This window comes from Phyllostomus hastatus, unplaced genomic scaffold (assembly GCF_019186645.2).
Source record: "Phyllostomus hastatus isolate PE091 unplaced genomic scaffold, TTU_PhHast_1.1 phas_scaffold_28, whole genome shotgun sequence".
NCBI lineage: Eukaryota > Metazoa > Chordata > Mammalia > Chiroptera > Phyllostomidae > Phyllostomus > Phyllostomus hastatus.
This window is the reverse complement of record NW_025334022.1, coordinates 23134949-23423306: the sequence shown is the minus strand read 5'-3', so window position 1 is coordinate 23423306 and position 288358 is coordinate 23134949. Positions and strand designations below refer to the sequence as shown.

Here is a 288358-nt window from a genome sequence, read left to right as displayed (position 1 = left end):
ATGAAAGGAATAAAGTTCAAATTTAGTTGAGGTGGACCCTTATACTTGGGAGTGATAGCTTGGCTCACTGAGAGACGAAGTCCAGCTGCCAGCACACGTATCCCTAGTTGCTAAAGCACACTGCTATGGAATGATGGCGCTGTTTTGATGATGGGCGAGGTGTTCTCCTTCACAAGGCTTTTGATGTTGCTGGTAACAGAATTGCTGTTATCACGGCAGGAGCTAATGTCCCAAAAGTCTTCGGAGAGCTGCTTACATCAGCAAAGAGCAGCCTTGGCCAGACCAGACATTCTTAGAAAGTCCTCACAAACTCTGGGTATTGATATCCTATCAGGGGCATCCAACCTGTGGCCTGGAGGCTGCATGCAGCTCAGGATGGCTATTAATGTGGCCCAACACAAAATCGTAAATTTACTTAAAACATTATGAGATTTTTTTGTGATTACGTGCCCCAGTATATTGAATGTGTGGCTCAAGACAACTCTCTTCTTCCAGTGTGGCCCAGAGATGCCAAAAGTTTGGACAACCCTGGAAATGCTCCCTTTCCATAGTTGTCTCTTCATTATGTTCTTTTCTATAAGCCCCAGCCGTGCCCCTCTGCATCTGAGCTGCTGAGTGCTTATCAATGACAACAGCTGAGATGATGACGTCCTAATACAGTTTACCTCACTCTTATAGGGAAACTTCACCTTCGTAAGGTACATATATGGCTAATCACTATGTTGTACACCTGAAAGTAATATAGTACAGTATGTCAAATGTAATTGAAAAATATGTTTTAAAATAACTTATAATAACTTCATTCTTAGATCAAAACAACTTCACTCTTCAAAACAAGTTAAATTTTTTGTCATAACAAATAGATTGAAATTATATGAAACTGACATGCAACAGAAAGGGTACAGAATGAGCCAGTATTCAGTAATCAGAAGTTTCCCCTGCCCTATAGAAAGGTCATAGAGAGTTATTTCTGGTAACATTTCTTATGGGCAAGGCCCCCAGTTCAAGTCTATGGGGTCTTGGTTGCCTTCATCTCAAAAGAATTCAGATGCCTAAGTGGCACATCTTGGGGAGGCTTGTTCTGAACCCCTACAGGCCTCACCAACTGAAGGAGGTGAGCGAGAAGGTCAACCACATATCTGGGAAAACAGCATCCCAAGCCAGGAGCTTGACTGGTGTATTGGAAGAATAGCAAGGAGGTCAGCTGATTTCCATGGCAGGTGAGTGATGGGGCAAATAGTTGGAGATGAGGACTTCGGCTCTTGCTCTGGATAAGATGGAGCCATTGTGCAGTTCTGAGCAGGGAAGTGACATCATCTGACTTATGTTTTACCAAGAAGTGAGAAGTGGCTGGATTCTGGATATATGAGGGGGGACTCAAAAACTCTGGAATTATCTTCTGACAGGCAGGCCCCTTGTAGTACAGGCTCCCCCCACAAGGTGAGTGTTCTAGGAACCCATCTGTATCAGTGCACCAGCTAGTGCTTTTTGTGAGAGGCTGTGTTGAACTTCAGTGAAAATATTTTTTTAAGATTTTATTTACTTATTTTTAGGGAGGGAAGGGAGGGGGAGAGAGAGAGAGAGAGAGAGAGAGAGAGAGAGAGAGAGAGAGAGAGAGAGAGAAACATCAATGTGCAGTTGCTGGGGGCTATGGCCTGCAATCCAGGCATGTGCCCTGACTGGGAACCGAACCTGCATTGCTTTGGTTCGCAGCCCGCGCTCAATCCACTGAGCTGCGCCAGCCAGGGCAGAATATTTTTTTTGAAGACTCTTTCAATGCATTTGCCCATTGCATGATGGGTGATTTATTAGCTCACTTGCCTACACCACACTGAATGTTCAGCAGTTTCTGACAAAAAACAGCATGACCCCCATGCCCCACCCTCCTTGTTCACCTGTTCTTGCCCTGAGCAACTTTTTCTTTTGTTTCCCCAGATGAAAAAAGACCTCAAAGGGAAACATTTTGCTGGTGCGGGAGAAGGGAAACAAAGTACAGCTGAAGCACTAAAAGGCATTAAAATGGATGAGTTCAAAAACTTTTGAACAGTGAAAAAACATCTTGATAGGTGTATCGCATCAAATGGAGAGTACTTTGAAGGTGACTGAGTTTAAACATGTATGAATAAATACACCATTTTTTAATAAATAAATTCTATTTTGGAGGGGTACCCCTTGTATGCTGAAGACAGAGCTGACAGGATTTGCTGATGTGGGGTGTGAGATGACGCCAAGTTTTTGGCTTGAGTGATTAAAAGCATGCAGTCACCATTTCTGAAATGAGGAAGATTGTGGGTGGAACACATTTGGGGGGAAGGCAACAAGAATTTGGTGTTGAGCCTATAAAATATGACATGGTAATTAGACATCCAGGTGGTGATGTCAAGGAGGCCATTGGTTATACACATGTGGGGGTCAAGATAGAGGTGCTGGCTGGAGATATGAATGTGGGAATTGTCCAATATATACAGGCAAGGACCATGCCCAGTGTGGTATTTAAAACCATGGGTCTGGATAAGACCAAGAAACACTAGGAAAGAAAAGAGATCTGCAGACACAGCCCTGGGGCATTCCACCACTTAGAAGTCAGGAGATGAGGAGAAAACCGCCAAGAAGAATGAGAACCAGTGAAGTAGGAGAAGAGCCAGGAGAGTGTGGTGTTCTGGGATAGAAGGGAGAGGTCAACTTTATCAGTGTGCAGATGGCACACGTCAGAGGAGGAGGGAAAAAATTGATCCTTGGATTTGGCAGCATGTAAGTTGTTGATGTAGAGAAAATGCTCAGTTTTTTTCCTTCCTATATAGGGAAGAACCCAGTTCTTTCCTACTGCATGTGTCTTCCCTGCGTGTCTCCTTTACCTTGACAGAAGCTTTGCTTCTGACACTCTGGTTGCCAAATGTGTGGAGGTTCTCTGCCACACCAACAAGCAATTCTTAGACACTAGCAATCCTACAAGACTACCCATGCCTCCCCCGCCACCACCCCCCCCCCCGCCATTTCAGACACAGCCACAAGCCCAGATTGTCACCTGTGCTCCTGACCAACTGGCTGTAGCTCAGAGGTTCCAACTGATAGGGGACTCAAGAGTTGGAAAATTTTAGTTTAAGGTAAATAGTTTTAAGCATAGTAAGTAATGCATGTGTTAAAGCTATTGTTTCAAAAACTACAGATAAGACCCATCCTGGCTCCTGGGAGAGACAGCCAACCTCCTGGGACACTGCTAAAGACCACTGCCTGGGGGCAAGTGGAGGCATCCGGGCCTTTGTGTTCTAGGGAGGGACAGACGACCTCCCCTGGGAATAGCTAATTGCCCAGGGCGAGAATGCTGCAGTTTATTTCACCTAATTTTCCTTGAATTTCAAAACCCCTCACCACACCTTGTTTATTCTGTTATAAAAGACTGGCTTGGAAAGAAAATGTTGAATGGGTTCTTTTTAGGTTGCGAACCCACCCTCTTTTCAGATCCCCCGCCATCTGAATAAAGCGCCCATAAAGATTAAATCCCTGGCTCTGCTTATTGGCTTTAGTATGTGACAGGCAGCTTGAATGCAGGTATCTTTTCGGGTTTCACAACGACCGCCCCCCCTTAGGTTTGATTAATTTCCTAGAGCGGCTCACAGAACTCAAGGAAACACTTATCTAGGTTTGCCAGTTTGTGAAAGCACATGATAAAGGGTAAAGATGAACAGCCAGATAAAGAGATACCTAGGGTGAAGTCTGGGAAGGTCCTGAGTGAGGGAGCTTCTGTCTCTGTGGAGTTGGGTGCGTCACCTGGTGTGGATGTGCTCACCAGCCTGGAAGCTCGCCAAACCCCCTACCATTGGGGTTTTTGTGGAGGCTTCTTCACATAGGCATGGTCAATTATTTAATTCAATTTCCAGCCCCTCTCTTCTGTCTGGAGAATGAAGAGTGAGGCTGAAAATTCCCAGTTTCTAATCATGCCTTGGTTTTTCAGGTGAGCAGTTTGCATCTGGAAGCCCTTGGGCACTCTGCAAAACCTGGGCCCTCTGCCTCTTTGTAGGTAAATGAGTTTCTTCATTTGTAGAGGAGGATGATAGCAATGATAATGTCTGCTATTGAGGTTGTAGTGACAAATAGATGGTCCTTTATTGCTTGTAAAACCTCTTGGAACAATGCCTGACACATAGTAGTCTTATTGATATGTTATTCCACTTAACAGCCCTGCAGGGGAGACTTAACAGAATGGACTTTGGAGTCAGACAGACCTGGTTTGAATCCTGAGACTTAAGTATATGACCTTCGTAAGGCACTGCCCTGCTCGGTGCCTCAGCTTCCTCATCTAGGAAACAAGGGTGATATTAATTACACCTGCCCCCCAGTAGTGTCCGAAGAATTGAAGTACCTCTTCCAAAGACAGCACAATACCTGGCAGATGGCAAGCCTCAGGGAATGAGCTGGACTTGGTTTTGTTTTCTGATCCTGATTAGGCTGTTGCCTCCCTGGCTGCCCTGGGGCTTCTTTGTCTTCTCCCTGGGGCTTGTTTTCTTTAGCTGTCATTCCGAGAGCAGCATCCAGCACCGCCCCCCCTGCAAATACAGCCACTCATCAGCTTCTTTACTTCCCTTGGCTCCTGCCTCATAGGCTATGGGGGGTGCCCCGCAGGACACGTGCTGGCCCTGTCCACCCTCTGGTCCCCCTTTTAGCATCACTCAGCTCCACCGGGAATGAGACTTGGGACTCCTGGTCTTGACATTGGTGAATAAACACTGAATGCTGGGTCTGTTTGTCACAATGTTGTTGAGATGGCACAAGCCCACCTACCGTGCCCCACAGCCTCAGCTCTGAGGTGAGGAGGAGGCCGCAACAAGAATCACTGTTGTGCCTCCCTGCCCATTTCCAGGTCTGCAAGTGCTCTGCTCAGTGTACTCTCACAAAGAAGAGTCCATCCGCTGTTTTCTCCAGAGCCTGGGCTGCCCTCCTGTCACAGGTGTGCACAGGTGTGCACAGGTAACCAGGTTCTTAGTGATCGAGGACAAAGAATTGAACCGAACACACAAAGTTTATAGCATAAAGAAAGAGGGGAGGTTTATTAAGTGATAGTACACACCACAGGACACGGGAGTGAGCCAGCTCTGAGCAGAGGAAAAAAAAGGGCACGTGGGCTGGGGGATTCTATTCTTATAGAGGCAGAAGCCCCCTGCTAGTCTTTGGCGGGCTTTTCCTGCGCAGGTACAAGGAGTTGGATTTCAAAGCTACTGCGCATGTGTGGTTTCCCATGACTTTCTTGATTGGCTACTGGAGAAGGGAGTCCCACAATGTTATTTCATTATAATGATATTATAATGAATCAGGGGTAGCGCGCAGGCGCATTCTATGATTCAGAGTTGTCCCAGAAAACAGGAACAACCCGTCTTAGGGGGTCTTTGTCATGTATAGGTGTTTTCTACCTCAGCCCCTGCGGGGCCTCTGGGAGCTTCCTTCCTGACTACCTCCTGCCTCAACTTCCCCCTGAGAGACATGGTTCTCAAAAAATCTTTTTGGGGTTGTTGAAGGATGAAGATCCGTCTTCCATAGCTGCTTCAGGCTTAGATTGGACAGTAGACCCTGCCTATTGAGAACCACGGAACTCTCGCCCTATTCTATCTAGGGGTTGAAGAGGAATTCCTGAGGCCACCGCAGATGCTGTATGTTGGTCAGCTTCAACATCGTTCTCAGGGATTGGTTGGAAACCTTGGAGCGTCATCAGTTTGACGTGGAACTGCTTAAGTCTAGAAGAAACAAATTTAACAAGTAGATTAAATAAGCAAGGTCCTAAAAGTAGTAAAACCAGCAGTGTTATTAAGGGCCCTAAGAAGGGTAATAACCATGTTAAGCCAGGGAACCAGGAGGTCAGGGCTTCCTTAATCCCTTGGCCCTGTTGATTATACTTATGTAGCCATTCTGCCTGTTCATAAATTTTCTTTATGTTAGTTTCGATCATTCCAGAGTTATTTACATAGGTGCAGCAGGTTTTATTGATAACAGCACATACCCCTCCTTGTTCTGCTAGAAGATAGTCAAGGGCAAGGCGGTTATCCATGACTACATTTGCCAATGAGTCTACTGATCTTGAGAGTCCAGCTAGAGTACCAGCAGTATCTTTGGAGATTTCTTCTATAATCTTAGTGAGTTCCCTTAGAGTGGCCTCATGATAGGCGAAGCCTCCCCAGGGGGGCTGCAGCGGCTATAGTGGCAGCAGCTCCAGCCACTACTAGACCAAAAGCTTGTTTTTTTTCTGCTGAGAGATGGACTCCCAGGACCCATAGTTATATTTATAATGGTAAGGTCCTGGGGTGCCAAGGTCCCTAAGGTACAGTCACCCCCATGTTTAGAGTTGCTGAGATGAGTATAAGCAATAGCTTCTTGAAGTTCTGAATGATCCGTTAGCCAGTTATTGGGAGTCCCACATAGCCAGACGAGCCCCGGGGGTGCTGCAATAACTGTGGCATTAGTGGAGTTATATTTGTTAAGGAGGGCATATGGCAAGGGGGGAAAGGCAGTCCTTAAAAGGGCCTAAGTTATTTCCTTGATCTTTCCCCCCTTGCAGGAGGTGGTAGAAATTTTGCTAATACTCCTTGAAGAGATTGGTTTAATTTCCAAGTAACACATTTAGAAGTATCGTTTGTATCTGCATTGTGAGTTTTGTCAAAGCAACAATGGGTACTATTAGGAATACAGTTAGAATCATAATTCGGGTAGCATACTATATGTGACCAATTTAAAGGTTTGAAAATTTCTTCCTCAGAAAGATTCTCTAGAAAGCTGGAACTTGAAAGAGAAGCCAGGGCTTTAAATGGGTCAATGGCCCTTGTATGAGTATTATTATAACATGGGGTACATCCCATCGTACTGTTGCACTTAAGAGAGGTGCTGGAGTAGTTAAATGGCTTTAATTCTAGTGGGGTCATACGGAAACACAAAGGAGGATTTCTCTCCCATGTGACTCTTAAAGAAAAAAGGGGGAACGCGTGTAATTGGCAGAGGAATTCAAAGCACTGATTAAAGATTCATTAGCTATTGGGTAGGCTTTTATATGAGTATTATATCTGGAAGGAGTTTCCGGGTTAGGATGACATATCCAACATTGGGCCAGGTTTTCTCCTGCTGCTAAGGTTCGAGAAGCATTCACTAGAAAATTTTCATCCCATTCCGTTACACAGGGTGCAGGCGAGTAGAGAATGGTTAATAGAAACAACAAAGACATTTTCATTTTAGACAATCCACCCAGATACGATTCCACCCAGAAGGAAGTGAGCAAGCCTTTATATGAAGCAGAGGACCAGTACGAATAGGAAGTTTTCAAGAAGTGCAACTATCCAGAACAATGGTGATCTTAGTGCACTGTTATTGGTTATTACTTATCTTTTTAGGGCTTCCTCCTTTTGAACAGGAACCTGAGGTCCTCCAGTGGCTCGCAGGTATAGTCTGGGCTTTGGGTCTCCAGCCGGTCCTGAGTCAGATTGGGATCCGTGGGGGCTAGTTTTACCCTGGAAATATGAACCCAACTATCGACCCCCTAAGAGTTTCACAGCCATAGGGGTACTCAGGGCTACCTGGTAAGGCCCTTTCCATTTAGGGTTGAGTTGGTCTGCTGGTGATCCCTCCTTCCAGGTTTTAAGGAGTACCCAGTCTCCCGGAGATATGGCAGTTTGAAAATTCCCTTTTGGGGGCTGGTAAAACTTTATTTCCATATTCCTGTAAAGCTTTCTGCACTTGTCCTAAGTTTATTATATACTTAATTGCTTGATGGGTTTCTGTATCAAATATTAGATCTAGAGTCAAAAAGGGCCGGGCGTACAACATTTCAAATGGACTGAGTTTAGTATTGGCCTTAGGGGAGCCCCCTAATTCTCATGAGGGCTATAGGCAGTAACTTAGCCCAGTTTTCAGAAGTCTCTTGACAAAGTTTTGCTAATGTCCTTTTTAAAGTTTGATTTGCTCGTTCTACCTTTCCAGAGGACTGTGGTCTCCAAGCAGAATGAAGATAATATTTTATGCCTAGAGCTTCAGAAACTGCTTGAGTGATTTTAGAAGTGAAGGATGGCCCATTATCACTTTGTAGGGACCGTGGAAGACCAAACCTAGGTATTATTTCCTTTAAGAGAGCCTTTACTACTTCTGTGGCCTTCTCTGTCCTTGTCGGAAAGGCCTCAATCCATCCAGTAAAGGTATCTACCAGGACTAGTAAGTATTTGTATCCTTTACAAGGAGGCATTTTGGTAAAATCAATCTGCCAGTCCTCTCCAGGATAAGTCCCTCTTCGCTGAATAGGTTCTATCAGCGGGGGGCAGGGATGGCTTTTGCCCAGGGTTGTTATAGGCACAAAGAGTACAAGCCTGGCAAATATTCTTTATGGTAGTAGCTATTCCCCTACCTATGAATAATTTGTTAACCATTGCCATTGTAGCATCCCTCCCAATGTGGAAGGAGTCATGCAAAGCTTTTAAGAACTTCCACTGGGAGGCTTGAGGAAGGAAGAGCCTCTGGCCAATATATATCCAGGGTCCTTCATGGATACCTCCTTGCTCCAAAGCCCAAGATATTTCCTCAGATGTATAGTTGGGCTTGATATCTGAGACATTTACAGGGGGGAATAAAGCCATTTGTCTATCAGTCCCTAGCGCTGCTTTCTTTGCTTCTTGGTCTGCTCTCCTATTTCCCTGAGAGATATGGGACATATCCTTTTGGTGGCCTTTGCAATGCATAACTGCCACTTGCTTAGGGAGTCTAACTGCTTCCAATAAATTTAAAATTTCTGGTCCATGTTTAATAGGGGAATTCTTAGCAGTGAGGAGCCCTCTTTCTTTCCATATGGCAGCATGAGCATGCAGAACAAGGAAGGCATATTTGGAGTCTGTATATATATTGACCCTTCTTCCTTGTCCTAGAATGAGAGCTCGGGTGAGGGCTATAATTTCAGCCTTTTGGGCCGAGGTTGAGGGTGGAAGGGGTTGTGCCTCAATGGTGTTATATAAACTAACTACTGCATATCCTGCTTTTCGCTGCCCATTCTGTACAAAGCTGCTCCCATCAGTGAACCACTCATCATCAGGGTTTTCTAAGGGCTGGTCTAATAAGTCAGTCCTGCTCGATTGAGTAAGACTAATAACGTCTGAGCAGGAATGGATCAAATCTGGGGATGATTCTGTAGGCATTAAGGAGGCTGGATTTAGGGTGTTACAGGTCTTTATAGTTACTTCAGGATTGTCTAGAAGAAGGGCTTGATATTTGGTCAGTCTATTTCCTGTTAGCCAGAGGTGCCCTTTCATTTCTAACACCCCTTGTACCTGATGTGGAGTTAAGACTTCTAACTTCTGCCCAAGAGTTAGTTTACTAGCTTCCTCGGTTAGCATGGCTGTGGCTGCAACTGCTCTTAGACATGGAGGCCACCCAGCTGCTACAGTGTCCAGTTTTTTTTGAGAAATATGCAACTGGTTGAGGCTCATTCCCTAGTCGTTGGACTAAGACCCCTAAAGCTATCCCTTGCTTCTCTGCTATGTATAGAGAGAAAGGCTTGTTTAAGTTGGGGATGCCCAAGGCTGGGGCTTCGACTAGAGCCTGCTTGATTTTATTAAAAGCCTGATCACATTCTTTTTCTCCATATAATGGGTTCAGTGTCTGGCCCCTTAGTAGCTTCATACAGAGGTTTGGCGATTAGCCCAAAGTTGGGGATCCAAATCCTACAGAATCCTGCCATTCCTAAAAAGGAGCGAAGCTGCTGTTTAGTAGCAGGTGGAGTTAATTCAGTAATGGCTTTAATTCTCTCCTGTGATAATTGCCTACATCCAGGAGTCAAAATATACCCTAAGTAATTTACTTTTTGTTTGGTAATCTGAGCCTTTTTCTTTGATACCCGATATCCTCTTTCAGCTAGGAAATTCAGAGTCTGGATGGTATTTTGATCAGAAGCCTCCTTGGAGGGGCTGCAGATTAGTATATCATCTACGTATTGTAAAATGGCCCCTCCTTGTAGCTGTAAATCTCTAAGATCCTTTTCTAATACCCTAGCAAAGAGATGGGGACTGTCCCTAAACCCTTGTGGCAATACAGTCCAAGTATATTGCTGATGTATCATTGTCTTTGGATCAGTCCACTCAAAAGCAAATAAATACTGAGAGTCAGGATGCAAAGGGATGCAGAAGAAGGCATCTTTTAGATCTAATACTGAATACCACTGAGCATCATCTGGTATCTGCGAGAGCAAGGTGTAAGGGTTAGCTACTATTGGATGTAAAGGGACTACTGCTTCATTGACTAACCTTAGGTCCTGGACTAGCCTGTATTCTCCTGTAGGTTTCATCACTGGTAAGATGGGAGTGTTGCAAGGAGACTGACAAGGGACTATGAGCCCATGTTGTATAAATTTAGTTATGATGGGCTGTAACCCCTCCAAAGCTTCTTGTTTAATAGGATACTGCTTCCTGTGAGGGTAATCTGACCTGGGTTTTAACTGGATTTTAACCGGTAATGCAGTCTTTGCTCTTCCAGGAACCCCTGACTCCCAAACTAGTGGGTTTACTGCATCCAGAACTGAACTTGGGATTTCTTCCTGATTTTGAACACTACTGATTATCATCACCTTACTTAACTCAAATGGCACTTCAGGGAACAACAAGATGGTTCCCATCTGAGCTAAAAGGTCCCGGCCTAACAGAGGAATAGGGCACTGAGGAACAATTAAAAAGGAGTGTTTGAATATTCGACTCTCAAATTGGCAAGTGATAGGGAATGTATAAAAAATATGCCTTAGGATTTCCTTCGACCCCCCATTACCTTAACTGATTTGGAGGAAAGAGGTCCAGAGTAAGAGTTAAGGACAGAGTAAGTGGCCCCTGTATCAACAAGAAAGTCGATTTTCTTACCTGCCACATCTAGAGTTACCCGGGGCTCCTCGGTAGAGATGGGAATATGAGTATTCCCTGGGGCCGACCTGTTCCCCGGGCACCTTCAGTCCTCAAGAGTAGCCATGGCCTTGGGAGATGACCCCTTTCCACTATGGGAACGGGGGGCAGTCTACCTTCCAGTGCCAGGGATCAGAACTGAAGTTCTTGCATAGAGGACAGGGCCTCGGAGGTGGCTGAGTGCAGTTCTTTGACCAGTGTCCAGGGCGTTTGCACTTATAACAGGTCTGATCCTTTTGCCCCTGATTCCTTTGAGGCCTCCCCGAGCTCCCCCTGATGGGGCTGGTTTCCGCCAATGGCACTACTAAAGGCTAGTGCAAGGAGCTCTGCTTGCCTCTCCCTTTCCTTCTTTCCCTGTTTTCTTTCCTCCAAATCCCTATTGTTAAAGACTGAAAAGGCTGTATCCATGAGCTGATCTAAGGGGGTCTGCGGGCCCATTTGTAATTTCTGAAGCTTCCTGCGAATATCAGGGGCAGATTGAATTATAAAATGCTGCCCTATCAAGATTCGACCCTCCGGGGGATGAAGGGTCCAAGTTTGTATATTTTTTGGAAGGCTTCTACTAGTCTGTTTCTGAAGAGAGCTGGGTTTTCTTCCTTGCCCTGAAAGATTTCCCTAACCTTTTCATAATTCACAGGTTTCTTGATGCAGTTTCTCATTCCTGCCAGTAAGCAATCTATCATTGCATCCCTACTCCGGATCCCTGCCTGAGTATTGTATTCCCAGTTAGGTTCCTGGTCCGGGACAGCTTGGGCAGCTGGCTGGTTAGTGCCAGGGTTCTGGGTATGCAGCTGATCTGCATACTTACGAGCCTCCTCCCAGATCCGCTGTTTCTCGTCTGGGGAACAGCAGGTGGTCAGAATTATGTACAAATCCCTCCACGACATACTAAATGCTAGAGTAAGAGTCTGGAAATTACTAGTGAAACGTGAAGGGTCCTCTGAAAAACTCCCTAGCCTGTCTTTACATTGTTGTAAATCAGTTATAGAGAATGGCACTTGTACCCTTATAGCACCTTCAGGGCCTGCTACCTCCCTCAAGGGTAGGAGTGCAGAGGTGGTAGGGAGATAAGAAGCGCCACTTCTAGTATGTCCTGCAGGGCTGGGATTTTTCCTCAGCTGGTGGCTTTAGGTTATCCATAGCATAAGGTGGTGGAGAGGTCGCTCCCTCTAAGGTAGGGGCAGAGACTTCAGAACTCTGGGGTTCCCTTAATCTCCCTTGAGAGACAGGTGGGGGAGCTAAGGAGGGTATCTTCTAATTGATCAACACTTGGGCCTGTAGGTTTTGTCAGGGTGGGGCTGGAGCAAAATGAGGGATCTCGGTACAGAGCCATAAACGCCTGCACGTAAGGAACTTCAGACCATTTGCCTTCCCTCCGGCAGAATAGATCTAGCTGTAGGATAGTATTATAATTTGTGCTCCCATTCTCAGGCCATATCTCTCCACCCCCTAATTTATACTGGGGGCCAAACAGTGTTACAAAAGAAAACTAATCTCTTCTTTTTTTAAGTTTTTGGGGGTCAAATTTATCCCAGTTGCTAAGAATGCAACCCAATGGTGATTTGGAAGGGATGGAAGATGTAGTTCCCATCTCGACTGCGGTGATCCTAAGAGAGAAGAAACACAAAGATACTCCTTTGCAGACTAGAGGCGTCCCTCTCTTTGCTGCCCTTAGGAGATTCCTAGTGGGCCATGGGCGTCCCCTGGGATCCCACCGAACTACCAGACGTCTCTGGCGAAAGAGATTCTAGTGAGAAAAATACTCCCTTGCAATCAAGAGGCGTCCCCCTTCTCTTGCCTCAGGAGCTTCCTAGTGGGCCACAGGGCGTCCCCTGGGATCCCACCGAACTACCAGACGTCTCTGGCGAAAGAAATCCTAGTGAGTGTCGGCCGACAGAAATCGAAAAGACTTGAGAGAATCACCACAGTCTACTTTTGTCTCTAACTATTGGGAAGGAACCAGTCCTGCATTCTTGAGCAATTGCCTATAATCCTGAAAATCCCAGACTCTATCCTTGTGGCCCTAGTACATTTCCATTTCTGTATTCTTCATCTACGGGGACCCTCATTTTCCTGTAAGCTTTAATATCTGGGGAAAAGGAAGTGTCTTACTAGAAAAATAATTTCTGGCCCTGTAAACCATTAAGAGGAGCACCAAGATGACCTTATTATAAAATGACTCCTTCCCAGATCACAAAGAAGACCCTTAAATATTCTATGTAATTTTCCAGAGCTTTAAGAAATTGTACCTGCGTCTGAAATCTCCCTGAAGGGACCTTAAGTGATGTCTAAATCACCACCCTTCATACTGGAGGCGTATCTCATGGAGGGACAATGAACTGAGAGGGGAAAATTAAAATACCCTTATAGAAACAAGTAAACCACCTTAGAATTCCAAATTCAATTAATTAGGTAAAAGTGGCTCTATGCAGCCATTCTAATAACCAGCGACCAGCAGGTACCTGTTGTGCAGTTCTGAGCGATGTTGCTGCTTACAATGATAGTATACACGTGGCAAAGATGGGAGTGGCTCATTCCTGCAACTGTACTTAGCGCTAGCCTAACAATGACCCCAAGGTAGATATCTTAGTACAAAGACAGCAGGAACCCTTCATACATAAAAGGCAAGTGGGGTGTGAGTGAAGGTATAAAGATCAGAAGTCAGTTGGGGAGGAAAAGCATAAAAAGACTGTCCGTGGGCCTGATGAAAAGAATGCAAAAGGAAGTCACAGTGCAGGTGAGGTGGTGACTGATATCCCGCTTGGAAGGTCCGACTATGCCTACTGGGGGGAGTGGCCGCGGGGTGGGGGCAGTGTTTTGTGCTTTCCACAGTGTGCCTGACCGTTGTGCGGACATTTTCTTGTACCTGGCGGGGGACTAAGGCTAACCCCGTTCCGCATCCAAGTTATCCTATCACAGGAGTCTTCAAGCGGCGGGCGCCCTTGTGGCTTTTAACTGCCCGACCTGTGCCCGCAAATTAGCGGCCGACCTTCCATCACGGAACATCAGAGTCACCGAAACAGAATAGGTGATAACGGAAAAGGGCATCCCGGGTGTCAGAGCAGCAAAGGGGGCTTACCACTCCGGTGTCTTCTCCTGGCTGGCTCGCCAAAAACTGTCACAGGTGTGCACAGGTGTGCACAGGTAACCAGGTTCTTAGTGATCGAGGACAAAGAATTGAACCGAACACACAAAGTTTATAGCATAAAGAAAGAGGGGAGGTTTATTAAGTGATAGTACACACCACAGGACACGGGAGTGAGCCAGCTCTGAGCAGAGGAAAAAAAAAGGGCACGTGGGCTGGGGGATTCTATTCTTATAGAGGCAGAAGCCCCCTGCTAGTCTTTGGCGGGCTTTTTCCTGCGCAGGTACAAGGAGTTGGATTTCAAAGCTACTGCGCATGTGTGGTTTCCCATGACTTTCTTGATTGGCTACTGGAGAAGGGAGTCCCACAATGTTATTTCATTATAATGATATTATAATGAATCAGGGGTAGCGCGCAGGCGCATTCTATGATTCAGAGTTGTCCCAGAAAACAGGAACAACCCGTCTTAGGGGGTCTTTGTCATGTATAGGTGTTTTCTACCTCATCCCTGCGGGGCCTCTGGAGCTTCCTTCCTGACTACCTCCTGCCTCACTCCCACCCACTCCTGCTACTTCCCTCCTGCAACTAGCACCTCAAACTGCCATCCTAATCCAACCTCAATTCAACAGCCACTGCCCCTAGGCACCCTTCACTCTGTGCCCATTGGCCCATCCGAGCTCAGCAGCCACATGGAGGATTCCCGTGGTTCTCGTGGCAGCTCTTGACTGCAGCCTCTGTCCCCCCTCAGCACCCTTGTCTTCTCTGGGGCAGAAGCACACAGCCTAAGCTTGTTGGATCTCATGTCCCTGTAGTGCCCTTCACAGGGCTCTTGGCTCCAAGTAGAAGCTCTTCATGAGCTTGGCTCCTTGACAGCTGGCCCACTCTGAGGCTGACTCTGATGAGGGACTCCTGCCAAGGGCTGGCCTGCATCACTGTTGTGAGAGAAGCAGCCAACACCCCCCATAGAGATATTGGTTTCAACACTTGTGAGTGGACATGTCTCACAAATTTGCTACCTCCACTCCTCGCACTTTGAAACCTGGCTTCAGCAGTAAGCCAAAAAGAGAGGGAAAGACCTTACTGTGGTTGGAGCCCTAGGTCTGCCAGTCGCTAGCTGCTGTAGCCTTGGCCCATTACGACCTCTCTGAGTCTCTATTTTTATCTGAAAAATGGACATGAAAGGAATTACTTTATTACCTCGCAGGCCTTCTGTTAGGATCAAATGAGGTCATGGATGCAAACACTCTTGCTAAACATATTGGTGAAAAGAGATGCCACTGTTGCTACTTGCTGTGTGTGATGTGGGTACAACATTTCAACTAAGATGAAAAAGGAGGATTTGGGGGGAAAAAGATAAAATTTGCCATTTATTCCCTTCAGAAGGACTTTGCTCGAGCAAGTGTCCCCTCCCGTTCCTGAGTCACCAACACCTCTCCCCGCCAACAGAGCATTGCCATCTGTATCCAAGCACACTGTTATGTTTCCTCTCTTTAAACAGACTACAACCTTCTTGACCTAATATTCCCAACTGTCCACCACCCCATTTCTGTGCTCCCCTTGGTAGCAAGACTCCCTGGGATTCAACTTGTCTTTTCTGGCAGTCTCTACTTCCTCACCTCCCATGGTGTCTCGAACACATTCCAGTAAAGTTCACACCACACTAAGCCTCAGAATCCACACTTGCCAAGGCATCACAGACTACATCATTTGCAGGGTCCAGTGCAAAGTGAAAATGTGGAGCCCCTTTTTCAAAAGTATATTTGTTTCCTAGAGTTATTGTAACAAATGGCCACAAAATGAGTGGATTCAAAACAACAGAAATTGCCCTGGCTGGCATAGCTCAGTGGATTGGGAGCGGGCTGCGAACCAGGCATCGCAGGTTTGATTCCCAGTCAGGGCACATGCCTAGGTTGCAATCCATGGCCCCCAGCAACTGCACATTGATGTCTCCCTCTCTCTCTCTCTCTCTCTCTCTGTCTCTCTCTCTCTCTCTCTCTCTCTTTCTCTCTCCCTTCCCTCTCTAAAAATAAATAAAATCCTTAAAAAATATTAAAAAATAAAATTAAATCAATTAAAAAAACACAGAAATTGATTCTGTCCCAGTTCTGGAGGCTGGAAGTCTAAAATCATGGTGTCATCACAGCGTGTTCCTTCTGGAGGATTTGAAAGAGAACCTATTCCATGACTCTCTCTTAACTTCTGATAGCTACAGGCAATTCTTGGTGTTCTTTGCCTTGTAGATGCATCTGTGATGGAGGAAAATTAAATTTGCTTCTACCCTTCTAAGTTCTTCTGGCTGCTCCAATAATCAAAGTGACATGAGACAGATTAACAGGAGAAATTTGCCAAATTTATTCCATATGTACATGTATATACAGGGCTCCATAAGAATATGAGATCCTGGAAAAAAATGGGTAGTTAGGTCTTACATGCCATCTTGAGCTAGGGAGAAAGGGAGGGGTAGTGGTTTGGGACCTCAAAGGGCAGGAAGACAATTCACATGCAGGGTTGGTAAATAAATGTTTGCTGGGCTATCTTTGACAACAGGACACAGAAGGGATTTTAATCACACCGGCTTTGCTAGGTTCCTCCCTGCCTATCACACATTAGCTCATATTAAACTAGCTATTTATGAAGACAGCTTTCTTCCTGGAGTAGGTTCTTTTATGTAGTTAGGGGAAAGTCAAAGGTTTTTTTTTTCTGAGTCTTTGTTTTTTAAAGTATATTTTATTGATTATGCTATTACAGTTTTCCCATTTTTTCTCCTTTATCCCCCCTCTGTGCTGCGCACCCCAACCTTCCAGCATTCCCCCCACCCCTTAGTTCATGTTCATGGGTTGTACATATAAGTTCTTTGAGGTCTCTGTTCCCTATACCATTTTGACCTCTCCCCATCTATTTTATGCCTACCAATTTTGCTTCTTATTCCCTGTACCTTTTCCCCCCAATTCCTCCCTGCCCCCTCCCCACTGAAAACCCTGTGTGATGTCCATTTCTCTCATTCTGTTCCTGTTCTAATTGTTTGCTTAGTTTTTGCTTTTGTTCCTTTTCTTTTCTTTTAGATTCCTTTGTTGATAGTTGTGAGTTTCTTGTCATTTTACTGTTCATAGTTTTTGATCTTCAATTTCTTTGATAAGTACCTTTAACATTTCATATAATAAGGGTTTTTTTCTGAGTCTTCTGTTTCTTAAAAATAACCAGCTGAAAAAAACTCAACATCCCCAAAAAGCATATTTGGGGTGGTAAAATTCTGCTCCCCTCACATCACTCTTTTGCCTGCCTCCATCTTCACACCACCTTCTCTTTGTGTCTTTTTGTACTCTTCCTTCATTAGCACACCTGTCATTGATCTTTATGCACCTTGATTACATCTTCAAAGACCCCTTTTACAAATACGGTCACATTTTAAGTGGCTATATCTTTGGGAGACAGGTCATCATTCAACCCACTATAAAAAGTTATTTAAGAATTTTAAGCCATGGCTGGTGTGACTCAGTGAACGCTGATCTGTGAACCGAAAGGTCACCAGTTCAATTCCCTGTCAAAGCACGTGCCTGTGTAGCCAGGTCCCCAGATGGGGGCGTGTGAGAGGCAACCACACATCGATGTTTCTCTCCCTCTCTTTCTGTCTCTCTTTCCCTCTCTCTGAAAATAAATAAATAAAATCGTTGTGTTTTTTTTTTAAGAATTTTCAGATGGTCACAGAAGAGCATTAAGTCAGCGCAGGACCCTGCTGAAACCGGGGCCCTGTTGGACTGCACAGGCTGCATGCCCATATAGTGGGAATGTGCCAAGGTCATCCATTCCCTGCCTTCATTCTGTCAAATCCATGGTGAGACCTTACCTTACTGGGCCTATCGGCAGCATTTCACATAATAGATCACCTTATAACTCTTTCTTCCCTTGGCTTCTGGGACTCCAGGTTCTACTGGTTTTCCTTTAATCTCACTACACAATCAGTCAGTACCTTCTGCTGGCTCCTGCTCTCTTTATCCTCTAGTGCAGGGGTGTCCAACTCATTTTCACCAGGGGCCACATCAGCCTTGAGGTTGCCTTCAAAGGGCCGAATATGATTTTAGGACTGTATAAATGTAAGTACTCCTTAACTAGGGGTAAGGGGCTCGGTGTTGCTGCTGGGTAGAAACAAGGTGCCAGGCCAGATAAAACAAAGGGGAGGGCCAGATTCAGCCTGTGGGCCTTGTGTTTGCCACCTGTGCTGTAGAGTCTGGAGGCTGGAGAGCCACAGGGTTTGGGCCTTGGACCGCTTCTGTCTGTGCACTCCCTCCCTCCAGGATCACATCCTGCCTCAGGTCTTTAAATGCCCCCTATGCACCAGCACTGCTGCCCTGGCCCCTGCTCAGGTTCCATGCAGACAGAGCCAGCTGCTTTCTCAGAGCTCCAGTTTGAGACATCTAATGGGTCTCTCACACAGCACGTCCAAACTGAGGTCCTCTTCATCTCCGCCCCCCCGCCCCCCGTCTCTTCCACCTCACTTAATGGCATCTCTATCCGTCTAGTTGCTTGGGTGAAAACCCTCACATCATCCTAACACCTCACTTTCCTCTCATACCGCAACATGCTGTCTCAGCAAACACTCCCCATCCCATCCACAATGAGATCTCTACCCCTTGCTGTGGTCCACATGGCCCTCCTTGATGGGGTCTTCCTGTACCTCACCCACCCCATCTCCTACCAACTTCGCCCCCCACTCGACCCCCTCGTGCTGCTCCAGGACTTCCCAATCCCACCTGCTTGTTCCTATGTCACACCAAACACGTTCCCACCCCAGGGCCTTTGCACCTGCAGTTCCCACTGCCTGGTGTGACCTTTCCCCCATTCATTAGCAAGGCCTGCTCCCTCGCTTCAGTCTGCTCAAATGTCACCTGGGCAGGAAGGTCTTCTCTGGCCACCCTTGTCTAAAACCACCCTCTGCTCCCTCTCTGTTACCATCCCCACTTTATTTGTATCCCTTCGCTCTGTGTGGATCTCTGCAACCAGAATGCAAGCTCCGTGAGTTAAGGGACTTGGTTTCTTCACTGCCGTCACCCCACCACCCAGTGTAGTGCACAGCACGCACATGTCGAGTCAAGGAAGGACTCCATCTGATCATGCTGCTCTCGCAGCTGAACATCCTACCATGCTCCCTCACATCTCCATGCCTTTGCCCATGCTCTTCCCTCTGCTTGGAAGGCTCTTGCTCCTCCTAGTCTGCCTGGAAAACTCTTGCTCATCCTTCAAGGCCTGACCCAACTGTCACCACCTTTGTGAGCCCCACACCCCCAGGTAGACTTAGCCAGTTGCCCCTTGGTGACCCTGCAGCATCCTGTACGCGCCTCCGTTAATGCTTGACTCTCGTGTGATTTTTCTGTCTGTCTTCTCCAGTAAACTGTGATCTTCCTGGGGACAGATACCATGTCCTCTCATCCTGTTTCCCTAAGGCCTGGTCCAGTCCTTGCACAGCCTGAAGTAAATATTTGGTAAAGGATTGCCGACTGAATGAATAAATGAGCCAACAGATGAGGGAAGTAAGTAGCAAGGAGGGAAAGAAAGAACTATCTCTTTTCCTGCAGATGTCCTCAGGGTGCGCCTCACTGTCCAAGTCCCCCTGTTCTCCAGACTCATGTCAACACCTTGCCTCCTTGCCCAAGCTTTCTAGAAACAGGTGCTAACTTTTTGGCCACGATGACCTCAGTTTCTAAACTCCAAAATTAATAACAACGGACTGACTAGTTTTATTATGTGTTTTAGACATAACAAGACTGAATTTTTGAAATATATCACATGTAGGGCCTATGGCTGCCTAGGTTTCTGTTAGGGTGAATGTGACCAAGAATATACAAGTATATTTACTAGAGGATATTTAGAAGATACTGTATAGGCAAGTGCAGAGAAAACCCATCCAGGATCCTACATCCTATATGCTAAACATTGTTAATGTTTTGACATAATTTACTCTGGTATGTATGCAGTTATCAGTACACTTGTATGTGTGTATAGGAAACAATATATACCTGTGAGTGCATATGTAAAAGACATGAATTAAATCATTCTGTTCCTTCCATTTCATCCCAGTGGATTCTTCATATTGTAGCAGATGTCTGCCCACCATCTTAATTCCATGAATGGCTGACAGTTGTGTGTCCACACCAGACTGGAGGACCTGGCTCTGCCTAGGTGCCCCCCGCCCATGCTGTCTCCATTCACAGGTACAAGTGTGCTTGGCGGGCCAGGGTCTCCCATGGATAAATAAAGCAACTGTGGGCAGAATCAAGATCTGGGGCAGCCCTCCGACCTGACCCCAGATGCTTCCTGTGAGGGTCAGAAGCAGATGGGGCACTAGTATCAGCTTTCCGGGGAGCTGGGACATAGGGAGAGAGGGAGAAGACATTTCCAGAGGGATTGAAAATGGGAGTCTTACCTGGAGAAACCCAGCCTGAATGGACTGTCAGAACACTCCCTCAAGCAAGATTAGCTGCTGTGTTGCTTTTCTCCTGGGGGGAAGATATTGGTGTTATGAGACAATTTTCTTCTTTATATTTTCTTCTTTATATTAAAGAAGGCAAAACAAAAACCCCAACAACCCCATTAACCCCAGTCATCTGTTTTTGTTGCCTCTCTAAGGCAACACCTTTCCTAGAGCAAAATTATTGTAATGAAAGAGGTGTTTAGGTTTCTTTTTTCCCCAATAAAGTGGATCCTGGAAGTAAGAACTTGGTGGGTCACAAGGGGGCAGCAAAGTGTTCCTACTCCTACAGCAAGGCAAGAACCTCTGTCATCACCAGCCAGTAAGGGGAATCAGTCTTAAACCATACAGCAATAAAGGACAACCACTGAATCCACAAACGACTGGCCACCACCCATTCCAGTGTCAATATTAAAAAAAAAAAAAAAAGAGTTTAACCTCAGCTTAGCAACTTAGTATATGCCCCTGAGCCTGTTGCAATGTACTTGACCTTCGAGTTACTTATCTTTAAACTAAGGATACCCGCTTCCCAATATCACACCTTCCTCATATGGTTGTCTTGATAATTAAGTAAGATAATTAAAGTAATAGGTAAAATGCTCAGCATATAGTAAGTGTTTATATGTTAAATATTGGTATTAGTATAAAAACAACCAAGAAAACTGACTGTTATTGAATACCTATTATGTGCCAGGCACTTTGAACCCTTAGAGCAATCAAGACAGTAATTATGAGAAGTTAAAGAAGAGGTTGAGTGACAGACGAGACATTAAATGGCATGGATAAGGCTAACAACAATAACAGCAGCTAACGTGTAGCAAGCACTAAGTATGTACCAAGCACTGTTCTAAGTGCTTCCTATGAATTATGCCATTTCTTACAGCAATCCTATGCAGTGGGTACTATTATTATGCTCACTTGACAGAAAAGGAAACTGAGGCACAACAAGTAACTGGCCCAAATTCCCACCATGAAGTCTAAGTGAGGTGCTGGGGTTACAGCTCAGGCAGTCTAGCTCCTGAGCCTTAGCTCTAACTTTCATTCCATGGGATTTAAGTCAGCCCAAGCTTTTTCCACCATCCAAGCTAGCTTGCATCACACCCTGCTCAAAATTCTCATGAAAAATAAAACAATCCCTGCTTTGACCCCACTTCAGCCCTTTCCAGCCACTGCCATTTTTCCCTTTTCCCCATTATAACTACACTTCTTAGGTTGTCTATCCAGAGAGTCCCCAAGTTATGATAGTTCAACCTATGATTTTTAGACTTTATGATGGTGAAAAAGCAATACACATAATAAATTACATGAGATATTTGTGATAGATAATTTTGTCCAACCATAGCAGACTAAGGTAAGTGCTCTGAGCAAGGTTAAAGTAGGCTAAGCTAAGCCATGATGTTCGATAGGTTAGGTGTATTAAATGCATTTTTTAATTGAATATTTTTAAATTTTATTTAAATTGTTGTTGCAGTACAATTTTCTATCTTTTACTCCCATCCCAACCCACCCACCCAGCCCTCCCCTCCTCCCTCCCATTGCATTCTTTAAAGATTTTATTTATTTATTCATTTATTTTAGACAAAGGGGAAGGGAGGAAGAGAGGAAGAGAAACATCAATGTGTGGTTGCCTCTCACGCGCCCCCTACTGGGGGACCTGGCCAACAACCCAATCATGTGCCCTGACTGGGAATCGAGCCCATGAGTCTCAGGCCAGCACTCAATCCACTGAGCCACACCAGCCAGGACTGAATTTTCAACATACAATATTTTCTTTTATATTTTATGACATTCTCAATTTACAATGGATTTATCAGGCCACAAGCCCATTATAGGTTGAAGAGTTACTCACTACCTCCATTTCTTTCCCTCTCACGTCTCCTTCCACCAATGCCAACCTGGCTCCTGCCACTGCCATGCCACAGAAACAGTGATCAAGCAAGGTCACAAATGATCTCCATATCACCGTGCCCGAATGTTATTTTGTCAGCCCGCTTCTGAATTTTCAGATTTGGACACTGCCGACATCCTTGGCTTCTGTAATAACACATCCTATCTCTCTGCTCCTCTTCAGTCTCCTTTGCAGACTCAGTGTTCTCTGCCTAACCATTAAATATAGGTGTGCCTAATACCTTGCTCCTGAGCATCTTTTCTTCTCTCTGTACTCTTCTGTGTTCACTCTTTCAACTCGACATGAGCTCCCTTCCAGATCTCCTGGCCTTCTTCTCTTCCAGTATTCCACATATCCACTGCCTTCTTTCGTCCCATCTGTGTAACCCACCACCGAGTTCTGTGGCTATGGATGTTCTTCATGTCTCCAAAGTTTGTCCACTTCCCTCCATCCCCACTGTCAGCACTATCTTCATCTTTCAGATTGGAATCCTGGATGGTTGTCTAATTGGTTCCCTATTTCTTCTGACCCCTGTCTAAAATACTTCAATAGTTTCCCTTCCTCTTAAAATAGAGATCACTGTGCTTGGTATGGCTTCTGGGCCCTATGAGGTCTGGCTCTGCTTCCTCTCTTGTGTCATCACCCTTTGGTCCCCTTGCTCTCCGGAGTGTGATTTCACTGACATGCTTCGTGGATGTCCAGAAGCCTCCCACCACAGGACCTTTACACATACTGTCCCTTTTCTTGAAAGGAGTCTTTCCTCTACTCTTGGCCTAGTTGACACCTATTTATCTCTTCAGTTTCAGCTCAATGATCATAGACTTAGAAAAGACCTGAACATTCCTCCTATTATACATCCTCGGCTAATTCTCCTTTCTAGACCTGATTTTGGTGGTAATTTTACATGTCTGTATGTGGTTCTTAATTGTTGACTTCTACTAGAGTGTGAGTTCCATGAGGGCTGGATGGTGTCAGTCCTTCTCTCAGCTCTGTCCCCAGTTCCTACCACATTGCTGAGTACATAGCAGCTTCTTGATAAATAGTTGTAGAATGAAGGAATAAGAATGAATCTTTTGCCCTGGCTTGTGTGGCTCAGTGGATTGAGTGCCACCCTGCGAACCAAAGGATCACTGGTTCGATTCCCAGTCAGGGCACAGACCTGTGTTGCGGGCCAGGTCCCCAGTAGGGGGCGCGCAAGAGGCAACCACACTTTGATGTTTCCTTCTCTTTCTCCTTCCCTTCCCTTCTCTAAAAAAATACATAAACAAAATTAAAAAATAAAAAAGAATGAATCTTTTCTTTTATTTTTCTTTTTTATTTGAAACTTCTTCAACTGATACATGAGAACGTTTCATAAAAGATTTTAACACAATATAGAATTATATAGGGTTCAATGTCAAAAGCCCCAGAAGCAACTCATAGTAAATAGCTTTGCATTTATCTTTGCAGTTCTTTTTCTATGAATTTAGATATCTATAGTATATGCTAATTAAAATAGAAAACCTAAGATCTTTCCACCACACTTTTTAGTAACTTCTTATTTTTTACTAAAGATTCTATCATAAACATCTTACTCATGTTAATAAATACAATTTACATGATCATTTGCTTCGTGATTTATTTAATTAGTACCTTATTGTTGAACACTTAGCTAGTTTGCAACCTTTTCCTATTACAAACAGTGCTTCAATAAACAACCTCTTGTGCATGCCATTCTGCACATGAATGATCATTTTCTTGGAATATATTTTTAAGGTAGAATTGTGGGGTCCAACAGTGTGAACATTTGAAGGTCCAGTTGCCATCCATGAAAAACATAGCAATCTACACACCCATTGTCCAGAGTATGAGAATGCTCATTTTTTCAACCCTGGCCCATGCTGAGGATTTGAAATCTTTTTAGCCTTTGCCAATCTATGGGCACAATAGGGTAGATAATTGTTGCTTTAATTGGCATTTAAAATTGTTCTTGAGGCTTAATAATTTATTTAACAAATATAATTCAAGACTTCCTATGTGCCAGACACCGTATGAGGCACCAGAGATATAACAGTGAACAAAAATGACTGTTGATCTTATGGAGCTTACAATATAATGAAAGAGACAGACATTAATCAAATGACACCATTGAAAGAATAAAACTGCAACTGTGATAAAAATCATGAAGGAGAAGTACAAAGAGCTCTGAGAGCATAAAATAGGGGACTTGAGCCACCAGGGAAGGCTTTCCTGAAGAAGTGATGATTAAGCTGGTAACTGAAGGGAGAGTTGGAGTCACCAGGTGAAGCACGGAAGGAAGCATTTCATAAAGGGAACAGCATGTGCAAAGACCTGGTGGTAGGAGGGAGCATGGTGAAGCACGTGAAAGCAGTCCAGTGGACTCAGAGCAGAAAGAGTGAGTGACAGGTCAAAGGGATAGGCAGGGGCCAGTACAGTCAGGCTGGTCAAGTAGGTTAAGGCATTTGGTCTTAATCTTAAATGCAAAGGGAAATCATTGAGGAGTTAAAAGATCACTGTGGTTCCCGTGTAGAGAACAGATTGACAGGGGACATGAGTGGATGCTGGTAGATTATCCAAGAGAGCAGTAGTTGAGATGAGTAATGGCAGTAGCAGCTTGAAGCAGTGAGGTAGTTTTTTAGGTGGAGAGCAATGCATGGATACAAATGCTGGTAATATCAGGATAAACACTTGGAAGCAAGAATCAAGCAAAAATGAACCATCACCAAGTCCTGGTGTATCTCCATTCAGAATCTCTTTTGAATGTATTCCATAAACCCTGTCCCAGCTCAGGCTTCGTCCTCTCTACCTGGACCATGCACCAGTCACTTCTGTGGTCTCCAGTTTTACTGCCTCCAGTTTCTTTTCTACACCTATTACCACAGAAAGTTTTCTTAATAACAGCTTTATTGAGATATATTTCAATACCTTACAATTTACCTTTTTAGAAGGTACGATTCAGTGGCTTCTAGCATTTGGTGGCTATGTGCAACCATCATCACTCTAATTTTAGAGCATTTTCATCACTTCAAAAAGAAACCCTATAGCCTTTGGCAGTCACTCCTCATTCCCTTCCGACCTACCCAGCTCTACGCAAATACTAATCCACTCTCTTTATAGATCACCTTGTTCTGGACATTTCCTAAAGTTAGAATCATACAATATATGGTCTCTGGTGACTTGCTTCTTTCCCTTAGCATCATGTTTTAAAGGTTCATTCATATTGTAGCATGTATCAGAACTTCATTGCTTTTTATTGCAGAATAATATTTCATTGTATAGACATACCACATTTTATTCACTCATCCATTGATGAACATGTGGGTTGTTTCCACTTGTTGGCTATTATGATTAATACTGCTATGAGCAGTCATGTACAAGTCTTTGGGTGGGCATATCTTTTCCATTCTCTTGGGTGCATATCTAGGAATGGATCAAAGATGACTCCTGTGGTTCTGAGATCTGGGCAGGATAGATGGTGGTGCCGTCCTCTGAGAGGTGGAACACTGGATGAAAATCAGGTTGCAGGTCAAGAGTGGGGAGAAGATGATGTGTTTTTTCTTAGATGTGTCAAGTTTGTTTCTTTTGAAATATTCAAATGGAGATGCCAGATGGGCAGTTGGATACATGAGGCTGGAGCTCAGAGAAGGGCTTTGGCCCAGGGGTACAAATATGTGCTGTATTGGATATAATCTTCAAAAACATTTTAAAATAGTCAGCAGAAGAGCTTGTCACATGACACATTGTAGTGATCTTTGAAAAAAGGTGAAGGCATAACATTTTAATTAAAACTCAGGGAAGGTGATCCTGAAAAGTCTACCAAATATAGAGGTTTCAAAGTAGTGTAATTTGCTGGAAGAATAGAACTTAGAGTACCTAGGACAGAGTATGGCATGCATATGCCTTATCCAGGGCGTCTAACATGAAGCCTGCAAACCCAAACATGGCCTGGAAAAGGGAGAGGAAGTGCTTGTGCCTGCCTGAGATTTTTTTTTAGTAAAAATAACTAACCTAATTTACTCAACAACTAATACTTGCAGCACTCACTGCAAGTACTGTTCATATGCCAGTACTGTTCTGAGCATTTTACAAATTAAACATATTTAATCTTTATAACAACACCATAATCTAGGTGCTCTTATTATCATTATCTAAATCTTACATGGTAAGAAGAATCTGGGACACAAAGAGGTTAAGCATTTTGCCTAAGATCACATAACTAGCAAGAGGCATACTGAGATTTAAAGCCTAAGAGGCATGGCTCCAGAGCCTGTGCTTTTTTAATGCCAGCCCACATGAATTAGGAGCTTCTGACCATATCAAAGTAAGGACTTAAAAAAGTTCAACATGGAAAATTCACTTGCTATATATGGAGCATCTTCTTTGAAAGGCAAACAAGATTTAAATAATGTATTCAAGCCAAGAGAAATTTGGTGGGCCCAGCTGTCATTGCCTCATGCCTCATGCCATGAATTTTGCAAGTTCAATTCACCACATGATGTGATGGAGAAAGCAATGAATTTTCTCTGTGCTTATGTCTTTAATCATGGGCAGTTTATGAGCTATTTAGAAGAGACTGATCCCAAGTATGGAGATTTACTGAGCTGCCATCTCCAATCAAGGACTTCTTGGAATAAAAGAGTCCCCAAATCCAGTTTGTTAAACCTTCAGTGATTCACAGGATTATATTTTTTTAAGGATGTGACAAGACATCTGAACATACCGAACTTGAAACCGCAAGGGACAAACAAAAGCTCCGTTGATTTGTTTCAGGAAATGCAGACTCCACCTGGATATGTGGATTGGGCAGATGGTGACAGGAAACTGCTCATTTTCCATTGCGGAGCTGTCTTGACCTTGATGCACTCAGATTTTGAAGAGTGCTGCACTATGTTTGGTGGAAAATAAGTTACAGTTGTGCAAGGATCCCCTTCCCTGCATGTGGGGGAAGGGGTGCAGAGGAGAGTTCAGATAACAGGATCCCAGGAGCCCAGGACTGGAGGATGGAGTCTCTTACCTTAAGCTAGACATGCAGAGCCAGGAATCTGTAAACCAAAAACCAGAGCTATAACAACAGGGCAGAGGCAGCTTCCAGACCTGAGCCATGCTTGTTAGGAGCCAGGCATCGTTGATTGCCCTGCATTTTATGTAGCACCCATCTTAGCGTGCAGAGGGCTCAACTGAGTTTAAGATACAGTGATGGAATGGTCAGGTTGATAGTTTATTTTTTCCCTAATACAACAGTTTTATTGAGATATAATTTACATGTCACAAAGTACATGTGGTTTGCAGGGGTTTTTTAGTATTGTGTGGAAATTTAATTATTTTTAGAGAGAGGAGAAAAGAGGGAGAAAGGGAAACATAAATGTGTGGCTGTTTCTCACGTGCCCCCTACTGGGGACCTGACCCCAACCCAGGCCTGTGCCCTGACTGGGAATCAAACCAGCGACCCTTTGGTTCTCAGACCAGCACTCAATCCACTGAGCCACATCAGCCAGGGCTGGTTCACAGGTTTTGATGAGTACAAACAGTCCTTTATTTTCATAAATACACAAAATGTAATTTAAAGGACATTTTATGGATGCCTTGGGAATACAAATATTAGGCTGTCATTGATTTACTTATACTCTGCCTAGGACAAAATTATCAGAGCCACTACTATTGTGTTAACTGGATCCACCAAGAATTTTTCAGGTAAACATTATCCCAACCTCTGGGGCAGGATGGCCAAGCTCTAGACAAGGTTAAAGTCTCCCTGATGCAGCTGAAAGTGTGTTCTCTTTTTTAAATTTGCCAAAAATGAAGTTCCATTAGGAGTGTGTCTCTGGAGTCAGCATGAGACCCACCCAGACTGAATAGCTCCCACTGTTGTAGTTCATTTTGTTAAATACCCATGTTCTACTCTCATTGAATCAATCAAAATTGACCAATGACCAACAATAGGCCTATAAGTATGCACTTTTGAGTAAATACAGTGAAAAAATTTTGGATGCTTTTGTATTGTTGTTTCTGCAATCCATATTGATAAATAGCCAACAAGCCATATTTCACCATTACTATCAATTTATGTGGTCTGTACATACCTACATCTTTTATTATGTGGCCTACAATGGGAAAAATGTGCATTCTTTACCTTAAACAAACTTTCCTAAAATTTCAGCTTTCTTGTTTAGATTTGTGATCAGAACAATATGTAAGGTCATTTATTTTCTTTTATTTTTAAAAATATTTTATTTATTCATTTTCAGACAGAGGGGAAGGGAGGGAGAAAGAGAGGGAGAGAAACATCAATGTGTGGTTGCCTCTCAAGTGCCCCCTACTGGGGACGTGGCATGGCCCACAACCCAGACATGTGCCCTGATTGGGAATGGAACCCGTGACCCTTTGGTTCGCAGGCCATTGTTCAATCCACTGAGCCACACCAGCCAGGGCTGGAAGGTCATTTAAACCTGGAATCTGTGATAAGGGCTTAAAGAGCTGGTATTATATCTCTATTGTTTATTGAGGGCTAATCTATTTATTTTGGAAACCAACAGAGGTTGTGGTTGCTAGGTATTTTGTTATGAAAATTGAGAAGCTTGACCTCTGGTGTCACATGAATGGAAGATCATAGCACCTCTGAAGATGGGCCACGGAACTACTTATAGTGTCTCCCTCAGGAAGCAGTTTTTGACTGTTTGCCAACATGTCAAATTGCACTCTGTTGAGTCCCTGAGATCCACAATATGGCATTAATCAATAACCTGCCATGGTCATAAAAAAAAAAAAACCTCCTCAGTATAATTGCAGCTTAGTAAAGGCCACATAGGCTTTGCAGGCCCCCCTTCGAGGAGTCGCACTGGGGAACACCATATGAAAGCAAGCTTCAATAAAAGGTGTTAGCCCCCCCTTTCTGATAAGATCCCATTTGCACTTGAAGCATGGTTGTTTTGGCTTTGCTTACTTCAGAGATCTCTTCAAAGTCCCTGTCCTTGGTACTTCATGTACCAAGGTTTTTCATTCTGGAAGCTACCCCTATGGCCGTATACACATCCATCCATGCTCATCCTCAGTTTTTGACTTCAGTGCAACATCATGGACTCACATCATTGGAATCCACCCCTGAGCCATTGTTGACTGTCTGGCATTTCTCGATTCATTTCTCATTACTAGTGTTTTATTATCAGGTCTCATCCTAGTAAGATAATTTCTTTTGTCCTGGTCACCCATCCAACTCTGACTGCCATTTAGGTCTCAGCTTAGTTATCACCACCTCTGGAGAGTCTTACTTAATTACCTGAGTCTGAATTAGGTACCCATTCCCTCCGAGGGCCCTGGAGCATCCCATTGTTCACTTCATAACTCTAATATAATAGCCTGTATATCTTTCTCTCCTACCATTCCCACCTAGAATGTGAATTCCATAGTAGCACTTGTTCACTGCCTCATACCCAGTGTTATGTACAGTGCCCAACAGTGCTCCACAAACCTTTAGTGAATAAACAAATAATTGAACTCATTCCACTGGTTTGCCCATCCTTTGAAATCCTGGCTGTATCCTTTCCTTGATTCCCTCAGCTGGAGACTGACACTATGGAATGCCTCATTTTGAGTACCATGACTTCCCCATGAGTTGGCTTGGTTGAATTAGCTGCAAGTCAATATGCCTCCAGGTGACTAAACCTACTTTATAAAGTTATTTAATATTGACCAATTGAGTACAGAAAATATGTGCTAAGGTCAATGGTTACAATTTTATCTTAATCACTTTGGTCAACAAAAATTCCCAAAGAGGTGAGGAGAGGGAGAAACTTTATTCAGGTGAACAGTCTGCAAACTGGGAAAACAGCATGGGTGCAAACAAGGTGTGTTCCACCGACACAAAGGAGAGGCTGCCTTTTCTAAAAAAAATTCTTGCTCAGGTTTCCAATTGGTCTAATGTCATACAAATGAAGTTTTCAAATCTGTACAGTTCTTTTTTTAAATAGGGAAGCAAACAAGTATAGATTACCTGAAAAAAAAAGCCATAAATATTCATCATGAATTAATGTTAGAACTTGTCTTCTAACTTGGTTCTTATTTAATGTTACAGATAATGTTATCATTTTTCAATTGTATTTTACATTCAATATTAATTTCAAAGATTTTATTTATTTATTTTAAGAGAGAAGGGAAGGAAGACAGAGAGGGAGGGAAATATCGATGTGGGAAAGAAACATCAATCAGTTTCCCCTCCCATGCCCCCAACCAGGAACCTGGCCCACAAGCCAGGCATGTGCCCTGACTGGGAATCAAACTGGAGGCCTTTCACTTTGTGGAATGATGTCCAATCTGATCAGGGCTCAATGAGCCACCATTAGAGCCACCCTGATTAGGGCTCAGTGTTATTTTGTATCAGTTTCAGGTGCACAGCATAGTGGTTAGACAATCATATACTTTATAAAGTGTTCTCCTGATATTTCCAGTACCCACCTGGCGCCATACATAGTTATTACAATATTGTTGACTATATTCCCTATGCTGCACTTTACATCCCCATGACTGTTCTATAACTACCAACTTATGCTTCTTTATCCCTTAACCTTTTTTACCCAGTCCACAAAACCTCCTCCCTTCTGGCAACCATCAGTCTCTATATCTGAGTCTGTTTCAATTTCGTTATTTTGCTTTTTAGATTCCACTTTTAAGTGAAAGCATGTAGTATCTGTCTTACTCTGACTTATTTCACTTAGCATAATACCCTTTAGGTCCATCCATACTGTTGCAAATGGTAAGATTTCATTCTTTTTTATGGCTAAGTGACATTCCATTGTATATATGTATCACTGCTTTTGTATCCACTCATCTATTGATGGGCGCTTGGGTGCATATATCTTCTCAAATTACTGTTTAGTGTTTCTTTGGATATATACCCAGAAATGGGACCACTGAATCATAAGACAGCTACATTTTTAATTTTTTGATGTATCTCCATACTGTTTTCCACAGTGGCTGCCCCAGTCTGCATTCCCACCAACAGTGCAAAAAGGTTCCCCTTTCTCCATCCTCACCAGCACTTGTTGTTTGTTGATGTATTGATGATAGCCATTCTGGCAGGTATGAGATGGTATCTCACTGTGGTTTTATTTTATTTTTTTATATTTTTAAAAAGATTTTATTTATTTCTTTTTAAAGAGAGGGGAAGGGAGAGAGAAAGAGAGGGAAAGAAACATCAATGTGTGGTTGCATCTCATGTTCCCCCAGCTGGGGACCTGGCCCACAACCCAGTCATGTACCCTGACTGGGAATCGAACCAATGACCCTTTGGTTTACAGATTGGCACTCAACCACTAAGCTACACCAGTCAGGGCTGATTGTGGTTTTAATTTACATTTCTCTGATGATTAGTGATGCTGAGCATCTTTTAAATTACATTTATTGGGGTGATATTGGTTAATAAGATTATATAGTCTTCAGGTGTACATTTCTTTTTTCCCCATTTTTTACACGTGACTTTTGCTAAAAGGCCGAGAAGGGATTTTTTTTAAAAAAAGAGATTTTATTTGTTTATTTTTGGAGAGAGGGGAAGGGAGGGAGGAAGAGAGGGAAAGAATCATCAATGTGTGACAGATACATGATCAGTTGCCTCTCCCATGTCCCCATCTGGGGACCTGGTCTGCAACCCAAGCATATGCCCTGACTGGGAATTCAACTGGTGACCTTTTGGTTTGCAGGTTGGCACTCAATCCATTGAGCTGCACCAGCCAGGGCAGAATTAATTTTTTTACATGGAAACAAACTGTAATCTAGTCTTATTCTTTTGCATGTGGTTTTCCAATTTTCCCAGCACCATTTTGAAGAGGCTTTCTTTTCTCCATTGTGTATTTTTGGCTCCTTTGTTAAAAATTATTTGCCCAAGAATAGTATGGGAAATGTAGAAGCTAAAGAACTTATGACACATGGACATGAACTAGACGGGGAGAATGTATGGGGGAGGGTGTGCAGGGTGGAGGGGGATGGAGGGGGGTAATGGGACAGCTATAATAGCATAATCAATAAAATATTTAAAAAAATAAAAATTATTTGCCCATAAATATGTGGTTTTCCTTCTGTGCTGTCAGTACTGTTCCATTGGTCTGTGTGTCTGTTTTTTTCTGCCAATACTGTGCTCTTTTGATTACCATAGCTGTGTAGTATAATTTAAGGTCAGGTAGTGTGATACCTCCAGCTTCATTCTTGTTTCTCAGAAACGTTTTGGCTATTTGGAGTGTTTTGTGGTTCTATACAAATATGATTATTTTTGGCTGTATTTCTCTTTTTTATGATTTAAATTATTTTTTTTTGGAGAGAGGGGAAGTGGGGCAGAAAGAGAGGGACAGAATATCAGTGTGTGGTTGCCTTTCACACGCCCCCTACTGGTGATCTGATCTGCAACCCAGGCATGTGCCCTGACTGGGAATCGAACTAGCAACCCTTTGGTTCGCAGGCCAGAACTCAATCCACTGAGCTGTACCAGCCAGGGTGATGTTGGGATTTTGACGGAGATTGCATTAAATCTGCATATTGCTTTGGGTAATATGGTCATTTTAACTGTGTTGATTCTTTCAGTCCATGAACACAGAATATCTTTCCATTTCATTGTGTTTTTTTAAACTCTTTTAATAATGCTTTACAGTTTTCAGTATATAGGTCTGTCACATTCTTTGTTAAGTGAGCATCTTTTCATAAGCCTATTGGTCATATGTATGTACTCTTTGAAGAAGTATCTATTCAGGTCCTCTGCCCATTTCTTAATCAAAATTTTGTTGTATTCCATTGTATTAGTTCTTTATAAATTTTGGATATTAACCCTTTATTGGGTGTATCATTGGCAAATATCTTCTCCCATTCAGTAGGTTGTCTTTTCATTTTGTTGATGGTTTCCTTTGTTGTGCAAAAGCATTTAGTTTGGTGGAGTCTTAGTTGTTTATATTTTCTTTTGTTTCCCTTGTCCAAGAGGATTATCAGGAAAAAAATGTTGCTAAGAGGAATGTAAGAGAGTTTACTGCCTGTGTTTTCTTCTACGACTTTAATGGTTTTCAGTCTAATAATTAAGTCTTTATTCTATTTAGTGTTTATTTTTCTATATGGTGTAAGAAGGTAGTCTAGTTTCATTTTTTGCATGCATCTGTCCAATTTTTCCAATACCATTTGTTCCATTGTATGTTCTTGTCTCCTTTAACAAATATTAATTGACCATGTAGATGTGGGGTTATTTTTGGGTTCCTTACTTTGTTGCCTTGATATGTGTCTTTTTTTTTTAATGCTAGTGCCATGCTGTTTTGATTACTATAGCCTTGTAATATAGTTTTATATTGGGTAGCATGATACTTCCAATTTTGTTCTTTCTTTTTTAATAATATATTTTACTGATTATGCTATTACAGTTGTCCCATTTCCCCCCCTTTACTCCTCTCTGCCCTGCACACCCCCCCACTCACATCCCCCCCCCCCATTTAGTTCATGTCCATGGGTCATACATATAAGTTCTTTGGCTTCTACATTTCCTATACTATTCTTAACCTCCCCCTGTCTATTTTCTACCTACTGTTTATGCTACTTATTCTCTGTACCTTTTCCCCCTCTCTCCTCCTCCCACTCCCCTGCTGATAACTCTTCATGTGATCTCCATTTCTGTGGTTCTGTTCCTGTTCTAGTTGTTTGCTTAGTTTCTTTTGGTTTTGCTTTAGGTGTGGTTGTTAATAATTGTGAGTTTGCTCTCGTTTTACTATACATGTTTTTTTTTATCTTCTTTTCTGAGATAACTCCCTTTAACATTTCATAAAATAAGGGCTTGGTGATGATGAACTCCTTTAACTTGACCTTATCTGAGAAGCACTTTATCTGCCCTTCCATTCTAAATGAAAGCTTTGCTGGATGGAGTAATCTGGGATATAGTTCCTTGTCTTTCATGACTTGGAATATTTCTTTCCAGCCCCTTCTTACCTATAAGGTCTCCTTTGAGAAATCAGCTGACAGTCTTATGGGAACTCCTTTGTAGGTAACTGTCTCCTTATCTCTTGCTGCTTTTAAGGTTCTCTCCTTGTCTTTCATCTTGGCTAATGTAATTATGATGTGCCTTGGTGTGTTCCTCCTTGGGTCCAACTTCTTTGGGACTCTGAGCTTCCTAGACTTCCTGGAGGTCTCTTTCCTTTGCCAGATTAGGGAAGTTCTCTTTCATTATTTGTTCAAGTAAGTTTTTGATTTCTTGCTCTTCCTTTTCTCCCTCGGCACCCCTATAGTTCGGATGTTGATACGTTTAAAGATGTCCCGGAGGTTCCTAAGCCTCTCCTCATTTTTTTTTAATTCTTGCTTCTTCATTCTTTCCTGGTTGGATATTTCTTTCTTCCTTCTGGTCCACACCATTGATCTGAGTTCCAGTTTCCTTCCCATCACTGTTGGATCCCTGTGCATTTTCCTTCATTTTACTTAGTGTAGCCTTCATTTTTTCATCTAATTTGCAACGAAATTCAACCAATTCTGTGAGCATCCTGATTACCAGTGTTTTGAACTGTGCAGTGCACCTGATAGGTTGGCTATCTCTTCATTGCTTAGTTGTATTTGTTCTGGAGCTTTGATCTGGTTTTCCATTTGGGCCTTTTTTTTTTTTTTTGTCTTGGCACACCTGAGCCACAAAAGGTTAAGTGCCTAAGGCAGGTTCTGCTGAAAGGGCTGATGCGCCCGACTGACTTGGAACATGCAGGTAAAAATGCTGGAGTAACTTGTCCCAGTGTAAAAATCTACCCACATCCACACAACTGCAGTTCCTTAGAAGAAAGTACGTTCTCGGTGGAAGGGATCACAGCTCTTTTCTTTCCAAGTTTTCTGCCTGCCGCATTCCTTCTGTCCTTCTTTCTTAATATTGCTAATGCTATTTGGGGTCTTTTGTGGTTCCATATAAATTTTTGGATTATTTGTTCTAGTTCTGTGAACAAATTTGTACAGTTCTGATTGGTCCAAATCATGCAGGTTTGACTGGTTAGTATTGTGTGTTCTGATTGGTTGTTAAAGTCAATTTTTTAATTAAAGATTTTTATTTATTTATTTTTAGAGAAAGGAGAAGGGAGGGCAAAGGAGAGGGAGAGAAACATCCACATGTGGTTGCCTCCCACACACTCCCTACTGGAAACCTGGCCTGTGATCCAGGCATGTGCCCTTACTGAGAATTGAACAACAACCCTTTGGTTCTCAGGCTGGCTCTCAATCCACTGAGCCACACCAGCCAGGGCTGATTGGTTGCTATATGACAGTTCTGACTGGTTGATTTAGATACAAATGAAGATATCATTGTGCAGTTCTGATTGCATGGGGCAGGTCTCAGTCCATTGGTTGAAAGACAAAACCAGGAGCTCCATTATTATAGACTGACAGGAGTACAGTACAGGGAATTGAAAGCTCAGTGTGTCTTTTTCTCTGACATGCAGAGTGCATGAGATGCTTCTGCCAGCAATGGCTGCTAGTCACTGGTTATGAATTTGGGCCAAGTTAACCACAAGAAGTCTTTCTTGGCAGATATTTTTCTTTTCAGGGTTCACACTTCTGATGGGAGTGTGACAAAATACTAGGACAGGTTTCTTTTGAGGTCCTTCTTGGCAGATGATGATAGAATTATGTCAAGCAGTTTACTAAGTGTCCCTGATGTTTATTTCCCATGGTAAGGGAATTATCTGTTCAGGAGATTGAAATGCAGATTCAAATTATTGGAATAGAAATTTAAAAAGAGAGGGCAGACTGTTGGCAAGCGTCTTTTTCCTACTATTATGTTTGAAATAATTAGTTGAGAAGATGAGGTTAGAAATGTTACCTGGCCACCAAGAGAACTCACAAGATGATGGTACTTTGGTGAATTTACTAAGATCCACAGTCTGTTCTTCACCTTTGCAATTTAAAACACCTCAGCCTCAAAAAGCTAATTCATTATAGCAAAATTCACATTAATCAAAGCAGACTGCCAATTTACTAATTCACAAAGAATTGCAGAACATGAAGGAAAAATTTCATGAGGACAAATATTGATGAATTTTGACTGCATAAATATTTTAACTTCTTTACATACAAATCCATCATAAAGTTAATGATAAAGGGTTAATGTCCATATTGTATAAAGAGGTCATATGAATTAGCAAGAAGAAGAAAAATGTTTCAGTATAAAAGTGGGCAACGGACATGTACAGGAAATTTATAAAAGAAAAAATAGTTGGCTGAAAACTGAACATTTCAATCCTTTCTCCTGTCGGTGGTATGCCAGGACCTACTTGAGATGTCATATTGATAGCTTTGAAATCTGTCATGGTGAGAATATTTACACCACAGAAATCAACAGGTGCTGCATAACGCTTTTCTTTTTTCTTCTTGGAAAGCCAGTTGTTAATCCTTTACCAGCACACAAGCTCTCTCACTTGGATCCTTCCCAACTGCAATGGCATAGTCCTGGCTGATGTGGCTCAATGGATTGAGTGCTGGCTTGTGAACCAAAGAGTTGCTGGTTCAATTGCCAGTCAGGGTACATTTCTGGGTTGTGGCCCAGGTCCCCAGTGTGGGGTGTAACAGAGGGAACCACACATTGATGTTTTTCTCCCTCTCTTCCTCCCTCACTTCTCCTCTCTGAAAATAAATAAATAAAATATTTTTAAACAATGAAACATTCTCAAGTCTTCTTTGTCATCTTCTCAAGTCTTCTTTGTCATCTTTAAAGAAACTCCAACCCCTACATCCTTCTCCAGCTACCATATTATTTCTGTTTTCTTTCACAGCTAACTTCTTCAATGAATTAATTATACTTGCTGAATCCATTTACTCATTTCCCAATCATCCTTCAACACACTTAAGCCATTTTTTTTGCCACCACCACTCCCTTGAAACAGCTGTGGCTGAGGTCAATAACTTCTGTAAACCCTAATTCTTTGGACAGTTTTTCCTTACTTTCCTTGGCCTCTCGACAATATTCTATTCTGTTTATCATTACCTTCTTGAACTCCTCTTGCCTTGGGCTTCATGATGTTGGTTTTCCTGCAACTGCCCTGGCTTCTCCTTTTCAGTTCCCTTCTTCCCATTTCCCACCTGTAAATGTTGACATTTTTCAGGGATTAGTCTTGAGTCCTCCTATTCTCTACTCCCTCCCTAGCTAATTTCATTCATCTCTATGGCTTAAACATTACCTATACACCAATGACTTTTAGATTTGGCTCACCAACCCTGGCCTATCCTTTGAGCTCCAGTTGACTACTTGACATCTTCCTAATCAATGTCTCAAAAGCATCTCAAATTCAACATTTCCCAAACTGGAGCCAAAGACTCTTTTCTTTCCTCAAACCACAGGTTCTCCAGTGTTCCTTATCTCAATAAAATGCATTACCATGGAAGCCAGAAACTTAGGACTCAAACTGGCATCTCTGTCCTCCTCATCTCTCACATCACCAAGTCTGGGTCATCTTTACCTTCTAAATTCCTCACATATAAGTTATCTTCTCTCCATCTCCACTTCCACCACCCTACTGCAAGCTAGTCCATGATCTTTCAGTCGGATTACTGCAACAGCCTCCTAACTAGTTGTCTTGCCTGCATTTTTCCCCTTCAATACATTCTCTACACTAAAGCCATGGGAACTTTTCAAAACATGAGTCTTACCACATCATACTCCTCTCTCTTAAACCCCTCTGTGGCTCCCTATTGCTTAGGAAAGACCCACCTTCTAACAATGGCCTAGGGCCCTAAATTATGTGGCTTTATGCCCATGTCTTCAGCTTCATTTTACACCACTCCAGTCCCTCTGTACTCCTGCCACACCAGCTTTCTTACTGTTTCCTTTTTTTAAAGTTTTTATTTATTTACATTTTAGAGAGAGGGGGAGGGAAAGAAAAGGAGGGGAAGAGAAACAGCAATCTGTGAGAGATACATTAATTGACTGCCTCTTGCATGCCCCCAGCTGGGAACCTGGGCTGCAACCCAGGCATGTGCCCTGGCTGGGAATTGAACTTGCAATCTTTTGGTTCACAGGCCAGCACTCAATCCACTGAGCCATACCAGCCAGGGCCTCTTACTATTTCTTGAACAGAGCCTTCACAAGGCTCTTCCCACTCCATCCTCTGTTCCCCTTGTTGACTCCTGTTTAATCTTTTTAAAACAGTGCCTAAATATTTTTCATAACCTAAGTTTTTTCAAATTAGACAGTTTTACACTGAATGACGCAAAAGAAAACTTAAATTTTCAATAGTTACACATAAGCCTGATTACAGTCCTATTCAATCTTCAGATCTCACTTCATACATCACTTTCTCCATGAAAGCCTCCTATGCTGACATGCTAGATTGAGTCAAATCTTCACCACCACCCCCTGCCACTATAGGTTCTCAGGGCACAATAAATATCTCCCTAGTTGCTCTTATTGCAGTTATATTTTTGCATTTATGTGTATGATTATTTGATTATTGTCTGTCATTCCTACTAGACCATAAGCTCCATGAAGGCAAGGGCCATGTCTGTTCTTGCTCAACATTGATCCTCAAACCTAGTCTAAGACTTGGCACACAATAGCTACTCAGTATTTGTGGGATTAATAAATCACTCAGTGATCCTTGTGTATAGGAAATACATAAAAGTAAGCCAACTACTATTTATCCTTTTGTTATGGCTACCAGGAAGCCAAGAATCATATTTAAACCTTAATCACAGCCCTAGCTGGTATGGCTCAGTGGGTTGAGTGTCATCCTGCAGATGGAAGTGTCGCAGATTCAACTCCTAGTTGGATTGCAGGTCTGGGTTGCAAGCTGGGTCCCTGATTGGAGATCGATGTTTCTCTGGCATGTCGATTCTTTCTCCCTCCTTTTTCTGCTCTCTAAAAATAAATAAAATCATTAAATAATCCTTTAGAAAAGCTTAATCACAGCAATTATGTTAACCCGCTAGAAATAGCATTATTTGAATTCTCTTTTGATCCTGATATTCTATTCCTACTATACTGAACCATAAAATCTGTTTTGGAATAAGATGCTGGGTGAGTGTGTGTATAGATGTGTGTGTGTAAGCCCTCATGTTCATATGCACATGTGTATGAATACAAAGATAAATCAATATCTAAATGCAGAGTGTGGAGAGATTGATACAAATGAAGATTTTATTTTAATCAATGACTAATGGTGATGATGGCGAAGTCAGTATCTCACCAAGGTGTCATTACCATATTTTATCTCCCTGTGTCTTATTTCAGTCCTTTCACGGGACTTGTGGTTCATCTGTAGAGGATGGCAAGGTAGAGACCTTGTTTCTCTAGATTCTGCACCAAGTCTGTGGGCTGTTAGTTGATGTCCTTCAACTTACAGAACTTAAGAGTTTTTTTTAACCTTACTTTATCTTGTGAAATGTAACACATCCAGAAGAATTCCTAAAGCATAAGAAGACAGCAAAGATCAATATTTATAAAGCAAATACTCATGTGGCCACCACCCAGTAAAGAAAGCAAGCATTGCCCTGGCTAGTGTGGCTCAGTGGATTGAGCGCCAGACTGGGAAGCAAAGAGTCGCCAGTTCGATTCCCAGTCAGGGCCCATGCCTGGGTTGCAGGCCAGGCCCCCAGTAGGGGGTGCATGAGGGGCTACCACACGTTGATGTTTCTCTCCCTCTCTCCCTTCCCCTCTCTCTAAAAATGAATAAAGTTTTTTAAAAAAGAAAGAAAGCACTAGTATTTATTGTCTTTACAGTATACTGGATACTGCCTTATGACACACCTGGTATTAACTACTTGACTTCGTGCATGTATATCTAGTCTCCCCACTTAAACGGTAAGGACCTTGAGGATGGAAGCCATGCTTTATTATTTCCTCGTACCTTCCACAGTGCCTGGTGCCGTGCCCTAGGTATAGTTGGTATACAATGCGTTTTACATAATTATATATCTTAGATTAACTCTGTGACTCTGGAAAGACCTCTGAAGACTCATTTTGGCAAATAAGAATTGTTTGAGAAAACACAAAATTGTATCATTTGTCTAAATCAGTGTGTGTAAATCAGGGGATAAGGATAACTAGTATATCATAATGTGGGCGGTAAGCCCAATCTCCTCTGAGTTTTGGCTCTTGCCCAATGTATAAAGCCAGCCTAGGGTTATCTCAGTAGCCTCCTAACTGATTTCCTTTCTCTAGTTTGCTCTCATCAATCAGTTTTTCATGTGATGACTTGAGTCATTTGTGTAAACATGGATCTTGCTGTGTCATTGCACCGCTCAAAAACCATTCATGCACGGTTCTCCAGCTGTGACGTGCCTCAGAGCCACCTGGAAAGCTTGTTACAAACCCATACTTCTCCCATACAAAAGATTCTGGTTCAGCAGTTCCGAGGTGGGGTCGAGGCCTCTGCTTGTATAAGAAGCACTATGAGTGATTTTCTTGCAGTTGGTTCAGGTACCATGCTTTAAGAAACACAGACGCAAAGGATCTTTATCTCCTAAAGGTTGAAACTTCAGCATCTTTAACATGGCACGCAAGCTCCTCCTTCATGGTAGCCCCTTTTAATGCTGAATCTGTTTCCTCTATGCCATCCACTCCCATGTCACTGTCACCATCATTTCTAGCCTGATTAGGTACAACATTGTTCTGACTCCCAAGTTCTAACTGCTTTTAATTGCCCTCTGCGCCAATCTTTTCCCCAAGCTGGAGCCAAAGTGACCTTTCAAATTTGCAAATATGTTCCCATCACTTCCCTGATCAAAACCTTTCAGTGCTTCCTCGCCATCTAAGGGACAGTTAGTTTCTGCAACTAGTTCAGGTGGTACAGCATCTGGATGTCATGGTGTTCTTTCCAGAATGCCATGAAAGAATTGACTTATTAAATCATGCCATATGAAATAAAACACTTTTCAAAAGGACACTCTGCTAGCAGAAAATATGTCTGCATCATGTGTGTGTGCAATATAAAATCATAGCCATAAGCACAGATGTCCATGAAAAAATAAACTGTTGAATTAAGCATGATCAGTACTGGGATTGTCTGTTTAAAATTCATTTGCTACTCATTCATTCGTTTTGTTGCTTGCTAGCAGATAAGCAGGAGCATCTGTCAAAGATTTAGGAACAATTTATGGTTAAATGTTAAAATAGAGAAATTTCTGTCCATTAACTGATTTTTTTTCACTGTGGGCATCCATCCCATTTGCACTGGGCATGGTTCCAGACTGGGCAGGCATTGTCCCTGGAGAGCACGGCCTGAGAGCCCCTGCTCTGGGACAGAAAATCTAAGCTCTTGTGGCGTGACCAGTGAGATCCTTTCAGATCTGGCCCCATCTTGTCTTCCAGCCTCATTTACAGCCACTGTCCTCCCCGCTACCACTCTCTCTGGCTGGCCAAGACTTGAGAAATTCCCTAACTGTTTTCTGTCCTTTTTTTTCTGTGATTTTACACATAGTGGTCTTCTGCAATCCCCCATCCACAACCTTCTTGCTGGCCAGATAAACTCCACTCATACTTCAAGACTCAAACCAACTGATTGTTTTTCAAGGTGTCTTCCCTGATTGTTTTTCAAGGTGTCTTCCCTCACCTCTCTGGGTTCCTACCTCCCCAAGGTCTTGCACCTGCCTGGTTATATCACTTATCACATAACTGGTTCTTTGTGGAGCTATCTGGCAACTGGCCTGGGAGCTCTGTCAGATCACGGTAGGGGTTCTTGTCACCCATTTTTTTTTCTTGAGTTCTCTGACACTTAGCACAGTGGCTGATGTGCAGTAAGGACTCAGTGCACATTTGTGAAATAAATGAGTAAAATTGCAATGGAGGCAAAGTTTACCTTTAGAACTCCACAACTCCCCACAAGGGTCCCCTCTCCCTCTTTTTTGTACCCCTTCCCCAGCCCTAGGCACTCTGTACCCTCATGTGACCCACTGTAGAAGCCCACCAGGGCCATTCATTATTGCTAGAGCCGAGGCTTCCAACTTTCCCCTCGATATCCTACCAAACCTTACCAGTCCTGTGTCTCATCCCTCTGCAACTAGATTTCAGATAAACCAGTGCTTCTCAAACCTTAACATAAATTAGAATCCCCTAGAGGACTTGTTCAAACATAGATTGCTGGGTCCCAGGCCTGGAGGTTTTGATTCAGTAGGTTGGTGTGAGGTGGGCTGAGAATTTGCACTTGTAATAAATAACTTCCCAATCGATGCCACTGCTGCAGACCCAGAGAGCACATTTTGAGAACCACCGGAATAAACAAACGTGAAAGCAAGGGCAGCAGGTAATAGATAGAGCACAAAGGAATCCTTGATTCATTTTGATTTAGCCCCTTGAGTGCATTGCAGATTCTATCAGCACTGTCTGGATTTGGTTAATCCCAGATCATTTTCCTTCTACTTCACTTTGTTCTCCTCCTCCCACTTTCTGATCTTACTTTTCAGATTGGTCTGAGTTTCTTCACTTTAGACCAACTCGACTATCCTCTTTCTCCTTTCATAAAGTCACGGTTCCAGGACAAAGCCCTTTCCTGAGCTCTTAGTTCTGTTTCATTGTCCTCCTCCCCCTCCCTGCTACCTCCATCCAGTCTTAGTACCTCTTACCCCAGGAGTCAGAATGAGCTTCTTAAAACTTGGCTCCATTCAGGGCTCACTTCCATCTAGCAGGGGTCCCATTTCCCCTCCCTGGGGAGTCTGGTTCCACAAACAACATCAGCATGCTAATGACAGTCACTTGCTAGCTCTGGGAAGTCTGCTGCTTGCTCCAGCTTCCTTAAGGACAGTGGAAACACCGAAAACACCACATTTACGTGCTTTTGTTCATTTATTCACTCAACAAACCTTGATTGAGCACCTACCAGACAGTGTGTTGGGCCCAAGGGACTCTGCCAGGATACACAGATCATGTACAAATGTTCATGACTGTGCCTGAGGGTCCACAATTCCTGTATGAAGGGGATAGTTTGGGCCCACTTACCAAGAGGGGACAGACATTGAAGAAAGAAACCAACCACTCATGGGAGCCTTCCTGTCTGCCCAGCATGGAAAACCAGGAGGCACAAATCCAGTGAGTTTCCAAACCTCTTTGTTGAAATAACCATTATAATCCACACCTGTCAGTTTTTGGCCCACTGCATTGAGCGAGATAAGGTATATGAAGCCCAGAACATAGTGAGCTAAAACCTCTCTACACATACCCCATCCACACTGACATAACACACTGAGACACACAATAACACATATACCAACACACATTAACACATACATACTGATGCACATCAACACACAACACTGGGGTGCACACCTTTACATAAATACCGACACACACTGAGAATACACACTGACATACACATCAACACAGACACACTGAAACACACACACACACTGGTTGACATACACCAACAAATATAAACATAGGAGTAAACACATGCTAATACACACACATAGATACATACTGAAACAGACACACAGCAGACAGGCACACCGACTCACACATCAACACCAACCCACACCTCACAGCAACTGGGAGGCCCAGTCCCCAGGGAGGCTTGCAGATGCAGGAGGCAGGTCTAGGACGGAAGGGTTGAAGAAGACTTGAATTACACACTTGGTTCCAGCCTGAGAGATCCAGTGTTTTGGAGGAGGAGGTCCCCCCAAGGTTCTGAGGGTCCCTAGGGACAGGTGGGCAGAGTGGAGCACACTAGCCGGCTGCCAAGGATTCGGCGCTAAGGCGCTGGGCCGAAATGTCCAGAGCTTTGGTTAGTGCGGAGAACTAAGGCGGGAGGGTACTACACCTGGAAGCAGGCAGGGTTCCCAGGAGCCGAGTATCCTCACCCCTCCTGCCAGCTCTAGGTATCAGCTTTCAGCTCTGGCTTTCAAATGCATGCTTCTCTTCCTGCCACCACCCAAGCCCCACATCCAGAACAGAGGCAGTAACCTGGTCCCTTCCTCGTCTACCACGCCCAGGCTTTTCCAGGAAAGACCTGTTTTCTTCCCAGTCTCCCATTGTGGAAGCGGCGGGTACTCAGACTCCCTGCCCCTATCCAGTCTCGGTCTAGCCTTACAGTGGTTCCTGCTATACAGCCTCGTTGCGTCTCCTCTTTCTTCTGTACTACCCCCCTTTGCCCCAACACACACACATCCAAATCCTCTGCCCTCCTGTTCAGGACACGCTTAATTGGTCCCTTCCTGAGTGCCAGTTCCCAAGCTACGCATTGGGGATGCTTTGTGCGAATTCTCGTTCTCCAGGTGCACATAAGGAGCTCCCTGAGACAGGGATAAGAAGGACTGTCCTGGCAGGTAGAATCCAGTGGCAGAAAAGAGCTTCATGTGGCCACCCCATTTCTCTGCCTTCCTTCCTTTTCCCCAGGCCCGGGACACTCAGTCAGGTCCCTTCTCCCTCTCTCTCACTTGTTCCTATTTTTCTGCTTTTCTCCTTTTTGCCTCCCCCTCAGCACCCCCCGTGGCCCCCCTCCCCCCGCCCCCGCCTTCGCTTGCCTTGGGCAGCTGCTACGTCAATTTCCCCCAGCCCCATGCTGGACACCCTGCGGACCTGTTTTTCGCTCAAAGACCTGCCTCTCTCACGCGGTCTCGGGTGCCACTTTAAGGTCTAGGTCCCCTTTTGAGACTAGGGCGCCTGCCCTTCTGAGGAGTGGAGTGTCCCGCTCTCTCGGGCCTCAGGCACTACAAATCTACCAGGGTTCGCCAGTCCCAGGGAACTTGCAAGAAGCACTCCCCGGGGAGGAGGGCGGGGACATCGGGGCTGCAGAGGTGGAGAGGTGCCGAAAGCAAAGGAGGGGACCCGCGGCGGCAGCTCGCCAGGAGGAAAAGGAAATTAGACAGTCAGAGCCTCTGCCATAGGAGGCTCTCCCCTCAGTGCACTGCCTGCCGCCTAGTCCGGAGCTCATCCAAGGTAAAGGAGCAAACAGGGTGCGGGACAGAGCTACCGGCGGCAGCTCCCCCGTCACTCCCCATTATCCCGTTCCACGGAGCTGAGGGGTCTTCACCCCAAGTCCCTCCTCTGACTCCCCTGCGGTTCAGGCAAGAGAGGGGGTGGGCGGACTGAATCTCGGTTCCCAAGCTGACCATCTAGGGCTAGGTGGGGAGAGGAGGGTTAAGCACCCAGACGGTGGTGGGTCAGCTCTACGAAATTATAGCCCAAGGCACCAGAGGCTTAGAAACCCTAGGGCAGAAGGGGCGCTTCGTTTTAGGACTGCTGGCCTCAGACTCCGCATGGCACAGCTCAGTTTTGGGGCCGCAGTGCGGCTCCCCTCACCGCCCCCTTTCTAAACTCCGCCGTGGAGCGGCAGGTGCGGCGGCTGCTCCTTCCCTCACCGCCCCCCCCCCTCCCGCCCTGGCCTCAGCAGCACTCTCAGGCCACGGAGGTGTGGGGGGCAGGTGTGGTGGAACAACGAGACTCTCGCGGCAGGGGCTCGAACCCTAGCTCCCTGCTATCTCGGTGGAGACGAGGAGGGGGTCTAGGGACTGGAGGAGGGAAACTAAGACTGCAGAGCTCGGCCTCCTAGCTGTGCGCGGGAGGGGGAGGGGCGGGGGCTCCCCTCTAGCCTCCGGGGTCTGGGGACTAAGATGTAAGGAGAGAGCAGGGGGTGTGACAATTCAGCAGAGGTCGGGACGTACCACGGAGCCCAGTGGCGGGGGGGGCAGGACGTGGTCACCGAGGGGAGCCCCCGCCCCTCTTCGCAAAGGCCAGAGACTGAGGTTGTGGGGAGAACTGGAACCCGTCTGGTGGGGGGAAGCGGCGCGTTAAATCCACCCCCTTCCCAGACCCCACTTTCGAGGGGGTGGGCGATAGAAGGGAGGTTGGGGTTGGAGAAGCGGCGAGGGGGGCTCCTCCCTTGCACCTCCCCCCACTGGACTTGGTCGCGCCCGAAGTGTAACACTTTCTCTTTGTCGGAGGAGCTCCACTGTTTCCTGTGCCGGAGCTCCCGTTGCGGCGGCGCCCGTGGCAGCCCTGGCGGACGCAGGAGCGATGGCAGCAACCGACATAGCTCGCCAGGTGGTGAGTACGGGGCTTCGGTGCCAGCACCCGCTTCAAGGGCCTGCGCAGGGCGGAGGAGACCTGGCCGCTGCCACCGCCACCACAAAAAGGGCGGTGGGCAACATTCAGGAGCCAAGGCGCAGTGGGACTCCTGCTCCTGGGATCAGCGGCTCAGTCCCGCAGCCTGTCCCTGAGAACCGCGGCGGTGGAGGGTAGTTGGGGGGCTTGGCCAAGGCTGTGGGCCGGCGGCTGAACTTGCATTGCCCAAGATCTGCAGTAAGTGCCGACGCTTCCCTCCTTGCAGCCGCGTTCCCGCCGCTGGGGCGTTGCCGAATGAATGGCCGCACAAGTCACCAAGCCCTCCGTGTCTCTGGCACCCTGGTCTAGCTTCCTAGACCTCCGGGCCGCGCCCCTTAGCGCAGCTGCCCGTCGCGACCCGTTCCCCTTAGAAAGAGGGGCGCGGGGCTAGGGTTAGCGGGTGGCAGGAGGCCATGAATGGTGAGGGGGACAGGGAGGTAACTGGCGGGGGGAGGGGTTCTCCATATGCATTACATATGTGACTGCGTCTGTGAGTGTGTAGCTCTGTGTGCGGCTGAGTGCACGCGCGCGCACTCGTGCCTCCTGAGCGGGCGGCGGCGCCCGGCTGCTGTCTGACCCTAGATGAGTCTGCCAGTTTCTGAGTGTGCTCACCTCCAGGGTGTGTGCAGACGCCTCTCCGCTTGTGCTGCGTACCTCTGGGCCCCATTTGTGTGTCTGTGTGGGGTGCAGTCCACTGGCCTGTAGGCGCTCGGCTGCGTATTTTGGCAGGTTTCTGAGCACCTGACCAAGGTTGTGCGGGCCTTCGGGGGTCTGTAATGGTGCGTGTTCAGTGTACCTGGGCTCGTGTGCCAAAACTTGTGGAGCTGGCTTCTTTCTGTGGGGACTCAGGAAAATAATTGTGAGGTTTGCAAAAGCGATGCCGCCTCTCTTTGTTGGCAACAGACTCTGGAAAAAAAAAATCTTCATTTAAAGAACTGAAGTTTTCCAGCCTGAGAAATCATGTTGAAGTGACCTGAGGCTCCATGTTTGTTTTTTTAGAGAAGAAGTTTGGTTGCAAAAGGAAGGGATGATTCCGTTTTGGGGGGGCAACCTAGCCTTTCTATTTATCTATGGATTTCTGGAATTTTCAAAAGTCCACAATTAACAGCACCCAGAGGCCAGGAAGGAGAGTGAAGGAGAGGTAGGTCAAATCCCATGACACCAAATACTACTCGATGAAAATCTCAACACACGTTTGAAAACCTTGTGGTTTACTTATTAAGGGAAGGAGTCTGTGCAGTGCAATTCCGGTGGGGGAAAAAAGCCTTTAGGTATTTGTTATAATTGAAATTGATTTGTTTTCAAAATCTCAATCTAGAATCCAAGTGTTTTCTCTACAGGATACATATGAATTTATTCCACCCTCTTGTCCCCGTTGGGAAGGGCAGATGATTTCTTTGGAACCTCCCCCTAACTTTTGCAGACCCCAGCGCTTTAGGTATTCACCATGTGGAAGGACTCAGTAGGTAGGATGCACTGGCACAATGGAATTTGAGAGAATTCTTTTCTCCCCAAGATTGGCACTAATATTTATTACTTTAGAGTTCTGAGGGTTTCCAGAGTGCTTTTCTCCTCGTTACCCGCAGTTTAGAGAAGGCATGGCTTAAGTAGAAGAATTAATCTCCTGGATTACACGTCCCCATCCTTCGTGACCAAAAAGGATGCTAATGATTTTTCTTGTTGGCTAATTATTTTGCATTTTGTCTACACTCTCGCACCAGTTCCCTTGCCTGGATTAGGATTGCAGGGCAGATGTTGCAAAGAGATATCTTCTAGAAGATTGTGTTTCACCTTAGAACAACTCTGGCAACCCAGAGATCCCCTTTGTTCTGTAGATTGGTGCGGGGCGTGGGGGGATGGGGGTTGGCTAGGGCCACCTGGTTTGCTTTGCCTGGTTCCAGTTTGCTCTGGCTGGCCTTACCACACTATAGGATGAAGAACATAATTGCAAGCCAGATTCTGAAGCTCAAAGAGCAGCCTGAGCACTTGAGACCTTGTTATCGTGATAAATGGGTTTCTGGGAAAACTGACGTCACTCTCCATGTCCCCCTCCCCCAGCCAGTGAGGCTGTTGTTTAATGTGTCATTTGTCTTTCTGCCGTCCTTTGTGTCTGCAAGAAGTTGTAATTCACCAGGGAAAGATGGAATTAACTCAGGAGACCTTGGACATCTGGTTGCAGCTTGTTTCTTCCAGGGAACATGTATCCAGGGGTTGGGAAGAGAAGACTGGAGAATAAACCTAAGTGTGCCTGGTTTAAAAGTTCTGTTTAGTGAGCTCTGAGACGTGGTGTCATGCAGTAGTCCCAGCATGTGTGTGTGTGTGTGTGTGTCCTCTTTTCAGAGTCAATTGAGGGTCACTCTGGCTAGATTAAAACAGGCCCTAGAGATGTTGGGTAGGGCCCTTATTTGGGCATGCATGCAACTTGCAAGTTCAGTTCTCCTCTGCATAATACAATTCCATCCCATTTGAATGAACGCTGATTCTGCATAACAAAACGATTTATCTATTGTGACCACAAGTGTTTATTTGATTGACTGCTAAGTGTGTAGCATGATGGCTAGCCCTGGTCAACCCTACAAAAAAAAAGTGGTAGCCATAATTCCTGACTTCTAAGCTTACAGTCTAGTTGGGAAGACAAATTGTGGACACAATAATTAGAGAACTACAGCAGATTCTTGGGATGTTTGCCCCTCCAACCCCTGTTTGTGAGGTGGCTTGGCTGCTAGTAATATATACATACTGTGAAGGAAGACATGACCTGGCCAAGGTAACCAGGCCAGGCACAGTGCAGGTCCCAGAGGCTGCATTCCTGGCTCTTGCAATAAGCTGCTTATTTTCTTTCTATTTCCTTCCTCCCTCCCTCCCTCCCTCCCTCCCTTCCTTCCCTCCCCCTCTCTCTCCCCGGCCCCCCCGCAATGAGCTGTTTGTGTTGCATTTTGAGTTATAGACTCTTGAGCCCTGGCTGGTGTGGCTCAGTGGATTGAGCACCAGCCTGGGAAACAAAAGGGTCACAGGTTTGATTCCCAGTCAGAGCACATGCCTGGGTTGCAGGCCAGATTCCCAGTAGGGGGCACATGAGAAGCAACCACACATTTTCTTCCCTCTTTCTCCCTCCCTTCCCCTCTGTCTATAAGTAAATAAAATCTTTAAAAAAAAGAAGCAATGATGCTTTCTTCCAGTAGTTTTTCTCACTAATGAACAGCTTGCAGGGGCTAACTTTGCCTTAACTAGGGTTAGCCTTGGGGCGACTGTGTTAGGGCAACTGCCTGCGGAGGGCTGTGCTCTGGGCTTGCTGTCCTTAATTCGCCTTGAAGCTCCCTGCCTCAGCCATCTCCACTATCTCACACTAAAAGTAATATTTTATCTGAAACAGGGAGAACAAACCCCAATATTCACCCATACCTATACTGGGGATATAGCACTGAAGAATTTACATGGCTCCAAATATTCAAACTTCTTGAATCTAAGTTAAGTGTATACGGATGATCATTGTACTGTTTCCCAACTCTTCTCTGTGTTTGAGGCTTCAAAATAAACGGTTGAGGGGGAAATTACAATGTATACCCCCAGGACCCTTTCCCTCAGGGAGTTTACATTCTTGCAGCAGAGGCAGACACCAATAGCTATATAATTACCATGTGGTAAGTGCTGCACAGGAGAGCTACTGCCTGCTATGCAAATTCATTATGAGAAGCCCTAATCCAGCAGTGGATGGAGGTGGTGTGTGAGGAGACAGGCTTTCTGAGGGCTTCAACTAGGAAAAGGGTAGGTGTGAAGATGGGTGAGATCTCACTTCTGCTTCTGGGCTGGGAACATTTCCTTTGTTAATTCACACACATTTATTTTCATTCATTTCTTCAGTGTGTGTTTATTGGTCAGTGACTCTGCCAGGCCCTATTCCAGGTGCTGGGGATCTAGTGTGGTCAAGGCAAATAGGATGCTGCCCTCTCAGAGCTTCCAGACGCAAGACAGAAATAAGCCCTGTTTCCTTTCCATATCCTAAATCCCAGAAATATGTTAGTGGTGTTCTTAGTCCATAACTGCATTACAGCTGAGTGATTTGTCTGTATAGTATAATGAGATTTTGATCTGTAGTCACGTGCACAGCATTTACTTTGTGGAGTCTCTGCTGTAAATTTTCTATTAATTGCTGGCTTTGTTACTCAGCATGGCCCCTCCCTCTGTGTGCTGAAGGGAGCAAACCAGGTGTATTAGCGGGAGCAAATCTAATTAGATGGCCAATTCCCCTGGAAAAAGGTATTCTGGAGTGAAACAGGACTGATTTCTGGACTTTCGTGGCCTCCTGGACTATCAGAGTTGGGGTTTTGTGTCAACGTGAACAATCAAGAAGGGCTTCTATTGCGTGAACATTAAAACCACATTCAAGAAAGAAAGAGGGAGAAAAGAAAACGAATACCATGGATAAGTGCAACACGTTTCTTTCAATGATCTCAAAATGCTTCCATCTGTATGATTTCATTTTCTCCAACAGCTTCCTGGACAAAGTATTATTGCCCTCTTTAAAGTGAATTGGTCCAAAGTGTTATTGCTGGTCAGTGGATAAAACAACAACACACCTACCAGATGACACAGATTCATTTAAAAAAACACTTGTGGTCTTTTCATGTTTCCGAGAAATAAAAATACTGCCATGTCCTCTCTTCTCCCTCTTTCACTGCACGCCCCCCTCACGGCACACTCATGGGGGTCAGAGGAGCGTACACTTGAGTGCTTCGAAGACTCTTGATGTTAAAAACATTCTCAACTTAAATCCAGATAGCAGTCATGAGTTTTTCTTTCTTTTTTTCTCCATATTGCTTTAAATAAAATTCCTGGAGCCACCAGCCATGTAATGATGGATTATTTTAAGTAACAACGGGAAGGGGGCAGAATAAATTAGAAACACAGACCCTTCGTCCTCGTTTTGGCAGGAGGAGGCTTCTGCTGCTGCGATGTGGGATTTGAAACCGTGGGTTTCTCTGTTGCTTGCACAGAGGAAGGAGCCCACATGTTCAGGAGGGTTAGACATAATGTTATCCTTTCCTTCAGTGTCTTCTCATTAGAAGCAGCCATCTGCTGAATTATGCAGTGTGCTCTTAGCTGGCCCCAGAGTTGGGTCATCCGTTCCACTCAAAGGTGACTGGGGAACAGATTTGCAGGTCTTCTCAGGGACAGGACACAGGGCTCAGGTTTCCGACGCCACGGCCCTCCCCTTGGTGATCCCTAATGAAGGCCCTGAGGTAACAGGGCCAGGACTCTGCTTTCAGCCTTTGATGAAGTGTGAGGTAGCCTTGGGTTTCCTTTCACAGCAGAGGCCCCTAGCTCTGAGCACTGGCGCTGAGGCAGGAACTAGATTTTTTCAGATCCCCTTTAAATGAGACCAGATGGAGGCAGAGGCAAATTCAGGCTCCCCAGAGGACAGTTGGGCATTCTTCCAGAGGCCTGTGAGTAAACTTTTTTTTTAACAGATTGGAGATTACAATGTCCAGAACACCTACAAAACTCTGCTTAAATAGCTTAGCTTGAAGGGAACCTGTCTGGCTTTTGTGGGAATGTTGACCCACTCCTAACAAGGGGTCGCCCCTGGACTGAGGAGGAGATAATTTTGCTTAAGAATTTGGCTTGTTGGGTTAGGTAGCCCTGGGGTTCTTGAGCAGAGCTAGGCTATTGGCCAGGCTCAGGCTTAGATTGGAGTCAGAAGAGAGGAAATGGCTGAGAGGATGCAGAATAGGGGCAAAACCCCTCCATGATATCCCCTGCGACAGTTGCCTTCCATATGGGCCACAGCCAACTTGGTGAGCCCATAGGCTTCCAGGTCATGTTTCACGGCCCTTTTGCCTCCAACTAAGCATCAAGCTGCAAACCCAATGTCCCAGAATTTTAGCAGCATAAAAATCTATATCTCCTATTTGAGGCAGCTTTTCCATTTGACAGTGGCAGTCTGCTTGACAGGGCCCTGGATCCTAGCACCACTCTCTGCCACTAAATCACTCTGACTCAGAACAAGTCATTTCCTGTCTTTGAGTCTCTGTTTCCCCTTTTGTAAAACGAGCGGGTTGGACTAGGTGATCTTTTTTTTTTTTTAAGATTTTATTTATTTATTTTTAGGGAGGGAAAGGGGAGAGAGAGAGAGAGAGAGAGAGAGAGAGAGAGAGAGAGAGAGAGAGAGAGAGAGAGAGAGAGAGAGAGAGAGAGAGAGAGAGAAACACATCAATGTGCAGTTGCTGGGGGCCATAGCCTACAACCCAGGCATGTGCCCTGGCTGGGAATCGAACCTGGGACACTTTGGTTCCCAGCCCGCTGGGAATCGAACCTGGGACACTTTGGTTCCCAGCCCGCGCTCAATCCACTGAGCTATGCCAGCCAGGGCTGGACTAGGTGATCTTTAAGGGTGTTAGCAGCTCAAATATTGTATGGTTCTTACGTTTCCTGGTTTTCCAGCCTAATTTTGTTTACTTCTTTGCCTGCTTCTGCTTCTGAATGAGGTGGCAGACTGTTACTCCACCCCTTCCTTGCTTAGACTCCTTGAGTTGGGTGGGGAGAGAGTTGGAGTGAAGGCAAGTCTGGGCTTTTAGCTCACCAGGGTCTCTGGGTGGACTAGAAACAACCCTTCAGACATTGTCTGTTCCTGTAGGTGTATAAAGCTTTTGTCTTCTTATAAAGGTACAGGACAGCTGAAGTTTTGTCTGTTGAGTCCCATTTTAAATGCACAAGGAGAGCTGGCTATTTAATGGAATCCTGCTGTGAATCCTTTAATAGAATGAAAAGCCACTCTGGAATTGATCTGGTGAGTTAAAACCTAGAGTTTCATCTACTGGATTTGCCAAAAATGGGCCTTCTGCCTGTGTGGTGAGGATAGTCTTCTTTGTGTGTCGCCAGGGTCCCCTAAACTGCTCCCCCACTGAACTGCATTTCTGGGGCCCCTCCCTAAAGGGTTGCTGCCAGCTTCTGCAGGCTTTATTTCTCCTTGGCAAAGCCCCCAAATTGCTCTCTTCCAGTTCAGGGCATTGCAACTACTGTCCATTTCCTCTTAGCTTGGCTTAATCAGCACAAGGGAAATCCTGACACTTGATGTGTGAGGCACACTGGAAGGGCTTTTTTTTTAACCTCTGGGAACTTATCAGTGTTTTCATGGCTCTTACGGCTGATTATAACAGTGGCCTCCACGGCCTTGACAGCAGTGGAGGCAGCAGATAGGGCTGTCACCCACCTCAGTGTTTCAAGACTTTTTGGCACATGTTTCAGGATATGTGATTTTACTTATTATTAATATGCACATGAATATTTATAATAATAAGTTATGCTGTATGATGATGTTATATATAATAATGTTATAATAAGGATAATAGTAGGGTTTTATTATATAATTAGTAAAATAAATATTTTTATTTTACTAATAAAAATATTAGTAAATATTTTTACTAATAATCAGTAATACTGCCTGAAAGCTGAATACTCACCTGAGTTTTCTGATTATTTGTATTTAAAGCACCTTTTTTGTTGTAGCTGAAGATTTTGCTGTAATACCTGAGGGCACTTTTCCCCCTAGGGAAGAATCATCATAGAACTTTTTTACAAAACATTTGTATTTGAATTATAAAAGTAAAATATGGCCCTCGCTGGAGTTACTCAGTGGATTGAGTGCCATCCTGCAAACAGCCAGGGGTGGGAGTGGGGAGCGGGGAGCGGGTGTTGCCAGTTCGCCTCCCAGTCAGGGCACATGCCTGTGTTGCAGGCCAGGTCCCCAGTGGAGGGTGACACATAGGCAAAACCTCAAGTGTTTCTATCCTTCCCTAACATCTATCTATATGCAAAGACTAGAGGAGAAAGTTTAGGGAAAGCCCAGTCATCAACAATGAGCTGCAAACTTTTTGCTTTAGTCTGATCCTTCTGAATGACAGCTACTAACTTGGCCACCTCAGTTTTAAAGGGAGGCAGACAATTCTCCGTTGACACAGATGCACGCTCAGTTCCCACAAGCTTCAGATACTGCTTGCTTACTAGACCACAAAGGTTGAAGAGGGGCGGGAGGTTGAGGGGCACAGAGTCTGCCTACTCGGGTGCTTAAGGGACTCTGTTTTCAGAATAACTGTAATGAGAGAAAGGTGCACAGCTGGAACTACCATAACTCATTCTTCATAACATGAGCCTTTGACTACTCAATTAAAAAATGAAATTGGTGTGTCCTCAGGGGGAGGAGGAGGAAGAGAAAGAGAGTGGTGTTTCTGCCTATGATATGAAATGTGGTGTAACGGATTTCAAAACCACAAGTGACTGCAGATGAAGAGAAAACAGGAAATGTAATTGGGGAGGGGAGTGCAGCGCTCCCAGTTCTCAGGAGCGCTCTTTCATTTCGCCTTCCTTTTAGCTCGTCTCAGACTGTGCCTCTTAATTGCCCCTGCTGCAAAGCTGAGTGAGACCTCTCTTTCTTTGTATTAAAAATGTTTTAAAATTACATAGGTAATGTGTGAATACATTCATGCTGTAAAAGAATCAAACCATATGGAAGCATACTGACTACCCCCCTGAGAAAGCTCCTGTTTCCATTCCCCTCCCCTGAAGTAGCCACAGCTCTTGGTTTGGAGGTGTCTTTTCAGCCTCCTTTCTAGGCACTCACATATGTTTATGTGCAAATGTACATATTTAGCGTTTTCTTTGCATATATGGGCTCATACTGTGCTTATTGTTCTAGAACTTATTTTATCTACATTATAATACATCTTGGAGATATTCACATCAGTACTTATAGACCTACTGCATTCTTCCTAACTGCTACAGAACATTCCAGAATAGGCATGCACCATAATTTTGTTAAATATTTTCCTATTGTTGGACGTTTATGTTTTTTCCTAGTTTTTTCAGTATTATAAAAAATGTCATAATCAATTTCTTTGTAGTACATGGATCTTTGTACAGACATAGGAGTTTCTGTAAACTAAATTCTGAGGGGAAGTTTCAGGACTCCCAGAGGTGGGCCATTGAACCTATTTATTGGTTATGGTGGCCTTTCTAGCATCTTGGTTCAAGCCTTGAACATGGTACCGCCTGCTACTCAAAATGATGACTTGAGGTTTTGGTGTCGGGCATGCTGGGCCCAGTTGCTAGTTCTACCTCCTCTTGTGAATGTTGTAATCCAGGGAACGTTCAATTAATTGCAGTCAAAGTAATGAGGACCTCAATTAATCAGGCCACCTTATGCAGAAAGAAGAAAGAGATAAGATATCAGAGGTTTAGTGAGGGAGAGGGGAAGAAACTTCCAGGGTCTGTTCTGGGACCAGTATACATTCAGGTCAGTGTCCTGTCCTTTTTACTTCTACATATTTAGCTCTGAACAATGAGGACTGATATTCATAAAGATGACCTTTATGTTTTATAAGATTCATCAAAGTGAGAGTGAATGGTACTCACTAGACAGGATTTCCTAAAGCAGGAACTATATATACAAATACTACATTTCCGAAGCCTTCTCAACAAGCATTGAAACAAGTTTGCTGCTCAAAAACAAACAAACCCCCACATTAATTAGATTCCATGTTTCCTAGTCCCTGAACTTTCCAGTTAATTTAGGTATATTGGACACTGGGTACAAAATACAGAAGAAATAAGGATTCTAAACATCACTAGTGACCTTCACCAAATCCAGATCAATGGTTTTTTCTCTGTAATTCTTCCTGGCTTTAACCTTGGCCTCCAGGGATAGAAAACTACTGGGTCATCTCTTACTTACCTAATCATTTCCTCCTTTTGAAAAAATCCTCTTCATCTTTCCATTCCTTACTTGTGGGTATTTCCTATATTCCATCTTCAGCTCTTTTCTCCCCGTACTATCCCTTGGAGAACATGCCCGGTTTCATGCCTCTGACTCCTAAGTTTATACCCCAGTCCTGAATTCTCTTGGAGCCTATAATCCCATGTTACTAAGTACTTGCTGAATTTCTTTTCCTGGACATCTCACATAAAATCAAAGCTATCCTATTTTCATGAATATATAAAATCTTTTACAAATTCAGAAGAGAAAGACAAACATCTATTTAAAAAATGGGCAAAGACATGTACAGACAACTCACATATAGGTATGCATAACAATATACATATATCGGGCCCTGGCTGGCGTAGCTCAGTGGATTGAGCGCGGGCTGCGAACCAAAGCATCACAGGTTCGATTCCCAGTCAAGGTACATGCCTGGGTTGCAGGCCATGACCCCCAGCAACCGCACATTGATGTCTCTCTCTCTCTCTCTCTCCCTCTCTCCCTTCCCTGTCTAAAATAAATAAATAAATAAAATCTTTAAATATATATATACATATATCAAATGTAAAAAAATAATAAAATGTGAATGAAATGACATGATGACATTTTTCAGTGATTCAGTTCACAATAGCTAAAAAGCCTCAGAAACTCAGTGTCGGTCTGTGTATGGGGAAACACACACTCCTGTATATTGGTGGTGGGAACAGATATTTGTATTCTCTGTTGACTGATTCTCAGTGTGTACGAAAATCTTTCAAATGTGTGTGCCCTTGGGCCCAGTGGGCTTCAATTGTAGGAATTTCACTTAAGGAAATAATCAGAGATTTGCTAATCTATAAGAACAAGAGTTATCATTTGTGTTGTTGAAAACATGGAAGCATGCACATGTCCAGCAGTGGAAGACTGGGTAAGAGAATTTGGTAAACTGCAATTGAACACTGGGTGCCGATAAAAGTAATGTTTTGGAAGTGTATTTAATGCTAGGTACTTATATTAAATGTACTTAATATTAATAATACTATACTGTACACCTGAAACTAATGTAAAATAATGTTGAATGTCAACTGTAATTGAAAAATAAAATTAAAAAGAAATATACTTAATTACTCAAGAAGACATCCATACTATATTGAGTGTCAGATTATTAAGTCAATTTACGAAAAGAAATATACAGAATGATCCCTTTTTTGTCAGAAAGAAGATATACAGACTGGAGGGAAATACATGTAAACATTAACAGTGTTTATTTTCAGAGAGTGATATTATGGGTCATTGTGATTTTCTCTTTTACAGTTTTCCATGTTCTAAAATATCTATAGTGAACATTGATTACTTTTGCAAAAAAAAAAACACACAGAAAACTGACAAGTGTATTTTCTTTTTTTTTTAAATGAGGTTCCTTTTAAAAAATATTTTATTTTTTTATTCTTAGAGAGCGAAGGGAAGGAGAAAGAGAGGGAGAGAGAGAAACATCAATGTGCGGTTGCTGGGGGCTGTGGCCTGCAACCCAGGCATGTGCCCTGACTGGGAATCGAACCTGTGATGCTTTGGTTCGAAGCCTGCGCTCAATCCACTCAGCTACGCCAGCCAGGCCTACAAGTGTATTTTCTTTTAGTAGCTTATTTAAAACCAGACTCCTTGACATCCCCACTAAAGGAGCCCCTTTTCTTGGCTTCTCTCTTTCTGGCCGTGGTGCCGTCAATCCAAGCTCCCAGGCTTAGACCATTGCAGCCTTAGAGATTTAATTTCTCCCTCGCTCCCTCTGCCCAATCACTCATTGAGTCTCCTCCCTTTGATAGGATGTCTCTCAAGTTTGTTTCTCCCTGCTGAGTCTCAAGTCAAATCAGTTCACTTCACAGCATATATTGTTATAGTGCCTTGATGCCACTATGCCACTTCAGTGTTATTGGAGTCATCTGCTAATGTGTCTTACTGCCCTTTCTCTCCTTCAGTCACTTCAGCAACCTGCCTCTGGCATGATCTTTTGAAAACGCTACTTGTATGGCCCTCCCCACTCAGAACACTTAAAATACCCCCATACCTTTTTCTTTTTGCTGTGTAGAGCTCTTTTCAGCACTGTGCTAAGTGGGAGGTAATAGGTGGGCACATGGGAGGTGCTTGGTAAGCCTTTGACAATGAAGTAAATCTTTAAGGATAAGGTATGGTGTACTCCCATTGCCCTCCACTGTTGTCAGTTTGAAAACTGAAAATTCCCTTTCCTCGCTTTTTGGCGCTTGGACCAGAGACCTAGGAGCACTTGAAGTTTCATGGTGCTGCAGTTGGAGACAGGAAGAGGCATCCAGGGGCGATAAAATATGGTTCAGGAAACCTCAGCTCTGAGTCCCTCCCAATTTCCGATGCCTGCTATGTAGGAGACTGCATCGAGAAAGTAGATTGGCTCATAAGTCTTTGTCTCCCTGCTGTGTTGAGAACCAAGAATGAACAGCGGGAAACTTATATCTTTTTTGCTTGCTTTAATAAAAAGAATAAGGAGAAAGGGGTGAGGGGATGTGAAAAAGGGTGAATGTAGAACAAACCCTGCATGACGTGGGCCACTCATGAAACCCGGCTGTCTTCAGATGCCCCACTGAGGCCCAGAGAACTCCAACCTGGACTGCAGGATGGCAGATGGTCGTGTTTCAAGAATACTCCACTGGGCGTGTGTGGGGGGTGAGATGTGTGAGGGTAATGAGCTTACCAGAAGGCAGTCACTGGCACGTAGCCCTGTGTCTCATTCTTGGAGTAGCCGATGAAACCAATGGAAGTAGGATCCCAAACTGGGTGAAGTGGCTATCTGGGAAACCAGTGCCAACACTGTCAGCTGCTGTGAGGTTCCCCACCAATGCAGCCCATCCCTCTCAGTGTGAAAGTATGCCTTTATGGACCCAGTCTAAAATCAGGCTAACAGCCTGGGATGTTGGCACAGGCCTCTTGGCACTAACCATGTCCTTCTTGGATAACTCTTGGCACCTTTCTGGTTATGGAAATCTTGGTGTAGCCCTACCCAACAGAAACTGACTGTTTACCTAGCCCACCCCTCTTGTCTAGCTTGGCTGTCTCCAGCTTTCCTTCTCTTCCCTTTCCCCCTCTCTTGCTGCTATTGGCAGTTAACGCATTTTTTTAGTACATTCAGCCCCCTTTTGTCCTCCCTCCCTGGATCCTTGGAAGCCTGCTCCAGTTTGAGGTTCTCCCTGTTTTATAAAACCATTAGCAAGAAGAAGCTTTGGGAATTGCATGCGAAGCAAAGGCCTCCTGCCTTCCAGGGCTGTGAATGACTTGACTGACCCCAATGGTGACAAGGGGACCAGAGGAAGCAAGGAGGCAGGTCTCTCACCGAAGTGAGCCACTGCAAGTGTGGCGTGGCCGCAAGTTTGCCATGGCGTCACATGTTATTGGGGGAGTCTGAGTGCAAGGATAACCTCCCCGTGTAATAAGAATAGCAGCTACTGCTCATGGGATGCTCACCATGTGCTCAGTGCTTGAGGAGTATTACCCTACCTAACCCTCACACGGTCCTGTGAGGTAGTAAAACTGGTTCCTGATTTTACAGATGGGGACACTTTGAGAAGTTAAGCAACTTGTTTAAGGTCAGAAGGTAGAGGAGGTGGCACTGTAATTCAGACCTGCCTGATTTCCAAGTTTAGTCTCTTTTTTTTTACACTTTTTTTTCAATTACAATTTACATTCAGTATTATCTGTTTTAGTTTCAGATGTACAGCATAGTGGTTGGAAAATCATGTACCTCACAGAATGGTCCTCCCACTGCTTCAAATACCCTCCTGGCCCCACACAGTTATCACGATATTCTTGACTATGCTCCCTATGCCGTAACCTACATCTCTGTGACTCTTCTGTAACTATCAAACTGTACCGTTTAATGCCTTCACCTTTTTCACCCAGCCCCAACCCCCCTCCTCTCTGACAACTGTCTGTTCTCGTATCTATGAGTCTATTTCTGTTTTGTTTGTTAGTTTATTTCATTAGATTTCACATATAAGTGAAATCATACGGTATTTGTCTTTCCCTGACCGGCTTATTTCCTTTCGCATAATAATCTCTATGTCTATCCATGCTGTCTCAAAAAGTATGATTTCCTTCTTTTCTTATGGCTGAGTAGTGTGCCATTGTGTGAATGTACCACAGCATTTTTATCCATTTATGTACTGATGGGCACTTCAGCTGCTTCCATATCTTGTCAAAGCCTAGTCTCTTAACATCTACACAGGGCCACCATTGTAGGTCCCCAAAATGCACTAGAGAGAAGGGTAATTGAAGTCCCTTTGTAATATTTACTGAACATGTACGCAAGTAACAGGCATTGTTCTAAGTTTGTTATACATATGAGCACATTTAAGTCTCCCAATGACCTGTAAGATAAGTAATATTATCTCATATGATAGACGGAGAAGGAAACAGAGTCTCCGAGAGGTTACCCAGCTTTTAAATGATTTGAGTTGAGAGTTAACCCAAGTCTGTGGACCTCCGGCACCAGCAGTCTCATCCCATGACCCTTCCTTTCTGCCCTTTATAAGCCCCTCTGTAGTCTGCTTTGTCTGGAACTATGGTAACATTCATTATGGAACCTGGGTGGGTGTTACTTCCTAGTGTGGAGATTATTTGGAGGGAGAAGTGAGGCCCAGATTGCTTGTAAGCACATTTTTATTTTCTCTCCCCCTTCCTCTTCCAAATTAGGGTGAAGGTTGCCGAACTGTCCCCCTGGCTGGACATGTGGGGTTTGACAGCTTGCCTGACCAGCTGGTGAATAAGTCAGTCAGCCAGGGCTTCTGCTTTAACATCCTGTGTGTGGGTGAGTATTTCCATAGCAGAAAATTCTATTACAGAAAATGGATCCTTAATGGCTGGATGTGGCTTTGCAGGTAATTAGGTTAAATAGCATGTCATTCTGATCTACTTGCAAGAGTGTTTCTCCCCTCTTTCTTCTTTTATCCTTCTGCTTGTTTTTGTAAACAGCTGGCTGTAATGATATTTTCCCTGGTCAGACAAGAATATATGGTCATACCTTGGGGGAAACTGAGCTGTGTGTTACCCAGTGGAAATTTTGCAAGGGAGCTGGCTGGCTCAGCTATTGCTGTCAGGTTCATTTTGACTGCAGAGAACAGGAGCCACAGCAGAACTGGGAGGAAGGTAATGGCTGCGGAAAGGCTCCTGCCTACCAGCTGTGGGCAGTGAATTGGTTCTGTCAGTTTCCTCTGCAGTCCCGCTATGTTTGGTACAGTTCAAGATCAAGTGCAAGGATCACACAGCTCTGTGCCAAGTTCTTTTATTCCCTTTATGTGTATCTCTGGACTTGAGTCTCAAATGTAGGAACCACATCTTAGTCACCTGATATATACTAATCAAAGCACAAAGAGAGTTCAATGATGCTTGTGAAAGGAATGAATGAGTTACCGTATTTTGCTGTGTATAATGCGCGCCCACGTTTTGGTGCGTGTTATACACAGGATTATTATGCCCCTTATTATTCCCATGGTATATAACCATTATACCCATGTACAATGCACATACTTAATTTTCTCTAAAAAATATGGGCAAAGCAGTGTGCATTATACATGGCAAAATACATGTCCCACATGAACCACTTATGCTTCTCAAACACTTTTCCATATTAGCAATTTGGGTCCTTACTAGGGCTTTGCAAAGTGAGCAGAGTGAATAGCATTCATATCCTCATCGAAATGATGGAGACCCAGAAACTTAGGGAGGATAAGGGACTTATCTGAGGCAACACAGAATAAGTAGCAGAACCATGAGAAGGACCCAGGTCTGGCTAACCCTTTGTCCATCCCTCTGCTTCTCTAACTGCCGCTAGCAACATGTCTTGAGAACACAAAAGCATTTTGGAAACTCAAGCACCAACCAAATACGAGGAGCAAAAGTTCCTTCCCATTCTTTAAGAATCTCTCCTTAGACCTTAAAAAATCCCAAATTTACAAACACAATCATAACATATAATTTTCACTACACAGCGCTGTAAAGCATACATGCATATTTTCATTGATCTACTTCCAAACCTTAATAATTGTATAATACCATAATAAAGCCAATTTTCACGCTGATTGGACCACTTCTGCTAATTTTTTCATCTTTTTTTGTATAGCGCATATGGGAAAATCATTCATGTTGAGGATCTGAGCCACTCCTGAATGGGATATTTTATTCTTTAATGTAGTCTAAAGTTCTGTTTTCTAACTGATGTCTTTCCTTTTCTTGGACTCTATTTTCTCTTCTCCATCCCCAGCACTTCCACATCATTTTCTATAGGAGAATAACTGCGCACTTAAGGGCAGGTAGATAGAGCACAACAAAGTCGCTTCCAAACATGGATGGCAGGCAGTCAGCTAGGCTCACTCACTAGTTGAGTGACTCACTTCCACACACTAGCTTTGGAACCTATGAAATGAAAATATTGGGTTGGCCAAAAAGTCCATTCAGTTTTTTTCCCCATAAAATGAAAGAAGCATTTTTCATTTTCACCAATAGCATTATTGATTTGGATATTTTGAGTATGTTGGCCATCTCCCACATGGTATATCATGATTGTCCTCAATTAATGTCTCCATTTGATCGCTATCAACTTCAACTGATCTGCCTGACTGTGGAGCATTGACCATCGAGAAATCTCTAGCAGGAAAATTTGCAAAGCATTTCTGGTACGTTTGATCCAGTCACAGCTCCTTCTCCTTACACTGCACAAATATTTTTTATGTGTTTCTACCTTTCTTGAAATAATAAAGCACAATATGCCAAAAATGGGGCTTATTTTCTTCCATCCTCAGTATTAAAATAACTACACAGAAATTCACCAATTTTGATGTTTTTTAAAAGTGCATGCATACTGATACGACAACTGTCATAATACTGCAATCTGATGAAGTTGTTTCAAATGAAGTTAAAGACTACTAAGCGCTACTATAGCCATCCTCCAGAGAAAAAAAAAACGAATGAACTTTTTGGCCAACCCAATATGTGCTTCACAGAATTTTATATCATGGGACTTAGAGTCCAGATCTAGGTTGTTAATTCATCAAATGCCAGAAATCCTCTGATGATTATGGTTAGTTGCCATTAGGAGAAGTATACAAAATACATAGAAGTCCTGGTGATTGACATTAAGATCAAATGCTATTACATCTAATATTAGCACTGCCAAATCTCTCCAATCTTTGGCTGGTGGCCAACTTAGTTTACATAACATTTGATTACTGAAAATTTCCACACAAACATATTGGATTCTGTTGGCATTCCTCCCAGAGCTCTCTATGACCTATACTGGAGTTAAGAAGATGAGAAGTGAAATGACACACTCACACCAAGCAACCTTTCAACCAATTACATGGGCCAGTAAAGCGTTAGGAGGGAGGCCATGGAAATTAGAATAGCTCTCTGAAGGCAGGCATGTAGGGTAGTTGGACATGCCAGTTACAGGCTCCCGTCTGGACCAGAGGAAGGGGCAGCCAAGCTCATGGCAAAGCAAGTGGGAGGAATAGTAAAGACCTGTCCTTGAGTTCCTGCCCAGGCATTGTACAGCCACGACTGCTCCAGTGTGCACCTGCTGGGATGGCCTTACTCAGCTGCCTGGGAGAGACCCCCTGAGAGGGGAGGGGTAGGAAGGAGACTCTCATCCCCTGTCACCCTGTCTCTTTCTTTCCTGTCATGTCAAGTTTCAGAAAGTGGCTGCCCTGGTAGCTCCCCTCTTAGCCCTGTAAGTACAACCATTCAATACAGTAGCCTGAACTGGTTTAATTTCATTCTTCATCCCTGATCCAAAAAAGCCTACAACTCATGCATTCTACTACTCTATGTCTGTGCTTGCGACCCTGTCATTGCTCAGAGAGCCCACAATTTGGGCCAAGGTTACAAGCAGTTTAGAGTGGCTCTAAGGCTGCAATCTTGGCGTAGCCATAGGCTTGGTCCTGCTGCTGACTTGGCGAAGGGTTCGTAGCTTGGCTGCTGAAGGTGATCTTTGCTCTCCCAGGATTTTCAGTGACCGTGATTTCATGCCGGTCCACCGCCTGTGCATAACTGTCAGGTTTACTCCTTTAACGACTGTTTGGGCATAGAATATGTTCCCTGAAGGAATTTTCTTTTCTTTTCTAATAGGGCATTTTAAGTGTAAAATTATGGTAGCACTAGCTTCCGTTATTAAGAGACCTAGGCTATTTTTGGCACAGTATTATTTATCCTGGTGCTGGACTGCTGAGCATTAGGCTCAAGCCCAGCACACTGGGTACCTGGCATGTATATGTACATGTGTGCACATGGGCATGTTAGGATTGGGAGAGGGAATTTTTACCAACACAGAGCTGCATTGATACGTCAGGGTACCAATAAATGGCACCCACAATGATTGTTTTTAGAGGGCTAGGCACATGGGTGTGAGCATATTATGACTCCTCTTCAATACCCTAGATTCTCTAGCGTTGACGATAATTACTGAGTAGGGTGAGGTTCGCCTGTCCCCATAAAAGTAAAGTATTTACTAGTTGCTTAGCTTTGGAAATGGTTAGGATCTCATGATCCTAGATACAGTGCAGGAGGCCTCAGAGGAGCCACCAGAGCTAGCAGCACAAATGCTCTGCTGCAGAAGAGCCCCAAAGAGACTCAGCTCTCCAAATGTGCCAGCAACAACGATTCCTGTGAGCAACACAAAGGGTCATAATGATAATATTTACTTTGAAGCTGCTCAGGATTCCAGGCGCAACTGGGCTCTGTTGAACTTGGAAAAAAACATACAAGAGAAGCAGGATTGAGGTTCACTAAACGAGGACGGGAAGGGCAGCTAAACATTCTATCAAGGTCAGGGGTCGATTGGGAAAGGCAGCTGCTCACCTAAGACAGGCTGCCAGCAGTGCTAGTGTGCCGGTCAGTGTCTCACAATCTGCTCTCGGGGAAAAAACTGCCATGGTTTGCAATTTGCTGATATCCGTAGTGTCATTATTTCCATCATAGCTGGTTTTTGCTGCCAACCTGATGTCACTGCACATGGGCTTGGGAAGAGCTGCAGGAAGCTGGGTGAGCCTGCTTCAGCGTAGAAGTTGCCAGGTCTCTGCAAGATCAGGAAAGAGAAGGCAAGGTCACCGAGCCAGGCACAACCTTGTCCCTGTCCATAGGTTCCCTTGGCCAACTGGAGTTCCTGGCGAGTTTCCTTTTGGACACCTCCCTTTTGAATTCAGAAACGTTTCTCTTGGGTTTATTCCCAAGCACCATTTGGAGCTGGAAGAGACTTTAGCTCCATGTGACTGTGAGCTGTACCATGTGAACAGGGATTGGGGCTGTCTTGTTCACTGCTGTATCCCAACCCCTAAAACTGTGCCCAGCTCTTTTTAGAGGCTTTGTAAATATTTGCTGAATGACCAAATGAACGAACATATTATGTCCGTGGGATGCTCTAGAGCATATTGATTATAAACATGGGCTCCATTGTCAAAACTGCTTTGATTCACATGCTGATTCTGCCACTTACTACTTGACCAGTTACTTCGTTTACATTATATAGATGAGGAAGGTAAGGCGCAGAGAGGTTGAGAACGGGAACAAATGTACACAGCTAGGAAGTGGCTTGGTTAACCTATCTGTAAATTAAGAACAAATCATGGTATCTACCTCTTAGGCTTATTTGGAGAGTTAGATAAGGAAATATGAAGTATTTACAGTAGTGCCTGGCACCTAGTGAGTGCTCCATAATTGATAGCTATTATTATTGTTATTCTAACTTGCTCATTTTATGGCCAAGGAGACTAGAGCCCAGAGAGGGGAAAGGGCTCTGCTCATGTCACACAGTCATTTAGTGACAACCTGACTGGCACTCTACATTTCATCACCGAAAGGACTTCATTGCACAAGGAGCCAGAGAACACAAATATTAACAGCAGGTGAGGAAGAGGGCTAAGCTTTTCTTTGTTATAGTGATTTTTTAAAAAGATTTTATTTATCTCACTTTTAACAGGATCTTACTCAACAGAAGAAAAAAAGCAAGCAAAATATAACCAGAGACATTGAAATTAAGAACAACCTGACAGTAACCAGAGGGGAGCGGGGAAGGTATAATGGGGGAAAGGATTTTCAGGAACAACTATAAAGGACACATGAACAGAACCAAGGGGGAGAGTGGGAGCAAAGGAAGGAGGTGGGGATGGCTGGGGGGAGGGGGAGTGGTGGGGAGAAAATACAGACAACTGTAATTGAACAACAATAAAATAATTTTAAAAATAAATTATTTATTTACTTTTAGAGAGAGGGGAAGGGAGAGAGAAAGGGACAGAAGCATCAATGTGTGGTTGCCTCTCATGCGCTCCCTACTGGGGACCTGTCCAGCAACCCAGGCATGTGCCCTGACTGGAAATCGAACCAGCGGCCCTTTGGTTCACAGGCTCATTTATGGCTCAATCCACTGAGCCACACCAGCCAGGGCTGTTAATAGTGATTTTTTACTCAGGGTACAGAGGTCAACACTGGACTATCCCAGGGAGTATAGTTTGGAAAGGCATATTTCATAGTACATGTTTTAAAATGAAATTATTATTTTAAATAATCTGATGTTTCCAGAATGCTGTCTGCATTAAGCACAGTGAGCTGAAATCCTTCTGGATGGTGGTGATGACTTAAAAAGGGTTAAGGAACCCTGCTCCATTGTGAGGAGGCAGGAGGAGAGAAATTGACCCCTAGGGACTCCTCAGGTTTCCTGCTGGAATCTAATTACCAAGTCCCCACCTTCCTGCAGGCGTGTGGAATCTGCTGACCTGATCTGAATTAGGCCCACCCTCCCACTCAATACTCAGCTCAGGGCATCATGGGCGGGGGACAGCATCCTAGGCTCAGGCTGGGCCTGTGCTAGCCATTGTGAGAGAGTGCCCACCTTACAGTCCCCACCCCTTAGGCTCCACATACATGGGAAGCTGGGATGGCAGCACTCAGTAGCCATTGGATGAGCTCACTTGATTTTCTGCCCTCTTCTCACGTTGTGTTTATCCTGATTCCCTAGATACCCGCAGGTTCTTTGCTTCCAGATATTTGTCATTGGACATCTAGTTTCCACAGCCCTTTTGTGCTGGCCGGCATTTGGATGGTCATTTTCCTCACTGCCCTGCCCTGTAGGCGGGCCGCTAGTTCTTCAGCTGTGCAAACAGGGTGGGCCCTTCGCTCTGCAGTCCTGCTCCTGAGGCCTGTGTGAGCTTGTCTTGGGCACTCTTTGGAGTATGGGAAGATGTCCCCTCCCCTGTTGTCTGAGAATCCTTAGGATCAGAGAGCCAGGTAGCCAGGTCTGGGTGCTGGGGAGGCAGGGCCTGCCACTCTCTAGTTGCTGCAGGGCATTCAGCAAAGAACTCACAGAACAGAAGAGGGGGTGGAGATGGGAATGCACAAGGAAAATTCATTTGGTGTCTTCAAAGACAGGCTGAAATGTAGCTTGAACTTCAGTGCCCAGAGGGAAGGTGGGTCAGGGTGAGGGAGCCACCCTTGTGTTTCCACCTTAGAGATGTTGGCCTCCTTTGCAGTTAGCTGCACCCCCACCTTGGGCGAGGAGGGGGTGATACATTCCATTGCTTGGCCAAGTCTGTCACCTCCCATTGCAAAGGCCTCACCTCACCAAATTTTTCTTGGGACCCAAATGCTTCCTGTTCTTTAGGGAGGAACTAAGGGGCCTCTTCTAGGAGAATCTTTGCTGCTGATAGGTATAACAGACCCTGGCTGGAAACATGATCTGTGAGAGGAAACCATATTCCTGCACCTTGACAATCAACCCCATTAGTCAAACCTGGCTATGCACTTGGGCTGGGGGGCCAGGCAGCTGGCTGAATTGAATGTTCTCCTTGTTTTCTCTCAGCAGTCTCTCCACACACAGGCGCTCTCATCAACATATATTTTTAAAAGCACCTCTTGCATTCATAGCTCATTTTTTGAGAGAAAAGAGGTGTGGACCATCCAAAGCTAGACACACCCAGAGGGTGGAGAGCAGACGGATCATTCGCAGTTATTGGTTGTGAAGCTCTAGCCCTAGGCCTAGGTTGCGAATGTGTGTTGTTAGTCACAGGGGGATCTGCCAGCTCAGGATTTGCCCAGTGCAAACCCACTCTTGACTGTAAAGACAGTTGACACTCACATCTGAAGGGTTGGGAGGGGGAAGGGAGAAGAGAGGTGATAATAGAAGAATGGCAGGGTAGTCTAGGTATTCAAAGGGCAATTCAAAGTAATTCACTGCTGAACCTTGTATTCCTGAATCCCTTGGGGTGGGATGGGGACCTAGATATAGTCTGGATCCGAGGAAACTGTAAGCACTATAGCCACTTACAATGCCCAGCTCAACTTGTGGCCTCACATCTGGTAGCTGAGTCCAGCGCCACCAGCTTCCCTCCAGCCTCTTCAATCCATGAACACTCCCTGGCTTATGGCAGTGGCTTGGCATCCCTTAGATCTTTCAGAAATAACCTCCCCAGACCGGCACCAGTCCCCCACAGCCCTTCCTCCACTTGTCTCCTTGGTGTGAAAGTTAAGACTTTTGAAATTCCAATGGTTTAATTTATTGGTACCCTGCAGCCTGTTAGTTAAACAAAGAAATGACTGGTTTGTTTGAAATTTAAGGGGAAGAATAATTTGTGGCCTGCTATATTCCCTCCTTATTAGCTACAAATGGTCTCACTGACTGCTCAGCCCCCTGGGAGGACAAGCTGAGAGCCACATTGGCTCCCCGCTGGGACAGCATTCAGGCTTCTGCAGAGCCCTGTCAGGTCCTGGCATCGAGGTGACATAGGGACTGAGAGGATATTTATTTGATGACAGACTGCTGTCCCCCACTTTTAAAATTTTAAATAAACCTTTAATTTTCATTACAAAAGCTATTCATGTTCCTCATAGAAAATTTGGAAAATACACAAAATCACAAAGAAAGAAATGAAAAGTACATATAACCCCACCACTCTGACACAACGGTTAGTAGGACTATATTGTTTTCCTTCCAGGCCTTTTCTAGGCATAACTCTACCTCTCCATCATTGTCTGTAACAGTTTCTTTTACTAACTATAAAAACAATGCAAGAGGAAAAAGGACTCATGGACATGGACAACGGTGTGGTGATTGCTGGCGGGGGAGTGTATAAGGGGACTAAAAGGTAATGGAAAAATACAATACAGATTAAATAAACATTGCAAAAAACCCAATGCATACTAAATTTTCAAAAAACAAGAAAAGAGGAATAACAGGACAATTACCCCAATTCCACTATCCTGGGATGATTATTGCTAATATGTTGGTGCAATTCCTTTCAGGGTTTTTTTTTTTCCCCCATTTAACTGAGATCACACAGTCCATACTTCTATATGCTCTTCACTCAGTGTCTTATCATGTACATTTTCCCACATCAATGAATATGCATCTAAAGCATGATGTGAATGGTTTCACGGTCACTGTGTGAATGGACCATAATTTATCCTTTTGCTTTTCAGGAGAGACAGGTTTGGGCAAGTCCACCCTCATGGACACCCTGTTCAACACCAAGTTCGAGGGGGAGCCAGCCACCCACACACAGCCAGGTGTCCAGCTTCGGTCTAATACCTATGACCTTCATGAGAGCAATGTGGGGCTAAAGCTCACAATCGTAAGCACAGTGGGCTTTGGGGACCAGATCAACAAGGAGGACAGGTAAGGAAGGTGGTAGGGTGGGGAGGCTGGTGGGAGGCCACGGGGAATAGCTCACCACAACAATCTTGGAGAGACTGTAGATGTCAAGGTCCTGACTAGACCTTCTCTCAAGAGGGTGAGGGCAGACAGCAGATCCCTTATAAATGCCACCTCCGCCCAGGGTCCCTATCTAAAGCAACTGTTCTACTGTACATGTTTTGCCAAAAGCAGGCATATCTTTCCAGTATACACCCGTGAGGTCTCTGTTGCATTCAGCAGACATTTATTGAGCTCTCCCTTGTGTCAGGTGCTGCTGTGCTCTGACGATCTGTAAAGGAATGACTTTGTTTCTGCCCCTCACATGCTCACAGGAAATACTGGTTTTAAACAAAGCAGTTCCATTGAGAGTGATATGCTCTGTAAAGGTCAGAATACAAAGAGGTAGAGGACAGATTACAATGAGACCATAAAGGAGAGGACACTTGATTCCATGTGGGGAAGTCAGGGAAGCCTTCACAGAGGAGGTGTCCACTGAGCTGGCCCTTGAAGGGCAGGAAGGGAAGGGCATTCCAGGCAGGGGTAACTGGTTGTACAAAGGCAAGGAGATGTGGAAGACTATGGCATGTTCTAGGGAATGGAAGGTTGCTCCGTTTGGCCAGACCAGGGGCAGAATTACTGTGAATCTAACGAAACTTAAGCCCTAGTGCTCTCACTTTCACAGGCCTCTTTCTAGGCCCTGTAACTAAATTTTAGTCATAATGCTATATTATCTTTCTTGGAGGGTCCTTCAAATTGTGTAAGCCTAACACTCCACAAAACTTGGGTCTGCCCCTGGGCTAGTGCTTGGAGTAAGCTTACACAAGTACTAGCTCAGGGAAAAGTGAGGGAGATGAGCCCAAAAAGATAGCAAGAACCAACTCCTGGAGGGATTTATAGAACGTTCAAGTGTGGAGCCACTGAAAGGTTTTGAGAAGAGAATGATATCTGATTGGCTGTTTTTTTAAGATTTTATTTATTTATTTTTAGAGAGGGAAGGAAGGGAGAAGGAGAGAGAGAGAGAAACATCAATGTGTGGTTGCTGGGGGTCATGGCCTGCAACCCAGGCATGTACCCTGGCTGGGAATCGAACCTGCGACACTTTGGTTCGCAGCCCACGCTCAGTCCACTGAGCTACACCAGCCAGGGCTCTGATTGGCTTTTGAAGAAGGTACTTTGAGATAGACTGGGGAGTACAAAGATCAGTTAGGAGACAATTGGACCAATTGGACTAGGCCACCGGTAAATCCGGTGCTGAGGTAAGGGTGAGGGGACAGATTTGATAAATATTAAGTAGGTAGAATCAACAAGACTTGGAGTAAGGTTATGAAAGCTCACAAAAATCTGCAGTGAGGCCCATATTTTCAGCTTCGGAGAATAGACAAATGGTGGTAGCATTCAGTAAGAGAGGATAAGAAAACCAGCTTTGACAGGAATCTGCTCTGTTTTGAACATGTTGAGTTTGAGTTGTCAATGGACCGTCCAGAGACACGATGACCTTCAGAGAGATGCAACTGAATATACAGGGTTACAGGTCAGGAAAGGGTCTGGGAGGGAAATAGGGATTTGTGTTAAGGTGTGGGTGATAAGTCCCAACCTGTGGACACATGTAAGATCACCTAGAGATCAGAGTTGAGCGAGGTGAACACCAGGCAAAAGACAAAAAAACCTTGTGATGCTAGGTCAGCAATAGGAGGAAAAGACATGTTAAAGAAATAGAACAGGAGTAAGCAGAGAGGTAGGAGGGGGTCCGAAGTGTTTGAGAATGGTGTATGAAAGATGGGTGAAGAGAGCTCAGGGATTAGGATGTGAAGTGGGCTGGGGCCATGGATGGGGTTGAGGGTCAGGCTCCATCTGCATTTAAACTGGAAGTCACGTGGTTACCACACATGCTCATCCAGGAAAAGCCATTCGTCATTTTGAGTGAAGTATCTGCTCAATTCTTGGAGGATTCTCTTGCTTCTTAGATGAACTCTATCCCAAATTATCTTATTTGTCCCTTAAAGTTACAATAGTGGTACTCATTTCCTTATAGTGAATATATTTAGCTTCTTAAAAGTTGAACTTATTTCTGTTATCCATTTGAAATTCTAAACAGAGGACACCTCTGCTTTTTATGAGCTTGTTTTTTAAACTATCTTATTGTTATTCTAATACCGTTGTCCCCATTTTGCCCTCTTTGCCCTCGTCCTCTCAGCCCACCCCTTCTCTGCTTCCATAGTCAGTCCCCACCATGTTGTCCGTGTCCGTGGGTCATTCATACATGTTCTTTCACTAGTCCCTTCCCCTGTCCCCCTCCCTCCTCCCCTCTGGTCACTGTCAGTTTGTTCTTCATTTCCATGTCTCTGGTTCTATTTTGCTCACATGTTTGTTTTGTTGATGAGGTTCCTGTTAAAGGTGAGATCATATGGTATTTGTCTTTCACCACCTGAATTATTTCACTTAGCATAATGCTCTCCAGTTCTATCTGTGCTGGTTTTTTAAAAAATACTTTTGAATTTTATTGTTGTTCAAGTACAGTTTTCTGCCTTTTCTCCCCACCCCTCCCCTCCTGGTGCTTGTTTTTGTTTTGTTTTGTTTTGTTTTTTTTTTGTTTTTTTTTGTTCTAATCTTACTTGGTTGAGAATGAGTTAGACCCTTAGGGAAGGGGATATTTGGATCACAATATGAGTGCCTAGTCTGAGTTGCATGTTGCTCAGGATCTCCTCAGTTAAATTTCTCTCAGTTCTCAGTTACATACATTCAGCATATATAAAATTGGAAAACACCTTGATGGTGGTTTGGGACTGAACTGATACAGCCTCTTAGAGGCTAATTTACTCCCATTATATTGGTGACATCCTTGTTTTTCCTCATTATAAATATGATATATATTCATACAAAATAAAATTCGGTGGTCCCCCTTATCTATTGTTTTGCTTTCCATGGTTTCAGTTGTCTGCAGTCAACCATGGTCTGAAAATATTAAATAGAAAATTCCAGAAATAATCAACTCATAAGTTTTTTTTTTAGGATTTTATTTATTTTCAGAGAGAGGAAGGGAGGGAGAAAGAGAGGGAGAGAAACATCTTGGACCTGGCCTGCAACCCAGGCATGTGCCCTGACTGGACTCGAACTGACAACTTTTTAGTTCACAGGCCAGTACTCAATCCACTTAGCTATACCAGACAGGGTGCAATTCACATTTTGACATTGCACACTGTTCTCAGTACCATGATAGAATCTTGCATTACTCCACTCTGTGCTGCCTGGATTACATCATCCCTTTGTCCAGGGTATCTATGCTGTACATGTTATCCTCCCATTTGTCACTTGGTAGCTGTCTTGGTGATGAAATTGCGTATCACAGCATCACCATGCTTGTGTTCAAGTAATCCTTATTTTACTTAATAATGACCCCAAAACACAAGAATAGGGATGCTGGCAATTTGGATATGCCAAAGAGAAGCTTTGTAAAGTGTTTTTAAGTGAAAACATGAGTACAGTATAATATACAGTACTGGAACATATTTTGAGAGAGAGACATCATATTCACATGACTTTTTATTGTACTATAATATAATTGTTTCATTTTATTCTTAACTTAATCTTTTACTGTGCTTAATTTATAAATTAAACTTTATCACAGGTATGTACGTATAGGAAAATACATAGTCTATGTAAGGTTTGGTACTATCTGTGGTTTTATGCATCCGCTGGGGTTTTGGAATGTATTCCCTGTGGATAAGGGGGAACTACTGTAATAAAAACTTAAATAAGTAGAAGTGGAAAGCCTTTCTGAAACTGGGCTGGGGAGCAGAGGTGGAGTAAGCTTCAGGGATTTGTAAAAAAAACAAAACAAAACAAAACAAAAAACCCACAAGATTTTCCTCCATACTGACAGGGCCATTTGGGCATAAAACGATTCCAGTGCAGCCACATGGAAACAGGGCATTAGAATACCTGCTTTACTCAGGGTAGTGAGATACTGAGGGTAGAAGAGCAGTGATGAAGGACATATCCTGGAGAAAGCCACCACTGAAAGGATGTTGGAGCAAAAGGATTCCAAGAGGGAGACAGAAGGACTGGCAGGAAAGGGGCATACTCACGAACTTAGGCTTTGGTCTCAGACAGATCTGTTTAAAATCCCATTTTGCCTCTATGAGCCCAGGGAACTTGGACAAGTGTTTTTGTTCCAGTTTTAGCACCAGTGCTGCTGGATTGGCCCTTGTGGTTCTTACGATTGAAAGACACCCTGAGCTCTAACCACCAGGAAACTTTGGTGGGGGAAAGGTTTATTATTCACAGGTCCTGGAAAGCACATGACATAGTGAGGTCGCAGGTACAGCAGAGAGAGAGATAACACGAGGGCCTGGAGTTCTGCCTGGATTAGGTTGAAGCTGCAGGGCTAAGGTTTTGTGGGCTCACTCTTTATTGTTGAATTTAAAACACAAAGGCAAGAATTTGAAGTGGGGGAAGGGAAAAATCTAGTGGTCCAAAAGTTCAGTTATGGAAATCAGCCAAGATCCCTTAAAACAAAGGAGCTTGGGGTGGGGGTGAGGGGGATTCTGATTCTTTAAGTAGCTGGTGATGTGCTTTATTCAGACAGCCGACTTTCAAGTGGATGCCTCTTTGAAATGGATACTTTGGCAATAGGAGCTTAAGTCAGGCACTTAATTTACAAGAAAGATAAAATGGAACAGTCAGGGCTTACACCACAATAACACAAATTCTCTATGCTTCAGTTTTCACATCTGTAAACTGGGGGTGATGATAATGCTACCAGCTACCCTAGAAGGTTGTGGTGAGGCACAGTTGATATGCATGATTTATGAAAGGCTTAAACAGGTCTTACCCCTATGGCTCAGTTGGTTGGGCCTCATCCCACAAAATGAAAGGTTGCTGGTTCTGTCAGGGGATGTTTCTCTCCCTCTTTTTCTCCCTTCCCCTCCCTCTAAAAATAGATAAATACAATCTTGTAAAAAAAAGAAAAGCTTACATGAACAACAGTGTGTCAATTGACTGTGGGAGCCCGGGTGTGGGCTGGGGTGGGTGGAGAAGGGCAAAGGGGGAAAAATTGGGACAACTGTAATAGAATAACAATAATTTTTTTTTAAAAAGAAAAGCTTAAACAGTGCCTGGCACAGAGTAACTAATGAACTGAACATATTGTTATGATCATGACTTTTATTGGTAGAAGAATCAAGGGAGAGTGGGATCATGTAGTGTATGGGAAGAAATGATAAATGGTGTTTGGGATGGTAGAGACCGAAAAATAGCCATTGGGTGTGGCAACAGAAGGTCATTAACATATTTAGGAATAATAATTCCAGAGAAATTGTTGGTAGAAGCTAGATTGTCTCAAGTGAATGGGAGGTAAGGAAGTGAAGGCACCCAAACAACAAAGAGAAAAGTGAACCCAAGATCAAAGTCATGATTCTATGAGAATTTAGCATAAATAAATCAGAAGGGAAAGAGTTGACTATTGAAGAAAATGTGCTGGGAAAGTAGGCCATCCGTTAGGAAAAAATAAGACGGACCCTCCCACACAAATACCATTCACAAAAATAGATTCCAGTTGGATTAAAAACAACTTCTAAAAATATAAGGAAAAAATATAGGGGAATTTTTTTTTAAACTTTGGGAGTTTAGAAGGCTTTTCTAATTGTAGCACAAAATCCAAAAGTCGTAGAAGAAAAGACTGACAAATTCAAATTCATTAAAACAAACAAAACACCTTTGTATATTGAAAGATGACATAAAACTGAAAACAAACTACAGATGGGGACAAAACATTTGCAACCTATATCACAGACAAAGGATTTTTTCTAAAATGTAAAAATGTTTCTACAATTCAATGAGAAATTAACTGCTCATTGCCAGAAGGGAACTATAAATGGCCAGTCAACATGAAATAATGCTCATTTGACTTCATCAATGAGTAGGGAAATGCAAAATGAAACACTTAATTTTTTTTATCCATTAGATTTGCAAAAATTAAAGATAAAAATATAGCCGTTGACACCAGGTAATTTCATTCATTTTGCTGTGAGTGTGAATCGATGCAGATTTTTAAAAAATATTTTATTTATTTTTAGAGAGGGGTAGGGAGGGAAATAGGGAGAGAAACATCAGTGTGTGGTTGCCTCCTGTGTGTCCCCTACCGGGAACCTGGCCTGCAACCCAGGCATGTGCCCTACTGGGAATTGAACCTGTGACCCTTTGGTTCATAGGCCAGCACTCAGCCCACTGAGCCACACTAGCCAGGGCTGATGCAGATTTTTTTAGGGCTAATTTGGCAGTATCTGTTGAAATATAAAATGAGAATACCTTATGATCCAGCAGTTCCACTTTTAGGTGAACAGCCTAGAGAAACAATTGCACGTGTTCATGAAAAGCATATAGAAAAGATGTTCACTGTAACATTTGTTATGGGATTTTAAAAAATTAAAGTCTAAATTTCCACCAGTAGAACAACTAAATGAGCTATGGTAAAACCATACCATAGAATTACATCTGGCAGTTTAAAATAATCAGGTAGATCTATGTGTATTCATGTAAACATATTGTTAAATGAAAAAAGAAGTTGCAGGATGATATGATCATGATACCGTTTGTGTAAATCTGCCCCTTCCCAATACAACAACAAACATTTCTTTCTCTCTCTCTGTCTCTCCATATATGTGTGTGTGTGCATAAAAATGGTATGCAAGGATAGTCAACAAACTGAAAATAGTAGTTACCTCCGAGGAGCAGCAAATAAGTACATGTATTGTTCACATAATTAAAAATAAAAGATGCCCTGGCTGGTGTGGCTCAGTGGATTGAGCGTGGCCCTGTGAACCAAGGGGTCTCAGGTTTGATTCCCAGTCAGGACACATGCCTAGTGTGAGAGAAAGACTCTAAATGCAAACTGTGTGCCAGGTACAATGTCAAGTGTCAGGGATACTAAGAAATAAGGCACAGTCTTTAGTTAAGGAGCTTGCAGAAGAGGGGATAAGTACATACACAAATTCTATAGAATGTGGTAAGTATAATAACAGAGACATGTATAAGGAGGCTGTAGGAATAGGAAGAGTAGCAATTGGTCAAGCCTGATGGTGGCAGTGTAGTGTGGAGGTCGCTCAGAGTTGAGAGGAGGTGATCAGGAATGGCTGAACTAAGTCCTGAAGTTTTGTAGGATGAATGTAAGGTAGTCAACTGGCATGTAGTGAGTATTCAGTATATATTGTTAATTAGCGAATGAATGCATGATATGTACATTGATGGGAAAAATGAAACACTAAAGAGCATACCTCTAAATTTTCATCACTCAAAACCTAAAGTATCCAATGAATGTGTTAATTAGGATGCTGGTGATGGTAGAAAACTCTAAAAGCAAACTGGGTTCCAACACCCATAATTTTGTGATTGCTTCTAGCCCACTTCAGCAGTAGTGGTGTAGGAGCAGAGAGCACATCCTGAAATTTATTCAGCACAGCAGTTTTGCTAAGCAATTGGGGTAGAAGGCAAGGGTGCAATGGGAATGAGGGTGTTGGTAAGAAAGTGGTTCCGATAATCAATTATGGAGTTGAACCTGGGCTGAGAAGGAGATGAGGCCAGGAAGAGGCTGATACACTGTGAGATAAAGGAGAGGTAAAGTAGCAGAGGACTCGATGGGATGAAAGGTCAGGTTTAGGAGGACTGAAGGCAAGAGAGAGCTGGAAAAATGTGAGATTATGGCTAGGTAGTGAGGTGTTAGAGAGAGGATGTCTTGGGTGAAACTGGTCTGGCTAGTGGTAAGGTGTGGAGGTGGCTGAAGCAGAGGGAGCTTAAGATTGTGAAGTTGAGGCAATCAAGGAAGAAAGAGGCTGAAGGTCAATGGGTTGTCCAAAGCACATTGCAATCACCCAGAATGGGGAGAAAGACTGTGGGTCAGGTGCCACCAGAAGAGGATGGAAGAGGTCTCAAATGAGTAAAAGGCTTTATACTGACGTAGGGTAGTAACAGTCTAAAAGTGCCTCTGAGGATCTATGTGAGTGCCCACCCCACTGACCCCAAGGTACACCAGCTGTAGGAAAATGAGATACCTGCACTGTATTCCAGGTATTGATGTCTTCAGGATTGTGGTGTCCCCAAGGAAAAATGAAGTTACCATTAAGAAAAGGAGGTAGGCAAGTTGTGTAAAAAGGAGGATGATATAGGCCAGCACTTCTCAGGCTTTAATGTTGCATCCAAGCCTTGGAGGCTCTTAATAAAATGCAGATTCTGATCCTGTAGGTCTGGGTTGGAAACAGGGGATTTTGCATTTCTAACAAGCTCTTAGGTGATATTGGTGACACTAGTTCTACTGGTCCAAGACCACACTCTTGAGCTCCTGAGTGGCAAAGATGGAGACAGTTTTGTTTATCGTGGTACAGGGCTTTCAGAGGGCATAGTGGGAATATTTTTGAAGGAAGAGAGCTGCAGCAGGACAAGTCCATGGTGGACAGAGAAGAATAGGGACGTGTGTAGAAGGAAGAAGAGGTAACTAGAAGCATGATGATGGAGCAAATTAGCTGTTGTCACTTTTATTCCTGTAGGCCTGACCTTGTGGCATCTTGGCTTTGGTGCCTGAGATGGTGGTATTCAAATACAGTGTCTGTGACCTGGTCTTACAGCTTTCCAGCAGGGAGCCTCTGATGGCTGTGTTGGCACATGGACTGGCACACGGAGGAAGAAAGGGACTAGGATGACTTCCAGGTGTCCAGGAAGTGTGATAGGAAGGCGGTGATAAGTGAGGCCGTGAGAGTAAGCGAGACCACCCAGGGATAATATGCATGGAATGTGTAGGACAACAGAAGGTGGTCCAGGATGGAACCTTAGAAATAGGCCAAGAGTTTACGTAGGGCGAGTTGAGAGAGTTACAGAGGTAGGATATAATGGTGGCGGTGAAGACAGAGGACAATATTTCAAGAAGGGACTGGTCAACATTATCCCTAAAAATAAAACTCATGGACATGGACAACAAAGTGGTAATTGCAGAGGCAAGGAGGGATGGGGTGGAGGTGGAAGAGGGTATGGGGGTGATAAGTGATGATGGACAATTTTTTAAAAGTGAGAAAAAATTTTAAAAGATAACTAAGTGTTCACTGAGAGATAAAATTACTATTTTTCTATAATGTGTCTGTTTAGCAAACCCAGGCTAATCAACTGAAAAACAATTCTAATGAACGATTTGTTCAGTAAGGAAGCCAATTTCAAAATAAACATGCAAAAAGGCATAGACTTTTCATCAACTAACAATAACCAATTAGAAACATTATGCAGAAGACCCCACTGACAGCAAAAAAATAACCTTTACTATACCCTTTCCACAAGACCTTATGTGATCTGTCCCATGCTGCTTACTTGCTTCATCTCTTCTTATTCTTGTTTTTATTGAGGTGAAATTCACATAGCATAAAGTTAAATATTTTAAAGTGAACAATTAAGTAACATTTGATACATTCACTAGGTTGTGCAACCACCAAACTCTATCTAATTCCAAAATATTCTCATCACCCTAAAAGGAAATCCATTAACAACTCCTTATTTTCCCTTCCCCTCAGCCACTGGTAGCCATTATTCCGTTTTCTGTCCCTATGAATTTGTATATTCTAGGACCTCAGATAAGTGGAATCATACAATATCTGTCCTTTTGTGACTGGCTTCTTTGACTTACCATGGTGTTTTCAGGCTTCGTTCATATGGCAACATGTATCAGAACTTTCTTCTTTTAAATGACTTCTTTTAAATTTCTTCTTTTAAAAGTCCATTGTATAGATATTCCACATTTTGTTTTTTTCCAGTCATCAGCTGATGGACATTTGGGTTGTTTTCACCTTTTGGCTATTGTGAATAGTTTATTGTTCTTTCTCTGTTCACTCACTCCCAGCTGCCTTGCACTCTTCCTATTGCTCCAACTTGCCTCAGAACCATTACATTTGTTATTCCTCTGCCTGAAATACTCTTCTCCCAGATTCTCCATGGTTTTCTCATTCTCATCTTTGTGGCTCAAATGTCACATCCTCAGTGAAGCCTTCCCTGATCACTATATTTGAAATAGCTGAACCCTGAGTCATGTTTTATCCCATCATCCCATTTTAATGTCTTCATAGTATGTGTCACTAGGTGAAATGAATAAGAAGTAGGGTCTAGAGCAGATGCTGTTTTGTGCCTTTGGACTCAGTAGCAATCTAGTGAGACCTATGAGCCCATTCAGAATAATGTTTTTATTTATTTTTTTATTTAATCTTTATTGTTTTGCTTCCATCACCATTTAGTCCTCTTACACCCCTCCGCACTCACTGCACTGTTGTCCATGTCCATGAGTCCTTTTTCCTGTTTGCTCAATCCCTCTACTTCCTTACTCCCCCAGCTGTCATCCTGCTCTCCATCCATGAATCTGTCTTAGATTCCACATATGAGTGAAATCATATGGTTTTTAAATGCCTAAAATACACCATTATACTAAATGCAGTTAATACGGAAATATTTTTAAATTGTGATTGAATAATTCATGTACTTCTCTATTAATTCCTGACATAACAATATTTATAGGCAAGTCTAATAACTACCATAATTTAGAAGTTTGATGAGTATAAATGCTATTTTGAGATATTTGTTACACTATAAAATAAAACAAAAATATCCATGATTTCTGTAGGTTATGAAGTCTCAGGTACTGTTAAAATTACTCTAGATTGTTACCTATGTTTATACCTGAAGAAAATGCTAAACTTGATTACAGCTTAGTGAAAAACATGTATTTTTGTCCCAACTCATGGATGCTATGATTTCTATCGACAGACCTTAGAGGTCTGTGGACTGCAGTTTAAGAGCTCCTACCCTTGCCCTTACTGGTGTAGCTCAGTGGGTTGGGCATCATCCCACACACTGAAAGGTCATTGCCTCAACTCCCAGGGTCAGGGCACATGCCTGGGTTGTGGACCATGTGCCCAGTTGGGGGCATGCGAGAGGCAACCTGCGGATGTATGTCACACATCGATGTTTCTCTCCCTTTTTTTCTCCCCCCCTTCTTCTCTCTCTAAAAATAAGTATCTTTTAGAAAAAGAACTCCTACCCTAAAAAGTAAAAGACAAACAGTAGTTATGAGGAGGGGTAGAGTATGTTGGAGCTGGAAGAGATTATAGTAAGCCAGGGAATAACTAGCTAGGAGAAAGTTCCCTCTCTAGCCCTCACACCCATGGAACTTGGGTGTGAAAGTAGTAGTCATTTCCAGTTGAGAAGAATATGAGAGAAGCAACTTCTTTGAAGAGGAGATGGGTATCATTTAGAGGAAGGAAGATTTTGTGAAGAGGTTGCCTATGGGAATACAGAACTTACCAGGGACTGGGATCCAGTGAGCACAACAGAGTGGGGAGGGAGAGAGGACCATCAGGGGAAGAGGAGCCACTGGGAATGAGAGTGGAACCCTTACTACATTCCTGATCACATTCTGGACACTGAGGACACGAAAATGAATCACCTATTTAGGATTAAACAGAACCAAATTTTGTTGGTATTGGCTAGTTTGGCTGGTCTGATTCATACACTTCTTCACAGACCCTAAGAGCTAGGGTGAGCAGCAGACAGATGGGCCCAGGGTATCATTAGATATTCAGGGGGGAAAAGGAAAAACATGCATTTTTCTTTCCTTTTTTGATCCCTTTTGTAGAGCAAGATACTGAAGCATAAAAATTATGTAATGGAGAAAAAATGAAGCAGTGCCATGATTAGATAACTCAAACCAGCCAATTATCCAGAAATTAATTAGACATGTCTAAGGGGTGCATTCCCTATCCTCATTCCTAATTCTTCAGGATCCTTCTGAGGATCTCTGCAACCAAGAAATTCTTAGATGTGATTACCCTTCAGAACAATGGTTCAGAGGGATCAAAGAAAGAAAGGACTGTGTTTGTAGATTTTTGTCTAGGGCTGCAGAGATACCCTGTCCCTGGATCTCTCCTCTGTATGTGGCTCCCAGAATCTAGGATTCTGTGATTGTTTTTTTTTTTTTTAATCTATTTTTACCTTCCCTAAAAGGGGAATCTTCAAAAGGGCTCAGGTTGGGGGCTGCTGTAGGTAGGAGGCACTGTCTGGGCCCCGCTTCTCCTTTGATCACGTTCTCTTCTGGCAGTGGTATCTGCGAACTCACTGTCCCGAACTCACTGTCCCGGGCCTCTTCTAGCCTGAAGGGAGGAAGCCCCAGAAGGAGAGGCAGCAGATGATGGGGAGCTGAGAACAGAGGTAGGGCTGTAGTGAAGCTGACCTAGGAAGTTCAGAAAGAGGCGAGGCTGCAGGGCTGCTGAAATGGGGTGGGAGTGAGAAGCTTCCCAGGACAGGGAGAAGCTGAGGAGTGACTATTGTTTAAGAAGTTCCAGTAAATCTCTGACTGGTATGGCTCAGTTGATTGGGCATCTTACTACAGTACCAGAGGTTGCCAGTTCGATTCCTGCCGATTCTCTCTCCCTTCCCCCTCTCTCTAGGAATAAAGAAGTACAGTCTTTTTTAAAAAGTTAAAAAAGAAAAAGAAGTCATGGTAAAGACCTGAGGTCTGCAAAGGGTGGCTGTGCGTGGAGACTGTGTGAACTTGGGTGTATGTGTACATCTGTGAAGGCTGTGGTGAGGGTAGTATCTTTATGAAATTTTGCCCAAGTACTTACATTTTAAAGTCACAGTCTTAGAGGAAATGAGAACTGGAAAAATATCTGGCAGATATCTTCCTCAGAAGAGCCAAGTGGGGAATGCCATCGAATCTTGCAAGGCTGAGCAGAACCCAGTGCGTTCTGACAGGATTCCCTAGCAGCAAGGTCCTGGCCTCCACTGAGTACCCGGCAGAAAAGGGATTTCTGGCATAACTGGCGAAGGCTGTATGGGCGAGGTGGACATTCAGCTGGGCCATGAGGTTTAAAAAGTTAAACCTCATGGTTTAACTTTTGGTTTAATCCTGTCTAAAAGGGCAGGATTGGGATGAGAAGAGAGAAATGGGCATTCCAGAATGAAGGTGCATAGATGGGCATAAGTTGGCTCGTGTGGGGACCAAGGAGGTGGCCATTCTGAAGTGTCTGGGCCATTTTCTTACCATCCTCTTTAGCTACAAGCCCATCGTGGAATTCATCGATGCCCAGTTCGAAGCCTACCTGCAGGAGGAACTGAAGATACGCAGGGTACTGCACACCTACCACGACTCTCGCATCCACGCTTGCTTGTACTTCATCGCCCCTACAGGTCATTCCCTGAAGTCTCTGGACCTAGTGACAATGAAGAAGCTGGATAGTAAGGTATGGAAGCAGGGGCGGCTGGGTAAGCTGGGTCATTCTTACTGGTCTCTTGTACAAAGTAGAGGCCACGTTCCAGGAGAGGTCTTAAGGTTTTTTCATCCTCTCTTTTATTCCCTCTTACTCCATTAAGATGGTGCTATTGATCCAGATTCTGTGCCAAATACTTTGTTTTCCCCGCACAGGGTGCAGGTTTGCCCTGAGTTGTCTTTCTGCCCTGATCCCTCTTGGGCATACGGGTACATGCAAGCAAGATGGCTGTCCCAGTCTAGGGGCTCAGGCTTTGGCAAGGTGTTTTTTTTTTTTTTTGTTCCCATGTTAATTGGCCTGTACTAAAATCAGACATTCAAACTGGGCTTTGAAAGTTATTATTCTTGTTATCAATACTTATTTTTATAATTGCAGCTAACATTTGTTAAACTCTCATGCACCACCACCATTGTGCTAAGTACGTCATGGAGCATCTCATTGGATCCTCATAACAACCCCATGAGGCAAACAGTTCTTATCCCCTGTTTTACAGGGGAGAAAACCGGGGCTCTGAGAGGTTAAGTGACTTGCCCATTGTCATGTACCTGACTATTAGCAGAGTCTAGATTCGAATTCAGATCTGTAGCACCAAGTTCTGTTGTCTCCCGGAGACAGATGGCTGTGGGAATCAGGCATGTTCTCCTTTAAGAGAAAATGAAACATGCAAACCCCACTCCAGATATAAATTAGACAGTGATTCTTCATGTTAAAAGATTATTTGCTGGCCCTGACTGGTGTGGCTCAGTGGATTGAGTGTGTGCCTGTATACCAGGGGGTCGCTGGTTCGGTTCCCGGTCAGGGTGCATGCCTGGGTTGCAGGCTGGGTCCCTGGTGGGGGGGATGCATGAGAGACACCCACAGATTGATATTCCTCTTCCTCCCTTTCTCCCTCCCTTTTCTTCTTTCTAAAAATAAATAAATAAATAAATAAATAAATAAATAAATAAAATCTTAAAAAAGAGATTATTTGATGTACAAAAGAATTGACCACAGAATTCTTTAGAAAAAAAATAATAATTAGTACATTTTCCCCTAATATTTTATAGGTGTCTGGCACTGTGATGAGCATTTTATATGCATTATTTTATTTCAGCTTTCTAGTTATTCAGTGTGGTGGATAATATTATCATTCCCATTTTGCGTGTGAGGAAACAGAGGCACAGAGAATCAAAGATCTTCCTTAGTGTTATACAGCTTGTCATGGGTCTGGGATTCAAACTGAACTCTCCCCAACTCCAAGTTTTTTGTTGTTGTTTTTTACAAAAATCTAACTGATATGCATTTATTTAGCAGCATGTCCATTATAAAAACAGAATTTCAGCTATAATCAGAATAGAAGCAATTTTTCATTTTTCGCAGCTATGAGCTCACCACTCGTGAGTAACAAGCTGCTCTGGAAATGTTGCCACACCCTGCATGGCCTAGGGCAGCAGAGAGCCACACGGCTGGTGGCCTGGTGAGTGGGCAGGTTAAGTAAGCAGCCTTTGCCATATGTTTAGAGTATGTGGATGGAGACGTGGTGAAGAGCAAAGAGGAAAATTGGCTCTTCCTGCTGTTCCCCCTCAGCAAGGGCTTTGGCCCCCAGCCTTCCCAAAAAAAAAACTTCAAGGGAGGTGCCTCCAAGGTCCAATCTTAGAGGTGCTGCTGAGGCAAAGTGCAAGGGGGGGCAAAGTTTGTCTTCCAAGTCCAAAGTTCGCAGACCCCCTTTCACATTCTTTTCAGTGCCCCAGCATCATCCATGCACCCCGTTGGAGGCTGCTGGCAGGAGTGACTGTGCTCTCCATGTGCACCTGAGCTTGAGGGCGCTTTGTCTCACTAAGCCATGTGCATTTCGAGTTTCTTAACCTTATGGCAGTAAGAGTGTTGTCCCTTTTTGGAGGAATATCAAGGATCAGGTCAGGGGTTCAGGTGGCTTGATTTGGGGGCAGCAGTAAGCCTTTTTCCTGCTGTTTGAAATTGGGCATTTATGCTTGCTGTCTTTATGCAGAAATTAACCATGAGATTCAGGCAATATAACTCTTTGAATATGTCTCAGATCAAATTAGTAACTGAGAAGGTCTTCTTCACTTAACTGGGTTGGTTCATCAGTGTTTGCTGCCAAAAAGAGCGCCACGTGTGCATTGTCACTGAGCTCCCCGCTGCTCCCACTTCCTGCCATTCCCTCATGTAGGTCCCCATTCCACTGGCTGGGGCGAGCATGCGCTGGATGGGTTGGGACAGTTTATTGTTAGCAAGGAGTGCCTATCTTTCCCCTTGTCAACCACAGATTTCCAACTGCCATCTTCTCATTCAAATCACTGGAGCAGTGACCTTGATATGAAAATATCACACAACTCATCAATTTGGATCTGAGCTGGTAGATAGCTCATGGTTAAGACTGCAGACCGAGGAATAAGGCTAAACTTGGATTTCGATCCCAGTTCTGCTACTTACCTGCTCTGTGGGCTTGGACAAGTTATTTAACTTCTCTATGCCTCAGTTTCTCATTGGTAAAATAGTGGTAATGATACCTCCTGGGAGGGTTGTTATCAGGATTGTGTTAATTTCTGTAAAGCACTTACTTCCTCATAAGCACTCAGTTGTGATTGATTATATTATTTGGTTACAGAAGTGGCCAGTCCTAAACCACTGGGTTGAGCTGCGCCCTCTGTCAGCCAGTCAGAAATCCTAAGCCGTGCTGCTGTCGGTTGCAGATTATCAACAATGTTCCCACCTGGCTCCTTTCTCCCGTAGGTGAACATAATCCCCATCATTGCCAAGTCGGATGCCATTTCTAAGAGTGAGCTAACAAAGTTCAAAATCAAAATAACCAGTGAGCTTGTCAGCAACGGGGTCCAGATCTACCAGTTTCCTACAGATGACGAGTCGGTGGCAGAGATCAATGGAACTATGAACGTGAGTGGGAGCACAGGGGTTCAATGTGCTGACTGTTTGCTCTTTATTCTATTTCACCCAACAGCTGTCAGACATCTTCACCATCCATTTTACTGTAGTCAATTCTTGGTTATCTGAGTCTCAGGTATTTGTGAGAGAGAATGCAGAATGAAACAGCTCTATCCTGGGGCTGCTTCAAAGCAGAGTAGAGGTTGAAGGAGGAAAAGGCTAAGTCCAGGAAGAGTCTGGAGTGGGGGGATTCAAACCTCTCCCTCCAACCCCCTCTTTGATGCTGCTCTGGTCTAGGCCAGGCAGCCCCCCAAGGGGACCGCTGGATGGGCAAACATTCTTTGTTTGTAACTGAAACAAAGCACTATGACAATTGATTTCGGTGAATGAAGGAAAGGCTAAAAAAAATTGTCTGGCTTTGGAGACTCAAGGATAATCTGTACTCAGATAATCAAGCTTTCTGCCCCTGTGAGGAAAAATGATATATGGCCTACAATTTTTCTGGTGACTAGGGAAATGTTATTTTTTATGTTTCAGGGTTGTGCTTTGGTTTATTAAGTGTGAATGACTTTTTGAAAAAGCAACTTGCCATCTTGCCTGTCCTCCCTCACTCCTCCCCCACTACAGGAATGAGTAATGAAGAAGGCAGAGAGTCAAACATCTCCTCATGCTTCTTTACAATGTGTTGATGCTGTTGCTGTGAAATCTTCAATGTTATGATTTCAAGGAGACAGCTAATAGCTTTCAGAAAGCCTCTGCTTTGGGAACAGATTTCTTTTTTTCTACTGAGAGGCATCAGTTTTTCCTAATGACATAATGCCTGGGTATAGCCCAACTCAGGAAAGCCTGGTAATAAAAGCCATTTTTAGAAACTTCCTGCTGCCACTGCCCAGCAAGTTATCATTCTAGCATCAGCGGCCACCTCTTATGAATTGGCCAACAAATTTGTATAGTAGGGCAGCAAGTCATTGTCTCGCCTGACTTTCCGCTTATCAGTACACTTGAGACCTGTTCTTAGAAATCCCTCCTTATCTTTGATAAGTCTGGCCCAAGAGGAAGGCTGTGCGGCCTGTGATAGGTAGAATTATACCTCTCGTGCTCCGACCAGTCGTGAGCATGAGAGAAAAAAAAGATTGGTGCTTATTTCCTCAAGAAGTCAGGATGTTGGAGTCAGTAGTCCAAAGTTTGCTAGTATTTCACTTTGAAAAAAGAAATGTTTTTCCTTTTTTAAAATGAAAGTTGACATGACATTTTATATTAGTTTCAGGTGTATAACATACATAATGATTCAACATTTATATTCCTCATGATGTGATCACCTCGATAAATCTAGTAACCATCTGTCACTATGCAAAGTTATTATAATAATATTGATTATTTTTCTTATGCTGTATTTTATATCCTTATGACTCATTATTTTATAACTGAAAGTTTAGTGAATTTAGGGTTATCCCTATAAAAACATTGCTCAGCATGCATTCCCTGGCATTTCACCATGCTTTTCTGAGTGGGAAGGACAGGGCGGGCCTCCAGCTAGTGTGCCTGGGATTGGGCATGGTCGTGGGAAGGGGGCATGCATGGGAATGCTATGTGTTATGTGTGTGGTGATGCGCGACAGGATGGGAGGTTGTTGCCAAAAATACATACAGAGGATTGCTCAGCCTGCCTACTACCATTAAATGGTGTCGAAAGTCCCCAGGGTCTTTGGATCAGCTGTGGCATACAAAGCTGCATCATCAGGGATCTGTGCTTGGGTGGTAGGAGGAATGGGTGCTGGCTTTTCAATTCTGGATTTGACTCTAGCCCCCCAGCCTCAGCCACCCTAGCCAATTACTGTGGGAACTGGATTGGAAGAAGTAGTAGAAGCCTCTTGCCTAAGTGCAGAAGACTGTACAGCCATCTTGCCATTCACTACTAAGGATTTCTATGGCAGGAAATGAAAGCAATGAAGTCTTAGCCTCCCCCTTGACTTATGGGTGGCTCTGGAAATCCTGATTTCAGATTGACGGATTTGCAAGACAAGGTTGTGAGAGATCTTGTGGCATTCTACTTTCAACCCATGCTCTAATAACTCTCAAGTTTGTAGATTTTAATGTTAAAAATTGCTGTGTTGTTCAAATCAAATGTCCTTTGAGTAGCTCAAACCATGGCCAGGGACCAGGCAACTAGCTCAATTATTCTACTTGGCTCACTTGATTGGCCATCTGTGAGGTCTTGGGTTTGACCCCCATAAAGTATTTGGTCACATGGGTGACCTGCAGGGTCACAGGGAGACCCACAGACACAAGCCTGCCCCTTCTTTTCAAGCAGCAGTGCCATTTTTGTTGTGTGTACACACCTTTGTGGGAATCACCAAGGGTCGACTTGAGAGAGAATCAGGCATGCTTTTGCTCAGTTGCCAGTAGGGGCCTGAAATGGGGGCGAGCATAGCCAGCAGCATGACTGGGAAATCCTGTCCACCCTGGGAGGGAGCCACGCCCAGTGGGGATATTGTCAGACGCGGAGGAAAGGGCCCTGGTGGTCTATTTTACTGGGCTGAGGGGAACGATTATGTGCCCTCCCAAAGTATAATGGATGTAGTGGAAACAGAATAGAATAATTCATGCCAATTGGATCATCAGACATTTTAAAATGTGCCAAGAAGAATTTTAGGTAGACATGAGGCAGGAAAGGTAGTGCATCTGGGACTAGACTCATAAGATAAAGCTTGAGGCCATCTCTTGTTGAGGTTGTTTTTTTTTTTTTTTTTAAGATTTTATTTATTTTCAAAGACAGGGGAAGGGAGTAAGACAGAGATGGAGAGAAATGTTGATGTGCGAGAGATACATCGATCAGTTGCCTCTCACACGCCCCCAACTGGGGACCTGCCTGCAACCCAGGCCTGTGCCCTGACCAGAAATCAAACAGGCAACCTTTTTGTTCTCAGGCAGGTGCTCAATCCAGTGAGCCACACCTGCCAGGGCTCTTGTTGAAGTTTTCTGAGACTGAGGCATCTCACCCCTAGGGGCATCTCATCAGAGGTCTTCTGGGTGAGAGTGTTCCACGGACTCCCCATAGGAGCCTGTCACTGTTTCAGCAGCAGCACTGTCTTACATCTGTCAGAGTCTCTGCTCTGGCTCCACATATACCAAGTGTTACCCTTGGGAGTATGATGGGGGTACCTTCTCTCTGCTCTTCTTGACTCCATTTTGGTTGTCATAGCCATCAGTCTTTCAAGAGCAGCAGAACGAGGGCCGGAGCCTGGTCCCATGATTTCCCGCCCTTCACAGTTAGATGATGTCTAGCAAATGCCTTTAGCTGGAAGGCAGAACACAGGCTGCCCTGAATGACTGGGGGAGGCTGGCATCTAAAGTGTGGTGTCCTGCTCTGGCTGGTGTGGCTCAGCGGATTGACCACCAGCCTGCAAACCAAAGGGTCGTGGGTTTGATTCCCAGTCAGGGTATGTGCCTGGGTTGTGGGCCAGGTTGGGCGCCCCCCCCCCCCCCCGCCAGTAGGGGATGCACAAGAGGCAACTACACATTGGTATTTCTCTTTCTCCTTTCCTTCTCCTCTGTCTAAAAATAAATAAAAAAATATTTTTAAAAAGACATTTTAAGAAAATAAAAAGACATTTTAAGAAAATAAAGTGCGGTGTCCTCACTTCTTCCTGGGAAGATTTGGGCATGAGAGTTAGGGACCTAACTCTCATTTAATCTTTCTGTATGCCAATCCCCCAAAATCACAAATGGGGTTGATCATAACCACCCTGTAAGGCTGTTGTGATAATCAAATGATATCTGCCTGGGAGCACTGGGAAATGATATCCTTGCATAGACTTATCAGAATAGAACTCGCTGCTGTAAAAGAGTGTGCCATGGGAGGTCTCTATACCCCTCTGCAGCTGCCTGGGTGGGAGCTGTGTCTTTTAGAATGGGGAGGGGCAAAATGACAGCAGTTTAAGGAAGAGGGGAAGCAAGCGACCCTGTCATTCTAACAATGTCTCTTGGAGACAGTAACAGGCCCAAGAGAATACTGACATTTTTATTCTTTTATTCTCTTTTTGTCCCCCCCTTTTCTCTTGAGCCCAGAGAAATACCTTCTACTCCACACAGCCTCCTCCTCCATCACTTTCAGTTGAGAGCCCACAATGTGTGAGGAGGATACAATGTGGTTTCTCTTTCTCACCTCTTCCCTCAGTCTAGCCCTCTGCCACTGATGCCCCTTGTGTCATGTGCCCAAAGCTTTGGGGTCTCTGTAGGAAAGACAATATTTTCCTGGATAAGGTTTCAGGGTGCTTTTGGGGCTCCCGACATGTCTTGGGTCCCTGAGTGGGAATGAATTGTGCCCGAATGACACCCTGGGGCTGGCAGAAGTCAGAGATCACTGGTCCTTGGGCAGGGTTTTTTGAGATTTTAGTATGCTCTTTGTGTCACATGTGCAATGACCCTCATGATGATTCAGTGCCCTAGTAGGGCTGATGAAACATTTCCCACCTTCACCCTTTGCCCACCTTCTGTATCCATGGCCTCCTCTTTCCCTATTTCCTATGTCCCCATTTCGGGGATGGTCAGTGGGGTAGGAAGGGACAAACCGATGACACATTGAGAGAAGCTGAGAGAGGATGAGGAAGAGCCACTTCATCTGCATGGCCAAGTACCTTGGGGGATAAGCAGATGTCCTGGAACTGAGCTCCTGATTAAGTCCTGTGTTTTCCACTCCTAAAAACATTCTTGGCATACGGAGCTAGAAGAGAATAGAGAGGAAGGATTGGCTGTGAGATCAGTGCACAGATTAAATAAACAAAAAATATTTGCTTCAAGTTTCCTAGAATTGAACTGCCACTTATAATCTGACCTTGCACAACCAGTTCACCCTAGGGTTTGGAGCGCTCACCTCCTCTGCTGCTCCAACCTCTAAAAGGGTGTGTGGCAGACCTGCAGGCCCTTCACGTCAGAGAGACCACCCCTTGCTCTGCCCCTTACTACTGTGTGCTTGCTGGCAAGTCACTTAGCTCTTCTGGACCTCAGTTTCTTCTTCTATAAAATGGGATAATAAAAACATCTATTTCAAGCATTGTTGTAAGGATTCAATGCGGTAATGTAATGTAGAGCACCTGGTATGGAGTATCTGGAGTTGAGTGAATTGCTGCTTCCAATATCAGTTCTTTAGCTACAATACTATTAGTACAATTGCTACGGCCTACTCTGCAGCCTGCTTTGACTTCCTATTAAGTTAGCTGCTCCCTCCTCCATGTTCCTCTAGCCCTTGAGCCTCTGTTTATAATCTGGACCTTAGTCTAGTATTATTGTTGGCATGTCTGTCCCCTACCAGACTGTGCCCTCTCCATGGGCAGGCTCTGAACTTTTTCAATGTTGTATTTTTTTTAATGCCTAGCACATAGTGCGAGCTCAGTAAATATTTATAGAATGGAAAAATGAGCCTACAAACCGAGGCCTGTTTCTCCAAGCAGGCTAAGAAAGTTCCAGTGGATTTTTTACTTGTCCACTTGCAAAGTCCTTTCAGGTAAAGCCCTGCCCAGAATCACCTGGATTATAAACAGTAGTTATTCAGTGGTTCCATTTGGCCAGTGGTCACTCAGCACTTATAATCTGGGCTGCTTGCTCCTTGCAGAAGGGCTGCTTTCCCAGGCCCCACACTGCCAAGTGGGGACAGCTGCCTCTGCTCTGATGCATGAAGCCTACATTAGCCAGGCCTCCCTCCTCATCAGGCCCTGCAAGCACCAAGCTCAGACCCCTGTTTGTACTTGGTCTTTCTTCTCTACTATTTCCATGGCCTTGCCACTGCCATTCAAGGAGTATTTTATGAAGCGCCTAGTGTGTGCAGGGCACCAGAGCATGCATTTGAGCCCTTGGTCATATTCTGTCATATATTTTGGGATATGTAAATCTAGCATCCCCAGCAGGATTGTAAGCTCCCAGAGGGTGAGGGAGTATGTCTCTTACTTCTTTTGTCTCTTTTACAGGACCTAAAACAAAACCCAGCATGGTCATGGGCATGTGGATGAATATTTACGGACTTCTAGGCTTAAGAGTTCAGTGTGAGCTCTTGCTCCAGGGAAAGAAGAGAACAAAGTGCACACAGTTCAGTCAGCAGTGTGGTTTCAGTATATACCTATTCTCAGGGCTCACACTCTGGGGAAGGGGGAGGGCCAGCACTCCCAGTACTCTTGTTCTCCTTTAACCTCTTGAGCCACACATAGCCCCTCTCATCCCACTCAGCCACCTTTCAAAGGCTCTTCCCCTCAGCAACTGTAAATACTGAAGAGCTAGCTAATCTGTGTATCTGCTTATTATTCTATTGATTTTCTGTCTTTGTCTGTTCCCTATGTATTCAACCATGTCATTGTTACCTTTTATTGTGAGTCTCTGAACAGCAGAAGTCTGGACTAGACCTCTTATCCCCAGACAGCTCAGGAGTTTAAGAAATACCTCTTGATGTTGACAACAGTGAGGGACACTGTAGTGCTGAGGGCCTGAGGCCCAGGAGGTGAGCAGCAGTTGCATTGTAGGAGCTGTGCCTTTCTCCTTGAGTTCTGAGCTTTTGTTTGCCTTCTATTTCAGGCCCACCTGCCTTTTGCTGTCATTGGCAGCACAGAAGAACTGAAGATAGGCAACAAGATGATGAAGGCTCGGCAGTATCCTTGGGGCACCGTGCAGGGTGAGTGAATTTCCAAGAGACAGGGAGCCCTTTCTGTCTGTTGCATTGCCTGACCCCAGGCACTGGGGGACCAGTTCCAAACTTGTACTGGAGCAAGGTGGGAAGACCATGTGTACTTGTCTGAGTGCACCAGGAGGCTGACAACAGTGTTCAAAGCAGTGTTGCTCCTAATAGTGAATAATTAGAAACAACTCAGATATCCATTAAAAATAAATGGATGAATTGCGAGATGTTCATGTAATGAGATACTACACTGCAATGAAAATGAATGGGAACTTCCGGCCAAGATGGAGGCGTAGGTAGACACACTGTGCCTCCTCGCACAACCAAGATAAGGACAACAACAATTTAGAAACAAAATAACAACCAGAACTGACAGAAAATTGACCTGTATGGAAGTCCGACAACCAAGGAGTTAAAATAGACACATTTATCCAGACTGGTACGAGGGGCGGAGAGGGGTCATGGCAAAAAAAGTGGTGGCACCGGGCGTGCACAAGGCAGCACCTGACAAACCCAGGACGCGCAAGACACAGCGGGTGGACCCTGGGCGCGGGGTGGCAATGGGCAGACCCAGAGAGGCGGCAATCGTGAAGTGAGGCACTGCGTGCAAGGTGACTGGCTGACCAGGAGATGAACCAGGAGAAACTGGGGAGCCAGACAGACTGCACAACCCAGGGTCCGAGTGCCAGGAAATAAAGCCTCAAATCACCAACTGAAAATACCTGTGGGAGTTGAGGTGTCGAGAAAGACTCCCAGCCTCACAGGAGAGTTCGTTGGAGAAACCCACAGGGTCCTAGGAATGTACACAAACCCACCCACTGGTGAATCAGCACCAGAAGGGCCCAGTGTGCTTGGGGGAAGCAGTGGAAGGGACTGAAATTCAACAGAGAGTGGAGCAAGCACCATTATTCTCTCTTGGACCCCTGCCCCATATACTGTGTGTCACAGCCCAGCAACTGGGTTGCCCTGTCCTGGTGAGCACCCAAGGCTCTTGCCCTCATATGTAACAGGCACGACAAGACAAAAAAAAAAAAAGGCCCAAATGGAAGAACAGATCAAAGCTCCAGAGCAAATAAAACTAAGTGACGAACAGATAGCCAACCTATCAGATGCGCAGTTCAAAACACTGGTGATCAGGATGCTCACAGAATTGGTTGATTTTGGTCACAAATTAAATGAAAAAATGAAGGCTACGCTAAGAGAAATGAAGGAAAATGCACAGGGAACCAACAGTGATGGGAAGGAAACTGGGGCTCAAATCAATGGAGTGGACCAGAAGGAAGAAAGAAACAACCAACAGAAAAGAGTGAAGCAACAAGAATTAAAAAAAAAAATGAAGAGAGGCTTAGGAATCTCCAGGACATCTATAAATGTTCCAACATCTGAATTATAGGGGTACCAGAAGGAGAAGAGGCAGAGCAACAAGTGGAAAAGTTATTTGAACAAATAATAAAGGAGAACTTCCCCAATCTGGCAAAGGAAATAGACTTCCAGGAAGTCCAGGAAGCTCAGAGAGTCCCAAAGAAGTTGGACCCAAGGAGGAACACACCAAAGCACGTCATCATTACATTAGCCAAGATTAAAATGAAGGAGAGAATCCTAGAAGCAGCAAGAGAAAAGGAGACAGTTACCTGCAAAGGAGTGCCCATAAGACTGTCAGCTGATTTCTCAAAAGAGACCTTACAGACAAGAAGGGGCTGGAAAGAAGTGTTCCAAGTCATGAAAAACAAGGACCTGCACCCAAGATTACTCTATCCAGCAAAGCTTTCATTTAGAATGGAAGGGCAGATAAAGTGCTTCTCAGATAAGGTCAAGTTAAAGGAGTTCATCCTCACCAAGCCCTTATTTTATGAAATGTTAAAGGGACTTATCTAAGAAAAAGAAGATAAAAACATGTATAGTGAAATGACAGCAAACTCACAATTATTAACAACCACACCTAAAACAAAAACCAAAAGAAACTAAGCAAACAACTAGAACAGGACCCAAAGCACAGAAATGGAGATCACATGGAGGGTTAGCAACAGGGGAGTGGGAGGAGGAGAGAAGGGGGAAAGGTACAGAGAGTAAGTAGCATAGATGGTAGGTAGCAAATAGACAGGGGAGGGCAAGAATAGTATGGGAAATGTAGAAGCTAAAGAACTTATGACACAAGGACATGAACTAAAGCAGGGGAATGGGTGGGAGAGGGTGTGCAGGGTGGAGGGGAATGAAGAGGGGGAATGGGACAAGTGTAATAGCATAATCAATAGAATATACTTAAAAATTAATAGAAGAAAATGAATGGGTTATAGTTACATCTATATGAATACATCTCAGAAGGGCTGAGCTAAATAAGTGATAGAAGAGTACATGTTGTATGATTCCCATTTACATGAATTTCAAAAGTAGACAGAACTAAATAAGTAGACAATATATATATATATGTCTTATAAGACACCAGTGACCCTATAGCACTACTGGAATTTTCCATGGGTAAAAGTAGACTGGTTGTCAGAGTTGTGCTAGGTTTTGGACTTCTCTGCTATTTGTGGCTGGGTATGCTCCATTGGGAACATTTGCAAATGGTTGCTGAAGCAACAGTCCAACACAGGGAATGAATTTGTGTTCTAAGAGACAAGAGCCTGAGGTGACACGAGGAGAAGCCAGCAGGCATGGTTCTTCCAGTGACTTCCTCCAACTTAGACCACCGCACAACTAATGAAGAAAGCAGTTTTTGAACTTTTTTTCTTGTAAGCCAGGGTTCACTGTTGTATTTGGGTGAGGAAGAAGCTGTGTATTGTTTGGGTAGCCTATGGGGGCATTAGAGTCACTCCTTACTGACCAGCAGGGATCACTGTCCAGAGATGGAAGAAGAGATGGTCCTGAAAAGTTGCCTGACTGAAGCAATTGTTGATATTAGCTTCTGTTCTCTGACATGAGGTTTTATCCCAAAGGCAACGGGCCTTAAGCAGAGGGGTTCTGTAAGCTAATTTGGGCTTCGGAAGATTGCTGACTTGTGACTGTGCTCACTCTGTCATCCTGGACCCCTCCCTGCCCCTACTACCTTCTCCCACAACCTGAAAAACAGAATCTGGGGTGAGTGGGCCTGTTCATCATCTCAGACCTCTCCATCCCCACATGGTCAGGCTAGACACTCCCACTCGGACACAGTGGAGCCATATTTGGAGATACGTGCCAGAGCACTGCTCACAACCTTATGTTCCCACCAGAAATCTACATTGCTATGATTTGGTCCACATCTCTGTCCTTCTTAGCTACTGCCCCAAATGCAGACCTTTGCCACACTCTTTTGAGGATGGGGTTTGTCCAGTCAGGCTACAAAGTGGGGTCCAATCCATCCCAGTCACTATTGCTGCTGTCAGGCCATTATCCACCCTGTAAGAAACACCTCCTTTGAAGCTTCTCCCATCCAGATGGGCCATACCCCTCCTTGTCACTGTCAACTATTGATTTCTTAGTTCTTTCCCCATAGTTTTTGGGGACTTTGACACCTGGTTATGGCCTTTCCCCCTGCTTTATATGACCTGGACTGGAATCCTAACCCTGCAATTTAATAACTTTGTAACCTTGCCTAATCTCATCGAGACCTTGTAAAACCTATTCCCTCCTCTGCCTGATAAATTTCTATTCTTCCTTAGAGAGTCATCATAGTGGTTGCCTCTCTGGTTGAACCCTTCACTCTCCCATGAGCTCTTAGGTCCCCTCCTCTTCTGGGATTTTATTGCACCTGGGCTGTCTACCTTTGTTTTTGTAATTTTTGTATTGTATTGAATTCGTCTGTTTGCATCTGTTCTTCCACTAAACTGCTGAGGACAAGACTCCATGACTTTGTTTCTGAATTCCCAATGCCTCATGCAGTACTGGGAACAAAGATTCCACAAGTATTTATTGGACAAGTGGCTGAATGTGCATGTGCCATTGTCCTAAAAGTGGTGCAGGGCAAGCACTCCTGTGAGTGTCTGATTGGTGAACTGAGGTTGAGGTGCTCCTGAATGTCTGGGGAGATTTTTTTTATGGTTTTGCAGTTTTCTATTACCATCATTCTTGTTTGTAAGTTTTCATTTGCCTTAGCAGTAGAAAAGTAAATCAGGAGGCAGTCAAATTTGCAAGATCTGCATACAGATCGAAAGGCGATATCGCTGTAAGACATTCCGCCTCTCATTTCACCATTTCTGCTTCTTCTGGCCTTCCTATCAATATACTATTAATCTCCCAACCCATGCTATGCAGTTGAAAACGAGGCCCACTGTGACTTTGTGAAGCTGCGGGAGATGCTAATTCGGGTCAACATGGAGGACCTCCGGGAGCAGACCCACAGCCGGCACTATGAGCTGTACCGCCGCTGCAAGCTGGAGGAGATGGGCTTCAAGGACACTGATCCCGACAGCAAACCCTTCAGGTATCTCTCACACACCACTTCAGCCCAGCTTAGCCCAGCCAGCCCAGGGTATGGGGAAGCTTCACCCTAGAGCATCCACAGGGGATTAGCACACAGGTGCTGAGACCAAGAGCAGCACAACTCAGTCACTTGCCAATTTTACCTTCCAGTCCCTCTCTGCCTTCCCGGCGGAGCTGTGGCCAGGTGGGCTTGGTGAGCAGTGGGTCAGGGAGGAGACCCATAGGCCTAGCAAGGTCAACGATCTCACTGCTACAAGTGTGTACACACAGCAGCTGCAGCCAGCTCTACCGAAGGGGGGACCCTAAGCTGGGGCCTTCTTCCCCAGAACGGCAGCTCATGCCTGGCATATGCCCCACTTTCTTCATCAGGCTCCTGCTGCTCTGTCCAGTATCCAGTGTGTTCTTTACCCTCCAGCCCATTACCAAATCCAGATGGGATCAAGTAGTAGTCATTGTACATATATCGATGAACTTTAGGCTCTTCAGTCACTGTCAAGTACAAGTTTTGTTTTGACCAGAGGATGTTAATAATTATTGACATACTGCTTTTTTTCATACTTCTTAAATCAGAATCTAAGATGCTTCCAGAGAAGAGGAATGGTTTTGAAAGCAGTTTACTCTGTTAATAGGAGCAATGTGTGAAGTACAAGTGTCTGATCTTGATACCTGATATAAGTCCCACATTTTAAATGACCGTGTGTTGCTATTTACCAGAGCTTGGTCTCCTTTCTCGAAATGTAAGGACTTGATAAGCAAGTGACGGGGAGGCTTTGGGCTAAGAAGGCTATCACATAGCCTTTGAGATCCACAGTACCTGCTCACAGTGGAAACCCGGCCTGGGGGTAAAGCATAGCCAGTCCTTCAGGGTTGCCTCATTGTGGAGGGGCAGGTAGTCCCCTTCAGGGACAGAGGCCACTGGAGCTTCCAGGGTTGGAGGAAGGTGTGCTTGTCTCTCCATTGGGTGCTTCCTTAGTTTTCTCTATCCTTCCTCTCCACCTGCTTTAATCTGCGTCTGTGGAAGGTGTGCCTCTAGCTGTTCTTCTAGCCCCCTCCCCTCTTCCTTTGCTCCATCCTGCACACCCGTTACCTGTGTCTTTGCCCTCTGCACTCCTCTGCTGGCTCATGTTGCATGCAAATATTATCATCCTAAAGAAACTCACCCTTAACTGCTCCTCCTCACCAGCCTCTGTCTTGTCAAGAAATTCTGCTCTTACAGGAAAGAGAAAGAGTTGCTCTGTATTTATTGACTTCTGACCCCACCATGTCACTGAAATGCCTCCCTCCAAGGTCAGCAATCACACGCTCATGGCCAGTTACATTGTGGCCTCTAAGTCTCGTCTTTTTTTTTTTTTAATCTCAGTGTTTGATACTCCTCCTTGTTGCCTCCTTCCTGAAGTTCTCTCTGCCTTTGGCTTTCTACCACTGGTTTGGCTGGTTTCAGTCCTCTGTCTCTTGCTACTCCTTCTCAGCTTCATTGGCAGGCTCATTTTCCTCAGCTTACTTCTTTAAATGTTGTGCTCCAGGATTCTTTTCCTAGGGTCTCTGGTTCTTTTACTCTCTATTCTCTTTGCAGCTGGGTATTTCTCCTCTCACAGCCCTAACTACTGCCTAGAAATAGGTGAATCCCAGACTAAAATCTAATGTTTCACCTCTAAACCCATTGATCTAACTATACCCTGCATGTTTTCACTCAGACATTCCATAGGTAACGCTCTTGAAACTCAGGTTGTCTAAAATTTAAGTCACCTTCTTCCCTCTTAACCATACTTCTCCAGTGTTCCGTGTTGCAGCTCATGGCACCACCATTCATTCACCGGCTTGCCCAAGCCAAAAAAACAAAACAAAACAGAATAATCTTTGAGTCCTAAGTCCCGGGAGTTCTGTCCCCTTACTATTCCTCTAGGTACCTCAGGTCCCCCATTCCTTGCCAGTTCTTAACATTAAGATCCTGTCATTTCATACTTGGATTGTTGGGAAGTCTGTCCTTTATGCAACAGCCAGAGTGGTCTTTCTCATTTTCAAAGTGGATCAAGTCAGTCTTCCTGCTTAAAACCTTACCATGGATAAATGTCCAAGTCTTGTATGGCATCCAGCATCTGCTTTCTCTTGCCAGACTGAGGAACTTCATATCCCACTGCTCCACAGCTTATTCCAGCCGTGTTGGACTGTGCATGGCCCCCCCAGTATGGCAGTCTCTCTCCACATGTGCTTTTCCACATGCTGCTCTCCTCGGAGCACAATTCTTCCTCTTTTTCACCAGGTTAATGCCTATTTAAAACCAAGTCCAGGCCTGGGGCAGGGAGATTTAGCCTAGGCATCTCCCACCAAACTGTGAGTTCCTTGATGGCAGGCATAATGGCTGTTGCTGTAGATGTTGAGTGACTAGCATTACTGTCACTCGGTCTTGTGTTTAGCACATGGTGGAGTCTCACCAAGTGTTTATTACAAGAGTTCATTAATGTGGTCAGTTTCAGAGCCAGGACCTGGCAGCGGAGTGGAGTGGGCAGATCCACAGTAAAAGACAAAAGGCCCAGTTTCTGGTCCTACTTCTGACTCTAAGTAGCTGTGTGGTCTTGAGAGCAAGTCACCTACCTCTCTGGGCCTGTTTGCTCACCTGTAAAATGAGAGTATAGAAGCAGATGTTCTAAGTCACTGCCAGTTCTAAATATCTCTCAAGGTCCCCAGGGCTACCCCATTACGTTCAAGCAGCCCTGTGATTCTGCTGTCACATGCCAAGCCAGCTGCCCACAGCTTTGTGGTACTGTTTTTGCACCTGTCCCAAAATCGGGAAAGGAGGGTAGGAGAACCCAGGGAGGACCACTGGGGTAAGTGTTCATCAACTAGGAGCCATTCCAAAGGCAGGGGAAGTAACCTGACCATGTTTGCAGTTTACAGGAGACATATGAGGCCAAAAGGAATGAGTTCCTAGGAGAGCTCCAGAAAAAGGAAGAGGAGATGAGACAGATGTTTGTCCAGAGAGTCAAAGAGAAAGAAGCTGAACTCAAAGAGGCAGAGAAAGAGGTAAATGTGAGCCTGGGTGATAGGTGGGAAGGGAAAATTGGCTGAGCTTGGGCACCTCAGGGGCTTCTGCCCCAACAGCACAGCCAGCCAGAGCCTTGCAGCCTCCGGGTAAGAACGGGGCACAGCACGTGCAGCCCTGCCTTGGCTGGCACAGAGAGAGCTGCAAGACATCTGTGTTTCCTTGGTTTCTCATTCCCCAAAGCCAGGGTGTTTAGTCATTCTGTGTTACTGAATTCTCTACAGCAGTGCAGTCCATCTGGTAGCCACTAGCCACATGTGGCTATTGAAATAGAAATTAAGTAAAATTAAATAAAATTTAAAACTCAGTTCCTCAGTCACATTAGCTGCATTTCAAATGCTCAATCCTCATGTGACTAGTGGCTATGGTATTGGACAGGACAGATACAGAACATTTCCACTGCCGCAGAAGGTTCTATTGCGCAGCACTGCTCAAAAGTCAAGACCTCACACAGCCTCTTGGGGACAGGTGTGAACTGATTCTTTTCTCTCTTCTGGGACTTTGGAGCTCAGTAGCGATAATTGATGACTTTCTTGACTGCCCTGCCCCATCCCAACTGCTCTGATGGCCATGGGGAAAGATGGTTCCAGGCATTCCTGGGTACCTTATTAAAACCTAAAACAGTAACAGCTGGGGCACTTCCCTAGTCATTTGGATATTCTGTTACATTTCATGGTGGCATTAAAGAAACATCTGTGTGGCTCTAGCACGTTTTTAAACTACAGTTTAATGGTCCCTCTGGGGTTTTCATTACTCAAGCCAGGCCTAATAGAGTACGGTTAGTCCTCTAACTGTTGCCTTGCCTCCTAGGTCTCCCTACCACTCCACCCACTGCTGCCCAATGCAGTGGCCTCAACTACAGTCTGGGTCACATGAACAATTGCTTCCCCTCTCTGGGCCTTGAGACCCATGATGAACAGAAGCACTTAATTTCTTCCCAAGTCTCTTTCCTGGTAATCTGCTATGACTCTCTAGGGTTATCACTGAAGCCCAGAATGAGGGTATTGATTTTATTTCAGTTTCATTTTTCAAAAACAAATGTCACCTAGGCCTTTAAGGAGGAGAGGTAAGAGGAGCTCAAAGAGAGATGAATGAAAAGCCAACGGACAAAAGCCAGGTTAAGGCAACTGATCAGCAGAGCTTCCACTACCCTACTCCAAGGGACTAGTAAAAGCTGGTTTACACTGCAAGCCTGTCATCCATCACCCCTTACTAAATGATAGTCCCAAATACCTCTAGGACCTGGAGACCTGACCTCCTTCATGGCATACTGCAAGTGCTACAGAATCCTAAATTCTCTTTTTAATCCTCAAAAAAAATTGGCCCTGGCTAGTGCAGCTCAGTGGATTGAGCACAGGCTGCAAACCAAAGGATCGCTAGTTTGATTCCCAGTTAGGGCACATGCCTGGGTTTCGGGCCAGGTCCCCTGCAGGGGGCACACAAGAGCCAACCACACATTGATGTTTTGCACTCTCTCTCTTTCTCCCTCCCTTCCCCTCTGTCTAAAAATAAAGAAATAAAATCTTTTTAATAAAGATTGTATTTATAAAATAAATAAACAATTTTATTTATAAAAATAATTATAAAATAAAGATTTTATTTTAATTAAATAATTTATTAAACAAACAATTGTTTATTTAATGAAATTATTTATTTAATGAATTATTAATACATAATAATTTACCCATTAAATAAAATTATTTATTTATTTATTTTATAAATACAATTAAAAGGTTTTATTTATTTATTTTTAGACAGAGGGGAAGGGAGGGAGAAAGAAAGGGAGCAAAACATCAATGTGCGGTTGCTGGGGGCCATGGCCTGCAACCCAGGCATGTGCCCTGACTGGGAATCAAACCTGTGATGCTTTGGTTCACAGCCTGCGCTCAATCCACTGAGCTATGCCAGCCAGGGCTAATAAAATCTTTTTTAAAAAGTGAAATTATGCTTGGTCTACTCTTACTGTTTAAGGTAGTTTATCTCATTCTAGTTTGTTACCGCCTATACCTCTTGTTAAAAGAAATTTTATTTATTCATTGTTAGAGAGACAGGGAGGAAGGGAGAAAGAGAGAGAGAAACATTGACCAATTGCCTCTTATATGTACCCCAACAGGGGACTTAACACACAACCCAGGCATGTGCCCTGACCGGGAATCAATTGAGTGAACTTTCACTTTGAGGGATGACCCCCAACCAACTGAGCCACATTGGTCTGGACATCACCTGTACCTAATGATCCACTTACCACAGTGGCATAACAGAATATTCTCGCTGGTCTCTGGCTCTATTCAGGGCTAATTAAACCTCCCCTTGGTCAAGGCTGAGGTTTCCACACTCATTCCGTTTTGTAAAACGTTTTAAAAAAAATCTCTTTCCATGTCTAAGAACAAGTATTTCCTTTGATCAGCTTTAGCATTGCTGAGGTTCGCTTTGTAATCCATGGTGATCCTCCCTGACTGGAGGGGATGAGAAACGCCAGGGGCCCTAACATGTTGGGAGATCTCACTATCCAATACTCTATAGAATGGATGAACCTTGGTTGGGCAAATTCCTTAACTTCCTTCACCTTCTATTTCCTCACAAAATGCAGATACCAAAAGAACCTACCCCCTAGGAGTGTTGTGACAATTAAATGAGTTAATACATACAAAGTTCTTATAAAAGTCAGTGCCTGATCTACAATAAGCACTCAATAAATGTTATACTATTATAATTGATATTACTAACCACGTGGTAACTCATTTTATTTTTTTATCCTCACTCGGGGACATTCTTACTGATTTTTAGAGAGAGGGAAGAGAGGGAGAAAAAGAGGGAGAGAAACATTGATGTGAGAGCAAAACATCAGTCAGTTGCTTCCCATGCACCCCAACCAGGGACTGAACCCACAACCCAGGCATGTGCCCTGGTTGGAAATCGAACCCTTCTTGATCTTTCAGTTTACAGGGCGATGTTCCAACGAGCTGAGCTATACCCTCCAGGGTCCATGTGGTAAATCTTTTAAATAAAATGTTTGATTAAACAAAATGCACAGTTCTTTGACTATATTTAGGAGTAGAAACTTGGAGGTAAAATGGCAGGAGGAGACTATCCAGAACACAGTAACTTTTGGTGCCATCATAGCTGTCTCTGGCAGAAGTGTCTCTTGAAGTCCCAGGGTCCTACAGAGTTGTAAGTCCCCAGTCACCCTGGGCTTGGCTCAGCTGGGAGCTGCTCACGGGGGACACCCCCAACCTCCCTGTGCTTTCTTGCCAGCTGCATGAGAAGTTTGACCGTCTGAAGAAACTACACCAGGACGAGAAGAAGAAGCTGGAGGATAAGAAGAAATCCCTGGATGATGAAGTGAATGCTTTCAAACAGAGAAAGACGGCAGCCGAGCTGCTCCAGTCCCAGGGCTCCCAGGCTGGAGGCTCACAGACTCTGAAAAGGGACAAAGAGAAGAAAAAGTAAGTGGGAGGCTGCTGTGGAGTGGTGGCTTCTTTCTCCTCTTGCTCATCCCCTCAGGGTGGGACCTGGAGGCTGAGGAGGCCTCGAGGATGGTGAATAGAGGTGAGCTGTGGACTTCAACCAGTTTGGGTACCTATAACTGGTGTCAGTGTCCCCGCAGGACCTTCAGATTCCCTGAATTAGGGGGACCAAGAGTAAGTCATAGAGGCCCAGGCCCGCTGTTTGGCCTACTTAGGAAAGTCCTGCAAAGTCAGGTAGGAAGAGACGGAGGGAAAGGAGAGGAAAAGCAAAAGGACTGTGAGAGAGTAGAAAGAAGGGAGGAAACAAATGAGCACTGTAAAGGTATAAGAAAGAGATGAACAAAAAGGGGCAGATAGAGGGTAGTGGGAGAGAGTCTTCACAGAAACCTTTGGGTGCTCTCTCCCTGAGAGGCTGGAGCCGATTGGGCTTACAGGTCTTCTTTCTCGTCCTATGCCTGCGGTGTTGGCCTCTCTGTGCCTGTGGGCCCACCCTCTCTCTGCCCCAGCTCTCACGAGCTGCAGCCAGCAGTTTAACTGCTGCTCTTGAAGGCTGCAGCCCAGTTCCAGTTTCTCACCCCTTTGCTGTCCATCCTCTTGACTGTTTAGTTGTTCCTGGCCTGGGGTACTGAGAACTTGGTGGGGATCCCTCAGATGCTGGTATACTCTGGGTGCTCCATCCCCAACCTGGGAAATGATTTTACAATCTGTCTCTCTCCCCTGGTGTTTGGTGAGGTAAGATAGCATGGGCTCCTGATTACCAGGGGGGCCAATTATCCTCACCCACCTCATTCCACATCCCAGAACCAGAGAAGAGAAAAGCCTATCTAATGGGACCTATACAACAGCAGGAAAAGACCCACTGGTCCCTTACGCTCTGTAGTTGTGCAGTGTGACTCGGGAAGCCCTCAGATGGAGTGTTAGGCAATGTCCTTAGTACAGGGGCTTAGGGATCTGAAAGATGTCCATGGTCATCGCCCTCCATTCTTAGCCACTTGTTCCTGGCTCAATTATTGGATATTTGGCAAAAGAAAGAAACATCTTCCTTTCCTCTGTGCCTGGCTTATCACTTAGGAAGAAAATAGTGACTTTTGTACAGTATTAAAATATTTTATATTTGAAGGCACTCAGTTTTGCAATCTGACTATTCTTTATTCAAAAGTATAATTTGAACATTTTCACCAGTTAGTCTAGACATTTGTGTTACTGAACCATAATGATATATGTAGAATTCACTGATTAATTAACTCTTTTTGGTATTATTTGATGGATAAAGTTCAACGAGCCAGGAAAAACGCCTCTTTGGGGACACTGTATATTAACTGATCTATCATGGCGTGTTAGTTGTGCCAGCAGTCATGGATTCCTATTTTTAAGATCAGAAAAGTCTAAATTTGTCTTCCAGCTGTAACCTGCTGCCTTCATAGCCCTGTGGCATTGATTAAGTCAATCCCTGGGGTAGTTTCACAGACTGCTTGCGGGAATTAGAAGATTCATTTGTTCGGATCCCACTGACAGACACTAAACTATAAATATTCTCTATTCCGCTATTAATGGAAGTTTCTCCCAGACCAGGTTTTCCCCCAGTTGCCTCAAATTACTTCATGCCCTCCCATCCCCCCCCCCACCCCTGCCAACCCCAGGCAGAAGACTCTCCCTACAGTCTCCAGGAATGTTTGGGGCTGGTGATGGTACCCTTTTCCAATTCTGAGTGGGTGAAAACCTTGCTAGCATGTGGCACCTCATGTTAGGAATAAGGACCTGACAGAACAGGCTGTCCTCTTTCATACTTGTATAAGTGGCCCCAGACCTGGGCTTCTTATATAATTCCTTAGACAGTTAACTAATTTCTGAAATACCCATTGTGAGACCTGTGTCACTGTGGTCCCAGAGTGATGATGGCGGTGGTGGGATATAAGGGTACACATGGTGATAGTGGCATTTCTGACTGAGAGATGGTGGTTGGATATAATAGACTCACGTACTTAAAATTTCCTTTGGCTGCCTTTAGAGGTTAAGAAAGAGTGCCTGTGTTTCAGGGATCCTAACCAGCCCACCCTCCCCACCTCCGCTCCTACTCCTTCTAACCTCCTTTGACCTCTAACTCTTCATTGTTTGTGTGAACTCATAATATTTGATTTCTCCTCAAGTTCATGCCATCTTCATCAGCTCTTACTGTTTTACAGTTAACTCTGCTGTTTGCTGCATGCTGCATGAGACCCAGGGTCCTGGTAAGCTTTATTAACTCTCAGTAGAACTGGCGGTGGTGCCTAGAACACCTCTCCCCAAATCCCACCCCTTCTCAACACACGTATCTAATCATAAAACAAGCTGCGTCATTATCCTAACTGGTTTCCTCTTGTGACTTAGAATATTAAGAAATAGTCTGGTGTGGTCTCAAGTGTACATGTGGAATGTTTCCTTACCGGATTAAAAGTGGGATATTTTTAGACTTCTACTGAGAGAACAGCTGGGTAGCAAAGGTGGATCAATATTTGAGGTTCAGGTTTCATCATTTCTTTCTTAAAGAGCCCTAAGCATTACTTTCAAAATTAACCAGACTGCGATGAGGAGGGAAATTGATGGGTTTAGCAGCCCTGCTTTGCAGTTGTCAGGGTGGCATTGCCCCCCAGGTTTGGCAATGTTCTGAGCAAACAGAAACTTGCTTCTCTGTTTCCCTCTGGGGGAAATTTCTTATCCAAAAGGTTCAAGTTCTCCAATTTTTTTGACTTTGTACCCCCCAAAAACTATAGTGAAAGTGGAAGAAACTAAGAGCTCTCAGATATTATAGAGTTCCTTACATTTAATTCTACAAGTACCAGTTTCATGAACACCTACCTTTGGTGAGATGGGTTCCTTAGTGCTATGTGTTGTATCTACAGAAGGGAATAAAGTAGCTCCTGGCATCACGTCATTTATAGGTTGACTATAGCAATGATGAAGCACCTGTTCTATGAGACTCAGGTAGTAGATAGTGAGGGAACATAAATACATTTAATTTCACACAATTAAGCTTATTACTATTGTTTAAACTTTACCAGAGGCACTTTCAAACAGGAACACAAGAAGAGAGGACAGCAGAGCGCAGTCCAGGCACCCTCAACCCAGCCCCCAAACAGCTATGAACATGGGGCTGATCCTGTTTCATCTACTACCCCAAACCTGCTGGATTATTATAAAGCAAAACTTACATTATTTCATCTGTAAATACATTAGCATACATTTTAAGAGGTAATGAATGACCCTTTAAAACAAACAGCCCTGGCTGGTGTGGCTCAGTAGGTTGAGCCCCGGCTGTGAACCTAAAGGTCACTGGTTTGATTCCCAGTCAGGGCACATGCCTGGGTCTCGGGCCAGGTCCCCAGTTGGGGGCTTGCGAGAGGCAACCGATCCATGTTTCTCTCTCATATAGATGTGTCTCTACCTCTCTCTCTCCATCCCTTCCTCTCTAAAAGTAAATAAATAAAATAAAAAAAAACATAGCCACAATGCCACCTACAAAATTAACAATTTATTAACATAAAATTCCCAGTGTTCAGAATACTCCACTTGTCTCATAAATGCCTTCACATTTGGTTTGTTTGGACTGGGGAATATAAAATATTAAGGGCTTCTCCCTACTCACCGATGCAGCTTATGATTTAAATGGAGAGCCCGCTGTTCATCACCAAACTGAGAGCTGCAGCTATTGCACTGGGGACTTTAGACAGCTGGCAAAATATCCTATTTTCAAACAAGTCCCAGAGAGGAAATCCGTAGAGGCATCTGAAACATAAGGCCCATGAAATTGGGCCAAAGGAAACAACCCTAAAAGAACAATGGAATGATTTATTGTCTAGCCTGATGGCAAGCCTTTAGAGCCCCTGTTAGTTGACTGGAATTGAGCAGCAGATTTCCATTCAGGAAGACAATCACTTCCTAGACTGTCGTCTGTGGTGGGCCCGGTATATTGCAGCATGTCTGACACCTGTAGAAGCTCAGTTCACGTGTGTCCTCTTTGTTCCCCCATTTTAATGAAGAGAGTAGAAAAGGTGTATTCTGGTAAGTTAGATCTCAGTTACTGAGGCTGAATTAATATGGTTTGACACAATTTGGTTTACATTTCCCTGAGTAAATCATTGTTAGTGGCCATTACTGAAATGAATTCTGGCAAAACTATAATTAAAGCCTCACTTTATAAGTGAGAGGCAATTAGCAAACAGCAGGAACAGCCAACCTCAACCCAAGTAGGTTGAGTTTTTTCCTGGCAGGCTTCTCCCCAGAAGACCACAAAAGCAGTTCCAAACCAAACAGGGGAGAGAGATGCCTTGGCTCTGTAGGACCCAAAAGCAGCAAAGGCAGCCTGTTTCCTCCCCAAAGCCCTCATTCCTGGGGCAGATCACAAAGGCCACCTCTCAGTAAGGAGAGTGAGGCTTACTGTTCCTTACTGGTTTGGAAATTGCTTGAGATACTACTTGTGGTTGTCTGAAACTGTGAGACAAATAATTCTTCTGTGACCTGTACACAGTTGTAGATACTACTATATCTCTGTGGTTACTGGCCCTCGATTCTTGGAGGCTGCGCGGTATATGCAACAGTGTGCATGTGTCAAAATATGTCAGCCTTCCTGTGAAGCCCAGAACATAGGCTTTTGCAGTGTTGTTTAGGTTTCCCTTCCTCTGGCAAGTAGACAAAAAATTAAATGAGAAATGAGCATTCATATAACATCCTAATACTTTTCAAAGTGTTTTTTTCATATGGTGTCTTGCTTTAGCCTTACAACAATCCTGTGAATTGTTGGAGGAGGAATTTAAGAGACTCAACCATGGAGGAGGAATTTAAGAGATTCAACCAAGGATCACACAGTGAGTTAGTGGCAGAACTGGAACAAGAATGTAGAACTCCTATTCTTTTAAAAAAAAAAAGATGTTATTTATTTATTTATTTTTATTCTTATTTATTTTTTTTAGATTTTGTTTATTTATTTTTAGAGAGGGGAAGGGAGGGAGAAAGAGAGAGAAACATCAATGTGTGGTTGCCTCTCATGTGTCCCCCACTGGGGACGTGGCCCGCAACCCAGGCATGTGCCCTGACTGGGAATCAAACCTGCGATGCTTTGGTTCGCAGCCCTAACTCAATCCACTGAGCTACGCCAGCCAGGGCAATTTTATTTATTTTTAGAGAGAGGGGAAGGGATGGAGAAAGAAAGGGAGAGAAACATCGATGTGTGATAGATCGCTTGCCTCTTGCATGCCCTCAACTGGGGACTTGGCCCAGTGCCCTGACTGGGAATCGAACTGGCAGCCCTTTGGTTCGCAGGCCAGCGCTGAATCCACTGAGTCACACCAGGCAGGGCAGAATTTGTCTTCTTGGTATAAATTGCCATTCACGTGTGTGTAGGTATATGGATGTATTCACTCTGAGGAAGTAACTATACAAACATACATATGCATATGCTTTTAACTGTCCTTCCCAAATATCTAATAGTCTTTATTTAATGAGATAAATGTATTCTTCAGGTAAAAAATAGGGGCTTAGATCCACAGCCAAGGCATTCTCAGGGATACTGTGGTATAATTAAATGGCCAAGGGATTCAGGCTCTGATTCTGGTTGTCTTTTTCTTTGTGAGTGGGCAAGACAGTTGATTTCCCTGTGTTTCTCAGTCTCCTCATATATGATGTGGGGATGGATACTACTTGCCCTGTTTATGTCACAAAGATGAAGTTTAACTGAAGGAAAGGTCAAAGTGCCAGGTGAACACAAACCAGTAATAGATTTCCCTAGTTCAGGTTTTCAGGCAACTAGTGTGAAACAGACACTTCCCAAACAGCTATTGCCCCAGGGTGCTACTTAGCTGATTAGGACTGCTCTTGCCCCAGAGTACCTATTTAGCTGACAGGGACTGTTCCAAAGGCTACCTGAGGTGAAATCTGAACTTTGTGTGCTTTCCCTGTGGGATAAGGCAGTTAGTAGCTGAGAGTCTGGTGCTCTGTCCAGTGGCCGGAGACCACCTGGAGATTTCCTGAAGATATTCCTGCGCAAGGTGCCTGCCTGGTGGGGGGCCATTAGTCAGGACCTAGTACTTAAGAAGAGAGAACGTATTCTTGAGACTGTTGATAATTATTTTGCTAGCTAATACCACTACTGCTGCCACAAGCAAGAAAGCATGTTCCCAGGAGCTAATGCAATATAGGACCTTAAGATCATCTAACATAGCTATATATTCTAATTTATCCATTAGTCGTTATGAGAAACAGTTTTCTTCTAACTTGTTTTTTCGTACATTAATCCATCCATTCATTAACCCAACTTCTCTTTTTATTTTCAGTTTGCGCTTCCGGTAGACGCCCTTTTCCTGCACAACAGACCTGGGCCTCCCTTTCTTTAATTACCCCTTAACCTGAGTCGGGGTGCACAACCAGTGCCCCTCACTCTCTTCCTGCCAAAGTTCATAGAAGCCGGAGAGTCTGAGGATGGTGTCTGGCCTCTGGTCAGGAAGCGAGCAGCCATGTGGCTTAGAGATGCATCATGCATCCCACTTCCCCTCACAGTGCTTCCCGCCAGCCACTCCCCATCTCCACCTTTGCCAGACTGTACCATGTTCAGGGCTCCCATCTGCTACTTTCTACCACGAGTTTCCTTGTTCATGCTCTGATGGCTGCTTGCTTCCCTGAGGTATTTGCCTCCACTGTTGCTGGGTAAGCACCAGTCAACAAGGCTTTCCACCTTAGTGCCTAGTCACTGGGCTTCCCTGGGTACCTGCTGCCTCCCAGCAGAGCCACAGCTACTTCTCATAGGGCTCCAGAAGGCGATCCTTTGGCACCTTTTCCTTTAGGCCCTCCGCCCAGCCCTTTCCGGTTTTGATTCACTCAAAATAACTGTTCTCAAGCTGTGTATAAAATCCAGAATAAGTTTATCTACAGCAAGCCCCTCCCAGAAAACATGACTGCTGAAGAAAATAGCATAAATTCCCTCTATAATTCTGGGTACCCCACAGATGCAGAAGGAGAAATAAACCTGAATGTTATTACCAGTCTAGTGTCTTGAATGATAGGTTTAAGGAATTCTGCGGTGTCTCAGCATCTCCTCTGTAATCTCCTTAAGGACTCCACACCATCCCCCAAAGGCAGGGTCAGTAGCGGGTATAATAACCCCATGGCACAAACTGCCACAGCGAGCAGTCAAAGAATCAGGGTTTTCAGTTTTGCTTTGATGAGCCTTCCAGTCTATTTATTTGGGCAATGTGATGATGAGTTTTAATCTGTATTTTGCATACAGACTGGCTTCTCCCAATAAGAAAAGGTGAGATTATCAACTGGAGAGGAGGAGTGTTATTCCTCGGGAGGTCCCTAACTTTGTCTCCAGTCTACGGATTTGGTTTATAAATATTCCAGTCCTAATTTTGATCAAGGGGGCTATCCGATAATGGCTTTGGGAAATCCTTGGAAGTAGAGAGCCCTCCATTGTCAGGCACAGTGACCTTTGGTGTTTGGCCAGTGAGAGTGAGAGCTGAAGGTGAGCTGGCAATAATCTGTGGCTAACATGCCCTTTCTCTGCCCTTCCTTTGCAGTAATCCATGGCTGTGTACTGAATAGTATCCCCCGCTACAGCTGGACTGGACTCCATTTAGCCTTTTAAACCAAGGTTCTTATTCTAACTGACAGCTTTCCTGCAGGGTGCCAGGAAGCTGGGTCCCTGCTCCTGCCATGTACTTCCACTTCAACGCACCCCCTTCTTTTGAGTTCTGCTTCCCAGTCTCACTGGCACTGACCATGAACAACAACTTTTGAATTTTTGAAGGGGTTTTTTTTTTTTTGGTTAATTTCTTTCAAAACACCGTCTATCAAGGCTATGCCAAATATTCAGGCTTTTTGAAGTGTTGCAAATGGGAAGAGTTTCTCTCTTTAGTAATAGATAATAATCATAGGAAGTGAAAGGTAGAGAAAATGAACATCAAACACATGCACACTCTTGATCTTTTCTTGTTGGTAAAGCAAGAGTGCAGTTATGATACGTTATTGTTTGGTGAGTCGCTGTCTTGTCAGTGGCCACAGGCAAGTATGAAGGGCCTGCTGTCAAAGCTTAAGCTAACTTCTTGAAAAACCCAAGTCTCAGTGGAACATTTTAGCAGACCCCTATGCCTTGCAGGGTTTTTTTTGTTTGTTTGTTTTAAAAGACGAATTTAGACACTCCTCCAGTAGCTCAGAGAAATGCTAAATTAGGGCTGTCCAGCCTTCTGGGGAAGGGCATCTTGTTTGAAGCTTTGATGTTTCCAGGTCCAGTTTCACAGCTGCTTCCCCCAAAACCCAAACTCAAAACAACCAATTGGTCTTCTTCCTCCAGGGTAATTATTTGCATCACAAACAGGCCCCCCTCATTTACATTTGTTTACGGATTAAGTACTTGAGGCTTGAGGAGCTCTGAAAACTTCAAAATTTTTAGAGCCACTCAGCCTTTGAGAGACCTTTAGAGACTAGGCAGGAATTTTGTATTAAGGAAGAAATTTGGGTTCGCAAGACAGAGATGATCCACTTTTTTTCGTAAAAGAAAATCGAAGCCCAGAGAAATGAAGGGACTTGCCAGAGGTTCCAGGGCTGTTTTGTGGCAGAAGCCAAGCCAAACTCAGTGTCTCCTGACTCCCCATCCACCTCATTAAGGGATTCAGTCTGTTCATTCCTGTGTGTTCCTGGAGACAAGGTCTTCTGATGCTCAGAGAACCTGAAGAGTTAGTATTAGAGGCCTCTTACATTTTTTCCCATAGAAAAATATCCAAGGATGAGTGGGTAGGGGCCGGCAAAGCAGAAGACTTCAGACCAGCTCCTGAACTGAGTGCTTCTGCTGACAGTAGAGGTCACCAACAACCGTGAGCTAGTCAGCTTTCCTAGAAGTCTGGAATGGGGCCCAGGCACACTTTTGTTTAACAAGTGCCCTAGATGATCCTTATAATCAAGAAAGTTTGGAAAACGAAAATCTAACCTGTGAGTGAGCACAAGGCCTTTAGGAAGTTGATCCACACTATGGAAAAGAATTAAAATTGTTATTTTATTGAGCAGTTTTCTTTCTTTTGTATTTTATTACATCTATTATTGGGGTGACATTGGTTAGTGGTAGTTTTCTCGCTGTAGAGAGAAAGATTCCCCCCCTTTGGTGAAAAGGCTTTCTAATGAGTACAGTTGTTGCTATTTTTTTTTAAATACCCTAACTACTCTGTTTACTTCTGGTGAAACAAAACCAGTCATTAGAAATGGTCTGTGCTTTTATTTTTTCAGACTGGAATGGAACAGCTTTCCTGAAAAATCCTCACGTGTACTCACACACACACACACACACACACACGCACCTAGTTTCTCTTAAGCCAAGAAGTTTGCTTTTCCTAGCTGCAGTGCAGACCACTTTTGTTTTTGTTTCTTCTTTTAATCATCTGGCATTCCCATGTAGCTGTTAATATGTGCTTGTTTTTAATTAAAACAAGAAGCTTCAAACCCGGTGTGTGGTGTTCTTAAAACCTTCTCAGCCCATTTCCCAGTGGTGATGGTCCATCAGTGACCCCATTTCTAACCTGTCTTCTGCAAATATAATCTGTTCTACCTCACACTGCCCCCTCCCATCGCCCTGTCTTACTTTGAATGTTCTTTTTCTTTGGCTAATTCTGTGTTTTCTTTCTCTCTCTCTCCCTCTCCAGCTTTTTTTAATCTTGTCTTCAGCAGCTGCATTAAATCTAAAGGAGAAGACTGCCATTATAGAAGAGTTAGGGTTCCGCATTGTTTCAAGCCAGAAACCAATCAATTCCCTCTTCCCCGAAACTGTGCGCGCACGCGTGCACACACACACACACATACACACACTACACACTCAGCAAGTGTTCATATGTCCCTGTGTCCAGGCAAGAAGCTCTCTCCTGACTTACATGGTATTTTAAACGGAAGTGTCTTGTCCTAACCTAACAAGGCAGGAAAAGAACCATCAGAGCTGGAGAATGGACCAAGTGTAACCTCAGAGACAACTACAGGACAACTCACCCAAGTGTAAGTGACTGGGGCAGGAGACCTCAGCTGTGGGTGTGGAAGTGCTGTTCTCAAGTTTCCAGTTGAGTTTTTGTTTTTAAACACGAGTTCTCCGGTTCAGTGGGTTGACTGTCTACAGCCACTACTAAACATTTCTGAATATGGAAGGGAAAGTCAAGTAACATCTGTATCTTCTTCAGCATTCACAGACCTCCTGCTGACCCCCAGCAAGGGCAAAAATGGATCCACTAACACTCAGTGAGGAAAGGAAAGATGGGAGGGGGGGGTTAAGTTTAGTGAGAGGAAAATAAATCCATTCAACCTTTTGAAGCCAGTTGGGGTTTTGAGAGAGGTTTCTGCTCAACCTGGGATCTGGCTGGAGAGCTTTCCTGTTGAAAATCTGCCTTGAATTCATTGGTTTAACTTGCATCAAAATACCATGTGAGTGTGCTCATTTCCGTATATCCCTATAGCCATCGCCATCCCACTGTCCGGTGTCTCTTGAGAGAGCCTCTTTGCATGTTTTCCAGAATCTGTGTTGTTTTTCCTTTCTTTCTTTTTGTTCAAAGGTGTGACCACTCACTGCCCCTCAGGGGCTTCCATTCACCAGGAGAAACATCCCAAAACCAGCACTGTTTAGCTTGATACCTTTCTAATGTCCATGTCAATTTTCAATAAAATTCAAAGAAATGCTCAATGGTTGTGTGATCTGATCTTAAACCATTAGGTGATGTGACCCATCACGGTTTGCTTTAGGAGCGGGTGGCTGCCTTCCAAGTGGATGATTTGAGGGGCTCGGGGAGGCACCAGTAGCTGGTATGCAACCTGCTTAGGTGGGCTGCCCTGTCCCCTCCTTCCTCCATCTGAGCTTGAAATTCTCATGGATGGGGCGAGAGATGGAGGTGGACAGGAAGTCCTCTACTTTTCCTTCATTAGCATGGATCTGACCGATCTGTTGAGCTCATCATCTAGGATAATAGGTGGAAGAAGTGGAGTGTCAGATCCTACAAACCAAGATTCTCCTCCCATTTAATCCTGTGATGTAAGCATCCTGGAAATTCATGACTATGACTGTTCTTTATGACTCAAAAGGCATTCTTTTAAAAAAGGTTTTATTTATTTACTGTTAGGGGAAGGGAGGGAGAAAAACATCGAGGGGACCTGGCCAGCAACCCAGGCTGATCTTTTGGTTTGCAGGCGGGTGCTCAATCTACTGGGCCACACCAACTGAGGTCAAAAGGCATTCTAAAGGTAGCAAGTATTTTGTGTCCTAAGTCTGCCAGGGAGGGAAGCTCCTGTCCTTGCCTCCCATCCTGAATGAAAGAGGGAGAGTGGTCAGTTTTTATAAGTTTGCTTGGGGTCGAGGTAGAGTCCCCCCCCCCACTTGGCTTCATTTTCCAAATGGCCAGATGCTGGAGATAGGGTAGTGGTCCTATCCTCATGGTACCCAGGCCTGAAGGAAAGGACACTGTCCTGCATCTGTATAGCTCAAACACTAGGGGGCAGCCGAATGAAAGCCTGTGACACCACTGAGTAGCGGTAGGCGAGGTGTGGAAAAATACAGATTCTGGAGCCTGACAGCCTTGCTAGCCATGTGCGTTGTGGTCAAATTGTGTTACAAACTTCCGTGTAAAAGGGGAATATCAATAACCCTTGCATGGTGATTGTGAAGGCTATACAAGCTCATGTAAATTAAAAGACCTGGGTGTTCCATAAATGGTACTCTTTATTAAGGATGGAGTTTCCTCTTTACCAGAAGTTTCTTAGGTTCCTCCAATCCACCATTTCTAAACCTTAGCACTACTGACATTTGAGGACAGATGATTCTTTGTGGCAGAGACCTGGCTATTGTAGCATGTTTAACAACATCCCTACCCACTACATGTCAGTAACACTCCATCCCACCTCCACTTGTGACAACCAAAAATGTCTCTTGACAATGCCACGTGTCTCCTAGAGGGCAAAATAGCTCCATATTGAGAATAGTTGCTCTAGGTCAGGGGTCAGGGGTCAGGTAACTTTTTCTGTAAAGGGCCAGCAGAGTAATACTTTAGGCTTTGCAAGCCATCTGGTTTCTGCAACTATTCAACTGTTAACTAAAGCACAAAAGCAATAATACATAACATGGATGGAACAGGATGAGCGTGGTTGGGCACCAATAAAACTTCATTTACAGACACTGATATTTTACACTCACACTCGAATTTCATTTTCACATGTCCTGAATTATTATTATTTTGATTCTTTTCAATCATTAAACAATGTAAAAGCCATTCTCAGCATGAGGGTCATGCAAATACTTGTGGTGGGGCCAGAGTTGGTCTGCAGGCCATAGTTTGCTTACCCCACCTCTAATGCATTTTGGTGCTTGTTGATGCATAATCAGTCTAAAGCCATTAGAAGCTGCTGGCTGGTCAAAAGAAATCAGAAATGAAGATAACATGACTGAAGTTTTAATGCAAGTTGTGGTGGGTGGGGAGTGGCTTTGATTAACCAAAATTTGCACACGGCTTTGGTAGAGCATACATGGGAGGCATGGGCCTACTGTATTGATGAGGTCCTGCTCCTGGGGCTCTGAGCAGGTGAGAATGCCAACTACTAGGGAAAGGACTGGGCCTCTGATATCCTCAGAAAGGCCAAACAACCAAGGCTCCTATCTGAAATGCCCCCACGTCAGGAGGTTCATCCCTTAATGAGAGGACAGCTTTCTTGCAAGGCCATCCTTTTAAAGTGTGAGTACCCCTTCAAGGAGTTGTGCATTTGAACAGTAGTACCTCACAGGGGTTTTGCCACCTACACTTACCTTCCGTTGCTGTCCATCCAAGTCCTCCATTATCACTTAGCTTGTTTGGCTTGAGCTTTAGAAAGTCGCTACTCTGGGACCAATACCTATATAAGAATACATATGTATATATCTGTTATGTAGAGGATTAGGGACATACTCCTCATCTTGGTTTTGGGCTTAATCAGATTATGATGTCTTCATCAATGGTAAGGGTATGTTGAATGGGTTTGGTCCAGTGCCCTATGCTCTGGGGATATTTTGCATGAGACCTAATTAGACACTGTTTTTGAGGAACTTAGAGACTGGCCCCAGCTTAACTACTCAACCTTATTTTCCAATATTTACTAATACCCACTCTCCCTTCCAGTACTCTAAGTCTCTGCACAGGCCTCTCCCTGAGTTGCCCAAGTGATTTGTTGACTTTGTCAGAAATATCCTCTACTGATTTAAACCCTGCCTTTGAGGCTCAGGCCCTACTTTCTCCTTGAAGCCTTTCTTGATCCTATCCACCTACTCTGATCTTCATTTTTGAACTTCCTGTTTGAACTTTTATAATCTGCTTCCTGTTTGAGCCTCAATAGATGTTAAGCTTCCTTGGGGTAGGAACATCATTTATAGCACTCCTGAGGTTCCAGTACAGTGCTGGACACACGATAAAAAGTAATTAAGATGTAGCTAGATTGAGATTCTTCACTAATGTAGGGAATTACTGCACTTCACTAGCACTTAGTTTTGAAATTAAGTTACAAGAATAGTTCAAAGTATACCCACATACTCTTGGCCCAGATTCACCAATTGATAGCATTTCACCCCATTTGCTTTATCATTTGTTCCCTATATTTTTTTCTGACCCATTTGAAGGTAATTTACATGTATCATAGCCCTTTACCCCTCATATTCCAGTGGGTATTTCTTAAAAACAAGGATATACTCTTATATAACCACAGACAGTTATATTAACTTCAGTAAATTTAACATTGTTACACTATTTTTTTAAAGGTTCTACTTATTTATTTTTCCAAGTTTTCCTCCTTTGGCCACTCACTGAGTCCCCCATAGGAAAGGGCAGGGAGGGAAGCCCAGAGCTGTGTGTGTGTGTGTGTGGGTGGTGTAGTGCAAAGACAGTAGTGGGAGCCTGTTTCAGAACAGAGAAACATGACGGAGGGGAGGATTAATGACTACAAGAAGTTTCTGGGTTGTTTTAGGATCTTGATGATTGCCTTTATCATTGTTCCCTCCTATACCTATCATCAACCACTTTTCAGATAATCTACTTCTGTTTAGGGGTTGCAATTCCTGCTCACTAACAAAATCATCTGTGACTTGTGAGAAGGGACTGGGCTGAGATAGGTTGGCAGAAAGATTTTTTGATCAGGAGGTTTTCTAGGGAAATAAGGTCATGGATAGTCATAGAAATTTTTTGTTTTGCTTTCTAGAGACGAAACTGTATTCCATAGTGGGGATTACAAATGGAATCGAATTATGGCTGTTCCAAAGTAAATGGTCTCTAACATCAGTTTCATTGCCTTTCATTTTGTAATCCAAGTTCAAAAGTCAGATTTCGATTATTTGTTCCTATCTGATGAACAAGCTTTCATCCAAGCTAAGAGGATGTAGCTTTTATTTTCTCAAATCTTTTTTTAGGAAAGATATGTATTGATGGCAATGCTGTTGTTGATGAAGGCTGGCACTTAGGCTGAAATTAATCCAACTGTAAAATGACAAATCAGCTTAAAATATATAGGCTCCAAGAAAATGAATTTCACAAGATTGGGACAATCAGAAGAGCCTTCATTGAGTCAGTCACTCACTTAATGCAAGAAACATGTCCTGGCTGGTGTGGCTCGGTGGATTGAGTGCCAGTTTGCAAACCAAAAGGTTGCCAGTTTCATTCTCAGTCAGGGCATGTGACTGGGTTGCAGGCCAGCTCCTAGGTTAGGGGCATGTGAAAGCAACAAATCAATGTATCTTTCACACATTGATGTTTCTCTCCCTCTCTTTCTCCCTCCCTTCCCCTTTCTCTAAGCATAAAATAAAATGAAATATCTCTGGAGTGCCCACAGTAGCCAGGCATAGGTGCTAAAAGCAAGGAATTCATAGATGAATTCCTTGTTCTTATGGATCTGACACTGGGTGGGTGGGGAGCAGTCAAACTATTTTTTTAAAGTTCAGAAGGTGATACATGTGAAGAAAAATTGCCTGTTAAAAAACAGGGCAATGCATGGCAAGTGTCTGGAGAAGCACCAGATGAGGAGTCGAGTGCCCTAGATTATGATCTCAGTTTTGCTGCCAGTCTCTACAGTCTTCAGCAAGTCAGTTCACCTCTCCAGCCTGAATTTTCTCACTCATACAACAAGGACTTGAATTTACAATCTCCAAGCTTCCTATTTAGTATTGTGTTTTGATATGATAGCTCAAAGACCGCCATTCCGTCAACATGAATGCCTACCATAGAGTCAAAGACAAAACACTCAATACAAAATAGACAAGACAGACACGGAAATAAATCATTATGAAACTGTGTGAAAAGTGATGTTTTTTTAAAAAATATTTTATTTATTTTTAGAGAGAAGAGGAGAAAGGAGGGAGAAAGGGAGAGAAATATCAATTGGTTGCCTCTTGCACGCTCCCAACCAGGGACCTGGCATCAAGCCAGCAATCCTTCAGTTTGTGGGATGACGCTCAACCCACTGAGCCAGGGCAAAAGTGATGTTATCTTCTGCTCTTCTCAGTCTAATACACCCCTACACATAAGATGCATCATGTAATAAAAATATGTCATTCAAACATTAAACAGGGAAATGGTTCGAAGCCACCTCATCCAATGGTTCTGCTACCAGTAGGACATTGAGTTTTATGCAGGGCTATTTCTCCCCACCAAGACTGTAATAAGTTCTAGGACAACAGAGAAAACCCAGTTTCTTTTTCCTTTTTCTATCATACCTGCTTCCACAAAAGTAGGTTTACAGTTGTAAGTACATGAAACACAGAGTTTATTCTATTGTTATTTTTAAAAAATCTTTTTGAAAAGATTTTATTTATTTTTTAGAGAGGGGAAGGGAGGGAGAGAGGGAGAAACAGCGATGTGTGGTTGCTTCTTGTGTGCCCCCTACTGGGGACCTTGACCACAACTCAGGCAGGTGCCCTGAATGGGAATCGAACCAGCAACCCTTTGATTAGCAGGTGGGCACTCAACCACTGAGCCACACCAGCCAGAGTAATTCTTCTATTGTTTATTAATTATTGTATTATTTTCTATATGAACAACCGTAAACCTACTTTTGCCTCACCCTGTAGTGAGCACACAGTAGGTGCTCTGTAAGTTCCAGCTGACAGACACTCATTGACGAACTACTTTAATGGCACAGGTTGGCAGCCGGGGATTGAGTGAACTGACGGATGCAGTGGTGGAGTGATATGGTAAGCTTACAGAGTAATTTTGCCCTTTGCTGCTGTGCAGCTTTTAATCTTTTTTTTTTTTTTTGGAAGGGGGGCTTTCTGTTTTTGGTAATATTTTGCACGTTTTAAATTGATATGAAAAATGCAGAATTACTTGTAATCATGATCACAACTGTGTAAGCCTGGTGTCTATATTTGTCAGTAATTGGAATGGAGTATGTACGATAGAAGTGGTTGACTTGAGAAGTAGTGCTGTGGATGAATTTCTTAGCAAGTATTTCACCTTTCTTATGCTTTCACAATGGAATACAAAGCTAGTGATGTACAACGCACATAGCTTTTCAAGCAATTCTGTGAAGAAAAGGAGCCTTGGAGAGCTGACACTTTAAAAAAAAAAAAGGTAAAATGCATTGCAAACCTAAGTCCCTTCCGAAGGACACGGTCCCACTGTTGTACTGCTCAGAAACTCAAGGAAAGGCGTCAGGGGAGTGATTGCTGCCAATAATCACTTGAGGTCGTCTTCTAAGGACTTATCAGAAACATGTTCCAGAACCTCTGAGAATCTTTGGAAGTTCCCTTCCCGGAGTCCCCCCACCCCCTCCGCTAGTCACCCCAGTGCGTCAAAGGCCCAGAGGCTTCATAGAAGGGGAAAATGTACATCGCGCGATATTTGGGGACGGGATTTGGAAGTTAGGGGGAAATCCACCGCAGCGCATGCGCACTGGGCCACAACCGCCGGACAGCACGCGGGTAGGTAGGCTGGAACTTAGAGGAAGGCTAGCAGAGTGTGCTGGTGTCTTTTCCCCCCCCTTTTGACCGTGCAGAGCGTGTATCTGCGGGTGGCTGGAAGTTTGGAGCGCAGGGCCTGGCTCAGCGTTCCTGGCACGGGAGTGACTGCAGTGGGCGCCCTCCTGCCCCACCACGAGTTGGAGGAGTGCTGCAAGCGTGTGCCCCCGCGTCGGGAAGTGATCGCCTTTTCCTCTTTAACAGTCACCCTCCATGCACACACCCTAGTCCCCTGAGAGTTGGTCTTCGTGCCACAGCGCGCCCCTCCTTACCCGGCCCCTCCTACCGGCCCAGTGCCCGCTTGCTCCAGGTCGGTAGTTGGCTTCATCCCCGGTGGCCCTGCTTGGGGGCGGAGAAGATGGCTGGCGGACGTCTGCTTTTGGGGGGCGACTTCCTGTCGCCTCCACCGCTGCCCCCCCTCCCGCCGCCGCCTCTGCCGCCCCTCCCGCCACCCCCGCCGGAGCCAGTGCTGGAGCAGTGGCGCTATAGCCACGAAAGTGACTGGCAGTGGGCTCTGCGACGCAGCTTCATCTGTCGGCACCTGCACAGCTATCCCGGGGCTGCCCTCGACCAGCTCCTTGCTCTCTCCGCCGCCTGGACCAACCACGTTTTCCTGGGCTGCAGGTGAGGAAGGTGTGCGTGTCGGATTAAGGGACGGGGTAGGGGATGGGTGATGGGTTTTGGGTTGGGTTAAGGGACCAGGATAGGGGATAGGTGATGGAAATTGGGATAGGGACCGGGACAGGATACGGGTGAGGGCTTAGAGGCTGGAGATTTGAAGATGCTGGAAGACACTCTGTTGGCCTGTGGAGGGGGTTGGCGGAGCGAGGTGACAGGGGGTGACATAACAGCTAGAAGGGTCCCGGGATCACGGGAGCAGCCCTTCCAGGACCAGGGGTGGAGATAGAGCTGCGCCTGGAAGAGGAACCATCACCATAATGACTATCGGTGGGCATTGTGGTGATGGTTCTGGGGGGCCAGGGAAATGATGAATAGCAGAACCTAGGACCTGCGTAGGACCTTCCGAGGATGCGGTATCCGCAGAGAATATCCTAGAGTCGGGCTTCGAGGGGATGGAGGTGCTGCGGTTGTAATCCTAGTGTCCTCCTGACCACTGTCTTTCTATCCCCATTAAATAAAACAACAGCCGCCGGCCCCCCCCCATCGCCCCGCTGGGTTTTACTGTCTCCTGTGGAGGTGGTTTGTATGAGGTGTCTCAGCCACAGGGTCCGCCTTGCTTGTCGATTTGCGCATAAGGTGTCTGGACGCAAACAAAGAAATGGATATATCCACTATAAGAATGGCTTGCCTTAGTTTACCTTAATTTTGATCAAAAGGTTTAACAATTGGCCTTGGGTGAGGTTTTAGGTGTATGTGTGTGTGTTTGTCTCACCCCCCACCCTTCTTAAATCTTGTGCGCATTCAGAATAGGCCTCTTTGAAAGCTCTTTGCATTCGATGGAGACTGCAGTATGGTTCCAACGCAATTTTTAAAACAAGACTACTTGGACCTCTGTCTTTCAGAACCCCCAGTCAGTCTTATACTAGACTAATTATTCCTTTGATAGACTGAGAGGCTTCTATTTTTTTGACACTCCTACTTCACAGTGAATTTTTAATTAGGAAGGATGAAAAATTCTGGAAAGTGATCAGATCAAATTCAGCCAATTCAGACCAGGAATGACTAACTGATGCAGAAAAATAGGATCGTCCACTGCTACCCTTAATTGTTGAACAAGGTCTCCAGTGTGATACTTTGCTTTGCTCTCATCACAAAAATTAATGTTTTTCCTATTTTCTCTAGGTTAGTATAATTTCTGCCTCCAGAGATAATGATTATGTCACTGGAGGAACAGGTTACAACTGGGGAAGCATCAGCTATTAAGTCACATAAATCTAATTGACCTTCATTGAACAATATTGTTCTTGCAGTTGATCACAGATCTTAATATTACAGAAAATCATGGGGAATGTGAATTCTTAACACAAAATTCTTACATGGAAGCATAATAACCATCCTTTGTGTTAATAAATCTTACCTACCCATTAGAATGTAAGCTCCTTTGGGGAATGTGCTTATGCTTTCTTGCTCACACCTTTATATCCTCAGTGCCTAGAAGAGTGACTTCTGAATAACAGCTGCTCAATAAATTTGTGTGGAGTGAGTAGTTGACTATATCTTTATAGTGTACAGAACATATAAAAATGTATGTATCTCACTTAATACAACAACCTTGGGAATTAGGTGGTGTCTCCTTTTCACAGCTAAATCAATGGAGGCCAAGAAGTTAAGTGGCTTTTCCAAGGTCCCACAGTCTTCTGATGCTCTTTCCACTGAGATACAGCTGCTGTGTTTGGAAAGGATGGACCAGGAGTGAAAGCAAGTAACTGGTACAAACCACATCATTACTATACCTCAGGATTTCGTTTCAAGAACAGCAGCCTTATACATAAGTATGGCATTAAAAGGCACAGACCAGGCCAGTGGTAGTCAGTGTTAAAAGGTAAAGCTTCCAGGGCATTTTGTGTGTGTATTTACACTTGCCAAAGCTCATCTGTCTATAGTATATATACTATAGTCACCATGTGACATTTTAGTTAAGTCATTTTAGTCAATACAAGTTGCTATAACATTATCAAATAGCATAACAGAAAAGTAATGTTTGTATTATATGTAACTTGGATATAGGAGAAAGAGGAGGCAGTAAAGAATCTTGCAAGCTAGGAACCAACTGCAGTCTTCCACTTTAGTCAGGCTTTACGTTAGCTGTCATCTTCAGGGGGAAAATCTATATCCTGGTACTTGTTAATGTTGATTTGGCAGAGCTCTTGTTTTCTGATCTGTTTTGTGACAGAAGACTCTTCTCTCTCAAGGGAACTGTAGAATACAAGGTGAAACAGCCTATTCTCAACTTAAATTGTTAATTTCTTGTTCAAGGTCCATCCCTTGACTTTTGCAACAGGTCGTAAATAGTAGCAAGAAGGGAAATGATTGCACTTTCCCCCCTATTTAGCAGGACTTTCTCTGTTCTGTGTCAGCTGGGGCTGAAGTAACTCCTAGGTCAAAGATGTCTTTGAGAACTTGATCATAAGATTAAGCCGGGAGGGGCAAACCATGTTTCATTCCTGTTGGTGATAGTAGTGCTTTTCGAGGAGCAAGTTTGAATATGTTCTTAACTCTGTAACCGTGGTTCTCAAACTTAAGCAGGGGTCAAAATCATTAGTTAGGCTTGTTAAAGCACGGATTGCTGGACCCCATCCCCGGGGTCTCTGATTCAGTAGGTCTGAGGTGGGGATCCCAGAATTTCAGAATTTACATTTCTAACAGGTTCCCAGGTGATGCTGATGCTCAAGTGATGCCATCCAGAGACTACACTATGAGAAGCACTGTTTTATAGGGTTACAGTAAATAAAGCAGTATTTCCCAATATGCTTTTTCATCATTTTCCATCATAAACCAAGCAACCAGGAAGCTCAAATAGCTGAAATTATTTCTCTTCACTTTTTTATTTGCTGTTTCATAAAAGTAAACTGTCAAGCATTTTTTCTGCAAGCAATATCTAAAATGTATCTTGTGGCTAATGAAAAGTTAGTACAGTCTTTTAATCAACTACACCTATGAATGCCTAGGGATCTGTGCAATTTTTACTTAAACATTATAGATACATGTATGTATATATGTATTTTATATATATATAATAAAGCAGACTGTTTGGTTAACTGGAGCATTCAGTTTCCCAATCATTCTTCATCACTAGGATTAGAAGCAGAATCCTGGCCTATTGGTCTTTGATGCGATACTAATTAATCAGGAAAATATACCTTAAAATGACACCAGCTTTGCCACCTTGATTATTTGTCTCTTCTCTTCCTTGTTGATATGAGACTGTTTGGAAGACTTATTATGCCAGTGGGCTCATGCTGTGAAACTAACTTTGCACATAGTAGGTAGACGGCATCAGTCACTAGCTGATGAAGTATGAATGAGTGATAAATCTTTCAAAAGATTTATCAATAATCTGGCTGTATGTTATTGACTTACGTTAGGAGTCTTATGAATAGCTTTAAATAAATAATTTTATACTTGGTAATCCTAGTCTTTGCTGAGTTTTCAAACCTCAGCTTTTTTACTTGGATTTAATAGACCCCGTTGAATACACTTAAACATTTTTGAAAGCATCTATTACTGAATATTTATTAAATTTCAGGTGCCATTGTATATCATAAGCATGCACGTATATGTACCTGTTTTTGTTAAGGAATGTGAGATTCATGAACTTAGATGTCTTTGTCTACTAGAAATCATCTTTTGTTATGTGCTAGGTGTGCTGGGACCATTGAATAGCATCCAGATTTCCAAAAGCTTAGTAAATAATAAGCTACCTTTGAAAGCTCTAAAGACCTGCTGGAGATTTTTGTTTTCTTTTGTAAGCATTTACAACCAAATGGATATATTAACAGACTTAATAATATGCATGCATCTTCAAATCACTGTATTAGACTTTCCTTGATGATATTTTTCATCATGATCCCTCCAAAGATAGAATACTATATAGCTATTAAGTCTCATGTGGTAATGACATGGAGAAAAAGCTTATAGTAAATTAAGAATGAAGAAAACCCCTTACCAAACTGCAAATCAACATAGATAATCTGATAGTGATGGGGGGCGGGAGAAGGGGGGAAGTAGCATGGAAAACAGAAAATGGAATAAAACATAAACCCCAAAATGTTAGTGAAGTTATCAGTAATTGGGTTCGTAGGTGCTTTTCTTGGTGGATTCTCTAAAACTTCTGGAGTAAAGGTGTTACTCTAAATCCACTAGCAAAAAAATATGCTACAGAAAACAGTAATGAAAGCTCTACTATCTTGGCTTATTTCAAATTGGTGAAACTACTTCTTTATCTAGCTAATCTGGATAGCTAATCTCTGGAGAATTTAAAAAATGGGGATGCAATCCTAGTGGTCTTATTAAACCTTATCTAGAGGTCTAAATCTGATCTAGATTGCTATTTGCATTGTTCTTAGGAGAGTTCAGTGTTAGGCTCTATAAGGTATTTTCCATTATTGTTTGAACTTCTTGGGCTTCTTCAACATTAGGACTTCCTAATAAAGGACTGAGAAGTGGACTGTGCTGGCAACCTACACAAAGGTTTATTTTTGTAGCCTATGGGTGATGATGAATTTTGTGGCAGGTGTAATGAATAGGGAACAGTAAGTAGGTATAATCATTACTAATGCCAGAAGAAACCTGAGAGAAAAGTGAGTGTGAATGGAGTGAGCCCCAAATGCATTATTCATGGACACTGGATTATGACATGCTTGCCATTCACAGTTTTATACCCTATTTGGAAACAGGCTATAATTGAAGGTCTGGACAATTTTGAATGCAATTCAAGGTGAGTGCCTTGGTTGTAGTACCAATTTTGGTAGCAGAAGTGGCATTACCACTTTGAGATTTATAGACTGCTATTTTATTTTCATAATCTCTTATTTTCATCTTGTACCTTGGAAATTGGACTCCCAAATCTGAATGGAAGTGATATATAAAACATATGACACTTTAGGCTATGCTTTCCGATGTTTAGGTAAGAGTAAATGAAAATAAAGTTACTCTTGGCATTTAAATGCTGGTGTTAACAGCAGCAGTAGCAATTATCAGTTTGAAGTACAGGTTACAACTGGGCTTGCTTGCGGTAATCTTGTCAGAGAAGGCCGCCATGTTTTGACTTCTCTGATTTGCAAAGAAAGACATCTGGTGGGTGTGCAAACTACTGTGCTGAAAATGGAAAATGTGTTCCCCCTTTCAAGTTCAGAATCTATTCATGTAAAAGTGTGGTAGTTCACTTGTTTTCAGAACTTTCTTCCCAAATGCCACCAGGAGCCTCTTGTTTGGTCTTAGGCTGGGAAAGGCTGGAGGTAGGAAGGGTGAGTGGATCCCCATGATAACAGAAACATCACTTGAGCCCATATTTTTGTATCTGTGCAGTAAAATGATATCCTGCCAAGTAGCAAATCTGCTTCTTAAGAAGCCCTTTTTAAAAATTGTGTGTTTTAAAACTCTTTATTATGGAAAAATCAAACACATACGGAAGAGTTTAATGAGCACTCATATTCCCATCACTTGACTTCAGCAATTATCAACAGTCTCTTATGCTTTCCTACTCCTTTCATCTAATTTGCCCCCAGTTGTTTTGTGTGTGGGGGGGGGTGGGGGAGATAGTTTGGAGTGTATTAAAGAAAATCTTGACATCATTTCCCCTGTGAGAACTTCAGTATGTATCCATATCAGATACAAATTATTTATTTTTAGAGAGAGGGGAAGGGAGAGAGAAAGTGAGGGAGAGAAAATTGTTGTGCAAGAGAAACACCGATCGGCTGCCCCTGGCACGTGCCCCAACCAGGGAAGGCCCACTACCCAGGCATGTGCCCCAACCAGAAATCCAACCAGTGACCTTTTTTTTTTTGTCTTGCCAGATGATACCTAACCAATTGAGCCACATTGGCCAGGGCTAAACAACAATTTCTTACAATCATCCAATTGATCAGTTTTTTTCCATTCGTCCCAAAATGTCTTTTTGCACTTGGTTTGCTTGATTCATGATCCAGACAAGGTTCTTGGTTGATCTGTTTCCTTTAATGTATAAACAGTTCCCCTCTCCTTTTCTTTTTTAAAAAGGATTTTATTTATTTATTTTTAGAGGGCGAGGAAGGGAGGGAGAAAGAGAGGGAGAGGACATTAAAGTGTGAGAGAAACATCAATCAGCTGGATCTGGCCCACAACCCAGGTATGTGCCCTGACTGGAAATTGAACTGGCAACCTTTCGGTTCATAGGTCAGCACTCAATCCACTGAGCCACACCAGCCATGGCTCCTTTTATTTTCATGTTATTTATTTGATGAAGAAATTGGGTTATCATATAGGGTTTTCTTCATTCTGGACTTGGCTGGCTAGGTTCTTGTCATAGAATTTAACATGTTTCTGGGAGTTAGGGGCTTGATTAGGTTCAGGGTCAATTATTTGGTGGGCAAGAACACTTTATAGCTAGTTCTTTGTCTTGTGATATGGACATCAGGGGGCACGTATCTGCTTGTCCCATTCTTAGTGATATTAAAATGTTCCCTGTCACCTTTTTAATTGAAATCTTTATTGCAATAATTGTAGACTCACAAGCAGTTGTACAAAATAATACAAAGAGATACCCCATACTCTACTCAGTTCTGCCAATGATAACACTTTGCAAAATTATTGTGTAACATCATAACCAGGATAATGACATTGTTAAAATCCACTGATTTTACTCAGATTCCCCCAGTCTTACTAGTACTTGTGTGTGTGTGTGTGTGTGTGTGTGTGTGTGTGTTGTATACAGTTTTATCATGTATAAGTTTGTGTATTCATTACCACAGTCAAGGTATTGAGCAGTTCCAATACCATAAGGATCCATTACATCTTATAACCCTATCCACTTCCCTCCCACCCCTATCCTGTACATGATACTGCATGTGTCAGTTCCCTTTTATTGCTGGTTCCGTGGCGTGTGTATGCCTGAGTTTAACCATTCACCTGTTGAAGGACATCTGTGCTGATGGCAATTTTGGACTGTTACAAATATAGCTGTTGTGAACATTCATATACAGGTTTTTGCATGAACATACATTTTCATTTCTCTTAGGTGAATGCTCAAGAGTGTAATTGGTAGATTATATGGTAATTGCATGTTTAATTTTATAAAGAACTTCTAAGTTGTTCTCCAGAGCGGCCATACTATTTTACATTCCCACCAGCAATTTGTAAGTGATCCAGCTTCTCTGCATCCTTGCCAACATTTGGTATTGTCACTATTTTTTATTTTAGCCATTTGTCATAGGTATGTAGTGATATCTCATTGTGGTTTTAAATTGCATTTCTCTGGTGGCTAATGATGTTGAACATCTTTTCAATGTGCTTATATTTAATCTGTGTCTCCTATTTGGTGAAATGTTCTGTTCATGTCTTTTTAATATCGTTGGATGAGCTGGCTTAATGGCCAACTTCAGAACAACTCTTTGTTTAAAAGATTTTATTTATTTATTTTTTAGAGAGAGGGGAAGGGATGGAGAAAAAGAGGGAGAGAAACATCCATCGATTGCTTCTCACAAGTGCCCTGACTGGGAACTGACCCTGCAACCCAGCCATATGCCCTGACTGGGAATTGAGCCAGTGACCTTTCACTTTGCACGGTGACGCCCAACCAACTGAGTCACACTGGTTGTGCCTTTTCATGTCTTTTTAAAAAATATATAATATATACGTATATTTTTACTGTTGAGTTTTGAGAGGCCTTTCTATTAGATACTAGTTTTTGTCAAGTGTGTGGTTTTCAGATATTTCTCCCAGTTTGTAGCTTTTCTTTTCATCCTCTTCACAGGGTCTTTTGAGAGCAAAAGGTTTTAATTTTTTGAAATTATGTTTTATTGATTATGGTATTACAGTTGTCCTGATTTTTCTCCCTTAAAGTTTTTAATTTTGAAAGGCATTTCATCAGCTTTTCCTTTTATGGATCATACTTTTCGTGTCAAGTATAACAACTGTTAGCCAAGCCTTAGATCCTGAAGATTTTCTCCTGTTTTTTTAATACATGTTTTATAGGTTTACATTTTACACTTAGGTCTGTGGTGCATTTTGAATTAATTTTTGTATAAAGGTTGAGGTGCAGGCTGAGGTTTTGTTTGGTTGCTGCCTGTGGATGGATGCCCACACTTCACCACGTGTTGACAAGGCTGCCCTTCCTCCATTCAATTGCTTTTGCAGCTTTGTCAGCCATCAGTTGAACATGTTTGTGCAGGTCGGTTTCTGGGTTTTTCCCCATCAACTTTTCACCTAATAGGCTTAGTGGCCATTGATGATCACTTACTATTCCATTTGGGGTTGCAAAATGGTAGGAGCCTATCATTCCTACACTTACTAGCTGGGCTGCTCCTGTAAAGAGATTTTCTTCATCAACTCTTTAGTTGCTCTGAGGTATAATTGGGATGGAAAAATGCCAGATAAATACTTGCTTTCCTCCTTAATATTCCCTGTTTTTGGAATGACTTGCTTCTCTACCATCCTCCAAAAGTGACCAATAATGAGTTTGTAAGTATCTGTTTAAACTAATGGATTTGTAACATATTTGATTTGTTTCAATTCATTGATGTCATTGTTCTGATAGATGGTTCTCAAGTTGGCTTACTTTGCCAGTAGGAGGTGATTCAAATTGGCAGCTGAGTCCATTTGACACAATTCCTGAAGTCTTTGACAGCTTCCTTGTTTCAGGCACAAGAATATCTTCTAAGTCCATCTTACACATTTCATGTCCCACACTTGGAATCAGCCATTTCTCTAAGGACCCTGATTCTTTTTCATGGGAAATAATATAGATCTCCATCTGCACATTAACAACCCAGCAGCTCTTAACATTCTCACTGCTTTTTAAAATAGATAAATGTAATTATATATTATATACATATATGATAGCAAAAAATAAACCAGGAGTTTATATGGATACTTTCTTTTTTTATATATTTTTTAAAAGATTTTATTTATTTATCTTTAGAGAGGAGAAGGGAGGGAGAAAGAGGGAGAGAAACATCAATGTGTGCTTGCCCCTCACGTGCCCTCCACTGGAGACCTGGCCCACAACCCAGGCATGTGCCCCGACTGGGAATCAAACCAGCGACCCTTTGGTTCACAGGCCTGTGCTCAATCCACTGAGCCACACCAGCCAGGGCTATATGGGTACTTTCAATTCAAACTTAAAGATAAGGACTGGGCTTAAATTTCTTTTTTTAAAGAACTTTACACTTTATTTTTCACTTACAGTATACATTTAGTATTATCTTGATTTAGTTTCAGGTGTACAGCATAGTGGATAGATAATCATATATTGTGTTGGCCACAAAGTTCATTTATTTTTTCTATATTATGGCTCTAGTAGGGCTTAGTTGTCTTTAACTTCATTTGAAACAATTTTGTTAGAATGTATTGTAACAGCTGTCATACCATCATGCATTAAAAAAACTTTATCAAAATTGGTGAATTTTTGTAAAGCCATTTTGATATATGAAGATGGAAGAAAATACACAACATTTTTGGCATATTAAACTTTATTTATTATTTCAAGAAAGATAAAATGCAACTGAAATGCAAATACTTGTACAGTGTATGGTGAAGGTGCTGTAACTGATCGAATATGTCAAAAGTAGTTTGTGAAGTTTCTTAGTACTATTGACATATTGGCCAAATAATTCTTTGCTGTTGGGCTGTCTTATACATTGGAAGATGTTCAGTAGCACCCCTGGCCTCTATCCACTAGAAGCCAGTAGCGGGAGATAGCCGACATACTCAAAGTATCCAAATCAATAAAGTTATTGGTAAAAATGAAAAATGTGTCTTTTATTTTAAAGAAAAAACTAAATGGACTTTTTGGCCAACCCAATATTTTACAAAGTGTTCTGCTAATATTTCCAGTACCTAAATGACACCATACACAGTTGTCACAATATTACTGACTATATTCCCTATACTGTACTTTCCATCCCCCATGACTGTTTTGTAACTACCAATTTGTACTGCTTAATCCCTTCGCCTCTTTAACCCAGTCTCTAAATCCCCCTCCCTTTTGACAATCAACATCCCCCTCTCTGTGTCTGAGTGTGTTTCAATTTTGTTTGTTCTGTAGATTCCACATAGAAGTGAAATCATATGGTATTTGTCTTTCCTTGACTTATTTCACTTAGCATAATGCCCTCCAGGTCCATCCATGCTGTCACATACGGTAAGATTTTATGGCCCAGTAATACTCCATTATATATATATATATATATATATATATATATATATATATATATATATACTCTTGACAGTTAGGTTGCTTACATATCTTGGCTATTGTAATTATGAGGGGGGACCTCAAAATTGTATTTATAATTGTATAAATACAATATTTATAAAAAATTGTATATTTATTTGTACATATTTAAACTTCAGTCACCTTCAAAGTACTCTCCATTTGATGCAATGCACCCATTGAGACTTTTTTCCCACTGCTCAAAACAGTCTTTGAACTTATTGATTTTGATGCCTTTTAGTGCTTCTGCCTTTTTTTGTTTCATCTGTTCCACATCGGCAAAATGTTTCCCTTTGAGTACTTTTTTCATCTGGGGAAACACAAAAAAGTCGTGCGGGATGAAATCGGGTGAACAGGGAGGGTGGGGTGTGGGGGTCATGCTGGTTTTGGTCAAAAACTGCTGAACACTCAGCATGGTGTGGGCAGATGCAGTCATAAATCAACCATCATGAAATGGGCAAAGGTGTTGAAAGAATCTTCAAAAAAATTTCACTGAAGCTGAACACAGCCTCTCACAACAACACCAGCTGGTACACTGATACAGATGGGTTCCTAGAATACTCACCTAGTGGGGGGAATCCTGTTCTACAAGGGGCCCATCTTCTGCAGTATAATTCTGGTTTTTTCCTCCCTCGTAATGCTTCAGTGAACATAGGGGTACGCATATTCTTTCGAATAAGTGTTTTGAGTTTCTTCAGATATATTCCCAGAGGTGGAATTCCTGGGTCATAAGCCAGATCCATTTTTAACTTTTTAAGAACCCTCCATACTGCTTTCCGCTGTAGCTGCACCAGTCTGCATTCCCACTAACAATGCACTAGGATTCCCTTTCCCCCACATCCTCACTAGCACTTGTTGTTTGTGGATTTATTGATGACATTAGCTTAAATTTTTTGATTTTATGTTCGTGTGTCTTGTAATGAAGTAACATAATTACTCATTTGATAAGTAAGTATTTTAGGGAAGAGTCTTTAGTTTTATAGCCAAGATGGTCTGTTGAAAAAGTCCTGTGGGAACAATGATAAGATTGTCTCATATAGAAGTTATTTTAAAAAAGAAACTATATTCTTATCTGTTTTAATGGTAGATTATATTAATTTAAATAGGTACAGCCCGCGCTTGATGGAAAAAATTCTTCAAATGGCTGAAGGTATTGATATTGGGGAGATGCCTTCATATGATCTGATGCTGCCCAAACCTTCCAAAGGTCAAAAACGTCATCTTTCAACATGTGATGGTGAGTATACTTGTTTCTGGAAGGTGGGATTTGAAGAAACTACATGGCCTTTTTTTAAAAAAACAACAACATATGAGTGTGGTATATGATTTTAAGTAACATTGGTAATTTTGGACCTTACACAACTGTAAAAGAATTTTAACTTTTAGTTATGTACAGTTTTTTTTTTTTTCGAGGATGCTAAATAGAACTGAAGCCTAAGAATACTGAGGTCACACTATAATGCTATCCTCAAGCCCTTGCCATGAACCTCCCTCTAAATAGAAAAACCTTATACTCTGATCATTTGAGCATCTAAGTAACTGAATCCTCCTGGATGGGTCCAAGATGGACCAGCTTTCTACTGAACAGTTGTTATAGGGAGGAAACTCTCGTGTCTGGTATAGCCTCAACAGAGTTCTTCCATAGCTTTAAATTTGATATCCCTCATAAATCATTAGTTTCCAGCTATTGCTAGTTCTAGAAATAAAACATAGCAAACACTCTTTTGTGCAGAATAGGTCAGAATTAAGATTTTGAAGTTGAAAACCTTTGGGATCTTGTGATAATTATTTTTATTTGATTTTTAGTCACAACTATGTAAAGCACCATCACAGAGTCACTCACCTCTGATACAAAAGAGAGAAGCTTTGTAAATGCCTCTGGCCATCATCTCTATTGCAGTAGAGCCATCTGTTCCATTTGCAGTCCTTAAGAAGAGAGCTTTTCAGCACAGGTGGTATGAGATTATACTGGAACAACTTTTTAGTACACTTCACCTGTGCTTTAACTCATTAGATGCAAAAGCATCTACCATTCATGCATGGTGGTGACCTGCATACCTGATTCAATGGCATATTTTCTATCAAGTCCCTTCCCTTACACGTGGAAGGACAGGAAGCATTCCCTCCTTATGCTGGAACCTTACACTGATATTTGACTCCCTTCTCCTAAATAACCTTAAGTTTTTTGTGATGGGAAGTATCTTGTACCAACAATGCAGCTCGCAAATAATATGGTTGGTACTATTTTCCTGCTTGTTTTTTTTTTTAAGAAAATTCCCTTTGTAATGAATTGTAAATTTCACTCATTCTATAGGTCAAAATCCTCCTAAAAAGCAAGCCGGTTCCAAATTCCATGTGAGACCTCGTTTTGAGCCTGTACATTTTGTAGCTAGTAGTTCAAAAGATGAAAGACAGGAAGATCCTTATGGCCCTCAAACAAAAGAGGTAAATGAACAAACACATTTTGCCAGCATGCCGAGAAACATCTACCAAGATTATACTCAAGACTCTTTCAGTACACAAGATGGGAATTCTCAGTATTGTGATTCATCAGGATTTATTTTCACAAAAGACCAACCTGTAACAGCCAACATGCATTTTGACAGTGGGAACCCCGCCCCAAGCAGCACACCACAGCAGGCAAACTCTCAGTCACCTCCTGAGCCTTCACCATCACAGACATTTCCTGAGTCAGTGGTAGCCGAGAAGCAGTATTTTATTGAAAAATTAACAGCGACTATCTGGAACAACCTTTCTAATCCAGAGATGACTTCCGGATCTGATAAAATTAATTACACATACATGTTAACTCGTTGTATTCAGGCATGTAAGACAAATCCTGAGTATATATATGCTCCTTTAAAAGAAATCCCTCCTGCTGACATCCCCAAAAATAAAAAACTCCTAACAGATGGTTACGCTTGTGAAGTTAGATGCCAAAATATCTACTTAACTACAGGTTATGCTGGCAGCAAGAATGGGTCCAGGGATCGAGCTACTGAGCTAGCTGTGAAACTCTTGCAGAAACGTATTGAAGTTAGGGTTATCCGACGGAAATTCAAGCACACAATTGGAGAGGACCTTGTGGTGTGTCAGATTGGCATGCCTTCATATGAATTTCCTCCAGCTCTGAAACCACCAGAAGAGCTGGTGGTGCTGGCTAAAGATGCCTCTGGGCAGCCGATTTTTAATGCTTCCGCCAAACATTGGACCAATTTTGTGCTTACAGAAAATGCAAATGATGCAATTGGTATCCTTAACAATTCTGCCTCATACAACAAAATGTCAGTTGAGTACAAATACGAGATGATGCCAAATCGCACATGGCGTTGTCGAGTGTTTTTGCAAGATCATTGCTTAGCTGAAGGTTATGGAACCAAAAAAACAAGTAAACATGCAGCTGCCGATGAGGCCTTGAAAATCCTTCAAAAAACACAACCCACTTACCCATCTGTCAAAGGTTCACAGTGCCAAACAGGCTCTTCACCCAGGGGATCTGGCAAGAAGAAAGATATAAAGGATCTTGTAGTTTACGAGAATTCTTCAAATCCTGTGTGCACGCTCAACGACACAGCTCAGTTTAACCGAATGACAGTTGAATATGTCTATGAAAGAATGACAGGCCTCCGATGGAAATGCAAGGTGATTCTAGAGAGTGAAGTAATTGCAGAAGCAGTTGGAGTGAAGAAAACTGTCAAATATGAAGCTGCTGGAGAAGCTGTGAAAACCCTCAAAAAGACTCAGCCGACTGTCATTAACAACTTAAAGAAAGGAGCTGTTGAAGATGTGATTTCAAGAAATGAAATTCAGGGCCGCTCAGCAGAGGAGGCTTACAAACAACAAATCAAAGAAGATAACATAGGTAATCAGCTGCTGAGAAAGATGGGTTGGACGGGTGGTGGTTTAGGTAAATCTGGCGAGGGCATTCGGGAGCCAATCTCTGTCAAAGAGCAGCATAAGCGGGAAGGGCTTGGTCTTGATGTAGAGAGGGTAAATAAAATTGCCAAGAGAGATATTGAACAGATCATCAGAAACTATGCCCGCTCTGAGAGCCACACAGATTTGACTTTCTCTACAGAACTGACTAATGATGAGCGGAAGCAAATACATCAGATTGCCCAGAAGTATGGTCTTAAGAGTAAGTCTCATGGGGTAGGCCATGATAGGTACCTGGTGGTAGGTAGAAAAAGACGGAAGGAAGACCTACTAGATCAGCTCAAACAGGAAGGCCAAGTGGGGCATTATGAGCTTGTGATGCCTCAAGCAAATTAGATCTTACTAACTTATTTTGTAAATGCCTAATGAGGCATATCTATGAATTACAGAAATGCTACATGTTCCAGTTGCAGAGTATAATCATTCTTAAGATGTTTCACCTTGTTCATTTCATATAGTGCTTTATTAGATATTGGGACCTGAAAAATTCTGTCCACTTGTATTAGCTTAATCCAGCAGATGATATTGTGCAATTACCGTTTGTGTCTTTGATATTGCTGTGCCCCCAGACTTTAGTCATTTGTACAAAGCAAGAACGCAGATCCAAGTGGAATTTCACCCTGACAAAGAAACTCCCATTTTAAAGGGCATAGCACAGCACTCTGCAACAATATGTGAGGTTGATATTAATTACAAGAAAATCACAGTCTTAATTCCAGACTTACGATGTCAGATCATTTTGTATTATCTATTTTCATTTTTCTGTGAAGCCAGTTATAGCTGTTTAACAGTAAATTGTGCTGTATGTGTAAATGTCCTTACAGACTAAATGATGTAAAACTTTCTTAAAGTAATTTTAGTGTTCACTTATTTATAACTTCTACCATGTGGTTTTCAGAATATTGGAAGTGATTTACTGTACCTTGTGATATATCAATTTTAACAAAAAGTCTTCATGCTGAGAGAGCACTACTTGAGAGAGCACTTGAAAAGTTTCAGAAACTTTCATTTAATCTGAAGAAAGGAAGCTGGAGCTGTTTGTTCTTGGTGCCTTGCAGAGAGACTCACAGCAACTTCCTGTTGTAGCTTTCATATGGTTTGGATGTACAGCACATCCAAGGTGGCCAGAGCTGCAGTAGAGCTCGGTAAAAGACTGAAGATACATTGGTACTTTGATGAAAAGGTCAGTTGGCTCGTCCTTCTCTCAAACAGCTTATTAAGCTCCAAAAGCCAACTTTGTAACATATTTAAAATGGCTATTTTCGCTTATTCCTGGAATGTATAAAGAAAGTATATAAAAAGAATTAGTGTGTGCTTCCTGAATAAAAAGGAGCCGAAGTTGATCAAAATGGTGGTGTGCTTATTTCTGGGCAACAGCCTAGTAGTGACACTTTGGGTTTTTGGAGAGGGGAAGTGGCGTTTGCACAAAGTATTTCAACACCATCAACACCAGAGCACATGTAGATGAACATAATGACTTAGCACATAGGAACAGCTAATACGTCACCCATCATGTTTTTCCTGTGAACCAATATGCTCGCTGCAACCGAACTGCAGGCTATTTAATTTTATGTGATTTTGTTTTTGTATCTCTGATAAATCAAGTATTAATATTCATACAATTAATATTCTGAAATGAATATTAATAGTTAAACACCCCCCATGAAATATTTAGAACAATTGGATTGTTTATAATGTCTTAAAACATTTAGCACCACATTTGTCATTTAATTGGCCCACAATAAATAGAAATGTCATTTCCCCTCTTTTTTATATTTTACATTAAGGAGCTCTCCATTGTAGCCCTGGCTGGTGTGGCTCAGTGGTTGAGTGCCAACCTGCCAAAGAATCATTGGTTCAATTCCTAGTGTAGGGCATACGCCTGGTTTGCAGGCCAGGTGTCCAGCAGGGAGCATGTGAGGGGCAATCACACATTGATGTTTTTCTCCCTCTCTTTCTCCCTTCCTTCCTCTCTCTAAAAAAATAAAGAAAATCTATAAAATAAAGTAAAAAAAGAAGAAGCTGTCTATTGTAGTTCAGTCAATTTAAAAAATATATAAAGGAATTAACTTTTATACCTGGATCTCTCTTTTATTCGCCTACAGTGGACTAACACACTGTGATACTTGCTTTCCACTGTCTTCCTACAGTGTGTCGCCTTTCCTAATGTTGGTAGGAAGAGAAGTAAGATGTGCGTTTTATTTGGCACTTGATGTTTTAACAATGGCAAAGGTAACTAAGCTAAAAAGTTTATAGATTTTATAGGATGTTTTTTTTACCTGTAAGGCTCATACCAACCTTGAGAAGCTATGGTTCAATTAGTGAATTAGAGAAGTCATCCTTCAGATCTCTTGAGTAAAAGTGGCTTTGGGCGTTAAAGAGGATAAAAACTCATTTCTCTTTCTACATACTTTTCCCAACATGATTTTTCGGGGTGGAGTGGGTAGGGAAATGTTGCATATAAATCTGGTTTATTTAGGTAAGTTCAACAGAGCAGAATATTAATGTAGTTATAGTTAAGGCTCCCAAGTAATTGGGTCAAGTATATATCTGGTTCTGGATTTGAGGGTCCAGATTTCCCAACTTCTTAGATCAGCTTTGGTATTGTAGAAATAGGGTGAAGTCACTTGATTCTGATTTGAAAATAAAGTATACTGAGAAATGGATGAGCTACTGACAACCTTATTATTCTATTTTGTCCCCTATTGGTTCTTGTGTTTTCCCTTTCTTTTTTAAAAAGGTTTTATTTACTTATTTTTAGAGAGAGGGGAAGGGAGGGAGAAAGAGAGAAACATCAGTGTGTGGTTGCCTGTCATGCATCCCTCACTGGGGACCTGGCCTGAAACTGAGGCATGTGCCCTGACTGGGAATCAAACCGGCAACCCTTTGGTTCACAGCCCAAGCTCAATCCACTGACCTACACCAGCCAGGGATCCCTTTCTTTGAAATAGTCCTTTTTAACCCAGTAACCTTGCACAGGTACATGAGCAGTTTCATGTACTGGAATTTTATTGGAATTACTTAACTATGTTATATTAAGATACTGTTCTCAGTATATATATATATATATATGTATATTGTAACATATATCAATCACTGAGTTTCACAGATCTTAGATTTTTTTCTGTCCCCTTTGACTGCAAAATAAATGTAAATTTCATGCATTCTATTGGGATGCTTTATTAGTAGTATGCAATGCATCACTTTGCTGTGAGTAACCCCTGAAGCTGTAGATGGGTCCTAAATAAAGGACCCTAATTATAACTTTTGTTTTTCATCATACCCCCTTTCCCACATCAGCAGGTGCAGAATTGAAGACTCAAGTTCAGATCTGATTGTCATTTGAAAAGGGATCTCACATAACCTGTTTTTATTTTATAATTATTATTTACATAATTATATGCAGGCAGCCTGTGGCATTTGTTTTTTTAAAAATATTGTAAACAAAAAAGGACAAATTGGCATGAAATGTCAAACAAATGGTTTCTGGTACCTTTTACCATGGGTATGATGCTTTGGGAAGTCAGCTCTACTCTGTTGTAAGGTTTTAAAAGGATGATCCCATGAAAGAAATTGGGAGTAGTGTTTCTCAGGAGGTGTACAAAAGAAAAAAATATATCCGCACATCCCTGATCTCAACCTTAATTTTTTTAAGTGTGATTAACAGTATCAATAAGATACCTAGCCACAAAAAGATTAAAAATTAATGGAAAACTAATGTATCAAGTGGAGACCAGTTTAATGTGTTGCTACTTTGAAGCAGAAATGGACTTAAGGGGAAAAAGTAATCATATTTAAGGATATTGCTCCTAGGTGAAACAAACCAATTAATGTGGTCAGTGTAGAATGAACTCCCCCACACTGAGCCTCCGTTAAGTGCAGAGTCTGAAAGGATGAATAGGTACATATACTGTAGGGATTTAATTGTATTGGTCCTTGCCCCCAAAGAGGTAAGTTTCCACAAAGTCACTGTCCTTGTCTATTTAAAAAGAAATAGGTTGCTTCTTAGAAGAGTTTTGTTTAAGCAAGATAACTTGATGACACTTGTATGCCCAGACTTTACACAGGACTGAAAATAACACTTTGTAGTAATTTATTACTGTTTGTTTTTAAGCTAGGGCTTTTTAAAAGAGGTGGATGTCAGGATCAACAATTTAGGTGTTGGTCTCTGAGGGTGCTGGAAAATATCCAGCTTTGTTTATTCTCTCCCCCCTTACCATAGTTTCATTCCTTCGATTGATCATAATATATGCTGAAGTAGCTTTGCTTTACTTAAATTTTAAATTCTTTAAAAATGTTTTTAAAAAGGCTTATGACTGAAAAGGAAAAAAGGCCCTCTTCAACAGTATCTATTATTTTCCCTCTCCTAGAATCTATATTTTTGCTTTCACTGTAATGTTTCTTTCAAGGGGAGGGGAATGAATGGATATGTGATTCCAATAATACTAAAAGGTCATGCTGAGCTAAAATATAATTATACCTTGACTACAAAATTTTAAGATTATTTTTATTTACAAGTTTTGAAAATGTACATTTTTTACATGGGTTACTTGTGCAAAGTTAGATTGAGCAGAGTGATAAATGCACAAAAGGTGACAATGGAACATTTAGACAAAACATTTACAAGCCTTGTCCCACACTGCTACTTAAAGATACTATCTATTGAAAAGTATAAATATCCAAAGAAAGGTTGCAAACATTGATCTTAAGGTTCTTATAACACTGAAAGGGGAAAAAGAAACTGAAGCATGCAGCATTAACCCAGGATTTGAGTGGAAAATAGTTTGTCACAGATATGCTCCTTTCACTGGGTTAATTAAAACTCTGAAAAATGAGGGGAGATTATAAATTTGTTCATCTAAGGTAGCACTGCTCCTTTGAAAAGGTTGAAGGATCACCCATCTTCCCTACCTTAAAAGCTAATGATTATTTCCATCCCTCTGTTCCCACACCTCTTTAAAAAGCAGAAACCCAGAAGACTTCCAGTACAGTTGTCCCTAGGTATCCATCAGTACAGACACATCCATCAGAGGCTTAACTACCTAGCACACATCAGCAACAATATAGCACGTTTGCCCCTGAATATTTTCGATTTGTGGTTGGTTGAATCTGTGGATATGGAACCTGCAAACACAGATGGCTGACTGTGGACTGAAACTCAGCATGGGTGCGCCCAGTGAATATCCTGCAAGGAGAGGATGTGTCAGTTACTACCATTGCTGTACTCCCTTCGTTGAGCCCTTTAACATTCTCCTTCCTACCAGTAAAAACCATCTGGTAATTCATATTGGTTAGATTTCAGAAACAGCATTTTTAGCTTTCTCTTTCAAAATGGATGTTTATATGGATTTATTTCCCTATTTTCTGTAGGTCATATTCCATTCACTCCTAAATCCAACACAAGTGTTTCCGCTAGAATGAAACACTTCAGCAGTCGTTTTGTTAAAAATAACATCCTGGTCATCCAGCTATGAAGAGGCACCACTTGTATAGCAATTCATTTAAGCTTAGTGTAAAGTATGATACCAAACACTGCCCTAAAGCTGGAGATGAGATACAACAGAAAAGGAATTAAGCATTAGTCATTTTTGCACGTAACCCAGGTACAGTACATTTGATCTCATAGAGGGTGTTTTTTGATGTTCAAGGAGAAGATAGGGTAGGAAAGGTTTGGTGAGGGAAGATGGAAACAGCACGATAACTATTTTGCTTTTAATGAAGTAAATGTAATGACACTGAGGAATAAGAAGGTGACAAACACATAAGTGTGTATTTTTCTTATGCCCAGCCTCTTCTTTTGTTGCACTCAAGTCAGCAAGCACGCCAGCTCTGTTCTACTTCGAGTCAACAATCACGCCAGCTCTGTTCTACTATCGCAGAAACGCGTTTTTCATATTCCCGCTTGTTCTCCTGGTACAGCTGAGCAGCCTGGCTGTTTGCTGGGCTATTGGGATTGGGCTCATCCAATAGAGACTATAAAGACAATTTGTAAAAGGTCAGTTCTTTGACATAAAATATATATATATTTTAAGACACTCAATTGAATTTTCCTAAGTAACAGCTAACATACTAATCTAGAATTAATCTGCTACTAGCTAGGCAAATACATACATTTTCTGGGGGCTTAGGTCTTAATGACCTACCCTTTTCCTTAAGTTACAACTTTCAAAAACAATTCAACTGCTAATATAAACATATAAAAGGCCACAGTGAGTGACATGAAGGAAAATTCACCTGTATGGATGTTAAAATGGAAGACACATCATAAGTTGGACTCCAGCGGTTCTGAAGTATGTCCAGACATATACTACCATCTGCGTAGACTAAGAGCAGAGAAGTATGTATGTTAACTATAACGAAACCGCATAACTTAACAGCATAGTCAAGGCAAATATAGTCAAGAATACTTTGCCTTTGAGGTTAACAAGATTTCCTGAGCTGCTTCTCAGTTACCTCCCTAAAAAGAGTTATAAGCATTACTAGTGAAATAATCAGGATGATAGAATGTCAAATGTAATCAGGAGAAAACTGTAAGATATTTAGTGCTCGTTCTTCTGAAAAGAGTGCCCCATTGTCCCGGAAATCATAACATTTTGTAATAGGGTCCCTAGCCCTCCACAGACTTGTGAGAAATTCATTCCATGAAATTTGTTAACTGTATCTGCTGTATGAACTAACAAAAGATAGCTCAGATTTCACAAGGTGTCATGTTGGCATGAAGATACTATCTGACACCCTGGAAAATACTTTATTAACCTGAATAAAAGACAAGCTGTTCTAGGCTTACTACTAGAAAAAAAAAGAAAATATTAAGTTAGAATCACCGGTGGTGCTTTTTCAATATACTATTGTATACCTGGCCCTCAACCACTGAGCCTGACATTCAGTAGGTCTAGACTGGGGCTAGAGCACCTGTGTTTCTAAAATGTTCCTTGGTAATTCTGATCTGCATCCAAGAAAAAGCAAAGTAGCTTCCCAGCTTTAGTTCTAGTACTATAGCTTAGACAGCAATAGAGTGCCATGAACAAGTTCAGTTTTCAGCCAACAGCAGGATGCCTAAATACTCAGGTACCACAGACAAATCCATAGGAAGTGTGGAATACCTCCCTAATAAACAGTGTAGTAGTTTTAAATACTGTATTAAAAGTGATACTTGCGCCCTGGATGGTGTGGCTCAGTGGAGTGAGCACCAGCCTGAGAACCAAAGGGTCACTGGTTAGATTCCCAGTCAGGGCACATGCCTGGGTTGGGGGCCAGGTCCCCAATGGGGGCCACATGGGAGGTAACCGCACATTGATGCTTCTCTCCCTCTCTCCCTTCCCCTCTCTCTAAAAGTAAATAAATAAAATCTTTAAAAAAGGGTTATACTTGCCATTCGGATGAAACATCTTAGAGACAAATCTAACCGTAGGTGGTTTATTTGGATATTCCTCAGTGAATTCTATTATAAGCTTAAATGTTCCTGTAGTTAGAAAAGACAAATTTAAGAAAACATAGTTATCAGTGTGTTCAGTAGTACTGTATTCTTAATGCTATGTGATCTTTTTTCAAATGTTAAGGGAAATAATGCAAAGATATAGGGAGACCAAGTGAGAGATATAGCTCCAAGAATTGCTCTAAAACTGGACAGATAGTGTAAGAACCACCATCCAAAGGTGATCTTTATTTTGACATTATTCTCCCCCAACTGTAAATACAGCCATCTTAAACTCAAAATTACTACCTGTAGGATGGCTTTTAACCACTGTACACTTTGAAGACATCCTTCAAATGACAAACCAGAGCCAAACTTTGGCCTTCCTTTAGAAAACTAGAACACCTTAAAGGCCTGTCTGAATCAGCTGCCATTTTAAACTCTCCAGAGATTTTTAAATGGACTAGAGAGAATGGGATTACAAAGGTCCAAAACTCGATGCTAGAAACACAAATCAATAATCAAATTATTATTTTTTAAATAGAAGGGGATAGGTATTAAAGTGTTCACTGGTTCCTTTTTATGTAATGGCAACTCTGTAGTGAAAATGTAATTGAATGTACGCCAGAAAAAACGTCATAGTCCCTTTCAAAACCCTTAACTATGACTCACAAGGTACTTCACTATAAAACCAACTCAATTATTCACACTAATGGAGGGAATTAATGGCAGAAATAATTTTAAAATCATATTAGATTACATTCATGTCACCAGAAAAAATGATCTTTCTAATGATGTTTATGCTACTATTAAAATAAATTTATTTTTCTTGAATATGTAGCAGGAGGCCCTACAGCATACTAGGTTATAGACTTAGAAGGACAAGCTAGATCTCGTTCAGGAATTGTAGGTTCATGTTAGTTGGGGAGATGATTTCCTTCAAAATGTTATTTTAAATTTGGTTTAATAATAAATTCAAGAAAAACAGTTGGGCAACGATTTTTTCCTGACTGAAAGCTCTTCAGGTAAACTTACAAAATCAGTTGCTATCTGGTATAAGGTGATGCATGTTCTGTACTTCTCTGGCACATTTAATAAATCACTTATTCTAATACAACTGATCAGACTTCAGAGAAGAGTACAATTTGTTACTGATTCATTCAGAGTAGGCAATTTATTTCCTCATTGCTTCCATTTATAGGTTTGTTACCTCTTAAGTAAGAAAAGAGAAGACTACAATCACTTTACTGCTACCATTACACATAACAATACCCAAAAGTTTGTTTCCTATCAGCCTGCTGGTAGGAAAGAACTTGCTAACAAAGTTGCTATTGGTATGAACATGTTACAAAGTTTGAGACTACTTTAAAATGCAACATACAGAAACATAGTCTCTAACCCTAACCCAAATGATTGTTATTTCCTTAGGACAAAGAGTAAAATATTTTGGAATAGAAAAACATGCTCTAGTCCAGGGGTGTCAGACTCATTTTCACTGGGGGCCACATCAGTCTTGCGGTTGCCTTCAAAGAACCGAATGTAATTTTAGGACTGTGTAAATGTAACTACTTCTTAACTGCTAGGGAGTTGAAATTACATTCGGCCCTTTGAAGGCAACTGCAAGGATGATGTGGCCCCTGGTGGAAATGAGTCTGACACCCCTGCTATAGTCCATCAGAACATACCTCACCTTTACCACCACCTGGTCATAAATCTTCCCCTTTTGAGGAAGAAAGCATATTCTTCCTTTTGAATACTATTGATGTTATGCAAGAAAAAGTGGGAATCAGTGTTGGAGTTCAGAACTTTGAGCTTCCTTATGTATCTCAAGTGCAAACATATTTGGCTCCACACTGAAATCTGATTAAACTAAATTATAGGTAAGAGATTCATCATCAAGGAGTCGCTCTAAAATTGGGCAGATTTCATAGTACATGGAGCTCTCAGGTACTTTGAATTGCAATCAGCATAAAATATCATACCTAAAGGCAGTCAAACAACACATAAGGCAGGCATAAGCAAAACTTTGAAGGCACACAGACCTGGGCTCAAATCCTTGCTGTGTTATTTACTAGTTGTGAAACCTTGGGGAAGCCACTCGACTAAACCTTAAGTTCCTCATCTGTAAAATGGGGTTAATAATAGTACCTACCACATAACATTGTTGTAAAGTTTAAATAAGGGAAATATGTACAGTGACACAAAACGAATGCTCTATAAATGTTCATAATTCTAAAGTTTCACATCTCTAGATTCAGCTGAAGGATGCAAAACCTCAAACCAAATTTCACTTTAATAAGAAATATACAATTAATGTATTCAAATATTAAATAGCACTTTATTTCTGACCTACGTCAAACAGTTAAATGCAAGTTTAGTATCTGTGTTGATGGCTCTCAAAACCCTTAAGTTGAGCTTTCTGTCTAATACTTGCTCAGAAGTTCAGCAAGGTGCTTACCTAGCTACCAAAGAAGAGTCAAATCTTTTAAACCAGCTTGTTTAATATCTTGAGAAGTGAAACAACCTGCTTATGTCTACTTGAATATAAATTAGAACTTACCCAAGTCTTACTCAAATTACATATTTATAAGGGGGCAGTTCTTATTTGTAGCCACATTAAACAATCAGAACCTCTTTAGTATAACCCTCAATGCAATTTTTGAGATCCCAAACAAATGTTAAATTTAAAATCCTAGAATATTATGCAATTGAGACTAGAACTTACCCTCTGAATATTTAGAAAGCTAGGTTTTAAAATAACTGAAAACTGTCCTGGCTGGTGTGGCTCAGTGGATTGAGCACCAGTCTGTGAACTAAAGGACTGCTGGTTTGATTCCCCATCAGGGCACACGCTTGGGTTGTGGGCCAGGTCCCCAGTAGGGGGCGTGCGAGAGGCAACCACACATAGATATTTCTCTCCCTCTCTCCCTCCCTTCCCCTCTGTCTAAAAATAAATAAATAAGTAAAATAACTTAAAATGTAAGCCTTACCATAGTATCCAATCTGTACTGATTTTGTTCAAGTGCCTGAGGAGGCCAAAACATTGTAAGGAACCAGGAAAGTTATATAAATGTGTTAAATGGCCGGTGTATGGCAATAGTGAGTGATATGGTTAAACTAAAGAGTGTATATTCTGCTAAAGACATTCACAAATTCAAATTTTTTAAAATACTGGGTTGGCCAAAGAAAACACCTCTGTAGGCATTTTCTGCCATTTGGCCATCACATTGTGACCCCTGAGATTAAGGCAAAGTACAGTACTTAAAAACATTTCTTCTTGAAAACTAAAAATTCTGATTTTCAAGATAGCACTCAAATATTCTGTCACAGGCTTTATTTACCTTAAAAACACCCTTAATGGATTTTTAAGTGATTAATTTAAAAAAGCATCTTACACCCAGATTCTTAAGAATACATCTATTATGAAAAGCAAATACTAGTATCTTACTAGGTCTATTAATAATTGTAGATGATGATGTGATAGAGAATGCTTTGTTCCATAGCCTTTGCATTCAGCACACACAGCCAAACACTTTGATGAGGAAGCATTGCCTTCCCACCCCCGGGCTTTGTTTGGTAGTGTGAGCTCTTGGAAAGATTTTCCTCTTACCTCCAGTGTGTGAAGTTAAATCAGAGCTGCTTTTGTTAAGATTTCACCTCTTTAACTAGGACCTGGGTATTCCAGAAGCTTCCACAACAAACGGTTCACAAGGAAGCAGCAAAAATAGTTTTGGGACTGCTAATTTATATAATACATTGCAAACAGCAAAATCAATTATGGCCACTTGTCCCAAATCAGTCTTTTCCAGTAAATCCCCTAACCAAAAATGAGGGGTATTAGCAAATGATGAAAATGTTCTCTGTATCCACAGTCGGTATTCTAGACACCTGAGGAAGCATTCTTGGATAGCAGACTGCTCAACAGAATGGATCGGAAAAAGAGTACTGTCATATAGCCTGAGTAATTCCTTTCAGTAATGCCAGGGTGGAGATACACATTATCAAAAATAGAGGCAGTAATGTCAAGAGGGAAAGTCCAGGTAGATAATGGATTCCATGAGTACCTTTTCAATTCATACCACTTAGAACAAGAGAAGCACCCTTGAAATATTAAAGTAGCCAATCCCCAGCAAAGTGATGTACTTTTAATAAAGCTGTGCCCAGCACAAAGAAGTCTAAAATGAGGAGGGGGAAAAAAAGGAAGCCAATGAAAACAAAGCCTGCTAAAACTAAAGCAAATACGCAGTTAATCTGCACATAGAGCTTAGGCAGGAAGAACCAGCACCACTGCCATGGAACAGAAGTCTGGCTATGGATCAGTTCAAATGATGTGCTGCAGCAAAGTAGTGTGCCTTTCGGATCCCTTCCTCCTGCTGTCATTTCTTTTCATTGCAGCACTGGAGAGCAATAATATTTACTCAGGGAGTGAAGGTAGACATGAAGCTAAAAGTATTCAGGTGACTGTCTGCAGGCTTTTAGAAAAATCTGAGTATTTGAGACAAGTTACAGAATTGGTTTTTCTTGACCTACCTCACAACATCTTGTGGACTGGCAGCAACAAAAAACAATCCAACTTGATAACATAAGTATGTACTTAGAAGCTTGCAAAAATGTATTTTTTTCCATATTCAAACTGAGTTATGTGCATGTGTGTGTGTGTGTGTGTGTATATATATATATATATATATCTCAAATGCTACATGACCAAAGGAAGATAAGTCATTGAGAAAAGAATAACAGAAAGATCCTTTTCTTTTTTAAAATATCTCAAATATTAAAGATGTCAAACAGTTCAAATGCTTTTAATCATCTTTTAAAGGAATTAAACTTTCAAAAATCACACACACAACTGAGTGCACATAAAGCTATATCAATGTCAATTTCCTAGTTGTGATAGTGTAATATAGTCATTGATGATGTTTCCAGAGGAGGAGGTGGGTGAAGGATATACAGTCTCTCTGTATTAGTTATTACAACTGCACAGGAATCTATAATTACCTCAAAAATAGAAAGTTTTAAAAAATCTTTAAAAAGCAAGTAATGTGTTTTTTCAAGTCAAGTCTAACTCTGAAAACTCATTTAAAAAAAAAAGAAACCATATTATACTCAAACTGGCCACTAAAAAACCATTTTAGAGCAGTAAAGCTGACAGGCGTTTAATGCCAGATTGTAGAAACCAGATAGTTGTTTGCAAGGGATGCTTGCATCTATTCAACATCCAACAAACATATAAACACCTGCTGTACACAATCCCTGCCCTTGTGGTAGAATGGTAGCCAGATGGTCTCTGGGGCCTCTCAGTCTATCAGCAAGTGCTTGGGTTGGATACTTCTAACTCAGTATCTTGAAGGGGGGCTGAATTTTGCAGATCCCAGCCCAGACCTGGAAAGTCCTTAACATCAGTGCTATGATGCTCCTTTAAAAAAGTGATTGCCTTACCCAGATTTTTTTTTAAAGAAGCAAGAGAAAAGGTACACTTCTAATCAAGCAGACAATAGCCAGAACAACCTGCCACATATTGGATTCCACTCAAGCCTTTAGTAGGCAGAGGCTAGGGAAAAGCAGGTTCCTAAGTAGGAGGCACTTCCAGGATGACTAGGAACCCTTTCCCCAGATGATCAGGCTCCTGAAAGGTGTCTAAAGAAACTCTCTTACCATCCTCAAACGGGGTCCCTTCAGGCCTGCAACACAGAGAAAAACAAGTCAGTTCTCGCTTAAGGGGTTCCCTTCTCCCTGGTTCATTTTAGGAGATGGCTATTTTAGGCTCTGCCAACTCTACCTCCGGTAAAACACCGGTTCCTGGGTCGGAAAGACACTACAAATGGATGTTTCAGGCTCAGACACCGAGTGCAGGCCGCCGCGCCTAACCACCACCACCACTCCCCGCCCCGCCCCCCTGAGAACCCCAAACGGTTCCCCTGGCAGCGGGAACTGAGCTAATCGAGGCACAGGCTCCGGGTAGGCGCCTAGGCCCGGCCAGACCCCAACACTAACACTGTCCCTTTCCCATTCTGCCTTCTACAGCGGCCGGTCCCAGAGAGCTGGCAGAGCCACCTCACATCCCCCATCCCTCGCCAACGGCCGGAACGCAGACTCACCCAAAAATGACCGCGTTCCAAACCATTATGTTGTTTTCGGACGGAGCCCCACTGACTCCGGCTGGAGGATCCTCCTGTAACCTTTAGGGAAACAGACAAGGGCCCTGCGATCCCGCAGCTGCGTCGCTCCCAGCCGCCCTCAGCCCCCAGCCCGCCTCGGGACCCGCCCTGCGTCCCGTTGCCAGCCCCCGGCCGCCGCGTTCCCAGTCGGTTACCTCTTGAAGTCCCGCATGAGGCGCCGCCGAGCCGGGGTAGACATATCTCGAGCGGGGTCAGGGCTGGGGCATACACCGAGATCTCGGGTCCCAGTCGAGGGTAAGGGGACTGAGGAGGCTGAAGAAGCCGAAGAAGACGGGGAAGAAGCGCCCAGAGGCACTGCACTGCCCCTCCGAAGTCGAGGGTCGGTCTGGCGCCGGCTAAGCACCACCCCGGAGTAGACAGGGGCTGAACCAACCTGGAAGGAAGGGGGGGGGGAATGGAACGCCGGACAGGCCGTACCAAGACGGGCGGGGGGAGGGGAAGCAAAGTTGCTTAGGTAATAAAACCCTCGCCAGAGCAGCGAGAGGGCTGAGAGGCGGTCTGAGGAGCAAACGAAAACCTACAGCTCTCGAGGATTCGGCGGGGGAATGAGCCACATCCCCACCTGCAAAATCTAGAAGGGACCCTGGTAAGCTTTCTTTCGATTGTATGTGTGTGTGTGCTTTAAAGCCAGCTCACTTGCCCTGGCTGACTAGCTTCTTTGATTAGCGAGTTGTCCCCTCATCCCAAGGTTGGGGGTTCGATCCCAAGTCAGGGCGCATACAGAAAGCAACCAATGGATGCATCAATAGGTGGAACAACAAATCAGTGTTTTTCTCTCTCCTTTCCCCTCTCTAAAACCAATACGTTTTAAAAAAGTTAAAAATATATTTTTAAATAATTTGTATAGTTTCTATGCTTAGTCTATATCAAGGGTGTCAAACTCATTTTCACTGAGGGCCACGTCAGCCTCGCAATTGCTTTCAAAGGGCTGAATGTAATTTTAGGACTGTATAAATGTAACTACTCCTTAACTAGGGGCAAGGAGCTCTACACTCGGCCCTTTGAAGGCAACCCTGGTGAAAATGAGTTTGACACCCCTGCTCTAGATGATATAATTTTTGCATTTTTAGATAATATGATTTTTTTACTGCTTAGTGGTTTTTAAATATTTTATTTATTTATTTGTTTGTTTGTTTGTTTTTAGAGAGGGGGAAGGGAAAAACAGAGAGAGGGAGAGAAACATCAATGTGTGGTTGCCTCTTCTGCTCTCCCCACTGGACACCTGGCCCGAAACCCAGGCATGTGCCCTGACTGGGAATCCAACCAGGCACCCTTTGGTTTTCAGGCTGGCGCTCAATCCAATGAGCCACACCAGCCAGGGCTAAAATCATAAGTTAAAAAATTTTTTTTTGAAAACCTAGATCACTTAAAGTGCTCCCTGTGGTTGGAGGGTCGTAATGGGTGGAAAGCCTAAACTAGAGGAGGGAGTGAGTGGAGGCAAACTTGAAGCTTCTCAAAAAGCTGGAACTGGGGCGGTGCATGCACACTAACCCCAGAACACGCAGACTGGAGAAAGCTGTGTGTGACCAGTCAAAATCACTGAAAATCCACAGTAAATCAGCCTTGACTATGAAAGGGGACTGTGGGTTGCTTTTCTGGGGGATGGATGTGAGGGATTCAGGTCCCAACATTTAGGTCAATGACACCCCAAAGCACAAAATGGTGGTGTGTGTCCTGGAGGAGGGAATGGCAGTTAAGGCAAGAATGAGGTTTTAGTTCTGCACACTCACAATTTGGTTCTGGAACCACATTTTCCACTTGACAGTTCAACGAGCCAAGCTGCTGCTATATGTTCAGAATCCAAGGTCTGAGAAGGGCAGTGGGTCTGAAGTAAAAATAATGGTAAGATGCACTTGAAAAAGCTGTGGATTACAGGAAGGATTCGGACCTGCAAAAGCAATAACATTTTTAAAGAATATTTTTTAAAGGTCAATCCCAAACGACTTAGAAAACAGGCAAAATATTAATTTAAGATTTTTTGAAAATATGAGAAAAATAGATTTGGGTTAGGTCTTGGACAGTTTTGAACACCAAGCCAGTGGATTTCTTGGAAGGTGGGTGAGCAGAGTGGTTAGAGTTGTGCTGATCAGAGATTGGTCCCAGGAGGGCAGCTAGGAGATTCTTGACATATTCTATGAGACAGATACTGAACCAGGCAGGGATGATAAAAATGGAGAGGAGGGAAGAATGCAGAGCATTTGGCAACAGAGAGATTATGAGTACAAGATAGAGGAAGGAGTCAACAATGGCTGGAGTTCTAAGGTGGCAACTGGAGGTTTGAATGTGCTGTGAACAGAACTAGGAAATAGAGGGGGAGGAACAGTTTGGTGAAAGGAAATTTGGGGACTTACTGAGTTCATGGGACTGGTGAGACATGCATGTGAAGATGTCCACAGAATATCAAATGTGCAGAAATTTGTTTTTAGCATGGGAGGTGGGAGACACTTAACAATGGCAGTAATTCTAGCTGCTACTTAACAATAGGTACCTTCATGCCAAGGATTTATAACTCCCATTAATTCCAAAATATCAGTTAAGGCAATTGTCTCCCTAATTGTCTCACATTATACCTGTGGTGAGAAAGGGGTACAAAAATCAATTTTAAAAAACCTTTTCCTCTCATTTAGAAACGTGGACTAATACACATATGAAATCAACAAAAGCAATAGCTACAAAAGCAAATCCATTTGTTTTCTATTGCTGCTTAACAAATTACCACAAGCTGTTGGCCAAGTTCAATTCTTTGTGGTTGTAAGACTAAGGCCCCCATTTCCTCACTGGCTGCTAGCCAGGGACCATTCTGAGCTCCTAGAGGTCTCCCACATTGCCTGCCATGTGGCCTATTCCATCTTCAAAGCCAGCAACAGAGAATTTCTCTCCCATCAAGTTTCTCTCATACTCTGAATCTCTTTCTTCAGGAAGAGTGCAGTATACTTTAAAGGTTTATCTGATTAAGTCAGGCTCACCACACATAATGTCCTGTCTTAAAATCATCTGATTTGGGGTTTTAATTACATCTGCAAAATTCCCTCACAGCAGAACCTACATGAGTGTCTGACTGAATAACTGAAAGAAGGTGTGTGTACATCAACAGTCAGGAATCTTGATGGAGGGGGTGGCATTTTAGAATTCTGCCAACCAGAGCAGCAGCAGCAAGATACGTAGCAGAAGCATGTGAATCCACAGATGATGAGGGACTGCATAGCAGGTGACTCATCTGTGTGGTGAGGTTGGAACAAGCTTCCTGGCATGGATCTAGTTTCAACTTTGTTTCAAAATAGATGAAAGCAGGGCTTGGGAGAGAACTCAATCAGTTTCTATGAGGGTGACAGCACCAACAAGGACATGGAGCTAATCATGTTCTGGGGTTAGTGGGCAGATTAACATGGCGAACGGAGAATGAGGGGACCTCCACTTAGAAAAGTGGGGGTGACAGAAGTTTATTAAATGCCTCCAAATGCAAGGATGAGGAATTTAGGAGTGATAGGGAGCTTTCATATACGTTTGAGCCTAAGAGAGATGTGTTGAAAACATCCTAATGAGAAGTGGCATATAATATACTAGACAAGTAGGAGAGAGACTGGGAATCTCCTGACACTGGATGTGAATGTCTAGAAGTTTTCAAAGGCTAGAGATATGTTTGAGTTTGTTGTGGGCTTGTCTGTTTTCTGCAGTTCCTTTACTCACCCTTCCATGGAGTACCTAACCAAGAAAACTCAAGAGCATGAACCAATGCAGTTTGAAAGCCCCATGGCGCCAGGCCGTGGGGAGAGTACCCTCACCGCACAGTGGGACTGCACTGTAGGAGCATAGTACCGCCACATTCCTCAGCAGAAGCAGGGCTGCATTGCAAGCAGCAACACAGAAGAGTGTTCTCCCGCATGAATGATTGTCAGGCTAGAACATACTAACCATAGCAGAGTTGACCAAGCAATCCTTCCACCCTCTTCTCACCACTGTGTCTCGAAGAAATAACCTCTTCAAAGTCAAGCATCCCTCTTATCCAAGAACAGGGGTCAAGAAACTGCAAGTCCTTTTCAGTTTAAAGTGAGTTAGCAATGCAGCTTCAGGGAAGATTTTTTAAAAGTCCAAATTATCTGTAGGCAAGGATTTGAGAATTTTCCTAAAAGGAGGACTGTGAAATATGGGAGTATGTGACTAGGGAGACTGTAGAATTTCATTCATGAAACTTTCAAATTACAGAATAAATTGTGATTTCCCTAACTAATTTGGGTTGGAAGGAGACACTGGATAAACGATCATTTCCTGCCTATGAGGCCATTTGCATTTCTGTTAGTCAGTGAAGGCAAGGAATTTTATTTTCTCATAGTTTTCACTTCTATTGATAAGATGTACAGATGGCAGTACAAATGGCAACCAAGAAACCACAAATAATGTGAAAAGGTCTTTCTTGACCCCAGTAGTGTCAGAAGACAAGTCAAGAGAATCATGTATGAAATAAGTTGTCACAGTGTGGCTTTGGCAATAAAAGTAGTACTATGCTGTTCATCTATAGCCCCTAGGATATAGGGAGAGAGGAGAAAGAAGAGAGAGAGAAGGGGAGGGGAGGGGAGGAGGGAGAAGAGAAAGAAAAATTGAAGCTTAGTGAAAGAGGGAAATCAGGGCATGAACAGGATTTTACTACTAGCTGAATTGTTTTTTTAATTTTATGTTTTTATTTATAAAAATGTTTAATTGATTTTAGATCATTGATTTCTTTTTTAGACATTTTTTAATTGTTGTTCAAGTACAATTTTCTGCCTTTTCCCCCTGCCCCTCCCTTACTAGCTGAATTGTTGAATCACAAGAAACAAAGGCATGGTACGGCAGGCTGAATAATGCTCCTCCTACCCCTCCTCAAGACCTCATAATAATCTCTGGAACCTGTAAATACATTACCTTAAATTGAAAAAGGGGACTTTGCGAATGTGGTTAACTTCAAGAATCTTGAGATGGGGAGATTATATCCAGGATTGAACTGGTGGGCCTGATGCAATCATGCGGGTCCTCCTAAGAGGGAAGGAGGAGTCTGAATTCAGAGAGAAGGGCATGTGACATAGGAATCAGAGATTGGAGTGATAGAGCCACCATCCAAAGAGCCAAGGGATGCGGGCAGCCCCTAGAAGCTGGGAGAGGCCAAGAATGGGTTCCCCGCTGGGGACTCCAGCCCTGCTGACATCTTGACTTTAGACAAGCGAGGTTGATTTTGGACTTCTAATCTCCAAAACTGTAAGATAATAAATGTGTGTTTCTTAAGTCACAAGGTAGTTTGTTACAGCAGTAATAGGAAAGTAATACACATGGCTATAGTGTTGTGTATAAAAATGCAATCAAACCAGCTACATTCACCAAATCAAGCCTGCCGTCTTTTCCCCTGTGGTCTGTAAGCTCTATATTTTTAAATGGTGGAAAAATAATCCAAAGGAGAATAATATTTAATAATATTTCACAACACATAAAGACTGCGATATTTCAATTTCAGTGTCCCTAAAGTTTCACTGGGACACAGCCATGCTCTTTCATTTGTGTATTGCCTGTGGCTGCTTCTGTGCTATGATGGCAGAGTTGAGTAGCTGTGACAGAGACTGTATGTGGTGCTCTCATCCCTTCATGCTGTTGGTTGGTTCACTACAAATCCCAGTGACACACAGTTACAATTCAATAGCGTTTTCAGTGTCACCATATTGTGGCATTTTAAAAAAATTAAAGTGCATTCCTGTCATGTCAAAACAAGAAAATAAAAGTGGATTTTGAATATCATGCTTTTAAGTGTAGATTACTTGGTTATCAAATTAGCTGTCAAACAAAGCATTGCGTTTACTACACAGTGATGCTCTAGCACTGCTAAAAGAATACAATGCACATGGCCATTACCAAACTAACCACACATCACAATGTTCCCAGCTCACAGGAAAGCAATGATTAGAAAAATTAGAAAGTTTTGAATGGAATAATTATTATGGCAGAGCTCTTCACCAAAAAAGGAAGGAAGGAAGGAAGGAAGGAAGGAAGGAAGGAAGGAAGGGAGAAAGAAAGAAAAAATAAAATGCAACTGTGGTCAAAGTGAGTTTCTGGGTGGCTCATTTGTTAGCCAAGGAAGGAGGGAAAGCAAACCATTTACTGATGGTGAGTTAGTTAAATTGTGTTTGATTTCAGAAGCCAGAGAAATGTGTCCAGGGAAAATGAATTTGTCAAAGACTATTAGCCTTTCAACAAGAACAGTGACTCAAAGAGTTAAGGACATTGGAAGCAGCATCAATAGTCATTTTTAAAAATAGGACAAATAATTTCCAGTGGTTTTCCTTGGGTCTTGATGAATTCACAGATGTTACCAATACTGTTCAGTTGTTTCCTCAGAGTCAACGATGAGTTTAAAGTGACAGAAGAATTGGCCTGTATGAATAGTTGGTGAGAAACAACTGCAGATGGCAATATTTCCAAAGAAGTCAAGAAATGCTAGTTCAGTACGACCTGAAGTAGAATCTGCTGACGTGTATTACAAATATGTATGAAGAAGAAGGGACAAGTATACAAAGCTTGGGAAAATGTAAGTTTAAATACCATGGTTGTTCATTTCATTATTAAACAGCAGGTACTTTGCAGGAAAGTATCTGAATCTCCCTTGTGTTATTCAGCCATTAGTGTCAACAATGTGTTTCACTCTCTGATGGACTAAACCATTGCCAGTTTCATGAATTTTTGTCAGACATAGAAGCTGAATATTCTGACTTGGCCTACTAACAGCAGTTCATTAGCTTAGCAGTGCTCTTTTTAAAAGCTTTTTTAAAGCTCAGGGCCGAGATTGAAAATTTTCTGAATGAGAAGATTCACCCTCAACCACTATTATTGATCACTGAATGGTTTTTGAAATTAGCTTCTACTCTAGGCTTGATAATGTTACTTAATACACTTCACCTAAAATTACAGGGCAAAACTCTGCTTATATGTGAAATTTATACTGCAGTAAGTTCATTTCAATGACAATTAACATTGTTTGAATCACGTGTAATGTGAAGTTACTTTAATCACTTCCTGTGCTGTAAAAAGTTAAAACAAAAATGAGGATTTACATTCCCACACAAATTTGCAGTGGGTGTATTTTCTGAGCTCAAAATACAGTCAGAGTGGCATTTTTAGGACCTTGATGCAAAGTGCAAAAGAAATTTCTATATTTCAACATTAATTTGTGCATTTGAGGAACTTCCACCTAAATTTTAATTGGAAATGATTACTCTGCAACATAATGAAATGCTAAAAGGCAAATATTAAGAGAAGAATCTAATTGAATTCTCAAAATGCCTTCTAAGAGATGAATATGCTCAATTAAAATCAGTTGCTTGTGGATTGATATCAGTATTTGGCAGTACTTATCTGTGTTAATTTTTTTTAGAGATGAAATACACAAACTCATTACAGATAAACATTAATAGATGAATATTTGCAATTTATTTATTTTATTTATTTATTTAGACAAAGGAGAAGGGAGGGAGGAAGAGAGGGAAAAAAACATCAGTATGTGGTTGTCTCTCATGTGCCCCCCACTGGGGACCTGGCCTGCAAACCAGGCATGTGCCCTGACTGGGAATCGAACCAGCGACACTGTCATTCACAGGCCAGTGCTCAATACACTGAGTCATACCAGCCAGGGCTGCAATTTACTTTTTTAAAAAATTATTTAAGGCCTTTATTAATAGGTACATGCATTTGACTTAAAAAAATCAAGTTGTAAAATTTTATTACAAAGTAAAAATGAAGTTCTTAGAAATGTCAACTTAATCATATGTGAAACAATTTTAAAACCTTTAAAGGTGTATTGAGATTGTAGCTGATTTTGATGATAGGGAACACTCACTTTGAACCTTAGTTAAGTGAAATGTTATCCCTCCATCAAAGAATGCCATTCTTCCCATGAATAGACCTGTATTACAAATATATATATATATATATATATATATATATATATATATACACATATATACTTGATTATTATATTTTGAATTTCATCAATAAATATTTGTGGAAATTTGTTTTCTCTCTTGTTATACTAGTACCTACCTAATGTTCTTGATTTTACCTCTTGGCCCTAAAAGGCTAAAACATTTATTCTCTAGCCCTTTACAGGAAAAGTTTACCCACTTATGCACTAGGCTAAGTCACATGAGTGGGTGAGACTATTTATAATTGATGACTACAGTAGAAGATCAATAAATACTGAATAACATAGAATCATAGGGATGACATTGGACTAAGACATAGGAGTAAACACTGTGATTCTTTAAGACATGCATTCATATGTCTTTTATACTTTATTTAATTCATGTTTGTTTGAGGGCTAGCAGATTACTTTAAATTCCCATCCATTTACATCTTCTGTATCTTGAACACAAAACTTCTTCCAGCCAACCGGTTAATTTTTCTAGTAGTAAGCTCCTGCTATCTTCAGTAAATTCTCTTAACAATCCACTATTTTGGTGTCATCACTTGGATTATTGAAGGCATTCAATGTAAACTGTCTCAATGTCCTTATTCTGGATGGCTCCAGGATTCTGTCCTCCACAAAAAGAATTCTGAGAGAGTTTCTGGGTTGGGGAAAGGAAAGGTGGAAGACGTTCCCCTATACCTGTGGCAAACAGTATCATTAAGATGCGTCTGCTTGGAAATCATTTATATTACTAGGGTCTAGTATCTAAGATACTTGTTAGATACTCTAGTATCTAATAACTTGTGCAATTCAACAATAAAATGAGAAATAACCCAATTAAAAATGGGCAAAGGATTCAAATAGACATTTCTTCAAAGAAGATATATAAATGATAAATACACATAAAAAGTACTTAACATCCCTAGGCATCAAGGGAAGGAAATCAAAATCACAATGAGCAATCACTTCACACCTACCAGGATGGCCATGATCAGAAAGACAGACACAAGTAATTATTGGTGAAGAAGTGAAGAAATCAGAAGCCCCCCATAGATAGATTCCTGGTAGGCATAGTAAGCCACTTTGGAAAACACTCTTGGCAGCTCCTCAAAAGGTTAAACGTCAAGTTATTATATAACCCAGCAATTCCACTCCTGAGTATATACCAAAGAGAACTAAAAACACATGTCCTTACAAAACTTGTACACCAATGTTCATAATAGCGTCAATCATATTCAAAAACTAGCAACAGTGCAAATGTCCATCGACTGATGAAATGAATAAACAGAATGTGGTATACTCATACAACAAAATATTATTCAGCTATAAAAAGGAATGAAATTCCATTTTACTGATTCATTACTACTTTTTACTGAAAACATTACAGTATATTAAGTGAAAGAAACCAGACTCCAACAGCCACATATTGTATTATTTCATTCATATGAAATGTCCACAAGAGGCAAACCCATAGAGACCCAAAGTAAATGAGGGGTTGCCAGGGTCTCTGGGAAAGAGGTGGGGAGTGACTGAAAATCAAATGGGATTTCTTTTTGGGTCGATGAAAATATTCTGAAATTAGATAGCAGTGATGGTTGTACAACTTTGTGAATATACTAAAACACCACTGAACTGTACACTTTATATTTTGTGTTATATGAATTATATCTCAGCTTTAAAAAGATGTCTCAACTTCATTAGGTACTCATCCTGAATAGAGCCATTAAAATCACAGAGGCACACCTAAAATCTGTATTATGCCTATTGTGTATAGTTCTTTATCTGATTTTATATATAAATATATAGGCATACACATACGCATACATGGGAAGAAATATAAACAATTTAAATAATATTAAAGGTGTCCCAAGTAAAGCCGTTACAGTTAACGCCCAAGGCAAAGGAGGTTCTGGAAGGCTCTGGACGCCCCCAAGCTTATTAGCCTAATAAGACAGACCGGAAGTCACGTGACAACTACTGACAGCAGCTTAGCCGTAACAGTAGGGGATAGGTTCGACGCGTGTCTGTGACGTCATTTCTGCGCGACCCCTAGTTTTGGCGTTTTCTGGGTGTCACCTGTGAACCATGCCTAAAGTTGTGTCCCGGTCAGTTGTCTGCTCCGACACTCGGGACCGGGAGGAATATGACGACGGCGAGAAGCCCCTCCACGTCTACTACTGTTTGTGCGGCCAGATGGTTCTCGTGCTGGGTAGGTAGTGGGGAGCTGGGGGCGGCCTGGGGCGCTGCGAGGAGCGAAACTTCCGGTTCTCGAGTGCCGTTCGTCTCAAGCTGTGTGATCCGGGAGCTACGTCTGTTTGAAGATTAGTGGGCTTTCCCTCTGCATCAACATCTTCCCTACACATCCGTTAACCTTGTAACTCTATATCCAGACCCCCCCCAAACTAATTTCTCGTTCAGAAACAATACACCTTATTTCCCGCCCCCCTCACTCCGCTTCTAGATACAGTAGTAGCTCTTATCGTCAATGAAAATAAAACCCTTCCTTGATCCTACATTCTCCTCCAACTATAACCCCATTTCTTTGCTTTTTAAAAAATAGCAAACTTCTAAAAAGGATTGCCTGTATTGGCTATTTCTGCATCCTCACTTCCACTTGACCTCACTTCATACAGGCCTTGCTTCCCACCTCGCCATCTAAACCACATTTGTCAAGGTTAATTGAACATATTACAAGTTCCAGTGGTCAGTGGTCATTTTAGTCCCCATCTCAGCTGCATTTGACAGAGATGAGCACTCCATCCTTCTTGAAACACTTTTTTCCTTTGCTTCCATGACTCCTCACTCTCCTGGTTTTCCTCCTACCTCGATTTTGCCCCTTTTCAGTGTCTGGTTCCTTTTTCTGTCTCAAACTTAGGCCTTGCAAGGCCCTAGGATTCAGTCCTCTCACCTGTTCTCAATCTGTACTTACTCCCTGAGTGATCTCAACCATTCGCAAGCTTTAAATACCACTCTACAGGGTGTATGTAACAGAGCTGGGACTAAAATCCAGGTATCCTGACACCAAGTCACTTTTAGTTAGAAAATTCAATGATTGGTTTCAATAAGCATAGTTATTATTCTTATTATATGGTGCTAGGCCCTCCACTCCCCAAAACTTCTGATTGCCTCAGGGTATTTTTCAGTGACTCTAATAACCAAATCTTTCTCCATTACTTCAGACTGTCAATTAGAGAAATTGCCCATGAGGCCCCGGGATCGGTCCCGGGTGATTGATGCTGCCAAACATGCCCATAAGTTCTGTAACACAGAAGATGAGGAGACTACGTATCTTCGCAGGTAAGAGGTTGATGTTCTCTGTATGGGATTTTCTTATTGTGTTTGGGCCTAGTTCTGAGACTATAAATACCCTCTCTAGTGTCAAAAAGGTCATCCATTTGGGTCCAAAACATTGATGCTTTGCTAAATCTCCAACTTCTGTTAATGCAGTAGTATCTTTATTGTGTTTTGTTGAAATGGTGCTGAGATGTGATTCTATTGCGATTTTAGAGCTGTAATTTGGAGGGGTTTTTTGGCAAGTAGAATGAGGTCATTCAACCTGTAATGTCTTGGAGCATACTGTGTACATGCACTGATTTAGGGACTGCATCTGTGAAAATGAATAAAGTGCCATCCTTGCCATTAAAGAGCGTGTGGCTCAGTGAGGGAACAGGCTACCTTTAGTGACATGGTAAAATATTGATGTGCTGACCAAAGGGCTATGGGGAAACAGATAGGAGTGGCTCACCCTGCCTGAATCGTGGGTCAGGAAAAGTAAATAGATGGTGGCTTTGAACTAGGATCCAAACTGTGTTTGGCCTTGAACTAGGATTTCACAAAGTAGATGAGGGGAGTGAGAAGCATTCCAGATGGAGGGAATATGGAAACATTAAATGCATCAAATATGTGTGCTTTGGAAATTTGAGTAGTTTTTTTTGTTGTTGTTTGTTTTTTGTGGGTTTTTTTGTTTGTTGGTTTTTTTGTTTGTTTTTTTGACTAGAGCCCAGGGCACCCTACTGGAACGGGTTCATAGCTTCTAGGGTGAGGACAATAAAACGCTGAAGTGGGCCAGTTTGGATCTGTAGGCAGTAACCATCTCCCTTTTTTTTAAAATATATATTATTTTCTTTTTTAAAAGATTTTATTTATTTATTTTTAGAGAGGGAAGGGAGGGAGGTAGGGAGAGAGAGAGAGAGAAACATCGATGTGCAGTTGCTGAGGGTCATGGCCTGCAACCCAGGCATGTACCCTGACTGGGAATCGAACCTGTGACACTTTGGTTCCCAGTCCGCGCTCAATCCACTGAGCTATGCCAGCCAGGGCACCATCTCCTTTTTTTAAAGCAGAGGAGTGATATGGGTAGATCTCTTGTAGATTTGGGAGTCCTTGGTATATGTGGAGAATTGAAGCCTGGGAAGGGATAAAATTACATAGAAAGATTGTGGAGGGGAAAAGAAAAGAGAATTGAAGATATAATCCTGGGAAATGCTCACATTTAAAAAACAGACAAAATAACTGGAACAGAACCAGCAGAACCTGGTGGTGTGGAAAACAGGAGAGGACAAGAGTTTCAAGAAGTGTGTGTGGGGGTGAGGGTGGCTGTCAACAGGTGCCAGATGCCAGGGAGAGGTCAATTCTAGGGAATTAAAAAGTCCATCCATCTATCCATCCATCCATCCATCCATCCATCCATTCATCAAATATTTCATTTCCTTATTTATCTCCTACCTACCAAGTGCCAGGTACTGTCCTAGAAACCTGGGATATCCTAGTAGATTAGTTTGCTAAACTGGGTGGCTTAAAACAACAGAAATTAATTGTTTCACAGTTCTGATGGCTAGAAGTCTGAAATTAAGGTGTCAGCAGAGCCCTGTTCACTCTCTGAAGGTTCTAGGGCAGAATCCTTCTTTGCCCCTTCCTAGCTTCTGGTGTTTGCTGGCCATCCTTGGCATTTTTTGGTGTGTAGATATATCACTCTGATCTCTGTCTGCATCATCATATGGACTTGCCTCTGTGTCTCTGCCTCTGTGTTTCTTCTCTTCTCCTAAGGACACCAGCCACATCAGATTAGGGCACATTCTACTCATCTGCATGACCTCATCTTAGCTAATTACATCTTCAACAATCCTCTTTTCATACGGGGCCATATCCTGAGGTTTGTGGAAGGACATTCCTTTTTAAAGGGGTACTATCCAACCCAGTACAACCAGTAAACAAGCAAAGAACCCTGCCCTTATGGAGCTTATATTCTAGTGTCAAATTAGAAAAAACTATAGGCTGGGATCTATCGATGTTTATTTAAGAAACCAAACTGATATCAGCCCACACTAATGAAAAAAGTTATAAACCACTGCTAGGTGACATTCAATAGGAAATCAAGCATCAAGCACCAGTGTGACAACTGGGCTTCCAGAATTGTGCAGTTGAAGATGATTTTTGTTATATACCAGATACACCCAGGGGCACAAATTATAATGAAACTTATGATATTCACAGGCAATATCAGAGAAACACTTCATTATGGTACATAGAAAGGTTTATAAATGACATGCCCTACCTAGAGCTAATTCCTTCTCTTGTGTTTTTTCTCCCTCTATTAATCTTTATTTTGGCTTCCAATTTTGAAAATTATTAACTGGCTATCTTCAGGATCAGTAAATTATTATATATTTATATAACATATTACATATGTTATATATACTACTATGTAATAGTACAGCATTATACTATTAGTATAATAGTATATACTACTATGTACTACTATGTACTATTAGTATATACTACTATTAGTATATACTACATATATAGTATACATAGTAGTATATACTAATAGTATAGTAGTATATACTACTATGTAATAGTAGTATATATTGTATATACTGAAAGAATATATATTATTTAGTTAGTACAGAAAGTACTCTATAATGCACCTAGGCCACAGATTCCTATGACACTACAAGGCAGATGTCCCCAGTTCTAGGCCAGAAAATTGTGTGGTCCTAGGCTGAAGTACAAACCCTGGAATCCAGTCAGTCTGATCCTGGAAGTGAGCCAGCTTCAGACCCAGCTGTAGTGTTGGGTACTTCCCAGGCCTGAGGCTTCTGGCCAAGTGACTCTCTGGAGCCATAGAGTTCTTGGAGTTTACCAACAAGGCATGGTATATTCCCCCCTTGGTTGATAGAGTTCCTGCTCTAATCCTGACCAGTCTAGGGTGCTCCCCAGCTGGCCAGGGTAGAATTTCAGCCTGCTCCTTACCCTTCTTCTGTAGCCTGCTGAGTGTGGGAGCACCAGTTACTGAAAATATAGCAGTCTGCCCAACACAGGTCTTGGAACCCATCACTTTCCACCGCCAAGTCTCTCCGTTCTAAAGTACCTCTTCTTTGCCTTGGCCAGTGTGGCTCAGTTGGTTGGGCATCATTCTACACAGGGAAAGGTCACTGGTTGGATTCCTGGTCAGGGCACAAATCTGGGTTGTGGGTTGGGTCAGGGTGCATACAAGAGGCAGCCAATTAATGTTACCCTGATGTTTCTCTCCCTCTCTTTCTTCCTCCCTTCCCCTCTCTCTAAAATAAAGAAATATTTTTTTAAAAGTACCTCTTCTTTGACACTGTTGTTCCCTAGTCCTCTCTTTTCCTCATATACCACTCCCCTAGGTGCAAATCAATGGGCGAGTTTCTGTCTGTGTCTTTGTTTCCCATGCCCCTCCCTTGATGCTTTCTCCTTCCTTGATTTCTGTGAACTTGCCCTTGTGATTATCCTTATACTTCTTTGGCTTTCTCAGTCTTCTGGATTTTTCTGCCTGCCTGTTAAATGTTAGTCTTCTCCAGGGCTCTGGCCTTGATTTTTTTTCCTGTCTTTCTCTCTGTCCTTACACTGTCTTTGGACATTCTCACCACCTTTCATGGCATCAGTTACACTTACATGCTGATGACTCACAAAATCTAGATCTGCCCATGTTTCTCTCCTGTGCCTAAAACTGTATATCTAACTGCCTACTCTACCTCCTCACCTGATGTTCTACCTCAGATCCACCATAACGAAGATCCACCAAACTCATCACTTCTCTAAAGTGGAAAATATCGCAGATTGGTTCACTCAGTCCCACTCCAAATCTTCTCTCATACCCTCCTATATGCTAGTGTCTATAAAGTTAGGGTACATATTCCAGCCCACAACAGCCCCCCCCGCAAAGAAAAACTCTTAAGATTCTCAATGTGATTTAACTTTTGCCAAATAAAAGGGATGGAAATAGAAGTTTTTGGATGGGGCTTCCAAGGAAAACCTTTTTTACTCTTCTTATTTCTTCCTGCTTTTTGGAAAATGGGCTTGATAATTGGAGCACCAGCAGCCATTTAGGACTGGGAAGGAAGGGCCACAAGAATTGCAGAGCTTTTGCCATGCTGTTCTGGGGTCTGGACCCCTGCCAGGACGAGACTTCTTTCACATGAAAACAAACTGTTGTGTTGGAGCCACTGTAGTCAGATCTCTGTAACTATCAGCCCCACACAATTCCTTCTGTTTCCTCCTCCTGTGATGACGCCCCAAGGCAGAAGTCTGGGAGTCTGTCCTGTGTTCCTCTCACCCATCCCTGCACCGCTGCAATCTCTGGCACACACCCACTCACCGTGTACTGTCAGTTCTACCTTCTCATCTCTTGTGGCTGCCGCCTCCTGTCCCGCTACATTACCATCATCACGTTCCCATCATCACTTGCCTGGGCCATCGAAGTGACCTTTTTACCTGATCTTTTGTCTTTAGTTTTACTGTCTTTCTGCCTGAATGATCTCAAGTGCACATTATGCCAGTCTCCTGCTTCAGATCTTCCAGTGACTCTTCATGACCCACAGCGGTGCCTCTCAAACATTTTTAGACATTGAATCCTTTCTTCAAATGAAGTTCATACCCAAAAGTGTAAATAAGCAGGAAGCCACTCTGACTGGAGAAGATTTCAGCCCAACACATTAAGGACTCCTTCCCTTCCTCTATCCAATTTCATTTAGGGATCATTGCAGAGCACAACTTAAAAATATCCTGTTTAGCAGGATAAAATCTAAGCCTGAAGGCTCTCTATGATTTGGCCTTGGCCTGCCTCTTTGTCCTTATTTCCTGGTATGCACTTGATTTTTTTTTTTAAACAACTGAAAAACATTTGTCATCTCGTATAGCTTCTGGGGGTCAGGAATTCAGGAGCAGCTTAGGTGGGTAGTACTGGTCTCTCGTGAGGCTGTGGTTGAGAGATTGACCGTGGGTGCAGTCATTTGAAGTTTTCATTGGTGCTAGAGTTTCCACTTCCACGGTGGCTCCCTGGCATGATTGGCAGCTAAGTGCTAACTGTTGGGAAAAAGCCTCAGTTCCTCACCACAGGGATCTTCCAGAGGGCAGCTTGAGTATCTTTGTGACACAGCAGCTGGCTTCCCACAGTGTGAGTAATCTAAGTGAGAGCAAGGCAAAAACTGCAGTGTCTTTTATGTCTAAGACTCAGAACTCAGGCACTATCATTTCTGCAGTGTTCTATTGGTTCACACATCAGCCCTGTTCATTGTGGGAAGAGACTACAAGGATAGCAATACCAGGGTGCAAAGGTCACTGCAGGCCAATCTAGAGGTTGTCTACCACAACCAGGAAGAACATTTGGTTTTGTTTTCGGTCTTCCCTATCGAATATATTCCTAGTGATTAAGGGCAGGAAAGACAACTAAGATCAATTAGTTCAAATATTTGACTCATTAATCACTTTTTAATAATCAGAGCACTTAAAAGCCTTGTCTCATTTACATTACAACCTCAATATATATCAAAAAGGTGCATTTTTTGAGAGCAAGAACCCTGCCTTATACTTGATCAATTTTTTAAAAGATTTTATTTATTTATTTTTAGAGAGGGAAGGGAAGGAGAAAGAGAGAGAGAGAGAGAGAGAAACATCAATGTGTGGTTGCTGGGGACCATGGCCTGCAATCCAGGCAGGTGCCCTGACTGGGAATCAAACCTGCGATGCCGTGGTTCACAGCCCACACTCAATCCACTGAGCTATGCCAGCCAGGGCGATAAATTTTTATGAATTTGACAAAATCCCATTTGTCATAGGTATTTGAAGATTAACTCACTGGGAAATGTACAGCCCCCTTTGGTATTCCTATGCTTTGAAAGCTCCAGCTTACAAGATTGGCTGCCTTTAGGGTTCTAGAAGTCAGTTGCATGGTGACTCTTTTTCCTTCAGGCTGAGGTTGAATTTAGAATGCCAGTGGAAACCAGATGGGGTACACAAAATGAAAAATATCGCTAGTGCCCTAGACCACTGATGTAAGCAAATGGGAGCACACTTGACATAAGTAATACTTGTCAGCAGAGGGGCAAAGTGTTAAAGATGGTGGGGATCACTGGCGTTGGAGTTACACCCCAAGCAGCACCACTGTATCTTTTCTCATTCTGTGGGTTGCCTTTTCACTTTCTTCATGGTATTCCTGGAAACACAAACGTTTTTTATTTTAATCAGGTCCCATTTATCTATTCTATGATTGCCTGTGTTTTATTTAGATTTTCTGTTTCTTTCTCAGTGAGTTTTGGTAGTTTGTGTCATCCTCTTCTAGGATTTGTTCATTTCACCTGGGTTATCTAATTTGTTGGTGTACAGTTGTTCATACTGCAACCTTAAAATCTTTTTGTGAGGTATGTAGTACTCATTTCACATTTTTTAAGGGCTAGTAACAAACTGTAATTCTCTGAATATTTTGTGCTGTTTTACCTTTGAACATAGTATTCCCTCTGCCTAAAATACCATTTTCTATCAGGAGCTGGCAGCTTGCACATCACCTCCTTGGGAAGCCTTCCATGCTTACCTCGGACAGATTGGCAGCTCTGACCTCTGTGTCCCCATTAAACTGCATGCATTCCCCTACTTAAGAATTCCGTGATTATATTTTTCCTCACTAAACTGAATTCTTAAAATAATTAATTCAACCATTATTTACTGCATGTCTGTTTTGTTTCCAGTACTTTGTTCTGTTCTGGGGATAGAGCAGTGAGACAGACAGGCAGGGTCTCCACTGATTTCTTTATCTCACGGACCTTCCAATGTAATGGGATGATGGCAAGATAAAGTAATTATGATTATGAAAGGTCATATGAATGAAACAAAGGGCTCATACCTAGAATCACATGAGAATCCCTTAGAAAAGGTGGTCAGGGAAAGCCTCTATGAGTAGGTGATATCTGAACTGAGACCAAAAAACGAGAATGAGACAGCTGGAGTGAATGGTAAGAAGAGCACCCCAGACAGAGAGAAGGGCGTATGTGAAAGGTCAGATGTGGGAAAGCACTTGTTGGTTCAAAAAACAAAAGGAAGACTCAGGCGGCTAGTGCAATGGTGAGAGAGAGAGGGAATGTATGAGATGAGGCAGAGGCCCAATTATGGGCTCAGTTGCTGTCTGCTAGGCCATGGTAGGAGTTTGGATTTTATTCTGGGTGTCTTGGGAAGTCACTCTTTAATTTTTTTTAATCCTCACCCAAGGATATGTTTCTTGATTTTAGAGAGAGGGAAAGGGAGAGAGACAGACAGAAACATTGATATGAGAGAGAAACATTGATCAGTTGCCTCCCACACCTGCCCCTACCAGCCCACAACCTAGGTACGTGCCCTGACTGGAATCAAACCCATGACCTTTTGGTGTGTGGAACGTGCTCCAACCAACTGAGCCACCTGACCAGGGCAAGGAAGCCACTCTTGACTTTATTTTACAGAATGATCTGGAGTGAGACAGTAGTAGAAGCAGATTCTAGAATAAGTAGTCAGAATTTTTATCTTAGATATGTACTTAGAGTGGGGAAGGCCTAACTGTCTGTCTGTCTGTCTCTCTCTGTCTCTCTCTTACTCTCTCACACACACACATACACAAACACGTACATACACACACTATTTCTTTGATCACACAAAAATCTAAAATGTCCATGTGGGTGAAAAAATCAAAGACAAATGCAAACTGGGGAAGAAATGTTTGCAAGGCCCCTTAACATTTGCAGGTCTCCTTAACATACAATAAAGACGACTCAATAAACAAAGGGTAGTAACTGAGAGTTCACCCCCCAAAAAAGAAAATACAAGTGCCTATTAAGTACATGAAAAGATGCCTAGCTTCATTCTTTTAAAACAAAGAATTACACATTATGAGATCACATTTTTCATATGCGAGGTTGGCAGTAGTGTACTTTAATAACATACTGTGTTGACTGTGGGGAAACAGGAAGTCTCACATTGGTGACGGGAGTGTGAATGGTTCAGCTTCTCTAGAGAGTAATTTGGCAGTGTCTGTCAGAATTTAAAGTGGATACACTTCTAGGAATTTATCCAACAACTAAAAGACATTTGGTTGATCCATACAAAGGCATATAGTACAGACCTTGTAAGAATGAAGCAGTTCTTTATCAATGATGGGGAAGGATCACATATTTTTTAGGAAAGATACATTTTTAAAGATTTTATTTACTTTTAGAGAGAGGGGAAGGGAGGGAGAAAGAGAGGGAGAGAAACATCAGTGTGGTTGCCTCTCACGCACCCTCTACTGGGGGCCCAGCTTGCAACCCGGGCATGTGCCCTGACTGGGAATCAAACCAGCAACCCTTGGGTTCACAGGCTGGCACTCAATCCACTGAGCCATACCAGCCAGCGCCCAAGATACATTTTTAACTGAACAAAGAGGTAGAGGATAGTATAAGGTATGCTACACTTGTCTAAAAAGGAAAAGAAAACTATTTTCTCTGTGTGTCAATGAGGATTCTTTGTTTGTATCATCCACTATCTCTGAGAACAACAGAAGAAACCAGAAACAGTATTTGCTTCTGGGGAATAAAACTGGATGGGTGGAGGATGGGTGGGGAGGAGATTTACTTCTCATTTTATACTCTGTATAGACCATGTGCACATATTGCCTATTAAAAAATTTAGACAGCCCTGGCTTCTCTGGCTCAGTACATTGAGCACTGGCCTACAAACCAAAGGGTCATCAGTTCAATTCCCAGCCAGGGCTCATGCCTGGGCTGCAGGCCAGGTCCCCAGGGGGACCATGCGAGAGGCAACTGATCCATTGTCTCACACATTGATCCATTCTGTCACACATCATTTCTCTCCTTCTCTTTCTCCATCCCCCATCTCTAAAAATAAATAAATATTTTTAAAAAATTAAACGTGGGGGAAGTGAGGAGACCAGTCAGAAACCTGTGACCATAGTCCAGGGCACAGATACTGGTGGTCTGGGCTGAGATGGTGGAAGAAAGGTGGAGAACTCATTGGTTTAAGATTGTTGTTGTTTTTTTTTTAATTTGGAGATAAAAGCCACAGGATTTGTGCATGCAGGGGTGTGGGAGATAAGGGAAAGTGCAGAATCAAGGATAAGTCCAAGGTTTCTGTTAAGCAACTGGATGGGTGGAAGAGTTGGTCATCTAAGGCAGTGTTCTGTGAGCTGTTGCATCTGACAACCTGGGCTTGAATTCAAACTGTTCTAGTTCCTGATGGTGTGACCTTGGGCAAATCATGTAATTGCTTTGTGCTTAGGAGCCCTCATCTGTAAAATGGGAGTAATGATATGACCTATCTCACAGGGTTGTTGTAATGGTTAACTGAGTTAATACATGCACACTTTAGAACAGTTCCTGGCACGTAGTAAAAGCTATATAAGCAGTTACCTCTATTGTTGTTGTTATTGTTGTTACTGCATCTAAGGTGGCTGCCAGGACTATAATACTGCACCTCCTCTTCCTCTGTCAGGGAGATGCCTGACCCCTATTAGGGGCTCAGTCAGTGTTTGTGAGAGGAAGGGAGGCTTTAAAATTAATACATGATTAATAAGCAGTTGATCTAGGAGATGACAAATTTTGAAAGACTCTTTTAGCATTTGTAGAAATGAAATAGTGATGTTAGTAGGTTATGAGATTTGCTCATATCTTTTTGCTTTAACTTCCATTGTTTTGTGTGCAGGCCTGAAGGCATTGAACGACAGTACAGGAAGAAGTGTGCAAAGTAAGTATGAACAGTGTGGGTTTCTCTGAGTGTAAGCAACCAGGGGCAAGAATGTGTTAGGAACAGAACAGAGTTATTTGGATACAATTCTCTGTTGTATCTTTTTAAAAAGATTTTATTAATTTATTTTTAGAGAGCAGGGAAGAGAGGGAGAAAGAGAGGGAAAGAAACATCAATGTGTGAGAGAAACATCAATCGGTTGCCTCTCGCATGCCCCCTACTGCAGACCTGGCCTGCAACAAAGGCATGTGCCCTGACTGGGAATCAAACCAGCGACCTTTTGGTTCACAAGGTGGTGATCGGTCCACTGAGCCACACCAGCCAGGGCCTTTGTTGTATCTTTATCCTTATAATCTCTACACAAATAACAATATGCTTCTGGAAGACATAAGTCAAAATGACATCTCTGACCATCTGGCCACAAAAATAGCGTTTTATATATAGTATTATTTTTGAAAGTTGAGGTGTAATTTATATGTAACTAAATTCGCCCTTCTTTAGTGTACCATTTGATGGGTCTTGACAAAAGTGTGCAGTCATGTAATAGCACCACTACTGTGATACAGAGTGTCCCCAGTACCCTGCGTGCCCTCGGAGGTTACTCCCCTGCCTCACCCCCTCCCCTGGCAATCACTGATCTGCCTACTGTTACTGCGGTTTTGCCTTTTCTAAAATTTTATGTAAATTCTACAAAATGTGCTTTACTATATATTGTACAATCTGTATCTGTTACATATGGTTTCTTTCACTTAGTATAATGCTTTTGGGATTCATCCAAGTGTTACGTGTATCAGTAATTTCTTCCTCTCTATTGCTGAGTAGCACACTGCTGCACCAGTTTGATTCAGCATTCACTCACTGAAGGGCAGTTGAGTTGTTGATGGTTTGGGCTATTACAAATAGAGCTGCTATGAACATTCTAGTGTAAATTTTGATGGGAACATGTGTTTTCTCTAGTAGTGGGATTACTGGGTCATACGGTAAATGTAACATGGTGTAATTTAATCTAGGCCCACTTATGAAGCCTGGAAGTTTATTTAATGCAATATATATATTCTAGCTTTAGATTAACAGAATATTAAGCAATAGTAAGTTTAATCTTGTTTCAATAATTAACAGTTACATCTTGGCTCTCAGAAGACTCAGAGAAGGAGGGGTAAAGCAGGGAGAGGGCCAAGAAAGTATTTTTAGTTCACAGCCACACTGGATTCATTAAATTGGTTTTATCTGATCTTATGGGTCTCCCTCATTTAGCTGAAAAAGTGTAATAAGAATGACCAGCCAAAGAAAGTAGGACGATTACTACAGGAATTTGTGTGCCAAGCACTGCAGCAGAGCCTTTACACTCCCTCTTAGCCCTGTAGAAACAAAACAAAATGAGACAAAACCCGCAAACTAGTTACCCAGACCCCTCGGAAGAATGGCAGCAGTTTTGACCAGGAAGCAATCAGTAGCAGGAGCCAGCGTGTACTGAATATGTCTGTTGGTAAGAATCACTTGAGATGCTGAGGAAAATGACAAGAGACCAAGGCTACCTGCCTCCGCCCCAGATTTGCTGAATCGGGATCTTTTGGGGGGTGGGGCGAAGGCATCTGATCAGTAGTTTTAACAAGCACCCTAGTGATTCTTACTGAGTAGTTTGGGGAGACACTGGAAAAAACACATCATTAGTTTATGCCACAAACAAAAATATTTCTGGAATCTCAGCACATTTTACAAATCACTGTTTAGGGGATCTAAATTCTGAGACTTCCCAGTGACTCAGTCTGCTGCTTCCCAGGTGTGGACTGCCACTCTTCTACCAGTCCCAGCCGAAGAATGCTCCCGTGACCTTCATTGTGGATGGAGCAGTAGTCAAGTTTGGCCAGGGTTTTGGAAAAACGAATATATATACTCAGAAGCAAGAGCCTCCTAAGAAGGTAATTGTCATCGAAGGAGACAGACTGGTTAATATACCTATAGATGTAGCCCTAAATTTTAAAATAAGATTATAGTGCGCAAGAAACTGTCCTTTACGAATGAATGCATTCTTTATTAAGAGAATGTCATTTTTGTGTAATGTGTTGTTTTTTTTCTATAGCTTCCCTATGAGTAAAGTTAGAAACTGTATTTTTAATTTATTTTTAAAGAGAGAGGAAGGGAGGGAGAAAGAGAGGGAGATAAACATCTATGTGTGGTTGCCTCTCACGCACCCACTACTGGGGACCTGGCCCGCAGCCCCGGGCATGTGCTCTGACTGGAAATCGAACTGGCGACCCTTTGGTTTGCAGGCCAGCACTCAATCCACTGAGCCACACCCACCAGGGCAAAACTGTATGGTTTTTATTCACATTTACTTCCTTTCAAATTTCTTCTTTTTCCAGTGTAAACAATTTAAAAAGGAATGAATCAGGCTAATTTTTAGATGTACTTTAAAAACCTTAATGGAAAATGTTAGAACAACATGAAGCAAATAAAAGTATTGGCACTTTTAGATAGGCCAGCCTATCCCAAAGAGGTGGCTGTCTACCCCCAACAGCTACCTTTCCCAGCACCCAGGCATGTGTGTACCTGCTCGAATGCACACATGGCTCACAGAGCCTCTTGCTGTGTCTAGACTGATTCTTCCTCTTCTGCAACTCCAGGTGATGATGACCAAACGGACTAAAGACATGGGCAAGTTCAGCTCTGTCACTGTGTCAACTATTGATGAAGAGGAAGAGGAGATTGAGGCTGTAAGTGCTTCTACTCTGAAGGGACTTGAAATAGGGGGGTTGGTGTGAAAGGAACAAGGCTCTAGAACAAGAGCATCCTGGCAGCGGAATGATTGGAGACTGCTTGTAAACCTTGCTCTGCCGGTAAGAAACTATGAGACTGGCTAGTTCCTGTGTCCCCGAATCACAGGACCATCTGTAAAATGAGAACCAGGGAGTTGCACTTCATCAGTGCTATTTTTGTCATACTGTGTTTTTGAGAGGCCTTAGGGGGCAAATCCCTTATCCTTCTTCAATTTAAACACTATTGAGCTCAACGATTTCAGGCCCCTTCCAGTCTGGCTCTGATGGTTTATGAGTCTGCCCTTAGCAGTAGCAGCAATTATGTTTATGGTTCTTCAGTATAATAATGTTTACAGAGAGAGCTGTTATCTGTTAGTTTTTAAACATTTTTTAAAGATTCTATTTATTTATTTTTAGAGAAGGGGAGGGAGGGAGAAAGAGAGGGAGAGAAACATCAATGTGTGGTTGCCTCTTGCATGCCCCCTACCGGGGACCTGGCCTGCAACCCAGGGATGTGCACTGACTGGGAATGGAACCTGTGACCCTTTGGGTGGCAGTGCACACTCAATCTACTGAGGCACACTGGCCAGGGCTGTTATCTGTGACTTTTTAAATTATTTCAGTTGAAACCTGACCTCTCTTGGATTACTGAAAAGCTGCAGAGTTGAAAGCGAACAGCCCTGCCGTTTCAGTAATAATTTCATAATTTGACTGGTACAAATTGGTACTTAAGGTCTCTGTTGTTACTCGTGGGTGTGACTGCTTGTTTAAGGACACTTCTTTTCTCCCCTCAGAGGGAAGTTGCTGACTCGTATGCACAGAATGCCAAAGTGATTGAAAAACAGTTGGAGCGCAAAGGCATGAGCAAAAGGCGGCTGCAAGAGCTGGTGAGTGGCATGTGGTGGCAAGGTGCTGGGGTGGACTGTTTGGATTTCTTGGTCTGAAAGATCCTCCAGTAGTCAGAGACATCTTTAGGACATCTGTCAGGGATTACCAATGTACTTGACTGCCAGGTGTTTAACCCTGGGCTGTGACTCTTGTTGTACCCTGCTCTGGAATAGTTACCACAAGATCCAGGCCCTAATTATGGTACTTGTTAGGCAGCCCTAACTAGAATGACATTTTAATTGGCTACTTGTGGTCCATGGTCAGGAGTAACAGATCAAGGATTATGAATGCTTTCCCAGGGTGCAATGGCACACGACGGTGCTCCATGGGTAGGCCCAGCACTGAGGCTGCTTGTTGCTCCTTAAGGCCCCAACTCCACCACCCACTCCTGCATTATTCATGGGCTCCTCACAGAGTGTGCACACCCATAGTTGATGGTGTCTACACGCTTGTTTTCTTGATAATAATTTACTCATGATACTTCTTTAAAATTAGATAGCGCTTCATTAGTGCCTTATTAAAAGCTCTACCAGTCTGCCCATTGACTGGAGGATTTTTCAGTGACAGAGGTGGTAGGTCTGGGGAGCTACTTTACATTGCCATGGTGGTTTAGAGCAGTGCTTATCAAGTTTTCAGAGGTGAAGGTCAGTGCTTCATTATTTTTTTAATTTCCAATTTGTAAGAGCAGATTTATAATTTATCAAATGCAGTGAAATGGACTTGCCTCAGTTGTTTTTATTGAATTATTTTATTTTATTATTACTCTGTCAAATGGCTATAAAAGTTTCTAAATGTTTACTGTCCATGTTTGTGCAGATCTTGCACGCACCAGCAACAAGCAGATCATGGGCCACACAACTAACTCTAAGAAGCGCTGTTCTAGAACAGTGTTTTTCTTCTTATTGTGCCAACAATAAGATACTGGTGTACCACGATATCAACTGATTCCCTCGGCCCTTTGGGAGTCATGGGGCTGGGGGATGCCTGCGCTGACCACCGTTGACCACAGCCTTGTGTGTCATCATTTTCTGTGTGCCGTACCAGCAGAAAGGTCAGAAAGCAGTTACTAAAGATTCATAAGGAGTGTAGAACCACTGTTCTAGTTTGTATACTGCATGGGCATGGAGGGAGAGTTTTTGGGCAGTTACTGATAGAATAAAGAAGGAAAGTAAGAATTTCTTATCATGGATCACAACATATACCTTTTCTTCCTCCCCAGGCTGAACTGGAAGCCAAGAAGGCAAAAATGAAAGGGACTTTGATTGACAACCAGTTCAAATGATCGGACCTTTCTCTGAACCCAGACTATAGGCGAGCATTTAGACCAGACGGCAAAAGACCTTGTTCTTGACTGTGTGCACTGCTTCCTACCTTTATGTCCCAGCAGAAGGCTTTATGTTGCTTCTACGTTCAGTGAGGTCTTTGAGTCCATCTGACCTGCTTTCTAGAGTTGGGTTTTTAAAATCTTTCTATATATGGTTCTTCTGTACTGTTTTTTGTTTGTTTTTTTTTTTTTCATTTGATATAAACATTTTTAGCTGTGCAGGAACTCTATGAATAGATCAGTGCTTAACTATCTCTAGTTTTTAAAGCAGCTGGTCTTTAATAAAATGTTCAAAGATTTTTGAAAAAAATATTATAAGTTGTCATAGAAAAAAGTGGCACATAATTAGATTTAAAGGGTCCCTTGAGGGTCCCTTGAGGTCTTGGCAGCTATCAGCTATGGTTTGAATCTCTTCTTCTGTCACAGAAAACCCATAAAAAGCCAGAATCTGCATAAAGCTTCCTTTACTTCAAATATGAAAGCTATAAGTGAGCCATCCCTTATCAGACTTTGCACTTAAAGAAGCAAAAGCCAGATTGCAGTGAAGGGTTAGGGTAGCTGAGATCTGAATGAAAGTGGAATCTCAGTAAGCAACCCAAGGGAGCTACCATCCTGTCAAGTAGCTAAGAGTACTGCTTCTGTGTGTGGGCATGTGGGAGGGAGAAATTATAGAGTAAGAAATGATGCTGAGGTTGAAAACAGTATATGTTGGGTATTTTATTTCACATTTCCTATTTGTGGAAGAGTCTTACAGATATAAATATTTAATATTACACCGCTTAAGTGATATCAATATGTAGTGTTTGTATCCAGATTTAATCTGTTCACCTGTATTACAAGGTATCGCCTGCATCTAGTCAGATCTCTGCAACTGAGTTGTTGTCTCCACCTCAGTTCCTGTCCTCATTCTGAGGGATAATTAGGCATTATGTACCTAATAACCAACCGTAACCTCTGCACAATTCCTTGACCTCAACTGCAAATAATGACCTTCATGCCACTTTAGCCACAAAGTGCCATGCCCACAGGCTGGATGTCATCTCAACCACCTCTGAAATCCAGTGCTCTATTCTTTCCACACAACCTCCTATCATTGCTACTCTGGTACTCACACTTCTACTAAAAGTGTTCTGTTTTTAGATGTGAAGGGTAATTATCTTGATTATTTTATTAGTAGTGGTAATCTAAAATAGTAGTGATACTAATACTAGCTACTTTTTATTAAGTACTTACTATGTGTCAGGTGCCATGGAAAGCACTTTTATAGGTATTACTTTCATTTAAACATGAAGATAATCTCATGAGAGAGGTTTAAGTAGAGTAGCTCTCCTCCTTATCTGTGGGGGACACATTCCAAGATCCCCAGTGTATGCCTGCACTACACACACACATACACACAATGTTTTTTCCTATGCATACATACACTTTATGGCTTCTATTGCCATATCCAAATTTCTATCATCACTATTCTTATGTTTTGGGGCCATTAGTAAGTAAAATAAGGGTTACTTGAACATAAGCACTGTGATACACTTACAGTCGATGTGATAACAGAGACAGCTACTAACAGACTGACAGGTGAGGAGTATTTACAGTGTAGATAGACAAAGGGTTGCTTCACATCCCAGGCGTAAGATTGTAGGGCACTACTCAGCACAGCATGCAATGTAAAACTTTTGAATTCTTTCTTTCTGGAATTTTCCATTTAATATTTTCAGACCATGGTTGACCGTGGGTAACTGAAGCCACAGAAAGCAAAACCACAGATAAAGGCTGGGGAGGGGGAGGGCTACTGTACTATCCGTCATTATAATGTTATAAATGTGTACTTTGAGGCCCTGAGAGTTTGAGTTTCCCAAGTTCCCATAGCCAGTAAGTGATAAAGCCAGAAATCTGACTATGCAACTATGCCGAACTACTTCTCATGTGGGATTTAAAATGTAAATATGTTATTGAGAACAGATTGCCGTTCATTTTGAGAAACCTAGTAAAGTGCAATGTAAAGACAATTGCAAGGAAACGTGTTCTTCATTATGTTTTCTTCCTTCATATTGAAATTGTTATTAAAATAACATGATGTCGTTTCTCTGTTGTCTTTATTTACTTGTATTTTGTATTTTGGCAGCAATTACAGTGCTTAATGTTAGTATAAGGATTCATATTGAAATTTCAGTCTTATTCTGTTTTTTGGTTTTTAAATGATTGACTGTGACAAAATAATAAAATGTTATAAAATATTTCTACTGACATTTGGGAGTATAATTTTATTGTTTAAGAGAAATTGGGAAGCTTTGAAAAAAACTAGCTGGTGTTAACCACTAGCTGTGGACCACCTCCCTTTCTCAAGGAAAAATCTTCCCTTTTTTACTCCTCTGACATTTTATTCTGCTTCTTCACCATACTACTCCTCTTCTTTACTCAATTTTAACGAAGGACACTCCATTGCACTTGAGCTTTAATATTCTATATTCCTCAAGGGAAATAAAAAATATCACTGATGGTGAACTAAACCTGTTTTTAAACTTCATAGAACCTTGATCCCCCTGTTTTTCCCAGCATTGCAATTCCATCACCATCCCCTTTTTAACCCAGGCTTATCCCATGATTGATGATCTGAATTATCCTCACCAGCACCTTTAAGTCTTCTTACCATGACTTTTTTCACTTAAAAAATATTTGAATAATTTTAGATTTATAGAAAAGCTCCAAAGATAGTACAGCAAGTTCCTGTATGTTCTTCACTCCAGTTCCCCTAACATTAACATCTTATATAGTGCTATGGGCTGAATTGTACCCCCTTCTTCATAGTGCATATGTTGAAGCCATAACCCCCACTGTAATAATATTTGGAGATGGGTCTTTGGGAGTTGTTAGGTTTAGGTGTGATAATGAGGGTGGTACCCTCAAAGTGCCTTCATAAGAGAGCACTGTCTGTGTCTTACTCTGTCTCCTTCTCTGTTTGTCTCTATCTCTATGTCAGTATCTCTCTGCCTCTGTCTCAGCCTCTGTCAGCCTCTCTCTCTCCCTCTCTCCCTCTCCCTCTGTTTCTCTCTCTCTCTCTCAGAAGAGAGCTCTCACCAAATCAGCCAGCACCTTAATCTTGGACTCCCCAGTATCCAGACTGTGAGAAATAGATGTCTATTGTTTGAGCCACCCAATCTTTGGTACTTTGTTATAGCAGCTCTAGCAGACTTATTTATATATATAAATATATATGTATATATTTATAATATATATAAATATATACGTATATATTTATAATATATATATATATATATGGTGGGGCAAAAGTAGGTTTACAGTTCATATGGAAAAAATACAATAATAAACAATAATACAAGAATAAACTGTTATTTTGTGTACTCACAGCTGTAAACCTACTTTTGCCTCACCCTGTAAAAAGCCATATTATACTGGTCAAAACTAAGAAATGAGCATTGGTGCAATAACATTAAACTACAGACCTCATTTGGATTTCATCAGTTTATCCACTATGTCCTCTTTCTGTTCCAGGACCCCAATTACATTTAACTGTCATGTCTCTAAGTCTTTTCTGATTTTTGATAGTTTCCAAATAGGGGTGAGTTGATATTTTATGGTTTTGACACACATTTCTCTAACAATTAGTGACATTGGGCAACTTTTTATATACTCGTTGGCCATTTGTATATTTTCTTTGGAGAAATGTCTATTCAAATCCTTTACCCATTTTTAATTGGGCTATTTGATTTTTTTATTGTGAACATATTTGCTAATTTTTGTATAACTTCTTTGTCAAGAGTTTGTTGAGATCTTTTGCCTGTTTTTAACCTTTTTTTTTTATTGATGTGTTTTAAGAACTCTTTACTCTGGGTATGTCTTTTATCAGATATGTGATTTGCAACATCTCCCAGTCTGTGGGTTGTCTTTTTTATTCTCCTAATAGTGTGATACCTATTATAATGCCAGATTATGCAGATTTTCTTCTATATTTTTTTCTATTAGTTGTATACTTTATGATTGGGTCTATGGTTCATTTTAAATTAATTTTTGCAAAAAGTGTGAGGCATGTGTAAAGGTTCTTTCTTGTATATAGATGTCCAGTTTTCCAGCAGTATTTGTTAAAAAGACTTTCTTTTCTCCATTCAGTTGCCTTTGTACCTTTGTCAAAAATCAGTTGACTGTGTTTTGGGGCTTTTTCTTCTGTCTATTGTCTGTCTTTGCACCAATACCACACTATCTTGATTTAATTATTATACTTTATAGTAAGTCTTTTAAAAACAGGTTTTGTTTAATTTTAGAGAGAGGGGAAAGGAGGGAGAAAGAGACAGAAACATCTATCAGTTATCTAACGCACTGCCACAACCAGGGACCTGGCCTAAACCCAGGCATGTGTCCCAACTGGGAATCAAACCAATGACCTCTCAGTTTGAGGGACAATGCCCAACCCAGTGAGCTGTACCAGTCTGGGCTATAGTAAATCTTGAAATGAGGTAGTATGAGTCTTCTCATTTTGTTCTTTTTAAGAATTATTTTGCTTATTCTAGTTCCTTTGACTTGCCATATAAATTTTAGAATCAGCTTATTGGTATCTCCAAAATTCTTGCTGGCATTGATTGGAATTGTGTAAAATCTAAAGATCAAGTTGTAGAGAATTAACATGTTAATAAAATTGTGTCTTCTAACCCATGAACACACTATACCCCCATTCATTTAGATCTTTGATTACTTTCATCAGTATCTTAGAGTTTTCAATGTACAGATCCTGCAAATATTTTGTTTACGTTTATACCTAAGTACTTCACTTTTTCTGCTGCTGTTGTAAACCTTACCTTACCCCTTTTTTAAACAAGGAAATAAACTCATAATGTATTTGAAAACTCACTGGGCCTATTCTGATATGAACTCAAGCTGAAAGTCCATTGATCTCCCAACCCCGTGCCCTAAGCTCCCCATCTGACTTGTCTCACAGCAGCATTCTGACTCTCCAGAGCCACTGTCTGGGTAGTGCCCCTTTCTAGTTGACAGAACTCTGGATAATGGCTGCAGGACCTTTGGGAGAAAGTCATAAAGAAATTTTATGTTAAATACTTGTGGCAGTGTCAAGGGGATACGTTATTTCTTGATTCAAAGGTCTCTAGGTAAACCAGTTTGAAATTGCAACAGGTCTGGGAAGTGAGTGAGAGGCAGCAATGCTTCGTTATAGTGACAGCAATGAGAGCAAGGTATATACAGGCCAAATCTTAAATCTTTTTAAAATCTTTTAAAATATTTATGCAAATATGTAGGGTAATAATCTTCTGCCTGAATATTTTAAGCCACTGGCAATGATTCCTAATTATTAAATATTTTGATTGACACCAACCTGATTCTGTTACAGCAGCCATCCTTAATTGAAAAAATAAAGCTCCCTGTTTAGAATCAGTCCTACAATCTCCTTTCTCTGATATTTTACCCAAATGGATGAGTGTCCATATCTTGCAAATAAGTGGAGTTTGACATGTGAATTTATGGTTCCAATATCAGATGGGTTCTCCCTACAGCCAGTCAACCCTTCTACTACATGTCAGCACGTCTCCTGTTTCACTCAGGAAGAACTTAGAGCCTCCACCCACCACTTTCTTCAAATCTCTCTGCCTGCAAACTCTCAGCGGACGACTTTCCTCTCCAAAGCACCAAGAACATAGGGGCATGCTTATTTGTATCAGCTCCCATCCTTTTCTCTTTCCACTCTCAGAGGAAGAAGTGGACCCTATTCCTGGTCAAAGTTAACCTGCTACCTTTTATTCAATCAACTGATATGTATTGTCTATTATGTGCTAGATACAGCAGGTCCTTGAGTAATGCTGTTTCATTCAATGTCATTTGATTATAATTTTGATGAGAAAAAGATTCCCAGCCAGGGCTACTGTCTGTGGAGTTTGCACATTCTCTCCAGGATGGTGTGGATTTGCTGTGGGTACTCTGGTTTCCTCCCTCATCCCAAAGATGTGCATGTGAGGTGAGTTGGCATGTCTACATTGTTCTGGTCTGAGAAAGAAGGACAAAATTGGAGGTATCATGCTATCTGATGTCAAACTATACTACAAGGCTATAGCAATCAAAACAGTATTGTGTTCTGGCTGGTGTGGCTCAGTTGGTTTGGTGTTGCCCTGCAAAACAAAACATTGCCAGTTTGATTCCTGGTCAGGACACATCCCTGGATTGCAGATTCAGTTCCTGGTCAAGAAACTGATCAATGTTTCTCACATTGATGCTTCTCTCCTTCTCCTTCTCCCACCCTTCCTCACTCTCTAAAAATAACTAAATAAAATCTTTTTAAAGAAAGATATAACAGATATAACATAGATATAACAGATATAACACAGAGATATAACAGATATAACATATCTGATAAAAGACATATCCAGAGTAAAGAGTTCTTAAAACACATCAATAAAAGGTTAAAAACAGGTAAAAGATCTCAACAAACTCTTCACAAAGAAGTTATACAAAAATGAGCAAATATGTTCACAATATGTTCACATGTGTTCACAAATGTGTATGTAGAATACCCAAAAGAATTGAAGGATAAACATTTGAAATAACAAGGAAACTTAGAAAGGTTCCTGGACATGTGGTCAATATTGAAAATTGATTGTTTTCTGTATATAAGCAACAAGCAGTTGAAAACTTACAAAATAAGTATTAAGTCATTACAATAACCTGAAAATACCTAAGGATAAATATAAGAAAACATGTTCAAGGCCTTTACATAGAAAACTATAAAAGATTCTTGAGAAAAATTACCACTTAAATAAATGGAGTGATATACCATGTTTATGGATTGGAAGACTTGGTAGCTTTAAGGTGTCCATTCTCCACAAAGTGATTTATAGACTCAATGAGACCCCATTACAAAGTCCCAACAGTTGTGTGTGTGTGCATTGGGGGGAGATTTGACAAACTAAATTATACGGAAATGAAAAAGTCCAAGAATAGCCAAGGCACTCTTGAAGAACTAGGTGGGAAGACTTGTCCTGTTAGATGTTGTCTTATTATACAGTGAAAGTAATTAAAACAATGCGATATTGGCCCAGTGATTGACAATAGACCAATGGGACACAATGGAGGGCCCAGAAACAGACCCACACAGATATAACAGATATACAGCAAAGGTGCCGCTGCTCTTCAGTGGAGAAAGGATTTTTTTCAATGAATTTTTCTAGGACAATTGTCTATCCATATGGCAAAAAGAAAACTTGACCACCACCTAATAGCATCTACAAAACTCAATTCCAGGCAAATCATAGATCTACATGTGCAAGGTAAAATAATAATACTTCTAGAAAATATAATATAGCAAAATATTTTCACTGAAGACCTTTTCATCAAAACGAGAAAAAGCACTAATGTAAAAGAAAAGATGGATATATTTCACTACATTAAAATTAAGAATTTCTGGTAATCAAAAAACACTATTAAGAGAGTGAAAAAGCAAGCCAGAGTGGGTAAAGATATTTGTAATACAGAAAAGTATAAAGCCCATATCCAAATATCTAAATAACTACAAATCATCCTTCAGGTAATAGAGGGTTAGACCTCGGACTCTTGGGAACAGTGTAAGCCATAGGACTCAGGCATAGCAATCCCAGAAGGAGGGGAGGGCCACTTATTTCTTTTTCCCTCCCAAGGTAGAGCCAGTGCAAGGGATGCAGGTGGGAAAGTGGGACCCTAATTGGAAGTTTTTTGTTTTTTTTTTTCTGTCATAAGCACTAGAGGAAACAAATGGCCACAAGCGCATCATGCCCTCACTATCTCAAAGCACAAATGAGTAGTCTCTGTAAGTAAAAGGATGGATTGTTTAAATGCTAAAGGTCAATCCATAATCTCACTTTGCTCCTGCAGGTTTAGCTCTAATCACAGGAGGAGGAGATTCAAGGAAGCCCTGCCTATCCTCTTGGGTGGCTGAGGGTTGGGGGTGGAGTAGGGAGTCTAGTCATGAGAATCCAGTCATGCCTTTGGAATGGAGCTGGGGAGAGTGAGTTATTAATAGGCATTCCTGTGAGGCCTTCCCTCTCCCTTGTGAGTCCCAGCAGGATTTAGAGGGCTTCCCATTTTTAAAAACATTTTATGTATTTATTTTTAGAGAGAAGGGAAGGAAGGGAGAAAGAGAAACACCAATGTGAGAGAGACCCATCAATCAGTTGCCTCTCAAGTGCCCCCACCTGGGTGGGAACCTGGGTGTCCACCCAGGCATGTGCCCTGACAAACTGGGGAGCTTTCGGTTCACAGGCAGACACTCAGTCCACTGAGCCACACTGGCCAGGGCAGGCTTCCCATTTTGGGATCAGCCTATTTCCCCTGCTCCCAGGCACCAAAGTGTCTATTACTTGTACATTCATTCTGATCTCAACCCCTACTACGGTTTCCCCCAGCTCACTCCCCTCCAGCTCCAGTAGTCTCTTCCCAGGCCCTCAAACATGCCAGGGCACTCTCCCCACACTGTGGCCTTTACATTTGCTGTTCCTTCTCCTGAGAACACTCTTCCCTCAGATGTCTAGGCACGTCTTATGGTCCAAAAAATACAGTAACTGTCATTTCCTCAGAAAGTTATTTGCTATCCATTCTATCCAAATTTGTATCACCTACCCATACTTCCCATATTCCTTCCTTGCTTTCACCCTAAAGCCCTATATATTTTTGTGCCACATTTTGTCTGGCACTCCATTTGTGATGTTTATGATTGTCTAACCACTATGCTGTATGACTGAAACTAATACAAAATTATATTAAATGTAAACTGTAATTGAAAAATTTAAAAAAATTTAAAAGACCATCTGTACTTTGTGTGTGTGCATATGTGTTCTAAGACTAGGGAGTAAGGGATGGGGAACAGTAATTGGAGTTCCCAGAAATCATGCCACATGGTCAGGCAGGTGGGTGGAAAGAGCTATAAGATGATAGTTCCTGGGAGTGATCAGCACCTGGAGCTTGTGGGGAGCCTCATCTCTCCTCTAAGGTAGAGCTAGAAGCAGGACCGACTCACCTTGTATCTGGAATAACTTTGGGTGTGTCGAGGTACTACTTCCTAAATAGCAACTCTATGGGTCTGCTTTTCTCTGTGTCCTAAAATTTCTACACGTAGAGTCATAGCTTACGCAACAAAGTACTCATTAAAATGACTGCTCACTGGCAACCCTGTGCAGGGAAGCAGGGTGAGGCCCCATCACAAATGCTGACTTTGTTCTTAAGTTGGATATTTCTTTTTTCCCCTAAGAACCACTTTGCTACTGCCAGTTATAAAAGTTGGTGCTGCCCTGGCCATCTAGGTCAGTTGGTTAGAGCATCATCCCGATTCGTCAAGGTTGTGAGTTCGATTCCCAGTGAGGGCACATACAAGAATCAACCAATGAATGCATAAATATGTGGAACAACAAATCTATGTCTCTCTGCCTTTCTCCTCCCTTTCCTCTCTCTCTAATTAATTTTTAAGAAAAGGTGCTGCTACTTGACCATAGTTACTCATAGATGATAAGCTGGTGTCCTGAGGTAATCATAGTGAGCTGCCTTGCCCATGCTTTGAGCAGAGTGAGTTCTTATTCTAACCATTCTCCCCCATGTGGGGACCCTTTCTTCTCAGAACAGCAAGGCACCATTTTTGAATGATTACACTTGTAATTCCCATGTGAATTTAAAAAGCCCTTTTAAGTGGCCAGTGTACTTATGTTTTGTCACTCGAGTACCTGATGGGCCACCTGTTCTATATTTCACCATTATAGCAGTAGTTTTTCCTTTGTAGTTCATAATTAGTTTTACTTTGTAATTTTCTACATTTTGTATTTGCCTGCTAATTAGGTTTAATCCTGACTCCTGTCATTTTTGTCTGCTCATACACAAGTGTTTATTTTCTTTATTATCAACTCTGAAATAAATTTTCTGTTTGGTGTATGATATTTAAATATCTATATAGTTTTTATTTGACTTTAGCCAGATTGTTGCCATAAGCACAAGTAACTATTATTGTAACAAAAACAATAGTTATCTACTGAAGTCCTTGTATGTAAGTCTTGTTTAGGAATTAATTTAGGTAAAAAGTTTGTGAATTTAGGAAATAGACAAAAAGTTGGTGAAAGATAGCCCTTGCTGGTGCGGTTCAGTTGCTTGGAGCATAGTCCTATATGCCAAAAGTTCAGAGGTTCAATTCCTGGTCAGGGCACATACCTGGGTTGCCAGCTGATCCCCAGCCGGGGGCATGTATGCAAGGCAACCAATTGATGCCTCTGTGTCACATCCATGTCTCTCTTTCCACTTCCTCTCTCTCTAAAATCAATAAACATTTAAAAAAAGTTTTTGAAAGGTAGAAAGGAACACAGTATCTTAACATGTTCTTCTCTAAATAATATAAACGACTCCTGATACAAACTAACTAAAACTTTGAAATCTAATCACTATTGGGGTCTGCCAAAACTATTCCTTCTCTGGTTTCAATTCAGACCCCAACATCACTTGGCAATCGTATTCTATATCGCTAGTCAGCTCGTCCTCAGTGTCCTGAAGCAGCCATCCCACAGCCATTTCACTTTCCTCCAGCCCCCAACCCCGACCAGTCCCCTTTTCAGCAGAAGGACTTGTTTCCATTTTCACAGAGCAAAAATTCAGGCGGACTGTATGAAATCTGAACTCCTTCAGCCTCTATTACTAACGGGCCCACAGATTCAACTCCAATGCAATAGCGCCCCCTTCCTTTCTGCAGTGGACATTGTATGTGCTTCCCTGAACCCCTTCAGGACTGAAGGACTCATTATCTGCCGCAGACACCCCTTAGCTGTCAGACCCCTTGGGGTTTGCCTCAGGTGAAGAGACCCGCTTTGCCCAAGGTCATGCCCTCTTCTTAGGGCAGTCTACATTCAGAGAATGACTGATGTGGAGTATAAAGCTCCAGCCCCCTTAATCTCAACTCCTAGCTTCAGGGCTTCCCATGGTGCTGGCTGAGGTCTTCATCAAACCTGCATTGCAGCTCAATGTCTCCCTCCTCCAATTCTTCTCTTCCATGACGGGTGAACCCATGACCTCTCTCTTAGAAACATCCTGCATGGCGATCCCCCTCTCAGAGTTGGCTTCTCAGCAAACCCAATCTGTAGTGTTCTCTTCTCCTACCCCAAGCACCCTCCTCCTACCCATGACCAAGACCTACCTCCTCCGTGTGCTCAGGTCCTGTTCCCCTCACCTCCCCTCGGGCCTTCCCTAGGAACCATATTGCTTATTGTTCTATCACTTCTGTCCTCTCTGTTTCCTGTAACTTCAACCCCCCCCGCCTCTTCCCTCCACGTGGAAATATGAACCAATACTTTCAACAGAAACCTTTGACACAGAGCCCCTTCCTAGCTTTTGTTGTTTCTTCCCCTTCACAATCTAAACTTCTGCAACGAGCCCACTGCAGTCTGGCTTTTGACTCCTCTGCTGAAATATCTCTCCTCCTTGTCTAACCCTAACTTATTTGACTTCTCTCGTGCATCTGGCTCTGATGGCCGTTCACTCCTGCCTTCATTTCTAGGATACCTGTCTCTCTCCCACTTTCTTTACATTCCTTAAATCCGTGTGCACTTCAGAGTTCCATTTTTTGCCCTCATCTCTCCTTATGCATCATCTCGTTCACAGCCACGGCTTCAACGAGACCCAGCCCTCTGCTGCTGAGTGATAACACTTTTATATACAAGCAGCTATTACACATCTGCACCTTCGTGTTCCACAGGTTCCCCAAACCCACCATATCCACAATGGCCCTCGTCTCCAACCCCGGCCCTGGCCCGGGTCCTCCCTGTGATCTGGAACTCAGTGAGTGGCACAACTATGTGCCCAGTTACTCAAGCCAGAAAACTGGCACTTCCCTTGGCACAACTTCTCTCCGTGATCACCTGCTTCCCATCAACCACCACATTCTGTTGATCCTGCTGGTTTAAGGATTCTCGAATCCGTCCTTTACTGTCAAATCCCCCACACCCCTGACAATGTCCTAGTTTGGGCTTTGAACCTATATAACTGAAATGACTGCAACAGCCTCCTCACCAGTCTCCCTGCCTTGAAAACCTGTCCTTCTCTCTGCCGCCACAGCAATGTTTCTTAAAAGTAATTTGGATATGGTGCTCACCTGTTCAAAATGTCCCGGTGACCTTCTGTTGCCTATAGATACAGGGGCATCCAACCTGTGGCCCACGGGCCACATGCAGGTCAAGATGGCTGTGAATGCAGCCCTACACAAAATCGTAAATGTATTTAAAACATTATGAGATTTTTTTGTGATTATGTGTTGCAATGTATTTAATGTGTCGCCCAAGACAACTCTTCTTCCAGTGTGGCCCAGAGATGCCAAAAGTTTGGACAACCTGCTTGCAAAAGCTCATCTAACTGGCAGCTCTAGGATCTGCCTGCTGCCTGCCTGGCTTCATCACCCCCTGCCCACTCCCATCTAGCATGTTATATTCTAGTACAACTGGGCAACTTGAAGTGCTTTGAACATGCTTCATCTTCCCATGTCTCATGCTTCCTTTGTACCTGTCCTCTCTGGACCACTGCCTTGTCATGCCCCAGTTACTCCTCCCACCCCCAACCCCTGTTTGTCCTTCAAGTGTCTTTACAAACTTTCCTGACTCTGAGCCTGCCTTAGGCCCTTGCGCTTACCCTCTTCTTTACGGACACCACGGGACTTATCACATACCTACCCAGTTCCTCTCTTTTTAAAAATATTTTATTTATTTATTTTTAGACAGAGGGGAAACGTGGGAGAAAGAGAGGGAGAGAAACATCAATCTGTGATTGCCTCTTGCGTGGCCCCCACTGGGGGCCTGGCCCACAACCCAGGCATGTGCCCTGACTGGGAACCAAACCTGCAACTCTTTGGTTCGCAGGCTGATGCTCAGTCCACTGAGCCACATCAGCCAGGGCCAGCTCCTCTGTTTTCATACCTTTCTTTCTATGAGACTGAGTTCCTTGAAGCCAACGGTTTCAACTGGTAATCCCAGTACCTGACATGGACTTTGGCAATTGGTCTCCACTCTTTAAGGCCTTTTTAAATGAGAGCATCAGAGACTTGAGTGGGTAACAGGAGGAGAAAAGGGAACAAGAGGCTCGAAGGGAGACAGAAGACCAATGTGCCTGTTTTGCAAATTTGTTTTGAATAGACACCCTGTCTTTGGTGTTCGACAGACCAAGATTGTCCTAAAATGCAACATGCTTTTGCCCAGAGGTTTCTGGGGTGGCTGTGATGTCCTCACCTCTCTGCATTAAGCAAGGAGCACAAGTAAGTCCAAGCCTGCAGAGCTCTGCTGTGTGGCTGGGGCAGGCATACCCAACCCTGGCCTGTTGCTCAGTGACAATCCCCACCTGTGTCTATGGTCACTGCAGGTCTCTGAGAGGCAAGACCACTCAGAACCCTTTGCTGGCTGACTTACATGAAAGAGGGAAAGAGAATCCTCATGTGGCTCACCACTGCTTCTGTGAGTACTTTGAAATAGTCCTTTTAAAGGGTTCTAGGAAGGCTGAGATGTCATACCCTCAACCTTTGGGGTAGTTGGGCCAAGTCTGGGACAGCTCTGGTCACTTCCTTTTACCCCAGTGTGGTAGACAAATATTTTCTGCATGTGCTATGATGTGGAAAATGTTAATTAACATTGTTCATTTATATCCAATAATTCTGATCAGGTACCAAGAATTTCATGAGTATCCCCCTGGAGCCTTAGCATCTTGAATCTACCTACATGCCCCGCCCCCCCCCCCCCCCCGTTAAAGCTTTTTTTCAGGTTTTAGTATATGGTGGGGGGTGTTGTTTATCCCTGTTTTACAGACGAAGAAATGGAGGTGCAACAAGGTAGGAGGCCTACCCGCTAGAGGAGTCAGAGACAAATCAAACCAGATAGGAGTTTGCTGGCTTCCAATGAACAGTAAAATGTGGGAGCATAGCACTTGGAAGGACCTCAGGCTACGGGAGGGCCAAGCCCGCTCAGGCCATCCAGCCTCAGTGTATTTCCACTCTGCCCACTAGAGGTCAGTAAGTTCCACAGGAACAGAGCCAGGTACTTAGAAGCAGGCCACACTTTGGAAGGTGGAGCTAAGGTGGAGCTGAGGTGGAGCCGTCCTGTCCTTGGTGATAGCAGCTGTGGTTCCTGTCTGCACAGCAGCTCCCTAAAAGGAAATCTGCCACCACTAGGACTTCCAGGAAGTGCCTCCTCCGGTGATATACCAGAGGTGGTGACTAGACATGGGTGAACTCCTCCCAGGAAGGCTGTGGAAGTTTCCAGGGGCAGCCACCTTATTATATGGCAAATCCTTGGAGTCTGAGCCATCTGAGGCAAGCAGTCCCCTGTAGATGGGGAAGCCCACATGCGTGCTCTCTGCCTGGAAGGCTGCAGCCGTAGCTGCAGGAATAACTGGAACTGAAAATATCACAGGACTGTGTCTGCTAATCCAGAACCTTCCTGGGTGAGGGAGTTTGAGGATGGGGGAGACGTGAGACATATACAATATATAGCATCTCCAGAATTAATTTTAGACTCTGACAGACCTGGGTTTGAACAATGACTCTTCCTCTTCCTCTTATTAACCATGACCTTGGGCAAGTTACTTAACTCCCCTAAGCCTTAGTCTCCTAATTGGTAGAATGGAGAATAATAATGTCTGCTTTTCAGGGTTGCTCTGAAAAGGGTTGTTAGTCACTTATTCATTTTACAAATAGCAGAGGGCTCATCCTAGACTTGCCACTACATACGTTCAGGCATGTAAGGCTTAGATTCAATGCTTGGCACTAAGTAAGTGCCGAGTTAATGATAACTTCTCTTTGAATGTCAGGCCTTGAATTTACATGCAAAAATAGCAGGCAGTTGGAGGCATTGTGAACAGAAGAGTAGCAGGAAGAAAGCACTGTTAGGGAAGGCTCCATTCATATCTGATGCACTGTGGAGGCAGGACTGGAAAATGCCGACCGTATTGTTTCCACAGTGTTTCCTAAGTATCGGAAAATGCAGTCAGAGCAAGAGGTCAAGGGCTGGCACTGATCGGGATTCGAGCTCACATTATAGCTGGGGACAGGATGCAGCAAGGGGCGGGGAAGGATTGAGAAGAAGCTTCCTGTTCTCTCCCTGGAATCTGTCAGGCTTTATTTTGCAGATCACCTTGCCTGTCTTTGGGCAGCGGTCTCAGGATGTGGAAAGGTGTGGGCATGCATATGCAGCAGCGGCAGGTTGGCAGCGGCGAGGAGTTGAGCCAGGGCATTCGAAGGACACGAGAACTCAGGAGTATAAAAATGCCACATTGTGGGTGAGACCTTGATTCCTCTGGCTCAGGCAAGGGTGTCAGGTCATACTAACACCCAAATGTCGTCCTTGACTTTAGTGGACTATCAGCCATGAATTGACCCAAGCCTTTTGGAAACTGCAGTGTTTCTTTTCAGCCTGACTCATGACCTGGGATGTTTTCTACATGCTTCTGCTTCCTCCTGAAGATAAATTATTTTCCTAAAAGCACACCTTTCCCAAGCTCCAAGTGGCACTCTCCTTCCAGCACATATAGGCACAGTGGGCAGCTAGACCAAAGTGGTTTATTAGGTGTGGAGGCACCAGGCTAGTCCAGTCCAACTTCTAGAGAGCCAGCATGCAGGAAGCAAAGCAGTGGACTTCCTGTCAGGCACCAATGTGACATGCTGGAGTCTGGCTCTCAGAGCCAGACTGAGGGTGAAGCAAGGAACCTGTGGATAGGGGAATTTCTAGGGTAAGGAGTACAGGCCTGGGTCTCCAGTCATGGCCATCTCTGGGTGGTATTAAGAAGAAGCTAGATCAGGCTGAGTTTACATAGAAGAACCATTTATTTCTTTATTTTAGAAGAATCGACTGGACACCTTTTACATGCCAGGCACTGACTAGGTGCCAAGGATATCACTATGAGCTGAGAGGCAAAGTTTCTACTTTCATAGAGTTAGTGAGATTTTTTTTGAAGGTTTCTGTGGTTTTTTTTTTTGTTTTTTTTTTAAGACATAGCCCTGACCTGCTGTCTCAGTTGGTTGGAGTATCATCCCCTACACCAAAATGTTGTGCCCAGGCTGGTGTGGCTCAGTGGATTGAGTGCCGGCCTACGAACCAAAGGGTCACCGATTCGATTCCTGGTCATGGCATAGGCCTGGGTTGTGGGCCAAGTCTCTGGTTGGGGGCATGTGAGAGGCAACTGGTTGATGCATCTCTTGCACATCGGTGTTTCTCTCCCTCTCTTTCTCCCTCCCTTCCCCTCTTTCTAAAAATAAATAAATAAATCATTTTTTTAAAGGTTGTGTGTTCGATTACTGGTCAGAGCACACATGTAGGTTTTGAATTCAATCCCTTGTGGTACAAAGGGGAAGCAACCGATTGATGTTTCTCTCTCACATGGATATTCCTCTCTCTCGCTTTCAAAGCAATAAACATATCCTGGAGTGAGGATTAAAAAAAAAGACATAGACTTTTTCAGTCACGTGTCTGTCCTCTACCAGATTTTGTTCAGGGTTGCAGTACCTCTGGGACCTTTGAACCTTGTGTTTGTGGTGCCAAAGGAGTACTGAACCTTGGGCTTAGCCAGAGGTATGATGGTAAATGTTTAACAACCGACTCTCTGGGGAAAGTGTTTGAATGCGTACATGTACAGAAGTTCATTATAAATTTTACTGATATAAAGGATGTATAGCACACAAATGAAACATAACAAAATACACAATATTAGTATAATAATATTATCATCATTCATATGAATAAGTAATATCACAAATGTTAATATTATTTATTACTCACTAGCCAACTGGTTCTCACAGAATGCTTTCATTGATTTTTGCCAGAGTCTTGTATTTGTAGCCAATCTGTGGTTTGCAACTCATGAACAAGTGTTCTAACATGAATGTTGGTTGATATTTTAATTTCTGTGTGAAACAACAAAGACATGTCAGAACATTCATTAATTCTTCAAAAATGTGAGTGACTGCTGAATAACATAGTGGTTTTCAAACACTAGAAGATTATTTCCTCATTTTTTTGGTATGATTCACAATGTAATAGTTACATGACACACAGGTTAATTTAATCTGCATTATTAACATTTTTCCTAGCACTTTATTAGGTCCAGGTAATAAACAAAACAAACCAAGCCCTGATTTGCAGCATTTACTGATTTCTGAGTTGTAAATACTCCCACGTGGCTGATTTCAAGCTGCCAATCTCAGGAGAATACTTGAGATTGGCAGCTTGCAAACTATAGTTGCCAATTGCAAGCAATTATACAGTATTTCAAGCATACAGATATCATAGGTCATAAATAATGTCAAGTGCACAGATAATAGTAAAACACAGTAAAGTAATTAGGAAGCGACAAGTTTTGGGGTCTTTACTGCCTTCATTTTTAATAGAATTTATTTCATCATAATCAATGTATATTTTTAAACAAAAGCTGTCTTTAACAATCAGCTCACAACATTTCTGAACATGTAGCATTTGGCTCTCAGGTGCTGGAATTAGCCAGCTCCAGCATACCCTTGGGCCTGAGTGTATTTCCAGGTCCTGAGCAATTGTCATCCCTGCTCCCACTCTCCTTTGTCAATTCAGGACCCCCAGCCCACCACCATGGATAGGAACTCCAGAACTAACCCTAGCTGCCTCCTTGAATGAGGGTGCTGGGGAGAGATGGACAATGCTTTTCCATGAGTTGGTGGCCTCTTTCTACCAAAAGAAAAAGAAAAAGAAAAAGAAAAGAAAAAATCAGAGGTGGCAGAGAGCCAGGGATAATCGCAGCAACTCTGGAAGGCGCACTGAGCAATCACTCAGGACTGAGGGGAAGAGGGTGAACAAGCCAGGGGAGGGGAGCTCTGGCTCAGCCCTCTGTCCACTTGGCCCTGATCCTGGCTGAGCTGTCATTTATTGTCACCAGAAAGGCGGGTGACACTGGAAACTATAGGTTAAGGAAAGTGGCCAGACCCTCATCTCTTGCCTCTCAGATGTGAGCTGGAGCCCTGGAAGCTACTCCTCAGGGTGGCCTAATGTCCACTCTTGGGAGTCTGCATTTTGTGCCCCATTTCCTTTTTGGCAGGACAGAGTGGCAGGAGGACTTTGGGTCTGTGGTTGGCCCTCTTGCTGACTGGATCAATCCTCTTTGGAATATGCCCCATTCTGGTGGAAAGCCTGCTACTTTTCTGGGCCATTCTCTGCATGCAGGCTTTGAATGAACCCTGTGTCCTTCCCAGCCACTTGCACTTGTCTCCACTCGCTGGGTCACCCCCAGGGAAGTTATCAGGCACAGCTGCTCTTGTTGGGATATATTGCTCTGATGTCACTGCACAAGTGAGCGTTCTGTGTTTGCACCTAGGCTGGCAGCACTCCAAGGGCAAGTCCTCAGCCCTGCCCCACCCAGCATTAAGTACAAAGACCAAGCCCTCAGTGACTGAATGAATCAATGAATACAGGCCTGGCTGACATTCAGGATTTCTTCATGGTGAAACAGAAGCCCAGTGTGGAGTCCTGCATGAGAGCCCTCCTCTAGTCATCTTGTAAAAGGAGTGTCCTATATTATTGATAACACTCGGGGGAGGGGAACTCCCCAGTCTCCACCCCACGCTCGTGCAGGTTTTTACTAGTCAGATGTTCTGTAACTAGGAAGTTCAGACACCAGTTGTTTTTCTTCCAACCTATGAGGAGAGTCACCTCTGCCCCCCGCCGCCACGCACACTGCTCCACCTGGTGCCTACAAGGCTGGTGGAAGTGCTGACTGGGACTGATTTGCTCCTGACATCAGCCTGAGGACATCCTGTGAGGTTGAGAGGGTGGTGCTGCCCTCCCATTAGTTCACAGGATGGGGACTGACCAGGGTGAGGGCACAGACACTAAGGGCTCAATCCACTCTGAAAGGGGTAGGATCAAGCTCTACAGATTTACAAGTATTCCACTTCATGCCAAGCACCGCCCCCCTGCCTGCCCCTGCCAACCCAGTGCACACACCAGTATCCCACACATCCTCCAGCAAACACCTCTGACAACAGTATTCATACAGGCTTGGAAAGGAGGGAAGGCCTACTATGAAGTCTGCATGGAGGCATGACTCTTGGAGGTTCAATAGTCAACCAGCTCCAGACCCACTGTGACTGTCGTCATTATGATTATGCATGGTGACTGTTAAGGAGGAATTATGAAACCACTGCACAGGAACTCTGCACTCTCATCTCCAAGGAGGATGTGCACATCTTCTTTCGCCAACATGCCCTCAGCTGAACGACCCTGCGAGGGAACCAAGTTAGAAGTTTTGGTGTCTGTGTGTCTCTGTGTGTGTGATTATGTGGTACAATATTCAAAATTTCTGTTTCCAGGCCAGGCTTCGCTCCTGTGCTCCAGACCTCCACTCCTATCCAAGTGCCTCTTGGATAGCCCTGCTTGGATGTCCCACAGGCGACTCAAATGAATATACCCAACCATGTTTATCATCCTTTCCTTCCTTCTCAAACCCACAGTCTGCCCTGCTGGGTGATCTCTTTCCCAATCAATGGCACCATCACTCACCTACTTAGTCAAGCAGGAAACCTGGGCAGTCCCTTATCCCACATCTCCATATGTTCCGTCACCCATTCAGGCCTGTTCTAACTTGCACATTTTCACTTCATCAGCCTGGCCTTGCATACCCTGTCAAGACTTTAGGTCAGGTTGCTGTCTCCTTGAAGTGCAACAAGAACCTTGTGATGAGCTTTCTTGCCTGCAGTTCCCCCATCATCCCTACCCCACTCCCACCCCCTTCTCCACCCTGTCCATAAACCAATCCTGAATGACGCGCCCAGGCAGCAGAAAGAAGGCTTGCCTGACCAAATATGTCTTTCTCCCCAATTTGTAGGTGCCTGAAGTTCCCCTTATTTTGGTCAATTCTGGGGAAGTATGCTAGTAGGTTAGTTAGTTCACCTTTAAGCAGAACCTAGCTTATCTGATTTATGCTATTGGCATTGGATTTTCCTTGGCAGAAAGGAGGGAATGTAAGGTGAAAAGGAAGTTTTGACTCCAATGAGGAAGTCTGGGGAAGGACCAGAGTAGGGTAATGGGCATGTGTACAGGGCCAGAGGAGATTCCCAGGAATTGGAGGAAGTGGCTTCCAGAAAAGAAGTGGACTGCATCCCGAAGGGACCACCCAGAAAAGACTGCACTGACGAAGGCAAACCTCTGGGGAAGGGAGAGGAGGTCTCAGCCAGCCAGCTTAGCTGATGCCTAGCTGACTGCAATTCTGTCTCAGCGAAGGTTTCCCACAGGGAGAGTGCTAAGATGTCCCCAAATGAGGTCTGGGCTTCCTTCTATAAGGAAGGGAGAAACTGGGGAGAGGAAATTGGTGGGGCTGGAGAACCAGCCCCTTTCCTTCTCCCCTGAGGCCCCTGACCTGAAGAGGTGACAGAGTCCCATATTTCTGCTCTGGGTGGGTGGGTGCATCCTGATCCTCCTCAGAGACTAAAGGAGAGTTTTCCCTTTATGTGGTCATTCTTTACAAAACATAAGTCTTTCTTCCCTAACCCCATCCTCTAGTCCAGCTGAAAGAGAGCTCCTTATAGCTAGAGTCCTGCCAGCTACAGCTCCACAGTTCAACAAGGCCATGAGGAAGCCCACACTCTCAGGGCTGCCCCTGACACATCCCAGACACCACGACACTAGTCCTCCAGGACAGTCACACCACCAGATTTCTTGGGAAGAGACTACTTTACCTCATTCATCTTTGTATCTCCAGTGTGAAGTGCCTGCCAAGCTTAACAGGCACTGAGAAAATTACCCCTATGCCTCTCTCTGCTCGGTCTGCAATGTGGCCATCTTTTCTTTGTCCTTGTGCTTTGTCCTTTTACTGCCCCCTTCTGGGTATGTAATGCACTGCATGTGGTGATGGTCTCAAACATGTGAACTACCAGAAGGTACAAATTAGGAAATAAAACATGAGTCAACTTTGTGGTGCAAGGTCTTTTTCCTAAGTATTTCTAGTGCATATATCTCATCCTCAGGATAAAGTTCAGATTCCAACCATGATATGCAAGTCTCTTCAAGATCTGGTTGCTGGGAAATGGGGAGAGGTTGGTCAAAGGGAACAGACTTCCAGTTATAAGATGAGACGTTTTGGGGACCTCATGTACAGCCTGGTGATTACGGTTAATAATACTATGTTTTATACTTACAAGTTGCTAACAGTGCCTCTCAGATATTCTCAGCACACACAAAAAATAATTATGTCATGTGATGAAGGTGTTAGCTCACACACAGTGGGAATCATTTTGCAATACAGAAGTGCATCAAATCATCACTGAAAGGACACGGCCAGCCCCATTTGCTATTGTGGCACCATTTGCCTAGCAGGCCTGTGACCTTGTTAAACATGACTGCCCTTTTACTCTTCTGAGCTTACGTCCCCAGGACTGGAAATTACTGGAAGCAAGAACAGAACTAACCACTCCCTACAGCCACAGGCAAAAGATAACATCGGAACAAACTGCAGCCTCCTGTTACAATGCCCCAACAGCCCAGGGGCTGCACAGCAGCAACCCCTGCCCTTTTTTAATCCAATTATGATCCAATAAAAGCTCAAAGACCCCACCCCTCAATGCTGGTGTATCTCTCCACACCATGCCCCTCCTTTTCTTGGAGAGCAAATGAAAACTTTATTCTCTACATGTTCTTCTCTTTGTGAATTCTTTTTTTTCTTTGTGAATTCTTTCATAGCCCACATCTCTGACCACCCTAACACTCACGTTGTATATCTAAAATTTACACAATCTTGCCCTGGCTGGTATGGCTCAGTGGATTGCACATCAGCCTATTACCTGAAAGGTCAGTGGTTTGATTCCCTGTCAGGGCACATGCCTGGGTTGCAGGCCAGGTCCCTGGATAGGGGTGTGTGAGAGGCAACCAATCAATGTTCTCTCCCTCCCTTCCTTCTCTTCTCTCTAAAAAAATAAATAAAATCTTTTAAAACTTACACAATGTTAGACGTCAATTATATCTCATTAAAACTGGGGCGGGGGAAGATTTGCCCATTCCTCCACTCTCCAACCCTTTGTACCTGACACCTGGTCATAAGTTTTTAAGATTTTTATTTGGAAATAGTTTCAAATTTACAAAACAGTGCAAAAATAAAAATAGTACAAGGGACACTTGTGTACCCTTTACCCAGATTCACCTATTGTTGGCGTGTTATCCCATTTCTTTTATCATTTGGGTTCTCTCTCTAATGCACACACACACTGCATATAGCTGTGTATCTCTGTATCTATATAGTGAGGACTAGATAGATGTATATAGATAGGTACACATATATACTCACACACATACACATATTTGCACACATTATATAAATTAACTACATACACATTATGTTTATCGATTTTAATTGTTTAATGTTTATCTGTTTTGTATACACACACACACAGTTTTTTCTGAGGTATTTGAGAGCAAGTTGTATACATCATGACCCTTCAGTCTGTACTTTCTAAGCCTACAGATATCCTCTTCCACAGCCACAGTATAACTCTCAGTTTCATAAATTTAACAGTGTAACAATACTTTTTTCTAATCAGCTGTTCATATGCACTTTCCTCAGCTGACACACTGATGTCCTTCAGAACATTTCTTCTCCTCCAGTACAGGAGCTAATCTTGGGCCAGGCATTGCATTGGATTGTTCATTCTATTTAGCTTTCTTTAATCTAGAGCACTCCACAGCATTTTGGGAGGGAGGCTTTTATGACCTTGCTATTTTTTAAGAATATACTCCCCCCCCACTAACATTTTTTAACAGAATGCTCCTCATGCTGTGTTTGCCTGACATTTTGTCATGTTAGATATGCACAGTAGGTGGGTAATATGGTGTCTGACCTGGAGGCACTCAAATGTACATCTGCCTCTCATTGGTCTTGTTAATTTTGATCACCAGTTTAAGGTGGTGCCGGGTTTCTCTATTCTACCTACTCTTTTTGTCCCTTGCCTATAATAAGCAATCTGTGGAGACACACTTGAAGACCATGCAAATATACTGCTTCTCATTAAACTCTGCCCTAGATGTAGCATCCATAGATAATTCTTGTCCAATTTAGTGTTTACATTGTTTGCTACAAGATGAGTTTTTAATTCCCACACTCCCTCCATCTATATTTACCAGGTGGGTGGCCCTTGCACTGTAGCCATTCTGAGCCACTTTGGTCCATCACGTCTGCTAAGTACTCTTGGCTAACTCCTATTCATCCTTCAGCCCAGATTGCCACAGAGGGTGCACAACTTGCAGGGGCACTACTCACATTGTAGCCATGCCAAGTGGCAGCTGTGGGTTTTGGTTTAGGTGGAACTTCCTCTCACAAGCTTTCCCAGATTCTCCAAGTGTCCATTAGGCATTTCTGCTCTTCACTCCCAAAGCTCCGTCTGCTGACAACTATCACATCTTTGTCACTACAGACAGTTCCCGACTTCCAATGCTATGACTTACAATTTTTCTACTTTACAATGGTGTGAAAGCAGTATGCATTCAATAGAAAGTATATATCAAATCTTGAATTTTGATTTTCCCTGGGTTAGTGATATGTGGTATGATACCCTCTCATGTTGCTGGGCAGTGGCAATGAGCTGCATCTCCCAGTCAGCCATGTGGTCATGAGGATAAAAACCCAATACTCTATACAGTATACTATGTTACTGGTATTTTTCTGATATTGTATTTTGTGATTTTGCATGCCATCATGTCTACAGAACTGTGTCTTCTGCCTCTGGTAAGAAGAAGAAAAGGAAGGCAGTTACTCTTGAGATGGAACTCAAGATAGTTGCCCAACTGCAGGCTAGTGTAAGAGTTTTGAGCATGTTTAAGGTAGGCTATGCTATGCTATGATGTTTGGTATGTTAGGTGTATTAAATGCATTTCGACTTACAATATTTGCAACTTACAATGGGTGTATTCTAAGCCAAGGAGCCTCTATATATTGTAATTGTCTTCTTCTTTGCCTTCCTCATTAGGTTATAAGCTCCTTAAGGATAGGACTTTTTCTCTCCCTGCCATGCCCCACCCAGAATATTTATTCAGCAAATGTCAAATCACTGAATGGGTTCAGTCTCATTATAGCTACTTACACATATGGCTGGCTTGTCCGGTAGAGGACAAAGTCCTTAAGGGCAAGGACCACACTTAATTCATCTTTGTATCTATCTTCTTCCCCTCCCCTCAGTACTTGGCACAGGGCTGTGTTCATAACAGGCACTAAACAAAGGTTTGCTGAATGAGTCTGGAGGTGTATACTAATTAAGGATACGCCTTTTCCCCCTTCCATAGAACTGCACTAAAGTCTGTATGGGAAACACCTGGAAACCAGGTGGTGCACCCTTTGAACTCTCGCTGTTCTGGCACAGCTGGGTCCAGCCTTGCCTGAGCCTCTGTGTGTGTGTGTGTGTGTGTGTGTGTGTGTGTGTGTATACAGCTCTCTCTCTCTATATATAGAGTTTTGAGTTCAATCCCAAGCATCTCTCTCTCTCTCTCTCTCTCTCTCTCTCTCTCTCATATATAACAGAGAGAGAGAGAGAGAGATGCTTGGGTGCTTCTCTCTCTCTCTTATATATAACAGAGAGAGAGAGAGAGAGAGATGCTTGGGTGCTTCTGGAAAAGGTGGCGCTGGCAGGGGCTGAAGCTTAGTGCAGTGGTTCAGAAACTCCTACATTTTATTTCCTGAGTCAACATTCTGAGCTGGGGGTGTTTAGAGATTCCCCAAAGACAACCTGGTATCAACATCTCTTTAACTGTACACTTAGGCAACCACCACCACCAAAGCAGAGCCAGAGCTAAGCTTTGGGTTGACACTGAACAGAGCAGGGAAGGAATGAGTGTGTCAGGGTATTGTTTCAAGTTGTGTTATGAAAGATAACGAGTTGTTTATAGTAAGCAAGGCCCCAGTGGCCTCTCTGTAAATCTCAGTCCTAAGAAAATAAAACCAGAGCTGCAAGCATAAACTGGTAACATGGTGACACACCTGTGGAAGTATCAACTGGACAGTGCAGACATGCAGAGTTGGGATGAGAACCACAAACTTTAGAGTAAACATTCAACCACCCAACTTTTTTTGAAAGCATATGTGTTTGGCACTCCGCTGGGCACTGGAAATACCAATATGTGTAAGAATGCTACCATTTGTGCTAACGTAATATATGCTTGCACATGCATAGATTATCTCTGGAGGGGAGCAGCAGAATGTGGTAACATTACCTGTGGATGGTTAGGGGACAGTGGTGGGAAGGAGACTAAGTTGTCACTGCAAACCCTTTAGACCTTGTGGATTTGGTATAAGAGGTACATATCACCTACACAAAAAATAAACGAGGTAGCCCTGGCTGGGTGGCTCAGTTGGTTGAAGCATCACCCTGTATGTTAAAAGGTTGTAGGTTTGATTTCTGGTCAGGGCACATACCTAGGTTTCGAGTTCAATCCTTGGTGGAGGTGTGCACAGCAGGCAACTGATTGATGTTTCTCTCTCACATTGATGTCTCTCTTTCTCTCTCTCTCCCTCCCCTTTCCTCTTTCCCTAAAATCAATAAACATATCCTCTGGTGATAATTAAAACATAACAATTACAAATGAAGTAAGAGGGAGAGATGAATATGTACTTGTGTAAATGGAGACGTAAATAGCAGCATAAAAGCTCACAAGGGCATGTTCACAGTGCTAGGGTTCCTGACAACAATGGAGGAACCGGGACATAAAGACTGAACTTACCAATTTGTTTTCCTGGCATGGGACAGAGTTGAGGCTAAAGCTGTGATACTTACCTCCCAGAGGTTCTTTTACCATGTCCTAGCTGGAAAAAAACACTATGTATTTTTGAGCCTTTTTTTCCAAACCATCATATGCACAAATTGATCACTTAGCGAGAATGTGGAGGCAGGTAAGCCCTGGTCGATGCAGCGATTTTGTCTTTCCACAGACTTTGGCCTCCTGCTCCCCCAGTTCATGGACAAAGGTGACTTCGTGGTAACAACCATTCACCTTGCAAACACACACCTGTCCCCAGCCAGACCTGCCCCCAGCACAGAGAGGCGTTTCCCAACAAGCTTTGTGTCCAACTGGTCACAGGCCAAAGCCACCTGTTCGCTCTAACCTAAACCTGCTGAGGAACCAGCACAGGCCTGAGAACAAGAGTCTAACAAGTGAACACCTCAATTTTCCAGCATGGGGTGATTTTTCTGGATTATACGCTGACATTTTTCATTCGTGGTCTGACTTGCCCTCACATGCCTCTCCCTTCAGGCTGCCTTCAGACTTCCTTTAAAATCATTAACAATGTGACGATAATCAGGATCACTCCCCTTTATGGAATGCTTCCAGGGGCCAGGCATTGGGCCAAGTGCTTTACAAACACCCAAGGAGGAAGGGACTTTAGCTATCTCTGTCTTACAGATGAAGAAACTCAGCCTCAGAGAGATTACAGCTAGTTATCTCAGCCTCAGAGACAGCTAGTAAGTGGTGGTGACTGGACTGGAAACCAGCATGGTTATGAGTCCATAATCACTGTTGCTATAAAGGCTTTTAGCTGCTCTCCTGGACTGCCTCTCATAAAGTTAATTTTAATATTAGCCTAATCCAACACTAACGAAGGGAAATATGCAGCCAATAAAATCACTTAGAGTATCCTGAAGCTAAATATAAAAGGCTTTTCTATTATCTCTTGTTTGGGGCTATTTATGCCAAGGTTACTCTCCAAGGGCGGAGGGCCCCATGTAACCAAAGGTTATATGGGTGCCTACCATCCAGGAAATGAACCCATCTCTGCTGTCCCTGAGTCAGGGCCCTAAAATGAACTGCTAACAGAGATATTAAGCATATAAAATCAGCATGGTAATTAAAACTTTAGACCAGGATCTGGGATTAAAAATACCAAGAACCTCCTCCCAGTTTACTGCCCTGGGGTGGGGGATGGTGAGGGCACTGGCCTGAAGATGAGCTTTTTGCCGCTGATGGCTGAGAGTGCTGTGTGTAGAAGCTCACTTCTAGGTCTCATTGAGTCTCATCTTGGAATTCTAGGTCCCAGAACAAAGGAAATTTCTGACTCCCTTATGCTGTGTTTTCATTCATTCCTCCTGGGTCTGCAGCTGCAGAGAGAGCAGTAGGACTCCTATCTCCCTCAGCTTGCTGTGGTGGTTAACTTTACGTGGCAACTAGGGTAAGGGAGGCCCAGACAGCTGGTAAAACATTATTCTGGGTGTGTCTGTGACCGTATCTCTGGAAGAGATTAGCATTTGAATTGGTAGACTGAGTAAAGAAGATCGCCCTCACCAATGTGCGTGGGTGGGTATCATCCAATGTCTTGAGGGCCTGAATAGAACAAAAGGCAGAAGAAGGGTATTACTCTTTTTCCTTGTGTTGGGACACCCGTCTTCTCCTGCCATTGGACATCGGGTGCTCTGGGTTCTCAGGCCTTCCGGCTGACTGTTATACTGCCAGCTTTCCTGGGTCTCCAGCTTGCTGATGGCAGATATTGGTCTCCATAATCACATGAGCCAATTCCTATAATAAATCTATAAACATACATATCTCCTATTGGTTCTGCTTCTCTGGAGAAATCTGACTAATGCACTTGCTCTCATGGACTTGCCCTCCTCCTCGAAAATGCTGAGACTGGAGACCATGAGACTGCTCAAACAGTAGTTGCCAGAGACTCTCCCCCCAGATCACTGCCCTAGGTTCTCAGTGCTGAGAGGAGGAGCTAAGCAGCCTTCTCTGTCTGGCCCTGCAGGGCCTGTAGCTGTTCAGCCCCCCTGAAGCAGCTTCTGTCCTTGACAATGCAGACCCAGCGAGCCAGCTGAGTGAGATCACCTGCTGGGCCTGAAGACACTCCCTCTTTCTCTCTGCCTGGAATGCCCTTCCCAATCTTCCTTCTCAACTCCTACCTCTTCACCTTCAACAACTCAGGCTAAAACTCACCTACTCACCTGCCACCGTGTCCTCCAAGTTTTTTTTTTTTGTGTTCAAGATATACCATATTGCTTTATTGTTACTCCTAACAATAACAAGGATTTCGGATACTATTTATTGAATGTTGTTTGCCTGGTACTATCTCTTTTACACATTATCTCATTGAAACCCCACAGCCACCCTGTGACAGGGGTGCTGTTATTACCCTCCCCGTTTTCCGGATGAGGAAACTGAAGCTCAGGGAGGTTCAGAGGCGTGCCCTAGGACATACAGCTAAGAAGTGGCCTTTCTCATCCCAGAGCCACTCTCTGAACCAATATGAGTCTGTCTTTTCTCTTCCATTAGATTCAGTTCCTTAAAGGAATCTTGCATTTCTTCTGAATTTCCACCTCCTGACACCCAGCACGGGGCTTTGCTTGGCGTGGGTACTTGCTCTGTTGAGCTCAGTTTGCAGGAGCTCTCCTCACACCATCAGGCCTGCTGGGCACGAGAGTCTCTGCTGTTCCCTGGCCCTGTTAGGGAGATTCAAACACTGAGGCAGCCAGGAGCTAGAAGCAGAAGGCAGCTCCAAGTCTGAGCAAAAAGCAATGTCTCATGCAGTCAGGCAAGGGCTCTGTGGCTTCGCAGTGTTCACACCATGGCCACATCACAACTTGCACACCTCTGGCAGTGGTGCTCCTGCTAATCAGGCAGGGGACATGAATGGCACCAATATCCTGCTCGTGCTTGTGTGGACAGCTGGATCATCAATGAGGGAAGATTGCCTTTTAAGTCACTACATTACCTGGAAATCAGACTCAAGACAAATATCACTGCCCCCTTGTGGACTGTGCTTTTCTGACATTTTGGGAGAAGACAAAAACAAAGTATACTCTGACTCTAACGTTCCTGAAAAAATACCATTGCCTGAAAATCTTTTAGGTTCTGGGAATTGGGTACTGTAACCTTCATTGACCAGGGATGGCAGAACCTCTCGTGAGTCTTCTGGGTTCTTCTGCTCTTTGACTGGGTCTCCAGACAGCACATAGCTGCTTGCTCTTTGGCAGTAAAACCTACCTGGCAGTGGTCTGCATCTTTCTGAGCTCATACCTGTCTCCCCTTTCAGTTTGCAGTCATCTGCCAGCAGTCTCCTTTCAAACTAACAAGTCCCCTTGATCCTCCTTTTCCCATCATTCCTTTCTTTCCATCTCTATTGCCATCACCCTAATCCTAATCCCCTCACAACAGCCTCCACATCAGCACCTCCTCCCCTCTTTCCCTGCAGCCCGTGCCTCACATCACATCCATGCCAACCAGCCAACACCCCACTTTGAATATGAGGCTCCCCACTGCCTACAAGGCAAAAAGTTCAAGGTCCCCAACCTTCCTCTCAGACAAAAATACTTACTGATGGTCTACTGTATACAAAGTACTCCTTTTAAATCTGCTCCAACCAGAGGGTGGCTACCAAGTGTCCTTGTGGGTGGCAGCTGGCGCTTCATACACATATGTCACTGAATCTTCAGGACAACCCTGTGAGGTGGGTATTATTATCAGAAGGGAAAATTAGTCTCAGAGATGTTAGGCAACTTGCCTGAGTCACCCAGGCAATGAGTGTCAGAGGCAGGACTCAAATGCCTTTTCCACAAACTGCCACATTCATCCACTCGCTCACCTCAGTGAATATGCATAGAGCCTTTTTCTGTGTGCTGGTTACTACTCTTGGTACTGAGAATATAGGGTGAACAAGCCATGTATGGCTCTGTCTCCCCTTTTTAGAATTTCCAATCTGGTGGGGGAGACCATGTTCTCACTTCAAGCATCAGCACACTAGTTTCTGTTTGTATGCTTGTCCTGACTCACATGACTTGTGGAAAGCTTTGATTTCAACTTGGCAGAATTCCTTCCTTCCTTCCTTCCTTCCTTCTTCCCTCCCTCCCTCCCTCCCTTCCCCTCCTTTCCCTCCTTCCTTCCTTCCTTCCTTCCTTCTTCCCTCCCTTCCTTCCCCTCCTTCCTTCCTTCTTCCCTTCCTTCCTTCCTTCCTTCCTTCCTTCCTTCCTTCCTTCCTTCCTTCCTTCTTTCCTTCCTTCAACACTTACTGAGAGCTCACTATGTGCCAAGTATTTTACTAGTCACTGGGAATACAACAGTGGGCAAAAGCAGACGTTCCTGCCCTCCTGCACTTGTAGTTCCCAACCCTTCCTCCCTCCCTCCCTCCCTCCCTTCCTTCCTTCCCCTGCACTGTCAATGCCATGCCCTTTGACTAGATGGCCTGTCATATGCCTTGCTAACCAAAATCCAATCCAATCCTCAAGGTTCATTTCAAGGCTGGACTCCACAATGGAGCCTCCATCTGCCCACCATGACTGCTCCCCTCTGAAGTTGTTCAACACTTGCCATCTGGACAGCTCAGTTGTCTGGACAAGCATTTGGCAGATGACATTCCTGTATCCTTGACTTTCAAGTTATATATGATCCTCTCACCTTAAATTGACTGTTCATCTCATCACTCAGGGAACATTTGTCATTCTCCTCAAGAAGCATTTACTGAGTCCCTATTATGTATTTTAGCAATGGGAAAAGTGAGGAACCTTTGTGGAGCCTCTTTGAGTTAAAAAAGAGCTTTCATAAATATTTTATCACCTGATTGTCAACTTTAAAATGTAAGTTAAATTACTTAGGAGGTAAATATATTATTCTCATGACAGTGAAAACATTATTCCCTGGCTGGTGTAGCTCAGTGGATTGAGTGCGGGCTGCGAACCAGGCATCGCAGGTTCGATTCCCAGTCAGGGCACATGCCTAGGTTGCAGGCCATGGCCCCCAGCAACCGCACATTGATGTTTCTTTCTCTCTCTCTCTCCTTCCCTTCCCTCTCTAAAAATAAATAAATAAAATCTTTAAAAAAACATTATAGATCTGGCTATGATATTCTTTGACCACCTCTATCCCACACCACACCAGATCCCCTTAGAGATGCAGATGAGGAAACTGAGGCTCAGAGAGGTGCTGTGGTGTGCCCAAGCTCACACAGCTATCGTGGTGGAATTTTATGACTCTAAATCTCTTGTTTCCTCCGTTTTTCTGCGATACTTCCCATGAGGGCCAGGACCCTGTTTATACCCCTCTCTGTGTTCTGGGTGCCCAGCACAGAGCTCTGCACTGAAGCTGGGGTTCAGCAAACTTTTCCGTATCAGTGGGCTCCCCTGCAGACCAGTTTCCTCTGCACCAAGGCATTGCCTCCAAAGGCGGGCTATACCTTATCCTATCTGGTTAGGGAAGAAGGCTCAAAATGGCAATTGAGGCCACTCAGGCGTCCTACTAGGCGACCCTACTGGTGGCTCTGTGACATGAAGGCCCCTGAGAGTCTCCTTCGGGAGCGCGCACAGGGAGACTCCACAGAGGCAAGTCAAGTGTTTGCTGGACACTCTCAATGTGGCTGTATGTGTCAGGGGCCCTGTGTGATAGAGGGGAGCAGGGGGAAGGCACGTGTTGTGGAGCCAAGACATCCAATACATCCATACATTTAAGGAACCAGTCAGCACTTATCTAAGTGTTAAATCATGCAAATGAGGATGAGGCTTTAGGGGTCAGGGACAGAGTGGCTGCAGTGGTCAGAGCAGGCTTCTTGGAGGCGGTGGCTTGCCGGGAGAGGAGTCTGCTTGGAAGGCGCAGTGCTCCCAGCAACGCCAAGGCGGAGGAGAGAGGGCGCCTGAAGCCGCCGGGAGCACAGGGTCGCGCGTTCGCGCTGGGCTGCTGCTGTGGCTGCAATACAGCGGCTTTCTTAGCCCTTATCTCTCGTCCAGCCTTGAACGTCCAGTGGCTTGCAGTCTCCGCGAGGCGAGCAACAGCCGCGTTTCTTCTTCAGGACGTTCGCAGCCCTACTCTCTTCTAGTTAACGGCCTTCAGGCCCACCTGTGGCATGCAGGTAAAGTCCCTGTGCTACTTCCCGCGTCAGCAGCAAGGACTGTTGTAGTCAACACGCTGAGAGCGTCCCCTACGAAGTTTCCCAGGAAAAATCCGGCACCCCAAAGGGACAAGACTGGCCTCTGAGAGAGCAGTCACTTAACACTTCAGTGCCTATTCTGTTTCCATGTGCCTCGTAAATACTCATTTTATGCGCACTACAGTGCTGTTCTTGACCCCATTTTACAGCTGAGCAAGCTGAGGCACTGAGAGCTCACGGCTGGAAACGGGCAGTGGGGCTGTTAACCACACCCAGTGCCACTCCTTACGCTGCAGCTGCTGACGTTGGTCAGTCCCAACACAGGCCTGAACCACTCCCCTTCCTTCCCATCTCCCGCGTCATTTTCCAGGCACTACACAATCCCGCGCTGCTTCCTGGACCTGTTTAAGTCGGGAGTGGGGGGCAGGGCGCTCTGCTTTCAGGGTTTTCTGCTGCAGGGGATGTATGTGGTTTGCTAAGTGCCTCAGTTATCTTCATCAGTAAAATGGTCATCGTAAAGCTACTGAAAGGATTAAATGAGAGAATCCATATACAATGAGAAGAGTACCCGGGCCAGAGTGAAAAGCTGAAGAAATAACAAGGGGTCCTGGCTGATGTGGCTCAGTGGATTGAGCACAGGCCTTGGAACCAAAATGTTGCTGGTCCGATTCCTAGTCAGGGCACATGCCTGGGTTGCAGGCCAGGTCCCCAGAAGCGGGAATGTGAGAGGCAACCACACATTGATGTTTCTTTCGCTTTCTTTCTCCCTTCCTTCTCCTCTCTCTAAAAATAAATAAATAAGATTTTTAAAAAAAGAAATAATAACGGGTGAGCAGAAAGACAAACCAATGCCCTGCTGTACCCCTGGGGGGAACAGTGAGAGAGAGAACAAACCCACCTGCTTTTAGAGCAAGTCAAAGAGGGACATGTTCACTGTAGGGCTCTTACTGGCTTTTAGCATCTGGGGCTGTCTTAAGAGCTGGGCACATCAAGCCCAGGCAGAGGAGTACGCCTCTGGAGTAATCAGCCCCGATAAATCACATGGGTGTGCAGTTGGTACATCTCTGATGGCAGTGTCCTTGGGTGCCCCAGTACATGCCTGCTTCTCTCCCCTTGGAGTGGCCTGAGTCATCTTGTATAACAGTCAGTGTTCGGCATTCGTCACCATCACAACCAGATAGCCATCAAGTACTTACTATGTGGAAGGCTTCAAGATCAAATAGGCAGCATATGTTCACAGGATGGCAGACACACTTGATGTAGCATCATACCTGCTTTTTTCTCTAACACAGATTTGTGCATGGAGGTGTCCCAAGGCCCTGGATCTCCTATTCTTTAGCGGGGACAATATAGCAGCAGTCCAGGAACCAGGTGATTTGCAAACCCCTGCTCTTTTCAGATCCTCCCACTCAGCCCAGGGGCTAGACAAACAATAGATGCAAATGAGGAAGGCCCTGCCCTGTGAAATGTATCACTGTGAAATTGCTGCCAGATAGCAAGGGGCTGAATCCAGACAAAATTCATTTCTGCCGAACCACAAGAACAAATTCCACATGTTGTTCATTCATTCATTCCCTCATTCACTTCTCCCTCCAGTGGACATTTACCAGACATCCACTATGTGTCATGTTCCATGTTCCATGTTAGGAATGTAAAGAAGAACAAGATGTAGACTCTAACGCAGACAGGCAAGTAAACATTTAGTTACTATCCCATGAACTAAACATTATGATGTATTCACTTAACAATGATTTCTTGAATACCCATTATGTGCCATGCACTGTTCTAAGCCCTGGGGCTACAGCCATGAGTTAAGCTGACAAAATTCCTGCCCTTGTGGAGCTGACGTAAATAGACTAGCAGTTCAAAGAAGAGGGCAGTGAGTGCTGGCTGGTGGGTTCTGGAAAAGCACGAAGAGGGGGTGTGATCTCAGCGGGGTCTTGAAGGACCATGCCTTGGCAGAGAGGCAGGGAAGGGCAGGCCTAGGAAAAGTAATAGTACCACAAAGCTAGTGTAAAAAATAATAAACAGAGCCACTTTAAAATGGAGCCAGAGATGCCATGCCAGAGGAACTGTCTTGCATGTCTTATGACTCAAGCCTTGGAATGCTCGACCAGGGCAAAATAACCTTTGGACTGGCCTTAAAGCAACACTGTACCCCAAAGAACTGTTTGCAAAAATAACAAGACAGCAGATATTATAACAAGAGGACTGATAAATACAGCACTGAAAATTAAAAACATCATTTAAAATTAATATCATTATGTTATGACCAATAGAAATGGCTTCCTTCTATTGATGTAATTGTTCTTCTTCCCTTTCCCATAAATACCCACTGTCTTTGTCTCCTAATTGGGCTTCTGCCTGAATCAGTTCATCATGAATAGCTATCTTTAAAAAAAAAAAACTCAAATAAATGCATGTTGCCTCTTACTTTGAAAGGCCTTTTATTTTTAGATTAACACTAGGAAAAATGCAAATGAATGGCATGGCTAGGGAATAGCAGCTGGCTTGGTTTGGGACTGTAGAGCATGCATAGAAGTAGCAGAGCAAGAAGAGGTGCTTGTACTGTCTCTCCATATAATGTGCAATCAGATAGAAGAGACGAAAGCCCAGGTATCAGCATTTTTCTGATACCCTGGTGAGAGGTGAGGGGATGCCAAATACTACCTAATCACATGGTTGCGTTTGTCAAGTGGGGCCTTACTCAATGTCCCAATAGCCTGAGAATGTAATCTTAGAGGACGCTCAGCATTCTTTGCTAAGAGCCTTCATTTGAAAAAAAAAAAAAAAAAAAGGTCTGTTTTGCCCTGGCTGGTGTGGCTCTGTGAATTGAGCACCAGCCTGCGAAACCAAAGGGTCACCAGTTTGATTCCTAGTCAGGGCTTGTACCTGGGTTACAGGCCAGGTCCCCAGTAGGGGGCGCATGAGAGGCATCCACACATTGATGTTTCTCTCCCTCTCTTTCTCCCTCCCTTCCCCTCTCTAAAAATAAATAAACACAGTAAAAAAAGAAGGTCTATCCTGAAAAAGCAAACAAAACTTGAATTAAGTCAAATTTAACTCAAGAAATTTTTTCAACAATATTTTTTTAATTGGCTGAAAATACAAAACGATCCATACTCTAAAAATGGATTCTGAAGACTGAGCTTTGGTTATTAAAATTTCTGTTTAATATTTCTCATGTGGATTTTGTCTGTTGGTATTAAAACCAGATGGCTTTAATATTTTTATTTATTTATTTATTTTTAGAGAGGGAATGGAGGGAGAAAGAGAGAAAAACATCAATGTGCGGTTGCTGGGGGTCATGGCAGCAACCCAGGCATGTACCCTGACTGGGAATCGAACCTGCAACACTTTGGTTCGCAGCCCATGTTCAATCTACTGAGCTACGCCAGCCAGGGCTTGGCTTTAATATTTTAATATATTTCATGACCCAAAATAAATAGTTGAATAGGATCACCTTGAAGTTGTCTTTGAATGCTTCTGTCAGATGAGAGAGCTCGGAATATGTTACCCCACCTCCCTAAGCCTCAGTTTCCTCGGCTGTAAAATGGAGTTAGTAATAATGCTTACCTCTCAGGGTTGTCAAGAGGATTAGGAGAGTTAATCCACATTAAGTGCTTAGCACAATATAAGAGGTAACAATAATTAGCTATGATCCTGCTTCTGTAGTTTTATTTTTTTAAGACTTTATTTATTTATTTTCAGAGTGAGGGTAAGGGAGGGAGGGAAACATCGATCAGTCTCCTCCCACACACCCAGCCCACACGCTCCCAACCATGACTGGCCAGAAACCCAGGCATATGCTCTAACCAGGAACTGAACCCATGGCCCTTTGGTTCGCAGGCCGGTGCTCAATCCACTGAGCCACACCAGCCAGGGAAGCTGCTTCTGTAGCTTTAGAGGAATCACTGGTACTTCCTTGTATTGATTCTTTGATCAAGAGAAGTAGTCTTAACTTAATCCAATCTGTCTAGCTCTAGAAATTCTGAAAAATGCTACAGCCTCTAATAGAAGATTTAAGATATGATATTGTAACTCAAGAAAAATTGATTTCCAGTTTTCCTGGTGGGCAAACTGAGCCACTAACCCATAATGAGGTGTGATGTGACCCAAGACAGAGAAACATGGAGATCAAGTGAGATTACAAATTCCCTGGCCAAACTCCCAGCTTTCTACCCTAATTGGCAAGCAGCATGCTGTTTTAACCAGAATCCCAAGCACCTTTACCCCCTGACTTTCACTTCCAGGATAAACCCACGGCGAGGCTCAATTTTTACAATAAATGGACTCCTGGGCTCTGAATTTAATTGCATAAGTGAAAGGCGAACTTTTGCTTCCAAAGGTCTAAGTACGTTGCTTCTTCCTAGAAGCTTCTTCCCCTAGGGACTGAAAACAAAGGGTTGGGCAGTCAGGTTGGGACTTCATGGATTTCTTGAAATACTACAAGAGCAAAGGGAATGTGAGTGATCACATAGTGGCTCCTGGGCCAGCAGGGCAGTGGCGTTTGGTGTGAGGCAGGATGGTTTTATTTTTGGCCTTTGCTCTCTTTCATAATCATTGTTGTAAAATATGTGCTCTGAGTTAGAACTTCGGCTTATCACTATAACCACGTTCATACTCATTCCATTCAAAAAGGGTTCATTTCTTTCTTTATAACCTTCTCTCTTTCTCTCTCTCTGATCATTTTCTATAGCACACGTGATATCTTCTTGAGACTGTTTTAGGAAATCTGTAGGTCAAAGATAAATCCATTGCATCAGTCTCTCATGAATGAAATAAAAATAATTGAAAGTATTCTGCTCTGGCTGGTGTGGCTCAGTGGCTTGAGCACCGGCCTGCGAATTAAAGGGTTGCCGGTTCGATTCCCAGTCTAGGCCACATGCCTGGGTTGCAGGCCAGGTCCCCAGTTGGGGACATGCAAGAGGCCACCACACATTGATGTTTCTCTCCCTCTCTCTCTTCCACCCTTCCCTTCTCTCTAAAAATAAATAAATAAAATATTTTAAAAATAATTGAAAGTATTCCAATGAAATAATAAGTCATAATAATAGCAAGTTGTATAAAGCAGGTCCCCAGCATTATTTTAAATTCTGTACATATATTAACCCCTTTAATCTTTTTAATCTTCACACTACTCCTTCAAGGTAGGTACTGTTGTCATCCACATATGTCAGATTGTGGAACTGAAGCACAAAGCAGTTAAATCCAGGTAGCTGGCAAGTGACAAAGTTTGGTATTTGAGAATGAGACCTCCAGCCCAAAAGATTCTCATGAGTGCAATGTTAGTGGGAAGATGGACAGCAGCAGTGAGATCAGGTGATGAGCATGTCCCAGATTAGGTCCCACATCTGCCCTGATGTACACAGCGGGCTCCACACCCCTTCATCTACTCCAGCTTCATGTTGGGGGCAGGGGGATCAGCTTATCTAATTTTGGTGCCCTCTTATTAAAAACACAAACAGATCTTACTTTTGAAAATTTAACAAAACTGAGCAAATGAATATATTGCTATGGTATCTCTTAGGGCTGAGAAGGGGTCCGAACCAGGGTAGCTCTGAAGCTGAAGCAAGGTTAGCTTCACAGTACCTTTGCCTCTGTCCATGAGGTATCTCTGCTCATTGCAGAGCAGGGCATTGGAAGCTCATTTAGACAGGAGAGTTTTCCTTTTCACTCCCAAACATGAAGCTCTTGGAAGTTGATCTGTCAACAGCAACTTAGCACAGACTTTGTTCTGGTTATGTCTTTACAGCAACAAATATCTCCATTCTGGGAGTGAAAACATCAGAGATGGTAAAATGTGTCATGTGATGATAATGTACACATTCTCTTAAATCTCAACAGTGCTAAATTTCCTTCTTGCCTTGCAAAAGTGGCCCAAAGAAATGAAATCCCAGGTTGGATGCTCACCGTCAAAACGATACCTCTCTTCCACTGTCTCCTACCTTGACAATATTCAAAAAGACACGGGTAAATAGACTCCTTTAACTGAACTCAGTTTTGTCTACGAAGTGGGTCCATTGGAAACAACTGCCCAATCTGTCTCTTGAACATTGTTTATATTTGTTGCTAGGATACCAAGGCTCTTTTAAGCCTTTGGCTAAGAAAAGCACCATGCATCTGAACTTGTTCACCTGCACATAAAGCAAATAATGGCTGAAATGATGGGAAAGCTCCTCCAAACATTTTGAGTCGAACACAAGGCATTTTTCTGTCCAGAAATTGCAGTGTCCAATATTTATCGTGCAAATAAATCTCCACCTGCATACTAAAGTGCACATTACACATAATCAGATGAGGCTTTGACAAGACAGATGTTAATTATTTTGAGGTAAATCAGATCACCTTTAACCCAAACTCCAAGCTGTAATTTTGTTGCTCAGCTTCTTTGTCCCAAAATTAATATAAATCTTTACATTCATAATTTTACTTGCAACGTCAACCCACCCACACAGTCTGCAAATGACTGCTCTGAGTCAGAGACTATTCACTTACGACTCTGTTAGATATTTTAATATTTTCTCTGGAAAAAAAATGTTCTCTGGAAGGATTAAATCACCTAACCCCAGTCCTTCCTTTCACAGGTTCTGCTTTATGTAAAAATGATGGAGCTAGAGAACGTTAAAACTGTAAGAGACTTTAGAGGAGAAACTAGGGCTCTGATGTTGGAAGTGATGGGCCCCACTCAGTGACCAAAGCTAAAACTCAAAAGGGAAGAAAAGTACCAGTTTAGAGTTTCATAAAGGGTTACACTTAGAAGTCATTGCCCAGAGTCCAGAAGCTATCCCTTTCCTGACCTCCTGCCTCCGACAGCATCCGTGAGTCCTGGTACCCCACGGCTGACACTGGTCTAAAAGAATCATGCCATTTTGAATGCAGACAGTGAGAATATGATTCAGATACAAACAAGTCAGATACTATTACAACAATATACATTAATTTTTGGACAGATATACAAGAAACTGTTCATAATGGTTACTTTTGAGGATGGGGACTAGGGATGGAAAAGGCAGGACAGGGAGCTATTTGCTTTTCATTTTATAATTTTTCTTTACTATTTGATTACCATGTACAGATACTAACTATGTTAAAAACCCTAACAAACAAAATAGAAATACTATGCTCACAAACTTCACAGGAGAAATAAAATTTACCTCAGTAACACTGGTGCTGGAAAAAATCTATCATCCACTACAGCAGTACTTTAAAAAAATTTCTACTACCGAAGTATCCGTAATAGCAGAGGAGGCTGAATGGGTCCTCCCAGGGATCTGGGGGCAGTGCCAGAAATGGTCCTCTGTACACAAGAACTCTCTTTGCAGCTTCTGGTTTTAAAATGCATTCAAATTGTGCAATAGACTTTCTAACATATCCGCACGTCTTTTAATATGAAAATAATGGCTTAAATGACTTACCATCCACGACAACTGCCCCTGTGGGGAGACACCCCTGGTTTCTTTCTCCAGCGGTCTGGAGCACCCGCAGCACACTGCCTCCAGTGACTGGAGAGGCCTCTGGAATGGGAAGCTCGGCTGTGCACAAGCTGACCTGTATTCTGGCTCTCTCACCTGGAATCAGGCTTCACGGATTCTGTTATGCGTTGAATAGTAACAAAACAACAGAATAAATTAGGGTGTTGCTAAGATTGTGTACCATCAATGTTCGCATGAGCATAATGGACATAATGAATTCTATAGCACTATCCTGCACAGCTTGGAGAGATTAAAACCACTTTGTCTTTAAATTAAATTTCAAAAATCATTGAACAACAAGAATAGAAACAACAGAAAAAAAAAAAAACAACCGCCTCATTTATATCAGCCACCCAATTGTAGGAGGCACCACTTCTTGCTTTCTGATCATTAATGCCTGATCCTAGGTTTATTTTAATAGCTGCAGCTCAGCAAGTCTACATCTATTGTAATAACCATAAAGGGGGCTTGGGTTCTCTTGTACTGTGGTTTGCAGCCCTAACTGGAGAGCCTCTTAGCCCCTTTCAGGGTCAAAATCTACAACTGAAAAAGACCTAAGATGAAGTTTATTTTATAGAAATTTTACACAATATACTATGTCTAGGCTGTTGCAGAAAAAGAAAAGTGAGCTTGAATTCATTCTTAAGTAGCACTCTGCTTGGGCAAATCTTCATTCAACAAAATGGATGCTTAATATGAAAAACTTCCATCAGTGGGCGTACTACATGCCAGGTGCCATATTTACTGCTCTACGCGCTTCATGGTCCTTAACCCTCACTCAAAACACTAGTAGGAAATATGGCTGACACTACTATAACCTGATTTTACAGGGGAGGAAACTGAGACTAGGAGAGATTAAGTGACTTGCCCAAGGTCATACGGTTAGGTAAGCAGCAGAGCCAGGAGTCAAAATCAGGTACTTCTGATTCTGGAGTCCCTGAAATCTTAACTGCTTCCAAATAATTATCATAGTTACCATTTATAGAGTGCTCATTAGGTATGTTCTCTGGCAGATGTTTTGCATAACTTATTTAATTCTTGTAACAGTCCTCTGAGCCAGGCAGTAGTATCTTCATTTTATAGATGAGGAAAACTGAGGCCTAGAGAAATTAGGTAACTTGCCTAACAGTGCAATTAAGTGGCAGTAGCCAGTCCTCTCTTATACTGGAACAAGAGTTTTGGGTTTTTAAAACAACTTTAAGATCTTTAACTTAGAAAAATTGTGCATATTTAAGGTGTAAAACTTTCTTTTTTTTAAATTCCTCACTTTGCCCTTTTATAGCTATAACCCACTATACTAACCACTGGTGACTGCTAGTTGATTTCTGTAATTTGGTCATTTTGAGAATGTTATATAAATATAATCATACAATATATAATCACGAGGGTAGTTTTTTTCACAGGGCATAATTTGCTGGACATTCATCCAAGTTATTTCATGTATTAATAGTTGGATCCTTTTTTTTAAGGTAAAATTTTATTTCTAGAGAAAGGGGAAGGGAAAAAGACAGGGAGAGAAACATCAATGTGTAGTTGCCTCTCACGTGCCCGCCACCAGAGACTTGGCCTGCAACCTAGGCATGTGCCCTGAGTAGGAATCATACCAGCAACCCTTTGCTTCACAGGCCCACGCTCAGTCCCCTGAGCTACACCAGCCAGGGCAAGGTGTACAACTTTTTTTGATATATGTATACACTGTGAGTTCTTTTTTTAAATCCTCACCCATGGATACATTAATTTTGAGAGAGAGAGAGAGAGAGAGAGAGAGAGAGAGAGAGAGAGAGAAGGGAGAGAGAGAAACATTGATCAGTTGCCTCCCGAATGTACCCTCATGGATTAAATCTACAGCTTAGGTTCGTGCCCTGACTGGGGATCAAACCCACAACCTTTCGGTGCACAGGACAATGCTCCAATCAACTGAGCAACTTGGCCCGGACAGCAGTTCTCAACTAAGCTGTAAGATACAGGTGATTGAAATGTCTAGGGTCCCCTGGGCATTAATGTGTGCCATGCAAACTCCTAGTAAGCTGCACTTAAATATGCCAGCCAGCATGTGTGATATGCCTCAGGAATGAATTTTACCTATGCACATGAATCACCTATCATTTTCTACTATTACTGTTGTGGCATGACCACCATGGTGCTTTATTCACAAATCTTGTTACAGGAAAAAAACCACTGGATTTCTGAGGCTTAAGAGCTACAGAAACTGCAAACACATTTTCACGTGGATCCCAAGTAAGGGCTTATGATAAATAAACACGCATGTCCTCCATTGACTGGGCTTATTAATATTAGCACATTAGACAAAATGCAAGTACTTTTTTTCTTCGTGAAAGGTTGAGGCCGTGGCAGTTATCTGGATCTCCTGGTAATCTTTAACAGCACTGCAATCTCAGCACTAACAGTGCCAGCTCTAATCCTCTGCTTTGAATGGGATTAGGTTAAAATGGCTTGAGCCAGGTGAAGATGGGTGAGGAAAGGCAACTGGATGAAAATTTCTATTATCTTACATTTTATTCTTTTTTAGATGAAATTCACAGAACAAGCAGCCATTTAGAAATGAACATTTCAGCACATACATATTTCTTAAAAATCCTCACCCAAGGATATGATTTTATTGATTTTAGAGGGAGAAACATCATCAGTTGCCTCCAGTATGCACCCCGGGCCAGGAATGTGCCCAACCTAGGAACTTGACCTTTCCCTTTGCAGGACACTGCCCAACTGAGCCACACCAATCAGGGTTGTTTATATTTCTGAATTAATAACCAGACTAGGTAAGGTGGATACATTTCACTTTTTGGAGAATGCTCATTTAGCTATGACCTTCCACAGGCCATGGATCGAAGGGTTTTGGATGCAGTGGACCTGAAACTTTACTAATGTACTAGGAACATTGATGGGTCATACAACCAAGCTGTTCTTTAATAAGTGGTTGGCTGAGCATTGACTTATCTTTAAGATTTTATTTTTAGAGAGGGGAAGAGAGGGAAACATCAATGTGTGGTTGCCTCTCACGTGGCCCCCACTCCAGGCTTGTGCCCTGACTGGGAATCCAACCAGCGACCCTTTGGTTTGCAGCCAGGGCTCAATCAATCCACTGAGCTATACACCAGCCAAGGCTGACTTTATTATTTTTAAAGTTTTACTTATTGATTTCAGAGAGAAAAACTGCTGTCCCACCCACCCATGCACACACCACATGCTTCCTGTATGTGCTCTGACCAGAGAGATCAAATTCACAACCTTGGTGCATCGAGGCAATGCTCCAACCAACTTAACCACCCAGCCAGAGCAAGATTGGTTTTAAAAGCAAGCTCTTTGTGTCTCAGGAGATACTGTAGTATTTATTAAACATGAAGCATTTACTCAAAGACAGCACAATATAAACTAAATATACTTTTATAGACAAATAAACCACAAAAAGTTATATATTTCAGATATTTTTTATTTCTTCAAATTTGTTGTTTATCAGGAGTGACTGAAATAAAAAATATAATTGAGTCCCACCATCACCTTGGAAATGGCTTTAAGAGAAACCTGGTCAGATGAATATTATTGCTTCCCATTTTCAACCAGTAAATAGTTGCCATTGATAAATAGACAGCCAACAAGTCTGTCAAGAATGCTCAAGATATGTTACATAATACAACATGCCTGTTCACGGGGTGGGGGGAGGAAGACTACGAAATAATTTATGTGAACTTCTTGATTTCATCATACAAGACAAGCACAAAAGCACCACCCATGCCTCTGAGAACATTGGACCATGCACCCTTGAAGAAAGCTTTGCCTCCTTCATCACGAGCAATCTTCCTCCAGCAGTCGAGCGTGCCTGTGTACATGATATCAGCTGCAAAGACAGACAGACATGGAGTTGGTGACAAAATGCTGATGAAAAGTCCTAGGATTTACCAGACTAAACCTGAGCCCCACCTCTGATGAGCTATTGTCAGTTTTTAAAAATCCAACATCAACACAGTAGCATGGCCAATACTGAAATATTAATGCCGTCACTAGAGAACAGTGAGCAATACGTAGATTACCAATTGGATTGGACTTAACATCTAATACCTTTTAAGCATCCTTGTTCATACGCATCCAAAGGGTCCGCTCAAAGGCAACTGTGCAGCATACACAATCAACCCCATCCTGCTATCTGAACAGGCTGCTGTTTCATGCCAGGCATTACTAGTTTATGCCCATGTCTTCTTCTGCTTAAGGGAAACTTACTTCCTTTGCGCCCTGACTGCATCATCATGCGGCGACGAACAGTGTCAAATGGGTAAGAAGTCAACCCAGCCACCGCTGTGACAGACTGTGCAATCATCCAGCTGATGAAGATGTGAGTATTCTTGGGATCTGGGAGCATTCCTGAGAATAAGAAAGAGACACTTAAACCACAAAGCAGAGTTTTACCAGCTTGTTTCCCATGTCCCCCAACATCTGATCTGGTCACAAGGGTTGTACTGGATGACCTTAGCTGCCTTTAGCAATTACAAAAAAAACCCAACAACAAAAAAACAAAACCCCACATCTTTGGCTCCTGGCAAACTAGGATGGCATAATGATCTCCTACGTTGTCTCATAAGAACACAGCTTCAAAGCACAGAGCAAACTTACCCTTTGCAGTGTCATAGATACCGAAGTAAGCAGCTCGGTAGATGATGATACCCTGCACAGACACATTAAAGCCTTGGTACAGGCCCTTGATCCCATCAGATTTGTAGATCTTAACCAGGCAGTCACCAAGGCCTTTGAATTCCCTTTCTGCTCCAGCTTTGCCCACATCGGCTGCTAGACGGGTACGGGCAAAATCAAGAGGATACACAAAACACAAAGAGGTGGCCCCAGCAGCACCACCTGATGCCAGATTTCCTGCAAAGTAGCGCCAAAACTGGGTTCTCTTGTCCACACCACCCAGGAAGATCTGCTTGTATTTATCTTTGAAGGCAAAGTTGAGAGCCTGGGTGGGGAAGTATCTGATGACATTGGCCAGGTTACCACGCCAGAAGGACAGGACTCCCTGCTCCTTGGGGATACGAACCACGCAGTCTATAATGCCCTTGTACTGCTTATCTGCGGTGATTTGCTTGCTGGCATGCTGCACCTAACAGACAAGAAGGAGGCCAACAGGGAGAGTTATAACCATGGAGAAGGGAAAAGGGAAGATAATATATTATCTCAATCAACCTGATTTAAGGTTAGTCCCTCCCCCCATCTAGTCTTCTGTATCACAAGCTGGACCCTCCTAACCCTGAGACAGCTGGCACAGGTGGAAGAGGCAAACTGCATCATTATAGGCTTTAAGCCTCCACCCTTTAGGGTGCAGAGAGGGCATACTCAAGCGGACCGGTGACCTTTAGATCTGAGAGAAAGGTTCAGAGGCATTAACGCGAGTTCCCTGTAGGCGCGGTCACCTTCGAGACCAGGCCCTACGTCTCAGCTTCCCACAGATGCTTCTCTCCCGCTCCACCCTGACTCCTCTCCTAGAGGTGACCCGAGGGCCACCATTCCCCTCCGCCCGTCCGAGTGCGCCCCCTAGAGCCCGAGCGTGCGAGCACGCGGCGCAGGCCGGCCGCGGGGACTCGCTGGCGGCTGCGCGGAGGCGGACGCGGCAGACACACGCTATCCGGTACAGGCTTCCGGCCCGGCCGGGTTGGAACGCGGCCGCTCTACCGGCCGCGTGGCTTCCCCAAGGCTGTGATATCCTTGCCACGACCTTGGTGGCTCCGGTAAGACCAGGTATTCGCCGGCTTTCAGGCCTTGCCCTTGACCCGAAGGTCCGGGGTGTCTGCTACGCACTCCGGACTACCTCATCCAAGTTCGCGGCCTCTGGGGTGCCGAGGCCCCGGCCTTCATCACCTCCCTCCACGCCCGACCCCTTCTTAGATCTATAACTTCAGGTCACCAGAGCACTTCCATCAGGTAGCCTTTTCGTCCCCCTCTGCGGCCACTCTGGCCCCCACGCTGCCCTTTCCACTGATCTACCTAAAGAGGTCCCCCTCCAACCCTGGGGTCCCACTTTCTGCGCGACCCCCTTTCCGTCCCCTCCCCCACTTCCTGGTCGGGCTCCCTGATCCCAGGATGTACCTGCAGCAGCAGCTTGACCCGCTCGATGGGCGCTACCGCTGTTTTGGAGATGGCCGCCGCCACTCCACCTGCCAGGAAGTCCTTGGCAAAGGACACAGCAGCATCTGTCATGTTGAAACGAAACAAGGAGCGAGAGAACGCAGAACTAGGTTCGTAACCGGCTGAAACTCCGGGGCTCTAGGGCGGAGCAAAGCAAATGGCCGATATATATACGCGGAGCCGGCGCTCCGGAGGCCGGCGTCGGAGGCGGGTCTGGCGGGCGGTGCTCTGAGCCGCGGGGCTGCTGAGTGGTTCGGCGCAGCACGGCCGGGGAGGAGCCGCGGAGTCGGGCCAGGGCGGCCCTCCTCACCCCGTGGCTGGTCCCCGGGAGCTGACCTGATTGGAAGGAGAGGAGGCTTCAGCGAATAACCGGGATTCGGATGCTTGACCCTGGGAGAGGCTTGGGAGCGGGGAGGGACGCTTAAGGTCACCATGTGCTTGTACAAAACCCTCTGGAGCAGGGCCGGGACAAGAGTGAGGCGTAGAATCTAAGGGAACAGCATAAAAAAAAGGAAAGAAAAATCCAGTAATCAAGATAAATGATATTTAATGCAACATCTTAAAAATTTCATACAGGCAAACTACAGTCCTCTGGCTGGTCACCTGTTTTAGTAAATAACATTAGTTGGAGCCCCCAGGTCTGGGATTAGGGTGAGCCAAATGAGGAAGGGTCATGCAAGTGTGGGGGTGGAGATCCTGTCTTTAAATTTTGATAATTTGTTCATGAATCTTTTCATGTTCATGAATCAAATTTTTGCATTACTTCTGAGTTCTTAAAGTAGCGCATTAAAAATCATTTATTTTGATTACTAAGTTATTTGGTGCCTCCTTAAATTTTGTACCAAGGCAACTGCCTCCTCCCTCTAGACCTGGCACTGCCCTGAAGTTTTGCCAGTGAAGCCAGAGGACGTTCGGGGAACAGCAAAGCTGGGATACTGTCAGTGTGCTCCAATCTGGGGTTTGCAAACACAGTTTAACAAAGATGTTGTTGGGAATTGGCAGAGGAGAGTCCAAAGAACTCCCTTGGGGGTTGGGAAATCCAGCCAGAAGCCAAATTCAGAGTTTTGTACAGGACCAATTAAGAGGCTGTGTGAACCAGGTTGGCCTATGGCTTCCTGGACTCCAGGTAAAGTGCTCTTGGATTGAGTAGATTTCTGAATTCCAGAAAAGTTTAGAGGAATCAATAGAATTAGATTGAGAGCCATTGTGTGAATGGACAAGTGCTTACTGAACCCCTAATGCGTGCAGTAGGTAAGCATTTGCCACGCATGTCCTTAAAAATCTACTTACTAGTTTGAATGCACTTTCACGTTCATAACAGGAGCCAAGAGTTAATCACGAATCCTATATCTAAGTGATCACAACAATGTTTATAAAAGTAAGAATAACTCTTGAAAACGTCAGTTGCAGCCAAACTGTAGATGCCCAGCATGCTGAAGACATAGGGGGCATATCCCTCATTTCCTTTCCTCCTGTCTCCCACCTTCTCCAGATGTGCCCACCAAAGGACCTAATTCTAGAGCTCCGCCAAGATTTTCAGGTCCTCTTACGTATACTTTACAGTTTGTTAGCCCTCCCAAGAACTCTAGCAACCCAACGTGAAGAGCACATACCACGTGTTAAAGAAGAGCAAGTTTGAATCCAGCTTTGTTGATCTTGGGGGGTATCTTTGACCTGTGCTCATGAGAGGCTGCTAGTTTTCTCATTAGTTGATTTTAGTTAGTGATGCATTTGGATACAAAAATAACCTTGCCGTACAGTTTCAGAGGATAATGGAGCATATTCTTTGAAAGTGATAGTCACTCTTCTACCAGGGCCAGAATTAATAGCTAAAGCAAAAATCTACAGAGTTATTTTATTTAGAGGGAGGTGGTTTTTAGAACACATTTCAAAATAAAATTCAAAACCGTTCTAGTTTGAACACTTGACATTCTGCTTAATGCATTTTATTCAAATGTTAATTACTCTTTGAAATGCAGGGCTATCACTTCTCTACCTCTTTTCTACCTCTCAAGGCCACATCTGCTACTCCCTTTGAGCATTAAGTCCCTATTGTATTCTATTCCGGATACCTTTTACAGTTTTAAGCATTTCCACATTTATTGCTCTGTCAGATTTCCATCTCTCCACGAAAAAAAAAAGATGATCAAATAGTTACACAGAGTTTGTGTTTTCTCAGTGTTTGGGTACCTAAGTGTCCTTTTACTGAAGATAAAATACAAGATGAGTAATTTGAAAGCAACTTCATGCCTGGCTTGGTGTTCTTCCAAATCCACCATAAGCTGGAGTTCTCCTAGTTGCCTAGGCCAAGTATACTTCAAGGAGTCAGATGTTCTCAAAAGTGTCAAGGTCATGGAAAACAAAAGCTGAGGAACTGTCACAGAGTAAAGGAGACTAAGGAGAATGACAGTTTAAAGCAATATGTGATACTGGATTGGATCCTGAAGCAGAAAATGGACACTGGTGGTACTGTTGGTACAATTCAAATATCTGCGGATTAGTTAATAGTATCCTACCAGTACTATTCTTAGTTACAGTGGTTATGAAAGATGCAAACATTTGGAGACGCTGACTGAAGGATATATGGAAATTCTTTATTCTGGGTTTTGGGGTAACATTTTTTTCTGTCTGAAGGTTAAAGAAAATTGAAAAGCAAAAAGAAAAAAAAAAGGAAACCAGTAGCAAGATCCCACTAAAATAGACATTAATATTAGTGATAATGATATATGGCTGGTCAATTCATTAAAAATGGATTCTTCCAGTGAGGCATATTGGGGGTTCTGTGTTAGTAACTACTGTGTTACTGGAAACTGCGTAGACTACAAGTATAATTTAGAAAGAGGAACTAAATCTAAGGCAGTGCCTCATAATTCTCAAGAAAAAACAAGGAAGAAGGTCAAATGATACTGAAGCCCCCCCCACCATTAATTATCTATGTACCAACACCCAGAATGTCGGTAATAAAGTGAATATAAGATGGTAATACAAGCAAGAAAACAACTTTATAGGTATTGTGCAAACTTGGTAGAATGGGACTTCTGACTGGCATCTGGAAAAGGAAGGGTAAACCTATTCAGGGAAATACCATATAAAAGGAGAGCAGAACAGTAATATATCAAGAGGGTATAACCAGTAATTCATTGGCTGGAGGGTGAAAAGCATTCAGTGAAAATGAAAGGGAAAAATGAAAGTGATTGTAGTTGTGGAAGTATATAAGAGAATGCCTAGAAATATAAAAGTTCTGAATAGCACTTCTTAAAACCATCACATAGGGGAGAAATGGTGATCAGAGGCAGAAGGCATCCAATATCTGCTAGAAGTTTCGTTACTCTGATGGCAACACATTGGATAAATTCTTGATTCTCTTGCTGGTAAGTGTAGTTCTCAGAAGACTGAAGAAGCAGAGAGAGGTAAATGGCTAAACTGGGCTTAACCCTGACAATAAATAAGAAAGATCTGGTTAGCAAAGTAAAAATTACAAAGAATCTTGGGGAAACTGACCATGCTGTTGGGATCCGTTAAACAAAAGAATGCTAGGCATGGTCAGGTAGGTTAACTGGTGTGTGTGTGAGAGAGAGAGAGAAAGAGAGAGAGAAAGAGAGGTCAAAAGGATCAGAGAAAAGATAGATATGATCTCCTGGCCAAAGGCCTAAAGAGAAAGACAGCTCAAGAGGTCAATAGATTCCAGAGATAAAATTCAGACCTGTACACTTTGGAAAAAGTCCAATTGAGGTAGGAAATAGTCAGGAAGGAGGAAACTCCTGAGATGCCCCAGGGCTAAGACAAAGGACAACAATACAGGGCAGAGACCCTGTTTTAAGACCGGTCGTTTCCACTCTTTGGAAAAGTGCTGAATCATGGTGAATCATGAATGCACCTGAGCAGAAGATGCTACATGACCCCTACTTCATTATAATAGCATTATAATGAGTTAACATTGTGCGACCCCCTTCCCTGCTGGCCAATCAAGGAAAATCATGGGAGACCATATGCACAGTAGCTTTAAAGTAATATAACTACTTGTACATGTGCAATAAACCCCTCTAAAACAGCCCTGGCTGGTGTGGCTCAGTGGTTGAGGGCCAGCCTGCGAATCAAAGGGTCACTGATTCAATTCCCAGTCCAGAGCACATGCCTGGGTTGTGGGCCAGGTCCCCAGTGCAGGGCACATGAGAGGCAACCACACATTGATGTTTCTCTCCCTGTCTTTCTCCCTCCCTTCCCCTCTCTAAAAAAATAAATAAATAAGTAAAAAAGCCCCATCAAAACTAGCCAGGAATATCTGCCCTATAAGAACAGAATCCCTCCAGCACTGGCCAGGAATATCCGCCCTAAAAGAATAGAATTCTTCCAGCCCCTTGGGGTCAGTCTCTGCTCGGAGTTGGCCTGCTCCCATGTTCCGTAGAGTGTACTATCCCTTAATAAATGTCTCTCTTTCTGATATAAACTCTCTGTGTGTTTGGTTCAATTCTTTGCCTGCAATCACCAAGAACATGGTTACCTGTGCCCATCTGTGACACAATTAGAAATCAAAAAGGGAGAGATATCTAATAAACTAAAGTGTCCTTACAGATTATTCTCTGATGAGCTCAGATTTTAAAAGCACATAAAAGTATATAGATGAAAGAAGGAGGGCTGGGCTTTCAATGACAAAGACCAAAAGGTATCACATACCTCTAGGAACTGAGTCAGAACAGCTAAGGCCCAAATAAACCCAGGCTTACAAGACACGAAGGACCCTATAAAGTGCTCTAATACTGTATTTAGTGCAGGACGTTTAAAGATGAGGAGCTAGAGCCTAACGTAGCATTGTGAAAACTGGGGATCTTAGTTGACTGTGAAGTGACAATGCCAAAAACTGCTAATGAGTATGAGGCTGGGACAAGAGGATGGAGGTGAACTGATCAGGGGGGCTTTCTCTGCTGGCCAGTGTATAGAGTTTTGTGCTTATTTTAGGATGCCATGTTTAAGAGGACATTAACAAACTGGAACATTGAAAGAAGGCAGTCAGGAAAGGGAAGTGCCTGTAATTCATGTCATATGAGAAATGGCTGCCTGACTGAGAGGTATTTAACTGGGAGAGAGCTTTGGGTGAAGGAGGGACAGCCTATTTCAAAACTGAAACAGGACTGTCAGGCAAAAGAGTATTAGACATTCTATATGGAATCAACACCGGTGGGTAGAAGTTTCACGGAGGTAGACCTCAGCTGAGCAAGAAATAACATTCTAAAATATCAGCTACGTAAACGTGGAATATGGAGAACTTTTTGTCACTGGAAATGTTAGGAGTGTGGAACTGGTCACTTCTTAGGGACACTGCAGAGGAGATTGCTGTTTTGGCTGGAAAGAAAGTTCTACACCTTTCCAATTCTAAGATTCTATGGCTATCTGCTTTTGTGTGTATAAGACTGAATTGCATTTGAGCATCTGAATTTGGGAATCTGGGACAAAATAAGAAGAGAGGTAATTTAGCCCAGTGGTCAACAGGGTAGGCTCTGGAGCCACACTGCTTGAGTCCAAATACTGGCTCTGTCACTTGCTGTCAGGCCTTGGGTAAGTTACTTAATATCTCTGAACTCTAATATCTTCACATGTAAAATGGGAATGAGAATAGTACCTATACCTCTAAGTACTGAATGATAATTACATATGTATAAACAAAATCTCGTCCATAGTTAACATTCAATACGTTAGATTTCATTAATACTAAGAAAAATACTTAGGTTGACTAACTCTGAGTTTTAATGACCAAATCACTGCACCCTCGCTTAAGAAGGTGGTCAGCCAGTTCTCCATCCCTGAGAAGGGATGGCAACCATATCAGAGTCCATATTAGCAGGATTTGAGTCTCTAAGAAGTACCCAGATCAGGCACTCTCAGTTTTCGGATCTGGCCTGCATTTGCAATATGGAAGATTATAACATCACAGTCGTGTTCACAGTGTAATTACTGAGGAGGAAACAATGCTCATCGTTTGTGGGCCAATCTTGCTGTCTCTAGTATGTCACTTTAGTTTCTGGAACAATCTGCTCACATCCAGTTTTTATCACATTACCTATATTGGTCAAGAAACCAGTGATTCCTCTTTGCTTGCTGGGTCAAACCTGAATTCCTCAGTTTAGCATTTGAAGCCCTTTTCTTTCTCCTTCCCCAGGGATTTCATTTCCGGCCCCTCTGGGCAGGCTTTGAAATTCCAGCCCTGGGGTAACTGCCTACAACAAAACAACAGCCCTGGCTGACGTGGCTCAATGGATTGAGTGTGGCCTATGAAACAAAAGGTCGCTGGTTGGATTCACAATTCCCAGCCAGGGCACATGACTGGGTTGTGGGCCAGGTCCCCAGTTGGGGGTGTGCAAGAGGCAGCTGATCAACGCATTGATGTTTCTCTCCCTCACTTTTTCACTCCCTTCTCCTCTGTCTAAAAATAAAATAAAAAAAAATCTTTTTGAAGTATCACAAAATAAAACTATATATTTAAAAAAATATTTTATTTATTTTTAGACAGAGGGGAAGGGAGGGAGAAGGAGAGGGAGAGAAACATCAATATGTGGTTGCCTCTCATACACCACCTACTGGATACCTGACCCGAAACCCAGGCATGTGCCCTGACTGGGAACTGAATCAGTGATCCTTTGGTTTGAAGGTCAGCACTCAATCCACTGCGCCATATCAGCTAGGGCAAAACTGTACATATTCAAAGTGTACAATTGCTAAGTTCTTTTACATATGTGTACACCCATGAAGACATCACAATTAAGATAGTGAACATATCCATCACCAACTAAATTTTCCTTGTGCCCCACTGTAATCCTTCCTTTTCTCCCTAAACAACCACTGGTCTGCTTTCTGTCACTGTAAGTTAGTTTATCTTTTTCTAGAATTTCATATAAATGGAATCATAAAGTATGTGCCCTTGGGGAGGTATCTGGCTTCTTTCCCTATATATTGAGATTCATCCATCCTTTTTGTGAATCAATAGTCAATTCTTTTATTTTTTTAAAGATTTTATTTATTTTTAGAGAGGGGAAGGGAGAGAGAAAGAGAAGGAGAGAAACATCAATGTGTGGTTGCCTCTCGCATACCCCCCACTGGGGACCTGACCTGCAACTCCAGGCATGTGCCCTGACTCAGGCATGTGCCTTGAACCTGTGACCCTTTGGTTCACAGGCTGGCGCTCAATCCACTGAGCCACACCAGTCAGGGCAATTGTACCATTTTGGATCCCTAATAGCAGGGCACAAGAGTCCCAGTTCCTCCACATCTTGCTTGAGGCCACTTAAAAAAAAATCCTCACCCAAGGATATGTTTAATGATTTGAGAGAGAGAGAGAGAGAGGGAAAGAGGGAGAGAGAGAGAGAGGGAGAGAGGGAGAGAGGGAGAGAGAGAGAGAGAGAGAGAGAGAGAGAGAGAGAGGGAGGGAGAAATACCAGTGCGCCCTGATCAGGTATTGAACCTGCAACCCTTTTGCTGCATGGGAAGGCACACCAACTAAGCCACCCAGCCAGGGCCTTGAGGCCTTTGTTTAGTCATTTTTTTATTGTTTCTGTCTCTGCCAGGGGTTTCTTCCCATCCACTCCTTTGGTGGTCTCATTCAGTCTCTTGGCTTTAAATGCCATCTATGTACTGATGACACCCAAATTTCTGTCTCAAGTCACTACTCTCCCCTGAACTGCAGACTTTTCCAGGTTTTGCCCAGGACATTTCTGGTTTATTATTAAGTGTCCTGAAATATTTGTTTTCCATTGCTGCTGTAAGAAATTACTGCAAACTCAGTGACTTAATCAAGACAAATTTATTACCTTACAGTTATGGAGATAAGAAGTCTGACGTGGGTCTCAGTGGGCTAAACTCAAGGTGTCTGGCCAGAATGGGTCCCTTCTGGAACCATTCTGGTGTCAGAGAAAGTCTGTTTTCCGGCTCATTCAGGTTGTTGGCTGAATTCAGTTCCTTGTGGTTGTAAGACCAAGGTCCCCATTTCCTTGCTGGCAGTCAGCTGAAGGTTATGCTCAGTTTCTAGAGGTCACACCCATCCCTTGGTTCCTGGGCACCTTTGTCTTCAAAGCCAGCAACAGTTGGCATGAGTAAAGTTCTTCTTGCCCCATTTCTTCCACCTCTTGTGCCCCATTCTTCCACCTATCTCCCAACTTCAAGGACTTGTGATTGGGCCCACCCAGATAAACCATGATAATCTCAACCTTAATCACAGATGCAAAGCCCCGCTTGCCAAGATAAATGTAAGATAAATGTTCACATATTCTAGGGATTAGGGTTTGGAGACCCTTGCGGGGGCGGGGGGGGGGGTCATTATTCTGTCTACCACAAGTGATTTGGACAATAATACAGTCAACACTCGAGACAGCTGTCTACTTGGATATCTCATAGGGCATTTTGAATTTAACATTTCCAAAAGAGACCTTTTTTAAAAAAGATTTTATTTATTTATTTTTCAGAGAGAGGGGAAGGGAGGGAGAAAGAGGAGAAGAGAAACATCAGTGTGTGGTTGCCTCTTGTGCACCCCCTACAAGGGACCTAGCCTGAAGCCTAGACATGTGCCCTGACTGGGAATCAGACTGGCGACCCTTTGGTTCCCAAGCCAGCACTCAGTCCACTGAGCCGCACCAGCCAGGGCCGAAAGAGACCTTTGAATTCCTTCTCCACCAAAACTCTGGCCCTTACCAGTCTTTCCCACATTAGCAAATGGCGACATTATCTACCTTGTTAGTCAAGTCAAAAGCCAAAAACCTAGGTGCCATTTTGATTCCTTCTTTTTATTCCCTACATTTGATTGTCCAGCAAATCCTGCTGAGCCCCACTCCAAAGTAGGTCTTGAACCCATTCACTCCTTTCCATGTTTATTGCTACCATTCTAGTCCAAGCCATCATGTCTTACTTGGATTTTGTAATAGTCTCTTCACTAGTCTTTCCACTCACAGCCTCACTTCCCTCCAATCTATTATCCACAGAGCAAGCAGAAGGAAATTTTAAAACTGAAAGTCAGATTTTATCTTCTCAGCACAAGAACCTTCAATGAACCCTGGCTGGTGTAGCTCAGTAGATTGAGCATGGGCCTGCAAACTAAAGGGTTGCTGGTTTGACTCCCAGTCAGGATACATGCCTGGGTTGTGGACCAGGTCCCCAGTAGGGGGCATATGAGAAGCAACCACACATTGATGTTTCCCTCTCTTTCTCCTCCCCCTCTCTCTAAAAATAAATAAAAAAATGTTTTTTAAAAATTAACTACAACAAGTCCTGGCTGGCGTAGCTCAGTGGATTGAGCGCAGGCTGGGAACCAAAGTGTCCCAGGTTCGATTCCCAGCCAGGGTACATTCCTGGGTTGCAGGCCAGAACCCCCAGCAACTGCAAATTGATGTTTCTCTCTCTCTCTCTCTCCCTCCCTTCCCTCTCTAAAAATAAATATAAATAAATAAAATCTTAAAAAAAATTAACTACAACATATTAAAAAACAAAAAACCAAGCCCTGGCTGGCGTAGCTCAGTGGATTGAGCGCGGGCTGGGAACCAAAGTGTCCCAGGTTCGATTCCCAGCCAGGGTACATTCCTGGGTTGCAGGCCAGAACCCCCAGCAACCACACATTGATGTTTCTCTCTCTCTCTCTATCTCCCTCCCTCCCTTCCCTCTCTAAAAATAAATAAATAAAATATTTTAAAAAATAAATAAAAAACAAAAAACCTTCAATGATTCACCACTGCATTTAGAGTAAAATCTAACTTCTTACTGTGGCCCAAATGGCCACATCTGATCTGGCTCTCTATCCAGCCTCCTCTTGCACACTGACTCACTTACAAATCACGCTGGCTACACTCATCTCTTTTCTGTTCACTAAGTCTTTCCCCACTACCAACACCACTTTGGCACCTTCTGCTTTCTCAGCCAGAAATGTTCCCTCTAGCTCTTTGCATGGTTAGCTCATTCTCACCCCCCAGGTCTCATCTCAAATGTCACATCTCAGAGTGGCCTTTCCTGGCTCCCTGATTTAAAACATTCCCCTCACTTCCACATATTTCTCTAATAAAGCACCCTGTGTATTTCCTCATGCCATTACAATCTCGTTGATTTGTTTATGTCTTTATAGACTGCTGCTTTTACTAGAATGCAAGCTCTAGGAGGGCAAGGGCCTTATCTGACTTATGTACCATTGGGTCCAGAGTACCCAGCAGCTGAATAAATGCATGAAGCCAGTTTTCTTACTCTATCCCAAACATCTTTTGCTCGCTTCCCTCTCTGTGACACTGCACATGACCTGCCTTCAACCTCTAGTGCCCTTCAACTTATTCTTAACCAATTAATATCCTGTCACTTCCTTCAAAACTTAGTTCAAGACTCATTACCTCCAAACCCTCCTGCCCATTACTGGTCCCTCTCACCTAACGGTCCTGTTAATCATTGATTCAGTAAGTGTACACAGAACCCCTGGCCATCTTGCAACCAGCTGTTACCACATTATCATGCCTTTGCTTGCATTTGTTTTGTAATCATAGCCATTTCATGTATGTAGGTAAGTTTTGTTCCTGAAGACTGTAAGTTACTCCTGGATCAATACTGCATCACACTTTATATAATTCTCCTAAAGTACTTAGTCCAGTTTGGTGCACACTGCCAACCATAAAGCAGAACATTCCCTTTATAACACCGAGAAAATGGAAGTGCCTCTAAGTTTGTTTTAGAAACAGAGCTAGAGGTGTTTTTTTTTTTAAGATAGAGGAAGGGAGGGAAGGGGGACGGAGAGACAGAGAGACAGAGGGAGAGAATCGTTGATTTGTTGCTCCACTCATCTGTGCATTCACTGGTTGCTTCTTGTATGTGTCCTGACTGGGGCTCAAACCCACAACCTTGGTGCATCAGGATGACACTCCAACCAACTGAGCTTTCTGACCATGACCGGAGCTAGAGTTTTAAAGAGTTCTTTTCAAAATAGAAAAATGACGCATATGCTTTTCCCTCCTTAATTAAAAAAATAATCAAAACAGCAGCTCAGAAAACATTCCTGTGCATGGCAGTAGCAAGAGCTTAGCTATTTATTTCATCATACCTGTGGAAGAATACACAGAAGATATTGATATGAGGCCCTGGCCCCATAGCTCAGTTAGTTAGAACATCTTCCCAATATGTCAAGGTTGTGGGTTTGATCTCAGGTCAGGGCATATACAAGAAGCAACTAGTAAATGCATAAATAAGTGGAACAGCAACTTGATGTTTTTTTTCTCCCTCTCTCTAAAAATCAATACATATAAAAAATTTTTAAAGATACTGATATGAGGTAAGTAACCATTATAATTTTAGATTTACTAAAACAAAATTTTTGCACTTTTCAGAATTTAAAAAAATTGTTCACCTCAAGGGAAATAAAGAGTAACAAATGGGAACTATTCACTCTGGGTAAAGAGTCTGCCATCCTTCAGACTCTAATAGATTGGGCTACAGATGAGATTTTCATGTGTATATTAACTGCTACTCCCCATAAAACACAATCTGCCATGACAATTGGAAAAATGAGTTATTTTGGTATATTTCAATAGGACAAGGTTCTGAGAATTTAAAGATTTTTGGCCAGTATATATTTAACCATAGTTTTGTAACTCGGATTAGTAAGAAATGACCAACACATCATTTTTATTTGGAAAATGAATTTAATAGAGAAAAATATTTTCAACATACTAAAAGCTTGTGTATAAATTAGTATCATAATATTAGATATTGCTTAATGCATGGATAGACACTAATTGAAAGTACAGTTATATAAACTTGACACAAAATCCCCAAGGTGAAACAATCCAAAATTTGACTTTTTAAAAATCTAATAGAGATAATTAGCCTAAACTGTTGTCAGTTATTTTTTTTTTTTGGTATGTGTGTAAAATGATCTATTTGATCCCTTCTAGGCAACTGGGATGTCTTGTGAGAATAACATAAGTTGATTAAAAAATTCATTTTCAAGGTAGGCTTGCAAAGCAAGTTAAAAAGGCAGAGAATTCAGGCCACTTAAACTTGACTTCAACTGGAAGAAGGTCTTTCGGGGCATGAATAAGCAGTCATGCTAAAAACTGCCTTCCTGAGATACCAGGTTCTAAGTCTGGGATGCTTCAAATTTAAATAACGGATGATTCTACTATGATAGTCATAACTTTCAAATGTTAAACACTTTCATTTAGCTTCTGATAAGGCATAGTTTACACTGTGATGTGTATACTCAGAAGTCAGCAAAGATTATGAATTCCAGAATGATTAGAGTAGGAAATCTCAGGTCAAATTGAGCAAAACTGGGCCAATATGGGTTAGTGCAAAGCTATGACCTTGTGACCTGAGTGCATGACATGGTCTCTATTCAGCCACTTCAACTACATGTTGCTTTGAGGTGTCATAACAATGCCCTTTCTTTGGTATTGTGTAAACAGCACATATCATTACTACTAGCTTTTGTTATAAAATCTGGTGAAACGCCATCATGAGAAGGTCATGTTGGGAAACCTTCCCACAGTGCAGGTGTTCCCAGGCACATCAGTTTGGAGCTCAGAGGTTGCGTATGGCTGAATCTTCTCATTTCCAAGAGCAGCAGATCAGAGTACCCTCTTATCACTCCACACGTGTGCAATTATGAGGCTACATTTGTCTGTGATTGCAACACCCCTTCAGTCAGTGCACTTCTAGTTCCGTTCAGTTTTAAAGAGTCGGTTTTCTAGAGTTTAGTTTTCCAGTTTTGAAGAACTTCTTTAATTCTCGTAATTCCTGAGGCTTCAAACTCTGATCCACCCCTGGGGTCAATTTATAGCTCAGAGGTGACACAATATAACCATTTTGGTAAAGACAGATTCTCTTGCAGAACTCAAAGGTACCAAACATAACTCCAAAATATGGAACTATCTGTTTAAAAATAAAATAAAAATCATGTTAAAGTCTTAAAGTGTCAATGTGTCTGCAATCAACTTGAGTCAGGGTAAACTGAGTTAAAGGCTGTGGATAATACAATGTGGTAATTCTTTTTGGAATCAGGGAAGGTGGCAGGTGGGGGGTGAGGAATGGCAGAGCAGTTGAATGGCTCTGGGGAAGCATAGGTCTGGATTAATATACACATAGACAATCTGATACTTTCTGTCAACATATGCCTGTCTTGATTGTACCCGTTTATGTGTCAACTAATGTAAGGTTAATCCAGAGTTCTCTTTAAAAAAAAAAGATTTTATTTATTTATTTTCAGAGGGAAGAGAAGGGAGGGAGAAAGAGAAGGAGAGAAACATTGATTGGTTCCTTCTTGTATGTGCCCCAACCAGGACTGAACCCAGAACCCAGGTATGTGCCCTGACCAGGGATTGAACAGCTGACCTTCTGCTTTGCAGGCCAATGCCCAACTTACTGAGCCACACTGGTCAGGGTAATCCAGAGTTCCTAACCTTTTTTTTTTTTTGTCATGGAGTTTCTTGGGAATATGATGAAATCTATGGATCCTTTCCCCAGAGAGGGGCACACATGCACACACATCCACATTTTTGCAGACAATTTTAGGATGGGGGTTAGGTTCCCATTGGGAGTCCATGAACCCCCATGGTAGGAACCTCTGCATTAAATGATTAGCTCCTCTGGGATGGGGTATCAGATGCCCCAACATTGCACAAGGTCTTCTCTCTTCAGGGTTGACAGCCAGGCTGTACTCATGGGCCTCTGGTTACCATCAATATTAGAGTGGGCATCTCCATCCAAACTACACGTGGAGTGGCAAAGGAACTGGAAGAGGTAAAGAAACAGTAGAGAGTGACGACTCTTCTCACCTTCAGTAAGTTGGCTGCCAATCCATTCCAGAGCCCCAGGACCCCTTGGGCCTTCACTATCTGCCGGAAGCAGTCCGTGGCTCCTGAGAAATGGACGTCTACTCCCCCACAGTGGGGAAGGTAGGGGCTCTGAGCCTGAAAATAGAAGATGGGATGAAGTAATTTAGTCACCAGGAAATAAATATTCCAGTCCAAGTAGCCAGGCCCTCAAGTCTGGACTCTGGATGCCATGCTCCTGGCCAAGATGATGGCAAGGAATGGCTGTCACAGGGCTCTTCTTGTTCCATGGGCTTGGAATGAATATTAACATGCAGTAAAGTCATGACATCACTCACAAATGTGTGGCTTCTTTTGCCTGGAAGGAAACGGCCATTTGGGACAGCCTCAACCTCACACTTAACATTCTTTCTCAGCCTATGCCCTCTGGATACGATCAACACACACTCCCGTGTCCTTAACCTTGTTTGAGTGTCCCCATCTCCTTGCCTTAACTGATTCCTCCCCTTGTTTAGACTTCTGCTATGGTACAGTCTATCTGGTAAGAGTTATCTGGGTACAATATCTGGGCTGGCAGCCAGCCAGCTTAGGGGAGCAGGTACTGGGCCTTCCTCCCTGTTCTAGCTCTTTAGGGCCTAGGACCCTTCGAAGATTGCATATATCAGGCACTTAGGAAATGTCAAACCAAATTTCCTTCAATATCAGTGTCACTAGTAGCTTTTCTCAAATACAACTGTTTGCTTGTGACCAGGCTCAAATAAGCTATATATGAATTGTCATGAAGTAAAAAAAGAAAGAAAGAAAGAAAAAAAGGCCAATATTTACCAAATGTTAGGTGCCAGGCATTACACTGAGTCCTTTACATGTTCTGGCTCATTTAATCTTCACAAAAACCTCACGAAATGGGTAATATTATCTTATTAGCCAGATTTTAGAGATGACAAAATAGAGTTGGTAAAAGGATAAATCCCCAAATTACAGAACATGAGAGACAAAGCATCCATCTGAATTTGGGTATGTTTGATGCAGAATGAAGCTCTATACCACTAAGCTACACTGTCTCCTGATGCCCAGCACTGAGAATGCTATCTTATCTTAGCCCTTGATACGCTTATTACCACACATCAACGTTGAATGTGGCTACCACAGCATGTGCACTGAATGAATTCTTTTTCTTTAAATCCTTACCCAAGAACATGCTCATTGATTTTAGAGAGAGGGGAAGGGGGGAAGAGAAGGAGAGAAACCTTGATGTGAGAGAGAAACATTAGTTACCTCCCATATGTGCCCCCACTGGGTACTGTTCTCGTATGTGGACAGTTTTTCTATGCATACAGATAGAAGACCAAATCCACAACCTAGGCATGTGCCCTGACCAGGAATCAAACCCGTGATCTTTCAGTTTATGAGACTATGCTCCAACCAACTGAGCAACACCAGCCAGGGCACTGAACGAATTCTTTTTTTAAAAAAATATTTATTTTTAGAGAGATGGGAAGCAAGGGAGAGAAACATTAATATGTGAGAGATACATCAACTGGTTGTCTCTCACACACCCCCAACCACAGACCTGGCCCACAACTCAGGCATGTGCCCTGACTGGGAATTGAACCAGTGACCCTTTGGTTTGCAGGCTGGTGCTCAATCCACTGAGCCACACCAGCCAGGGCTGAATGAATTCTTTATGCTAAGACTGGAGCTCATGGTGTGGTATGAATCAATGCCTCTACAAGTGTCATACTAAACTGATATTCAGAACACAGAAGAAAACATGTATTGCTGGTTGCCTCCTGCTAGGGACTGAATGTTTGTGTGCCCCCACAATTCATATATTGAAGGCCTGATCCCCAGTGTGATGCTATGTGGAGATGGGGCCTTTGGGAAATGATTAAGTCATGAAGGTGGAGCCCTCATGAATGGGATTAGTGCCCTTATAATGACAGACTTAGAGAGATGATCTCTCTTACTCAACCATGTGAGAACATGGCAAGAAGGTGGCTGCCTGCAAACCAGGAAGTAGGTTCTCACCAGACACTGAATCTACTGCCACCTTGACCTTGGACTTACCAGCCTACAGAACTATGAGAAGTGTTGTTTAAGCCTCCCAGCCTATAGTATTTTGTTGCACCAGCTTGAACTAAAACACATCCAAATGAAGAAGGAATGGTAAGGCTATATTCCAGTGCTTCTCAACCTTAGCTGTGTATCGAACTAACTAGAGAAGCTTTTCAAAACCATCAATGATTAGAATCCACCCCTAGAGACTGATTTAAATGACCTAGGGTGAGGCCTGGACACCAGCATTTTTGGCAAGCTCCTCAAGTGGTTCTTATGTGCAGCTAGGGTTGTGTGGGCCCTCTAAAGCACAAAGCTGCTCAGGGTCCAGACCTGAGTCTACTACTTTGCTGCTGACACTGAGAGTGATTGGGAAAAGTATGTGGGCCTTAAAACCAGACTGCCTGGACTGAGTCCATGCTTTGCCACTCACTAGCTCTGCGACCTTGAGCAAATAAATGCCTTGACCTTCAGAGCTTCAATTTCTTCATCTGTAAAATGGGGTGATAATAATACCTACCTTGTAGGATTATTGTCAAGATTAAATGAAATACATGTAAAATGCTTAGAACAGCATTTGACATATAGCAAGCACTATATAAATGACCACTGTTATTAATATCATTATTATTTATTATCTAAATTTGGAGAAGAGACAAGCATGCTGAGGACTAAAACAACCCACTCGAATGCTACACTGCCACTTGCCCAAACTGTTTCTTACTAGTGAAGAGAAACAAACATGTCAGGCTGCTAGTCACAGGACCTGAACTTAAACACTCCCTCCACATGAAGCTAGGCAATTATCCCATAGGTGTCTAGACCCCAGGATGGGCATGCTGCATTTTGCAGCACAGCGCCATCTGAAAAATACCAGAGGAGCCAGGTGCTAGTCCTGGCTCTGCTGCTATCTGTATTACCTTGACCAAGTCATTTAGTTCTTTGAACCTAAGTTTGTTCACATGTCAAGTGGGGAGATTGGAGTTAAATGACCTTGAAAGCCCTTTCTTGATCCTATAATCCAGGCTGCTGGCCCTACTGTACACTTCTTTCTGACTCCAAGCCTTCAAACCTACCATTTCCTCCATCTACCTGGATCTCTCTCATTGATCAGAATATATATCACTTCCTCTAGGAAGTCTTCTCAGATCCCCAAAGTCAGGAGCCTAGTAAACACCTTTGGTCACATTGTACTTCTCCTTCATGGCATTTGACACACTTTGTAATGACTTGGTGTAAAATTATTTCTTTCATGTGTTAATTTCTGTGGTGTAAATTCTTTCTTTCTTTCTCCCCCCACAACCCTGACCTCCCAAACTATAAATATCATGAGGGCAGTGACCATGTCTCCCTTGTTTGTGGTTTTATCCCCAAAGCCTACCAATATGCCTGGTATACAGTATTTGCTTAATACATACTGGGGGAAAGAAGGAACAAACTTGCAGGAGATCAAGATAAAAGACAAATACTTCAAAGCCAAGCACTTGATGGTTTCTGTGATAAACTCCAAAGAGGCCTTCCAGCAAAGGCAACATTTCAGGTTGTTTATTCTTTCCATGAGTACTGAAATAAACGTATAAATATATAAAAGTCACACCCTTTGACCAAAGCAATCCTACTTCTAGGAATTTATTGTACAGATATATTTGCCCATGTGGGAACTGATATATTTTATAGGGATTTCTGTTGCAGCATTGTTAGTAACAGCAAAAAATTGGAAATAATTTACATGCCCACTAATAGGAGGTAAAGAAATGCTACATCTATTATGCTGAGGGAAGTAAGTCAGACAGAGAAAGACAAATACCATATGGTTTCACTTATATGTGGAATCTACAAAACAAAATAAATGAACAAACAAAACAGAAACAAACTCATAGATATAGAGAACATTTTGATGGTTGCCAGATGGGAGGAGATTAGGGGTATGGGTGAAAAACGGGGAGGATTTAAGAAGTACAAATTGGTAGTTACAGAATAGACCCAGGGATGTAAAGTAAAACATAGGGAATATAGTCAATAATATGAAAAACTATGCATGGCATCAGGTGGGCACTAGATTTATCAGGGTGATCACTTTATAAATTATATAAATGTCCAATCACTGGGCTGTACAGAGGAACCTAATATCATATGCATATGTTAGCGATGCAGAAGGTAGAGTACATAATTTTAAAAGAGCATTAATCAAGAAAATGAGAAGACAAACCACAGACTGGGAGATGATATTCGCAAAAGACACATCTGATGAATGACTGTTATCCAAAATATAAAAAACACTTGAAACTTAACAATAAGAAAATAACTAAAAATTGGGCCAAAGACTTTAACAGACACCTCACCAAAGACTATATACAGATGGTAAATAAGCATATGAATAGATGCTGCACATTATATGTCATCAGGGAAATGCAAATGAAAACAACCGTGGGACATTACTGCACACCTAATCAGAATGGCCAATATCCAGAACACTGACACCACCAAATGCTGGCAGCATGTGGAGCAACAGGAGCTCTCACTCATTGCTGGTGGGAATGCAAAACGGTATGGTCATTTTGGAAGACAGTTGGCTGGCTTCTTACACAACTAAACATACTCTTAACATATGATCCAGCAATTCTGATGATTAGATTAGGCTAGATCTTGGTATTTACCCAAATAAGTTGAAAACTTATGTCCACACGAAACCTGCATGTGGATGTTTTTACAACAGTTTTGTTCCTAATTGCCAAAGCTTGGAGACAACCAAGGTGTCTTTAGGTAAATGGATAAATAAACTGTGGTACGTCCAGACAATGGAACATTGTTCCGCATGAAAAAGAAGTCAGCTGTCAAGCCATGAAAAAACATAGGGAGAACTTAAATGCATATTACTACGATAAAAAAAACCCAACAATCTGAGTGCAGCCACTGTGGAGAGCAGTACGGAGTTACGTAAAAAAATTAAAAATGGGTCTGCCTTGTGATCCAGTGATCCCACTTCTGGAAATATATCCAAAGAAATCTGAAACACTAATTTGAAAGAATATATGCTCCCCTATGTTCATTCCAGTGTTATTTACAATTGCCAAGATATGGAAGCAGCCCAAGTGTCCATCAATAGATGAGTGGATAACACAACTATGGGACATTTATTCAATGGAATTGTACTTGGCTGTAAAAAGAAGGAAATCTTACCTTTCAAGATAGCATGGATGGACCTGGAGAACATTATTCTAGGGGAAATAAACCAGTCAGAGAAAGACAAGCACCACATGATTTCACTTATATGTGGAATCTAATGAACAAACTGAACTAATAAGCAAAATAGAAACAAACTGACAGCTGCCAGAGAGGAGGGAGGTTAGGAGGCTGGTGAAAAAGGTGAGGGGATTAAGGAAAAGAGAACCCTCACAAACACAGACATATGGTGATTGCCAGAGGGAAAGGGGGATGGGGAAGGTAGAAAATAGAGAAGGGGGGATAAATGGTGATGGGAGGAGACTTGACTTGGGGTGGTGAACATACAATACAATATACAGATGATGTACACCTGAAAGCTATATAGTTTTATTAACCAATGTCACCACAATAAATTCTATGTAAAAAGAGTGATGGAAGGAGGGAAGGAAGGAAGGAAGGAAGGAAGGAAGGAAGGAAGGAAGGAAGGAATGGACTCTGAGAACGCTACATACTATGTGATTCCAACTATCTGACATTCTCGAAAACAATAAAAACAGTAAAAAGGTCAGTGGTTGCCAGGGTTAGGGGGAGAGGGGAGGGGTGAATAGGCAGAGCAGAGGATTTTTAGGGCATTGGAAATACTCTGTATGATACTACAATGATGGATGCACATCATTATACACTTATTCAAACCCACAGAATGTACAACACCAAGAGTGAGCTCTAAGATAAACTGTGGACTCCAGGTGATTATGATGTGTCTGTGTAGGTTCCTGAATTTTAACATGTAACCATTCTCATGGGGAAGCTGGTAATGCATTGTGCAGGCAGTGAGTACATGAAAAGTGTCTCTACCTTCCTTTCAATTAATTTTTTAAATTAAAGAAAGTTGGAATACAATGTTGTATTAGTTTCAGGTGTACAACATAGTGACTTGACATTTATATACCTTATGATGTGATCACCATGGTAAGTCTAGTAACCATCTATCACTGTACAAAGTTATTACAATATTATTGACTATATTCCCTGTCTGTGGACATTCCCTGTCCACATCGCTGTGGCTTGTTTATTTTATAACTGGAAGTTGTCCCTCTTATTCGCTTTCACCTCTCACCCAACCTCCACCCTTTCCTGTCCATTTTGTTGTCAACCTAAAACTTTTCTAAACACATAAAGTCAATTTTAAAGAGGCACTTAAAAGGAGAGACAAAAAAAAAAAGAAGAAGAGCCTGCTAGTTAGAGCAAACAGGAGCTTAGAACCCTTTTCCTGTTGGTTGGAAACAACTCTGTCTTCCTTGGATGTATTGGACACAAGCTGGAGACCAAGCTGTCCCCTTTCCAAACCATCTGAGGACACACCTGCCTGGATGGCAGTTGTGGTGGGAGGCTTTTGTCATCTGGCAAATCCCCAGTAATCAAACGAACAAACAAAAAACGCCAATCGTATTGAAGTAAAAAGACCTTTCTGTTCTGTTAACCACATGGCCCAAGTTTCTCTTGGCAGAGGCAGGTCCTCAGAACTGGGACACACTGTGGCTCTGCAGTAGGGATGTCCACAAAAGTAGGTGCAGACAACTGCCCCCAGCATGGCCCACCTAGAAGATACCCTCCATTCTGGCTGACATGCACACCTCATGGTTCAGTAGCAGGCTGGAGGACTGAGAAGCTGGTCAGAAAGCCCAGGATAACAGGATAACAGACGGAGGTGGGGGTGTGGGGGGAGCAGGCAAACAGACAACAGGTTAGTATTCCACTTGGAAAGAGAGAAGAGAAACAGTTCCTGTGTGCTGGTTGGGGATGGGGTGGGGAAACCAAAAGTGCAGCTGGGTCAGGCTAGAGAAAGCAATTGAGATGCAAGTGAGCAGAGCTGCTGGAGCTGCCCAGGACGGGGTCAGGGGAGCGCATGCAGCAGCAGCTGGGAGTGCCAACTTTTAGTGTCACCTTGATTGGGAGTGAGATCCGGTAGGAAGGGTGAGGGAAACGATTTGGAAGATGAGTTTTCAGAAGTCTGGGAACATACAGACTTGCACATGGTAGCCCTTAGGACCTAGGTAAATGCCTGTTAAAAGAACCGAACAAATGAATAATTAATGCTCCAACCATCCCTGCTTGTCATTATCTATAGAGGGTCTTTTGAGGTTTTGTGATGCTAAACTCATTTGTGTATTTACAGCAATCATAGGAAACATAAAAACACACCTGGACCAGCTTTTATAGTTGTAATCAGGCCTTCAATGCCCTATGTAGATTCTGAAGAGATGCTTCAAGAACAATAAAAATAGCACGCTGGCTTTACTGAATACTTATCACGTGCCTGGTTCTGTATCTGCATTAACCCAATTCAATCTCCTCTCTCCATATATGAGCTAGGCACTATGCTTCTGCCCATGTTTTACAAGTGAGGAAGATGAGGCTCAGAGAGGGCTCATGGCTTACCCAAGTTCATGCAGGAGTAAAGGGAGTGCTGGTATCCAAAGTCCACACTCCTGACTATGGAGCCACTCTGCCCATTAAAGCTTTAAGATGAACACAGCCATCAAAAACAAACAAGCAACAGCTACATGGGAAAAGGAGGTGAAAACTGGCTTCTAAAGGCCCCGTGGGGATTCCACAAAAGTAGGTGCAGGCCGCTTTGTTGGCATGGCCCACCTACAAGGTACCCTCCATCCCATTTCTAGAAGTGGCTTGAGGACAGTGGGGGAGGGGCCAGTGCCAGCGAGGCCAGCAAGCTCTCGTCATCTCCTGACAGCAGGAGGTGCAGATGACTGCTCACAGCTGCGGGTCTTGGCTGACATCAGTCCCTTTCTGGGATGTTTGTTTCCCTCTCCCCTACCTCTCCCTTCACCCACTCTCTGGAGGTGGGGTGAGCATGGAGAGGGGGATCAACTCCCATCTTAGTTGCTATTACTGTTTAGCTGGAGTGCAAAGAAGCCTGCTTAGGGCATTTTGATTCCCAGGCTTTATCTCTTCAAAGGAGTTAGCCAGCTCAGGTCAGGAGAAAAGGGCAGAGTGACTTCACAAAGAATGGAATGAAGAGGGTTCCTCCATATGCCTTCCTTGCCTGACCTCTAGGGATTGTTGTTTCCATGATCAACAACTGCCACACCTCAGGTATTTACCGCACTCTATACCTTTTGGGGAAAAAAAACCCCAAGGGGGAGTGTTTTCCTTTCCCTGCACCTTAACAATGATGCTCAAATCCACCACGTTTAAGGGATATCCGGACATCTACCTGGAGCCCAAAACTGGCCTTTTATGCCAGACTGCCAAGGCAGTGCTGCTGACTTCGGGAGAAGTAGTCAGGCCCCACAGTGAGACAAAAGCAAGGAGCTGAAAATGCAGCAAACTAAAGGTAATGTTCCCATCTCCTCCCACTACACCAATAGCTTACAGCCCAGCAGTGTTTGCACTTCAGGACAGGTAAGCTGGCTCTGTTGGGAAAACAGAGCTCTGTTTCTACTGAGAATGGATGCTAGTCAACCAAGAAACCTTGAACCAGGCCGAAAACTTGAAAACTGTTAGCAGCTCCTAGCAGGTGTGATGATCACGACTTCCTTTCCCCTTGTGGGGCTTTGCGTCTGCTCTCCCAGGAGCTCAAAGAGCCAGTGGGGCTTTCTCCCCAGTCCGTGTGAGCAGCTTGATCAGTTTGTAGCAGGCCAAAGGTCTGTGGCTACTGAATGATCTATGCTCCTCCTTCTGTCTGCCAGCTTCAAGCCTTCCATTGTCAGGCTGCCAGAGACAAAAGCAAGCCCTGGCCAGCCTGCTTTTCCAAAGATTTCCCCTCCCCTCTAACTTGAGTTAACCATTCCCTGGCCAAAGCCAGGCTCTTGCCTGTTTCTGAGCTTGTACACTATTGTGTGTTCTTTTTTTTTCAACTGCTCTTGCAAGTGGAAGGGAAAGCAGAGTTTGCTACCCCCAAATATGCTTTTTTGGATTTGATTATTTTAAGCTGGTTATTAAGAAATGAAAGACTCCAAAAGAAACTTTGACCCTTCCCTCTTATGTGCCTAAAGGAATTCAGATAGAAATGGCTGCTTAAAGGAAGGGAGCTATTACCTTAACATCATAATAGGAACTACATGTTCTGACCGTGGGACCCTAGCAATCTAATAAAGTCTGTTAGACTGCCCTCGAGATCCCATTGTTTTTGCATGACCAGGCAATAATTTGTTCACCACATGTTTGCTCCTTCTCATCTACCTGTGAACTGCCTACTTGCCCTTTGAAGTCCCCAACTCCTAGGACTTCATTTACTATATGTAACTACATTTATTACTTGTACCTATGTAATAAATTTTCTTCTGTTACTCTGCCTTGTGCTAATTTTATTATTGGTCCAATCAGAAGAATTAGAAGGGTAGAAGGAAAGTTATTTTTTTGTCCCACACTGTGAACGCCCAGTTCTCAAAGTTAGGTTTTCTTCTCCCTCTTCCACTACTGCCAAGCCTGGGGCAAAGGAACTGAAAAAGAAATGAACTGACTGCCCAGCACCTGGGAACAAGCCCTTGTACTTCTGGTGGATAAAGCATGGGCCTGAAGAAGGAGAGACCTGGGTTCCATCCCACCCCCACCACTTGTTAGCTATGTGACTGTTAGGCAAATTGTTAACCCTCTGTGTGTCTCATTTCTTCATCTAGAAAAGAGGAATCAGCCCTGGCTAAGTAGTGTGGCTCAGGGACTTGAGTGCAGGCCTGTGAACCAAAGGGTTACCAGTTCAATTCCCAGTCAGGGCACATGCCTGGGTTGGGGCCAGGTCCCCAGTAGGGGGTACATAAGAGGCAACCACACATTGATGTTTCTCTCCCTCTCTTTCTCTCTCCTTTTCCTTCTGTCTAAAAATAAATAAATAAAAATCTTTTTAAAAAGTCACAAAAAAAGAAAATAGGAATCATGTTGGCACTTATTTCATAAGGTCTATAAAAAGGGTGGAATGGGATGCTAAATGGCCTTGTCCATATTATATGACCAATAAATGGTAGGCATATTATTATAATTTTTTAATCCCAGGGAACACTCTCCTTTCATTACCTCCTCCTGACATATTTTGTCTCCATCCTTACCCCTGACAAAAATGCCCAACCAAAGAAGAGCATAGATTTAGACACATTCATTTACATCAGGTCACATTTAGTGAAATTGAGAAACTAACAAATATAAGTTCTATGATGATTTGTCAGGCATTTCCAGGCACCATACACAGTGGTGGGAGGTTGCATCGAAGCACGGGTATACATCCAAATGGTGTTATGATTATTTTACTCTGTCCTGTCAGCATATTTGCCTATCTTGAAATGTTAACAGCTGTTTGGGCTGAGATTAAATAGAACCTAAGTGGTAAGGCAGGAAGAAGATAGTGCATTATCAGAGTGAGGATTATTATAGGCAGGGGACAAAACATGGGTTTCCTTAGAGCAGGCTGTTCTTACCTTCCACACGGGTAGGGACAAGCACATAGAGTTGGAACTCACCCAGTGGCAGCTAAGGTTCAATTCTGTACTCACACACAGTGAGATACCATAAGCCGGCCCTGAACTTCATTCATTTTTAAACAAGTATCAAGTGCCTGCTACACGAGGCTATGTGCTGTGGGCATGTACAAATGAGTAAGATCTATATCCCAAAGGCAAAGAGCTCATACTCTAGAGGGAATAATGACATAGACAATTATAGCACAGGGAAGCATGTTACATGGGCCTCAGAGAGCTACAGTGGGTGCATGCTATGTGCATTCAGAAGAAGGAAACTCCTGCTGCAGGAGGTGACAGAAGACCTCAGGATGGGGCTTTGACAGGATGGAGAGACAGAGCAATGGTGTAGAGATGGGAGAAGTGGAGGCATATAGAAAAATGCTTTGAAAATTCAACTGGCTGGGTCAGAGGGCACACACAGACTAATAGCATCATTTCAAAGGGTTTATTCACCCACAAAACTGCCACAAAATAATAGTGCCCTTGGGGGTGGGGTGAGGTGACAGTGAAAACATAGCATCTTCAATTATTGCTAGAGCACACTGTTAGTTAACTGGCTTTTCCTGCTCCATAATCGCCTCCGCAGTGACATGGAACACCCCATTGCGGCTCTACAAAGGTGAAACACCTGCCTTTCCCCATTGGGATGGGATGCTCTTTAGGGGGTGGGAAAAGCCAACTCATTTGTCAAACAGAAGGAACAGGTATGTGCTATTTTAGGTCAGAAGAGACAGACATCACTGAGGCAAACCTCAGTTGAGCCTTTAAAGAGGTAGAGACAGATGCTCCAGGCAGAGGTGCCTCATATGTGACATATGCTGAGGGAGGTGGGAGGTGGACGGAGATCATTTTGGTTGAAGTGGAGGCTTGAATAGAGCAGAGGTTATAAAAAGGGGTGTTTTGTTTAGCCCAGGCAGTATTTACCTAATTTTATTTGCCAACATTGACAAATGTGGAGATTTTACATAAAAATCTGGATTTTAGGCTCCCTTGAAAAACTGGGCCCGCATTTCTAAATGGCATCCATCCTTTGGAAAAGGGGAGGTTGCCTGCCTCAGCCTCTGCAGGCTCATTTTGTTCTTCTCTGCTATTCACATTTGGATGCTAATCACATGTGGTGAGCACAGTGCAGTTAGTTCTCCAGAATGCTTTTGAAAGCCAAAAACCTTGATGGCTCAGAACACATTTGAAAGCTTATTCTTTAAGGGGCAACTGTATATTGTCTGCATTTTCCTATTTACTCTTTCACGTTACTTCCAAGTTCCTGCTGTTTGATTTTGCTACTCCTGATATAGAGGGCCTCTATGCCAATGAGGGTGGCAAAATTGGTATGGGCAGCATGGTAGGCCAAGGGGCACAGCCTTTATTCTCTAGGGGCGACAAAGGACAAAACACAGGCAGATCTTAAGAAAGTTAGTCTGGAAGAAGCTATGAGCTGGGCTGGAGGCATATTGCTGTTGGAGTCACGCTATCTGGTCTCAAATTTCAGCTCAGTTACTAGGTGGGTGAACTCGGGCAGGCTACAGAACCTTTCAGTGCCTTCGTTTTCTCATCTGTATAATGGGCTTGATAGGAACAGTACCCACCTCATAGGGCTGTTGTAAGGATAAAATAAGCTAATAAGCTTAAAGCACTTCCCACAGTGCTGGGTACATTGGTGCTCCAGGATCATTTTTAGAATTAATCCTGGAGGCCGATTACAGGATTGCTGCAATGGCCTAGGTATGACCTGTTAAGGTCCCAGGTTAGGACAGGGACAGTGACAAAAAGAAAGACCAGCGTGGGAACATTGGGAATATTGGGAATGAAGAAATAACTGGCCTCAAAGTTGATTGGGGATAGGGGAAGAGGAAACTCAAAGATACCTTGTGGATTTCCAGCCTCGATAACTGGGGGAATGTTGGCATTAAAATGGAAAACTCTTGGAAAGAACATTTCAGAGGAAGAAGTCCGTTTAATACATATTCAGTTAGAGGTGCCAGTGGAGAGGTGATAGCTACATGGTAATGTCCACAGTGTGGGATCGGGGATGAAGACGTGGGTTTGAGCATGAGAAATTGTGTGTGGGGGAGGGAGACTCTGGGAGGGACTGGTGAAGCAACAGTGTCCAGTTGACTAAAAGCAGCAGAGGTGTTAAGCATCTCTGTCAGGCTCAGCATCTCTGTTTGAACAGGCCAGGGCCTCCCTTCACTCAGGTACCACGTGTATTTTGCTTTGTCAGCTGTGCCACTTGGACGCTACCTTTGTTCTTCATCTTATGTGTTTTCAGTTCAAATGCTGACCTGGCCCAATCCTGCTTACCTTGTGAGCTTGATGGGGTCAAAGTCCCCTGGAGTGTAAAGCAACAGGCTGACATTCAGTTTTATATTTGATGAAATGGACACACCTAATATGGGCAACATGGGAGGGTGGCAGATAGAGCTATGGGGGAATCAAGCTTGTGCCTGGTGCCTCCTTCCTGCTCCTCTCAGGAGGTCTCATGTTCTCAGCTGCTCCTTGGATGTTCAGGGCAGCCTGTCACCCTCTCTTCTCCACAGGTGCCTATCCAGAGAATTATTTGCTCAGGAATCCCAAATCCTTATTAGAAGCCCACAGATTAGTGAGATTAATTAAATCTCTGTCAATTTTTACCCTTTCTACTCTCTCAATACAATAATGTCGCTAACTTCTTCAGGCCCAGGCTCTGGGCCAGGTGGGAGATATGACAGTGGAAAGGCCAAGCCATACCTGGAAGAGTTTGAAGTGAAAGGCACTGAAGTGGGGTAGGGTGGTCTTGGCATCTGTGAAAGCACACCAGGTGGGGGGCACCTCATTCCATTTGAACAGAGGGCAGATCCACCCCTTCACACCAGAAACCATGCCATCAAAACATGCACATGCATAATTTATTTACCTCTCCATTCTCTAGCATGCCAGCCAGGAGCCCAGGCAAGAAAAAGAAAAAGGAATAAAATGAGAGTAAGCACCGTGAAGAAAGGGTCCAGCTGGTTAAACAAGACTTCTGATTATTGACATTAATGTTTAAGAGAGTTTCAACCTGATATGGCATTAAACAAGCAGTGTGTATCTGTGTGTGTGTGTGTGTGTGTGTGTGTGTGTGTAAAAACATATTAGAAGGAGACATTTGGACAAAGTAGACAGTGTGGGGTAAGACACTTGACATGGATTTGCTTCCTGACAGGCAGGGCAACAAGGACAGCCAATGGAATTTAAATGTTATTACTAAGTGTACCCGGGTCAGAGCGCATGGCTGCCCTGCAAAGCTCCCTCCTTACAAATTCTGCTGGCAAACTCTGCCTACTCCCCTGAGGGGAGATTGTTATTAAAGCTCTCTCTTCTTGGAGAATTTGGATTGTGTGCTTTTCAGGAAAAAAAAAAAAACAACAACTACAGCAAAATTTAGAGTTCGACTGTTGTTTCTAGGCCCCTTATCCTCCAAACTGAATATGAATTTCAAGCAGGGATTAGGAGGTTTTAACTAGACAGACATCACTAGTGCTCTGGCTCTAATACCCCCAGATTGTATTCAGGTGCGCTCCATTTTACTGCAGCGACATCTAATGGCGAGAGAAAGAAATGCATGCTTACATTTAAAAGCCTCTGGTTCTGTCTTGGGGATTACTTTTTTTAAAAAGTAGAGCGGACAAGGTATTATTATGTTTGTTCACCCCTGTTACATAGCACTTTAACTAAAATCCTAAGAATTCATTTCCTATATCTTTGGATGTCATTTATGATGTTATTCATAACTGGATGCTGATCATACCTTTTGAAAACAGCAATTGCTTCTTTGTTTTTTGTTTTTTTTTACATAATCACTATGACTTGGCATTCATTTTAAAGCTTCTTGTTGAAACTCTACATATGCATTATTTAGAGTGTTTCTATACAAGGGGAAAGATTAGCAAGTTTACCCCCAAATACCCACTTCTCATATACCTTACCCTGGTTTATAGTACATTGTTGTATGTATATAAATATTCCAGAGTAGAATGTAGTAGTGGCTAGATTCCCCCACAAGAGATCATTGTTCTAGCTCTCAGGGGGATAAAGGAAAACTAAAAGTTTATAGGGAAGACTGAAACCCCACTCCCACATTTAGATGTCATTGAATTTTATCTAAAACCCTCTGTGATACTATGACATAATAAGAAATATATATATATATATATATATATATATATATATATATATATATAGTTGGCCTTCATCCCCATTTCTGGCACAGCGCTCCTGAAACCCTTGCAATTTCCTGAGTAATGAGAGTGATGAAGATGTCTTGATATTCATAACAATCCCCTTTCAACCGCACCTAAGCTTATGTGAATGAGAAGACTTTTGGAGTGACACCAAAGAATGGAGGCTGGTTGCCAGGGGAACCAACCATGTGATTGAAGGCTGAACTTTCAGTCCCACTTCCCTGACCTCCTGGGAGGGATGAGGGGCTGGAGCATGGATCAGTCACTAATGGCTAATGATTTAGTCAATCATGCCTATGTAATGAAGCCTCTATAAAACCCCAAAAGCACAGGGCTCAGAGAGATTCCAGGTTGGCGAAGCAGAACACATCCAGGTGCCATAGTGCCAAGTCCCAAATTCCATGGGGACAGAAGCTCCTTTGTTTGGGACTGTGCCCTGTGAATCTCTTCATCTGACTGGTGATTCATATCCTTTATTATCCTTTGTAATAAACTGGTAATCTAGTGAGTAATCTGGTTTCCTGAGTTTTATTAGCTGCTCTAGTGAATTAAGTCAACTCAAGGATGGGGTCCTGGGAACCTCTGATTTATAGCCAATCAGTCAGAAGCACTTGGACTTGAGATTGGCATCTGAAGAGGGGGTGGCTGTCTTATGGAGTTAAGCTCTTACCCTGTGATCTGATGCTATCTCCAGGTAGATAGTATCAGAATTGAGTTGAGCCCTGACTGGTATGGCTCAGTGCATGGGGTGTTATCCTGAAGTGAAAGGTCACTGATTGATTCTCAGTTAGGACACATGCCTGGGTTGCAGGCCAGGTTCCTGGTTGGGGGGTGTGAGAGAGGCAGCCAATAAGTGTTTCTCTCCACATCAATGTTTCTCTCCCTCTCTTTCTCCCTCCCTTCCCCTCTCTCTGGAAATAAATAAATAAAAGATCTTAAAAAAAAAAGAAATGAGTTCCATTGTAGGACACCCAGCTGGTGTTGGAGAACTGATTGATACGGGGGGGAAAAATCTCACACATACGAACTGGTCCCAGAATTTTACCTTTTCCATTGACTACCCCTACCACTAGGCTCAAAGCCTTAAACGATGTGTAAGGAACACTAAATTATAAGAGGTGGCAGAAAGTATTGGAGAGATGCCTCTGGCTCTACTATTTCAGATGAGATCAGGCACGTTCAGGGTAGTATGGTCATAGACTGGCTCAACTATTTCAAAAAGTGATCCTCAAAGCATGGAAGCCAGTGCTATAAGTAGCTTTTGTTCCATCCAGCTTCTGATGCTCAGCCAATGAGAGCCTATTCTCACTCCAGACAGTAAAATAAATTCTTAGGGCCAGGGTTTTTAAAAAATGAATAAAAAGCTTCTGGTATATCATAAATCTTTCCTAATAAACCTTTCCCTGACATTGTTTTTTAAAAAGCTATCTTTTTCTAAAGAGAAAACATAATTACCACATGAAGAAATCAATTTTTCTAAGGGTTGAACCATATGAAATTACCATTTGAGTATGTCAAAAAGATAAAGGTAGAATATTAGCCCTGGCTGGGTAATTTAGTTGGCTAGAGCATTGTCCCAATATGCCAAGGATGTAGGTTCTACTCCCAGTCAGGGCACATACAAGAATCAACAAATGAATGCATAAATGAGTGAAACAAATCTCTTTCTCTCTCTCTCTCAAATCAATAAATTTTAAAAAATCATTTAACAATGGTAGAATATTGGCAATTTTATATAGTTCAATCTAAAGAAAGATGACTGAAACTAAGAGAAATATATGGCATTCCTAAGTAAAAGACAAAATATCTTATATGAATTATTCCAAGTTTGTAGGTTTGACATAACTCCATTCATAATCACAAGGTAATTCTAAAGTTTATCAGGAGAAACAAATGACTGAGAATAATCAAGGAAATGCTGAAAAGAAGAGCAATGAGAAGGGAGGTGTTCTGCCACCTATTAAAAGGTATTACAGCCCTGACTGGTGTGGCTCAGTGGATCGAGCACTGGCCTGTGAACCAAAGGGTCACTGATTCGATTCCAGTCAGGGCACATGCCTGGGTTCTGGGCCAGGTCCCCAGTAGGGGGCGTGTGAGAGGCACCTGATCAATGTTTCTCTTGCACATTGCTGTTTCTCTCCCTCTCTTTCTCCCTTCCTTCCCCTCTCTCTAAAAGTAAATAACTAAAATTTTTTTTAAAAGATCTATATTGATGAATAATCCTATCATTGTGGGGCAGGGCTTTTATGCAGAAAAGCAAAGGTAGAAACAAAAAACAGTAATAGATGTAATGGCATAAAAATCTAAAAAACATGTCTAATAACAATAGTGTATAAATAGCATCAGAAACCAAATGTCTAACTGGGAAAAATACGTGTAATATATGGGAAAGGGTTAATATCTTTAACATATAAAGACTTCCTACCAATCAGTAGAAAAAGCTGAATATCCTAGATAAATAGGTGTTAGACATAAAGAGAGTAGTTCCCAAAAAATACAAAGGGCCTATTTATATATGAAAAATGTACAATTTGCTTATGTAATCAATGAAATTCAAATGAAGACAATGTAATGGTATTTGTCAGCTATTAGGTTCCCAAGGCTTTAGAAAGTGATAGTAATTACTGTTGATGAGAGTTGAGGTGAACCACTCTTACTGTTGGTGCAAGTGTAAACTTACAACCTTGCTAGGGTGCAAACGTCATTAAGAACCTTAGAATTATTTTTATCTTGTGACCTGTAAGTTGATTTCTAGGAATACAGCTGAAAGGTGTCATCACAAATGTGAAAACATACAAGGGTTTTTACTGAAGAATCAGAAACAGCCTAAATATTAAAAAAAAAAACCCTGAGAAACTGCTATTTATGGCATGATGGAGGCAGAGATGGAAGTTATGTTGCCACAAACCAAGGAACTGTGAGGGCTACCAGAGGCTGGAAAAGACAGGAAGGATCCTCCCCTAAAGCATTCAAAAGGGGCATGGCCTCACCAGCACTTTGATATTAAACTTCCAACCTCCAGAACTTTGAGAATAAATATTTGTTACTTTAAAAAATATTTGTGGCACATCTACAGGGTAGAAAATTATGTGATAATTTAAAAAGAAGTTCTCAACACTTGATAGCCTAGGGTAATATCTATTATATAAGAAGTGAAACAAGCAGGATACTAATTTTTATATACAGTAGGAACACAGTGTTGTGAAAAAAACCTTCCATATACATGTATTACATATATTTTATATTTATGCACACCCACATGTATGCACATGCACACACATAAATATACATAAAATAAAAACTATTAATTATTATAGTGTGTATGTGTTGGGCTTATAAATAATTATTGTTTTCTTTTTCATACCTTTCTATAATCTGTGCAAAACATAGCATAAAATTGACCATTTTAACCATTTCTAAGCTTATGTACAGTACTTTTAAAATTAGGAATGATGCATTACAAATAAGCATGCACTGAGCAGGCTCTGAACTTACATCTATATTGCAATTACAATAATTACAATTACAACAGTGTGACAATTATTTATTTCTCTTGACAAAGCACAGGAAGGGAACACAACCCAGACAGATGAAAAGTTTGGTGGACTGAAGCAGAACTGAATGTCATTGTGATGTGTGTTATTCTGAAGGCAGCTTTTCTTTATAGGTTGAGATAAGTACCTTTACACTTTTTAAAGTACATATTTTTTCATTTATTGATTTTAGAAAGAGAGAGGAAAGGGGAGAGAGAGAGACAGAAACACTGATTTGTTGCTCCACTTATTCATGCATTCATTGGTTGCTTGTTGTATGTGCCATGATTGGGGATGAAACCGGCAATGTTGGTGTATCAGAATGACACTCTAACCAACTGAACTACCCAGTCAGGGTCCTTCAGGCTTTTTAGTGCTGAGGTAAGTGGGGTCCAGCCCAGCCAAGAAAGCCACCGAAGGGAAGGCAGGGGCCACTAAGATTGCGGAGGAACAAGTTACAGACGTGTGGAAAAATGAATTCAGCTGGGATCGATCATTTAAAACTGGACTCAACTTACCCCACATTAATATCCAAGCATCTCTTCAGGAACATGTATTAATCATAGAAATCAAGATTTGCCCAGAAAAGGCCAGGGAGTCAAGCAAATCTGTGGACTGGAGTTTTACGGAGGCTATCAGAGAGCAAGTAGGGTTAAAGGCAAATACAAAGCCTCAGAGTTCTCCATTCTGAACCTACCCTCACTGTGAAGACCTGCTTGTAACCCCCAACCTTACTTGGCCCACTGATTTTTTTTTTAAATCAAAATTGGGTGATTCTAGGCTAAGCCAGTTACTCACTTTGGGCTCTCAGGTACCAGGCTGTTGTCTCTGTAGCCTATAGAGCAAATGTGAGTTTCCCAGGTAACAATTAGGAAAATGAAGGTCCAGTCCCACCAACACACCAATCCTTTTCAAATGTAGTTACTTCCTTAGCAAGGGACTCAGGGACTATTGGAGCTTGGTCATCGAGTAGCTCTTGGCTTATTTTCATTCTTTCCAGTCTGTTTCACTGAGGTAAGGGGTGGTAATGAAAGAGTGCCCTCTCCTCCTCTCTGTGGAGGCCCCAGGGAGAGGGAGCCAGGGGGTTTCAATGATGTCACAGGAGATAGCAGCTAAGAGGAAGAGAGAAAAGAAAATTGGGCCTCATCTGGAGGAGTAATAAAAGCCCTAAAAAAAAGCAGAGCATGGGAATGAAATAGTTTGAGCTGGAGCCAATAGCCCTGAGGTTAGCAGTGGAAATGGCCTGGAGTGGGAATTTGCACAGTACTGGTGTGAGCAGTCACAATCTCCTTGGAAACCTGACATTGCTCAGGGTCAGTGTTCTCTACTGTCGTTACCCACCCACCAACACTGCAAGGCATCCCTCCACTACCCCCTCCAAAATCACTCCTCACCTGCATCTTCCTCTTCACCGTGTCAAAGGGAAAGGAGAGGGTCTGAGTCACCGCAGCAGCCAGGCAGACATTGGCAAAGTTCTGGAGGAGAGAGAAGCGATCTCGGGGTTCATTCCAGATTTTCTCCAGGTTCATGTAAACTAGAAGGGAGCCAGCAGAGAAAGGGAGAGCACCTGCAAAACAAGGCCAGGAAGAGGCTGCTGACGTCTAGGGAAACACTGGCTTGAGAACATAAATGCCTATGGGGAATCCAGGGCAAGTAAACAAGACCCTCTCTGGGCTTGTTAAAATCACTCCAGCTGAAGCAGCGGGAAGAAACTTTCTTGGGTAATAACAACGTGCTCTGTTTTGATAGGGGTTGTGTCATTTGTCAAGATGCATCAAATGAATTGCAAAAGGTTTGCATACTTTTAGTCTATGTAAATTTTACTTTAAAAACAAATATTGAACTCTAACCTTGTTTATGATATACATGTTGAAGAATTGAGGGGTGAAGTATATTGATATTTGCAAGTTATATGGAAATCATCAAAAATAACTTTGACTGGTGTGGCCCAGTGGGTTGAGCATTGACCTGCAAACCAGAAAGTCACTAGTTCAATCACCAGTCAGGGCACATGCCTGCATTGTGGGCCAGATCCCCAGTTGGGGGCATGCAAGAGGCAACCACACATTGATGTTTCTCTCCCTCTCTTTCTCCCTTTCCTTCTCTCCAAAAATATAAATAACATCTTTGTGTGTGTGTGTGTGTGTGTGTGTGTGTGTGTGTGTGTGTATGATGGACTGATGAATGCTGGAGGGGTGGATAGATGGACATATACATGATAAAGCCAAATATTAATTGTAGCATCTAGGTGGTGGGTATATGGGTGTTTCCAATTGTTTAAAAATTTATTTTAGACCAACAGAAAGAGAGGGAGAAAAACATCAATGTGTGAGAAATACATCAATTGGTTGCTTCTCATATGTCCCCAGCCAGGGACCCAGCCTGCAACCCAGGCATATGCCCCAACTGAGAAGTAAACCAGTGACACTTTGGTCCGCAGGCTGGCGCTTAATCCACTGAGCCACACCAGCCAGGGCTGGGCGTTTACTAGTTTATTAAACTTTTCTGGGTGTTTAAAGTTGTAAAAATAAAAAATATTGAAAGAAAATAAGTCTCATAAGAAAAAGTAGGCTGCACTTAATCAACTTGTGGAGACAAAGAGGGACTGGTCTGTAGCTGGGAAGGAAACATTCTGTGAAAACTGGAGAGTGAGACTGTAGTGGTGAGGGAGGTCACTTGACCTTGTCTTTGGAAATGATGTGGCTGTCTCAGGGTCCAGTGGGCACCGTGCACTGTATGGCATCCTCAGCTTTCTAGGAAAATATGGTGAGCAAGGAGTATAGTAGGCAACACTTTCACAAACTTCCAGAAACTTTGGGAATCATGTTAATTTTACAGAGGGACTAAGTGTCTCCTTCAAAAGGGGATTTAAAAGAGTGGATAACACAAAGGGGTTGCTTGTCCTCAGAATAATATAATATTTATATTTAATAAACACATTAAAAATGATGAACCATTTGCCTTCATTCAGAAAACATTCATGCAGTTTATGCTATGTGCTGGGACCTAGGGCAGGTGCAGGAATACAAAAAAGGGTAGGCTAATTCCTGGAGAAGCTCGCCGTCTAGTGGTAAGGCCCCAGATAGGTGACATAAGGGTGGGGTGGGGGGCGCTATACAAAGTGCTTTAGGTACGCTAGGATCAGAGGGGTTAATTTTGCCGGAGGGGCAATCAGGAAGGACTTCACAGAAAAGAGAACTTCTCAACTGAGTCTTGAGGAATGAGTAGGAGTTCACCAGACATAGAGTGGACAGGCAGTCCAGGCAGAAGAAACAGCATGAACAAAGGGAGTAAGTAGTATTTCCAGGAAATGCGAGTATTTCTGTATGGCTGGAGCATCAGTGCAGGTGGAGGTATGACAGGAGAGGAGGTAGGACGGGCTGTTCTGAAGGGTCTGGTAGGCTACAAAGAATTGGGGCTTTTCCCTGCAGCTTAAGAGGCAGTGAAGGCTTTTGAGCAGGGCAGTGGAGTGAGGGTGGTGAAACAATCATCTTGCCTTTAGAGAGATCACCACACCCTGGCTGCAGTGCACAGGGCAGACCGGGGCAGGAGAGACCCAAGACTGGGAACAGGCAGGAGGAGCCTCTTGTAAGTGTCTATGGAAAAGATGGTGATGCGAGTATGACCTAGGGCAGAGGAGATGGAGCTGGAGAAGGGGGATAGATGGTGAGTTCAAAGAGGTCAACTTGACAGCATTTGCTGACTAAAGTGAGAGTGGAATCAGGGGAAGAGTTGAAGTGAGCCTAGGTTTCTTCTGGCTTGGGCCACTGGGTGAAAGAAAGGTGTCTCATTCATTAGGGAGCACAAGAGGAGAGCAGGTGTGAGATTAATGACACTGGGTTTAATCTTGAGTTTTATGAGCCAAGGGAGCATCAGGTGAGGGTGTCCAATAGTAGGTATTTGTACTGCCATAGGGAATTGGTAGCAGTCAGTGGTTCAGAAAGAGGGCTCTGGTGTTATATTGCTAGGTTCTTCCACTTTCTATCTATGTGGTTATGGGGAAGTCACTTAGCTTCCCTAAATATCTATTTCCTCATCTGTAAGATAAGGCTTAAATGACAACTTGTATGGAAAGCATTTAGCACACTATCTGGCACACAGTTAACACCTATAAATGTTACTATAGAAATGATATTGGGCCCTGACCAGTATGGCTTAGGTGACTGGGCATCGTCCCACAAAGAAAAAAGGTCACTGGTTTGATTCCCAGTCAGGGCATATGCCTGGGTTGTAGGCTCTGTCCCTGGTCAGGACGTGTATGAGAGGCAACGCAAAGGAAAGGCAACTGATCAATGTTCCTCTCTCACATCACTATTTGCCTCCCTCTCTTTCTTCTTCCATTTTCCTCTCTCTAAAAATAAATAAAATCTTTAAAACAAAGAAATTATTATGGGGTTCATTAGAGTACAATGATGCTTGTTTAAGCCACAGCTTAGATGAGGCCACCTAGGGAGGGTATGGAGAATGAAAGAAGAGTTAAGGAAGGATCTGGGGGGATAGTGATAATGTAGGGGACTAGCAGTGTCAGATGAGCCAGATAAGTGAGATAAGAGAGAGCTGCCAGAGAGACGGGGAAGATATCCAGGAGACAGTGGGGTCTGAGAAGCCAAGTTTCCAGAAGAAGGAGTGATCAATCTCATCATATGTTGCAACAAAGGTCAGATAAAGGGCAAATGTCTACTGGATTGGCCATTGGAGGTCCCGGGTGACCTGTGTGTGTGTAGCCTTGACACAGGCTCCAAAGACCATAGAAGCTACAACTGCTACCCTGGTTGTGCTCATACATGCACATATGCACACTGAGACTCCTTCCCACAATTGGATGGGGAATGTATGGCATTGTCTTCCAATCAGTTTGGGTATAGCCACCTCTACACTCTATCCTCCACCCCTCTCTGGGATGTGACAAGCCAAAGTTAGGAGTGGGCTGTATAGCTATGGAATAGAATGAAGCTAAGTGGCTCTATATGGACTAAATCCATATGCCATTGACCTCAATAAAATGGATTTAACTGGCTATAAAGGTACACAGTACATTCATATATGTCAAAGAATGCAGCCTTTCCTTGGACAAGGTGAAAATTTCTCTTACCTAAAACTGTAAGGGAAACCCCTCGATAAAGAGCCAGAAATCCTTCCTGTTGATAAACAGTAGAAAAAGCATGGAGGATCCCCCTATATGATGGTTCCAGCATATTCTGCACAATCAAGCGCGTTTTGATGAGGTCTGTAGGGTATGTCACAATGGTGGAAACCATGCCTGCAAGACTTCCAGCCACGATGGCACTCCACTGGGAAATATGGCCCAGGTCATCCATGAAGAGTACAACAAACCTGGGAGAAAACAGGGGGAAAGCCCAAGGGAGTCAGCTATGGATTGTGCTAGAGTGCTCGACACTACTTGAAACATCTTCCAGCATTTGAAAATGATTTACAAAATGAAAACTACCATGCTAATGAATTAGGATTAATGAATAACACATTAACTCCACTATATTTGTATAATTCTAGTTAGCTGTAAGGAAGAGATGCCCAGCCCTCTTATTTATAGCTACCCTTACGTCCTTCCCACTTCACTTTAAGTATTTCCCCCTTTTATCCACGTAACTCAACTCTGGCTTGCCTGTGTGGTGTAAATTTGCATAAGTACTTAGTAAGTACTAAAGCGTAGTGTACTCCTTTGCTTCTGTTGAAACTTAAAAGAAACGAAATTGCTTGAAATGATGACTTTGAAATTCCCCAGAAATTGAGTTTTAAAATATATTGGGTTAATTAGAAGATGTGCTACCCCACTAGTTGTCAGGGAAATGACGAATAAAAACAATAACAAGATACCATTTCTCACCTAGCAGACTGACAAGGATTAAAAGTTGGATAATATTAAGTGATGGTGAGGATGAGTGGAAACAGGATCTCTCACCCACTGCTTGTAGAAGTGCACATTGGTATGGCCATTTTGTAGTATCTAGTAAAATTGAAAGCATGTGTACTTTTACCTCAGCAATTCCCTTTCTAGATGCATAACCTAGAGAAATTCTTGTACATGTACATATGAAGACACAAACAGCATCTGTAAGTGTGAAAAAGTCAAACCATTTAAATGACCATTGGTAGGGAAATGGATAAATTACAGTATAGCCATACAATGGATACTATATAGTTTAAATGAATGGGCTTAGAACTATGTATTAACATAAATAAATCATAAAGTTGAGTGAAAAAAGAAAGTTGCAGAGTGACCTATAGTCTATGACAAAGATCTATTTAAATTAAGAAACACACCCACAAAATCATACCTTATATTACTCATGGACAGTTACAGATAGCTATAAAAAAGTGTAAAATAGACCTCCTGGAAGGTGGAAGAGGGGATGAACTGGGAAAGAGAATGAAGTGGGCTGCAGTTTGATCTATGATATTTTATTTCTTTTCTTTTTTAAAAAAGATTTTATTTATTTTTAGAGAGAGCGGAAGGAAGGGAGAAAGAGAGGGAGAGAAACATTAATGTGTGGTAGCTCCTTGGCACGCCCACCAGGGACCTGGCCTGCAGCCCAGGCATGTGCCCTGACTAGGAATGGAACCAGTGATCCTTTGGTTTGTGGGCCAGCACTCAATCCAGTGAGCCACCAGCCAGGGCGATGTTTTATTTCTTGTATTAAAAAGATATTGAAGTATCTTTTATACTAATTATCATGCTGTCATTTCTGGATGGTGGGGGTTTGCTATGTTATTTTTTGTGTTTCTCTGCAGTTTTACAATGTAGTAAAAAAATGGCTTTGGGTGGACTTTTCCAAATACAAAATAGAAAGTTATTCTTTTACAATCCCTCTTTTGGGGAGCAGCACATCTCCAGGCATAAGGGCCTACATGGGGAGAAATTGTTATAAGGGGACATTTGCATGACCTATGTTCCCTGGTCAGGAACAGGAAGCAAAGGAATTTTACTCCATCTTGCTTATGAGTTTAAGATAAAAAATGACTTGGAAACCAGGAAATAAATATTTTGTGCCAGAGAGTGGGGAGGGAGAGAGGGAGAGGGATAGTAAGGGTTTGAATAAAAGGAAAGTGAACAGAACTAGGCTAAAATAAAAGTATTGTATCTTTAAAAAACTGAGAATATCCCTAGTGCTTTGACTTTCAAACCTCCAGTGAAAAGGTGTCTTCCCTGTTCCTTCAGTTTGGCAGCAAACCAGGGCCCTAAATAAGATGAGTGGGTGTGCAGGTGCAGTTATTGAAGGGGTTCTAGGATGGCTCCTTGTTCTCAAGTAAACTCAATGATTTCTTGTTTTTTTAAAAAAAGCATCTCCTTCAAGATGTAGGAAAATCTTGACTTCATTTTGTTAATGTACCTTAACTGTTCTGACTGAAACAGTGGTCTGAGTTAACCATCTACCTTTTAAAGATCCAGGTAACTAGATCTGGCTACCATCAACGGGCCATTTGCCTCAGTTTCACTGACTGCATACTTCCTTGTTTCTCACTCCTCTCTCCTCTGGCCAGTCAAGTTGGTGGGGTTGGGGCAGGGGGACCTTAGAAGAGGAAGGGAAGATTGAGGAAATGAAAATGCTTGACTGAAGGAATGGTTCACAGTAAGGTAGAACAACCTAGAAAAACATGGAGTTTGAAATGCCAAAGGAAACACCATTCATTCTCATTGCCTCACCCTTATTCCCTATCCCACTTGGCCACTTCTGGGGCACTAATGAATTCATTATCCATTTATTGAATGTCTACAATGTGCCAGACACTGCACTAAAACTCAGCATAGATCAGAAGAGAGTTCAACAGTCCTGCTAAGGAAATGACTGGTAAGGGCAACGGGAGAGGAAATACACTTTTGGTTAACTTGATGAGCTAGGAAGAGGAACTGTCTTATATCAGATTGCCTTATAAAATCAGTTCTTCCTATCAAATACACAAAATTTAAAAAGAACCAAATGAGGTCCCTTCTTAGACACCGACCACCTGATACAGAGACAATGACCACTTATCATTCCCCTTAGAATCACAGAGTCAAGGCAGGCAACCCTAATAAGCCTTTGATCTCACCCTGGTCCCCACATTTTAGGTTCTTGTTTGATTGGCCAGGACACCAATGTTCCCCTTTCTGCTCTTCCCCCAACCCCCACACACATGCGTGCTAGTTTTTTCCAGTGAGGCTGGATAAGCTGGTGAGCAGCAGTGACCCATTCTTTTCAAGCACACAAATATTGCACATACCCTGGATATATGTCGTTAAAACTGCCAACACTTCAACCTAATACAAGTTAGCAGCCAAACACAAGCTCATGAAGTGGTTACACAATAAGGAGTTGGTGTTGCTTATAAACAATTTCAGAGCTGCAAGGACCCAAATCAATGCTTATACAGTTAGACAAGCAGTGGTGGTATAAAGCTGGGTGAGGGCTATTTGATATATTTGAAAGCCATGCATTGTGTTAGGTATTATTTATTTATCACAAGTACCTAGCGCCTAATAGATTCTCCCGAGCATACTCTTTTGATTGTTAACCCAAGTAAGCACACATTTCAGTATCACAATGGTGAGCACAGTCCTGGACTGTGGAGACAGAAGATCTGGTTTCAAGCTCCAGGTCTGTCATTAATTGTGTTTGTAGACAAGTTATTTAACCACTGCATTCCATTCTCTGAACATGCAGATGTTTATTCTTTGCTGAAATCTATGATCATAAGCTGTACCATTACCCCCACGCAATGATTTTGCAAATTCACAGTCAGGAAAGAGTAGAGATGAATCAGTATGATGACGGACCAAAGGTATCGTCTATACATAGGAAGGATGGCACCATGATTAATCAACCACTTTGCTTTCTATCTATACCCAGCCATTCACTGAAATACTTCCCTTTAGTTTCCAGAAAAAAAAATCTTGCAGGAAAAAAATGAGCAAACCTGAGTAACTATCTCTTCTTCCTCTCCCATGGATCAAATCTGCTCCACTCCCATTGTCACCAGTGTATTTCAGCTGCCCTCAGCTGTCACATAGACTAGTGCCATAGGTTCCTAACTGGTCCTGCCATCTGCCCTCAGTCTTCTTCCTCTGTAGTCATCCTACCCTGCTTCCAGGTGACAATTATTACTGTTGAATTGCTTTAATCACAGCATTTCCCCCCACCAAAAATCTCTCACAGCTACCCTTGCATACCAAGTCAAGTCCAAGCCCCTTAACCCCGCCCTCCAACATCTGATCCCAACCTGTTTTTCTGGCTGTACTTCCTATTACAGTTGTAGACACACCTTATGCTCCAGTCATGCTGCATGCCTTCCACCCCTGTGCTTGACACTACCTTCAATATCTTTCTCTCCATCTTTGCCCAGCAAACTCCTACTCATTCTCCTAAGACCAAACTCAGATGGATTTTTTTCCTCTGAGAATTCTGTACTTCTCTTCTTCCTCATCCCTTATCAGAAGTGTTTATTTCTATAGCACTTTAACCATGGAAATCACACACTATGGACACACTGGTCTTATTCTTCTATTAGTTTGTAAGCTTGGGGCACAGGGATCATGTGGCTTTCATCCTTACCTCATCCCCAGCATCACGCACACAGTGGGCACTTAATGAACACTCAGTACATTAAAATCAAATAAAGGCATCCTGGCTGGCGTAGCTCAGTGGATTGAGCATGGGCTGGGAACCAAAGTGTCCCAGGTTCGATTCCCAGTCAGGGTACATGCCCGGGTTGCAGGCCATGACCCCCAGCAACCGCACATTGATGTTTCTCTCTCTCTCTCTCTCTCTCTCTCTCTCTCTCTCTCTCTCTCTCTCTCCCTCCCTCCCTTCCCTCTCTGAAAATAAATAAATAAATAAAATCTTTAAAAAAATCAAATAAAGGCAGAGAGAAAGGAAGCATGATGTAATACAGTATGAGATTTGATATCAGAAAGCCAGGTAGTGGCACTCAGCTATGTCACTAATGAATGGTATGGCCAGTCTGTGTCCCATTCTGCACCTGTAAAATGGACATATTTCCCACCCTATGAACCTTACAGGGTATGAGGCAGGAGTGTTAAAAATTCAATGATGTACACATGTATGTACACATGTATGTACACACAGATAAAATGACTATATGGAGGTGATATATACATTAATTAGCTTGATCGAGATAATTATTTCACAATGTATATCAAAATATCCAATTGTACACCTTAAATGTATACAATTTTTATGTCAATTATATCTCAATAAAGGTGTTTTAAAAATCTAATGATGTATATATTAAGTGGTTACCAGAAAAGCCACAATTCTTAAACCAGCCTTTGAAGCTGTCTTCTTCCTCTGGTATGCATTCCAAAGGAAGATTTACATACTGGCTTGGTGGAGAAGAGAGTGAAGTGGGGAGAAGTTGAGTCATTAAAATTCAGAGAGCTGTCTACAGACTTCAGGCCAGAAGTTGCTGAGGCAAGGGAATGCTGGGTTCGAAAGACAGCCTTGACAGAAACGCCTGGTGATCTCAGTACCTTCCCTTCTCAGAGGAAGACAACGTAACCTACTTCCCAGGCGATAGGTGGAATGAGTTCTGGCCTGCAGGACTCACTTCCATCTTGCTTGTCAGCTGCCAGATGAGCCTTCCAGCTCTGGCCTCCCAGAGTCAAAGGCAAAATTCTTTGACTGTTAGCCTTCAAGGCTGAACAATGTGGTCAAGGCTGTGGGCTGTTGATCTAATTCAGAACCAAGGCCAGTCTTTGGAGTTTGCACTGTGATCCTCACTGAGGAACACAGGGACCATCCTTCCAAGCATAGAAGCATCTCCTTTTCCTGAAATTCCATCACTGTTTTAGGTTTTGTTTCCAGTTAAAATGCAAATAGCTGTGAGTTTTGAGGAAGCTGGAAAACTCATCTGGTATTATCCAGTCCTAAGAAGCAGCTGTTGAAGAAGCGCAAAGCTGGTGGGCAGTGAGTGTGGAGTGAGCAGTATAGCATGGGGAGGTGTTGGACCCTAAAGGCAAGCTTCATTTGGGGGGCTGTTTGTCTGTGTAGAAACCTGTAGCCTGTCGTGTGGCAATGGAGGGAATCCTCTAGTCCTACCAACCACTTTTTTTCTGCGGGCTTTGGTCACACAGGCACAGTTGCATACACACATTTCAAACAGATCTCTCTCTCCTAGGCTAGTCAAGGCAGTTTCCAGGTTGATGGACGGTGGGAATGGTTAGGAGCCATCTTTCTGGAGGTCTCTTCACTCCATCCCCCAAATCCCCTTTTGCCACATGCCACCCCCTCACCTGTCCTACCCGGTGAGTCTTCCTGGGTTAGGGCTGCCCCCACAAAACTGCACCTGGCCAAGAGCACGTGACAGACTTGGAGGCTGCGCTTTGGGGGCTGTAGACGTTTCCTGTCGGCCAAAGTGCCCCGAGGGTCTCCCATGCGATCAGGAAAACAGTAAAACAGCCCGGGCTCACGGCAGAGCCCTGACCCCGGGAATTCTGAGGGTCCCGGCTCCCGGCCCACCCGCCAGCACGGCTCGGCCCTTACTTGCGGTAGGCAGTGAGCTGCAAGGCGCTGTAAGGAAAGAGGCGCAGGCAGGCCACCGTATTCCCCTTCCACAGGGCCCGGGGCCCCTCGGCCCGCCACACGGCGAGCCCTGTGGTCCATGGCCCTCGGTCGCGACCTCGCACCACGCCGACCTGGGCTAGCACAGTCACGAGCTCCAGTGGTGCGGTGAGACTCAAGCTGAGCGCCCCGGCCAGCCCAGCGCACAGCAGCCGCTGGCTGCCGGTCAGCCGGCCGTCACGCCGCCATGTCGCCATCGCGCCCCGCCGGCCAAGCCCTGGCCCGGGACACCGGAACTCGGAGTGTCTCAGGCCTGGGGCTCCCGGGCTCTCGGCAGCGGGGCAGACGAAGCCCTCCCGCAGGGGCACGGATGCGCGGCCAACTCGGGAAGCCTAACTAGCCCTGGCGGCCTTAGGTGGGGTGGGGTGGGGTGGGGTGCGGTGCGGTGCGGTGGGTGGAGCGGAGGAGGCCGCCACAGCCCAAGTCCTCCCGGATTTGCCATCTGCTCTGCAGCTGGCAAGTTTCTGTTTGCTGTTGAAAAAAGAGTCACTGTGCTCTCTCTAGGCCCAGTCAGCTAGACTTCTCAGTTTCCTAAGTATTCACTCCTGCCTGTCTTCTTGTATACCCTGTAAGGATTCAGAACCAGTCACCCTAAAATGTTCCTCTGTGGTGTGCAGATTATTTTAACATAAAGGCTAAACCGGATCCTGCAGACTCATGAGAAACTTTTCTCTTTCCCTTAAAGAATTTAAATTAGGGACCTTGCCCATACTGAGTTAATCAGAAATGACTTTTTTTGACGTATCTACACAGCAGGGCAAACATCTAATCACTGAATACCTGCTCTTCTTAGTGTCCTGGGAATGACCTTCCTCCCTTCTGAAGCCCCAAGGAGCCTTACCTCATCCTTAGCTGAGAATGTCATATACACCTCATTTTCCCGTTCTGTCTCTGACCCCCTCGTGTGTGTGTGTGTGTGGGGGGGGGTGTGTGTCTCTCTCATGTATGTGAAGTTCCCATACATATGTATGTAATTAAATTTATTTTCTCTTGTTAATTGGTCTATGTCGATTTGACTATTAGACTAGCCAAAACAACCTTAAAAGATAGTAGACAGTTTCTTTCTCCCCCACAACCCCACTATTTCCCTTCCATATTCTGCCTCACCCCTTTCTCCCCTGGCTTCTGTTCTCTTTCATCCAACTTTTTTTTTCTACCCCAAGACAAAACCTTGCAGATTTCTCAGTGTAAAAGGAAAAATCTGTAACACACACAGCTGCTACCTATCAGACACTTGTCAAGTACAGGTATTGGGCTTTATAGACATCATCTCATTTAGCCCTCATAACAGCCATTAGTAGTTATACCCTCATTTGGAGAGGCTGTAGATGTGGTGGTTAGAGCCTGGACTCTGGAACCTGCATTACAATCTTGGCTCTGCAGTTCATTAGCAGTGTGCCCTTGGGGAAGTCACTCAACCTCCCAGTGCCTCAGTTGCTTCATCTATAGTTTCTTCCTCTAGGGGGTGTTACAAAGATTAAATGTATAATGACTGATACAGGTAAGCACCATATATATGTTAACTATGATTAGATATTATTTTACAGGGGAAACCAAGACAGAGAGATTCACTTGCTCCAGGTCACACAGCTACTACTACCACACAGCCAGGAGTAACATTTAGGTCAGTTTTATGCCAACACCCACTATCAGCTACACTACACATCCATCTTACTGTAGAGTGTAACTCGGGTGAGAACATTTTTAATGGATCTCTTAGTTAAAAGGACAGTAGTGGGAAAGAGGGGCTAAGAGTGAGTTGGCAAGAATCCAAGAAAGATTTTGATAAATTAAAAAAAAAAAAGAATTTCTCCCCTGACCTGTGTGGCTCAGTTGGTTGGGCATCATTCCATAAGGTGAAGTGTCTCTGGTTTGATTCTCAGTCAGGACACATGCCTGGGTTGCAGGTTTGGTCCCGTGGTTGGGGTGTGTGCAAGAGGCACTGATCAGTGTTCCTCTCTTGCATCGATGTTTCTCTCCCTCTCTTTCTCCCTTCCTTCTACTCTCTAAAAATAAATAAATAAAACCTAAAACAAAATTCTGAATTTCTCTGTCTCTTTATGTTTTTATCCTTTTGAGGAAAAATAAATACAGAATTTAATGTTGGGTCATTGGTGATTTGATAACACTATGAATATATTTCTAAAAAAGTGCTTATCAATTAAAACAAGTCATGTTTCATAGGAGTACATAGCAAATAAATGGGATTACAAATGTGTTTTACATGAGTTGGGATCTTGTGATGTTGGCTTCGTAGAAGATGGTACACTTGTGTAAACTTACCATCACCAAGAGTATGACATCAAATAGAAATTAGAATTGATCATTTGCCCAGTGTCTTCCTTATATATCACATATCCCAACGCCAATTTTTTTTTAACCACATATGTGAGTACAGGGGTGGTATTGGTCCTTGGTGGTGTGAAGGTTAATGTTAGATGCTCTAAACTGTGGTTTTTATGGTATAGACCAGGGCAGAGAGACCAGAACCTATCTAAAATAAGAATAAAAAGGACAGGGGCAGTCAGCAGTCTGTTAGTATAAGACATCTCGGGTACACAATTGCTTTTAGGTTTCTATGGTTATGTTCTCTGTTTAATGACACACATGATAAAGGAACCTTTTCTAAAAGGTATTGCAGGGTTTAGATCTAGAGGACTTGCTCTGCTCTCAACGATTGCGTTGTTGACGTAAGAACCATCCAAACCTGTAGAAAAATTTTGTAAGACTTTATTTGAGCCAAACAGAGGATACTACCTGGAAGCAAGATCTCAACAGACTGAGATAAATGCTTCAAGTAGCTTTATCCACTTCTTCCTTTTGAACAGATTTAAATAATTGATTGACTAGAGTCACTAGTTTACGACTCTGCCCAGTTTATTTCATGTTATTTAATCAGAATTACTCCTCATCTACTCCTTCCAGAAATGCCAAATGGAGCATTATAATCATTTTAATGATTCTTAAAAGTGTCTAGAGAAAATCCTGAATATTCTTTGAAAGATTTTTCAAAAGAATCAAAGAAAGCAAGTATGGTTTCATTAGGTTTTTATCTTCATTGCTGGGCTTTTGTCTAATCTGTTTTCCAGGGGAAAATCTCAGGGCTGGCTTGGTGAAGCTGGTGGGCTAATTCCTTGCATTTTTCTCGGTCCGTTTCTCTTTGTTAGAAAATATCCTCTAAAGGAGTTTTCTTTACCTAGCCATTCTGCTTCTTTGCTCTCAGAAACCAATAGGTCTGTTAGTTGGAACAGGTCAGAATAGCCAGGATCATATATTCTAACACATAAAATTCTTTTGCCAATCCAACAAGGTCTAGAGAAAGTCAGGAACATTTTTAGTTCGAATCCTTAATTCTGCTTTAGTCAAGGGGAGTAAATTATTGCTGATTCCCCTTGTGTTGGGACTGCTTTTTCTAAAAAGACAGCTGCCAGAATTTCTAGCCTTTCCTGGACTGGCTTTCTGTTCTTAGTTCCCCTTAAGTCAGTAGAGGGTGGTGGTGGAGATGAGAGAAGAGGAGGAGGAGGAAGGAGGGTGAGTTCAGAAAAGGGAGCTCGGAAAGTAATGGGCAGTTGGAGAAGTAGGGATGTGGGGTATTGGCCTTGAGCAGTTTCAGGAGCCTTCTTTTGTTCAGAAGACAGTTTCTAAAAGTTTCTTACTACCTGAAGAGAAGAGATTTTATCTGAGAGTTCAAAGACAGTCATTAAAATTTTCCTATTAAGTTCCTGAAAAGAAGAAAGTTTATCTACACTCTTTTTAGAGGCTTCTAGTTTCCAGTCAAGGGAAGCATCCCATTTATTCCATTCAATTTTAGAGCCTGCTTTTTCCAACTGAGCACAACAGAAAAATTAATTTTGAGGTCTAAAAAGAACCATATTTCAGCCATCATAAGCTGATATAAGTTTTAGTTAAACCTCCTCATTTCTGTAAACACAAGTTGAGGCTCTGTAGGTATTATACATAAAACATGCCAGAGTAATAAAGACAGGCTGGCTGTTGTGGAGTTTGTTGGCCTCAGTGGCATGATTTCCCATCTTAATTTTAATTTTTCTTTTGAGCCAATTTTAAAAAGCTGAAATTAAAAACATTCACATAGGAACTGCTCAAAGTCAGAAACTGTGACCTAAACAGGTAAGATCAGGATTCCAAGAAAAAAACTCACTCAGGTTCACCTGATGTGAAGTGGGGAACCGATGGAGCACAGTGGGCCCTTGCTGGTACCTAGCACTGGGCCTAGGTCCAAGGGATAGTCCTGGGTGAGTTCCTTTGGAATTTTGCCGTACTGTCTTATATAAATGTCCATATAAGAAATGTCTAAACCTGTATATAAGACTTTATTTGAACCAAACTGAGGACATATGCCAGAGAGGAAGATCTCAAATACTCCAGAGGATAACAGTTTCCAGTTTCTTTTATGCATTTGAGATTAAAAACCAAACAGAGAGATTACGTGAAGGTAGGGGAAAGTAAGGCAGAGATCAGATTACAGGATCGTTAAGATTATTCTCTTGAGGGTGGTTGCATTTTAGAAGGAGGTCTGGAAAGAGACATTTCAAAGGTGTGTAACATAGATGCACAGATAGAATGGACAGGGCTTGCTTAAGGCAGATAAGCTTTTTACTAAAGAAGTGTGACTACCCACCATGACCTGCCCAGTTAGGAATTTATGATTATATAATTCTACGAGGTCACTTTCCATGGAACCCCCTTTTTATTCACAATCTTAAATAGAAGTCAATCTTTGAGGGTGTTCCCCTGCACATACTCTGAGGTAACCAACGTTAAGGGTTTCGTGTGTATGTGTACATCCTTCCTCACATTTTTAAAAAATGTTCAGACAAATAAATATTTATTTATATGGATTTTCCCCCTTTTCTCATTCCTTCCCTCCCTCCCTGCTTGCCATTTATTTATTTATTTATTTACTTCTTTAATTTATTTTTTTAGAGAGAGGGGAAGGGAGGGAGAAAAACATTGATGTGTGAGAGAAACATCAATCCATTGCTTCTTGCACACACCTCAGTCAGGGACAGAATCTGTAACCCAGGTAATATGCCCTAACTGGGAATTGAACCAGTACCCATTTGCTTTCCAGAACAGTGCCCAGCCAACAGAACCACACTAGTCAGGGCTATTTTTTTATTTTTAATCCTCACTGGAGGATATTTTCACTGATCAGAGGGAGAAGGAGAGGGAGAGGGATAGGGAGAGGGAGACGGAAGAGAAGAAACATTAACTGCTTGTCTCCTGTATGTGTCCATGACCGGGGATCAAACCCACAATCCAGCTATGTGCCCTGACTGGGAATTGAAAGCACAACCTTTTTTAGTGTATGGGATGATGCTTCAACCAACTGAGGAAACTGGCCAGGATACCAGCCTTCGTTTAAACAAAAAATGAGATAATCCCTCTGGGAGAATAGTCAAAAGACTGATAATCAGGTTATCTCCAGGGAAGGAAACTGGGAAACTTGGGAACAGAGGTGGAAGGAAGATTGACTTTTGACTATGTGCCCTTTTGTACAGTTTGCTTTTTTTCCTCTTTTCTTTTACCATGGTTATGTGTTATCAATGAAAAAAAAATCTCTCCAATTAAAAAGCTGGTGTGGCTCAGTGGATTGAGTGCTGGCCTGTGAACCAAAGGGTCACCGGTTTGATTCCCAGTCAGGGCATATACCTGGGTTGCAGGCCAGGTCCCCAGCTGGGGGCATGAAAGAGGCAACCAATCAATCTGTTTAACACAAATCAATGTTTCTCTTCCTCTCTTTCTCCATCCTTTCCACTCTCTCTAAGAATAAATAAATAAAATCTTTAAAAAAATCTCTCCACTATCACCAATTTTCTGTGAAGTATTCCCATTAGGTGCAGCGTTTTCTGTGACATGGTCTTGCCATTGGGGAGGTGTTAGTTTTGAAATGCTGACCAACTCTTGGTGAAGTTCTGAATGAAATAAAATAAATTCTAATTTCTATTTACATGGTACTTGCATTTCTGGACAATTCTATGTACATAAACACTGTGAAAATAGTTTTACTGGAATTAATAAGTATTTCCAGTTTTTGTTTATAAAATTAATCAAAACAGCAAAGATAGATTCACAAAGCTATATGTCATTAACAAAACAGTAAGGAAATGAAATATTCCAGAGTACCAGGCTAAAAATCTACAGTTAAGCCACGGTTTGTGCAAAAATGTTTTGTCTTTAGTAGTAGAGCAGAGTTAAGTTCTCAGCTCTGATAATTATAAACAGCCTTTCCATCTACACAGATGTCTGGTGGGATCTTTGAAAGCTATGAAGTTTAAAGGACAGTCTGTGCATTGCAAATATGCAGCATCCCTGGCCTATTAAGTGCCAGTACAGTGCCCAATTATTGTAGCACTGCCCCCCCCCCACCGCCACCCCATTTCCAAAATGCCCCCTAGGAGGCAAGTGCCATTCCTTAAAGAACCACTGGTCTAGCCACTCCCACTGCTGGGAAAGTTCTTTCCTCAGATGTTTGCAGAGCTGATTCTTTCTTGTAATTCAGAGGTTAGCTTGAATTATCTTTTCTCAGAGGGCTGACCTGACCACCCAATGTACAGAGCCTCCATTCGCACTACCACATCACCCCAGTTCAATTCTCTGTATAGCATTTATCTCTGTTATCTTTCTTTTCTTGGTTTATTGTCTGTTTCCACCTACTTGGATGTAAGATTCATAAGGGAAGGGATCTTGTCTCTTGTTCACAGCTGTGTCCCCTGTGCCTGGAACACTGGCTGGCACCTAGTGAGTGCTCAGCAGTCATTAGTTAGAAGAATGAAGGAAGGATGGAAGAGAGAAAGGAAGGAAGGAAATCCCTTTCCAGTTCTACAAGTTGGAAAAGATTAGTAGAGCATAGTGTCTTCATGAAATTATTTTATTTAGGTCATATGTGATAAATAGCAAAAGATTAACTAATTCAAGAGATTGGTGGATTTATCTATGCACAATAAATAAAATCAACCTTGTTATAAATGGAATATTTGCCATTTTAAGTTTACAGCCACATCTGTAATTCTAAAGTAAATAGTGACTTTTTTGTTTTTTTATTGTTTCTATTTTATTTTATTTTTAAAATTTATTTTATTGCTTATGCTATTACAGTTGTCCCATTTCTCCCCTTTATTCTCCTCTTCCCTGCACACCCCCTCCCTCCTCCCTATTGATAACCCTCCATGTGATCTCCATTTCTGTGGTTCTGTTCCTTTTTGTTTGTTTGATTGTTTATTATTTTTTAATTTTTCCCATCCCAGCCTACCCCACAGCCCTCCCCACTTCCCTCCCATTTCCACCCCCCTTGTTTTTGTCCATGTATCCTTTATACTTATTCCTGCAAACCCTTCCCCTTTCTCCTGAAATTCCCTCCCCTCTCCCCTCTGGTCACTGTCAGCCTGTCCTCTATTTCAGTGTCTTTGGTTATATTTTACTTGTTTGTTTATTCTGTTGATTAGATTCCTGTTAAAGATGAGATCATATGGTATTTGTCTTTCACTGCTAGGCTTATTTCGCTTAGCATGATGCTTTCTAGTTCTTGCAACCCCCCCCACATTCCCCCAATTTGTTCATGTCCATGGGTCATACATATAAGTTCTTTGACTTCTACATTTCCCATACTATTCTTGCCCTCCCCCTATTTTCTATCTACCATGTATGCTACTTATTCTCTGTACCTTTTCCCCCTCTCTCCTCCTCCCACTCCCCTATTGCTAACCCTCCATGTGATCTCCATTTCTGTGGTTCTGTTCCTGTTCTAGTTGTTTGCTTAGTTTCCTTTTGTTCTTGTTTTAGGTGTGGTTGTTAATTGTGAGTTTGCTGTCATTTTACTGTTCATATTTTTTATCTTCTTTTTCTTAAATAAGTCCCTTTAACATTTCATATAATAAGGGCTTGGTGATGATGAACTCCTTTAACTTGACCTTATCTGAGAAGCGCTTTACCTGCCCCACCATTGTAAATGAAAGCTTTGCTGGATAGAGCAATCTTGGATGTAGGTCCTTGCCTTTCATGACTTGGAACACTTCTTTCCAGTCCCTTCTTGCCTGTAAGATCTCTTTTGAGAAATCAGTTGACAGTCTTATGGGAACTCCTTTGTAGGTAACTGTCTCCTTTTCTCTTGCTGCTTCTAAGTGTCTCTCCTTATTTTTAATCTTGGGTAATGTAATTATGATGTGCCTTGGTTTGTTCCTCCTTGGGTCCAACTTCTTTGGGACTCTCTGAGCTTCCTGGACTTCCTGGAAATCTCTTTCCTTTGCCAGATGGAGGAAGTTCTCCTTCATTATTTGTTCAAATAATTTTTCAATTTCTTGCTCTTCCTTTTCTCCTTTTGGTACCCCTAAAATTCGGATGTTGGACTGTTTAAAGATGTCCTGGAGGTTCCTAATCCTTTCCTCATTTAAAAAAAATTCTTGTTTCTTCATTCTTTTCTGGTTGAATATTTCTTTCTTTCTTCTGGCCTACATCATTGATTTGAGTCCCAGTTTTCTTCCCATCATTGTTGGTTCCCTGTACATTTTCCTTTATTCCACTTAGCATAGCCTTCATTTTTTCATTTAATTTGCGACCAAATTCAACCAATTCTGTGAGCATCCTGATTACTAATGTTTTGAACTGTACATCTGATAGGTTGGCTATCTCTTCGTCACTTAGTTGTATTTTTTCTGGAGCTGTGATCTGTTCTTTCATTTGGTACATTTTTTTTTTTTGTCTCAGCGTGCCTGTTACATAGTGAGGGGCAGAGCCTTAGGTGTTCACCAGGGCGGGGTAACCCACGTGGCTGTGTTGTGATGCTGTATGTGGGGAAGGAATCCGAGAGGGAACAATGGAGCTTCCTCAGCTCTCTGCCAGATTTCAGTCACCTCCCCCACTACCCACAAGCAGAGTGAGCCCTTCTGGTGCTGATTCCCGGGTGGGTGGGCTTGTATACGTTCTAAGACTCTGTGAGTCTCTCCAATGAACTCCCCTATGAGGCTGAGAGAGTTTCTTGTGCTGCCACTGCAACCCCCACAAGTGTTTTCAGTCAGAGGTTTGAGGCTTTATTTCCCCATGCTGGAGCCCTGGGTTGTGTGGTATGTTTCGTTCCCCAGTTGTTCCTCCCGGTTTATGTGCACATGAATGTGGGACTGCCTGCTCCACCAGCCGCCGCCTCGCCGGGTCCACCAGCTGCTGCCTCACTGGCCAGCCGCTGCCTTGCCTCAAGTCCTCTTTGCTCAGTTGCCCATCTCTTCCCCTCCTACTGGTCTGGATGAGTGTTTCTTCTTTAACTCCTTGGTTGTCAGACTTCCATACAGTTTGATTTTCTTTCAGCTCTGGTTGTTTTTTTAGTTTTAAATTGTTGTTGTCTTTTTGGTTGTGCGAGGAGGCACAGTGTGTCTACCTATCCCTCCATCTTAGCTGGAAGTCCTCCTGAACTGTGACTTTTAACAGAAAGATTTGCTTTGTCCTCAATTATCATTTTCACCATGTCTTTATCGGCAGTTTTGGCAAGTGTGTCAACAATGCCTTCAGCAGCTTTAACCTTTGCAATTAAATACAACACTATAAAATGTGGTTTCCATGGCTTTTGCATTTTTATCCTTGGCACACTATATTTAACTTTAGGCAATGTGTGAGTGTCCTACTCTGCTTCAAATTTTTTTTTGATGTTCAAAGCAAGAAGATTTTATATCAAAATGTGTCTTTTCATTCATTCATTCACTCACTCACTGACTTATTCCAAAAATATTTATTGACTGCTTACTCTATATCAGGAACTATGCTGGGGATACATATACCACTTAATGGAATTTAATTTACTCCCATTACCAGGCTATGGTCATACAAATTTCTATGGTTTTTCACATGATACTTTTAGTTTCTTTGCCTTTGATATTTTTACAACACTAAAAGATGATCCAGGTGAGGAATGATAAATTTCTGATACCTAGCTAAAGACCTAGGACTTCACATTTTAATCACTTCACTTGTATGCTTTTTGCACTTTAGGTATGATAAAATTACCTTGTAATCTTTGGCGTAGAGTTCTAAGAGTTTTAACACTAGATCTGTGTGACTATCACCACTATAGTCAGGATACAGAACTGCTCCATCACCACCCCCAGAATTTTCATATGCTGCCTTTTTGTAGTCAAGACCTCCCTTAGCCCCAGCCCTTGGCAACCACTGATCTGTTCTCTGTCCGTATAGTTTTGCTTTTTGGGAATGTCATATAAATACACTGATGTACAGGGACCTTCAGGATACAAGGCCCCATAGTGGTGCTCTGGGTTGTAAAATGCTTTGTGAAATGGCAGTGATGATTAACAATGGGCTGATGGAAGAAACAAGAGGCCAGGGGTACTGGGTGGTTGGCCATGTGAATGTTGAAATCACTGAGAATGATGGGAGAAGTTGAGACAAAGAGGACAGACAGTGAGTCAAGAACTAAAGCCTTCATGGAGGGCAATGACCAGGAGGGTGACAAAGGACTACTACCAAGATGGGGAGAGGGTGAAACAATGTGATGGTGTGAGCTGAGAAGGAACCAGAGGTTTCTCAAAAGTGGGAAGGAACAAAGGTCAGAAAATGCCCTTGGGGAGCAAGGAGACCTCCAGCGTCACCTCTTTGCACTCTAAGCTATTTAGCTGCAGGGAAATGAGAGGAAAAACAGCCTGAACTTCAGAGGGGCCAGCAGACAGCCAAGATGTCAGTTACAGCAGGATATGGAGGGAAAATTGTGAGGAGATGTTTGAGGCTATTAGAATTTAGCCCGTGAGGGACTGGGAATTCTAACCCTAATCCAACTCTAACCCTAATTTAACCCTCATCCTGACCCTAATCTGCTGGTAAGGTCCAGGTGTTCTAGTATAAAGTATTCCTTTATTTCTAGGTCAGCTACTGTTGGCAGAAATAGTGAAGGTAGCAAGCAGCAGCTGGCTGCAATGAGCCATGGAGCCCTGAGCTATTGGGGCCCTGGGAATGTGTTCAGTGTCCCTTCTGGGTGTTCTCCAAAACTGGGCCTGAGAGTCTGTTTGAGGATATAGTGCTGAGCTCGTCCTGTAAAAGTGGCATCTACAGTTCTGGTATTTGACATCCCCAACCAGAGACTTGCCTTATCTACCACAATATGGCCATGTCGTTGCTGGTACCGGACAGAGGCCTGGCCCTGATTGGAACTGCTCAGGGCCAGCCGGTAGTGTGTGGGTTTTTGACTGTACAAAAGATTTCACAACACAAGCCAGATGACTATGAGGGTATGTTTACTAAAGCTGGGGACAGTGAAACAAGGAAGGGCTCAGCATAGAAGAAGCAGCAGGAGAGCGTAGGCTGGGCTGCCTTAGCTCCCTGGGAAGTCAGAGAAAAGGGGGCCTTGGAGATAGCTTCAGGGGGTTAGCCCAGGGTGAGCTGCCCCTGCCTGCTGTTCCCCTGGGGGACCTTAGGGTTTAGGAGATGCATGCCTACGGGGGAAGAAGAGAGGGAAGAAGTGGGGGAAGGGGATGGCACCAGTTGTTCTCTTGTCTTGAGGCTTTTATCTCTGTCTTGAAGGCAAGAATCTTAGAGGAGGGTTCCAGCAGAATATCCATCAGTTCTCCAGGTGTGCCCTTTCAGGGACGTGGCCTCCACTGATTGGTTGGTGCTGTGGCAGAAGGTCATCAGTCTTTGCAGTGGGTTCTGGCATCACCCACCTGGTTTTGCTGCTTTGCTGGGCCTGGAGCTGAAACACAACTGAGGCCTAGATTCTATCTCTGAGGAGGTGACCTCTATCTGGCTGTAAATTGCTTGGCTAGTTTGTTTAGCCATCTGTCTCAGTTTTCTTATTCCATTTGTCCTGACTTACTGCCTGTCTCAGTTGCTATTTTGCATATAAACTGCATGAGGTTTGTTGCATTTAAAAGATGACAAAAGGAAGGCAGACCGACTACTTAGCCAGACTTCACAGGACAGCAGTTCGTTGGTGGGGGTCCCTGCTATTTATTTCTTAGCTTTGTAGACCTAGAAATTCAGCTTTATCAGTGTACCCTGCAATGAGCTGGTTCAGGAGACTGACTCTTGGTCAGTCCTTCTCAGTTTCTTGTGCTACTTCTTCTGCATCTCCACAACCTCTAAGTATTGGAGTACTGCAGGCTCAGTCTTTGAGTCTCTTCTCTATTTAAACTGATTTCCACGATGATTTCATCTAGTCTCATGTCTTGAAATACCATTTATGCCCTGATGACTTTTAAATATGTATCTCCAGCTTGGAATTCTGCCCTAGACTTCTAGATTCTCATACCTAGATGCCTCCTCAATAGTTCCTCTTGGACATTTAATGGATGTCTCAAGCCTAATAAGTCTCAAACCAAACAAATTCCTGGTCTTTCCCACTAAATCTGCCCCTCCCCTCGTCCTCCCCATCTCAGTAAATGGAAACTTGTTTCTTTTGGTAACTCAGGCCAAAATCTTGTAGTCATGCCTGACATTCATTTTTCTCTTTAAAACTTCTCACTTCTCACTTACATGGTTGAAATTTTCTCCCAACAGGTCTTTTTGCTTCCACCATTGTCTCTTTCCCTGCTTTCTTTTTCTTTATATAATTTATCAGTATCTGACATACTATTGGTGGGAGATGGAGAAAGTTTCTCCTTCCCTTCTTATTTCTACAGGATGGTTAAATGATTAAAATGACAAACAGCAGATTAATGGGGAAAATCAAGTTTTAATACATGTGCACTGGGAGCTCACATAAGCATGAAAGTTACAAAGACAGTGAGGCAAGATGAGGTATATTCTGAACTAAGGAGTGAGAAGTAGGGGTCTGGGACTTCAAAGAGAAAATAGGCAATTCACAGGTAGGTGCAAAAGAGAAACCATGTGGTAAATAAATCTTTGCCTGGGCACCCTCAAACAATGGGACACAGAGGTGAGTCTTAAAAACAGACTTGCCTGGACCCTCCCTGTCTGCCACACTTAGTTCATATATACTAAGGTGGATATGCTAAGATTTCCTTCCTGAAGCAGGGTTTTCTATCTGAATTTTTTTAGCCAGGTAAAGGGGGAGATTTAAAAAAAAACACAAAACCTCTTCTTTAGTTTGTGGAGTTTTAATTGCCTTCAGCTTAAAATAATCTGCTTACCAGGGTGGCACATTCTGGAGAGACTCTTATGAACCTCTACCCTGTATATTTTCCTTTAAACAAACTGTCTTTCTTTAGCCCACCAGAATATAAGCTTGAGCTATGGGTTTTGTCTGTTTTTTTTATACTTACATATTTCAGGCATGTAGAACAGTGTCATGGCACATAGTAGGCTAGTATGTACTCAATAAACATTTTGTTGAATATATGAATGAATAAATGATCTAACTTATAAGGTATTGATATATGAATCAGAATGTCTGTTTATCAGTTGTGACGGCTAGGCAGACCTGACTACTCAACATTCCCTTTAGGGGAATCTTAATAGGCTATGAGAAATACATACTATAATGAGAAGTTAGGGAACTATATTAGGACACTCTTTACAGGTATTGGTATCAACTCATTTTTGTTGTAGGAATATGCCTTCTTATTGGACTGTAATATTCATGGAAGCTGCTCTGGAATCACCCCTGCATTGGGCTCTTTGACTCTCTTTTTTCTAATTTCCATGTAGAGGAAACTAGATAACTTCCAAATTTTGGACTTGAGTAAATGATTGGATGGTGATGCAATTAACTGAGATAGGGAAAGATTTTAAGCGTATCGATGATTTCATGAGAATAATTTAGACTCAAAATGATATACAAAGATAAAGTAGGAAAGTTGTTAAAGCTATGTTAAATCCAACTTAAGAGCTTGTTTCATGTATTTAAGCTGTTACACCAAAAGCAGAGTCTTTTATGGCAGAAACTGTACACCAATATCCATGTTCTCCTCTATATTTTTCAGCTTTCCTTTTAGCCAGGTGAGGCCATGTGATTTTGTTCTGGCCAATGAAATGTTGGTGAAATTGATAACTGTCACTTTCAGGCCTAACCCATACAATTGCTTCATAATTTTTCAGACTGAATCTCTCTGCTGGACTCTGAAATGGCAGAGGACAATGCAAGGAACCTGGACCCCTGAGTTCACTGCTTAGAGAAAACCTATCTAGGAGAGTTGTTCAGACAGGAACCATCTCATGGGACTTTGCATGAGTGAGAAATAACCCTTTGTCTTAAGCTAGTAAAATTTCAGTGTTTATTTTATATCAGAGCAGAGTCTAATCCACTCCAACTAACACTGCCACACACTGTTGTCCATAGGAAAGCCCTCTCCACCTGAGCTACACGTGAAGATTTAATATAAGCATTTAATACTTGTTGGTTATGTTAAGGAATTTTTTTCAGTTTTATGAAGAGGTGGGCAATGACTATAAATAACTATTCTTGTCCAAGAAAGTCATTGACTTTTTTAAAATTATATTTTATTGTCCTGGCTTGTGTAGCTCAGTGGATTGAGCACGGGCTGTGAACCAAAGGGTTACCAGTTCTATTCCCAGTCAGGGCACATGCCTGGGTTGTGGGCCAGGTCCCCAGTACAGGGTGTGTGAGAGGCAACCACACATTGATATTTCTCTCCTTCTCTAAAAATGAATAAATAAAATCTTTAAAAAATAAAATAAAATTATATTTTACTGATTATGCTATTACAGTTGTCCTGATATTTCCCCCCTTGCCCCCCTCCACCCAGTGCCCCCCACTCCCTCAGGTAATCCCCACACTATTGTTCATGTCCATGGGTCATGTGTATAAATTATTTGACTACTCCATTTCCTACACTGTACTTTACATCCTCATGGCTGTTCTGTAACTACCTATTGGTACTTCTTAATCCTCTTACTTCTTCACCCATTCCTCCACACCCCTCCCATTTGGCAACCATCAAAACGCTCTCCGTATCCATGCTTCTGTCTCAGTTCTTCTTGTTTGTTTAGTTTGTTTTTTAGATTCAATTGTTGATGGATATGTATTTTTTGTCATTGTTCATAGTTTTGATCTTTTTCTTAAATAAGTCTGTTGAACATTTCATATAATAGTGGTATGGTGATGATGAACTCCTTTAGTTTTTTCTTGTCTGAGAAGATCTTTATCTGCCTTTTGATTCTAAATGATGGCTTTGCTGGGTAGAGCAATCTTGGCTGTAGGTCCCTGCTTTTCATGACTTTGAATATTTCTTGCCAATCCCTACTAGTTTGTAAAGTTTCTTTTGAGAAATCAGCTGATAGTGTTATGGGAACTCCCATGCACGTAACTAAATTTTTTTCTCTTGCTGCTTTTAAAGAAACCTTTATCTTTAACCTTTGGCATTTTAATTATGATATGCCTTGGAGCGGGCCTCTTTTCAAGTCTCTTGTTTGGAACTCTCTGTGCTGCCTAAACTTGCATCTATTTCTTTTACCAAATTAGGGAAGTTTTCTTTCATTATTTTTTCAAATAGATTTCAAATTTCTTGCTCTTTCTGTTCTTCTGGCACCCCTATAATGTGAATGTTGGTACACTTGAAGTTGTCCCAGAGGCTACTTACACTACCCTAATTTTTTGGATTTTTTTTCTTCTTGTTCTGCATGGTTGCTTTTTGCTTCCTTATGTTCTAAATCATTGATTTGATTCTCAGCTTCATCCACTCTACTGTTGTTTCCCTGTAAATTGCTCTTTATTTCCATTAGTGTATCCTTCCTTTCTGACTGGATTTTTTTATGCTGTTGAGGTCCTCACTAAGTTCCTTGAGCATCCTCATAACCATTGTTTTGAACTCTGCATCTGATAGATTGCTTATCCATTTTGTTTAGCTCCTTTTCTGGAGTTTCAATCTTTTTTTTTTTCATTTGGGCCATGTTTCTTTGTCTCCTCATTTTGTCTGCCTCCCTGTGTTTGTTTGTATGTATTAGATAGAGGTGCTTTGACTCCATTTCTTAGTAGGGTGGTCTAATGTAGTAGGTGTCCTATAGGGTCCAGTAGAACAGCTTCCCCTATTACCCAAAATGGGTAATCCAGGTATAACCTTTGTGTGGACTGAGTATACCCTCCTCTTGTAGTTGAGTCTTGATTGCTGTTGGCAGATCAATGGGAGGGATTTACACAGGCCAGTCAGCTGCAAGGCCTGGCTGTGACCACTAACCACCAACCTCCATCCTCTGTGGAGCATCAGCTGTGCAGGGGCAGGGTGGTGGTTCTTCAACGTGGTCTGTAGCTGTCCACTGGGTGTGTAGGCTCTGGGGTTTCCCAGGTGGTGCAGGCCATGGTTAGCCTCCACCTGTGTTTTGTCCAAGGCAACCCTGCCTGAGCTGTAATGCAATCTGAGATGGCTGTTGCTTGTGCTGGATTTGGAGATTTCCAGGCAAAGCCAGTCTGTGAATCTAGTCTGGCTGCTGTTAGTGCCCAGTCTGGGGCTCACTGAGGCCAGCTGTTGCTTATTTGAGTGGATTTGGGAAGTGGTGCAGCATGAGACAAGGCCAGCCATTCATGTGGAAAAGCAACTTGGGTGGACCCATATGTTGTGTGGGGTGGAGTCTCTGGGGATCTCCAAGGTGGGTCAAACAGTGTTAGCCAGGTTGATGGAGTCTCAGATATGGCACCAGCTTCCTGGCTCTGTGGGGGGAGGGTTTAGAAAAGGGCCAGTGGCCTCTGCTTGCCTTGATGGCAGACACTTCACTTCCATCCTGTATGCCACTGGTGCCTTTCCAGCTGCTACTCCAGTGCTGGAGCTCAGAGGGAGTGAGTCTAAGTCTGTGTGTGAGTTCTTTAAGAGGAGCTGCTTGGGGCTCCAGAAGTTTCTTCCCCCAACTCAATTCCCACTGACTTTTGCAGCCAAAAGTTGTGGGGACTTATCTTCCTGGCACTGGAACCCTAGGCTGGGAGTGTGGTGTGGAGTTGGGACTCCTCACTCCTGAGATATCCCTACTGAATTTTTATCCACAACATGTGGGTGTGGGACCAGCCCATCCCACATCTGTGCCTCTCCTACCAGTCTGGATGAATGAGGTTTCTTTAGTTCCATAGTTGTCAGACTTCCATTCACTTTGATTTCTGATGGTTTTGAAGATGCTTGTTCTATATTTTAGTTGTAATTTTGATGTGGTTGTGCAAGGAGGTGAGCCATGTCTGCCTATGCCACCATCTTCTCACTGACTTTCATAAGGAAAAGTAAGTCATCCTTATGACTTTCCTTTGACTATTTGACTTTCAAGAAAAATTTGCATCTTTCTAGAAAAACCTTCATTCTGAATGACCATAAGAATGACTAGGATTGGCTTGAAACAACCCAAATTTATGATTTTATGGCAAGCTTCATCAATGTTGTACCGCGCAAAGGAAACTGAATGCAATAGTTGCAAAAACTATAGCTACAGCACATAAGACTTGATGGAAATTGTGAGTTTGGGGTATTAAATGGTTTTCATTGTCTGAATTACCTAGTTGTGAATTCAACTGATGAAGTTGCTGAAAACATTTTGATCATAATGGGGAGACTCTTGGAATGCTTGATTGTCTTCTGTAGAATTTCTCCAAGGTGGACTGCTGTGGTGAGTGTGTAATTGTACTGATTTTTCCTCCAGGTAGCAGACGTTAACATGGAGTTAGGAATGCAAGATGTTGATTGGGGATAATGGCCATGAAAGATAAAATGGCAGGGAGCAAGATTAGGCAGAGAAATCTCCTAGACCATAATGCAAATCTGACACATGTGAAAGGATGTTGGGGAGGAAGAATTGGGCAGAATGGCTTTAGAATGTGAGTCAGGTGTGATAAAGTCTTGATCAACCCAATGGGGAGTTCTGGGGGAAAGGCTGCCTGTTAGAAGAGTCTCACATTAGGCAGAAATGACCAGGCCCTAGTACTGCCACCATGCTCAGCCATTGGCTGGAGTCTTCCAAGGAAAAGCATGGCCTTGTCAAGAACACTGTGGCTGATCTTGGAAGGTGCTGCAGCTGGAGGCTATCAGCTAATTACACTCTTCACAGATAGATGGCAAATTCTTTCTTGAAGGGAGACCTAAGCCATGTACACTTCCATGCCTGCTGAAGTCCACCCTTTGTGCTGCATGGATTCAGTTCTCCAAACCTGTTCAGAGTTCCTGTGGGCCTTTCTTCCTAAGGAGAAATGTGGAAGAGGAGGTTAGAGGGAAGAATTATAGCCTACCTTGTTGCAGTTGTTCTCAGAGCCATCTTTTCCTTTCTCCACTATCCTTTCTACATTTATACTGATTTTTGCCTGTTTTACCTATTACTTACAAAAGAGTGTGGAAATCTCCAGTTACAACAGTGGGTATATTTATTTCTCCTTGAAGTTTTATGAGTTTTGCCTTACTTATTTTGATGATATGTTGTTGGGTGCATATATATTTAGGATTGTTATGTCTTCTTGAGAATTGGCTCCTTTATCATTATGTCATGCTCCTCTTTATTCTCTCTCTCTTTTGTCTCTTAACCTTATTTCTTTTTAAAAATATTTATTTATTGGGGTTACATTGGTTAATAAAATTATATAGCTTTCAGGTGTACAATTCTATAATACATCATCTGTACATTATATTGTGTGTTCACCACCCCAAGTCAGGTCTCCTTCCATTACCAAAAGCACAATGTCTTCCTACTAGTAGGTTGGTTATTGGGAATGATGATATTTGGGGTCATTCCTGCTTCCACCACTTGGTTCCTATACCCATATATTTGTCCTCTTGGGGAAATGGTGCCATAGACAGGTCTATGATTTAGCATTCACAGTTTATCCTGGAGGATGGTACCACATCCTTGCAGAGTATTGCTTCTGAGCTTGTGCTTCAGCTGTACCATCAGCAAGCTATTCTATCACTTTTACAGGTCAGCTGCTTCTAAATGGTGTGGAATGTGATATGCTCAGAGGATCCTATTGTCATGGGCACACTCCCACAATTTTTTTGCTTTGAAATAAGTCCCCTGGTCAGATGCTGTAGTGAAGATCAGGCATTCCTTAAATTCCTGGAGAGTGGTACTGGCTGAGGTTCTATGGGCAGTAAAGGCAAAACCACACCCAGAGTAAATATCATCTCTATGAGGATGAATTGCTGGTCCTTCCAGGATGGAAGACACCCTATCACCCCCATTGCTAGTTATGAGCCCAGCTGTGTGATTGCCCCTCCTACTATCTGCCCTGGCCTACAAAGGAATGCTGTATGAGCTTCTTAGTAATGCCGGTGCCTTATCATCAGCACACTTCTCATGGTCTTGGTGAGCAGTGTGTTCCCTGAGCTGTTCTGTACAATATATTCCTCCAGTGGGTCTTCTGACCTCACATAACATTCACTCAGGAGGCTCGGCTCTGAGTCTTCTACTCACTGTCTGTCATGGCAATTCAGGCATTTCTACTCAACTAGGTGTCAGCCAAGATGTTTTCTATGCTTCTAGGGTCCATTTTAACAGTGTGTTTGTACCATCTTCCAGGGTCCTTGCCAGGGTGTTATTAAATCCTGGATCCCAGGAGAGACTTCTATATATACAAAATATCTCTTATCCAAATTTGTATTCTAACTCCCTATTTATTACCTGAACCCCTTGCTAAACAGACACTTTGGGTCTCTGGGGATCAATCTCCAGTAGTCCTCTAAATGTCTCCACTTTCCCCAGTGTACAGTCACCCAAGTAAATGGCCATAGGTCCCTTCAGAGAAGCACTGGAACTATCATTTAGGTATGCAATTGCCATGGTGATGCAGGGTTCTTTCTCCTGGGGACCTAGCTACTTCTTCAGTCAATGGGTTATAGGCCTGAAAACTGACTCAGGTCCAGGAACTAGGTAGGGGATCATGGCTTTTTATTGGGGTGTTAATCCTTGGTCCCTTTTCTATTGCTGTTTAAAAATTATATAATTAAACAACATTCTTATTGGCTGTCTATTTATTTGCTCCTAGGGACAACATAGTTTATTAATCCTCTTGACTCCCTGATGGTTAAGTCCCCTTGGTTGATCCTGTGAATTTGCCAGTCATTGTGGTTACTGTGGCCTTCTAGCTTTGGGCAGTTAAACATAGCCACCTGGTCCTTGTGTTGGTCTCTATTAATGAGCCCAACTTTGTGATTGTTCCCCCTACCATCTCCCCTGGCTTGCAGAGAAGAGCTACCACAGAACTTATTGGTGATGCTGGCATCCCTCTCACCAGTGGCTTTGGTGGATAGTATGTCTCCTGAACTCTCCCATGTAACATAATTCTCTGGTGGGTCTTGTGGCATCAGGTAACATATCTACTCCAGTGTGTTCACTTCCCCGAGCCTTTTAATTCCTTTCTTTACCATTTGCTGTGGCAATTTGGGCATTTAAACCTCATCCAGTGTAATCCAGGCTTTTAGGAGCCACCATAAAAGCAAGTTTGCACCTACCTCTAGGGTCCTTCCCAGGGTGTTAAATCTTGCATCCCAATGGAATGCCCCAAGTCAATAAACTCTCCCTTATCCAGTCTTATGTTCTGGCCCCATTGATCAAATACCCTTGAAGTCCTCTCCATGGGATCTCTCTCTGACTTCTTCCAATATATGTTGCCTAGGTGTTGCAGCTCCTTTGGTGTATAGACCCTTTTCTTTCTTAGCAAGCCCAGCACATCTCTGGCTGGATTATACCCTGACTTAACTTTAGTTACTGGCCTGATAGACAGGAAAATAGGTGGAAGCAGATCTGTGTGCCTTATAGGGGAGTGACCATTGTATAATCTTCTTTTAAAGGGGCAGTGTGAATGGTAGCCCTTAATAGAGAGAGTGGGTTAACTCTGCAGGCTCTGTGGATTCAGTCTGGGGAGCCCCAAATCTCTAGGGGTATCCACTTAGATGTCCCCATGCCATGAACCATGATCCCCAGTTTTCCAAACTATAGCCCTAACCTTGGCATAACAAACCTGCCTCAGATAAACATTCAGTCATCATTGAAGCTTGGTGACTCTGATTATTAAGTTCTTAGTTTGGTCTTTAGGTTTTTCTGCTCACTCATTGAAGGAGATAAGGACCTCTTCCTGAGCTACCAAAGAGGCACTCTGGTATTTACACTTAGTTTTCTATTGTTAATTGTCCTCAGCAGAAAAAAAACCCAACAAAACCCTTTAACAGAGTGTCAGTGAAACGTAACAACCAGTCAACTCCTCTGTCCTCGGAAGCAATGTTATCCACATTTATTTTTCATTGCGCTTGCCAGAGCATTACCTTTTGCTAGAACATTCTCCCAACTCACTACTAGTGAAAATTTTAGTACTTGGGCCACCATCTTTTACCAGGGACCATTGCTGGCCCACATACCACCTAGGATGAAGTCGTCATTTCATTTCAGGTAGTATGCAATCCAGTCCCAAAGTCCCACCTTTCCTTTGCTTTCTCAGACCAGTCCTAGTACCAGTTGTGCCAATTGAGGTCCTCTGGGAAGCAGACACTAAGACAGAATTAGTAGGGCAAGAGGTTTACTGGAAGTACTGCCTGTGAAAGACAAAGTGGAAGGAAGGAGGATTATGTAGGAAATGCTTCAGACCATGATGCAGACCTGATACTTGTGAACAGAAAGGGATTGATTAGGCAGCAGAAATTGGAAGGGAGAGTTTCAGACTACAGTGCATATCTGACAAAGTCTAATCTCAAAATGTCAGAATGCTCCAGGACTCAGCCTTTGGTCCTCTTCTTTTCTCTAGTTATAATACCCACTCCTGTACTAATCCCTTCCAGTCCCATGGCTTTAAATACCATCTATACTAATGACTCTCAAATTTATATCTCCAACCCAGACATTTCCCCTGAACTCCAAATTTATATATTCAATTGTCCACTTGACACCTCCACTTGAAGATTTACTAGATTTTCAATTCAATATGTCTAAAATTGAACTCTTGATTTCAACCCTGACCCAGTCTGTGCTTCCTAGAGTCTTCCTCACCTCACTCAGTAAATAGCTGCCACCGTTCACCAAGTTTCTTTTTTTAAAATTTAGTTTCTTAAAAGAAAGACTTTATTTATTTTTATTTTTAAACAGAGGGGAAGGGAGAAAGGGAAACATCAGTGTGCAGTTGCCTGTTGAGTGCCCCCTACTGGGGACCTGGCCTACAACCCAGGCATGTGCCCTGACGGAGAATCAAAGCAGTGACTCTTTGGTTCTCAGGCTGGCGCTCAATCCATTAAGCCACACCAGCCAGGGCACCAAGTTTCCAAGTTAGTAATCTTTGGTTGTTTCCTGTCTGTCATTTTCTACAATATACAGTGCATTAGCAAGTTCTGATATCCCATCTGTTCTTCAAACATGCTAAGGTATTTCCACATGCAGTTCCTTGTGCCCGAAATTATCTTCCCCTTGCCTTTACATGGGGATCCTTCTCCTTCAAATATCACCTTACACATTATCTCTCCATACTAGACTTATTTGGGGTGATCACTTTGTAAGTTACATAAATGTCTAACCACCGTGTTGTACACCTGAAATTAATATAACATTGTATGTTACTGTAATTGAAAAATTTTTAAAATTCTAAAAAAAATGCTAAAAAGAAAATAAAAGATTATCTTTCCAGAGAGAACTTCTATGAGAGTATAACACTCTCTTATACTCCCATAATGCACTGTGTTTTCCTAACATCACTTAAAATGTCTGTCACTACATATTATTTTATTTGCTTCATGTCTATCTCCCTCAATGGCACACAAGCTCTATGAGGGGAGAAGCTTGTCTGTTTTATTTTCTGCTATATTTTTGTAAGTGTTATGTAGCATGTTCAATAAATATTTATTGAATGAAGAAATTAGTTTAAATATTTCTAACAATTTGTTGTCTTCTACTATTGAATAAAATCACTAAAAATTGTGAATTAGAGAAGTCAAGAAGTATCCTTAAAGATATCAAGTTCCATTAACATGGTAAACAAGATTAATGAATCCCAACTGCATTAGTAACATTAATATTAATATTAATTAATATCACTAACACAGAAGCAGTAACAAAGTACTACAGACTGAGTACAAACATTAATTGTCTCATAGTTCTGGGGGCTGGAAAGCTGGAAGTCTGAGATCAAGGTATCAGCAGTGTTGATTTCATCTGAGGGCTGTGAAAGAGACTCTTTTCCATACTTCTTTCCTAGCTTCTGGTGGTTTGCTAGTAATCTTTGGTGTCTCTTGGTTTGTTAGTGAATTGCTCCAATCTCTGCCTTCATCCTCATATGATATTCTCCCTGTGTCTCTGTCTGTGTCCAAATTTCTTCTCTTTAAAGCACATCAGTTATATTGAATTAGGGCCCACCCTAATGACCACATTTTAACATGATTACCTCTTTAAAGTCCCTATTTCCAAATAAGGTCACATTCTGAGGTACTGGAGTTTAGGATTTCAACATATCTGTTTTTTGGGGGGTGTAATTTGACCCATACACCAACCTTTTGGGGGGAGTCTAAAAATCAGAATATCTCTTCATATTTTAAACCACAAAGTAAGATATTAATAGTTAACGTATGGATTGACATCATGAGTATGCTCACTTAGTCTTATGTCTGACAGTTGGTGTCAGAAATAGGACACAGGGTATCCTGAAAGTAGAGTGGGAGTTCCACAGCACAGATGGTTTGGTGGTAGTGCTATACTCATAGTGTATTTCAAGGTTTTTTTCCCATTTACTATGCCAAGTTAAGTGAATTCATGGATAATATGATCTTGTTTTAATTACACTAAGCCTTACAAAATGTAAAAGTACATCAAATAGATTCCAGTAAAAACAAACAAATACCCTTCTGCTCAACCTCCCCACAAACCCAGCCAGGGAATAAAAATAACACTAATACTGCAAGCACAAATTTTTGTCAGATATAAGTATTGCTATCTCAGCTTTTTTTTCATCTCCGTTTGCATGTAAAATTTTTTTCATTCCTTCATTTTCAGGCTGTGTAAATCTTTTGTTCTGAGGTGTGTCTCTTGTAGGCAGCATATGTGCAGGTCATGTCATCTTATCTATTCAGCTACCCTATGTCTTTTGAATGGAACATTTAATCCATTTATATTTAAGGTTATTATTTCTCTTTTTGTCTTTAAACTTTGCCATTTTAATTATGATGTGTGTTGGTATGGGTCTCTTTGGGTTTGTCTTTTTTTTTTTCGGGAGGGGTGAATAATTCAGCCAAACCAACAAAGATCACTACAGGGTGGCTCACAGTTTGCAGTCTTTCTTTGCTTCACCAACAAAATGCTGCCAGTAGACCTTGACTCTGGTTCTTTATTCAACACTGCCTTCACAGTTTCTTGAACTTCATGATATATTTGGTCCTGCCTCCAGCCCACACACCCAGTTCTGACTGCTGCAACAAGCTTGGATTTGCACCTGAAAAAGTGAGATTTACTTTGGCTTAGCAGGAGTTACATGAGTCAACAGTGCCTGGCAAGTGGGGAAACCTCAGCATTAGCTTTGATTCTTCGATTAGTGTTCCTTTGTGTTTA

At 42.9% G+C, this 288358-nt stretch overlaps 6 protein-coding genes across 12 annotated transcripts; 3 read left to right on the top strand and 3 right to left on the bottom strand.

Moving 5' to 3' along the window:
• The first annotated feature begins 45034 nt into the window (after window positions 1–45034).
• SEPTIN6 (septin 6) lies at window positions 45035–114173 on the top strand. 6 transcript variants are annotated; one of them, XM_045817497.1, is made up of 11 exons: window positions 45035–45171; window positions 46176–46278; window positions 60779–60893; window positions 69545–69740; window positions 82831–83017; window positions 85778–85939; window positions 92488–92584; window positions 96821–96989; window positions 99877–100009; window positions 103284–103474; window positions 111043–112954. In XM_045817497.1, exons 2-11 carry the CDS (start codon window positions 46249–46251, stop codon window positions 111065–111067), a joined length of 1305 nt encoding a protein of 434 aa, XP_045673453.1. In that variant the 5' UTR covers window positions 45035–45171; window positions 46176–46248; the 3' UTR covers window positions 111068–112954. The 6 variants fall into 6 exon arrangements, with proteins under 6 accessions (XP_045673453.1, XP_045673454.1, XP_045673452.1 ...); XM_045817498.1 differs by having other exon boundaries at window positions 45133–45171; window positions 46179–46278; XM_045817496.1 differs by lacking the exons at window positions 45035–45171; window positions 46176–46278; window positions 111043–112954 and adding exons at window positions 51704–51779; window positions 105679–105723; window positions 109801–110506.
• Window positions 114174–120392: 6219 nt separating this feature from the next.
• Window positions 120393–136601, top strand: NKRF (NFKB repressing factor). The gene is made up of 3 exons (XM_045817727.1): window positions 120393–121070; window positions 132423–132553; window positions 133631–136601. The coding sequence occupies exons 1-3, from the start codon at window positions 120805–120807 to the stop codon at window positions 135586–135588; spliced, it is 2355 nt and encodes a 784-aa protein (XP_045673683.1). The 5' UTR covers window positions 120393–120804; the 3' UTR covers window positions 135589–136601.
• A 3137-nt stretch (window positions 136602–139738) lies between these two features.
• Window positions 139739–149212, bottom strand: UBE2A (ubiquitin conjugating enzyme E2 A). Its single transcript, XM_045817678.1, has 6 exons — window positions 148980–149212; window positions 148765–148845; window positions 148322–148347; window positions 142625–142714; window positions 141487–141575; window positions 139739–141225 (listed from the first exon to the last, which is right to left on the bottom strand). Exons 1-6 carry the CDS (start codon window positions 149021–149023, stop codon window positions 141097–141099), a joined length of 459 nt encoding a protein of 152 aa, XP_045673634.1. The 5' UTR covers window positions 149024–149212; the 3' UTR covers window positions 139739–141096.
• Window positions 149213–158812: 9600 nt separating this feature from the next.
• On the top strand, window positions 158813–176986 carry STEEP1 (STING1 ER exit protein 1). Its single transcript, XM_045817547.1, has 7 exons — window positions 158813–158975; window positions 159946–160063; window positions 169730–169771; window positions 171552–171690; window positions 172396–172485; window positions 173322–173414; window positions 174635–176986. The coding sequence occupies exons 1-7, from the start codon at window positions 158852–158854 to the stop codon at window positions 174695–174697; spliced, it is 669 nt and encodes a 222-aa protein (XP_045673503.1). The 5' UTR covers window positions 158813–158851; the 3' UTR covers window positions 174698–176986.
• Window positions 176987–217474: 40488 nt separating this feature from the next.
• Window positions 217475–220331, bottom strand: SLC25A5 (solute carrier family 25 member 5). The gene is made up of 4 exons (XM_045817548.1): window positions 220138–220331; window positions 218668–219154; window positions 218278–218418; window positions 217475–217897 (listed from the first exon to the last, which is right to left on the bottom strand). Exons 1-4 carry the CDS (start codon window positions 220246–220248, stop codon window positions 217740–217742), a joined length of 897 nt encoding a protein of 298 aa, XP_045673504.1. The 5' UTR covers window positions 220249–220331; the 3' UTR covers window positions 217475–217739.
• Window positions 220332–231818: 11487 nt separating this feature from the next.
• SLC25A43 (solute carrier family 25 member 43) lies at window positions 231819–264298 on the bottom strand. 2 transcript variants are annotated; one of them, XM_045817560.1, is made up of 5 exons: window positions 263876–264298; window positions 257470–257711; window positions 253772–253944; window positions 233958–234092; window positions 231819–233055 (listed from the first exon to the last, which is right to left on the bottom strand). In XM_045817560.1, exons 1-5 carry the CDS (start codon window positions 264148–264150, stop codon window positions 232855–232857), a joined length of 1026 nt encoding a protein of 341 aa, XP_045673516.1. In that variant the 5' UTR covers window positions 264151–264298; the 3' UTR covers window positions 231819–232854. The 2 variants fall into 2 exon arrangements, with proteins under 2 accessions (XP_045673516.1, XP_045673517.1); XM_045817561.1 differs by lacking the exons at window positions 231819–233055; window positions 233958–234092 and adding an exon at window positions 252831–253489.
• Window positions 264299–288358: the final 24060 nt, after the last annotated feature.

Coding starts and splice junctions, on each gene's coding strand:
- SLC25A5 (XM_045817548.1), bottom strand. CDS start 220,248: ATGACAGATGCTGCTGTGTCCTTTGCCAAGGACTTCCTGGCAGGTGGA. Junction 219,155..220,137: donor GGGTCAAGCTGCTGCTGCAG/GTACATCCTGGG, acceptor CTTGTCTGTTAG/GTGCAGCATGCCAGCAAGCA. Junction 217,898..218,277: donor GCAGTCAGGGCGCAAAGGAA/GTAAGTTTCCCT, acceptor CTGTCTTTGCAG/CTGATATCATGTACACAGGC.
- UBE2A (XM_045817678.1), bottom strand. CDS start 149,023: ATGTCTACCCCGGCTCGGCGGCGCCTCATGCGGGACTTCAAGAG. Junction 142,715..148,321: donor AGGGACCCCGTTTGAGGATG/GTAAGAGAGTTT, acceptor TTCTAACTACAG/GAACATTTAAGCTTATAATA. Junction 141,576..142,624: donor TAAGATGTTTCATCCGAATG/GCAAGTATAACC, acceptor CTCTGCTCTTAG/TCTACGCAGATGGTAGTATA.
- SLC25A43 (XM_045817560.1), bottom strand. CDS start 264,150: ATGGCGACATGGCGGCGTGACGGCCGGCTGACCGGCAGCCAGCGGCTG. Junction 257,712..263,875: donor CAGCTCACTGCCTACCGCAA/GTAAGGGCCGAG, acceptor GTTTTCTCCCAG/GTTTGTTGTACTCTTCATGG. Junction 234,093..253,771: donor CGGTGAAGAGGAAGATGCAG/GTGAGGAGTGAT, acceptor TTCTATTTTCAG/GCTCAGAGCCCCTACCTTCC.
- NKRF (XM_045817727.1), top strand. CDS start 120,805: ATGGCTGGCGGACGTCTGCTTTTGGGGGGCGACTTCCTGTCGCCTCCA. Junction 121,071..132,422: donor CACGTTTTCCTGGGCTGCAG/GTGAGGAAGGTG, acceptor TAATTTAAATAG/GTACAGCCCGCGCTTGATGG. Junction 132,554..133,630: donor TCATCTTTCAACATGTGATG/GTGAGTATACTT, acceptor CTCATTCTATAG/GTCAAAATCCTCCTAAAAAG.
- SEPTIN6 (XM_045817493.1), top strand. CDS start 51,720: ATGGAGGCAGAGGCAAATTCAGGCTCCCCAGAGGACAGTTGGGCATTC. Junction 83,018..85,777: donor TGAAGAAGCTGGATAGTAAG/GTATGGAAGCAG, acceptor TTTCTCCCGTAG/GTGAACATAATCCCCATCAT. Junction 85,940..92,487: donor AGATCAATGGAACTATGAAC/GTGAGTGGGAGC, acceptor CTTCTATTTCAG/GCCCACCTGCCTTTTGCTGT.
- STEEP1 (XM_045817547.1), top strand. CDS start 158,852: ATGCCTAAAGTTGTGTCCCGGTCAGTTGTCTGCTCCGACACTCGGGAC. Junction 158,976..159,945: donor CCAGATGGTTCTCGTGCTGG/GTAGGTAGTGGG, acceptor CCATTACTTCAG/ACTGTCAATTAGAGAAATTG. Junction 171,691..172,395: donor AGCAAGAGCCTCCTAAGAAG/GTAATTGTCATC, acceptor CTGCAACTCCAG/GTGATGATGACCAAACGGAC.